Source organism: Drosophila mauritiana, chromosome 3L (assembly GCF_004382145.1).
Source record: "Drosophila mauritiana strain mau12 chromosome 3L, ASM438214v1, whole genome shotgun sequence".
Taxonomy (NCBI): Eukaryota; Metazoa; Arthropoda; class Insecta; order Diptera; family Drosophilidae; genus Drosophila; species Drosophila mauritiana.
The window spans coordinates 18,001,619-18,232,724 of NC_046669.1; the positions used below are offsets into that span (position 1 = coordinate 18,001,619).

A 231,106-nucleotide genomic window follows, 5' to 3' on the forward strand; every position below is an offset into this window, starting at 1 on the left:
GGAGATTGGCTGTTAAACTGACCCTTATCTTTAAAGTTTTTACAGACTTAGCACACTGCATTATTAGGAAAATTACTATACAAATAGTAAACCCATAAATCCCGTATTCCAATTATACAATCGGCACACAAATGTAAATCTTAAGTTAGGCCATTGCTAATTTATAGTTATGTAAAATGCACATTGCACACTAAAAACTTATTGTATGCATCTGCATGCACAATTTAAGTATTTAAATATTTGTGGCCACGTACAACATAAAATAAATTAGTGGGTATTAATGCGGCGAGAGTAGACACCAGATAACTCACATATTGGCCTCGCACGAGGTGAAATCAAGTCACACAAGCATTTTCCATGCAAAGTGTCGGCAGTTCAAGGACTTAACCCATTGGACAAGTACTTAATTAGTCGCCGAGGACTCGAAGTGGCGGTTATTTCCTTGGCGTGGCGTCCTCCCAACTTGGCTGCATGCCACTTTAAGTTAATTCTGTCAGGTTCAGGGATCCGAACTCGAATGTCGGCCTGACATTTGATTGCAGACTGCACCCATGTAGCTTGACAACTGCAGTGCCAGCCAACAGGACTCGCAAGTCCTTCGACTTGAAAAAAGTCTTTTAAAGTCAGGCATAACTTTGGTTTTCTACAATAATAGAATAATATGTACCACTTATACTATCTATATTCTTTTTAAGGTTGTTTTTATTTTGCAATGGGTATTTCAGATTCGTCCAACTTCTGGCCACAAACTTCTTGCGGAGTTTTTTTTTATTCAGCGGCGAATTTGATCTTAAGATCTAAGAATCTAAGAATCTTTTGAAAGCTAAATGAATAAGAAAAATTGTATTCTTAAAATTCGTTGTATAACGAAAATCTCACTATAACTCGCACTTTCTGAGTACCGTGTACTTAATAGTCTACAAACTCGACTAAAGCGTTCTTTCATTTTATAAAATACATTAGAAGTGTCTATCGGACCCAAACATTTTGGCCTGACAAACATTCCGACTGAATAAGGAGCCATACCTTTGTTTTCAAAGGGGTCCACACAAAATAAAAACAATTTAATTTCTGTTAAATGCTAAATACAACCGGAAGAACTTCGTACTAACCATTTTCGGCACCTGGAATTCATCTGTTTCGCCTGTTGTTTGAATTATGCCAGACAATTAAAAAGTTGCCGCCATCAAATTTAATGCTTCATTTTAGTGGACAACTTTCTATATAATTGTTGTTGTTTAGCTGCGGCCCCGCTGCTAATTTATGCATCACAAAAGGACGCAGCAGATAGTCAGGTGACATCTAATTGCATTTCGCATTGGGGGAATCGTCCAAAAAACATCCACATTCTATGAAACATGCTGCGGGCTCTCTGAACTTTTTGCCAGCTCTCCACTTTTAATGAGTTCAAGTTGCCGCAATTTTACGGGTCCACGTGAAGTGGTTGGGTGGTTAAGTGGGTGGTGCTGAGTGGATGGTGCCGAGTTGCGGGGTGGTGCAGGTCAGTGGTGCCCCGGTTACCTGTGGCAAAGGGGACGACCGCAAATTGGCTCGTGTGGACGGCCTTGTTAACGTCTCCTATCGCCGAGTTCTGTCGAATTGAATCTTGGATGGGTCCATTTTATGCTGATGCGCTTTTGATGGCATAGTAATGTAATGTCCGAACGTTAATTTTATCATAAGTGTGTTATCTGACGTATGCGTTAGTAAGGGTACGTTTTCTATTTAACAGATAATAATATTATTAATGTCTTTTTTCAACTAGATTGTTTGTACTCAACAGGGCATGGGAATGGGTCTTTCTTACTCATTTTCACCCACTGTGGGGCACCCTCCTCTACTGACCCCGATCTGACGGAGCTGCAGCTGCAGAGTCGACTGGTAAACATTTCGAATTGCAATCGCACAAGTAAGCTGGATCGGTTTCTCCACTATTTATCCCCCATTATTAATTAAGCTTGCCACGCTTGCCCTGAATATTTGCAAAAATTATTGCACGACCCCTAAAAATACCACTTTATTTATTTACCAGTTTTAGCTGGAGGCCAAAAACTAATAGAGCTACGGATTCATATAGTTTTTGGATTTCATTTGCCACTGGGCGCTCTTTCTATCTGGTCTATTTTGTTGATTTAATAAAGCCAAAAGCTCATTAGCACTCAAACAACAAGCGGTAGCAAAAACCGCTACTTCCTCTATTATTTGAATGTTTCAGCTTTAATTTCGAAATGTTTACCTTTATTGGTGAGGTGATTCTGCAGCGGACGAAGGCAAAAGGAGCTGGCCAGAAATAATAATTCCTAATGCTCGAGTGGCTGACCGGCAAAGTATCTCAACCGCAATATCAAACATTTAGTCTGGGCATATCAAACATTTATCTAAGATATGATATTTGCATTGGATTCCCTAGGTTATTGTTATGTCTCGAACCCTTTCACCTCATGCTGGTTTTGTCAGAAGCCCTTCAAATGTGTCCCATTCACGCCAGAGATTTATTTCGGATTCGTATTTCTGGATTTGTGGGTAACTCATCGAAATCTAATATCTGTGAAAACCATCTTGTGGCAGGCAACATTTGTCAAGCCCAATGAGCTAGCAGAGTGCATTTATTCAGATGGCAGACAAGGCATACCAAACAATTTCGCAAATAGCTGTTGTTCTTCGAACTTAATATTGGCATAACAATCACCATGTGATTAAAATGGGTTCTGGGTTCTGTCTCAGATGCACTGATTTTCTGGGCGAAACGCATGCCACACGTGCCAGGATATTTGAATAACTCTTGATTTGGCGAAATTCTTCATGCCACGAATATTTCCAAGCGCCCTAAAAATAATTATGAAAAAAAATCACAGACAGGTACTTTGTTTTTCCCTTGGATTATCTCCTTAAAAGTACCTAGATAATTTGCAATTTTCAAGTTTGAATTCCTCGCTCATTTTCAATTAAATTTAACGCCAATAAATCAGTGAAAATTGGTCTTAATATCGTTTTTTATGTTTTTGTATCGCTTTTCATTGCGTAATTTCTTCGTGGGTTTTGGCTCCTAGCAATTCCCACGGTGTTTGGCTCCAAAGTGTCGGTTTCTCCTATCGAGTTACTCCTTCCAGTGGACCCGCTGACCAGAGCAATCAAAGGATTCTCCTTTGCGGCCTTTGGCACCTTGACGCCTTCGTAGGATCCCTCACCTATTTTCTAATTTTCCTGCTGGCAAATTCAATTAGTTCCGCCTGCGCTGGTCGCTCGAGTTGCGTACCCTCAATCAATTTCCATTTATTCGAGCAACAATGGGCACGAGTAGGAGGCCCTCTCATTATGCTGTCAGCTTAATTATTATTTTGACATCGCCAGCTGTACATTTAATTACTGGGAATATTTCCATCGCTAACCTGACCAAAAAGTAAATCTCAGCTTGAGGGAGACAAAGATACAACTTTCAAACAAAATGGGCTGAGCAATTGCCTTGGCTTTAGTTTACTTTTCAGCACTTTTAGCTTTGTTGCTTACTCGGCGGTTGCTATTGTTTCCCTTGATTTTTCTGGGAAGAAACTTCTGCGAGGATTGTATTCCCCGTGCTTTGCTTGGATAAGCCTTTACTGCCCGTATTTATTTTAGCTTTGGACCCCAAAAATACAAAAAAAACTATGTATTTGGAAGTTCCTTCTAAGAATTCGAGCGACTGCAAGAAGTCGGGGCAATTAAACAACAGTCACATAAAACCTAATTGCAACTTTCATGAAATTTAAAAGCAGTATGAAAAATAAAGATTTACAATTATTTGCATTAGAGAACATTTAAAATAAAATCACAGAAATAAAATAACAAGTTATTTTCACGTTATTTTACCTTCAGATGCTCCTGAAAATATCTTTGAACTATAAGATTCATTATTGACGTCCTTTTGAGCTAGTTGCTAGTAAATTAAACATCAAAAGGCTTGATTCAGGAAAAAAGAAGAACAAGTAAAAGGCTCCTCCTTTGATTAAGTCCATTCATAGTGTCTGCTGCTGCTGCAAATTAACAGCATACATCATTGACCTGTAATCCGGGAAACAGGCAGCCGGAGCCGCAGACCCGTAGTCGCTGCCGTATTCGTACTTAAAGCCGGACTCGATGCCAAACTGCCGGCAGGCGTCCGGCTTTGGATTTTGGCTCCGTTTAGTTTTGTCTGGCGCTTGGCATATCCGATGATATAAAAGTTCCGAAGACAGGGAATTGTGATAGGTATCACCGCCTTTGGAAAAAACGCCTCAAACGGAATGTAATTCACAACATTTTTGGTAGCCAATATGAAAATTTAAAAAAAATTGTTAAGATTTCACGTTGAACTTATTCCTTTCCCATAAAACTTAAAACTTAATTGCTTTGTAAAATATAAAGATAAAAGCATGGAGTTATATTATTGTTTTTAAAATATCTTCCTTTCAACAAATTAATAAAATCGGCAGAAAATTTCAGTAACTACCAATTGGACATACCCAAGATAATTCGCAACCGGAAATGCCCTAACTATGTGGAGGAAAAACAAAATGTTAACAATATGTTAACTCAAGCGGAAATATCACTTAGGAGCAACACGAATTCGGACATGGACAGCAAGCGTCTGACTTTCGTTTCGACCAACAAAAAAAAGAGAACGAAATATCGTGGAAAAAAGAAACGAGACTTTGGGCTCGGGGCAATGGCTTGTGAGCTAGAAAAAGGCGGAAAGAATGTGTCAATAATGACTAATGGCCAAGTCGGAACCGGAGTTTGCTAAGCTGGGGTTTTCCCTGCTGGCTGAAGACTTCTATTCCTATTTATTTTTGCATATTTTTGAGGGCTGGCATTCGGGCTGCTCATGATGTCAAAATGATGTGGGCTTTACCTTTTCTTTTTGTGTTTTCCGACAGCCCTTGTTGTTCCCTGTTGGGACTCGCTTTAATTCAAAATTCACAGAAGGCGAAACTTCGTTCCGAGGATTGTGATACCAATTTGGTATGAAACTCATTTGGCTTTAAGAGTAGGAGAAATCAGGACAAATTTTATTTTTGTTTCACCATTTGCACTCGCCTGGCTGTCGACTGAGCAAAGAAACATTTAATTAATTTAGGCTTATATACTTAAATTCGGCTAACGAGAAGATTTCGACAAGTGCGAGCCTGGTAATGGTATCTAGTATTAAATGGCAACATTTTTTACCTAAAATTGTCTATCTGCTAACTTTAAGTAGTAAAGCATAGTATAAATTGGTAAGTTATGACATGGTGGTCTAATTTTAAATATTTAACCAAGCTATATGCTTGGTTGGCTATAGGCTGATGCATTTTTTTTTAAATGTATCGAAAATATAAAAACTTTAATAATTTTTAAAAGACATCTTTAAAAGACTAATCAATTTCCATTAAACGAAACGAAACATTGCCTCACGAATATGTTACAGAAAAACCACTAATATAAATTCCCATTGCCGGCTTTATTTAAATAAAGCAAATTGACATTATTCTGGGAAATCGTCCTTTGATTGCCAATGCGACAATCATCGGTGCAAACACAAACACATCATTGGGAAAAAGTGAGCAAAGTATCGAAGCTCATTATGTGAAACACTCCGTTACGAAGCTTTTCATCGTAAAAAGAACACGTGCCTGTTTTCATTCAGTTCGGGATAAAAATAAAACCTTGCTCGCCGGCCAATTGGCAAATCTTTGTGGTCTGCAGCGCACAATTATGGAGAGAAAATGAAATGCTCATCTGTCGTCCAAAAAAAGACGAAGGAACAGGAGAAAAATGGCCCAAGGACCCAAAAAAAAATGCAGAAAAAAAACTAAAGAGCCAGCACGGAAATGGGCTAGATGAGGAGGCATAAATAACTATGTCCGCCCAAAGTAAACAGAAATAAAAGCGGGGCAAACACAACAAACTCAAATTACACACCGAAATGCTGGCGGTTGGAGGAGGAGGGTGTCTGGTTTTTCTGGCTGAAAGGGCGGAAATTTCAGGGGGAGTGCCGAAAAGTAGGCAACTAATGTTCGCAAATGTTTGCCTGGATTTGCTCTGGTCTGGCGTTCCATTCGAATGGCCCAGCTATGCAGGTGAGCCATTCCCCTACCTTCGGCTTCCCTTCCGGTGTGTGCTTATGTAATTAATGTTTTCCTGCTGGTCCAGGTCCGGCAGAATCAACCGGAACTGGAAGTGTGAGCCCAAAAAGTTTGCTCCCAACAGGAAATTGTTATTGTTTTGTCGCCTTAGAAAAGCAAAGAGCAAAAATTGAAAGCCAGGAAAATCCAAAGCATAAGTCAGTTATGAGATACCCTATTTCTGATTGAAGTACCGTTTTGGGTAAATTTAGAAGTATTTCATTTTGTTGATGATAATTTCAATAAAATACCATAACACGAGCACATATAAAAAAAGTTTCTTCTAAAAATGCTAAGTATTTAAAAATCTATCACAACTATCTATTCCTATACAAAAATACCTAGTAGCCATTCATTACATCAAAACCGGAAGTGAGAATAATCTGGGTTTGTTCCAGATTCAATGGCTATCCCGGGCAGGTCATTGACTTGTCTCCAAGTCCTCACATTAAAGCTCGTCCTTCTGCGTGTGTGGATGGGTAATTAAGATAACATCCCAGGGCGTTGAAATGCGAGACGAAAAACGATTTCTTGTTTGTCATTAGGTTTATGCGGCTAAGGTTTAAGCCCTTAGCCAAAATGTTTTCCCGGAATTTCCCGGAACTCGGTCGGCTTAAAGTCGCATTTTCAGGGATCTCTTTACGGCGATTGCCTATTCCCGACAGCGTGCCATATTTTTCAATAAGCACAATCGACACCCACTCGACCAGGGAGTGGCCATCCTGGACAGGGACGAGGTCCTCTGACAGTTTCCCGGGCCTGGGCTAATTTACGCCTTCAATTTGTACTGGCCGAGCACTTGTTATAATTGATGGCCAGTCCGGAACAGTCGCTCACTGAGATGAAATCCCATTATCCTGTCCTTCTTGGAGTAATTAAATAAATTGACATCAAAATTGTAGCATAACATGTTCAAAAATACAACATATCGTTATAATTATTATGTAGCATATAAAATACGCATGTTGTATATTATTTTTTCAGTGCATCCTTAAGGCGGCAGAGGCAGTCAGTGGGGAGCAGGAGACGCCAGGCTTACCCGCTGGCTAGTAATTTACTTGTCCTTGCTGGGACGATTTGGCTTTCCCGCCTCTTCCTAGGTGACGCCTAGAAGCAGACCAGAACCCGGTAGAGAACACTCCATATATCGTATATGTATATGAGCAGCATATTTCAGGCATTTTTATGGCTCTAGAGTAGAATCATAAATATAGGAATGGGTAAGGGAAAAGTAAAGGAAGATGGCAAACGGAATCTACGGCATGTGGCGTTGTTTACGGATAAAACTGCCTGACCATGGGGTTCCTATTGCCCCAGCTATTTGGCGCCTGGTTCCCTAATCTCTCCTCTTTCCAATATTCATCATCATCTTAGTCGAAAAAGTGTTACGAAAATGTTGATCGATTCGAGTTTGACTTTTATGCCCGCTGCGTGTTTGTCGCTTCCAAAGGAACTTTCTTTTTCAGGGTAGACTAGCTGGTGTAGTCAATTGGATACTATATATAAAAAATCAGAATCTTAATAAATATATACCTATATATATGGTCGAGATATATCTATATGATTGTAAAGTAAAGTATTTACTTTTATCTAAGCATGCAAATCTTCAGAAGGGCATCCAAAGACCGCCTTTCAGTTTTCTCACCATTCGCAGTGTATTTTGTAACCTTCGCTGTTAATATTTTTTCGCAAGCTGGCTTAATCATCAATCATTCGGTGTCCGTATTATGGCAAAGAATGCCATACAAAGGCTTATCAAATTTGTTTCTGAGTTGCCACGTTCTGGTCTTGAATCGAATCCAAGGATTCGGATGGAAAATGCATTTGGGGCCCAATTACTATAGCTAAAGAAAGAACTCCTTGAAAATTTACGGTCCAACTCAGCGACTTTGGACTTTTCGGCAATTTGCAAATGCAGGGAAGTGGGATGCGGAGTGAAAGAGGTGAATCGAAATAGTTTTAGTGTGCAAAATGCCTGACGCTCGAGTGGCCGCAAAACAAAAATTGCGGAAAAACTTTCAATTTGGTCAGAGGCAAGTATCGGAATCGTGGCAATCATCAGCCAGCAACAAAAGAAGAAATCATAAAACACAAACCAAAAGCGAGAGCTCCACCAAATGGAGCACACTCAAGAGGGCTGGGGATGAAAGTGCTCGAGAACTTTTCAATTTGGTGGCAAAATTTGCGCAATTTCCTCGGTGGCTGTTCGGGCAAGAAAGGGTTAAGCTTCCCCCAACATCCACATCCACATCCGCCCGCCTCGAAAGCTGCAAGTGTCAGTGGGGAAATTATGAATTGCTTAAAGTTGCTCAACCGCTTTTGTGGGTGCTCCTAACGAGGTTATTCAGTTTGCATACAAATTTGCATTAAATATGCACTTTATTGATGAGTGCGATTTCTTTGCAGGCAAAAACTTTTTTAAATAACTTAACAGGGGGTACAAAATCGATAAAATTCTAGCAACAAAAGAACAAAGCAACGATGGGAACAATTCGAATTTCGCGTTTCATGGCCAATTTAAATTCGCATATTCGCAAATTCATAGGTGTGTTATTTTAGCGTCTGGCACGATCCACCTGGCTATGCCTTTATTTTTTTTCTTTCTTCTAAACGATTCACATTTAGGTTTGTACTCATTGAAATGTGTATTCAAGTGCGGTATTTGTTTGGCCAACGTCATTATCCCACTGATTGAGGTGCTAATGTATTTATAAAGCGACTTGGTCTTATTTTTAGCCTCGTATGAAATTTGTTTCTACCTCAGCTGGATTCCTTTTTATCTGTTCATTTTCATTGCCCGATTTATGAAGTGTGAAGCATTAATTTGATTTCGTATATAGCCGGGAATAAATTAGGTCAAAATGTGCACGATTTACTGGGCAATTCTTTGAAGTCTGCGCCATGGATACACCTCCACTTTGACTTTGAAAATTCACAGATAATATCGAATCGATCGAAGATGTAGTTTGCTGTTTTCATAATTCAACTGACAGCTGAGTTTTTTCCATCAATATGGCAATAACTTGCCTGTCTGCCAGCCAGCCGCGTGGACCCCATAGTAAGTGCTTTTCCAGCTCAGCTCTGCCCTGACCTTAAACTTCAACTGGCTGGTGTTTGCAAGTGAAATGGCAGGGGGCATCATCGCATCGGTCTGCGATTTCCCATTAAAACTCTCCAAGTGGTCGCGCATATGGCTATGTGCATCAGAATGCAGCCGAGCTCACCATAATTCCCTGCTTTCGATCTGCCTGCTCTGCCTGCTAATGAAGTCCATGGCCAACAATATGCCACCTAAGAGCATGAGGATGACCTTCCACAAGTGCAAGTAACATCATGACTGACGTGAAAAACGATTGGAAAACTATCAATCTGGGGAAAATATGAAGGTGTGAGTATATTGCATTTTGAAATTTTCCATTACGGATTGTTATTTTAAGATCGAAAAGTTTCATTCTTTGTTATAATCGAGTTACCATTATTGCTTTTTCTAGCAAGATGAATATTTACTTAATTTTCTTGCTTTTATAATTCACCATCTGTCGGAAAAGTCATTGTCCTGTGGGCAGTTTTTCCCACTTTCCCTTCCTGCCTGCCACTACAATTTCTTTGGTTGTCAGTTCAAGGCTTTATGTTGCTTTCTTTGTGAAACTTTCATTATATGTTCCGAAGTTTTTCATTGCATTTTCTTTGCAATATTCCAGTGCCACCTTATTTTCCGCCCGTTTTGTATTGCCTTTATATGCTGCAGATGTGGGGATTGGTCAAAAGAAAGTTGCACATTAGACGAAGCATGAAAATAGTTTTTGTTTTTATGTTGACAATTCTTTCGTTGCTTGTCTCCATTTTAAATGGAAACGATATACCATTACTCTATATAATTTCATACTTATGTTTCACGCACGACCGAGCAGTGCCAGAAATATAAAATCTAGAAATAAAACCATTCCATGCGAGAGTAAACAAATAAAATTATCGTTGATACCTGTTATGAGGAAAGAAAACCATTCTCTGGAAGCTTGTGGATTCTTTTAAAATACTGTTTATTTTTATTTAGATTTTTAAGCACTTACGAATAGCTTCAATTAAGTTACACTTAAAATTGAAAAATGTTACATTTATCTCTTTGGTTTTCTTCGTTTTCCTGTATTTTTTGGACAATTAATAGTACATATTTTTGGTTTTATTTATTAAACGTACACATTAGCCTATGTTACTTCCAAAAGTACAAATACATTTTAGGAGAAAAGTGATTTCCCACATTCCCAACGATAATTCGGGCTTTTGTTTACGATAATTAAGTCAAAGTCAAAGTTTACTGTGAGTTTGTTTGAACAATTTTATCGTACAACTATTTTGTGTTATACAAACAATGAAGAAGAGTTCTATTGTAACTGTATTTGTTTGCTATCTTTTTACACTATTTAATATTTATGGCCACAAATGTGTTGGTATTACTTCATTAGCATTCGCTGAATTAAATTATCATCATTGAATGCACAATTGATTTAATGCACGCATGTGTTTAAAAAAACGATTAGCTTAATGTAAAATAAAATATACACAGCTAATTAATCTTCGTATAAGATTATTGTTATGAATCGTTATGCAAATTGTCCTTTTTTCCGTTCATGATTTTTAAACAATCACATTGCAGTTTAATTCGATTTGTAGAGCTTATATTGAGTACATTGTAAGTTTTATTTCCAATGGAATTATTTGCATTTATGGAATATTTGTATTTAGATTTTTACTTTAGTGGATCCTTGCAAATAGTCGACATTAAATACAAATTTAAATGGCTCTCCAAAGTCTTTTCTTGAACGTTAAGATTAAACCTGTTAACCTTTTCGTTACTTTTCCAATTTTCAAACTGCTCCACAACCAGCTACACAAACTTATTCTAGCATACCAACACTAAAAGGTTTTTAATCTTATCCTACAGGAGTATGTAAATCTGAAAACGACAGTTAAAGAATGCACACTTTTTAACTCTGTATGATAAACTTATACAAACCCTTATCTGATAAGCTCGCAAATGCGAAAACGGCAAACATATGATATTAGCTACAGTTGCTTTCCTTGCCTCGTGGCTTCTGTTTCTGTCATAAGAACTAGAACAACTTAAAGTTCCTTAACTAACTATTTATTATTATATCAGAACTTTGTTTATTTATTAAATAGCTACTTTTATTTATTATTATAAATACCTATTGTTTTTAAACCAGCATTTAAATACTTTCGTTATGAAAAAATGTAAAAAGTTGGGAAAGTTTCGAAAAACTACTTCGGCCTGTTAGTAAGGATAAATATACCAACAGCTTATACATCTACATATATATAATTAATAATAAACAAAGAATTATTTATTCGGGTTTTAAAAATTCCTTTTTGCTGAGATTCGATCATATAAAAATGGGATTAAATTTACCCGTTTTTGCAAAGCTCTGCCGTAATGGTAAAAAATGTGAATATCATTTTAGGCGACCTATAGCAAGCATTCCGACTGCCTCGTAAGCTGGTGATCGATGGCCGTATCGAGGTCCAGCTCAACCTGATGGTCTCACCTCCGCGCGATGAAGACCACCGTTTCCAGGGGCATCGAGGGAGCCCGGTCTTATAAGTCCGTGTGCAGCACGGGCGGTTTACAGTTGTTGGTCTCAGCATTGACCACCAGCACGGTGGCCGGATTTCCCACCTGGATCTCGGCTGGCACCTGTTGTACTGGCGGCTGGAGACAGGTCACCGCATCCGTGCCCGTCGTGGTGGTTGTCGTCGTCGTTGTAGTAGCCATCGGAGCATTGTTGTTTCTCGCCGCCAAGCACTTCTTCTTGGTTAATGCCCCACGCTGGGCGCCACCTTTTCCATTGCCACCGAGAAGACGCTCCGATTGCCTGCCCTTGCCGAACTTGGGAAAGAAACTGTTCTCCAGCTGCAACTGGGCATTCACATCCTTGCGGGCAGCACATGTGCAGGCTTTCATGAAGCTCTTCTTGAAGTTGTCGCTCAGAAAGGCGTAGAGTATTGGGTTCATGGCCGAGTTGGAGTAGCTGAGGCATCCGCAGGCCAGGAAGACGGCCAGCTCCAGACGGGATGCGCATCTTTGTGGAGCCGAGCTGATCAAAGCGACCTGGAAAATATTTAATAAAAAACGAATCTACAATTGCTCTTGCAAATAAGTCCAGTTCATGTCAAGCCCCAGAAATCTCTTAATTTGTTTTAGCTATATAAAACCGTACAACTAACGAAAGGATAAAATAATTTAAAAATCAATCTAAAAGGATAAAATAATAGGCAAAACCTCAAAAGTACACAAACATAATAATTTTTCAGACTGCAATTTACACAATTAGTTACCTGTGAAATCCAGTGTGGAAGCCAACAAAATATGTACGCACTTATGACCTGTGGAGAAATCAAAAAATAATAAAGTATATTGAATAAATATTATAAAATTCATTCTTTATATAAATTTAAAACAATTAATTTATAGTCGATCGAGAATATATACACAATATAATAATAATATATATAAAGCTGAACATAATCACGCGGAATGCTAAGTTCCACAACTAATCAAAATGTCATATATTATTACCGTGAGCACCAGCTTGGTGACCTTCCTGTGAGAGCGCTTCTTCTCCTTAGACTTGTGCTTGGGTCCCACGGTGTGAAGTTTCCTGATCACCAGGCAGTAGAACACCAGGATGAAGGTCAGTGGAGTGGCGAATCCCAAGACCAGGGAGTACAAAATGAAGGTGGAGTCGGTGTGAGAGTTCTGGGTGTCTGGCCACTCAATGTTGCAGGACACATTGCCGTTGCTCGACTGCACAGTGCTTGCAAAAAGGATAACCGGCAGCATCAGCAGCACGGATGTCATCCAGGCGAAGGCCGAAACCAACTTGGATACGAAGGGCGTTCGGTAGCGAGGCGAGGATATGGGATGGCACACGGCTATGTAGCGATCCGCCGACATGATCAGCAGGAAGATCGAGGAGGTGAAGGAGGTGATCGAGGTGCTCACCATGTAGGCTTTGCACATGTAGTTGCCGAAGGGCCAGTTGCCCACCTGCATTGTGTAGAGCAGGAAGGGAATGCCGATCAGGAAGCACTCGTCCGCGATGGCCAGATTCAGGATGTATATGTTGGTTACGGTCTGCATCTTGGAGAACCTCATCACCACATAGATCACCAGGGTGTTGCCAAATAGCCCAATGATGCAGACCAGTGCGTACAGGATCATCGTGATGAGCTTCAGGATGAAGTTGTAGCTGTACGAGCAGTCCGGGCCATCATCGTCGTACTCCAAATAGTGACTGCCATTCTGCTGCGTCGGTCGATTCCTGTGGTCCAGGTGGGGTCGCACACTGGTCACCATTGTTACATTCAGAGTGCCATTTATGGATGGATACGACTCGGACTCCACGGACTCCAGTTGCTGCAGAGTGGTTCCATTTGGCGCCACTGCCAGCTGCTCTGTGGGCGTTATTAAGCTCGTTAGTGTCATCGCTGTCAGCACAAATAACAGGATGCCCGAATGGGCACAGCCGTTGGTCGCGATGTTGGTCCTTGTGCTGCTGTTTCTGCGGCTTGCAGCTGCCCCATTTGGTGTCGAGTGTCCTTCCATGATGGCTTTCCCGTCCAAACATCCTCCTCCTCGCCACCATCCACCTTCCATTTCGATTCGGCTACAGTAGCTGCCTGCTAATTTCCACTTGTTGTGTGGCAGTCAATGCGACAATGCATGCTAATCCAGCTAAATGGAAAATATTTTAATATGCTCTCCATACTTTATGCCTATGACGTCACATGTTACACGCTGCGGTTTCTGCAATGAAGAGATGTGGATAGCCCACAAAGATTGATTAGTTACGAACACAGGTTTTCAGCATCCAAATGAAACATATGTATAAAAATATATATATAATTTAAAAAACAGAAATATTTAACAAAGAAGTTTTCAAATATATATGTTTTTAATTATAATTATTATTTAAAACCGAATTTTAGTGTTATAAGTGAATAAATCCTTATAAAGTATTAAGCTTTTAATACAAATTTATGAAAGTAGATATAAGCAGATTCAGCTTTCTGTTATGTTTATTCTCACTGTGTTCAGTTTAGTTGGTATGCAGTTGGCTCTAACAAGCGCGTATTATTTACTGACAATATTGAGCGCATGCTATCAGCATTTCATGAGACTATCCTTGCCCCGGACCACTCCACCCTCTTCGAAGTCCTTAGTCCTGCATGTCCTGCATCATCGTGCGAACATCTTCCTGCAGACAATGCAATCAACTATATGAAATTCTGCTCGTTTGCTTGTGTTTGCCTTCTTCGCACTGCTCAGCGTGCGAAAAAATGATTCGCTTTCCGGCGGGTGAAAAATGAAAGGCGAGTGGAAAATGAAGTAAAAAAGCGCAGAGTAAAGCGGCACAACAAAAATCCATTTCACAACGCCAACAACTACACGCAATTAACTTTTTCATAAAGTGAGACCACAAGAAGAGGCGTAATTCATATAAACTCAATTTATTGTTCGTGCCACGACCAGAAATATAATTAAATAGAATTTGAAATGAGTCAACAGTTTGATGGGATGAGTTCGCAATACTAAGAAGTGTCCTGAAAGTTCAAACAACTATCACTCAAATTATTCATTATTATGCAATACGAACAATGCCTGTCACTTGGTCCCTTGAAAATTATGTAGTAACTTCTCTAATTGGGCTTTACCAAATGAAATGATTTATTTTTAAGTTCTCTTCGCAAAACTTTGGCCCACAATTAATAAGCAATTTGTTTTGAGGTTTCCAAAGAACCCCGTGCTACGTCAAAAATGAATAAACACAAGCGTTGTAGTAAAACGTCGTCCATATGGCGTGAAACATGGAAACTTTGCGGCAGAAGAAACCACAGAACATATATGATATAGCACACAGCTCCACGAAGGTCGCAAACTTCTCGGCCAGTAGCCAAGCCAAAACTTTAGCAGACATTGGCCAAATACACGCCAATAAGAAGTGAACTCAAGTTTTTCGTTGGCCAAAAAGCCAGCATTACAACAAGCCAAGGCCAAGTGAAAGGAAATAGCCGCGAGGGCGGAAACTCCCCCAACCATTCAAAGGAAAGTCAAGGCAGATAGCATTTCCGTTGATTAATTAATTGGCGTAATCCTAGTTAGATAAACTGCGCGAATCGCCACGGAATTTATGATCGCTTCTCAGTCCGAATTAAGTGGGTCAACACCAGCTGTGCCTAACGACCTAGCCACCCGATCGGGTTAAAGTTCAACCCCCCTGGATTAAGCTCCTTAATTGCCTAGAATGCAGATGCTTTGATGCCAGCCACATAATAATTGGTACACAGAGCGAAAAGGCGAGATAGGAACTTTTACCTTTGATCTATGCGTTCTTCTTATATATAGTATTATATAAATATTAGTTTGGCCAAGATTAGGTTTAGATTAGATTTAGATTAAAATAAAAATGTTATACTATTAAGCATGCTTGCTTATTGGGTAGAATTATTGATAGGATTGTAATCATGCTAATTTAAAAAAACAACAATAATCGAATAGCTTTGAATGTCATTGTTTCCCAATTTGTTTTCAAAATGTTCCAAATGAACACTTCTTTGATATTCAAAGGTAGGACAGAAGACTAATTTCGTGAACTGTTTCTCCGCACCTTGATTAGACGGACATATGTGCCGATAATTATGGCATGGTCAAAAGGAGTGGAGTGGCCACTCGAAAATGTCCCGACAGTGAGCGTGTCCTGTTGTCTGGTCTCGTTCGCTCGACAGCCAGCTTCTGGCCGGGACAAACAAGGTTAGCAATCAATTGCTAAACATGTTGCCATTGACGATGATGGCACCAAGCCTAACAAAAGTCCGACCCCGTTTTCCACACCCGCTCACAAAGGACATAAAACGCTTGACTACCGATTGATCCAACCAGTGGAGCACAAGATATGTGATTTGGGCTATTCCCTCCATGTGCATTGCGTTTGGACACCCCAAAAAGGAGGGGTTCGGATGGTTGCGTTATGACCAAGTGACTGATGAAACCATAATTGGCAGCAGCAGGGCCATCGTTCGTTCCTAATGAGCCAATATGACATGGCCAACCCTTGCTATATTAGGTGCAGTGAGCATGCATTGTGTCCGTGGTTGCAGGTAAGATTGTATAGTGGGCGAACAAGGCAATGAGAAGGATACATGATTATTGCTTTAGTAATTTTATTGCTTTTTTGAGATTTTCAAAGCCTTAAAGTTTAACCTTTAAGATGAATGAAGATTAATCCCAGGACCGGACTGAGTAAATTTACATTTTTATTTAAATTTGATGCTGCTTAGCAAAACTTTGTTAAATTTAAGAAAAACTCAAGCGAAGAACCCGACACAATTTAATGTATTTTCATTCTTCGTGTGAAAAATACCTTTTTGTTTTTAGCGCCTTTGTTCCACCTGAGCACGGTGGGCAAACTTTTAGCTGTTATCTTTCTCACTCATTGGCCAAAGTCATTGTCATGCATAGAGTTTCCCATTTTCCCCGGTTCTACACTTTTGCTCTCTCCGCATCTTCCTGCTCGGCTTTGTTCTGGTCGTCTGTGGCATAAATTTTCACTTCCATCGTGAGGTGCACGGTTAAGTTCCACTTAGGAGCTCTCTGTTCTTCGGCTTTTCAACTTTTGAACGCTCTGTTGATTTGTTTTTCCAAGCATAAAAACCGACATATGTATGCTCCTTTGATTTCCGAGTGAGGAAGCCATTTGCTTAATTAAAAATTTCGTTCGATCTGTTAGGCAACCCTCGAACCGCAAATAAACGCCAAATCGGCTTATGTCAACTAAGTTAATTGGTAAATACACAAAAATAGCTCACCTCTAACCATCCATCAATGCGAGGGAATTGGCAGGGAATCATATATCCATTTGCACATGGGTGAATTAGGCCGATTGGCCAACTAATGTTTGTTGAGCTCAATCATGATGCGATTTCACGAATGAATGTGATTAGCTGCATCCAATCGAGAAGCTAAACGAAAATCAAAGTAATTAAGGAGTGTAATTCCCTAACGGCCAACTGAGCCCTTATTGCATCGTGATTAGGGAATAAAACCTTAGATGCTTTCATAAGTTTAATGACTTATTGAAATGGCTTTCTTCGGTGGCTTAAGTTGAAGTTTGTTTAAACCGGAAAGCTGATTATATAAACCACCATGTGTTGTGTACAGAAAATTACATAAATTAAACTCGAGGCACTTCTTTAAGCTTATATCATTTTTTAGGTTCTCATAGAATGAATTACGATGTCAATTTCCACACGTTTACCTCCCACATATACCCGAATTAGTAGACGCCTCACAAAATATGTTGCCATAGTTTATGTATTTACACCATGTTCGAGGTCTCGACTTGAATCCGGCTAAAGCGTCCGTATCTGCTCATTCGTGCGGCGGCGGAGCGATCACGTTCTCACCTGGACTCCGGATTCTGGATTCCGGGTGCTACGTCATTGTCGTTTGGCCAGGTCATGATTTATAATAATTAAATATTTATTTTCGCACATCGTAAATGACATTGGCATCCATCGATGAAGATAGGGACGGCTAGGATGTTGGCCACGGAAAGTTTTGCTTTGGTTGTTGTCATTTGGCCCCCACCATATGCTCATTAATATTAATAAGGCGATGTTGGCGTAGGGCAGATGGCCCGGACCCAGTATTCTCCTAATATTTCCCCCTGATTTATCCCACCTCAACAGGTGTCGAGACACACGTGTCGCCATCGCCTGACGGCCTTGCCCTTGTGGGCCCGTAATCAAGTGAAGTGCCATCGACTTGGCCACAGAAAGTTTCAGTTATAAACACGGCCTTCGGGCCGGTCGTTTTCGTTTAGGCCAGAAAACCTCGGGCTCGAATCCAATTTCCATTATCCAATTTAACGCCGACATGCGCGCATAAATAAGCCGCAGTGGATAGACCAAAAGCGGAGGGCATAGAGATCCGGAACCCTCGGCGGGATGATACTGGACCATTTCCCGCGGAGCTTTCTCATGCTAATAGCAGGGACACCAGAATCAGGATTTATATAAATCTCGTACTTAGCAGGGAGACAACAAATTAAAACGAGCATTAAAATTGGGAAGTAAATACAAATTTACAGTCTACAATTTAATTAAATATTTTAAAAAGGTGATGCAACAAAATGGGTTAACTTATTTATTCACATTACTGCAACCGTCTTAGCCCAATAGAAGAGTAGCTAACTTTGAAGAGGCCAACTTATTTATGTTTGTATAACTTGAAAACTCAAATTTAGCTTAAGGATTATTTTCCATTATTGGAGAGGCCTTGAAAGTCCGTTCAATTTTCCAGGAATCTGGATTACCCTTGAAAACAATTTTGTACACATCCCTTGAGGGAAAAACACAATTTTACCGAAAATTTCATTTCTCCGCTTTAAGTGAGTTAAATGAAAGATATAAAAAGTTGCAAGCCGTCCCAGAGTGGGATACTAAAAATATCATTTATTAACAATATGTAAACAATAGCAATCAAAGACATGAGCAAGCATTTACCATTTTCATGAATTTTTCACAGAAACCAAAATAAAGTGCACGAAAAAAAAGGAAAATGCTAAGGTAAAATAAAACGCCTACATGAAAGGCACTTTGTTAACTTTGTAAGGGGCGGGCCACGCCCCATGGACACGCAACTTTTACAGCTACCCAGGGTGTGTGTCTGTGTGTGTATGACATCGTGTGAGGTTGGATTCCACCAAAAAAATAGATAAAGAAATTACAAAAATGCTGTACATTTAATATTTATATAAAGCGTCTTTAAAACGAAATCAAAAATGAAGAAATAGGCTAGGTTTTGAACAGGAATGTCATTATTCACAATTATCTGGGTACTATTAAAAGTAATAAGTCTATAATAAAAAGTTATTCTAAGTACAATAAATATGTAAAGTAAGTAATAAAGTAAGTGAAATAAAGTAAAGTAATATTTTTATTATTTGCATGTTTAAGGCATCTTTTACTCATCATAATTATTTGTTCATTTAAAAATGTAATTTATTCTTTAAATTTTGTCGTTCATGAATATGACCTGCAACTACTGCACTTATAGAGCAAAAATAGTAAAATTTAAAAGACCACTTCGTGCTATTTTCTCGCTTACAAATATTGTTTATTTTTTTCCACTTTTGTTGCCTCAATAACTAAATTTTTGCTTCGGTCTGCCGCCCGAAAAAAAAATACCAAAATCGATTTAGAAAGGTGGCATAGCCGTCCTTTTGGCGATGAATTTTCACGCAGAATATAAAAATAAAATAAAATGAGCCACGCGCTCTTTCAGCAACATTTAATGTCAGCCCAAAGCGCCCCATTTTGGTATATCCACTATGAGATTCCCCCCACCATTTAGACAATAAATTAATTTATGGCCAGGGGAGCGGGGAGAGCTGAATCCAGCAACAGCGAAATCAACTCAAATCAGTGTCTAGACGAGGTTGAAAACTATGGTCGCAGAGGGGAAATGGAAATGAAAACGGACCAAGACTGCGACAGCGGGTGTGGGAAATTCAGGGAGCTGGGAAAACCCCTGAAAAGCGCGTGCTGAATTTAAAGATAACTTAGTGGGTTCCCATATCCAGTGCAGTGGCTTATTTACTTGTGGATTTTTCCGTTTTTGATTTTCATATTCATCCTGGTAATAGCTTACAGCTCGTGCGTGAGCAGAATTGTGTCACGAAATAAGCAAGAAAAACAGCAGCCAGATAAGTGATTTAGAATTTATGAAGGCAAAACTAGCGAAAATATAAACGAAATTAAGTGCAGGTTTGGGAAATTAAACAATAATAAATAATAACAAGCTATTCCCATTTAAGGGTCTTTCTCGCCATTTTATATTTTAAGATTCTAAGATACGAAATTTCCATAGCAATTGCTTCTTAAATTGCCACACGAATATACCATTTTACAGTCAGCGTTTAAATGGAGAAAGATATAAGTTGTGCTTACAGCAAGTGATGCTCTTCTTAAAATACAAAAATATTTCGGCAAAACCTAAAATAAAATACTACATCTAAATTTTTTGTTAATGTATATTATCACAATAAAAAATATTTAAATTGTTTTAATTTACATATATGCATATCTGTGTGAATAAAGCACCTCAAGATAGAGTACGATGAAATAACATTTATTACAGACAGATAGGCACTGAAACGTTGAGAAAAAGATGCAAATGTGTAGGATGACTGAACAATAAAATGGAAAATATGTGGATGGGGAATGCTTGTAAAATGCCGATGGAATGTGACAAAGTTGCAAGTCGTTCACGCAGTCTATAAGAATTTTCTTCCCCCAACCAATATCTCAACCTCATCATCGGCCTTTGGCTTGTAAAAAAAAGTATGTACAGCAAAGGATTGTCTGCAATAAATTTGTCGACTTTTTCTCTTTTCCTTGAAAGGAAACGGAAAACAGGACGTGATGGTGCGATAAACGGACAGTGTCCAAATAAATCGTATCGGAAAGAACATACTACATACACAAGTCGAAATGGAGGTCAACATCGTAAAAAGCAGCGACACAGAAGCAAAACATGATTCTGTATAAAAATATGAGGAGGAAAATGGGATGGGTGCAAACTAAAACCCTATATTCAGATCATTGAAATTGTTTAACCGAACAGACCCACGAAAATTATTACTTTTCGAACATGACAGAGCCTAAGTAAGTTGACATAAAATTTATGACCACAAAATAACCGACCGACTGTTGGCTAAGTGAAACATGAACCCATAAAAATGATGACTGCGCCTCTAAATATTCCAAATGAATACAGGAAACTCCGGCAGAAAAGAGTCCATAAATTGTTCTGGCCAAGAACGAGGCTATAAAACATGCTAAATGGTTTCGCTCTTGATGGGATTAATAAAGTTAGCAACGCAATAGTGTCATTTGGCATAACATCTAGTGGAAATATTAGTTTTTTTTGCTTTATGCATATGCTTTATTAGAGCCATGACAAAAATCAATAATTATAGAAAATTCGACTGAGAAAGTATCTTAAAAAGTTTCTATTGTTAATCGTCATCACATGTTGTCACCCACAATTAAGAACAAAGCTCGGGTATAATTAATCCCACTGAATCACTTTATGCAATCGATAGTTTGCCAAAGCATTTTACTGATTTTATGTAACAAGGGCTCTCCTGGTTGTCAGGCAACAAAAGCAAGGACAACAAGACAATCCAACTTTCAGCAGCAATTTCTCAATTTTTTCTGCCCTGCAAGTTTTTTTCTATTTTCATCATTCAAGCTGAAAGTTTTCAATTAGTCACCCGACTGCACAATTAAATTTTTCCGCCACTCGCAACCTACACAGATTGTCCCCGTGTCCTGGCTCCGATGTCTTGCTTTCTCAAAGGACATTGCTGAAGGGCCACCTATGGAATTGGAAGGGAGCAGCACCGACCACTTGCAAACATTTATCTTCGAGTTCGTCCGGAGAAGAAGAAAACGTTAAGGAAAAGCGGAGTCACGAGAATTTTCCCCTAGGGACCAACTTGTCGTAATTCACTGGGAGCACAAGTTTTGCCATCGATAAATTTCCCGGACTCCAAACACTTGTTGCACTTTGAAGTTTTCAATCGGCTGGACGGACAATTCCATCCCTGGGTAGCTTATATTCTTTTCTTGTTTTCTAAGTGGAACAGGACTGGTGTCAAAGTAAATCACTTATATTTTTTAGAAACTAAACAGCTAATCTATTTTCGGCAAATTTATGGGCCGCTAGATAGAAACAGGACCAATGAAAAGTTGCATATGCTATTAAAAGGTTAAAATGCTTTCAAGCTGATTTACTGATATAATCAGTTAGATTTAAGGATTGTCAACAAAACTAAATTCCGCGCATAACAGATTATATTTTAACTATTTTATTTTCGTCGAAATTCACAAAATATCGCGTTGACAGGTTCCATGATTAGCCATTAACATAAAGTGGTCGCAACTGATTTCCTATACAAAATGACGTGCATATTATGCAAACATTACCCATCTATTTTAGCCAAGCTGACAGATCCACGCATAACTCAGGACCGCCTACCGAATTGGTCTGTTGTGTGTGCCCGCAATTTTGCCCAACATTTCCATGAAACCAGGACCGCATGGCCCGACACGATGACGTGACAGATGTTGCCGCAAAAAACACTGGGAAAAAAGGTTAAAAACTCATAGAAACAATAAAATGATTGGCATCTTAAGTTCCACTATGTACAAAGTTATGTAAAGGATATGTGACTAAAAACTAAATTATATAAATGTTTTTGTGTCTTAAATTGTTGTGATTTTTCGAATGAAATTGTTTTCTTCGGTGTGATCCCACAAAATGTTGTAGCTCCGCTCTAATTGAAATGATTCAGCTAATGCCAACGTTTTTGGACTTTAAAGGCTACTCTCAATTGGTAAGGAATTGAAATCTAGTGGCAAGCAGAAATGGATGAATTCTACGACTCAATTTGGAAATGAAACTACCACAATAATGCAGGGCCACCTAGAGCACTGGGTGTAAGGCAGGGCAATTCGGCAATTCGAGGACGAAACACATATGGACTGCCAAACTGAACTCGGCTTGATGAACTGACGTATGAGTCCGAATCTGTATTTTGACCACTCGCCCACTCGCTGCTCTCGTCGCATCCAAAAAGTGGAGGCAGAAGGACAAGATGGACTCGACTGAATTATGCAATGGACAGCCGAAGGAAGTGTAGCCCAACCCACTGCAAGGGTACCCAGAAAAACAGTCGAAAAATGCAGGCAAAAAAGAAGGGGATCGATGGGAGACGGGAGTCCTGTCAAGAGGATATTTTCATTTGCTGCGAGGAAAAAAGAGGTATTTTGAGAGGATGATTCATATATATGCAGCTCCTCACACATAGGGGTTTCTGGTTATTGCATCTGTTTGGGTAATTGCAAGTTGTAATTGACGTTCTTATCCACTGCAGTTCGTTCCCATCAGTTCACCTGGCTGCCATGAAGGCAGCCACAAAATTACAGAGGTTAAGTAGAGTAAGGATCAAGCGAAAAGAAAAATTCCTTCGTAAACAAATTTCTACTGAAATGCTGTAACGCTTTACAAATAAACGTATTGAATACAACACAATTTCACTTTCAAAGAGAACAAAATTTGAATCAAAAACATTACTTATTAACTGTATTTACTGGCATTTTAGCCTTTGACCTTGGAAGAGTACAATTTTCTCTGGTTTATTTTGTTGCAAGTGCGATAGGCAATTGTGGGCTCATTTAAATTATTAAATTTCGGTTGGCAATCCGCGAAAAAACTTTTAATTTCATTTCAGCTCATTGGGGCCACTTTGCTTTCCCCGGATCCCTTTTTCGCGTTTTCCATCCATTTGGGTTAGACTTTTTTAACAGCTTTCGGGACCACCTTTGACTGAAATTTCAATTAAAAGCGTTACAGGAAGAGGCCAAGTGATAGCACTTGATAAATTTCAATGGCGGAAGGAAACCCGAAAAATTATAAATCAAAGTGAAAGTGCTTCAGATGGTCAATGAGAGGTATACGGAAAGGCCAGTTGAAGTGGCGATAAACAACTTAAGGGGTCAGGAATGAAATTTGAATAGAACTCAGAATTTGGCCCTATTTTATTCTACTGCCAACTTTAATTGGCCTCTTTCCAGTAAAACTTTTTACATTTTGTAACAGTTTTCTTTTTTTTACATATTTCACATAGCACAATTAGTTTGGGAATTTTTTTCCATCAATGGTGGAGACCAACTGAGAAATTAATTTGGTTTGCGGCTGGCAAACTTTTCCTTTTCCAATTTAGATCAATTTTTGAGCTCATTATTTGCCTCTGGTAACCTTTTAAGCTGGGAACTTTTTTAAAAGTTATTTTTTCAATGCTACTAAATCAATAAGAGCTAAGCGAATTTTGTTTTTTCTACAGTTAAATGCTTTTATCGGACGTCTTAATTTTTTGTTCTACATAGGCTGTTAATGGGCTTTGTTTTATTTTCAGGTAAAATTAGGCCAATGTTTGGCCACTTGGGTGCTCAACTATTAAAATCAATTTAAATGCAATTAGAATTGCTAACCAAGTGCTGGCTATCTGGTGATTGTGGTTGTCTAAGTGGACCAAACAAGTCGGCTCCCAACATAGAAAATTGCTATTTTAATTGTTATTTTCGTTCAATTCAGTTGCACGAACAATAACGGCAACTATATCCACAAAAACAATAACAGAAACCAGATCCAAAGTTTGCTATCAATAGAGGGAAATATTCCCCTAAGATAGAAACTTTAATACTACCCAGCAATTTGGCGTGTAAATATCCTTTTTTGTTTTCTCTTTAAAGATGAAAGCTAATTAAAAGATTTAATAATGTATTCATCATTTGCCAATCTTTGGTACGAAACAAATCGATCTGATTTAATTTTTAATAGGCCCACAAAGCGACAGAAATAATAGCGGGTATCTTTTGAGTCGTAATATCGGAAAGCCATTTGTATCTGTTTTGTTTATACAAATGCATAGATACCACGATAGTGTTAGCGGGGGTCTGTCTGTGTTTGTTAGTCTGCTGGTGATAACAATGTCGATTTAATTACATTTTATTGACTCCGCAGCGAGGATAGAGGTGCGGGGTCCATCCCCGAATAACGTGCGCGTCATCGTCATAAGCTCTTATCAAATAACAGAAGCACATTATGCCGTAATAAAGATATATTTACTCATACACAGATACTTTCGTCAGATTGTTTTTGCAGTTTAATTACACTTTTATTCTGAGCGGTGTGTGCGATTCCGATGAACTTAATTTGTTTTTTCAAAATTATTTTTGTTTTCTGACTGATGTTGAGCGACATGATGGAAGGCTTATATTTTTTATTTAAACGAAAACAATGCAATTTGTTGGTTTGGCTTTTTAAATGAAAACGGTTCTGGTATATTTTATATTTTATCAAAGAAAATAATGAAAGACAATTGATGTATTTTATACATCAAAGAAAATAATGAAAGGCAATTTCTGCAAAAATGAATTGAGATTAAGTGCTTATCGAATACCATTGACGATAATTAAAATTTACACATAGCCATTCATGCAATACAGAAATAAATAAAGCTGCCTTTACAAAATCCTCAAATTAAAACGAAGGTGTTTAACTAGGACATTTTATTCCGTAAATATACTGCCAATTCGTTTATAAGCTAAGCAGTTTTTAAACTTAAAACCTGGATATTTCAAAAAATAATTGGTAAAATTGCACAAAGAAACGACGCTCTTTAAATAAAATTGAAAATTGTTTGATTGCTGTTTTTATTTTATCAATTTTCACATTTTTAGCTGCGCACATTTATTTGAGCATATAAATGGCGCAAAATTAGATGCAGTCAAATTTGAATAAATTTAAAGCAGAAAACTTGTTCTATGTATTAATAAGGTTCAAAAAATTGTTTCATTGAAAAAAAAAAATATTAGGGCGTTCGACTATCGAGCAATAACATAACTCATGGGCTTAGATAGTTGCTACATTGTGTGTCCGGGATTGTTGGTGTTTTGTTGTTGTTTTTTATACTGCTACTGGCAATAAGCACGTAATTACTCACACAAGCAAAGGCAAGTGCACAGACACGTAAATGGACGCGGAAGAGTCGCAAATACAAACACATTATGTAATTACATTTAATTATCTGCATTGAGTTTGCGGTCTCCAAAGGCGGCTCCCTTCCGTTCTTGCACCCTCTCTAGTCGTTTATTAATTTGGCCTTTTTGTCTTGATGCTGCATTGTTAAAACGGGAGTGAAATGGCCCACTTCTGCAGCTTTTCCCTACCGAAAATGGCTCAGTGAGATATTTGGCAGTCTGCCCCCAAAAGTATGCTGCATTTCACTCTGACAGCCCCTGCAGTGAAAGTTTCACTTGCATTACAACGCTTTCGGCACTAAGGATTCCGAATTCCATCTGCTTTCATGGGTGCAGCACATGTGGTGGATTCCCCTTTCATTCAGCTTTCTTGACAAATTTGGCAAACCATTTCGCTGGCACATAAAGACCTTTTCCGCAAATATATACCAACCACCTACATAATGAAAGTGGGTACAGTAAATACTCGAAAGCAGCAGGGTATGGCTACTGTTTTATACAAATTTGTAGTAAAGATACAAAAATGTAGAAGTCGAATTAGTTTTTATTTTGCCAATTTTGGAAATTTCGTATTCACTTTTTGATCTCATGATTTTTATGTCATTTACTGTTCGCGAACACTTTTATGACATGGCATATGCGACTTGGCCGCCTTTTTTTTTTTTGTCACAAAAGGCAAAATATGCGGAACAAAGGCAAGAAATCTCAGCTTTTTTATCTTTTTATCCGCAACTACTGAGCCTCTTTAATATTACATGTCCCATAGCATTCTTTTGTTCGAAATGATTTTTCCTCCTAGACTTGGAAGTTGGACTTATAGTAAGATTTTGGTTGCAAGAATGAGTAGGAGGATAGTTAGGCAAGCTTTAAAAAAAGTTGATAAATAATAAATTTACGGAAACTTTCTGGCAAGTTATAAGTCTGAACAAGATTTCTTCTAGATAATTTAGAACTTTGTAAGCCTGTACAAATTTAAGGCACTCAAAAAATGTTTGCATTGGGAAAATGATTATCCACCATCTGATAACAATTACTCTATGTTATTATGGCCATCAAAGCGTTCTGGAATTCTGAAATTTTTGCCTAGCAAGAGGGCCCAAATGCGAATACAAAATATGTTTACAACACAATTACGAGAACAAACAAGTTGACACCCACGCAAACAAAACAATTCAACAATTCTGCCGCATTTCAAAGCATTTCAGGAGGCAAATAAAAATCCTTGAGGTTAAAGCACAATCACACACACACAGACCAGATGGAAAGGTTTCCATCCTTCAGCTCAGCTCAACTCGACTCGACTCAACTCATAAGCCATATAAATTTCTGGCTGTCGTCTTTTACCGCTTCGCATAAATTTGACACTTTTTGTATTATTCAGTTTGTTTTTTTGTTTTTGGTATTTTGTATACATGTATTATGGCTTAGGGGAATCGTAACTTGTGTTTATGCACCGAACGACAGAGAGCAGTACCTTGGAGTTCATTTTAAGGGAGATTTATAGTACGATATGGCAGAAATAATATTTACCTTGGCCAAATTGCGTTTTTCGGCAGTTTTTTGTTGTTAGATTTGTAAAGATTATTTCTGGGCAAGAGAACACGTTTCTTTGATGTGCAGTTTGTGCGTATATCTGGTTTATTAAATATTCACGAGTTTTTATCTCTTGTTTAAAATTACATTTGGTCGGTTCGAATTTGAATATAATTAGCCTTTTGGAAAAAGATTTGCTTATTTGGCCAGCAGTGTTTCCACTTGACTCCAAAATCGAAAGTTGTTCAGTCCGTTTCGCGAATAAATTCAAGTATTAATTCTTATTTTCTTGAAGAGCAAGGCTTTTGGACACGTTCGCATCGTTTTGTTGACAGGCAACGACTGAAGCCGCCCAAGAAATTCAGTGTCTAACATCAAATACGATGATGATGATGGCCCATTGAGTGGCTAAAAGGCAGCAGCCGAACAGCTGTTCATCCGAAGTGGTGTTCGTGTATCTATATGTGCTATATATCCACCTTTTCCACGGCTACCGAAATGTTAAGTGATTCCGAAAACTGCTAACGCTTAACATGGCCAAGTGGGTGGTCTTTTGGCCAACAGTTTACCTGTTTGCTGGCCACTGTTAAGAAACAGTGCCTTAAATATGTTCGTTTCCCTATCATAACAGCACTAAATGTTGCGCCCCACCGGGCTGATTTCTTGGCCATGGTGTGTTTATATTATTTAATATTAGTTTTTATGTTAATGGTTTTTTAATGCCCACAATTCGGAACGTTTAATGTTCATCGTTCTTTGGTTTTTCATTTGATGGTGGCCTCTTTAATGTCGGCAGCACATTTGTTTACAACAAATCTGGTGCGTCGGGTGGAGTGAAGAACGAAAATAAATAAATACGCTGGCCAGGCCATAACAATTCCAGCCAATTATCGGTAATAAGTCAGCCGTCGATTTATGAAAGTGTCAATGCAATCTTTTTCGCTGTTTTCAAATCTGTGACGTCAACGCTTTGAAATGCTCTCTCATGCATTTGTATTCCAAATAAATAATCGCCCATAATCCATTTGGCGGCGTCTTTGTTTTTGCCAGTTTTCGAGAGGTGGGGATAGGTTGCCTTGATACCTGAAAGATAATTAAAACATGTTTACTAACCGCACAGGAATTCTGAGGGATTTATCTAAATACACCACAATACCAATACTTTAAGTTACTACATTAAATTAAAGTAAACTTATCGGCTATACATGTTGGATATTCCATATATTCATATATTCCTTTGCTTTGGACTTTTGTTGTCACTCGATCTGCATGGGTAATCAATTTTCGTGTATCCTTACAGAGCAGCTTACTCTTCAATCCCGCTAATGTATTAATTACCCGCTGCGGTTATTTTGTTTGTATTTATTTATTATTCTCTGTAAGAACTCTTACGCAGCTTATTAAAGCTGTTAATTTTTAAAGCCGCTTGGGCTCTGGCTTCAGCCATAAATTCCCGATTTATACACGCTTTAAATGTTTTTACTGCAGAACACGGCGAATCCTGCAGCTCCGAAAACTGCATTAAAATACGGAGGGTAGTGGTGATAAAAGGGGTGATGCCGAGGAATGTTGTTGAATGACTCGGATTGAATTGTTGCCGCCGATGTTTTTTCTTTTTGTTTATAAAAGCGGAGTAAGAAAGCCAAGAGAAACGGATACCTCGCAAGTTTCTTAACAACTTTTAAGAGATGTTCGGGTTACAAAATTTAAAAGAAATGTATAAAAATATTGTCGAAGAAAAACAAATTTACATTCTGAAAGAATGTTATAACTTTTTATTAAATTTAAAACTATAATTTTATGTTACTAATATTATTCTTATTTAAAGCATAATAAGCTGATAGCTGTATATGCCGTGCATGCTGTTTGTGTACGGTATGGGGGCCAGGTTCTCCGCAGGACATGCAATTTGTTGTCCCTCTCCCGCCTTCTACTTTCGTGCCACGCCCACCTGCTCATTCAACGCCTCCTTGCAGCTGCTGACTCCGTTTGGTGGCGAATGCTCGTGTATCTCTTAATAAAAAGCAAATTAGCTGAAGCGCATTAAATTGTTGTGGCAGAAGGAGCTGGGGCGGAAGGATCCGCCCTCCTCCAACCCGGAATAAAATGTACATATATGGTACCTTCATCTCACTTCCTTGGCTGTCTACGCCATTTGGCGTCAATTTAATGCCAGGCCATAAAATTTGAAAGGCTAAAAAATTCACCCAGAACTGGAAAGGATTGTTCATATGAGTATGAAAATCCAGCCATAATGCCGGCTTGCTTCTTCCCATGTTTCTTTCCATTAGGGTCATCTTTTTTTACTGCTATTAGAGCTGGACAGTAAAAACTTTTAATGCCGGTCAGCTGCTGAGGAGTGAACGACAATTATGGGACTGGCTAATGGTATCTAAAAGACCATTTAAGGACTGTATTCACCAACAGGCGCGACGTAAAAATTGAATGGGTCCCAATGTTTGAACTTGCGCTTTATTTATTTTCCTGTAAGATAAATGCATTATTCGATGTAGTAAACTGAAAAATGGGCTTAAGAAAGCAATAAACTTTATTAAAATTAATAAAGCGTCTTGCACTATAAAAATAATTGCCGACATTTCCAGGGCGTCGAATGCAACTTCCCTCCTGTAATTTATGTGTCAAATGTAAACGCTCCCCTAGCACCTTGGATTTCCTTCCTGAGGCCATTCCTTTGGTATGTCTCCTTTGTAAATTTTCCTCGCTTCATTAATTTATTATACCCGTTACTCGAAAAGGCAGGGTATCCTAGATTCGTTAAAAAGTATGTACCTGTTAGCGTTTCCGAAACTGTTAAAATGTGTGAGGGTCGAAAACAACAAGTACTAGAAGATATATATTCAGATTCTAGATACATGGAATTTGTTAAAGTTTTTTCCAAGTATTACCATTAAGTGAAACATTTTTTGATTATTTTTTTATTGAATTATGTGTCTTGTTTGGGTATTAAATATTTTGTTATTTCAGAAGTTATTAAAATTTTCCAATAGTTTGCAGATTACAAGGTATATTAAAGTCGAGATACCCGACTGTAGCATTTATTCTTGTTTTAAATTACATGCACGAGGTGGATGCAAATTACAGGCGCCGTATGCCTCGCTTCCCTTAAAATTACCCTTTATTTTCCACCCATTGTAAGTTGTTGCAAAATCAGGCGTTTAAATGCGTTTTAAATGACTTCCGCGCTTTAATAGGGGATATTTTGGCGACAAAATGAGACGTATGGGGACCAGGGGATACTGACGAATGCATTAAATATGCAAATTTGCAACCATATTAAATGAATTTTAATTTATTATTATTTCTCTGACAAAGCAAACAAAAAGCCCACAGCAAGTATAACATGTTAATTAACATTTAATTGCGGGGCGTAATCAGCATAAAATGGGTTAAGTAAATGTTTAAAGTGATTAATATATCGAGAGTTCTGGAGGTGGTTTAAAATCAAATAGAATAAATTAATTGGAAAAATCCATTGCACAATAAACATTTCAAGCTAGGTTTGCTAAACGTTTAAAATCAAATAGAATAAATTAATTGGAAAAATCCATTGCACAATAAACATTTCAAGCTAGGTTTGCTAAACACTTGAGTGATTTATAATCAAAATTCTACGGGAACAGTTTAGCTTTTCAATGTTAAAATTGCTAGTTATTTTTGAAATCCAATAAAATTAAACCAAACTTAAAAATTAAAATTCATCTTTAATAGTGCTGTACCCCAAAAAACGTTGTTCCCATTTAAAGTATTTCGTTGGAGGTTTCTTTTTTTGATAGCTTGCTTTACGATCACAGAATCTGTAAAAGAAATCACGTAACAGATTTGCATATTTATGGCACTTGGTCTATCCCAAAGAACCATCACATGTGGTGAGAATAAGAAAACTACTGACTGGATAAACTCGAGAACTCTGAGATTGGTTGAGTTTCTTTATTTGAAGAATATGCCCCCAAAAGGCTTTCCAGTGATTTTCAAAGAAAAAGACGTTAGGTGCACTAAAAAAAATATGCTGCTATTCCGCTTTAGGAAAATTTAATTTATTAACAAACCGCAAGCGAAAAAAAGGAATAAATCACTTGTCAAATATATTGAAATGAAAATATGTTTTTCCTCCTATGTATTTTTAGTTATTGTTTTTTGATATTATATATTCGATAAGTAGATAATTTGCCAGAATAAACATATTAAATATAAATTAGTCGATTTTAAATTCCCATCCGCATTCAAGTTTGGCCCAATGCATTGACCCATATTTAAAGGGCAGTGGGCTCAGCCATTTTCCACTTGGCTGGAGGAGAGCTCGTAGAAAAGCGCGTCGATGTACAATTAACCCAATTGCGAAGTGTTGTCAACATGCCGCAAGTCAACTCAACTCAACTCGAGCATTGCTGCTGCGTATACGTAATGTGGATTGTGGACTCTGCCACCAACAGTGTTGCCTTGCTGCCCGTCTGGCCTGCGAGTGTGTGGGTGTGCGTTCGACTGGTGTGTTTGCTCGTGTGTGGCATGTAATTGAGTGTGTGCGTGTTACATTTCCTCGTATTGTTCAGCAATTTCCGTTAGCACGGTTTTTGTTTGGCCTTTTTTTGCCATTTTACAGGGCTTAATAAAGAAAAAGTAGTCCTAGTTTGCAGGAAAGCTTTAAAAAAAAATTGTCTTAGCTGAATTTTTTGTTTTCGCCTTTGTAATCCTATTGTAAGATATTCGTAATTCTCAACATTATACGCAAACAAAAGCCATCAAATAAACCTAATTATTCCGAATTCGTAGGTGTGCTCCACTTTAATTTTTCTATTTCCGGAACCTTTCGGTTCACATAACTGCAAAAATCCGATATGTTTCTAGGGCTGCAACCTCAGCTCCATTTTCATATACCACACTCCAGATGTTGTTGACACTTCTGCTGACCGCTGCTGGCTTGATGGGCTGCCGTCTGGAATGCCAAATACTGACACAACACCTGGCATGTTACCCGGGTCAACGTGGCGTATGCGCAATTTTCAAAGTTCCCTTCACCACAGAAAAGTTGCACGTGCCTAGGTCACCAGTGCATGGCTCCCAGCACCTCGAAAATCGAATGGACCAAAGGGTCACGAAAATATAGTAGGCCACTCCATTCCGGATAGAATCACGAATTATTACGGCATATTAAAAAGTTCCTGAAAATTAATTCCTAATGTTCCTAATGGGAGTAAAGCGCACAAAGGGTCTCGAGGGCGATATTCACGAGTCATTGGAAGTCAACTCGCTGATGGCGAACAATTACGAACTTTTATAACTTAATTCAGTTGGTACTTTATTTCACTTTGATTCTTTGGAAAAGGAAGATGTTCCACTCGAAAAGCTTTGTTCAGTTTGTAATTATGAATCTGTCTGCTTAACCGTTTGGAACACAGATTAAATGAGCTAAGCGAAAAATTTCATTTGATTGTTCATGTTAGAATTTTAATTTTAAATATTAAGTAGTCGTTAATCGTTAAATAAGCTCACCGTACTCTTTATAAAATCTCCCAATATATTTAGATATGCTGAGCCATCAATCAAGAAAATTTAAATACTTCCACTGAACTATTTACAGCGATGAAGTCCCTAACGTGACAGGTTGCATCCATTATTCAGTCTTTGATTACTTAAATGGATTGTTTCTTTGCCACATAATCATCGTTGTGGGTTCTCTGCCACCACATTCTTCCGGCATATTTCATTCGCTTCGATGTTATCCACTTTTCCGTGTCACCCCTTTCCCGATCCTTGCGACTTCCATGAACAGGACTCCATTGAACATTGACACATGGCCCATGGATGCCATAACTTCGGGAACCGACTGCACTTTCCCCTAATGGCTCCGACTGCATTTCCCCGAATGATAAATGGTCCAGGCGATATCTTAGATGGTTCTAAAGAACTTGCCTTTCTGCCACGTTATTTATGTGGTGAGAATTTCGTTCCAGCAGAAATTCCTAATATAACTCTCGAGTGGAATGCAATGACCTGTTTCCACCCTCAAAAAAAACTTGTTTAAATTTCATTCGCGAAACTTTTACATCCATCGCTCTGTCGACCGCCTAATTTCAATCACCCAACGCCGACCATCATTTAATTTATATGCTTGGCCAACTCCTTTTGACGTGGCAACGCGGCGTGAAAAAAAAAACACGCAAAAATACAGCGAATTCCCTCTGATTCCGCGGGCAGAATAGCCACCCAACCGCAGAATTTCCAGCACCCATTTCCCCATCATCCTCTCACATGGATGGAATTTGTTTACCCGGCCTTATTCGTAGACCAAACTTGTTGGTGAGTATTATGGTACACTATTTATAGCATATTTTATTTTGCTAAAATTATTAATATCAATACTGAGGTAAGTATTCAAGATTTAAATATCTACAATATTGTTATGGTCCCTTCTGCCTTAATTTTTTATTCATTTTTCTAGGTAATTGCATATTTATGTACGTATGTATATATTTTAGTCATACTTAAGTGACAGAAAGAAATAACTGGAAAAATTAAAAATCATTTTAGGGTATTCCATCAACAGGGTATCACACTATATCGTCGATCCTTAAGGGCTTTCTATTTTCTTTTTTGGCGGGCACTCGAATTCGTATTTGTTAAATTGAAATTCGTTGCGCTGACGACCGCTGAAAAGGCAAAACAGCAATCCAACTGCTCTCCAATAGCCCATTCCCATTCCCATTCCCATTTTGCTTCCCTCGCCATTTTTCAGCCCCCATCGGCTAAAAAACTCTCAAAGTAATTGATGTAAACGCAGCTGAAGGGTTACCCCAAACACTTTCCGCATCGGTTTCTGTGTAGTATTTACTCCCTGTTCTCAAATCTAAGGATCGTCGTTGCGGTGTTCATATATCGTCGAAAAGGCAAGATAAAAAAAGGGGAGCTGTCTGGTGGTCGCACTTGGTAGTTTCCCCTTGAAAGTCCCATGGTCCACTGGTCTGAAAAGGCTTTAATTTCAGTTTCCGCCCCTTTACAATCGATGCGACACTCAATCTTTAACAATTTCTTAGTTAAACTTCAATTGCAGTGCAATAAATGACAAGGTGTGGCTGTGTTCTTGAACAAACGTTTCGATGATTACAAATCGGCTGAAGGACCACCACATATAGCCACCCGTTTCCACAGGTAAATGGTAAGGATGGACGTTTATGCGGGGTAATATTTAAGAATGTTTTAGTTGAGCTCTTAGTCGGGAAATTATTTAGGAACGTAGAAACTTAACTATTATTAAGACACAAGGTGAATATGTTAAATTGCACGAATTGTGATTGGAACACTATACAAATAAATTGAATTATCATGAAACCCCACTATCAGAAACTGAAAACTTACGCTTTATCCTGAAATCCTGTTCCATCCCGCTCTCCCCTTTGTACGTCAGTCTGGTTTTTCCTTCCTGCGTGTTCGGTGTGCCCCTAAGTGACTGCGTGTCTGTGTGTGCGTGTAAACGTCGTGCGCGTGCCACAATTTTAAGTTCAAGTGTAAATAAAGCCATGGCAAAAGGCGAACGTGAGCGAACAACAAAATTGCAATTACCCCCCAAAGAAGTGAAATCCGCCTTCCCACTCTATCCGTATTTCACTGCCTTCCATCTATCTCTTTCGTGCTCCTGATGCTTTCTCTTTTCTCACAGCTGCCCCGAATCGCATCGAATTTTTATGGTCGCACTTAAGTGCAAATATTGGCAAGGTGAAACAAAAGACAGAGAGAGAAGCAGAAAGACAGAAAAGGAAGGGAATAAGCATCAAGTGCAGAGTAGCAAATACTTAGAAAGAGAGAGAAGTGAAGTGCGCCAGAGAGATTGGCATCATTTGATTGCATTTATTGGCCACTTGGCCAACAGGAACCCTATTGACGCAGCTCAGATAATTTTTAACAATTGGCCGTCTGCATATTCATTCCGTTTATTAAATTTCAATTGCCTAGAAATGTCTGATGTCACGTATAAAAAAACTAGGACTTGCCCAGTTATCAATGGTATAAAATAGATAATAATAATATAATATGAAAGTATAGATAGTAATCCTTCTTAAAAGATGTGTTCTGTTCCTTTTAATTGGATTTGGAAAAATTGGATTTATTTTAGCTAGTTTACTCGCTTTAGTTGATCCACATTTTATTCCTTTAAATGCTCGATGTTAAAATGTTCAAACTTTGATTTAAGTTGCTTATATATGTTCATAACTATATAAACCAAATTATTTAAGTGGATTAAGGCAGCATTTAATTTAACCAGAGTTCATATTAATCTATCTTGGCCAGCCCTAACGACACTCAATTATTTTCAGTTCCCCCCGCCATAAAATAGCTTAGCATAATTAATTTATGGCTTTGGACCCCCATTGAAGTCAAGTAATTTGTGCCTCCAGCTAAATGCTTGCCACTTTGCCATTTTTCGAATATTGTCATGCTAACACATGTTAGCATTATGAATTACAGTTAGCTGAGTCGTAATAGATCCCCTACCAGAAATATCCACGTAAGCGAGACGCATCCATCATCATCATCGGGATAGCAGGGTGTAAAAGTGTTGCCTACTTTTGGGATTCGGCAACGAATGTCTGACACTTCTTCGGGTCTCTCCTCACCTGGTGGACTCCTCTTTACACCTGAGCCACCTGTCATCCAGAGAATTCCCTCGATCTCTGACCAGGCGTGCGTGATATACGAGTTTGTTTTCCAAAGTGTGCAGCGTGCTCAACAGCGAAGCTTAAAACCTAGTACTCTTACTCCCATTTTATTAAAAAGTACTTACTTATAGAAAATGTATTTAAAGAGCTCGAAATTCCAAATATAAATAAATCCAATAAATTCATTTGAACCTTATTAAATAAGCAGTTATATTAACTAGTTTGTAAACTAACAATTGGTACGTAGAATATTTTTTCGCAGCTCTATGTATGAATGTATATGTATATGTTGTTGCTCTTTGTCAGAGAGGGGCACAAATTAATCGCTCTCCATTAACTTTGATTTATGATTCTCGCTTGAGTTTTTCTCATCTACGATATGAGGGCGGGGAATGGAAGAAAGAAGATGGGCGTGGCCGGTATTTACTTATTGCTCGCCATATTTCGTACGTATTATTTATAGTTTTGTTACCGCTTTGCCACACTGCTGCCTTAGAAAAAAAAGATAGGTTTGGTGGGTAACAAATGATGTTCGGGGTTAATAGACGTTCAAAGCAGTTTGTTTATTCTGTTGGAAACGGAACATATCGGAAAAAAGTAAGAATGTATCTTATGTTCTAAAAGAACATGCAGAATTATATACATCATTTGATTGTCTTAAAATACTATAAGTTTTCCTGCGTTTCTTAACAACAATTTCCATTTAGTTAATTGCAATCTGGAATGTTGACAAATTCGCTGACGTTGGCTTTTTTGATTATATTCTTTTTGTTAGCGAAATGCTGAACATTTTGCCTAGCACTCGCCGTCACACAGCTCGTAAGAATCACAGGAATTTATGCGAATTCATACAATCCGCCCTGTGATACCTCCATTCCATCCAGCTTCTCATCTCGACGTTAATTTGATTTAGACACATTGCTGAACGAACCTTTTCTCTCTGACCAAGAGACTGCTGTTGTGGCATCGCTTTACCCATTAAATTTAATTTGATTTGATCCTCCTCGGTGGTGAAAGGGGGTAAACCAGGGTATTTAGTAAACAAAGTCAGCGCCACGCAAGCGTCATAAATTGGCTGCTGATATTTCACACATGCTGGCCAACATTCGCCAACAGAGGGGAAAGTGGGGCCCATGGGGATGGTTATATATATTATACATATTCGCCGACCAAGTGGCGCTAATGAAATGCTTAATTTACCATATTCCGATCATGGAGCTGGGCAACCTTTTACCAAATGGTCCAATGAGTTGCTCGCGTTTGGATCGAAATCGTTAGGGGCACGTGTTAGTGTTGTGCATTTTAATGAAGTTTTCTTGCTGTCGATTTTGAATTTTCCATACTTTGCATTCAATAATCAATAAATTGGCTTCTTTGCTTGCTGAACAATTGCACAAGTGATTGACTTGCCTGCAGTTTAGATGCATGTCGATGAACAAAATGTACTAGTGTTAAGAGTGTAATAATGAGTAAATTAGGTAAATAAGCTGATTCGAAATTTAGCATTTAAGTTGCTGTCTGTTTCATTAAATTTTCTTAAATTTCAGACAAAAAAGCACAAAAGCAAGTTTTTGACTTGAGTCCAAATCAAATCCATGTCGATGCTCCAACTTACTTGAAGTTGCTTTTCCTTTTCCGTTCAGTCTGTTTTCCCTGCGCTAAAATGTCATTCAAATTACGCAAATGTGAACGAGGAGAAAGTCGAAGAACGTCTTCACGTATCACTTTGCATTAAATTTGCCACAGATGCATGAACCCTGAATGGAAGCAGGGCATCCAGAAAAATCCCAGCTCAGCACAATAATCAAAGTAACAGCCCAGAGTCGCACTATACAAACTTATACGAGTGTGTACAAATATTTTTGGTCATTGGCTTTTGCATAAATTGTGAGGAGATGGCAAAGGAGCAGCAGCATAAAATCAAATAAAATAAAGTAAAATAAAAACATATATATTTTTATATGCCATGAACTTTCCTTGTGGAAACTACACACATGCCGCATTTAAGCCGCCATTACTGCCCCAAAAATGGAAAAGGGAAATGGGGAGTGGGGATTTCACTTGTCTATTTCCGGTTTGTGCGCCATTTTTGTCGCCCAACCGCCGTCTTTGTTGTTGCTATCATTGTTGCTCTTTGCGGTTATCTAAACGCTTTGTTTTCGTTGTTTTTTGCATTTCAATTTCGGCTGTTTTTTGCCCCCAATATGGCCCCTTTTCAGCTGGCTTCCCTTTTGTAGCTGCGTAGCAGACTTTCCCCTCCCATTTATATTCCATTTTTGCCGTTATGCCCTTTTTTATGGTGATTTTGTTTATTTTGCTTTCCGGCCAGCGGAAATTAGCCACGTTTCAGGCGGTGACTTGATGCCCTTACAGATAAAAATGAAATACTTGATAAAAAAAACTCCCTATACAGGTGTTGCAATGATAGCAAACACTTCTTTAACAACTGACGAAGGATTCTATAACATTAAATTTTAATTTTAAAACGTTAAATTCGTTTAAAAGTTTTACAACATGATATTAATATTAAATATATATAAAAGACTCATTTTAGTATATAATTGGGTGTTGAAAGGGAATCATTCTGAACATTATAGTACGTTTTTTTCTGCCTACGTGCAACTTTCAGCTTAAAAATGATGATACTCGAAATAATAGGGAATTCGGCGAAGAAACCCACCATGAAAACATTCAAATGATACGCTCCATTTGGTCTTCTCCTTTGACCGGATATTGGGGGACAAACTTTAATTTGAATTGGTTACCAAGATTGGTCCGGGATTGACTTGCACAATAATCAAATAATTTGCCAAGTGCTGGAGCTGGGACCACTCGCAGGTTTCCTAAACTGATTTTCAATAGCAGTTCGCAAGCGCTCATTGATTAAAATCAATCGAAATCAACTTACTCACAAATCAATTTGTGCCAAAGCCCGCTTTTAGAGGAGCCAGCAAATTACGTTATCAGAAGAGGAAGCTAAGCAAATAAAGATCAGGGCAGAGGGATTTTAGGGGTGTTCCCAGCCTTTTATATAAATTCATGATGGGCCGAACGGAAAATTAAAACGATAAAAAGGAGCCTGCATAAGGCATGAGAGTTGGGTAAGTGGATACCAGCCAAGAATGGGGTTCCTTTTGGGGTTTTCACCCAGTTTTCCCGACTTCTTGCCGGCAGTCAAGCAGGCATACTTAATGAGCGAGGTATTTTCGGGACACTGGCTTGGAAAATGAAGCGGAGGTTGAGTAGGCTGAACCTAAAAGGTTCCACAATACATCCATGTATTGTCTTAGCAACAGGCATAATATTAAGGTTTGCTTATTTATAGAGCCATGTCACACATTCTTCAAGTTGCTGCCAAAATAAATTGATTTGGTTATGATAGACTTTAGTCGATGTTCCCTGTTTAAAGCTGTAGCTGGAAACATTTACTAGTCATGATGTGCTAAGCATATGCCTAGTAAATCTCTATTGCACAATTAATTTATCCCAAGTGTTTGCTTAACATACCTGTCCAAATGAACTGCCAAATTGCCCGTAAATGAGTCAAACAAAGTTGATTTACTACAAGTAGAGTGCAGGGCAAATTACACAAATCATATTTGAAGCAAACTGCATAGACGCGCTTTGCAGAATGGCAGCATTTTCCCAGAAGTTTTCCCAACCCAAGGGCGAACATTTATCCATGAAAATATTGAAATAAAACCAGCCATGTGCCCGCGTCTGAGCGAAAAACCAACCAGCCAAGGAGTTTAAGGCAGTGAGATGAAGGGATTTGACTATTCGAACGACAGTCTGACATTGGTTTAAATCAACAACGCAGAGTTGGGACCTCGGGGCTTCTGGCTCGAAATGGAGTCGAAACCCATCGCATGTAAGCTCCTCCATATGTACTATTCGGCATTGTCTATGGTCCATGGTAGGATTGTAGGTTGTTGCTGCCGCAGGACAATATTGTATGCCATTCCTACAGTTGTTCTGTGACATGCATAACGGGATTTGAATCTGCTGCTTTTTGCGCCTCGCATCAGAAATGTAAGCAAATCAGTCAAAGGTTGTTGGGCAAAAAGTGCACAAAAGTGCACAAACATCGGGCAACTTGACGGAGCTTGGCAGCCAGGGTCGGTGGAATAAAATAAAACGAAAAGCAATATAGGTCAACACTGCTTTCGAGATGGCCCACGGCATGTTTTGCTCCAGCGGCAAATAGAAAAAGCTTTAAATTTAATGGAAAATGTTGTGCATAAACAGATTTAGAGTCGAGTGCCTGGAGCGAAGAAATGTGTGTGCCACTTCACCACATTCTGCTGGCAGTCAAGTCAGAAGCACGAGTATTTATAGGAGAGCTTTGTTTGTCAAATGTGAATTATTGGCAAGTGTTATGAAGATGGCTTATTGGTCTTGCCTTGTTTGCATGACAAATATCAATATCTTCAGTTTAAAGCAGACAAAGGCAGTGGTTCTTTTTGTTTAATTACACTGGTGTACAACGAGAAATGCTAATCAAACAGATAAACGGAAATACCATATTTTTTTCTTTGTTTTCCTCAGGTTTTTTATCCGCTTAAAGTCAAGATCAAAATAAATCGGTTGTGTTATATATTTTAATCTTAAAATAGAACAACTACTAGATAGAATTTGTGGGCAATTTAAACATTGTTTCGGCGTATTTAATGTAGCATAAAAATCTGAATCTGTCTCATCATTACTTATTAAATTGATCAAATGTTGCCAGACAATGTGGGCTTGATGGAGCATTTCTCCGCCTGTCCAATGCCTCATTGATCCGGGACATAAACTTGTCGGTTATCTTATCTCTTTGTTTAGACAAACATATTGGCAGACGCGAGCAGACATCATAGACAGGCACTTAGTGATGGGCTTAGAGGGTTAAGGTTTGGGGGTCAGGGGTTAGACAGGCAGACATGTAAACTACGGCCATGAATCAGCCCCCGTATGAGAGATGAGCCAGTTCGTCTCACCATTGAGCCCCAATAGGACTCAAACTTGGAGTAATTGCTTTCCGTCTGGGAAGGAGACCAAGCTGAGTTCATAAAAATGCCATAACTCGACTGGTTTACCCCCTTAGCCATCTTGGCCATTTCTTTTTTTGCGCAGCTCTTTGCTATAAATTTACCAATTTGCCGTGGCATTTGTTTTTACAGCTCCAGACGACGATGCGTGGATAAAGCTTATGCAAATTGCTCAGCTGATGGTGTGCGATTTTTATATGACATACATCACCCAGCACACAAAAGTACAGTGGAGGTCACTGCACAAAGTGGCTAAATGTCATACACAATGGTAATTAACCCAATTTGGCTGGCGGTGTTCATGCTGCCTATGATGATGATGGCTTGGTGGCGTTTCGGCCCAGTCGAGCAAAACATTTGCACTGGAAATTAATGAACGGGGTAATAAGCGGCTAGTTACCCCCTTCCCATTCCTACCCCTCACTCCCTGGAAAAGCCACTGATGTTGGGGAAATCCCGCCTTGTTATGTCGAGCAAATTGCCATCATGTGTTCGTGGGCGGAGGAGCCTCGCCTCAATTGCAATTTGAATGGCGGGGCCACAGCCACTTGGCCCCGATTGTTGGCTCACTCTAAGTAGGGTCGATGGGATGGCATTATGATGCTGATGTAGCTCCTGAATATGTTCACCATGCAATTGGCAGATTACGAGCTCCTAAGGCCACTTTCTAGTACGTAATTACACCGGCAAGAAGACTTCACAGGGCCTTTGCTGGAAAAATATTTTCAAAAGGCAAATTACACTAGTTAGTTAGTCTGCCCTACAAGAAAGTGCTATGCACTTATTTTCCCGAAACCATATAGAAAGCTATACATCAATATAGAAACAAAAAATAGGTTTGCTCCTGGAGGTAAAATGAAATAAAACCCAAAATCACTTTTGACCCAAAATAATAATGGACGTGAATAGAGAAAAACAACCTCCAGTTAAGGCATCGACCGCATCATTGTCACTCAATTTGCTGGTCTGACATTTGAACTGTTTGAACCTTCCGAGTGGGCCAGACATTCTGGCCAAAAAGAAAAACTGCAGCCATTGATTTGGCCAAGAGTAAGAGTGGGACTTGCGGCAACCGCGGCAGACCAACAAGTGTGAACCTTGGGGCAGGCGTAATTTGTAAATGTCTTGACATGAAATCAAGACGCAAAAACAGCTTTAGGCTGCTAAGGAGGCCCAAAAAAGGAGCAGCTGATCCATGCATGACTTTGCCACTTCTGCCTCTAATTTTTGGCTCCCACGATATCCCACCATTCTTACGTTTTGGCCAAGTCATGAGCCTTGTCTTCAAAGCACACGACCCAAAAAAAGGCACAGTCTGCCCCTTGAAAGCTGTTGACAATTTGAATTTCAGCAATCACGGCCAGATGGCCTTTAGAATAAAAATCACACTGCAATTCAAAAGAACTGAGTTGCACAGTTTTTCAAAGTGTCTACTAGCGAACCATGAGATCTTTAGAAACGGTTGGTAATAACATTGTACATAACACATTTATATCCATAATAAGTTATCAAAACCAACTTAATATCGATGCGGTAAACATATGACAATAATGTTTAATACAAATTAAACTAAAGTCAATTGCTTGAATATTGCTTTTCAAGTGTAACCAGGCGAAAAGTATACAAGCGTTTTCCGCAGACTGGGAAGGAAATCACAGTTTCCACGTGCAACAAGACAAAGGATGTTGGGCAAGTTTTTCAGCAATCTGCATGTAAAATATTTAACACGAAATGTTTTTGTATAGTCTCCCATTTTCATTATATTTCAGCCCGAAATGCTGCCTGGCCCAAGGGCTTCCATGGGTTCGTATCGGGGGAAACTGGATGGGATTACATATACAAATATATGGGGAAAACGGGAGCCTCCGGAGCGTGGGCTGAAAAATAATGAGCGTCATGCTGCGTCGTCTGATAAATATAGCACACACAAATTTATATATGGGCAACAGTTGTTGATGCCATAAGCGATAAATTTTTGCCAGCTCATGGCAAATTGTGAGTATGCTGAAGGATACATAATGTGTGTGTGTGTGTGTGTGAATGCGGATATATTCATTAAGGAGTGAGTTGACAATTATACGACAAGGGTGTTATGTCGTTAAAAGATTTTCCAGCTTGACGAGCCATTTTAAATGCAAGCTTTGAATAAAATTAGAATATTTAAAAATATAAAAGATTGGTACCCGTTTAGTATTTGATCTAAACACCTATTGTCTTTTGACTACAATACCAATAAATAATAATTTAATGATATGTAAGATATTACATAATTTTTTTGGTAAAGAATAATTTCATCTTGAAAATTGGGAGTTGTGAAAAGGTAAATAATAGGAAAACAGGTGGCCTAACAATAGCAAGCGCGTTATTTGAACAAAAGCTGTTGGCTTTGGTACCCGGAATTCCACTGTATATCACAGTGTGTATCACACCGTTCATTGTTCCAATTAAACAATATGCTAAACTTTCCACACAATATTAGCTCTTCCACTAAAGAGCGATTCGTTTATTTACTCGCCACCCAACTGTCTTAGCCCAAGAAGAGTCAGAACAAACACAGATTGGTTGGCTCGAAGACAAGAGCATTTCGATTTCGACCTATAAAAAGCTGGGTGTACTCGGAAGATGTATAGTGTTCCAGAGACACAGCTCAAGATGTGTTCCAAACTCACCCTTTTCTTGGGGCTAGTGGCCATAATCGCTGCTGTCTATGCTGCCGATGATCCCGCATCGCCGACATCCCCAACATCTCCAACTTCGCCGACTTCTCCAACTTCCCCGACTTCACCAACTTCTCCAACTTCTCCGACATCTCCAACTTCCCCAACTTCTCCAACCTCTCCCACTTCTCCCACATCGCCGACCTCACCAACAACACCGGATGCCACCACTGCCGCCCCCTCTACGGCAGCCACTACCACAGAAAAGACTCGCAGGCGCAGACGCAGGCGCAGGATAATCCGGATCCGCAGGTTCAGGAGGGGCAACCGTCGTCGTGGATTCGGTAGACGCAAATTCGGTGGACGCGGATTTCGTGGACGCAGGTTCCGCGAAGGCGAATTCGGTGGTCGCCGGTTTGGTGGGGGAAATGTCCGTGAAGTCGTGATCCGTGAGCGTGGATTGGAGCGCATCCTTTAAGATCTATAAGGAAAACATTAATAAAATAAATCAAAATATCAATTAACGGTTTGCCTGTTTGCTTTTATTTTTATAAAACTTTATGGTATAGTAGAGCTTATATCTTATTTCATTACAAATAGTTGGAAACTCGTTATCAGAGTTATAACAAAACATTATTAATGAGAAATAAAGCTGTCTGGATGTTAAAAATTTGGTAGTTATTCCCTTCAGTATCTCGTTCACTGAAAACCAACCACAACCGACAGTTAATTCTGTGTACAATGGAAGCTCTCCAGTTGACTTGTGGGGTGAGATTTAATCAGGCACCAAGGTGTGCTTATTATAAATTAATTTAGCAGTCAGTCAAGTCTGCCGTGCCGCAAACGCGATTAGTTTCGGCCTGGTTAGGCTCAACTTTATGGCCTGGATCTCGGCACAATGCACAAGTTGGTAGACGGAGGGTTCTTTCAGTTGCTGTGCGAAATCCCCACCCAACTTCCCGTCATATTGCCCTTTTGTTCGGTTAGGAAGGCAGGCAGCACACTGCAGCTGCTGTTGCCCCATTAGCTATGCAGCGTCGAAAATTGGCCAAGGACATTACAAGTTTTTGCAGCACAGGGCAAATTTAATTTCGCACGAAAATGGTGCTAGATGGGTAGAGATGGTTGGGTATTGCGATCTCTTAAATTTCATTGACAGTGCGCCATTGATGTGCGATTCCTCTTCAGTGCGTCGCCACATTCAATTTGTTTGAGGCTGAATATTTATACCGTTATACGAGTCCTTTTTAAATAATGTATTCCATTTCAGCATTCAACAAGCCCGTCCGGCAACATAAAAAATATCCCTACATAAATAAACGGAGATGACAACTTGACTTGGCCAAGCGTAATCAAATAAATGATGGCCCCACAATATGGAAAAAACCAACCCGAACAATTGGTCCTGTCATATAAAATCAACTTTTCCCTGCCTTTGACTGTCGAATTGCGACTGCAAAAAATTGTGAAAGTTCGATCGAGGGGCTGAACAATTAAATCGGATTCCAGGGGGGGCGGGGGGAACCTGAATTTCTGTTTCTTTTGACAGCGCATTTCATTTCATTCACTTAATCTGACTCGATTGGCGATTGTGACAATTGCATCCCTGATGCCATTTGTTCGCTTTAAATATTTATACATTCTGCGTTGTCTTTACTTCTCAACGAGCATTGTATGTCATAAAATTATTTACAAATTACTAATATCTATTGCCGACCGCCTCATCTTGTAGGAGTAATAAGCAAGACTTTTCGAATCTGTTGCCATTTAAATAACCTCAGATTCTCCTCTGATTGCTGCTAGTATATATCCTATAATCTCGATCGGTTTAAGAACCAAATATTTCCGATTTCCTTTAAGTATTTAGTAAGTAAAATTTTATAATTAATTATTGACATATTATGTTTAATATTTAAGCTTTCAAAAATTTGAATTAATTTTACAATTTTATAGCCAAAAGACAAAATCACTCCCCTAGGAAGAAATAAATTATACATCTTCCATATTTTTAAACGAATCCAGGATACTCATTATCTTACGACTATATAATGTTTAAAATTCTGCAACAAATTGGATTTATGTAAATGCAATCAGTTGATGAAAATTACTTACATTTAAATCATTTTTATTGCCTACTCTTATAACGTGTTGAAATCTTATCGTGATCCCATTTCAGCTTTATAGCCGTTTAATCTGTAATTAATCTTTATTATTATGGAATATTGCACTATATGGGTATGTTGTAATTTATTTTATATGCATTGCATAATGAAGACGTACACAACTTAATCCTTTAATAGATGAAATCTTAAAAGATGACTGCAATTTGTAAGCTAAACAAATGTCTATTATAAATTATAACATTGACCGACCAATTTAATTGATTCGAAGCAAATATTAGCATGCTTTGTTCATCAGTTTTCTGAGAATGACAGTGGGCGATGGCACTTGACACAGACGTAGAATCGTCTACGTCATTGAGAGTTTTGCATAAACTGTTATGCACACAGATGGAAAACCAGAGCAAAACAGGACTCTCTGTGCGTAATTATAGCACAGACGGGGCCAGACACGTGTTCCTTTACCACTGCGAAGGTCCCAGGTGAGACCATAATGAGTGGAGGAGGATTATGCGGAGAGGTGTGGACGAGCCGCACAAGTGTCCTGGTTATCCTCGGCTTCTAATTGCGATGAATCCCCTCAAAGGAATGGAAAATTGCTGCCGGCCTTTTGTGTGGTATTATTATTACAACATTTGGTGAGCTAACACGCCTTAAATAAAGTTTTTGTTCCAAGGAAATGTTTCTAAATCAGGTGATGCGACCAGTAAGGATGAAATTATGGAATTTCTTGCCATCTGCGTCACTAATTGACGTCGGCGGCGAATCGCAATTTAAAAATAAGCACTTGTTTGCGAATGCTTGGGTTGGCAATAAGCTGATTGTTTTAAAACAAAGCTTGACCTTGAGTAAAAATTGATTTTCTAACACTTAATAGTTTAGTTTGCCCACATATTTTATATACCCAAGGGCAAACCCCTTTTTAGCTACAATATGTGGTCCATTATCTATTAATTAATTCGCCAACGAGTCTCTTACAAGTTACGCTGCTTGTTAAACTAACTAATTAAAAGTTTAAGCCCAATGCCCCTCACAGGTAACCAGTTGCTGATTCAAGCTGTCAGATTTGTTTTGTCTATCCTGAATCCCATAAGCTCATACTCCTGGAAGGGACCAGCTGCCTTATCCCTATACGAACCCTTTTCAACACCAAGACAGACTGTCAAACATTTCACGGCTGCCAGACAAACATGGATACTTTTGAAAATAAATTCATTTAAACTGCAAACAACTTTATAAATTAATGCAAGAAAGAGCAAAGACCTACTTAAAAGAACGAAGTCTGAAGTCAAACAGCACCTATTAATTTTAAATAATACTTTAAAATGATGTATATAATTAACTAAGTTGAAAAATTAGCTTAATACACTAAAATAATAATTGCTTTAAATCTGTTCATTACATTATTTAATTCTTACATTCTAAAGCTAAAACCCAGAAGCAAATGTCTTTACTACATGCTGGTGGTCTTACTCTTAAGCCCATCCATTTCAATTTAGAAATTTAACTCAACTCTATTGCACATCAATCAAAATCAACTCTTGAAATACCCCTTATCGACAGTTGTTATCCTTGTGTTGTGAACCTTACAGCACTTTTGATAACAGCACTCCTGTGCAAAATATTTAACAGCTGACTAGCAGTATCCTGTTGCGCTCTTACTCCGAATATTTGGCACTCGCTCTCGCGATTCTCCCGTTGGGCCTTCCAGTGTCTCTCACTGGAAAAGCTGTTCCTTTTTTCGTGGAATAAGAAACAACGCGCAAACAAAACACAACATGGTCGAACGCAGATGTTCGATGCGGCATCCCTTTACAACACGTTCGAGTCGCCTCAAAATGTTGAAATATATTGGGGTTGGAGGCAAGAGCAGCCATAACAAATATTTCCCTACCAGATCGTTGACGTTTATCGCGTCCAAAGTCGCCTTAACCAATTTAATTGTGTTTAATTTATGGGCCGAACTGAAGTCCAACCGGAACGTCTCCGAATCCATACGGTCGTGGGTCCTGAGAAGGGGGTCCTAGGGGGTCCGTATAGGGTCCTGCAAATGGTGCGTGTCCAAATCGCATTTCGAGGGCGAGGCCGGCTAGCTGAGTAAATAAAGGGCAAAATGAAATAAAACAAAATGGAAATGGAAATCGACATAAATAAATTGCTGGGAAAACGGTTTTATCGCCGCCACAGCCTTTGACACTTTCGGATAATGGCGCCCACAACACCCCTCCCTCAAGACCAACCCCTCTCCCAGCCGACGCACACACACACTCAAAATGATTTAGGTTCAGGGCAAGCCCACATGGCGTATGCGCAATTAAAACACTTGCCCCTGGGCAGAAAAACCTACGCAATTTATTTGCACGAATTCCTTGCCTTCAATTTTTTTTTAACTTATATATGCTTATCAGTCTCTCGTTGTTCTCCTTGTTCAATAGGACATAAATTTTACTTTGGCAGACAGCGAAATACAAGAACAACTAATTTGACAATTGGTTTGTCTGAGAATTTCAATATGTTCCTTTCTGGGAATATAATCGCACTCGGGTGTGGGGTGGCACATTATCATAATTTGGCCTTGACATGCATAAATTCTGACTTCTTGCCAATGTGTGCAAAAAGTTGCCGACAAGAATATTTCTTTTGGCCGCAAGAAGTTGGTATACGCATAAAATCTTTTCTGTTGATTTTCTGATTAAGCTTAAACACAAATTGGCTTCGAGAAAAAAAATGGAATATAATCAAAGAAATATTTTAGGAAATATAAAACAAAATATATATTTAGTTAAATGTGTTAGTTTTAAAGCACAGCTGCACCTTTTAATATGGAAATAATCTGTATAATATCTTCCCTTTGGAATTAAATAAATAAAAAGGTAATGCGCCAGTAAAGTTGCCACATAAAAATAGTCCTTATGAAACTGAAAAACTCCTTTTTTTTCCCCCTGAGCCACTTTAGGCATTTTCCAGTTGGCGCCATCTAATTGTTCCCACTGAGGCTGGCAACTTCTGTTATTAATTTTTATGGTTTTTGTACCGGTTCTCTGTTTCTGGACCACTTGCATTCACTTTTTTTTTTGGGAAACGGTTTTATTCCATGTCCGGCAATCCATTCCGAATGCAAATGAAAATGCTTGCGGCCTGTTTCCGACACTACTATATCCACGCTCATGTATCCAAACCAAATCCATGTATATATGTTTATATCTGCACCCATATATATCGTAGCCGCGAACATTGTTTTTCCATTGGTGTGTCGCGTTTTAATTGCAAAGTGAAAGAGGGCCAACTTCACTGTGGCCCCAGCTATTTGGCCCAGATTTGGCCGCTTTGAGCCGAAACATGGCCAAAAGCGTGCAAAATAGTCAGCAGATTGGGTGCGTTTTTTTGGTCAGCCTCCTATCGCAATTTGTAATAATGCCACATGTCGTGCGCGAAAAATTAGCAAATAATTTGAGCAGAATTTGTCTGGCTTAAATTGGGGTCCTTCAATTTCAGGGAAACATCTTTACTGAAAAAATGCTAAAGTTCAATTTCAGTTCGATAAGTATAAAAGACTGCATAATTAAATTTAATTTTGAATTTTATTTCAAATTAATTATGACAATGCCAATAAATATTAATAAGCAGAAATCTAAGTTTCCCTTACTTGGAGAGATCAAAAGCTGTAAATAGGAAAGTCCAAAATATTCCTTAATTCAATTATGTAAGGAAAAATAAGCTTAAACAAGGCGTCAAGTAAAATTCCACCAAAAACCGTTTGGTAGGAGCCAAAAAAGGCGAAGCATAAAAATCACACACAAAAAGCTCAAACAGCGACGACGAAAAAATCCCGGCAAATATTAAAAGACAGCCTTGAGGACGCTAAAAGTTGTCTTCAAATCCGAAAAAAATGTCAGAGCAGCGAGGGCCGAGAAACATCAACTTAAATTTCATGAGCGATAGATGGTGGAAAATCCCTTTTTCCGCCCCATGAGGGGGTGGACATGCAATGGATATAAATGAAAAAGATAAACCCACTTTATGAATGAATTTTTTATGCGACGTCTCGTCCTTTTGTACGGTTAGACCGTTGCCTCTCCTCAATAAGCATTCAATTTTTATACTCTTGCTAAAAATCAGATGGTGAAATCCTAGGAGAATGTTAGCTCACTTCCACAAACCTAATAGGATTAGGAAAATATAGGAACAGATAAGGAAAGTGTTAGTTGTTTACCGTACGATCAGGACAACCGTTATGTGCTTCTAGACCGACCGAACAAATAAACACAAGAACGTAGTGGTGTAGTTGACGGTTTAATTGAAACTGAGCAATAGTAATTTCACAATGACTTCTTAAGCTATAATTGAGCGTTGCCAGATCAAAACATATAAAGCTTATTTAAATTATAACGTAATTTCAACACTTCCTCTTAAGCTATATATATGTGATGTAAAACGAAAATTAATTTAATCCAAGCAACTTAGCAAAAATCTGTTGCTTTTGCTTACACAAGCCTTTCGTTAGTACATCTGCAACATTTTTATCAGTGGGTACATATTCAAGAATTATTTCATTACATTCTACTTTTTCACGAACAAAATGATACTTAATATCTATGTGCTTAGTGCGTTTATGGTGTACTGGATTCTTCGCAATATGATGAGAACTTATGTTGTCGCCACATATGGTTATTGGTCCATCTAATGACCATCCAATCTCTAAAAGCAAACGGCGAAGATACACCGCTTCTTTTGCAGCCGTGGATAAAGCAACGTACTCTGCTTCTGTGCTGCTCATGGCGACGACGCTCTGCTTAGCTGAAGTCCATGAAAACGCACTGCCTCCAAGGAAGAATGCATACCCACTGTATGATTTTCGATCTGATAGGTCGTTTGCCCAATCTGCGTCGGCGAAGCCCTTTACCTGTTCGCCGGACTTGCTGTATGTGATTTTGAGATCAACCGTGGCTGAAAGGTATCTCAAAACATGTTTCGCTGCAGTCTCGTCTTCACTGTGTGGATCAGTATTTCTTTGCGACAGTTTGCTCACTGTATGCAAAATGTCTGGTCGGCTCAAGACTGCTAAATACATAAGGGAACCGATTAATGATTGAAATTGTGTTATATTTACCTTGACACAATTCTCATTTCTACAACCCATCTTATAACCAGGGTCTAGCGGCGTAGCTACGGGACGACAATTTTGCATGCCATATTCATCCAATAGGTTTATGATGAACTGCTTCTGGCATAGCGAAATCGACCCTCTTGTACTTTCTCGTTGGATTTCCATGCCAAGGAAATAATTTAGTTGGCCGCCATCATGTATGTCGAATTTATTTGCGATCTTCCTCTTAATCGCGCTGATTTCGTTCTCGTCGTAGCTGATGATGATTAGATCGTCGACATATACTGCAATGTAGCTGTGTTGTAGCTGTTGCTGCTTTGCGTACAGGCACGCCTCATTTTTGCTGCGCTTGAAACCAATGCTCTTTAAAACTTCGTCCAATGTGTCATTCCAGACACGCCCAGACTGTTTAAGTCCGTAGATCGCCTTTTGAAGCTTTAATACTTTGTTTGGATGCTTCTCATCAATGAAGTTTTGTGGTTGCCTCATATACACTTCTTCTTGAAGTCTGCCGTTTAAATATGCGTTTGATATGTCAACCTGGTGCATGCATAGCTGTTTTTCTGCTGCTATAGCGAATAGCATTCTGATGGTTTCGTAGCGGATTACTGGAGAAAACGTTTCCGAATAGTTGACGCCCATCTTTTGCCCACAACCTTGAGCAACAAGTCTTGATTTAAACTTTTGTATATTTCCCTCTTTATCCTTTTTGACGCGAAAGACCCACTTGGATCCTATGGCCTTCTGTCCTGGAGGTAAATCACACAATGTCCATGTGTTATTTGAAATGAGAGCATCATATTCTTTCTGCATTGACGTCTTCCAGTCTTGGGCATGCTCGCCCCGTAAAGCGTCTCCAACGCACTGTGGCGTCTCAATGTTTTCAATGTAATTGAGGCTGTTGTATTGTTTTCTGGGTCTACCGGACTTACCACTGCGAATAATTTTTGGTCTGCCGGGTCCACGTCTAGGTGCGTTGCTTTCTTGCTCTTGTACGTCTGGTACGATCTCCTCCTCAGTGAGAATTTGCTTTTCATCGCTTGCGCTTACAAACTCCTCCTCCTCTTCACCGGAGTCATAGCTGTCATAAGAATTACTGCTCTGCTCGACCACCATGGGCATAGCCGGCCGCTGCTGCTCTGGTACTTGGATGATTGACTCAAGGTGAATGATGTTTGTAGCGAAGTCATTATTTTGTTCCGAAATAGTGCATTTTTCAGATTCAGTGTTATCAAACTCACCCTCTACAAATTTGACATCACGACGTGCAACAATAATACGTTTTTCCCGATCGTATAAACGGTAAGCTTTAGCTGTTGAAGAGTATCCTACAAATATATACTCTTTTCCTTTTGCCTGGAACTTGCTTTTTCTTGTCTTATCCAGTGCAAACGCGCGAGATCCGAACACTCGCAAATGTTTAACGGATGGCTTCCTATTTTGCCATATTTCGAAGGGTGTAGCGCCCATGAGTGCTTTGGAAGGACACCTGTTACGCAAATATGAAGCTGTGGACACGGCCTCGGCCCACAAAAACTCCTCTAATTTCGCATGAATCAGCATACTTTTGGCCATCTCGACGATCGTTCGATTAGCGCGTTCCGCGACGCCGTTTTGTTGTGGTGTATACGGAACCGTTAATTGCCTTTTTATGCCGCAGGTGTTCAAATACTCTGTAAACTGCCAGTTTACATATTCTGTCCCGTTGTCACTTCGCAAAGCTTTTATTTTCTTGCCCGTTTGGCACTCGACATATGATTTGAACAATTTGAATTTATCAAACACTTCGTTCTTCGCATGCATAAAATATATAAATATTTTCCTTGAATAGTCGTCTATGAACGTGACGAAATACTTGTTGCCGCCTAAAGAACTAACATTCACTGGCCCGCACACGTCACTGTGAACTAGTTCCAGTACACTTTGCGTAGCTCTCTCGCTATTCTGTGGGAATGGCAATACGTGTATTTTTGCCATATTGCATGTGTCGCAATTAATATTCACCGACATATTTTTAACGTCCATGCCAATTACTACCTCTTTTTCCTTGATTTCTTTTAAACATTGAAAATTTAAATGACCAAACCGATTGTGCCATGTTGCCATGCGAGAAGAATCATTCAACAAATGAACCGCACCGTTTTTAGAGCTACTTGTAAATAAATACAAATTGTCTTCTTGCATTGCTCTCATCATCACTTCACCTTGTTTGTTTTTTATCACCGCCGCCTTTTTATCAAAAGTAGTTATGTTTTCGTACTCCGCGGACTTGCTCACTGATAAAAAATTCATATGCAATGATGGAACGTAAATTACATCTCGTAATTCAATGTTTACATTTTGTGATTTAAGCATAACAGTCCCGATGCCGCTCGATTTCACGAACTTATCAGCTGCTAGCATAATCGATGTTTCCTTATTAATGAAAGATGTAAACAATCCCTTGTCACAACACATATGCGACGTGGCACCACTATCAATACACCATATGTTTTTCCTTTGAGTGGTAGCACTAATATGCATCAAGCAGTTTGATTTCTCCTTGCTTTCCCCTAGTTTTTTATGCCTCTCTTTGTTCGGGCATTCTCGTGCTCGGTGACCGAATTTCTCGCAAATGTAGCATTTGCCCTTGAAACTATGTTTTTCAAGGTTATTTTCTTCGCGTTGTTTTTGCTTTGCAGTTCCATGTAATTTTGTATGTACATACACGGCTTGGACAGAACCTTCGCGATCGTCCCTCTCTTGCTTGCGCGCTCCTTCTTCCAGAAGCTTCACTTTTACCGTTTCGAACGTCGGCAGCGTGTCGCGTGTTTCGATCGCTACAACGAAATTTTCCCACGAATTTGGTAAACTGGATAACAACATGATGCTTTTTAATTCATCATTAATTGTTATGTCCATCTCAGCTAATTTGTTGACTGTTTCAGCAAATTTATTGACATATTGAACAACGTTATCCCCTTCAAGCATTCTCAGCCTTGATAGTTTTTGATATAACTGCACTTTTCTGATCGGGCCACCTGGCAAATGTACATCACACAATTTTTTCCATGCGTCTGCTGCTGTTGTGCATGCCTTTATATGCATTAACTGCGTTGCTTTTAAATTTAAAAACAAACTTGCCAGGGCCTTTTGATCGAGCATATTCCATCTTTCGGAATCTTCAGAGCCATCTTCTGGCTTTACATATTGGCCACAAACGACTTTCCATAGATCTGCTGTTATAAGCACACTACGCATTAAAATGCTCCATACGTCGTAATTGTCGTCGCCTAATTTTTCTATTTGAATTGACACACTCATTTTGTCGAATTCCGCAAATTAGTTTTTATTTATTTCGAGTTTCAACCGGACGCGTGTTAGTCCATTTAATTACTTTGAATTATTCAAACCGAAAACTTTGCTTGCTGAAGGCCCATAACCAACTGTTAGTTGTTTACCGTACGATCAGGACAACCGTTATGTGCTTCTAGACCGACCGAACAAATAAACACAAGAACGTAGTGGTGTAGTTGACGGTTTAATTGAAACTGAGCAATAGTAATTTCACAATGACTTCTTAAGCTATAATTGAGCGTTGCCAGATCAAAACATATAAAGCTTATTTAAATTATAACGTAATTTCAACAGAAAGAATTCTGAATAATAATACAACATGTTTCTACATAATATAAATGCATTCTGCAGATGTAAACAAATAATATGGTATGAATAAGTTTAAACTTTATCATAGTTGTTTCATTCTGTGGTCTATTGGAATTGAGAGGGTATCTTCAGATCGGTATTTCTGATAGACACTCTTTCTTGAATATCCTATTTAGAATTATGCGGAAGGGCGACGAAGGGGGCGTGGCAGGCGCTAATTCCAGGCAGACACCCAAAGGAGTAGTTAGTCTCAGATAAACGGCGTTTAGAAGAAGACGCCCAGCAGACACTTGACCATGGCCATTGTATTGGCCAAAATGGTGGCATTGTGTGGACGGTGTTTTCACCGCGAGACATTGAGCGCCAATGACCGCAGACTGGCGATTGGCCTTGGCCGCAAATGGCCATAAATCAGCGCCTTTTGGGCTGCAAACTGTAAATCTAATCTGCATCGCTCCAAGCCAGCCATACCCATAACCGATCTCAGTCCCAAGGAGACGGGCGAGAAACGTGATGGGAATATGAATCCATGAGCTCGCAAGTGTTCATAAGTCCTTATGCCCGAGACTCCATATCCTTTCAGTGTGTCCCTGCAATTAGGAGTTGCGTGCTGTCATTTCAATTTGCTTAAATCAACATTTAGTCGAGTTTTTCTGGTCAACTGCTTATCGCCGAGAGCGCCGAACCAAGTGTGTAAATGAAAATTGGCCAATAAAATAAGCTAACTGCATTTGCGTGACACTCATGTTGAGTGGCAGTCAGTCGGTGTTTCGGGGTAAAATTGTTAAAAGGGTCGGGAAATTGGAACGTTGCAATGGGCTAAAGCTCAAAGGATTACATCCAAGGTGGAAGCTAATAGTAAAACTTTCTGTGGGCATCTACCAATGATTTGGTCTTAACATAATATATTAATAATATTAAAATGGTTACAAAGTTTTGGGTTTCTAAGTACTAATCATATAACCAACAAAATGTGAGTAGTAGCAAGCTCTTATAACAAGTTCATTAAAAGCCGCTGGTTATCGTTTTGAGTTGTTTAAAATATGTTTAATTGAAAATATTTTCTTGAAATCCCAAATAGAATTCAATACTGAAGAGCCAATTTTTCTCAATTTGACGTTAGTTGGACGCCCAAAATGGCGCCACAAAAACGATTGTCAACTAGTTGCCCATTTTGCTGCGCCCCTCGAAATCCAAGGCGTAATAAAACTTAATCAAGTTTGACACAAAAGGGGCTCTCTGAAAACTTTCGGCCAAGTTCGGATTGTTCGAATTCAGTTAGCTGTCGCTTCAGTGGCAAATCCACGGATGAGTGATACCCCGCCCCCATCATTGTTTATTTTGCATATCATTTGAGATGAAATTCCAATTTATCTGGGAAATTTCCTCCGACTAGCTGCAGAACAAACAGCAGTTTGAAATTTCAATTCCGTCATGGATTTCGCACATATGAATTTTCAAAATTACCTGTATCACATTGATTGAATTCCATCTAGAGGGGCCTGCGAGGTGGCGACATTGTCAGAGCCTTTGATTGATGGCTTAGTCGTGGAGCGACCTTCACGCTTCGGGCTTCCACGTGTTGTTGCCGACAGGTGTGTTTACCTGCCCCTGATTGATGGCCAGTGGTCAGATTTGCACTTCAAGATCAATAAACTGTCGAAACGAGCACTTCGTTAGCGGGTCTGGTCTGTGATTCCATCCTTCCCTGTCACGTCGCTGAACCCTGACGGATTTGAAAACTCGGGTTCACTGAACTGGCAACAAAGTTTTCGTCTGCCAGACGACACCCACTGTGCTAATTAACCAGAGAAAGGTTGCTCCTTCGGTTTGGGTTTCCTCGTTGTGTATCCTTGTCATGTGTAACAGGTGTGAAATGTCTCCGGTTTCTTCAGTTTGAGTGCGTGCCAGAAAAGTTTGGGAATTTTGATGAATGAATTGGCAATTATATGCGGGCATTTTTCGAGCAAGTTCAGTGATTTGGAAATGTTTGATACTGAATTCCGCATGAAATATAAAAATAAATTGCAGATGAATGCGAATTTTTCATTTCTCGGCAAGTTTACCTCTCAATAAATTCTTTAGATCGATGTAAGCGTGTTTTACACGCATTGCTGATTTTGAGTTATTGAAAGGGAAAAATAATTTAAGCCTTATAATATTTCTAAAATTAACAAACCAATATAGATAAAAGGCAATATAAAAGGATTGAGCCATATTTAATATTCCATATAGAAATTTATATATCCTAATATCGAAATCTTAATAATTAAAATATATTAACCGGAAAAGCAATCGTGATTAAGGATGTGATTTAACACTTTTCGAATTATTCATCTTATTTTAAACCAAGTCTGAAAAAATGTTCCATGAATGATGTCATCCATTCATAATTATAATTTTTAATGATCATTAAGGGAAATGGCACATTCAGGTTAATTGTAGCATTTCATTCTTTTGGTTTTGGATAACAAAACAATTCGAAAACTAATTCGAGCGGAAAGAAAATCGAGCTGTACTCAAACAGAAGATAATCCCCGAACTTTTCAAATTTTCCGCTATCGCGACACGGCGCGTGTTGAAAAATCAACGGAGAAGACGAAGACAAATTTTTGCGTTTATTGATAATATTAAATGTTTACACTCGAACGGGTATCGGCAAACAGGAAGGCAACAATAACAGCAACGTAAATTCGATTATGATAACAAGGCAGCTGCCGAGCTCGGAATTTGGTCCTTGGACTCCTCAACCTTTTTCCCAGGAATCCCGATGCCCGAACTCTCAAGTGTTGGGCACTGAGTCTTTGAGTTCGCCGCACGTGCAACGGATGTAGCCACTTGTATGTCGGAGCATTCCTTTCTGAGCTCCTCATTCATGACCATTTCCCCCCTTACTCACAACATAATTCTGTGGTTGCTCCCTTTTTTTTGCCTGACCTCTGTCCTAATGGAAGCAGAAAATTCTGTCGAAATTTGCCTCTCCTCAGGGCCAAAAAGATGTGCTGAGGTGGAAGGCCAGAAACACGCACGTGTGCGAAATGCTTTAAAATTCTTACCTAATTACGGTGTTGGTAACAGCTGGTATTTGGTTTCAGTTAAGGGTCTTAATTTAGAATGTTTAGAGAGCTTCTCTAACATATTGTGTAATGCAAAAGCGATAAGTGCCACATATTATTATATTTATCTTCTTTATAAAATATTTTTAATTACTTGATCTAAGATCTCATTTATATTAAAATACCACAACGTTTATTTAGTTCACCACATTCTATTAAATCCAATTACTGCCATTAAAGCCAGCTTTTGTTCCCATTAAATTGATTAACCAAAAACCACTGAAATCAGAAAACATTTCTGGAAATCAGCCTTTGCTAGACATTTTCCTTGAAGAGCCAGTGGATGGAAAGCACAAATTGAAAGGTCTGCGCTAATCGCACTCAAATCGAACCAACCGAACGCCCCATTCCCAACTTACACAAAGCCCCCTATTGTTTGCTAATTAATCAAAACAAACGCATTTTCGTGCCATGTGTTTGTTCACTGTGTAGTGCTCAAAGGAATTGGGTTACACTAGGAGGATTTTTTAAATGATTCTCTCATTATTTACCATTTACAACGAAAAACTTTATTCATTAGATCTTAAAAGACTTTTTACGGGATTCCAATTCATTAAGAATGCTCCTAACTCACAGAACATAAATGTATTTAAATTGTACATAAATTATTGTTATAATTCAATTCAAATGGTAAGGTAGTACATTAAAGTTGCTTTTTAATATATTTGTTAATATAATAAAAAAAATGATTTTTAAGCTTCGAAAGCCTGATTATTTTTCCCAGTGAATGCCCAACTAACCTTAAGTTAGTAAAGCATCGTAGATATAATGGAAATCGGTCCACGGTCTTCGGAGGAGTGGCCCAAAGTACGACCTCGTCTGCTCCGCAACCACTTGAGTTGTTTGCTCCGGCGGTTTCCCTCAGCTTTGGGGGTTCCTCCAGGCGCCGGCGATGTCGGTCCCACCCCTCATCCGCCCCGGTATCCGTCTGCACCTCCGCCCATATCCCTATCTCTATCAACGGTACGGTTCAATGAGTCGGCGGCGGTCAGGCGAATATCGAGCGAAACACTTCTAGAGACATTCATTAGGAGCCTGGCCAGAAATTCGGGTTTCGATACTCGGCGTGGGCGTGGTCGCATTTAAATTCTGACATGTGAGATGCGAAGGATTTGGAGACGGGTTCATGTGGAGACGGCAGGAAACTCGAAGCGCGTGTTTCATCCCGTAAGGCAGCGAATGGAATTGAAAATTAAATGAGACTTCATTAAATGGCGAAGAGGCTGGCAGCACGTGGCAATCCATTAAGCATATCCCATAATTGCTGGCTTTGAAGTCAAACTAGAGGCTGACAAGGAAATTAAATCAGAAATCAAAATTCGCTGATATTGAAAATAAAAATTAGTAGTTGGATTAAAGGAAAATTTTATGTATATTTATATATTTTAATGAACCTTGACCTTGCTTTAATATCCTTTTGTGTTTCTTTTTCCCCAACGAGCCCCGTTGTTCGCAGTAGTTTACAAAAATAACCTTCATCCTTAAAAAATGCCAGGCGAATAACTCTCGTACAAATCAGGGGCATGTCAATCAACAAAGCCCGACCATCTGCCCAGAGGAATGTCCTTCAAGTCCATTGATTCCCATCGCCCGAATCGAGAAGAAGCACCTTCATCTTTACGCTCTTCTGGCCCCCATCATTTTGATTATGTTCACTTTAATTGCTTTGCTGGGCTTTTCATCATTTCCCTCTGTAATTGCCTAATGTCCATCAATGTAAGCCCCTTCAAAGGCAGGGCAGCAAAAAAGAAACACACCCAGGGCCAAATAATTACAAGCAAACGGATACCAAATCGAGTGTCACTCAAACAGGTCTTATTCTTTTGATGGGACTTTGTGTGATTGTCTTCAAGATTGCATCATGGACAGAAAAGCAATCATTAGTAAAACATTACTTACATATATATAATTGTTTAATATAATATCAAATATACTATATATTTACATTTCTTTCCATATTGATTACACATATTGTTGTGTTTAAAAATCAAAGATTTTGGAAAATTAATAAACCAAAATACCAGCCCAAAGAATTTAATTTAATCTTAACGGGGCATGAAGAAATTTGCATTGCTTTCGAAAAAAAAATCAACGTGACTCCTTTGAAAAAGTTTCACCTGCGAAGTCAGTCATCTGAGTTATCCTTCCTGCACCGCACCACGCCCCATTTGCGGTGGGTGCCATGGAAGCTTCGTTCATATCCTTCCAAATGGCAGGAGCAGGCCCATCTTCCGTTGGCCCACAAAGAAATAAGCCATGACCCCAGCAAAAAGACGTGAGAGCGTTCACATAACAAGAAGAAAGCGGCTTATGGAGAACGTACTAGCCTTGGTAGCAAGATATTGCTTTTTTCGTGTGTGCCCCAATGTGAAAAATGTTCACAATACACATGCTCAACATCCTCAGAACGAGGAGCTTTTAGCCAGACCGGGAAAGGTGTTTATCAAAGAGATTTCACTCCTTTGACTTGGCAATGAGGTGGGTCCATGGACGTCGGATTGCAATAAAGTCGTAAATTTCCATCGATTTGCATACATCTGAACTGAAATCGAAAGCGTTCTATGTCTGATGCAAATTGCTAAAAAATATGTATGTAGCAAAGCGTTTTCTGTGCACATTGCACAATTCGCTTAATTGGCTTTATGTAATTCTTCGTTTGTTGGCAGCATTTTTGCGGTTGCGGCAAACAAGGAAAAAAAAATCGATTTGGTATTGCTGATGATGCGGACAAAAGTAAAAACCAATTAAATGCACTCAGATGTGAAATAGAAACAAAAAGTACTGTCCACAATTGACAGTAATTTAGGGACTATTCAGCTGACACCTTTTTTTTAGCGCATGTCGGTTAACCACAAAGCGACTATGTTTTTTGTTTCGCGGTCCCTCATGAAATATCCGGTCAGGGACACAGGCATTGTTCGGCAATAACAATAATATTCATCGGTGGCAAAGATAAGCAATTCGTTTGTCCTAGCAAATCAATAATGTTTATTGTTATATAAAAATAGCACAGTTCTAAGAATAAGAAATAATTGCAATTAACAATTACTGGTAGTTATAATTAAATAGATTGTATGCGTTACAACTCTAGCTATAATTACATAGGATATGTGTTAATTAGTTATAATTACGTTGATTATTTATTTCAAAACACGCTAGGTCGTATATACAAATTGATTTATTAGCAGGTCGAAAGTGCGACTGCAAAGTAGATTAAAAATTGATCGGATGTAATGTGAGCTGTGAGCCAAATTAAATTATGCAAATTAGGACGAAGGCAGCTCAGTTTGTGATAAAAACTTAAGCTTACACTTAACCAATCGGACACATGTTTAAAGAAACATAATTTCCACCGATCAGTTAGAAGCTGAACTAAAAAGTTATTAAAATGAATTAAAAAATAACTTGCCCTTTTGTAACTGATTAACGTAATTTAAAAATGCTCATTTTATTCACTTGCTTCTAAATTGCAAATTACAAACGGTATGCACTCGAAGCAAAAACGTATTTATATAATTTTTAAAATAAACATTTTTCTATAATTAAGATCAACAGAGACAAAGGCACGTGTTTGCTTTCAACTTCGTTTCGCCTGCGCCCCAAGGTCAAATCCACCTGCCACGCCTCCTTTTGTGCACCTGAAACGCTGGCGGGGCGGAGATACGGAAAATGGAAGGTAGGAGGTACAATGCCTGAGGCAAGGAAAACCGCACGCGGAAAAACAATCAAGTCGTTGGTGACCTGACCCCTCCACACACGCACACACACCAACGCACCAAGCCACCCACACGCAGCCACTCAGCACGTTGATGCGAACTGTTTATCTGTAAATATAAGCTGCATGTGCACGTGCGAGGACACCAGAAACAGAAACAGATACAGATACTTATTCGGATACAGATACTAATACAGATACAAGTGCTGATACAGATATGAGTACAAAAGGCATTGCCGTGGAGACCCCTACGCAAATAAGTGCTCATACTGCACGAAATAGGTTCATTTTTTAAATGAAAAATGTATTACAATTAAGTTTCTATAATATTATCTTTGAGTCAAAATAGAAATGGGAGTACATGTTATTTATAAGTAGAATTCTGTAAAATGCTTTGCCATATTTAAATCACATTACAAAGTGGTCACTCAGTATCTAAGATTTTATTTGATTTATTTGCAGTAATGACCACTTAACAAGTTATATTATTTCAAGGGTAAAATTTCAAAGATATCCTAGAATATTTTATTTGACTTTTAAGTAAATTTTTTAAATTACTAAAAACAGAAATTTTAAACCCGTATTTCAAGACTTAAAATATTTAGACGAATATTTTGCATTGACTTCCAAAATTCATTATTTTATTAGGCAAATGTAATACCTAATTAGTTATTCTCTTTGTGCAGAAAAACAGATACAATATGTGGCATACAAACACGATTGCACTTATCCCCGCGGCTTTCGCGGACAGGCAATGCGCGTTTCCTTCTCGTTTAATTGCGCTTGCAACATGACGGCAAGCATGGCGGATGCGCACTCACACTCGCGCCCATATTGATATGTATGTATGTTAAATTTTCATTTTAATTTGGTTTTCATTTCCGCGCACAAGCTGCGCTGGGCGTTGAACGGCGGAAGGAGAAAGTCGAAGATTGAGAATCTGCAACCAGTTTGCGGCAGCACATGTTCTGAGAACCCAGGGGCTGTGTCCTGGTGCACGGATTCCATCGGCAGCCAATCAATTCGACAGCTTAAATATATAACAAGATAGTGCGGCATTACGGCAGTGAAGAGCTGAGCTGTGCACACTGTGTGGTGACTTAAGGACTTTATATTTAATCGGAATATTCTCAAAATGGAAGCCTATAGAATTTCGAAGATTGTTTTGATAGCACAAATAATTCCGGCAAATAAATATATGTAAATGTTTATTTAACATTTATTTATTTTTAAAATTACCCATTTATTAATAACATTAAAGCCCACCACTTTTTAAAAATACTGAATTATCATTCCTATAAAATAAGTATTCTTCACATTGCGAAGCTCACATTCCCAGCTGACATCGGAATCTGAAGGCATCCGCCATTTATTATTGAGCGGAAATGAGCCGAGTCTGATGCGACCTTTCCACTTTCTCTTACCCCCCAACCACCCACTGCCACCCACCACATCAAACCCTTATTTCGCGGTTTGCTGTATTTTTTATATTGTTGCCCACGTACGCGTTTCGCTTATGCTGAAAATTAAAATAAACTTAACTCTTCCTTTGTGTACTTGCCGACGTTTCGCGGAAGTTGCAGTAAAATTGCCAACATCCGACAACAACAAAGAAGGCCAATAAAAACACCAGCACCAATGTGGGCCAACCCACAGCGGGTGTGTGCGTACTAGAGATGCCCATGGGCATATTACAAATAAAGATAAAGTAGAAACAACTGCCATAACAAAGTCTTAATAAATACCAATCCTAAAAAATACAGTATTTGAAAATACTTATATTTTACATTAAATTATCTATAACATGCGAGAAAGTTACAGACCATCTATGTAGAGTGATTTCAAAAGACGCCAAACAGTCATATCTAATCACGGATAACGTAACAAGGATGAGCGAGTCCCGAGTCCTTGCATTTGTCAGTCTAGGCAGGCAATATGGCTGCTCATTTCCTGTGCGCACAGCGGAAGTGATTTGAGCTGCCTGCAGGACATGGAGGCAGAGAGAGGGATAGCCAGAGCTACCTGTACCCTTCGTCAGAGGCAGTTTCTCCTGATGATGATGACGGCTGCTCTGCAATTGAGATGATGGACTGCTCTGCACTCGCGCTTCATGAATATTTAGGGGAGCATTTGCTCAATTCTACGGCTGCTGCTCTTCCATGGTCAAGGTCGAGTTAGTTTCCTGTTTCAGGACGGCAGTGACCTTGAATGCCAATTAAGAGCTCACATAGTACCAAAGCGAAAAGGTCTTAAAAGTGAGGAAACATATTGTTTCGCTTTTATGACACATTGCTTGGAGCTAAACCAAATTGAAGTTAAGAATTAAATTTCAAAAATGTTTCGGTTAGTACTTTTTTCCTTTCTTTCTTCTTGGGGCAGTAAGTACTATAATCAGAAAGGAATTGTTAAATAACAATTTAAATAAACAAAACAATATATGTACAAATATCCCAAAAGTAATAAATAAATTAGCTCCCCATAGACTTGCAAAATTAACTATGCAAAATTACTCTTCTTGGCAATTTGAGTAACTCAACGTTTTAATGATATTTCCAGAACTAAAATATCCTTTTGCCTGACACTTAAATGCTGCTTGGACAAATTTTCATTTGCATAATGTCCCGCTTGGTGTCGAGATTTCCGAGCAGACTGCCAAGTTTGTGAGCTGCAGACAGCTAGGATTACGCTTGCCAACCGCCAAGGAAAAGTTTTCCGAAATAAAATAAACTTTTGGCTGACAAATTATCGCGGGCACGGGTTGCAACTCGAACTCGAACTTCAGCTGGGGAAGTCGGCAGATAAACTAGTGTCCCACATGTGTAATGGTCCTGTCCGCCGAGTCTGGCTGCGGATTAGGTTAACTTATCCACAGGCAGCCAGTTATCGACAGACTGCCACCTCCATATGGCACGACTTCACTTGATCCTTGTTTGCACTTCGCACTCCGTTCACTTGCTCCTTTCGATTCTGTTATTTCCTCTCAAACGGTTCTTGCACACTTTTATTGCAAATTGAATTTGCTGTGTCACGTCGTTGGCCACTTTGTCAATACTTTTTCGCTTCTTAAACTGCCGCCTCTCAAAAAGCGCCCAAAAATGTGTATATGATGGCCAAAAACGGACCTTCTGTACAGGGTTAATTTTAAAATTCTAATTCCTTCACATTATTATTACTTGCAACTTATTATCTGAGGTGTTAAAAAATGTATGACTTTTTATGAATTTTTTATTACACCTCTTTAAATTTCATGTTCACTTGAACAGAGATCAGCTCTCTCTCTCTTTTTTAAATATATTTCCATTAAATTATTAAAATGTTTTTTGTTTTTTTGTCAACCATTTTTTATTTAAATTCTATTGCTTTCCTATTCAGTAAGCCAACAGTAATGGTTTTCACTAAGAGTTTTTTTAGGAGATTGTTATTATTCCTCAAGCGCAAAAATTAATTCAATATTTAACACATAATTATCACGCCTTAAAACACAAACTAAAACACACTTTGGAACACCCTACTTTGGAAACTTGTATCAAGGAGGAAGTTTACACCGCTATGACTATTTTCGTGGCCATAAAATGCAGCTGCAACTTTTTGCAGTTTCCTTTTGGTCTGGGCTGCAACAAAGGACTTTCGGTGGCATTGTTATAAGGCGGCTCCTGCCATTGGTCAGCTCAGGACATTGCCCTTTTGGCATTTTAGAGCGGCGGTCTCGCAGTGACCCAGTGGGTCTACAAATATTCAACCTTTCCCGCCCCAACTATCGCAACCAAGTCAGCACATTGTTCGGTGCCCATATTGTGAAAGTGCGAGCAAGGATGTGTGTTCCACAGCCAGGACATCATTTGTCAATGTCGTCCGCGCCCAGGGCGTTCCAAGCTCACGCAACCTCATATGCGCCCTCTCCATTAGACATCTCCATGCACAAGAAAAATTCATTCTTTTTGATCATGATAATCATTTAGCTATTTATTGATTATTTTATTTTATTCAAATTCAAATTTCCTGATGATTTTATAAATAAGTTTGCTATAACGTCAGAGTGTTTTCATAATTCTAAGGATATCTGTTTTTCCGAAGTTGCTTGTAATATTAGAAAAGTAGCAACATTTAAAAGTAGCAAGTGATTCGAAAATCTTCGAAGGATCAAAAAAAGCAGAAGAAGAAAAGGAACTTTAGTCGCCTACCATTTTTACCAATTTTTGAATATTGACCAAATTTAATTTGGAGTGTAACCATTTTCGCATGTTTGGTTGCGTTATTTCAGGGAGCTTTAGAATTTCCCCTGCACTACCAGAAATTTATACACATCTGTTACCTGATGGCCTTTCGAGCCAAATGGGTAACTAGCGATGGGGAATCGCAGTATGCTGAGCATCGTTATTATTGTGGCGCACAGTTAGTGCTACTTTCCCCATCAGGTGGGCATAACTAACCGCCATTAACCTGTGTCATGCCCCTAATGAAAAGCCTTTGAACTTTGCTCTTACCCATTGAGGCGCGATCAGGCATATTCATTGCAGTCATTTGATTGACGCTGCTCTTCGCCATTTAATTGCCTGAGCATAGGTGGCTGCAATTGCTATTCACTTCCTGGAACTGTTCCTATTTTTCCACATGTCATACAACATGTAAATCTTTTAGGAGAACTTTGACGTCGTGCTGAATCGAAACTAGAACTAATTAGAATCTGTATTACCAATGCATAAGACGATTACATAGTATGTTACTTTAAAAATAGGTATCTGAAGCTTGGTGAATCCGAATGAGATCTTTATTATGGATTTAGCTGAAAGCTTGCCAAAGTCATTCATAAATTAATATTGAAATACATCTCCGAGAATAATAAGCAGGCTGTAAAATAATCTGAATAATTTAAGCACCTCCAGGCCGTTGACAGTTATGCACTAAATTGCACCATAAAAGGGAATAAATACAGTTTAGCTCAGCCATCGTCTCCTGTCTGCCCAGAAAACCGCAGCTGAAATGTCAGAAACAAATTCAGGCAAAACAGCCAAGCAAAGCGAAATATTTTTAATGGCCATAATTTGGTGGCAACGACTGAAACGGCTGCAAAAGCACAAAAGTCGGGCCTCAGCTGGCAAATGAACTGAGCACTGGCCATAAACCGCTCAATTATTGCGACTTGGAAAGGCCGCAGAAAGTCATTATCTAAAATATTTGACATGCGTCCAGAAAGCACTGCGGCCGGACTGCCACCCCTCGACCATTAGGAGCAATTAACCATTTTTATTTAGTCTGTTTTGTTTAGCCATAAGGTATGGAAAAACCCAGACATCATAAAGTTCAGGGTTCAAAGATCTGTTCGTGATTTCCACACGCAATCCGAAAAGTATGCTAGGGAAAATGCGCAGATGAAAAGCTTTTATCAATGATATATGAGGCATAAGAATAGCATTTGCATTCGCCATAATCAGAATTTGCAGTAATCAGCTGCAGATGACAAATCCACCTCCAAAGCACTGCGACTCAAAAATTATGAAACGAAAACTTTCTTACCATGCATTCATTCTATCTCGACGACAACTTTTGGAAATGAATTTTTTATGGCCCCGCTGGAGGAAAACTCCGCTCTCAAGCAGCTCATATCTGCTTGGCTTGGCACTTTTGCTTCCCTGCAGTTTATGTCACATGCAGTCGGGGTTAGTCCTCCGGATGAGGGGGATCTCTTGACTTGGGGCCAGTTGGAGTTGGAAAGTAGCAGCATCTTGACACGGTATTACATTAGCCAACTTTCCCGGCCAAGGGGAGGCTTCAAGAGTGTTTGTTCTCCGGACAAGTGGCAGGAGATCGGAGATGCCTTCAAGCAGCGAAAGGTAAAATTTTGCATGGTATGCTCAGTTTTTTATTTATTTTAAGAACCTCTTAAAATTATACAGTCCCCTACATACACTAAAGATATACCAGACAAGAGTTGAGATATAATATCAAAGTGGAAATGTAAATTTCAAAATAAAAGCTTTAACACTTCGTTTAATCTTAATAGTTTATAAAAGAGTACTTAAATATGGACCAGTTTAATTTTTTAAAGCGAATGGTTAAAGAATGCAGGCCATAAACGAGATCAACAAGCTGATAGCAGATAAATCCCATCACTCTGCCCACTGGGACACCATTTAAAACAAAGACAAATTCGCACTTTTTCCAATGCATTCCCAAAATCTCCCCCATCCACTTTCACATTTCACTTTCGTGACATCTCTGGCGAAAAATGTGAAATAAAATAAATATTGACGGGCGAGCTGAGTTTCTGCAGCACAGTTCGGATTGGGTGATTTATGTGGCATGACTCATGGGCGAGTAAGTGTAACTGAAACTGAAGCCGGTCTAGATTTATGCGGTGCTATATAACTGACCAATCTGACCAGTCCGTCCAGCACAGCTCGACAATTCCCAGACACGATGGCAAACAACCAAGGAAAAATTGAAAACTTTTGTACAGAATGACATTCCCACGGAGTGGGACGCTGGGTGGTGCCCCCAACTGACGGTGCAGAAAATCAAGTGGAGTGGGCCAGCAAACATGCCAATATTCTGCAGGCACTTGGCACATATAATGTAAGGAAAGTGCTCTGGGGGACGTTGAACCCTTGTTCAAAAGGGAAATGCATGCCCAACACTGCGGAAAATATAGGCTATAAACACTATCTATTTTTAAAAATTGAATAAAAACACTCAAATCATAATAATGACATACTTAAGTCGTGTTAACTTGTCCATGATTTTTGATAAAAAAAAAAACTTTATTTGAAAGATCTATACATTTATATTCACATTCCTTTTAAATTAAGTTTCTTATAAATATTATAATATAAATTTTGAAAATGTTAATGTTATAAATGTGAATAATTTAAAGAGATTTGCAGAAATAAATACTTCAGAAATATTTTATGTTTATATTACACTTCCGTATGACTTTCAAAATATAATGCTATAATGTCAGTTGGCACCAATGGGTTGATCCTTTGCCAAATTCTAATAATACATACTTTGAACACAGGAGAGTAGTAATTTAATTTAAAACATAATATCGCTGTTTCTTGTTCCCATTTTATTTTAAGCCATATTTTATGCAAATTGTATATGCAACCACTGGAGTTTTCTGCGACTGCAGTGGAGCTGACGAAATGCAAATGAGTGGGTGGTTGGGTGCTTTAGCCTGAGATTTGGCTCGCCTCGGTTTTACTTTTCGCCAGATACTCGCACTCGTATTTCGGTCACAAAATGCGTGTATGTGGGGTGGGGTATTCACTTGTGCATGTCAATCACATTCTGACAGCAGACTGCGGAGGCATATACCATGCGCCATATAGAGCACATTCGCACACTCGCGGATCCCCGACCACAGGCATCCAAATCCATCCACTCATAGCCATCCATCCATCTATCCCAGCTACATCCATCCTCATCTGACTGCCAACGATGCGACGATGAGACAACATAGCCGCATTTGACTGACAGCCTAAAACGGTGGCAGCCCATAGAATCACAAAGCAGAGCTATTTGCCCGTGTTTCTGGTAATTAAATACAGCAAAGTTCTCAATTATTTATGGCTAATTAAATTTTATTCAGGTGGAATTAAATCTGGAATTTAAATCTTCACAGCGAAGGGGAAATTAAATTAAAATAATGACTCAATTATTAATTGGCTTAATGGCATTCTAGAAATAGCCGGCTAAACACCTACTAAATATGCGAAATACATATTTCATGGCACCGCTAATAAAAACGCGCCATTTCTGTCCAAACTATTAATTCATGTTTTGCGCGCAATTATTATTTCTAATGTGCGACATTTATTATACGCTGTGATCATTTGCATTAGACATAATTTGCACTGGCAAGAATGGGATAAATTTAATGGGGAAATAATTTCAAGTGTCAAGTGGATAGAAAAAAGGGGGCGTTACTTCAAAGAACAAGAGCACTTGCACTATTAACGCAAATTATGTTATTCGTGGAGGAGAAAATGCATGAAAAATATATTATTACCACAACTATTTTCCAATTAAAAGTGATACAAGCATCGTGTTTGGCCCACTTCACACACAAAAGCTAAATTAGCTTAACAACACTGATATTTTTATTTAACGACCTGCTCAATCGATATTAAACTAATTAATTAAGTGTTATCCCAGCCATATATCGCTTTAATGATTTCAAAACCATTTAATTTGCATATTATTTTTGTGATACTGCTGAGCGCGTAAATCTACCAAAATGAACCATTTATCGTAATGGAGTTCTGAAATTACACCAAACTAATAGCTGCATAGGGAACTCCATTTATTTGCATACGTGGGCCAGAGCTCATTAAAAATTCATTGGGGCTCGCGACTTTGCCAACTCACTTGAATATTTAGCCGAGCTTGTTGGAAATCAATTTCGGAAAATTGCTGGTATTTATATGGAAATTCAACGGTGCAGGAAAGTATAAGGGAAAAAATTAACAGAATTTATAAGAAAAGTTTGCCTGCCACCGAAAACTTTTTCACAACAAGAGCAACCACTAAAAGGTTCAGGGAATGGGTTTTAAAATGATAAACTGACCCTCACCGAGATTGTCGTCCTTATGCGTCTGCATTCCCAGACGCACCCGACAAAACCGCCCAAAACTTTCCCAGCCACGTCGTCTGTGTTTTGGCCAACTTAATTCAATCAAGCGAAAATTGCTTTAAAGTCGAAAATGATTTAATATTCTTGTGGGAGTGATTTCAAAGCAAACTTTAATGAGCTGATTCCTAGCAGCAGTAATTACTCTGGACAAGCAAAAATGCGTTCTTGAAATTCAATTATCTACATTAAGCTACATATTTTTGCGGCCAGTTGTCAAAGTGAGGCTGGCAAATAAACAAAAGCTGGTAATGAAATCTTTAAATGCCCTTGAGTAACAAAACAAATTTAAATACGTTAGGAGAAGACAATGCCATTTAATACAATGTCATAGATTATGGTTCATTTTATTGACTTTGACTGGTTAGCACTTTTGCTGTAGTTGGTTTAATTTCAAATTTTCTTGTTTTCCGGATGAGCAAGGCACAAATAAAAATATTATTTGTTATTTAAATTTTACAATATATCAAAAATCTAACATGGTAGTTACTTTTTTTAAACCATTTAAATTTATTCATGCACCTTTTCATGTACATTTCCTGCAACATTTTATCGATAAGAACTATATTTTGCATAGTGTGCTTCGAGCGGTATTTAAAATTTAATAATAATAATTTAATTTAAAGTTTTCTGTACGACACAGAGGGGACTTTGCTATGGATAAAACTTTTACGATTTGAGGAATGGTAAACAATAAACATCTCGCAATTTCGGTCGCATTTAAAGCGCTTTTCAGTGCCAACGGAAAAGGATTAAAGCAAACTGTCGGAAATTCAACCAGAAGGATTAAAAGTTTTGCTCAAAAGGCCAAACTAAAGTTAGACTCCGAAGAACGTCGACAGTTGCCATATTTTCTGTGTCACTCTCTTTGCGAATTTTCTTCTAGATATCCCCCATCTCTTACCATATGTTTGCCAGCTTTATTTTTTCACTTTCATCTAACCAAGTCGAACTTTTTACTAAACGAAAACACCAACTGGCTCCACATGGAAATTATTTTCGGCAAATTTCTTTCCCAGTTGGGTGCGAACAAAAACGGAAAATTTCATATTCTTCTAATGACCAACAGAGCAAGGGAGATAACACCGGGTTTGGGCCAGGTGAATAGTTTTCCAAGTGCACGGCAATTAGGTTTCGACGCCAGGAGCTTCTTAAGTTGGAGCTCTGAGACGGTGGCAGTGCTGAGATATGATTTATTTACCCAAAAAATTGAGGAGGAAACTAAAGATTGGTATCTGAAACGAAATAACTTTCCAAACTTAATTTAAATATCTGATAAATTTGCAAACTAACTTTGTAAACTTTGGAAAAAATATGTATAAATGATTTATATCGGGCTTGATGTTTGGTAACTAGGCAATAACATATTTTTAGTTTATTAAAAAATCACAATCTTGCTATATCCTATCCTAAGTAAATTGTAAGAGCATGCATTTCTTGTCCTCCTTCGCATGTCATTACGGATTTCAATTATTGCCAAACAACTATATACAAAATGCATGCAATTAAGGCTAGAATAATCAATCAGCAATCAAAGCCTTTCCGAATTCAAGCTAATACACGTACATTTGCAACTATAATTATAGCATTGACTGTCCCCATACCGACATAATTTTAAATGCAGTCCAATACCTGAACTACGAAACAATTGTGCCGAATATAATATGTTATGCAAACACATTTGTGTTATTGGAATTTGGTAAGAGCATAAATAAAATAATACGTATACGACAGGTAAGCCAACCCATAAACGATTTTAAACATTTTAATTATAAACAATTATTTGATCTGTTAAAATTAGGGTATAAGCTCGCTAGAATATATTAAATTTATAGTAATCCATGTAACATAATATAGATCCAAAATAAGTAGCATAACTAGGAATAATTTTACATTTATAACAGAATGATTCCAAAAGAAGATACAATTTTTTAAAACTTCTTGTTTTGAAATGAGATAAATAACACATGGAAGAAGTTCTGATTAAGCTATAGCGACTTACACCTCCCACTAGTATACGTTGGAAATCCTTGTTCTTATATCCTTCTAAATAATCCCAGGAGAATCAACAAGCTTCTGGCCCAAAATGGCAACAGAACTGCAAGCGCTAACATTCGACTGTTGTTGGCCAACGAAAGTGAGAGTTCGTATAAGAGAGAAAGTGTCGGCGGGAGAGTCTCCCCACCGCGTGCTCTCCCGACCAACTGTTAATTGAGGAAAATTGCAGCTGGGAAAACGGCAGCAGACCGCAACACGCATCAGGCATCAGGCCAATCGGGCGACGAACCTGAAAGCCGAGCACGGAGCGCAACTGTGTAACCGAGCGACTCTGCAGTCGGAAAACTCGCATCGGAAAATTCGCATCGGAAAACTCGCATGCACCACAACAAAATTCGCCGGCAAATGCGGCGCGCAGTATGCAAAACAATGCCGGAACGTGCAGTTCAGCTACTGTATCTGAATCTAAAATAATAATATAAAACCAAACGGCGAGCAAACCTAGGGTAAAGTAAACAAAAACTTCGCCAGCGCCAAAGACCGAATTCGATGATCGTGCGCGAAAAACTTGAACTAAATAGGGTGAGATTGGCGAAAAAGTTGGTCGGGTGATAGATAACCCCAGGGGCTTTTCCTGCTGCCTGCATCCAATCCAAATTAGCGGCCAAAACGCAAGGAAAATAAACAAATAATTTTACTACCAGCCGCCGTCGAATCACAAATAAATCCGACGTAGAGTGAAAAATAACATTAGCGTCGCAATCCGAGGAATTGCAGAAACGCTTGCCAAATATTTTGAAAACCCCGAAAAGTGCGTGGTGTGCCATTTTATCGGATTCGAAAGGATGAGTGGCTAGATGACACAATATATTCAAGTGGTAAGCAAAATGTGCCTAGAGGAACATCGAACGGGTTGCCTTGTGTGCACATCTAAAAAGTTTGGGTGCTATCTATATCCAATGTGATTAGAAATATACACCATATAGTAAATAAAAATAAGCTCTCAGAATTTAAAAATATAATCCTAATTCTAGTTTATGAACTTAAATAAATATAGATAAATATAAATATAGTTTAGTTTAAATTGTTTGTAATACTTTCGCTCTGTGCGTGGGTTTTCCATTTTCAACGTTCAAATGTTTGTGTGCGTTGAAATTTATCAGATAACTGAAATTTTGTGCGAATAGCAATTTGTATCTGTTGAATGTCTTGCGATGAGGAAAAGGGGTTGGACTTCCAACGAGCAGATGGGATGGGTTGAGGGCTGAGGAATAAGGAATCGGTTTGCCCGATGATGTGGAAACTGAGAAGGGCTGACCATCGGAGGCAGCCGCAGTAAACCAGAAAGGATTTTGGGGAAATGAAACAAAATTTGACAAATTAGGGAATGCTGCTGTGGAATGGTGGTAAATGTTATTCAGAGAAGTGCTATGCTGAGAATAAATGCAGAAATTGTTACGGAGACATGTTGATTAATTCGTTTTGTGAGATGTGCAGAATAAAAATGCCAATTTAAGAAAAAAATTACAAGGCCACAAGTTTCTTAATGTATATAGATTTAATTTAAGAAGCTTAAGCTATGGGATTAATTTTTCCTGCTTACATCTTAAAATGGCGCAGAAATTATTTGTTATTGGCTAAGTTGTAAAGTGGATTTAAATGTGAGTAATTCCCATTTTATTATGAGAAAGTTAACCAAGATGTTCAGAACCAAAGCTATGAGCTACTTGCAATTATTATAGAAGCCCTTTATGTTGTTCAGCTATGAAACTCAAGTTCCTTTAGCCTGTTCCCCCTTCACACCAGATAAACCGGCGGATGAGCTCATCCAGCTAAGTAAAGTCCACTAAAACCGAACACCTCCTCCCCCCAAGAGCAACTAAAGGGCAGTAGGAGGCGGAGATAGCCACCGCCACCCCATGACCATAAAGCCCAATCAAAAGGCCGTTGCACTCGCTGACTAACGGACTAGCTGAGTGAATGACGTGCCCTGGCCCAATCCTTCAGTCAATCGGTTTGATGGCCTGAGTCCGAATGTGGAGCAAGAAGCAGCACGGGAAGACAACGCAAACAGCGGGCGAAAGTGAAGGAGCAAGTCACGGAGGAGGAGCAAACGAAGCATTTCAGCAGCTGCTGCTGCGACTCCGCAACTCGGGGCGTGTAATTTGTCAGACAGATTTCTTTTAGCGCCAGGACACAACCCCTCCCATCCAATCCAATCCAATCCTTCCTGCACAACCACACTCAGCAATCGCCCACCCACCCACACAGCCAACCGAAAAAATACCGCCCACGTCATTGCAACAAAACTGCTTCCTTCCTGACTTTTGGCCATGCTCTTTGAAACTGAACTGGGCTTCCGACGAGGCTGGGATTGCTCTTACAAATCAGATATTCCCTTTAATTATATAATTTACAAATCTTTGTTCATGAGTAATGAAGCTTATACATTATATACATTAAATTGGTCTTGGTTTGATTTGGGGTATTCAATTTTGCATTTGATATTGTATGCGTTTTATTAGTTTAAAACTATAAATTTTATATTTTTAATCTGTTTTTTTTTTTTATAATTTTAAATCAACGATCTTAACAGAATGTACATTAAAAATTGTAGTCTTAAATTATTGGTTTGCACCATTGGTGACATATTTTTTTAATGTTTCAGATACGAAGTAGCATTTGGCAAAAATATGGTTAAGATAAGAAAAAATATATAAAACACCCCCCACTTTTATTAAAACCCATTGAATAAGTGAAAATGGGAACAGTCTGTGCAAAGGTATTGAAAAAAGAAGGGAAAGCAACGAGCCAGACATTGACATTTCAGTGCAAATGAAGTGATAAAACGTAAAGGCAAAGCGGCGTCAGCTCGAAAATTGCCAAAGTGGGTAGGGAATGGGGTAAAGGAAGTGTAGGGAAAAGTGTGGGAGAGAGAGACAGACTCAGTCGACGAGAAAGAGACGGACGACTGAGCTAGATAGAGAGGGCCTGGCAGACAAAGCGCGTCGAAAATGCGTCTAATTTGATGGAAGCGATGCATGCCTTAACCTTTCGTCGGCGTCAGGCAAACAGACAGCAGCAACAACGAACACAACGATGACAGGCACCAAATGATAGCATTTCCTCCCGACTCAAAGGATCCGACTTAGCCAAGAACAAGGACACGGGCAAGGGAAAGAGAAAGAGTAAGAGAAGGGGCCAGCCAACTGGGGAGAGGATGAGCACCGGATTCAAATGGCGGAACAAGTGCCAGAGATGCTGATGTGGCGCCTCCTCAGCTGCTGACAACAAATTGATGGCCAAGGATGCACAGATATTCCTCGGAAATTAGTCAACGTACAAGGGATTCCCACAAACTCCACTTAAAGGGGAAACCGTTCTGAAATATTAGACCGTTGTAGATATCCCAATCCTTTATGCTTTTCCAAAAGAAATTTCACTTTTCCTCTTTACTCAGAACGAAAAAAAATATCAAAAAAATCCCTCAAAAATATATATTTAAAAAAAATCTTTATTTTATCATAGCAAAAAAAATACAATTTTAAATACTTAAATATTTAAATTTAATCGTAAAAATGATTCAATATTGAGAAAAATATAATAATATATACACACCAAAGTATATATAACAGTATCGTATTTTATCGAAATTCCAGCCTGAAAAGTGCGTTAAACTTTCCATCACATTTTCAAATAATTAATTAAGTGGCACAAACCAGTGCTTCCGCTAGAATCAACCCCTGGGTTAAAGTTTTCTGCTGCTAATTAGAGAATTTCCAATAATTATGCATCATAATTGACCATTCAGTTTTCACTACTCATCACTTGCGGACGGATGGGACTTTCCAGCACCGTCAACTTTGAACTTTTTGTGCTGCATCAGACGACAGAAAACAAACAAAACTTTTGCAATTAATTACGGACAAGACCCCTAAACTAAGAAGGGGTTAGATCGGGCGACGGTGGGTTGCGTTCAACTTATCCCATAGAAAATACAAAAATTAAATAATAAAATGAACGTGATAAGAGGAGCTCTGTATTAGAGAGATCTGCTGCAATTAGTATTTTTTTTAGAACTAAAGGGGAAATGGAAATGCATTCAACGGGCCGTAAGGGACGGGCATCATATCATATTCAACTGTGATGACTCTCCCTTCCCGACTGCAATGGCCTACTAAAAGAGAATTAATGAGAATGGGCGCAGAGGGAGGGCGGCTCTATCCAAACATCCACATCATGATTGACGAGTTAATGTGGACTTAGTTAGGGTTCCATCTGGGCCAACTGATGGCAAAACTGTCAATTAATGCGAGCTAGCAGTGGCTGATGATGGGATGTACGAGTATAGGGATATGGCGGGGAATTGAGTCTGAACAGTTGGAAGCTTGGAAGAGTGATGCCAACTATTGTGCTGAGTTGGCGCCAGTTAAATTTTTACTCAATATATTCGAAATATAAAGGTCCGACCAGATAAATTCTAGATTCGAGGGTATAAAATGTACTTGAAACCTGAATTTCTATTTCCTGAAATTCTATAAAATAAGATCGTTCGAGAAATCTTGATTACTTTTAGTTTTTAAACCTATAATTAAAGGTTTAGAATATTAATAACGATATTATATTATCTTTTTACCAGTAGAAGAAATATATTATTTTTTATTTTAAAGGACATTTTTGTAAATTAAATATAATGCCATATAAGAAACCTGTAAATTTAAGGCGCTGCTAAAAGCAAATAATAAAAAACACGAATTCTTCGCCGTAGAGAAAAAATGAGAAAGTGAAGGAGTTTTGCATCAAAATGTTGGCACTTTGCGTCCATCAGCAACTTTCACCACAGGAATTTGCAGCACTTTTACCTTTCTCCTCCTGGCTATCGGAAAATGTGCTGCGCATGTGCAACGCAAGTCTGCGGAAAAGTAATAACAGCGGAAACTGCCCGTCTTCATTAAAGGTGCAACTTTTCAGGGCGCAATATTGCAAGCGTTTTCCCGACGAGCCCCCCCAAGTTTTGGCCGCGTCAAGAGTCAGACCATGATTAATGTTCAAATTAAACAAGGCCGCACTGACGTTAATGACGACAAAAGAGCAGCCACGATAACAATGCCACCAGCGGCAGGAAAACACAACTAAAACAAAAGTGTTAGTCACACCCGAAACAAAAACAACAATGCCGTTCGGTAGATAATGATGGCCAAGTTTATACAAAAATGATTAGTCTGGGGCTTACTCAATGTCGCAGCTGGGGCATAAAGTTATCAAACTGTGGGTCATATAACAATGTTGTTATAGGCGACTTGGTTATTAATGTAATGGGTAAAGGAATAAGGTGCAAAATGCATTGCACTCAGTTTTGCACACTCTTAATTCTTTCTTAATTCAAAATATGAACTAGCAAAAATAAATTAGTTTAATTCAAATGAAACTTCAAAACAAACTTTGCTTACTGCCCTTTTCACCGCCAAGTCACCAAATCAATCAATGTCCTGTTAACCCCTGAATTAGACAAAATAATGGGACCGACAGCAAATTTGTTGGAGTTTTCACTTCATTTGTGAAATCATTTTACATGAGAGTCAGCAGCGATTTCGTTACGCATCCGATTCGATTTCGCAATTCAATTAGCGGCCCTAATGGCAATGACGAAATGAATGATTGCCCAATTGACACCAGCCAGCAGTCAGTCCATCCCACCTGCCGACCCCAATCAATATCTGGCCTTATTGATTGGATTTCCACCCAAAGCCGATGATATGATAGAAAATTCAATGACGTCGATGCTAGCATAATCGGGAATATAATTAATAAAGAGCATGATTTAGTGTTAATTGGGAAGTGGACGCAGTGGGCCAGATATAGAAAATGTACACACTATCGGAGGACTTCTCTAGGTCACATAATTCCACTCCCCGCGCCAAAGCAAAATGGTTATAAAGCAATCAATTGAAATTGGCAAAAGTTCATCATTTTTATTATTTTCATGGCTTCTGGTTAATTGAACTCATAAAATTGAGAATCAACAACAGAAACGGCAATTCGCTTGGCCGTGGCTACGAAAAAAGAGCATTGCAAACACTTCAACGAGCAAAAGGCCAGAAGACTTTGAACAAAACGGCCGAAAAGGAAAGACGGCAGCAAAAATAACAAGAAAATCAGCCAGAACCAGACACACGAAAATGCAGAACTGGCAACTTTTGTAAACAAAATGAAAAACGTGAAGAGCTCTGAAGGCGAAGGAAATTTGTTAAAGCGATTCTAAAATTGTGCTTTAAATTTATTCAGTCAATTCATTTTTAAGTAGAACATTAAATTCTATCACAACTCGTAGAATATTGTAACTTATAAATTTACACAGATTTTAGTTTGAGGTTTTTCCTAAAATGGAATAAATACAAGGGTTTATTAACCCAAGTTCATATAAAATGTTGACGCCAGAATGCCTGAGTAGCTGGAAAAACAAAAACAATTAGAACTCGAATAAACAGTAAAGAAAACTACAATTAATTGGCTATTCAAGTTGCTAATTGCACATCGAATAGAGCCGCTGGAATCTCTAACAACACGTTTGGGTCAATTGGCCATTTTGCCCCTTTGCAATTTGCTCGATTTGTTTTCCTTTTCAAAACAGATTTCTCCATTTTCTCCGATTTCTTTCCGACGATTTATTTATTTATTTTTATCGTTGGTCAGCGAGTTGGCGGCAATCAACACGTCGGGCACATCAAAAGTGCCAAGTGCCTGGAGAAATCCCTTCGAGTCCCTGGGAAATCGCCCCATACCCATTTGATATTATTTACCTAGGTAATGGCATTTGCTGATGATGACATTGCTGTTTGTATGATTAAATGAACGAAGAACTTCGATTGAAGTCAAAGGTCGCCATCGAGTGCAAAGCAAATAGCCCAGAAAGAGAGTCAGGAATATTCAATTGAAGGGCTAACAGGGCGTATGAATGATGTTGGTTGATTGGGTTAGATAGCGGTGGAAAAACGCATCATTAAAAGGCTAACACTCTCATGGTGAAAATCAAAGAAAATTTAAAGAAAGTTCCTAATTTCTTATACTTAATTGAAATCATTTTTTTTTTTAATGAAAGTTGGCTTAAAGTCATTTTTATACATTTTCGCAATATTTTATTTTCTTAGGTATATCATTTTTCTAAACATACCATGAACATATTTTAGCCATCTACCACAATGCCATGGCTACAAGCCACGAAAAGGCGTTTATATTTTACACTAAATAATGCCCATTAAGGCCCGCGGCATAGGATTTTCGATTGCTGCCCAATTAGTGAAAACCTGCATGTCTGGTTGCATTGCATGGATTCGATAGCTCACAACATATGCAACATAGTCCGAATAGTCACCCAAACAGCCCCCTAAATACAGCTCAATTATTGTCGAAGGTCTCTTCAAAATTATGTTAAATTTGCAAACGCGGAACTATCGATGCATCCCCATGCGAACACATTGGTAATGCGCCGACGAACAATAAACACATCGAATCATTGAGGGGGTTACCATATTTTGGTGCTAATTTATGCAAATTGCTGAGTATGTGTTGGGAGGAACTCGGCACAAATTGCACATAGGGTGTTAGGCGCTCTAAGCCATTCAATGAGGTCTGAACATTAACCAAATTGTTTGCCGGGTCTGCGGCAAATTGGATTACCGAAAGGATTACCATCGGAGCTAGCAAACCCCATATTTGATAAACCGATTTTCGCTCAAATTGTCCTTTCTTATGCGATTTACCACGTGGCCCAAATTCGAGGCAATTTAGACGACTTAAGACTAAACCTCTTACCGAAAGAGTGTCCATGGAAATGAAAAGGGAAGCGAAACGAATTAATTTTTTTTACAATTTGTCTAAGAAGCTTAAGGGCAATGTGTGATGCTCATCCTGCAGCTAGAGGAAATTAAATTTGTACTTTAAAAACTGGCAATAGTAAGAAATTGTAAATAACATCTTTCGAAGTGTAGATTTACGATTTCTTTTTATTGGAAAAAGATTTAAATTTTGCGCCTAATATTTAGAAGTTGCTTTGGCACACTGTCTTGTTACACTTCGTCACTACGTGGACTAACTCCCACATTGAAATGATACTATTATTTCCCGAATAGATATGCAGTAATCTCAGATTAATTCTATTGGCAAGTCCTAAAGTTGTTAACAAATGGCGTGTAATCCCGCAAATATTTTCTAAACATGTCAGCGGACTTTTAAAGTCCACACCCCATCTCCTTTTCAGCCACTCCCATATCCAGTGACAAATCAGTAAAAACATTTAGCGTGCAATTGACAAACATTTTTCAAAGCTCCATTGAATCGAATGAAAAAATTGCGCTGAAAAGTTCGAAACGAAAAAAGTAGAACCGTGGCTGTGGCAAAACAATGAAAAGAGCCACGTGGAATGAGAAACAGAATGGAAAAGCGCTGGTAGATTTCAGTTTTTGGCAAGCCGCCTGCAGTTGAGGCCATAAAAACCAAAGGCAGCAGGGGCGGCAGAAGCAGCATAAAACAACAACTGGGAGCCACATCAAAGGGATCGCAAACTAGAAGGGTATACCACCTGACTTTTCCCCCATGCACAGGTGCAAATATGTGTACTAAAGGCCAAACAGTGTTGCCTTTCATCCTCCGTGCCTGACAAATGAAGGGAATAGCAAATAGAGTGTCCTGGAGGGCCGTGCTAGCCATAAATATAAAGAAACCCAATGGAGCATCCCAAAGGATAGCCAGACCGTGAGGCTGGGTGCCATTATTTCCCTAAATGGGTTTACAATAGACACCCAGCATAATTGAGTCAGGCCAACGTGTGAGCAAAATTCCACCGCATTCAGGTGGTTTTTACTCCGGATCCTAAATGTTACTGCACTCGAAGGACAACTAACCGCAAAAGGATAAACTCTAGAGCGAGAGAGACTTTTCAGTTTAGTTTAACTTTAACAACACTAAAATATTTGTATTATTGCCACAAATGAATAATTTTATATGGAAGCAACACTGAAGCTTAGTTAAAATTGATGAGTTATCTTTAGCAAATTCCGGTGTTTGTTTTAATTAAAAATTTTATAACAAATATTGGGATCAGGACAAGTGTGCAAAAATACACACACAGCTTTGCTGGTTTCAAAAATGTAACAAAGGGTGATTATCCCGCATTTTGTTTTGTTTTCTAGTGGGTGCTGCTACTCAAACCAAAACCAACAGGTACAACAAAAAGGAAAAGCTTCAAACACAAAAGCCCATGGGATTATAATTGCACTAGTCGTTGTTGTTGTTGTCGTCGGTTTCCGGGGGCTGTTTGTTGTTGCTTTCAGTTTCGTGTTTGTTATGCAACACTTGTTTCAGTGTGTTTTTCATCGGGCCCAAAGGTCAGCTGAGTGGCAACCTGTGGCCAAAAAGCCAAAAATGTGTCCCAAAGATTAAGTGCGCCGCCACCGAAATCCGAGTTAAAGTGTAAGTGAGCTGGGTGGACTTTAGTGGCTGCTGAGGTGAGTGAGTTTTGTTTATGTTGCACTTTATGCTCATTGCTGCCTCCATAAACAAAGGCACCCATCCAAAGCAAAGCGAAGCCATTGCCTAGCCAGGACCAATCCGAAAACAAGGACCTCTGCCCACCCCAAGTGCACTTGACACATGGCAGTGCCAAGTGTAGATGTGTGGGTGAGCCTTTCAGGCTGCGAGTATGTTTGGTTTGTGCTGTGTACACATGCAAATTTGCTAGTCATATTTGCATACATACACATGCAGGCCTGAGCGCGTACACTAAGCAAAAAATATAAGGAAAGCAGATCAAAGAAAATATGGTGCGCTTTGTTGAATTAGTACTACTTAAAAGTGACTAATAAGTTCAAGAATGTTTATTATATATATTATTGTGAATTTTTCTTGAACCAAATTTATTTCGCATAAAAAAAAATGGTTTTTGGAAGTTTAAGCATTCCCAACGCATTGCTCATACGCCCCGTTAACTTAGCTTTAATTTTATCAAACGTAGATTTTCGGCACTATTCTTTTTTAAGCATTAAGTTTTGCTTTTGGTTTGATACCTATAAGCCTCAATTTAAAAGTTTAATCAGTCTCACCAAAGACACTGGAATAAGTGTCTAGTATTCTAGTGTCTTTGGTCTTAACGCATTGCTCATACGCCCCGTAAGCTGCGCTGTAATTTTCCAAAGTAGACTTTCGGCAAATATATTTTTTAAGCATTGAGTATTGATTTTATTTTCTTCAGTGCAAACATGTGTTTTGACCTAGCTTGTATGTATGTTGTACTTGGTGTTTATCCCAAAAATTATGCTCTTCGCATGCCTCTCGGTCATCCTTTTTCCTGCCTCCCCCCTGTCATATCCCCCTCTCACTTTGCCATGCCGCCGCCCATGAATTACTTGGTTTGTGTTTGTTGGTGCTGCTTGAACCCAAGTGAGCGGCTAAACATTTGGCAAGCTGTTGGCTGCCATGCGAGTCCTTCTTCCTGGCGTATCCTTTACCGCTTGCCTCGTTGCCATATATATTGTGCCAGGCCTTGTTTGGTCTGCTCTGTGGCAACATAATCCAAACATATGAACACCCGCCACACATACCAATTCTCAGCGGCTGCGGCTTCTGTAAACTTTTGATAAAGTTTTAATTAATTAAGAGCACTTTGCAAGGCAAACGGCTCTGTTTCTGTGAATTTGGGAAAGCGCTGAGTATTTTGTGTCCCATTTAAAGACCAATAATTGGAAAACGTTGTAGTTGCAAAATAGTTGTAAATTTTCTTACAGTTTTGCAGATTATAAAATAATTTGTAACATGCTGAAACTTTGACAATCTTTCTAAAGACAAAAGGAAATAACGTTTATTATCTATTTAAGATCTCAAAAGATTTGAAAATCTACGCAGATTTTCGACAACGAAATTTGTCACATTCAATTTTTATGAACGCTGAACTTTCGACACATCAAACTTTAAATTGACCGCCTGGTTTGCAAATAAGCTCTCTAAGCTGAAATTTCTGATTTTTATAACCTGTTGTTACATCCTCAAGGGTCTCAACGAATAGCTGTGAAGGAAGTGCATTTGAGACCCTGTCTTGAGGGTACCATAAAATGCTTAAATTTTTAATAAATGCCGCAGCGCACATAGGACACAAGCAAGAGCTCACACTCAAAGTGCCAGGGATGCAGAGAAATGGGGAAGTGAGGGAAAGCAGACAAATGTGGTCAAGGGACCGATGAGCAGATGATGGCTTCGTCACCTTTCTTTGGGTGTCCTACACCCGCAAGCTTATAAGAGACCTCAGCATTAAGCTACTTTCTACACTATAAAAATGAAGTGAAAGTTAAAGCAAATAAAATGGAGCATGAAATGTTAAACTCGAAAGAATATCATAAGTTATCAAAGTCTTATTTATAAATCAAACGCAAAATGAAAATTTTTAATTTTCAAGTTTATCAATGCCAATTTAGTGCACTTATGAACAAAAGACTTTAAAACTTATATGTTTCTGAAAAGTACTTTTAAAGAAATGTAAATGAAAAATTATTGAAGTACACCGCATAATTTTTCCCCACATCACCTCTATTTGGACTGACACTCTTCTAAGCTTATAGGACAAAAGAAAGTCAGCAGCTTTTCTTGAAAATTCCCTCAGCTGCCTGCCGGCGGCTGTCATCAAGTGAATTGCAGGCACACAATTGCAGCGCATGTGGCTGTGGCTGCCCCACTTGCCCCTTCTGGGGGCACTTGCAACCCAGGCAATCTTGCGATTTGCGCCTCCCCATTGCGGTTTACCGATAACAGTTGCACTTACACCGACAATAAAAAGCAGACGGCAGCCAACAGCACAAATAAATGTCGAACAACAATTTAGAAGTCAACGATGATGATGGCGTCGCTTCGGGGTTGTCGGGGAATTTGCACCTGTCGTTCGGTTGGGATTTAATTCCGTGAACAAACAAACAAGGGCAGGTGACACTGAAAACAATTTGTAGTTCCAGGAAAACCGACTATTAAATATTAAAGGTATGCTATGCTAGAAACTTATAAAATAACAAATTAATTATTTGTATATTTTCAATTAATATTGAAGATAGCTAAAACCTTTTAATTTCCATTTTTAGTTCTGGTTGGTTACGTAAATTTCCTTCAATTATAACTTTAATTGTCTGCATTATTAAAATCCTTCCCACCTGAACTTCACAGCATTCAACCATTTATGTTTAATTAACCATTATTTCTTTTATGATTTGTGAAGCGCAGATATTCTTGAAAATTATGGGTGACTGATAACAGTTGGGAGAACCAATACCTTTGAGCAATTAATTAAAATTATGTTATATTTATTAATGATTAAAAAAAAAATGCCATTAATTTTTCATAGCACATAAAATTGGCAATTTAATGAAAATTAAGTTAAATAAATTTAATTACCAAAAACAAGTTGATTTTATTTGAGGTTAATTAAAGTTCACATAAATAAATATGCAATATACCCTCCATAAATTTTCAATTATAATACATGCAATTAGTTATATTAAGTTTACAATGTTAGTTGCACAACGTGTCATGTACTTCATAAATAAATATTTCCAAATTTGACGTTTCATTGCCCACAATAAATGGAACTTATACATTTCACCCTGGGATTAGTTTTCAAAGTTATGTCAGCTTTGCAGAAGCCAAATTTTGATTTATAGCTTTGAAATAAACTGACTTATACGCACAGCGATTTTAATTTGGCCTAACAAATTCGAGGACATTCTGGTGAAAGTTAATTTAAGCAATAATCCCCACATGTGTTTTGGCTCAGTCAACAATATTTGATGTGCATGGCATTCACAAACAAATCGGCTTAAATCTCTATCTCCTAATACATACATAACCATGGGGATCCGTATAGCTGGAGTTTTCCGACTTCCGAGAAGGCAAATATTTTCACCTGATATTTGCATAAATGCCGCCCAGATTTTCCTTACGCCTAATTTATTTACAGAAAGTGTCGTGTTATTGTTGTTGTTAAAAATTTGTTGTTTCTTGTTTGTTGGACGTGTCAAGCTGTGAGCAATTTAATTTAAATATAAATGTTAATTTCCTTCGCCTTACAAACCAAATTTGTGGTAACTCACTTTTTAAAAGCCGAATGAGTTGGAGCTTACAGGTCAAAAGCAGGAAACAGACTATTTATTTCATACGTCGTATTTTTAAAGGTTTGTTTTTCTACAAGTTGTTCACGAAAGTTTTCAATTTTCAAGGGGATATCTCAGAAAGTCAGTAAAAGTTGTAGCAAAGTTGCAAAAGAATCTGTATGTGAAGCGGCATTGCGATTTAGGTACTTTCGATTCAAAGATGTTAAGACAGAAAATAAAATTAACTGCCACTTAAAAGAAAATTGATAATTTATATAAAAAAAATACACCATTGACCATATCAATGAGCTGCAATCTAAATATATTTAATAATATAGCAAGTTGACATTGCTGAATTGCAATTTAATACTTGGCATTAATTTTTACAGGATATTAGAAACGTGCGTTGGAAAAAACATAATTGACTAGATTGTAGACCACATTTTTTAAATAGCGAAAAATAATTCAATTAGTAACGAATCCAAGTTTGGCCAGCAAATACCGCCAGTTTCAATTTTACCATATAAAATATTAAAGCAAGGGGCAAACAACTATGTCTGAAAATATTTTACGGAATAACAAAATGTATTTTGCAGGACCGCCAAAATGCAAGACCATAACGAGAGGGAAGCAACAAAGCGGAAAACCTATTTAAAATAATTAAATTTGAACTGGGCAGCGCTTAGGTGGAAATATGTTTACGTGGCTGATGATGGACGTCCTCCAGTTTGTGAAAGGGGACATGACAGCCGATTCAGAGGCAAATACCACTAATTGGTATAATACGAACGAGAGCTTATATAGCACGGAACTGAACCATAGATGGATTAGTGGTAGTTCCACAATTCAGCCAGAGGAGTCCCTTTATGGCACCGATTTGCCCACCTATCAACATTGCATAGCCACGCGGAATTCCTTTGCTGACTTGTTCACTGTGGTGCTCTACGGATTTGTGTGCATTATCGGATTATTTGGCAACACACTGGTGATCTACGTGGTGCTGCGCTTTTCCAAAATGCAAACGGTCACGAATATATATATCCTGAATCTGGCGGTGGCAGACGAGTGCTTCCTGATTGGAATACCCTTTCTGCTGTACACGATGCGAATTTGCAGCTGGCGTTTCGGGGAGTTCATGTGCAAAGCCTACATGGTGAGCACATCCATCACCTCCTTCACCTCGTCAATTTTCCTGCTCATCATGTCCGCGGATCGGTATATAGCGGTGTGCCACCCGATTTCCTCGCCCCGATATCGAACTCTTCATATAGCAAAAGTGGTCTCAGCAATTGCCTGGTCAACTTCAGCGGTGCTCATGCTGCCCGTGATCCTTTATGCCAGCACTGTGGAGCAGGAGGACGGCATCAATTACTCCTGCAACATAATGTGGCCAGATGCGTACAAGAAGCACTCGGGCACCACCTTCATACTGTACACATTTTTCCTAGGATTCGCCACACCGCTGTGCTTTATCCTGAGTTTCTACTACTTGGTTATAAGGAAACTGCGATCGGTGGGTCCCAAACCAGGAACCAAGTCCAAGGAGAAGAGGCGGGCTCACAGGAAGGTCACGCGACTGGTTCTGACGGTAATAATGGCGAAATAATCACTGAATTCCTTTGTACATTCCCACCTTCTTTTCAATCCGCAGGTGATAAGTGTTTACATTCTATGTTGGCTTCCTCACTGGATTTCTCAGGTAATTCATTATAAAGTACTTTCGATTTCTTACTTACGCTCCACTGGATCTCCAAGGTGGCCCTGATTCACTCGAATCCCGCGCAGAGGGACCTCTCCCGACTGGAAATACTCATCTTCCTGCTTCTGGGGGCACTGGTTTACTCGAATTCGGCGGTGAATCCCATACTTTATGCCTTTCTGAGTGAGAACTTCCGGAAGAGCTTCTTCAAGGCCTTCACCTGTATGAATAAGCAGGATATCAACGCTCAACTCCAGCTGGAGCCCAGTGTTTTCACCAAACAGGGCAGTAAAAAGAGGGGTGGCTCCAAGCGCCTGTTGACCAGCCATCCGCAGACTCCTCCGCTGCTGCCACTGAATGCGGGTAACAACAATTCATCGACCACCACATCCTCGACCACGACAGCGGAAAAAACCGGAACCACGGGGACACAGAAATCATGCAATTCCAATGGCAAAGTGACAGCTCCGCCGGAGAATTTGATTATATGTTTGAGCGAGCAGCAGGAGGCATTTTGCACCACCGCGAGAAGAGGATCGGGTGCAGTGCAGCAGACAGATTTGTAACCCAGTTTAAGTAGGAATTTCCTTTAAACAAACCAATATTATAGTATGCATTTAAATGATTTTTTAATCCTTTCTTATCCAAACAAATGAAGAACTTAAGACTAAGCAGTATTAATATGTGTCTACGTAATAAAAACCGAGATCAGAATTAGAATTCAACCAAGATTTGAAAACAAGTCTGTACAACCGCACATCGATATATTAGCAATATATTTAACAGGAGGGGGCTCAAATGGATTACATTTTCATATTGAAATCGTTTTTTTTTGCAAAGCATACATTAACATGCCTTGACAGCTAATAACATAATAATAATTAATATTAACTGTACAACCCAATATTTAAATAAATATTTTACTGCCAATATACCCTCTTAAATAAAATGTACGTAAGTCCCCATCCTCTTACTAAGTAAATAAAGATAAATAATAATATCGGAATCTTAAGATCCAATCTTCTTTTTAAAATAAAATGTTTGCTTCTCGTAGATTAATTAACCAATTACGTAACTACGCTGGTTTATGCAATTAAAATCGCAAAAGACGGATTTGTATAAAATAAGCAGCTTAGCCAGAGGTAAGTCAACCAGCCAAGATGCTCGTAAAATGTGAAATGTGAAATTTCTGCGAGGAAAGATGCAGGATGCATCCAGTTGGTTCAGAGCCACCATTAAAGTCCGCGGATGTGGGAGGCTGAGACTTAATTGAAAATGTAGTAAGTTAAGATACAGACAATTCTAAATTATTATTCAAGATTTTAATTGTAAATATATGAGAATCTTTTCAAAAAAAAAAAGGATTATAAAAACAAAAACTGATGAAATCTGTTTGTTTGACAAACAGTATCTCATGGAATAAGCTGAAAATCTCTATCTCTAGTATTTAAGTATTTTTAAATATTTAAATAATATAGCTATGGTAAATGTGCTTAAAAATTAGTCAATAAAGCAATGTTTGTATAAAAAATGTGTATGTGTATTGTAATGCCTTGGGATTACAGTTTAATGGAATAACTGAGTATGATAACTGAATAAAATGATACAAATTTTCTAAAATGTTGGTAGTGCCCCTTTTCACAGAAAACGTGTAGGAGGTCCAAAGTTAAGAAAGTTCGAAAACTTGTAAAAAATCGTTAACCAGATAGTAAGATATCTTTGTCAAGACAATGCTTATATGCCTTTTAGTTTTCAACAAATTTGCTGGCTTGTGGTTGGAAATATAAATAATATAATAAAATGGAAAAAATCTAAAATATGTTTTAAAGTGTAGACGGTACGTGATTTTATAGATTCTCTAGAATGCTCCATCTAATCTTTTTAGCTTTCATAGTACAAAACACAGAACAGCATTTCTACGGACAGTTGAACTCGGCTAGTGATCCTGTGAGAGACTACCTAAACATTATTTAGTAGAAAATATCTTCTTAATTTTTACATTAATTAAGCTAGCTTATTTAAAAGATGTCTTGTTCTTGCTTACAAATTTTTCTTGAAATCATTCAGAGAGGATATAATATGCAAGTGGATTAAACCATATTTTTGAATATAAAAATTTCAATTGAATTTTTCACGTCGCCCATTCCCATTTAATATTGAAAGGATCTACGACTTGACAACTTAGTTTTCCAACATTCATTTGTCAGCGAACAAACCTGAGACTCTTTGTGAGCCTCGGAGGTATTTTTTCGTGCTGCCCTTGTTGCTGATTTATTTGGATGCGATTGAACTGAAGTCGAGTTAAGAGCTTTTAAGCCAGCGCACTTCGGAGAACAACCTGCCAATATATTGTATTTGCTAGCTGCACTAGCGGCATTAAATCAAGTTTAGGAACTTGGCTTTCTGCCACTTTCCCAGCTTGCGTTTCACCATTGATTTATGCGTTTCAGCGCGCCGGCATAAAGAGTTGGGTCGGAATGGTTTCTGAAATATCCGTTGGGCTGATTCCGTACCTGCAGACTGCAGGCGAAAGGTGAGGAGTGAAAATGTTAACTCAAATATGGAAAAGCAATTCATTGAAGGGAAAAAAATAAATAAATGGCAAGAACGTTTGAGCTTTGAGCTGTTTACTGGGGGATTTGAGAAAGCCATGAGATGGGGAAAAGGAAACGACAGCTTAGCAACTTTCGGAGTGCAAATTTGTGAGAATTTTCCGTGTTTGGTTTGGTTGGTTTATTTTTTCTTTTTTCTTTTTTTTCTTTTCTCCTTGGCATCTGTATCATTATTACTCCTGACTTTGTAAAGCCTCGCCTCCATTGGTCTTTAAATACCTGAATTTCAGCTGGGAGTTTTGACTTCGATTACTTCTTCATCACAGAATATTCTCACTTTAAGTAAAGTCATTTGATTAGTGTGCTGAAAAGGGGCGAACTGCATATTGCAGAAATTTGGTTTAATTAGTTGATTAGTTTGCGTGTTTGAGTGCCTCACCATCACAATCCTGTGGTTTCCCGAAATGCAATTGAAGTATAATTGTGGAAATTGCGGTTTGCTGGCAACTCTTTGATTGTGAAGCTGTTTCGGTTTTCCATTGATCGATTTAACCGGACAATCCAATCTGGACCCCTGCAAAGATGTCAGTGTCAGGGACAAGAGCCTCGAAATCAAAGTCAGACAGGACCAAGGACCAAGAGGGAGCCATCATTGTCATTAGCGTTAACATGGGATATCGCTGGTCAAAACGGTTGAAGCTCCGCTATAGCATGCAATCTGAAACGTGAGCTTTCAAAAATCTCAGTTAACAGCACTGAAAAGAAAGAAACCTTTTTTGGTTTAAATTAGATTTCATATGTTATATATGTACTATTTTATATTTTCCATCCGTAAAGTGTTCCATCTGTAAAGTATATGAGTCTTATTTTCAATTATCTGAATATTAATAAAACATTATGAATTCTAAAAGGCAATTTTTTCTTTAGTGTTGTGGAAAACAGAGCTCTCGGAAAAATCCCTGTGCAAAGTGCAAAACGTGACCCAGAAAGGAGTAAGAGCCTTTTTCGCAGGATCTGTTGCATTTTCGGCTGGATGAGCTTTGTCTGCCCAGCTGGCTGCTTCCGGCCGTAGAATGCAACTCCAACTGGGAATGTTCCACTTTGACCGCCCACCTCCGGCTCCTGTGTCTGCACTTACCATTTCATTATTGCCGTGATTGGATTACGCCGTAAATGCATTTCGCTGTTGTCGTCGGGGCTGGCCGTATACAGAATTATCCTTAAGGTCCTTGCCCGGCCAAATGGTCCTCCTTAGGGCAACTGGTGAACGCCTTAAAACGATACTGCTATCGAAAATTCTTACGGGGATATAGTGGGAAGAGAAATGACCCAATGAAAGGACCAAGATAGGGCTTTAACATAAAGCCATGGTTGGCATAGTTGTTTGAAGTTTAGTATGAAGCATTTGCCATAAAACGAGTCAAGTATACAGGTTTCCTTTTTAAAGCAATCTATAACTTCTTAAAAAATAATTTAAAAATATGGCTATTTCATCTTACTTTCATTATTTTTGTCCAAATTACATTTGTTGCATTTTCTGCCAAACTAAAGTTAAGCCAATTCAAAATGCACCTGGGCAAGACTTCACAACAAATACGAATGCCAAAATTACTGCTAGTTGTCTCAATGTTTTTTCCACGTGCGAGAACTGTTTTTGAAACATTTGGCTGACCTTGGCAACCTTTTGATTTGTACAATCATTAAAAACTTTTGCAACTCGACCCAGGCGAAACCACATTATCAACGAAAACTACGAATGCAGAAGTTTGTATATGGCTACATTTAATATCGACGCCAGGACATACAAAATAGGAAACCGAAATTATTTTACAATTATTTAACCACCAATCTACCCATGTCCATGTGGAATCCAACTGTTGTTCAGGTTTTTATGAGATTCGTACGCAGGTTGCCTTCTGGCTGCTTTTAATGTGAAATATCAACAATGTTTACTCATTAAAGTAAAGTTAAACAAGGAAATTATTTGTAAAGGGGAATGGAATAACAATAAGGAAATTTGTTGATGCAATAAAATGTCTAAATAAAAAAATGAACGAAACAAAAACAGATGTAAACTTATTTTGTGGACATATTAATTGCCCTTACTAAACTTACAAAAAATAAGGTTAAAAGAAACAATTAATTGGTCATAAAAATTCTTCGATTCAAAATATTCCAATTTTTCAAAACCATTAATATTAAAAAAATAATTCTCTTCTTTCGGAATATTGCAGAACATTGAAAAGGGTATGCAACGAGTGGAACTTGAAGAAAATGATTTCAAACGGAAATGTTTTGTTATAACTCCACCTCGAGTTATGACTCCTCCGTCCAGTCAAATGCAAATTTCCATTTAACTTGGGCGCACCAAAGACGCCGTCTAACAACTTTGAGACACTCTGGAGATTCTCGGCATCTGAGGTTGCCATTTTCCGTGCAATTACAGGATGATTGCACGACCAAGAACCAAGACGATGGCGCTGGCGACGCCGACTAACTAAAACTTGTGTAATTGATATGTGTGTGGTGGCAACTTTCTAATGGAACTCCTGCAACGCAGACGCAAGCCAGTCCTGGTGGACAGTGTCGAAAAGTTTGTGGTCTCCGGAAAATGGGGGTCGTGCTCCACACGTGGCTGAAGATTGAAGAGTGAAGTTCGACACAATTTGCCCACTAGATTGTAATTTGTTTTGCGGTGGATGCCATGCCTGCAGATGAAACCCGAAGGTTAAACGCAACACGAGTTGGCAATTACGAAAATTCAATTTAAGGCCAACTAATCGGTTATTCGAGAAAGGATATGTTAGAAAGGATGCGCACAAAAAATGGGAATAACTTCTTTTAGTTGTGTAATACGAGTTTCTAAAACTTTAATTTTTTTTAGAGCGCTGAATTAAGCAATAAATATCGTTTAAAATTAACTGTATTTAATAACGATTAAAAAGAAGCCCAAATAAAAACATTGAACATTGAGGTTATAGTCTTTACACTTTAGTATACATTTAAATTCAGTGCTTATAATTGATTGTTTAGGTTCACATATTTAGGACACGTACGTATTTTCCATGAACTTCCTTATTAATCAAAAGCCTTAAAATAAGTTTTACTACCAAGCTCCGGCGTCGTTTTAATGGCTCCAAAACGCCTGTGACCTTTGACACGGGCATGCATCCCGCGCTGCAGCTCTTCACCCCCGCTCATCCTTTAATCAACCGCCATAATTTTGAATGACATTCCCTCGCATGGAAAATGCACGCTCGTCGCCGTCACACAGGTCCCCCGAAACATTTAAATGCCATTTCAATTACGCGCTCTATCCCAACAGGACCGTCGCCCCCGGAAAAACCCCCCTGCCTCTTAACCCTCTATTATTCGTGGGGCCAAAAGCTTCCGCTTCGTTAGTGCAACGTTTACGCACAAATTAACACGCTGGCAACTGGAACTTTTTGCCATCCAGGACGACTGCGAAACACAAACGGCAAAGGGCTGCAAAACACACAGAGCGACTGAGAGCTGTTGGATAAAAACAAAAAACATAATTTCAATTTTAATGAGCAGCAGCAGCTGGAAATTATTCGGAAAAATTGCGTTAAATAAAAATGCATTTCTATTATATCTTGGAATGCAGCTAGAGCAGCAGACATTCCCCCGCTGAATGGATTTCCACATCACGTTGCATATGTGCCACAGCCAATGGAATGCATTTGCACTAAAAACAGGAGTCCGAAGTGCGCGCCGCAGCCAGTGGAATAAAAAATAACCAGGATACGCATACGTACGGCAAATTGCAGCAGGAGTTGCGCTGCGCTTCGGTTAGAGGCCTCCACAGACACACGCTCAATTTTCAGCACTCATAATTTTCTATTTACCACTCAGTTATGCCAAGAGGCTTATTGGCATTTGAGGCTCCCCTTTTAATGGACGACGCAAGCTCCCCCATTTTCATTTCGCACAAACTGGTTTGGGAAAACGCACATTCCAGGTATAGCGAACTAAAAAGAAAGCACCAAACTTTAGAATACTCTCAGAACACTAAGCTATTTACTAACAAAAGTCTCTAAAAATCTGGCTAATTTAACAAATGGAGATAAGTCATAAATGTCCTGCCTGAACTTAAAAGTACATTTTTCAAAAATCTAATAATAAGTAAAAAAGTTATAATTTAACAATTAAAAACAACTAAAAAAGAGATTGAAATTAGTTACCATATTAACCTATCCTGATTTGATACATTTGTGCTTTCAATTTTAAAATAGAGGCAAAGCACAAATTTCAAGAGATTCAATAAAATATTTTTCGAAATTAAATTCCTCTCTAATCAATCTTCTGCAAATTGGCTTTCGTTGCCCCACATCAATAAATTCGGTAAGTTTAAAAATTTCATAATCAAAATTTTTCAGCCCTAGTAAAGGCACACACACCACGCTTTTCCACTAGCATTTTTCTTCTTCTGCGTGCAACTCCCCAAAGCTTTTTGGCTTAAAATGTTAATTGGACGCTGAAATGTTAAATTAGTAAATGGCAAAGCGGGACAGAAAGGAGGGCGCTGGAAAAAATGCCAGAAAAATGTAAGCCAGGCCCAATCCCACAGCAGTTATGAAAAATGTCAGTTGGATGGCAGGCAGCCAACTTTGTGGCGAAGGGGCAGAATCGAGGGGCAGCCCACTTCCGGTACAGTGGAACTGTGGAGGCGACCCCCCAACTCCCATTTTATTATGCATAAATTATGAAATTACGCAGAAAGTAAATAAAAGGGAACCGCCATTCAGTTTAATGCCGTGTTGGCAGACTCGTCCTTTGTCTAGGCCGGCTTCCACCAAGGATCCGCAGACAGTGATGACAACTTTGCTACCTTTAAAATGAATTTGCAATGCTTCTTTAAAAAATGTATCATTAATTATATGAGGACTTCACCTGAACATTGAAATAATTAATTTCCATTCAAGTTACAGCCAAATTGGAAATCCTACACTCAGTGCACACTTTAAAAATTGTGTTAAAGCCAAATAAAGAAATGAGTTCGCCATCACTGCCCACAGGAATCCCACTTTTTCGGCTTAAAGAAAGAATTATTAAGCCATTTACGTGTCGTCGTTTTAATTTGCATTCTGCAATTTGAACTGTGATTTTGAGAGATGGCTACGTGGGCGAGTTTATATCTTGATTCTAGTGACGGCCAGGGTGACGGTGATTCTGGGCACTTGGTTTAAGCACCTGTCAACCAGTCACCCAGTGCCCAGTACCACCCAGTACCAACTGGTTACCAGGGCTGTGGACTGGTCAAAAGTCATCGAGTGGCTTACTGCTGAATTAAGCGAGCCTTGTCCGGTGGAAATTTAATTGATTGCGGATACGGATACGGAATGCTTGCAGAAACTACATTGCGATGCAATATGAACCATTGGGAAAGGGCGTAAGTTAATTAATGAATGCTCTAGCCTGACTTGTAAAAGCATTAGCAAAAGATGATCTAAGCCAATTTTATTTATTGAAAAACATTTTCTTTTAATTTAATCCAGAGAGAGTATCCTTTTAAATTAAAAGCGTGTATCCCCTAATATTTCGTTTAATAATTATAATAATATAAAGTAAATAATTCTCTTAAAGTGTGTAGCTGTGCCAATTTAATATAACGAAACATTTCATAAATATCATGGCATAACAGCTATATTCAGTAATTTTACAGCTTTTTTCTATAATATCAGTTTTATTCGCGCACAACTTTGTTTTCAGCGAAGCATATTTTATTTCAATATGCTCTCCATTTATGGAGTTAAAGTAAATCAATATTTTTAATATCATACAATGCGCGACGTTAAATTTTATGTTTACAGCAAACAGAATGCGCTTAATGAAAAATTGTATCACTTTAAAGGTATTGTAAAAGGTGCAAATGACAGCGAATACTGAAGGCACAGCAGCATCAATCGAATTTAAATTCAAACAATTCCAACTTGATTCACCATCATCTGTCCAGCTGCTGAGCGTGCAAATCGTAAATGAATTTTACGATTGATCGAATTTTCCAATTTAATGAGCGAATAAAATACACAAAAAGACGGCGAAAGACACGAGAGTAGGATAAATGAAAAAGGCAGCGCACAGGTAAATTGGAAGCCGAGTCTTAGAAGGATTAAAGATTTATTAAGAAATGCATCGGGCTGAAAGCTCGCAGAAGAGGAGGTCGGAAGCCGGATGAAGGAGCTGCGATGCTCAAACAGTGAGCAAATGAAAAGCAACTCAAGATAAAGTAATCAATGCGTTTTTTATGCGAGAAAATTCAAACGAGCAGCTAAAGTGATTTACAATGAGCTAAAAATGATGATGAAGACAAAAAAGATGGTCGGAAAACTAAGACAAGATGTTCAACGTGTCTGAAAATTAATGATTAAAATTCGTTGGTGCTAGAACGAAGGAGAAGAAGTTGGAACAAAAGTTTGTGCAAATGCCAAAGAGATTCCTATAGCCGTTCAAGGTATCCACACTTTTGCTTAAAGAGATATTCAACTGCAGCGAAAGTTCTGCAGATGCATCAGAGATGTGCATGAAAACAACCATCTGCAAAATAATTAAACACCCAACCATAAGTGCAGACAACTTTATCAGCTAAGCAACAAACGGAGAACAATGAAAACACTCTGGCAGATGCTCAGCAACTCATACGAAATGCATTTCAATTAAACGCAATAAATTAAATATATATATCCAGCACATACCACCATCTAGCCATATGCCTGCACCAGTAACTTGACCCCCAAAATGTTGCATAATTAATTAGCCAAGCATGTGGCGAGAAAACAAGGTCACCACCAGATTGCATTTTGTTTACAAAGACAGCAAATTATGCAGAAAATAAGATGCAAGCAGAAGTTGCAAATAGTTTTTCAATAGCGAGGGTCGGATATATAGCACCCTTAAGACACACAGTTAAAATTCTGCAGAAATACATTTTGAACATAATTTTCTAAGAACAAAATTTTTTAATGAATTTAGTTTTTATATATAATAAGAAGATATTATTCAAGAATTATTGACATAAAATTAACACACATATTCAAATCTCTTGTTCTTATGGATTTGTAATTTAAGATCCAATACAATTGATTACCTATAATTTAAAAAATATATATATATCTTTATATCTTAAAGTTGAGTTCTAAAGAATCTGTATTGGGTGAACTTTTCAGCTGAGCACTTGCCATTCCAGCACACACACGCTAATGCCCCTTAAATCCACCCACGCGACTTGCTTACAAAGCGCTCGAGTGCGCCAAAGAGTTGTGAACGGCAGTTTCGTAGTGAATGGCAAACCCACAAGTGGTATCTCATCGGTATCCGTATCCGCATCCATCTAATGACATCCAGCAGCTGTCAAACAAGGATGATGAGTGCGAGTGACTCAATCTTTGACTGGCAGCCAACTGGGTTCTAAAGCATTTTAATTGCTGTCTCAACGGGCGATGCTGGCTCAGCCTTAGCCTGTGCTCCCCAGCTTTATTCTCGATGCAGGCGGGAATGAAAGGGCATAAATATGTTGACCTTGCACTCAGTCAGCTAGAAAGTGAAAGGCTAGGGAGCTGAAAGGCTGAAAGGACGGGCGAATTTGCATAATTTGTATGCAGCGGGGCGGCGATGCAAATGCACTCAAGCGTGGAATTTAGTTGTTAGCAGAACTTGCTGACAAATTGTGGCCCAGTCGACACCTCAAATCCCCAGATCCGCCCACAGATTTAGCCCTACTCCGCACCCTCCCCTTGCCACTTCACCTCTGTGCGTCTGTGCGACGTCTGTGGAAATTTGTAGCCAAAAGGACGAAGGAGGCCAAAGAACGGCGACGACGCTGTTGACGACTTTTGCCATTGAGACAGCCAAAGTTTTTATGGCAATTTTCATCAGAGCCAGACACTTGAAGTGAGCTCCGTGCATTTTTTTTTTGTTGGCTGCATGAATATGCTGATTTTAACATAAATTGCAACCGAGTTACACACTTCTTGCCCTCGCATTTCCCCTATAGGCCCGCTCTGAATAAAGTGGAAAAGTTTTCTGGAAAAAAACACGATGTGAAATAAAAATGGGACAACTTAAAATTGGAACTTTTAACTGAGGTTAAGCGCTAGAATAATTAATTTTCCACAACTAGTGAAGTGTTTTTAATCAATGCCTAACTTAGAAATTTTAAGAATATAAACTTCGAAAATCTAGTGACTCTCTGGTGCATCCCGCTTAAGAATCGGAATTTACCATAAATAGGGTTACTTAAAATATAGGAAATCCTTTTTTGCACCAAGTTCAAGAGAAGACAAAAGTTTGGAATTCCAAGAAACCCGCCTTTAAAATCTTATAAGAGTTTTCCTTCATCAAGTTTCTATAGAAGTGAATTTACAAAGATGTATTTCTGTGAAATGAATCTTTTAAATACAAGCTACGGTAGATTTCAAAGGAAATGTGTTGCAGTTCAGAAATGTAGGTTATAAAATGAAAGCTATTATTTAATTAAAATATGCCCCAATAGATAAAATAATTTTAAGGTTGCTTCTGTATATTACCTACCTGACCTAAGCAAATATTCACAATTCAAATATTCTAGAAATTTGACTCAACAGTTTATAACTCAATTAGCAAAATTCATGGCATAGCCACACGAATTTGTCTCTCCTCCTGTGAAAATGGGTGAAAGTGTTGCGAAGAAAGCAAACTATCAAAAGCTCAATATGTGTGCAGGACACTCGATTCGGATCCTGTCCTTAGTGAGCTCTAAAACGGAGCAGGGCAAGATAAAAAAGATGAGTAAATCTCGCAAAATGTCAACACACTGACATGGAGATGGCGAAGGAGGAGCAGGAAGACACACGGAATGCACAGATTTCATCCAGCTCAATTTTGCAGGATTTGCCGAGTCGCCAGGACCTCAAACTCGAGCCCCGCCAGGTGTCCTGGCGCATCCATTAGACGACCCTCGTCTGAGCTTTTAAGCAGCGTGCCCAGAAGGCTTTCACTGGACGAGGAGCGAGTATGAAAGCATGAGGATGCACTGGCCAGGCTGCAGGTTGAAATTTGTATGACCCGGATACGCATGGTGTGAGTCCGGGTCGATATATGTATACGGAATAGATGCACAGGCGAGTATATGTATGTGGACTCCGTCATTTATCCGATGTGCATCCGGGTGTCCGGTTGATTGCTCGACTGGCATTTCGCTTTCGGTTTCACACTCTGCAGGGCAAACAACATTTTTACAGTCGGTCTTTGATTTGATTTTGAGTGTTAACCTGATGGATGCGGATGGGTGTCTGCCCCGCTGCGATGGCATCGGTGTCAGTTGAAGTCACCACTCCGGTTGCAACTTTGCGGCCATTTTTATTTGCCAGTGGCAATCCATTTCGCCATACTTCCTTCAGCCTCACTGCATTTTGGCCACCAACTCAGACGGGTGCAGCAGCCCCCCGTTCTGCATCAGACTTAATTAAGTTTTTGTCCTGACTGCTCTGTGGCACTGTTTACATGCCAGCCAAATGCCCAAGCTGCAAAAAATAAACACACAAATAGAAAAATAGGAAAGCAAATAAAAGCTGAAAAGCTGACAATGCGCCACAAAGTACAAAAGAGATTTATAGGGTGCTCTTAGAAGTTTCAAAACATCGTATTTCCATCAGAAAATATTTTGACAACAGAAGACCTTTTAATTCCAATAAACTAATGAACAATGAAATAAATCACTACATAAAAACTAATTATTTTAATAATTTATGGAATTATGTAATTTGTTGTTATATTATATAGCTATATACCTTTTTGAACTTTCAACCCAAACTTTTTTGTTTTCTGTATTCGCTGCTATTTTAATAACATAATTTTGAAAAATACTACATTACTTCTGACCCTATAAACTTTCTATTTTGGACTTTCAACCTTAAAATTGTTGTTTTCTGAATTCCCTGGAGTCCAATTTTCATTAAATGCAATCCAGTAGTAGAAGAGCATTGAAAACAAATTAGTTTCAAAGAAAACTAATTGGTATTTACTCAGTGATATTTGAGCAAAATAACTTTGAATGACAATTGTATTTCAATCAAATACAATGTATTCTATATCTCTCTATTAAAGTTAATTTAGCTTCCATTGACATTATTCTCTCTTGATTGAAATAAAACAGAGGTTTCCATGACTGCCAGCCATTAATATGACTCTATATATGTATGCATTACAACTTCAGTGCAATGAAAGCTAGATAAACGAACAGGGAACAAGTAAAACTCGGTTAAATAATTATTGTCCACTGTCCACTTGAAGCACCTTCTAATTGCCATTGTTAATTTGCAAGCATTTTTCACTGGGAAGCGGCTTTAAATAGCACTGAGTGCGGAAAACTCTGGGAGGAGGTAACTGCACCCGAAACCGAAACCAAAACCTAAGCCAAGCCGGACAATGAAGCGTGAAAAGCGGAAACGGAAATTAAGCGACTGCAGTGCATCTGGCTCCAGAGTCCAGATCCCGTGGATCCAGGACATCGCCGTCGCCATTGTCGCGTCACTTGCCACGAGGCGGCCATTGTCCAGTGTCCTCTTTCTCCACTGGCCATTGTGCACTTGGTTTTACAGCGGAGACTACGGCCACGATGCCATGGCTCAAAACGGTGGCAGTGGGAGGCTCCACCGTACGGTGCGCCCTGCGTTTGACTGCTGCAAATTGCACGCGGTGGCGCCGTTTGTTTACTCTCTCTCTCTGTTGGTTGATCTTTTTGCCTTCGGTCACTTTGGTGAGTTGAAGGGGCTTTTTTCAGAGGCAGCTTTAACTAGTTAAAATTAATGAATAGGGACAAATGCATATATAGAAAGAACTAATTTGAAAGGCACGAAGCTTGGCCTGTCAGTTATTTAAAATGGGTAAGCTTGACATATTCTTATTCGTATATTTCTGGTGCAATAGGACTGGGCTCTATATTTCTTTGTAAATAGTTAATAATGACAGAATTTGCAGCATATGTCACTGCCATAAATGGATTTAATGAACTCGGTGTGTATTATGAGATTTGCTGGAATTGCACATAGTTTGCCTGGTTTTGAAATGTTGCTGCAATAAGGAACATATTGCGAGGTTCCCTAATCACTCTATAAACTTCATGAAAGTTCTTAAAGAACCATAAATAGATCAGGAATTAGGTAAATCCCTAAGCAGATGTTATCTACCAAGGGATATACCTGCTTCAGGTAAACTCGCAGACTACCTGTTACCTCCTTCTTCAATTTGCATATAATGCAGGTCGACGAAGAGAAAGATATCAGTCAGCAACTGAATCTTGTCATTGACACATCTCAGTGCTTCCAGAGCAATCTAAAATATCAATCATCTATTTCTGCCTGAAATCGGTCAATCGTGCCACAGAGCTATATCCACCTTCGACTCCAAAGTTTCCATACCTCAATCATGTTCGACGAGTTCATCTCCAGCTTCGTTTTTACCAACGAGGAGACCACGCAGACCTTCCACCACCAGTGGTTTTCCCAGGGCCAGTTGCACGAATGCGCCACCTGCTACAGCTCCATCGACGCAGATGAGCCGCCCTCCCAGCATTGGCTGCGAGGAGGAGAAGCATCACAGGGCCTGCAGCTCACCAAACAACAACAGGCCGTCCTGGACATCATCGAGTCCCGCCAGATCGAGACTTTCTTCTTCTGCGACGAGAGCTCCAAGGACAAGCTAGAACACTTCATGGGCGAGACCTGTGCGAGGGGAATCCCCGAGCTTCTCCGTTGGATGTTCCAGAACAACACCGTGGCCGTGGAGTTCAATCTGGCCTGTTACGTGAACGCCATGGACCAGGTGCTGATCTTCCAGAGCGGCTCGCTGAGGGTGGACCACCATTACGACGTAGATGAATCCGTAGGCGTGGTTTACGAGATGCTGATGCAGAGGATCGAAAACTACCTCAGCAGCAGCAGCGAGTACGGGATGGCAGAGTGCAGCATCACCAGGTTAAAGGTTCAGGTGAAGAGGATTAGGGTGGAGGCGGAGGGCCAATCAGCGGACTCGTCCTTCTTCGCCCTACCCCTGCAGCTTCAGGAGGAGGAGGGGCTGACCGCCACTACCGGCTGCTCCACCAGCGAGTCAGAGCTTGCCAGCCTGCGCTCCGCCTACCTGAAGCACTTCCGCGAGTGCAACGGCTACTTCCCGCCCAACATGCGCGTCAATCTCTACGGACTGCAGCAGTGCAAGACCACCAAGGAGCTGTATGTGGTGCCCTACCATATCAGCGAAACTCTCCAGCAGCTGCCCAACAAGAACTTCCTCATCCTGAACAATATCATGGGCCAATTCCAGCGGCTCCACGAGCTCTCCACCCCCGTCAATTCCATCGAAAGAGATCAGACCAGCTCGCCGCTAAAGGACCTCCACTGCCGGAGGTGTCGCACCAAGTTCTCTCGACGCAGCAAACTGCACATCCACCAGAAGCTGCGCTGTGGCCAGGACTTCTCCGTGGACAGCATGCACGCGGACATCGTGGAGATCTACGAGCAGTGCCTTCCCATCTCGAGGAGCGTCTTCCAGCACGCCTGCTACGGCATCACGAAGCCCAAGACCATCATGCGGAAGGGTCAGTTTGTGCCCATCGAGTGCGACTGGCGCAGCGAGAGCTCCGTGAAGGTGCAGCACGGCCCATGTGTCGTCATCAGCAACGCCCAGCATAGTAGTCCTTGTAAATTTTATTAAATAAACGATAACTTTTAAGCTCCAACTTAATTCTTTCATTTTACCAGAGGGCAAATTAATGAAAATATTCCTAAATATCAGTAGTAGCTGTTGCAATAATGGCTAACAACTTTTAATAATAGGTGGAAATCTAATCCGAAGGTAATAATAAATAATCCGATTAAGTCGATATGGGAGTTACAGTGGGCGATTATTTATTTATTATTGATTGCCAGCACCTTTTGCGTTGGCGTTAGCAACAAAAGACAATAATCTTGAATCTGCATGCTACAATCTGATGATTTTCGGAATTGACGAATGTACGTTAAATCTAATGAACTCCTTGAACATATGCATGTTTGCATGTCACTTAACACAGAGGTTTTAACTAAATATTCGATCAGAAACAGAAGGTTTGGAAATGATTCGATTAGGTTTAGATTAATTACAGAAACTATAGAAATACAATTTGGAAAGTTAAAAACAAAACATATCGAAAGACACTTCTAATTCAATGGTTATATTATAAACATAAGTGGGAGTGGACGAGAAAGTTCGAAACAATGGCATGGCAAAAATTAATAACATGAATAAACTTTTTAAATATTTGTGTTTAAACTCAACTTTCAAGCTTTTATAGCTAGCTCATGAGATGGAGGACTTCATACGGACGGACACAAGGACATGGCCCAATATATAGTTTATTGGGTCGGAAAGGGCCCCTTCTACCTGCTCCTTTTGCTTTACAATAAGTATAACAAGGTATCATTTTCCGAAGATCGCACACTCAAACTATAGTGTACAAATATAAGATATAAATGCCCAAGCACACGGCGGAGAGAGTGAAGGGTTGGCTCCTGTACTTGACTTACAGGCATTACTGAAATACTATGGCAATTAATGGCCATTTTAATCATGTATTATTGGATATTTTATTAAAATTGCATTTAAGATTATAAGGTCTCTTAAAATTATTTAAAGCTCGCTTAACAGTTTTAAATTTGCTTTTAAAAACTGTAACTTTTAAGAATTTGTAAATAATCAAGGTTTTAGCATTAAGGTAGTAGAATAATGTTTAAATAAGTATTGAATGCAAATTTTATAATTAAATAATATAATATATTAAATATATAAAAAATACAGTATTAGAATTAAATAATAATAATAATCAAATAATAATATTATAATTAAATAATAATTAAATTATAACTAATTTCAAGAAGAACTCTAACGCTAATCTCTTTTAAAAAGAAGTGCACTATATTGGCTTATTCTAAAAAGTTTCATTATTTGTTTGACCATTTTGAACCGACATCCATAAAAAACACGACCACAAGCCCTAAAAACCGGCCAAGCCGCTCACATTGTTTAAAAATGTTTTATTAATTTTTTATTAAATTTTGTATAATATTTGTCAAATATCTCAAAACATTTTTTGAAAGTCTTCCTCAGAAACCCTTTGGCTAACTTATTCGACTATAGCGTTTCCTATTGTTTCAACATCTGGCACACCTTTCTGATATCAAAGGCATTCTATTCTAATGCTTATTCTAATGCCTTTGTCGGTATGCTATTGTGGAACGAGTTTTATTAAGGTATTTTGGTACCAAATTTGGGGTCAGGATTCGGGAATGTGTGTGCGATTTTTATGCAGTTTGAGGGCGGTTCATCTCTCTTCCGACTGGGTTTGAATTTGTATATTATACGGAGACATTTTTACGATAAGCAAGTATCGTAGATGAAAACTGGACTAACAGGTATACAAATATTGGTAATTAATTCAACGAATAGTGAATAAAAACAGAAATATTATGTAGGGAGCTTAAAAGTTATCGTTTATTTAATAAAATTTACAGGGACTACTGTGCTGGGCGTTGCTGATGACGACACACGGGCCGTGCTGCACCTTCACGGAGCTCTCGCTGCGCCAGTCGCACTCGATGGGCACAAACTGACCCTTCCGCATGATGGTCTTGGGCTTCGTGATGCCGTAGCAGGCGTGCTGGAAGACGCTCCTCGAGATGGGAAGGCACTGCTCGTAGATCTCCACGATGTCCGCATGCATGCTGTCCACGGAGAAGTCCTGGCCACAGCGCAGCTTCTGGTGGATGTGAAGTTTGCTGCGTCGAGAGAACTTGGTGCGACACCTCCGGCAGTGGAGGTCCTTTAGCGGCGAGCTGGTCTGATCTCTTTCGATAGAATTGACGGGGGTGGAGAGTTCGTGGAGCCGCTGGAATTGGCCCATGATATTGTTCAGGATGAGGAAGTTCTTGTTGGGCAGCTGCTGGAGAGTTTCGCTGATATGGTAGGGCACCACATACAGCTCCTTGGTGGTCTTGCACTGCTGCAGTCCGTAGAGATTGACGCGCATGTTGGGCGGGAAGTAGCCGTTGCACTCGCGGAAGTGCTTCAGGTAGGCGGAGCGCAGGCTGGCAAGCTCTGACTCGCTGGTGGAGCAGCCGGTAGTGGCGGTCAGCCCCTCCTCCTCCTGAAGCTGCAGGGGTAGGGCGAAGAAGGACGAGTCCGCTGATTGGCCCTCCGCCTCCACCCTAATCCTCTTCACCTGAACCTTTAACCTGGTGATGCTGCACTCTGCCATCCCGTACTCGCTGCTGCAGCTGAGGTAGTTTTCGATCCTCTGCATCAGCATCTCGTAAACCACGCCTACGGATTCATCTACGTCGTAGTGGTGGTCCACCCTCAGCGAGCCGCTCTGGAAGATCAGCACCTGGTCCATGGCGTTCACGTAACAGGCCAGATTGAACTCCACGGCCACGGTGTTGTTCTGGAACATCCAACGGAGAAGATCGGGGATTCCCCTCGCACAGGTCTCGCCCATGAAGTGTTCCAGCTTGTCTTTGGAGCTCTCGTCGCAGAAGAAGAAAGTCTCGATCCGGCGGGCCTCGATGATGTCCAGTACGGCCTGCTGTTGTTTGGTGAGCTGCAGGCCCTGTGATGCTTCTCCTCCTCGCAGCCAATGCTGGGAGGGCGGCTCATCTGCGTCGATGGAGCTGTAGCAGGTGGCGCATTCGTGCAACTGGCCCTGGGAAAACCACTGGTGGTGGAAGGTCTGCGTGGTCTCCTCGTTGGTAAAAACGAAGCTGGAGATGAACTCGTCGAACATGATTGAGATATGAAATCTTTGGATTCGGAACTGGAGGATATTTGAAGCAGAAATAGATTATTACACTTTTAGATTGCTCCGGAAGCACTGAGATGTGTCTATGACAAGATTCAGTTGCTGACTGATATCCTTCTCTTCGTTGACCTGGCTTATATGCAAACTAGCACTACAGGGTAACAGGTAGACAGTGCAGGTACATTTATCCTTTGGTGTGACAACATCTGCATGTGGATTTTCCCCTCACCTAATTCGTCATATAATTATGAGAATTTAAGTTGTGCTTATAATTGAGTATAACAGCAGCTGCGCGGTCATAAAGTTTTATTAGGTAGAGGTGTAAAAGGTATAATCTGTTTTAAAAATTATAGGTTTTCCAGGCAGATACATATTCAATAATCTTAAATAGAGATGAGATAGGTCTCGCCTGCATAGTCAGATGCTAACATTCTGAAACAAAATTATAAGATTGTCATAGAATGTAACTATTTAATATCTTCGCTAGCACATAATTATCGTAGCCACTTTATTTAGGGTGTTGATACTATCTAATATTGATGCGAATTGGTACTGATCAAATTAGCATTGGATTGAAACGAATCAATAACGCTTTAGTGCGCTTTTACTTTTTTAATTGACAGAGTGACTTCCCCAATAATTTGTGAATAATTTTAGCTTTTCCCTCTCAGCTTTTCCATGAAAAAAGCACAGCCAAAAAAAGTTAAACAAAAACCTTTTCTCGAATTTTTAACACATCGCACCGCAAGCCGCTTATTGCGGTTTTATTCGCAAAGAGCCAAAAAAAAAGAACCCAGATATACGGAATAATCAAAAACCTGATGAAATAACTTTCTAAGTAGCCAACGCGTTGAATGGGAGTGAAATTGAAGAAAATATTTCGTTAAAAGGTTTTTAGGGAATAATTGTTAATTAGACGTTTACGCTAAATAATTTTTAATTTAATATAAATGTAGAGGCATGGGACATAATATAACCCGACAAAATGTATTCCTGGATTAGGCAGACAATAGCTGACAGTTAAAAAGTAACTTTTAGTAATACCTTGAAAGTAGAAAGTTTGATAGAGACAAAGAATTTAAAATCTTAAAGAAGCGTTGCAGGACAACATTTACTATATCAGCTAAGCAACAGAATACATTTCCCCAAGGGCCAAACTCAAGTGTCACAACACGTAAGTCAACACGTGAAAATTGGATTATTAGAACGGCGCGTGAGTACACAGGACACAATGCCAGACGAGGGATCCTGCAAATTGGTCTGCAAGTACTCCAGGACGACGACCGATGTCGATTGGATAACCAACGAGGCACAAAACAAGCGTCCCAGGAATGTGGTGCCATTTGAAATTCAGCACGGAGCCAGAAGTCCAGGACTCCCAGGATAGGAATGCGTTTCAAGGGGCATCCATAATTCAGTGAGCAGTGCACTATAGGCTGAATGGTTCATTTTTGTGGCCAAAAAGCCATTTTTCAAAAGTGCGTAATACTAAGTTTTTATTACGCCATTATGTTAGTATAAGATTAGACTTTAGTGTTGCGTACCAGAAATTTAAAAAAAAACCAGCACGGTTAAGATATCAGCAGTTTAAAACAGCTTTTCGGAGTGCCGTGCGCACAATCGATTGTTTACAAAGAACTTAATAAAAATAAACAAAAAAACGTTTTTATTAAACCAGTGATAATGGGATCGAAAGGGACTGTTTTGTACTATGTGTTTGTGATTTTAAATTGTTGAATTTCTTGTGGCTGTCCCTGTAGTTGAGTGTTGTAAATTGCTCTTTTGGGTGTATTAGCTGAAACAATAACTAATGTTTAACTAGAGATTTAAACATGAACTTCACCTAACTTCACTATTATATATATACTGTATTGTAGATAATGCAATTGAATGTAATCTTAAACTGCACTTTTGCACTTCCCGTACGGTCCCGTAGTCGGTCCCGTACTCGGTCCCGTACTCGGTCCCGTACTCGATCCCGTACTTGATCCCGTATTCGGTCCCGTACTCGATCCCGTAGTCGGTCCCGTACTCAGTTCCGTAGTCGGTCCCGTAGTTGGTCCCGCAGTCGGTCCCGCAGTCTGTCCCGTTCTCAGTCCCGCTCTTTGTGCTGATCTCTGCCCCGCTCTCTGTCAATTAGACTCTAAATCATTACAAAGTTTATGTTTTTGGGTTCATATTAACCAAGTTGTAAGGGCAAAAAACGCCCAACCAACTTGCGACCAGGCATTGGTCACTGTTTTGATAGCCCAGACGGCAATCGGCAGGACAGCAAGTGCATGATATGGTCGGTCACGCAGGACTAAAGCTTTAAAGCCATTTCTCACAACGCAAATCGATTTCACTTTCTCGGTTATGTTTTGGCTATAAATTACAAAACGAAATGACATGGCGTCCCTCGTCAAAATCGCCGGCCAAACCTACGTATATAAATCATACGCAATTTACGCGGGGCCATTTTTTGCACTTTGTGTGGGACTCATTATAGCCGACACGCCCCAATCCCAAAGCCTTGTAATAATAATTCAGATACGGCGGCACATTAGTTCCGCCATTCTGAGCAGCCAGTGTACAATAAACGATGGACCAACAGGTTGTGACAAGTGGATTTGGTCGAGACCGGAGGCTAGTACACTTCATAAATGTCGGCGAAACGTCGCACCTGAAAAAAAATTTACACTATTTATTTCAGCCGTGGTAATAATATGTTGAGTTTAATGGTGAAATCACTGACAAGGGCGCAGAAAAGTATGCTATGATAAACCAACGCACTTTTAAAGGATTCCTTCGTGATCAAACATCAACCTGCTGTTTATTTTCTTTGTTGTACCTCGGTTATTATTTCCAGTGCACGGCAGAATGATTGATAGTCGAATGGAGGAAGGAGAATGGCGGCCTACTCCGAATCGGAAGACATGAGCCCATAAAACGTTTTTGGCAAAATGTTCATCAAGTAGCCATACAATAAATAATAGAACAGTGAGATACATTTGACGTGGAACCATAAAAATGCAGCTACCCCAAAAGAGCTCCCTCAAAGAAGACAACACCAGCACATTCAAATTGTTGCCATGTGCACATAAGGAGCAGACAAAGGATATAAAGTAAATGAAGCGCCTCGCAAAATGCAGACTCCAGATGAGTAGTGGCACCTCCCAGACGATGGGGCGAGTATTTCATTCTATTTCCATTTTCACATACTCGTTTCTCAGTTGCCATTCAAAGGCGAAGGCACATCCACAGTTGAAATCGAAATCAATTGTTATACACAATGAAAACTGTTTTCCTACACAATAAATGCTTACCGCACACTTTGGGATATTGTGCACTCGAAAAAGAGTCAAAAGATTGTAAATTAATTTGGGACAAGTGTTTTAAATGTATAAGGTGTAAGATAAATTAATAAGCCGACTCTCGTGAGTAACGCTATCATTATCCTAAACACTTTCTTAATTTTGCCTTTATAACAGCTATTTTTGAAAAGTAGCAGTAATACTTCTCAGTGCTAATGCCAAACGCAAAGGAATTTCGAGCAGCTCCAGCTTTAATATAAAAATAATCATTTAAGCAAGGAGCCAGGTCCCAATCTTCCAGGTTCTTCTGCCTGACAGCGAAGGAACAATGGACTGTCGGAGTATGGGAATCGTATGTGAATCGCATGAATGACAGAGAAGATAAGGTTTAACATCAATCGCGACTTGGCAGACTTGGCAGTGCTTAACCTTGAAATGCTCGAATTCAAATGGTTATTTTGTCTGGTTTGCAGTGGGTGTAAGTCAGGACAATTGTTTGGGATTTCGTGTTTCAATAAGTGAGTTCTCAGCTTCTCATTGATTTAAATTAAGAGACTAAATTCAACGTTTGCCGTGTAAGCTGCTTAAAAATTACAGATATGTTTGTACAAAAGAAAAAAGCGATTTTTTATTTCAACGTTCTGCTAGCGCAAAAACCTAAAAGGTTTTCAGGTGCATACTGTATCATAGTCAATTTTAATACAACAGCTTCTGGTTGCGATACGGTAAGCTTTTTCATTTTTCACAATAGCCAAATGGACAATAAGTCCAGCCAGCCAACCACGGGAATCCCTCAGCTTCATTTTCATGAATACAGATTGCGTGCAGTGGCGCAGATCCACGGATGAAATAGAGTAAGCCATCCATGCGAATGTATAAATTTTAATACACGTATGAATGAAAATTTCGAATTCAAATCCAAATGGCGCGGCACAAAACATGCCAGGCAATCAAGAGGCAAAGATAGAAATTAATATTTGGCAGGCCTTAGATGTGATTAAGCTTGGGATTACAACATACGAATGTGGGTATATAAGAAGGGATATCCTGAAAACAAGACAGCAAACAAATGCCAAATTGACGACTCGTCAAATGGATGCTATTAGCATAAATTGCTTTTTAATGCCAAAGATTGTTCGGCAAAAGCATTTTAATCCGCATACGATTATCACATGCTTGTACATTTGATTTTCCACGGTCTGGCGCAGTCATACTTCAGCTCATCCCGACGCAGACAGGACCCGTAAGTGATTTGTTTACTCAAGAGGAATTGATTGCAACGAAAATCGTGTCAGACAAAGACAAAGGCAGCCAGCTGCGGCCCGACAATCCGAATCCGAATGAGAATCAGCTCCAAAAGCTCAGACCCACGCGGAGGTCGTATAAATCCATCCATTCATTGGACACACTCCCAGTCGCACAAGTACACAAGTGTAAATTTGCCATTTTTATGGTTTAAGTGTCACGTCATTATAATTCAGTCGAACATATATGCCACTCGAGCCATTCGAATTGTTTATGGTAGACACATTAAAAGTTGGCCCCAGTACAGCAGCACCACATGTTTGCTTTAGAAATATATCACCCGAAAGGCAATCAAGATGGAATAACATAGAAGGCACCTAACGATCCCAAAAATAAAATGAATAAATATATGAAACTTTCACACACTCTTTACAAAATAAGTTATACCTATTCGTTTATCCATCAGTGTATCCTTTCAACATTATAATATTGTATTCTTAATTAACATTTACTTTATAAAATAGAAAAATATATTTTCAAAATCGTAAGGTTCACGTTTTCGTTGGATGCAATTCACATCAATATAAAATACATCTCGCAGACTTTCGCAATAACTCAGAAAGTGTCAAGTGCTTAACTTGAAATAAATGGAAAATCGCATTTCAAGAGTACATAAATTATTAAGTACAAGCGTCAGTTTAACACTTTGTTAGCCACTAAAAGAAAAAGATAAAAATGCGTTGTGGATATAATAAATATATTCCATGCACACTTACCCCACATATTTCCCTTTAGGATTGGACACTGATGATAAATAACACTATTTTTGAGATTTTCCCAAACTAACATTGAACCCTTTCTAGGTCTGACTTTTAAATGGTGAGAAGGGAAAACTATTTCTCCGCCCTTTCCAGCATTTTCCAACTAAATATTAAAAAAAAAAATTAAATATGTACTATAAGCTGCCAATAAATATACTTACAAATATAAAAGCATTTGCTTTGTTGTGGATCTTGGGCTTTGCAGTGTCTTCGGGATTGTAGTTTCCCGCAATACCATAATTTATGACTTCTAGCATTTGATTACCCTTCGATGGAAATCCAGTAATATCAAGAATTAACTCATTCACTTTGCGTACAACATCATGTGAAGAACTCGAAAGATTTCCTATTTTGCAACTGCAATTCCCTGATATATGCTCGACTCGTTGCAGTTTTGGTCTGGATATGTTCTTTAAAACTTCTATATCCTTTTGACCAAGGAATCCGTAAAAAATACTTATATGGGGTTTCATGGACAACTCCTCCATTTTTAAGGGTGCCAGTTTAAGGTATGGTGTCCAATCCACATAGCGACACACAAGCACTCCTGATTTCCTCCTATAGCGTTTTGAGCATATTTCTTTCTGGAGCTGGAACACTTTCTTTGGTTTTGTGAGTTTGATAGGATTCGATTGCAAATGTTTTAGCTTTGGCAGTTGTGTCAGCATATAAGTGTGATTGGGATTGATTGAAAGCAGCTCATTCGCATACTTTTTAGCTTCCATATAGCGACCTATAAATATATGTTATATGATTAAAACATTTTTCTTTTTAACGACGAATATTACCTAGTCCCTTGTTGGCCTCCACTAGGGATTCCAAAAGGTTCGGGTAGTTCCAAAGTTTAATTTTGAGAACTTCAGGACTGAGATTATCATCGTAATGATAAAGAGCCAATTCCAACCAATTCTCCGATTGATTGTAATCTTTTAGGAATAGATACATCAGACCGAGCATTAGGCACTCATCAGCACTCCAATTTTTGATGCTGCAAATATTTAAAATAATGTATTCTTCCGTGTATGTGCATGATAGTAGAGCTTACTTCCTATCTTTGTCATCTATAAAGCCTTCAGTCATGGCATAGGAGTCCAAATTGTAAACCGTTTGAAGTCTATGCATAGCACCCATTGATTCTTCGAAGTCCACAGAAGTTGGTTGCTGTGTTAATAACTCCTGAGAGGCCGCAATCTGTTCAAGACCTAGATCTTTCTTTAATAGCCTGAAATACTGGGGCCAATCATTGTGAAGGTGTCTCAGAACCTTATATCCATAAATTAAATTACGCGTTGAGGTTTTAGTCGATTTCAACAGTTCTTCTGATTGCTTTATGGCTCTGTAATGCATTATAATTAGATAATTATACTTTATTCAATTTCTAAACATACCGTCTAATTTTCTGTAAGTGCTTCTTTAAAACTTTTTTATAGCTCTGAAGATTGTTGACTTGTGTTTCTTTCAACTTAAGCAATGACAACTGCGACTCCGAGGATATTGCAAAATCATAAGATTCGGCAGCGGATACAACTTCTCCCTTAACTAGAAAACCAAGGCAGGCAGTTACAACTACAAAAAGAAACAGCATTCTAACCAAGACATTAACTATTTTAAACTGAATATTGCTGGCACAAAGCATATCGTTTATATTTAGTCTAATTAGCCTTAATTTGCAATGCATCATGGTTGAAAAAGATGCAAGTATACAATACTTACTTCTTAAAAATGTTGTATAAAGATTTTAAATATAATGGTAAAATACAAAATTCATCATAAATGGTATTAAGATAAACATAATAAGAGTTTAGAACTGAACTATTTAATTAAAATTTGTGATTAAAATGATAATAAAACGATAATTGATAACATATTGTTTCACACCTTTTTTAGATCTAGAAATGGAAAAGGCATTTCATGTCGCTTAGATGAAAGAAATTAATTAGCATCAGTATCTGGCTTTTCTTACGACGTTCGGAGTCCAAAAGTCGCTATTCAGTTTGCCTGAAGAGTCTTGGTACTCATAGTCATAGTCACCAATGCCATAGTAACTAATTTGCAACTCGTCAGACTAAAAGACACTTAGACCTGTGACACTCACTACCCATTAATTATATCCCTAATAATCTTTCATCCGTATTATAGGCCAATCAATTTGTCTTGCAAGTGCAAATGTGGGAGAAATATTTAATTTATTTTTCTAAGTATGCGTAAAAGTTGTTCCCTTAAGATAAAATAATTTGGATGAGATTGTGAAACATTCTAATAGGCAGATTCTGGCTTAATACCTCCACTTTCACTGGAACTAGTTGTAGAAATTGCGAGGAGAATAGAAAATGGCATTGCATTGCCATGCTGCATGCAAGCTTTAATAGATATTTGTTTGCTTTCCCTGTTTTGAGTATTTTGGCTTTTGAACTCATGATTTAATATCTGGATTTTCGCCAATAATGTGGGATTAGGCCCAATCAATCAATATCTTAAAGCTGTCATTAGCAAAGATATCAAGCAGCTAAGAATTAATATCCTTCTAGTATTTTTCAAGTGTCGATTGAAGTCTCATCAAGATGCAATAAATACATTTTAACAGATATTAGTAAATATGGTTTATATAGCTTTTCTCTTGTTTTAAGGCCATAAATTAACCGCAGATGATAATGCCTTATTACAACCATTTTAGGTGGCAATAAAAATATTCAGCACCTTGCCTTTCCTTTAGAAAATTTAGCCATACAAAATTAGTGTAAATAAAAAAAAAATAGTTGTTAAGAAACTTGTGCTTATAGCTTGACTTGTTAGAATCACATATCATAGTTTCTGGTGAACCTAAAATTATGGGGCATTTAACGCGTTAACTAAAAACGATAAATAAAAGTGTATGCAACTTACAAAGTATATGTAATAAAACTTCCCTGACAAATGCATTTGTTATACCTTGACACACAATTTATTTGCTATTTATGAAAGGAAATAGCTAAGTCAGTAATTTTTATACTCCCAACTGAAATAGACATGCTTATGATCCTATCAATCTGCCTAATTTCACTTAGTCTTCCAATAGGACTTTGTGAAATTACAAATTCTGCGATGTCTATAGCTGGAATGAAAGAGCTTGTGGACTTGGAGGGTTTTTTCATCAGCGAGATGGAGAGCTATACTGCAGCCCTAAAGAATAAAATCGATATGATGGAGAGGTGAAGGGATAAGCTGTAACAATATTTTATTTCAGTGTATCCAACTTTCAGTTTGCTGCAAGAAGTGCAATCCAAACGAGAGATTTCCCGGAGGAACCCAGAAGAGTTCGTTTCTCATCCTCTCAACGCATTTTCCCTCATTCGACGGCTGCACGAGGATTGGACCCAAGCCGAGCTATTGATGTTGAATGAAGTTGGCTTGGAACACCTTCAAGCTATTGAAATTGGCTTGGACGAAGCCCATTCAACCGATAATGATCTTGATGATGCCATCGCTGGAATCATCGCACTGCAACAATTCTACAATCTACAGCCAAGTGACATAGCAAATGGATTACTAATGGGAAAGCAATACAAGTGAGTAATAAGTTTATCAGGATCATATCAGGTTGAATGCAAACTCTTGTTTACAGTAGTAGCTTGACCACACTTAACTGTCAGGCTTTGGCCAACGCGTGTATGAATTTTAATTACGATAAATATGCTTTGAATTGGTTTAAAGCTGCTGTAGAACACTACAATGACGATCGAGATGGGCAAGTCTACAGGGAAGTATTTGATTTTAGGCTGCCTGATTTATACATAAATTACACCTCAGCTTTGGTAACTAAAGGTAGGCTAGTTTTGTGGCACCAACCATTGACAAGATAAATAATTAGCCCTAAAAAGGTTTTCGCAAAGCCGCATGGAAAGTCCTCCAGGACGTCGCTGATTTAGACGCTACACTCTGGTTGCTTCGCAAAGATATTTATGAGGTAGGAAAAATCGATGTTCCTGATCCCACGGTAAGTTGTAATTTTGTGTAAATATTGAGGAAACTTCATGTTTTTCTATGGTTAGTTTATCACATCACCATGGTTCGATGTTACTGGTTGTCTAAGTGTTTGGCAGACCAGCCAACATCTCAGCTGTCACTACGAACAGAACACGTCTGAATTCCTTAGGATTGCTCCTCTTAAGGTGGAAACGCTTAGTTTAAAGCCGCATATTGTTTTATATCATGACGTAATCTATGACAGCGAGATCTCAAAAGTTAAAAATATTTCACTGCCTTCACTAAAGAGTCCTTTGCGAATTATCGATGCTGTTGACTATAACCTAAAGCTTGCTCAAATTCGCGAGGATCACCAGAGCCCTCTAAGCCTGCGAATTAAGGATATGACAGGAGAGGACGTGAAAGAGGACACGGATTTTCAAATAGATAACTACGGTATCTGCGGGTTTAGAAATTTCCATACTGATAATATAGAAATGCAGGATCAAACGGTACGCTTGATAGAAAAAACACAAATGGATTGATGATAAAATAATTCTTATCTTCCAGGCGGAACTGGGCGATCGCTTAACGAGCATAATGTTTTTTGTAAGTAAAACGATTATACATTATGATAAGATAATATGGAATGACACATTTCCTGAATTGATATTTTTTTGATATTTAGATGAACGATGTAGTTCAAGGTGGTGCCTTCGCTTTTCCGAACTTAAATCTCACAATTTGGCCCCAAAAGGGCAGCGCTTTGGTTTGGAGAAACCTGGATCATAGAATGCAGCCTAACAAAGATCTTTTGCATGTATCATGTCCTGTGGTAGTGGGCTCAAAATGGAGTGAGTTAGAAAATAACTTTTAATCAAAAATTAACATTTTTAAACTAATAAATAAATATTCTTTGCAGCCCTCATGAAATGGTTACACGAAAGACCTCAAATGTTCTCCAGACCTTGTACAACAGGGAGGAAATTTAAATCGCATGACGAAAGCATGAAATTAAAAGCGTTAAATAAATAATTTTAATGACTTAATCTGTGTTGTCTTGGTGTGATTCCTTTTACAATATTTTTAAAAGCTGCTAGAGAATGTTGACTGTTGTGAGAGCTGCTGTTCTGGTTATTCTAGTCCAATCAATTAATTCTACGAATTCTAATGATATATTTAATAGAAAATACTACAGCTCCTCCGTTTTGGGACTAGTTAAACTCTTAAAGATGGAGCAAGTGTTTATGGAGAATTTTTCGATTTATGCCAAAATCTTGCAGGAGAAAGTGGACAGTCTAAATATGTGAGTTGAACTTTCAGCAGTAATTACACATTTCCTGCACTCATAACATGTTTCAGTTTCCTAGATGCCCTGAAGCGACCCAATCACATAACCCACAATGAAAGGGAGAAGTTCGTTTCCAATCCGTTAAATGCTTTTGGACTCATCAGAAGACTAAATCAGGATTGGCCAAAATTGCAAAACTACACCCAAAAGCCTTTGGGCCTTGTACAACTCACTGCGATGCAGGATATCGTGAGTGCAGCCCCTGAATCCTTCGATATGAATGAAAAACTGAAAGCGATGCACCGCATAGAGACAACCTATGATCTCCAACCAAAGGACATAGCAAAAGGACTTCTTCAACGGACAGAATTTAAGTAAGTCCAAAAACTACTACTACAAATTGTAATCATTATATTTGAAAATTATTAAAAATATTTGTACACTTTATTGGCAACTAGCTATAAACTTTCATTTCGGGACTGTTTGTCTTTGGCTCACCATAAATTTGAAATCGGCGAGTTTAAACGATCACTTTTGTGGTTTCAAGAAGCATTAAAGTTAAACGCAGATGGTAGTTTTGATAATATGAATAGATTACAGGAAATGGAATTGAAAGGCTTTGCAACGGCCGTAGCCAAACGAAGTAAGTAAATTGAATTAAATTAAGGCAAAACTAATGCCGTATTATCTTAATCATGTTTTCCTCCCAGGTATTTATTTGTCCAATCAAGCACTGACTAATGAGACCATTGATAACATGGTCAATACCCAATTACAAGATGCCAAACAAATGGATTTGGAACAACTGATCAGTTCAAAACTAAAGCAATGGATTAATGCTGACTCCACAACACCCCCCACTGACCATAATCTTGGATGTCGTGGACTCTTTCCCAAGAAATCCAACCTCGTCTGCCGTTACAACTCGAGTACAAATGCTTTTCTACAACTAGCACCCTTGAAAATGGAGGAAGTAAGCCGGGATCCTTACATTGTGATGTTCCACGAAGTGGTTAGCGATAAAGAAATTGAAGAAATGAAAGGAGAGATTACGGAAATGGAGAATGGGTGGACTAGCTTGGAAGATCCTAAGGAGATTGTTTCCCACGTCTATTGGATAAGGAAGGAATCTTCGTTCAGTAAGCGAATCAATCAACGCATTTCCGACATGACGGGCTTCAAACTGGAAGAGTTTCCTGCCATACAATTGGCCAATTTTGGAGTGGGTGGGTACTTCAAGCCACATTACGACTATTATACAGATCGTTTAAAAGAGTTGGATGTGAACAACACTCTGGGAGATCGAATTGGCAGTATTATATTTTATGTAAGTATTGTAATTGTTTCTCCAAAATTTGACAATTTCGATTGTTGCTCTTCTCCGGCAGGCTGGAGAAGTTTCACAGGGTGGACAAACCGTATTTCCCGACTTAAAGGTGGTGGTGGAGCCGAAAAAAGGTAATGCGTTATTTTGGTTCAATGCTTTCGATGATTCATCCCCAGATCCACGAACCCTGCACTCCGTGTGTCCAGTTATAGTGGGTTCCCGATGGAGTGAGTATTATGAGAATTTGTTTTACAGCTCCAGACATAACTACGAGTATATACTTTCAGCGATAACCAAGTGGTTGCACTACGCCCCCCAATTGTTTGTGAAGCCCTGCAGCCCAAGAGTTCTTAAGGAATGACGTGTTCCCTAACGATAAAAGAATACATAAATGTATTAGTTACGGTATACCCATGTCGTATTTAATTTACTTAGCTATCTGATAAATACAGAAGTCAGTCAAAATGAAAAGCTTTTGGAGTCTGTTCATATTTCTCCTTTTTTGGAGTCCAATTATGGGCGATAACTCCGGCGAAAATAATAGTGTGTATAGTTCAATCGCGGGACTTTTAAAACTTTTAGAAATGGAGGAAATCTTCATAACGAATATTAAGGCATATACCAATAAATTGACCGAAAAAGTTAAAAATCTCCAAGCGTAAGGCAGTTTACAAGTTTTGATAAACGATTTAAAGTTTTTAATCCGGATGTTTCCCACAGTTATATTGACTCGGTTGACTACGAATTCCAACAAAGTTTTGAAGATCGAGAGAAATATGTCGGTAATCCCATTAATGCATTTAGTCTAGTGAGACGGACACATGAAGATCTACCAAAATGGCACAACTATTCACAGCAGATCGTAGGAATTGGTAAGAGTGTTAGCAGAGAATTATTGGTATTTACAAAAGCATTAGCTTGATAACTTTATATTGCTCGAAATACCGTACTGAAATAATAATTCCATTTTTTTTTTAGAGGAACTGTTTGCCTTGGAAGAAATTATAGCTAAGGTACCGGATAACAAGGATATGGAATATTCCCTGGGAAAAATGCACCGACTTGAACAGATTTACGATTTGGAAGCCATTGAGTTGGCAAGAGGTCGTATTCAGGGCAAGCAATATGAGTATATAAAACATTTGTTTTTCTTATTATCAATTTAATACGATTACTTCTTAGCTTTCGGCCTTCTATTCGGGATTGCGTTGCTTTGGGCGAGCACAAATTTAAAAGGGAGGACTACCAACGGGCTTCTATGTGGTTTCGCGTGGCCATCAAACATGAGCCCGAAGGAAATGTCGAGATTAAAAACAATATTCTTGGAGATCCCAAGGTTAATTTGTATACACTGTACGCCAAATCAATGCTCATATTCGGTAAGTATGATGAACCAAGAAGGCCTATCTTATCATTCCCTTACAAACATATAGGTATGATCAAGTCAAATCCTTCCATGACAATCACAGAAGCTAAAAAAATATCTTACGAAGCTCTGAGTAAGGCGAGCCTAGCAGATGTAAAATCTCTTTTAAATGAGTTGCTAAGTCAAACTGACGATGAAATTGTTTACGAAATGAATGTTAACAAGACAAAACCCTCAGACTACGAAATTGGATGTCGTGGCCAGTTTCTTAGGCGTAGGAATCATGTTTGCAGCTATAATTTCACCATAACAGAATTCTTGAGACTAGCTCCCCTAAAACAAGAAGTTTTAAATTTGGATCCTTACATTGTCATATACCACAATATTCTGAATGACGATGAGATCGATAAGCTCAAACAGCACTCGAATGATAATACCGCAGAGATAGTCAAACCTATTGAAAAACGCATATTTCAACGCATAAACGAATTGAAAGGACTTAGTTTTCTAAATTCAGATCAACTTATAGTATCCAAAAACGGTCCTGGAACGCAAAATCATATAAAGGAATATTCAAAAGGAACATTCCTATTTTTTGTAAGTACATTTAGTTTTGCAATATACATATACATTTGCTTTCGGGTTTATCACTGAAACTATCCTATTAATACCACCTGTACTAATTATTTATCCAAAAAATATTTACTTCACAACAGCTTGACAATGTGGACCTCGGTGGTGCGACGGTTTTTCCAAAGTTGAAAATATCCGTCTTTCCTCAAAAGGGCAGCTGTCTCATTTGGTATAATACACCTGATCCCCGCAGTGAGCCTTTGGAATGCCCAGTACTACAAGGAAATAAATGGGGTACCTGAAAAAAATGGAAATCTATTGAAATAGATTTCATTGATCTAGATTTCTTTTTAGTTATCACCTAAAACGTGCATACAATGGACGACATATGAAGTACAAGAACGCAAAGAGTAACCAATAGTTTTAAATAATTTTAGACCTAACTTTAAATAGCACTTTATATTTGTAAAATAAAATAACTTTGTAATAAAAAAATCAAATAACCCGATGTATAACGATAGCTAATAAACAAAAACGTAACTAATCAATTTAACCGGCTATGACCTTAAAGAATCCATTTAAGTCACGAAGAACTTACAATGGTTTAAACAAGTATGAATACTTTTTAGTTATGATGAGAAAGTGTCATAGTTTACTCCCAGTTCTGCTTGGTTTTGCAGTTCTAAGAAGTTTTGTAGGATGTGTCGATGATATTGAGGAAAAAGAACGATACAGCTCATCTACTTTGGGACTTCTAAAACTGCTCAAAGTGGAAGAAAAATTCGCCGATAGCCTTATAAACAAAGCCGATCAGCTGGGAGAAAAATTCGAATCACTTCGAATGTAACACAATCTAATATTTGTTTTTATCACAAGTAAAAGAAAAATTTTAGGTACTTGTCTTCAGTGGGTTATGAATTACATCGAAGCCTCAATGAAAAAGTGCAATACGTTTCAAATCCCATAAATGCCTTTTCACTGTTAAGACGCACCCACGAGGATTTACCAAAATGGCACGCCTACTTTAAAGAGGCCATGGGAGAAGGTATGTTGTAACTAGTAACTACTCGTATTAGTAGTAACTAGTATGTAGTAACTAGTACGTATTAACTAGTAAGTAGTAACTAGTATGCAGTAACCAGTAAGAAGTAGCCAGTATGAAGTAACTAGTAAGTGGTAACTAGTAAGTAGTGTGTAGAAACTAGTATCTAGCAACTAGTAACTTGAATTTGCAGCACTATATAATACCTTATATAGTATATATAGTATATATAACCTCAAAGATAATTTGTTCCAATTTTATATATACAGGGTATCTAAATATCTTGGATGACCTTGTGGAAAAGGTGCCTAACGATGTGGACATGTTGTCGGCCATGCATGGAATTCAACGCATAGAAAAAATATATGACTTGAAAATTGACGATTTGGCACAAGGCGTTTTGCATGGAGTTCAGTACAAGTATTTAGAATAGTTATTAAAATTACAGAATTATTAGTCAAATCGACCCTACAGCGTTCAACTTACATATCGTGACCTCATAGCCATGGGTAATTCGATGTACCAGCAAAGCGACTATCAGACAGCAGCCAAATGGTATCGAGTTGCTTGCAAACGTGAATTGGAAAATGCCGATCAATTACTAATTGAGATTTTGGGCGACCCTTCTGAACACCTTCATCGGCAATACATTAAGTCCCTCTTCAAATACGGTAAGACTGACCCTAATTATTTTCTCTTTTGGCTTATTTAAACTAGTTTCAGGCTCTACTATATCTGAGCCTACGAAGTCCATTGAAGAAGCCTTTATAAGGGTACAGGCCAGTCAAGAGGAGCTGGATAATATTATGTCTGACCTGAGAGACCCGCATAACGACGTTGAAGTAGAGAAAGATCTGTATCAGGTAAAAAGAAGAAGTTCCAACTTTGAACTTGGTTGTCGAGGACGGTATCGCCAAAAGTCGAACCTTGTGTGTCGATACAAAAGCACTGCGAATACGTTTCTGCGATTGGCTCCTCTAAAATTGGAGGAAATTAGTTTGGATCCATTTATAGCAATCTATCACGAAGTTCTGTATGATTCTGAGATACATGAACTTAAAGGGCAATCGATGAATATGGTTAATGGCTACGCCAGCGAGAGAAATAACAGAAATCAGAGACACAGTGGCCCGATATGACTGGTGGTCCAATACTTCTTTAGTACGAGAGCGCATCAATCAGCGCATAATTGATATGACAGAATTCAACTTCTCAAAAGATGAAAAGCTACAGATCACGAACTATGGATTGGGCACCTATTTCCAACCGCACTTTGACTACACCTCCGATGGTTTTGAAACTCCAAATATTACAACGTTGGGCGATAGGTTGGCCAGCATTCTTTTTTATGTGAGTGAAGATGATTGCTTTCCCTTCAAATATATACACAGATTACATTTTACAGGCTAGTGAAGTTCCACAAGGAGGTGCCACTGTTTTTCCGGATATAAATGTTACGGTCTTCCCACAAAAAGGCAGCATGTTGTACTGGTTCAATTTGCATGATGACGGAAGACCTGATTTAAGAAGCAAACACTCTGTGTGTCCAGTAATCAATGGAGACAGATGGAGTAGGTTAGCCTATTCATATATGTACGATTATACTACATATAGGTTGTTTTCTTTTACAGCTCTCACAAAGTGGGTTCCTATGTTTCCGCAAATGTTTAGCTTTCCATGCAAATCGTAGTTAATACAACTCTAGTTAAACAACTCTACTGTCACCTTGTTCATAATGGTCTTTAAAAGATTTTATGCTGGCAATATTGTTAGATTGTTACTTAAAAGATTCCAAACCAATTTTATGTGGTGGAACCGCAAATATATCAGCCATAACCAATATACCATGAAATTGTCGATTTGTCTAATAAATAGCACAGAAGTTCAGTGCATTAGTTAACCCAAGCCAAGATGAAGTGGTTCGTGCTTCAGCTATGTCTTGTATTAATTTGGGTACCGCAGAACTTTTGCATGGACAAAAATGAAACGTCAGAGGAGAAAATGATATACAGCACTTCTGTGATGAGCATGGTGAAACTTTTGGAAATGGAAGAGTCTCTAAAAACGAACCTGGATATTTACGTTCAGGAAATGCAGTCCAAGTTAGATCTGATTAAATTGTAAGTTTTTATTTTTATTTAATAAAAAATCTATTGAAATGTTGTGTAAATTATACTATAAATTTAATTATATGAAACACATTTCACACAATACATAATACTTTCAGATATCGAGAATCGCTGAAACGAGAAAGTTTGACAACGCTGGAGGAGAAGGAAGAGTATGTGTCCAATCCCCTAAATGCGTTTCCCTTGCTCAGACGCCTCAATCAAGATTGGCCCAAATGGCTGAGATATATAAAACTGGGTATAGTTTCGAAGAAAACCAAAGAAATGGAAGTACAGTTGAAGTCCGCGCCGATTGACGATGACCTCAAAGTTGCCCTAAAGGGTATGACGCGCATTGAAAAATTTCACAATCTGCACGCAGAGGATTTGACGAAAGGTGTCCTCATGGGAAAGAAATTAAAGTGGGTTGGCAAATTTAATATGCAATCTTGAGAATATCCAAGGTGTCTTCTTGTAGCTCCCACTTGACTGCTCCGGATTGCGTTGCCCTGGCTGATTATTACTACAATCAAACTCAATTCTCAGGATCCACGCACTGGTATCGCATGGCCCTTAGGCTTCACACACATCCCCACGACATGATCTACGCGAAAGTTTTGGGCTTGAAAAGGAAAAGGATATACAAAAAGTATGCCAAGGCCTTGCTGAAAGAATGTAAGATCACTTCCGGAACATAAACGAATCGAAGCTGCCGACTAATGCCATTCAATTCCATTTTAAGCCCTAACTTTGGATAAAACTAAGCCCACTCCGACAGAGAAGTCTGAATGGAACCGATTGGCCAAAGAGGTCTCAAGGGAGGACAACTACGACAACGTTAAGAAGTTAATTGATGAATACTTATCAGGGGACGAGAAGATCTTCCAAGAGGTAGCAGCCCGACAGAAGCGCAAACCAACCAAGCTGGAGCGAGGTTGCCGTGGAGAGTGGCCAAGGAAATCCTCGCCAGAACTAATATGTCGCTATAATAGGGACACCTCTGCGTTCCTTAACTTAGCCCCACTCAAGTTGGAGTTTCTGAGCGTACAGCCTATGATACTTCTGTATCACGACGTGCTGTATGAAAACGAATTCAAATCAATGCGAGACATAGCCATGTATAATGACTCCATGATTGATGGCTGGACATACGTAGATTTTGACAAAAAGGGCAATCCAAAGCAGCAGGACCGAGTGGTGAAAATAATTTCTTTTCAAGGCACGACGGCACCTTTCACTTTGAGCATCAATCGGCGGCTGGCGGATATGAGTGGTCTTGAGATGCGCGAAAATATGGTTCTGTACCTGACCAATTACGGGCTGGGTGGTCATTTTGGAAAGCATGTTGACTACGTGGAGTTGGCCAAAAGACCGGTGAGTGGTTCTCAGATTAGTGAAACATAGTTGAAGAGCACACAATTCTTTCAGCAAGACTTTTTTGCTGATTTCGGAGGCGATCGCATAGCTACAGCGTTATTCTATGTAAGTGTTTTTTTAAACGTTTTCTTGTTTATTTTATTTGTATTCCTTAATTTAGGCATCTGACGTTCCTTTGGGAGGAACTACAGTTTTTACAAAACTTAAGATTGCCGTAAAGCCCAAAAAAGGCAATGCTTTGATTTGGTTCAACTTGAATCACGCCGGAGAGCCTGATCCGCTAACAGAACATTCTGTTTGTCCTGTCGTCCTGGGCTCCAGATGGAGTAGGTTTATCTATATATGTGTGTACAACAAAAAATGTGAGATTCTTCTTCTATTCACAGTAATATCCAAATGGATCCATGAACGCCAGCAAGTATTCAAGAAGCCTTGTTTAGCCTAATATGGAAATATAAACGTATATAAAAGCTGCCATTAGTGGGGCATGCAAATAAATAGACATTGCCGAGGGACGAATCTCCCATCGGCGCACTTTGCTCCTTCAGTCTGGTGTCCCTTTCATTGTTTGCCATAAAATTGCAAGTGCCACTAAATTCACAGCTTCTATTGGCAGAGGAGCTAGCTGCACCGAGGGGTTAAGCTTATGTGCTTGCTCCAAATACCATTTTGCGGAAGTGCACACTTCAATAATGGAAAGGGGGCAGCTGCAGATGCAGCAGTCAGGCTGGGCACGGAGTACAATGGCCTGGCGGACCGGCGTACTTAAGCCAACTTTGTCTATGTCGCATCCAGGAGTCACATAATGGGTGCAACCATGTGACTTAAAGGGGCAACGGACAGACTTTCAACAGTATTCCAAAACCGGGATGCAAAAGATCGCTGACATAGATCGCTTAAAAGCTTAAAAACGCACATAAACCCTGTGAAAAGACAATTTGGATTTTAATTGTACGTGTGAATCAAAAGAACATTTAGTCCTTCTGCTTCGGAAATACTTCTAATTATTTTAACTTGGATATGTCTGCCTTTGCCACACAAACTTTCCCAATTTGCATCCCTGTACCAAACAAAATTCACTTAGTTAGAGAGCAATCATAAAAGCTAAAAAAACTGTTACACTAATTGGAATATTTTCGAAGTGGCATACTTAAACTAGGCTACTAAGCACGGTCAAGTTGATCTGGAAACTGAAATGAGTTTAAAAGCAACAAGGTCTAGTGGGGGAGCAAAGGGAAACGAAATCAGCATGAAAGCAATTGTCCAAGTTATTCCAAAGTGCCCACAGGCAAAAGACACTCGCATGCGGAGGCAACCGGCAGGACAACTGGCAGAAATGGAAACTACGACCAGCACCGAATCCGCTTTCAGTTGGCATCAACGAAGCCGGAGCTGTTTTTGAAACGGGTTAAAGGGGAGGTCGCTGCCGGATGGTGTCCTTGCCGACACAGAAAGGAAGTGCCAGTGATGTTGTTTATGTAGCCATACAGACGGTGATCCGTATTTAAGCATTAACAAGTTAACCATGGGCTGCAGTTATTGACACAGGCGGTAAAAAGGACGAGGACGTTCATCCTTCACTTCATTCAGATATATCATATCATATAACGTTCAATTACACTTCAAGCTAACTTTAAATGAATTTCATAAACGGACCCACATCATTACAATGATTACTTATCCATATCATTAAAACTTTCCATGAAAAGCGACCAACTGCGAACATTGTGCCATTCAAAATGCTGAAGAAGCGAGAACAAGGGCAGCAATGACTAAGGCAGAACTTCTTGCGATCCACAGCCTAGCTGATTTACCATGGACGCCTGTTGAAGCACCAGAATGCGGATGCAGAAAACCCGCAAGTGGAAGTCCAAGAACAAGTGAATCCATAGAATGGCTTGCCAAGTCGTTGGGAAAACTGCAGTGCATGGAACCAGAACGACGGAGGAAAAGAACTGAAAATAAGTCGAGGCAAATGCAATCTAAAGCGTCGCCACTTACCAGACCAGCAGGAGTTAGCCAGAGCAGCGCAGGACGAAGAACTAAGGAGGACACCACAATGTGCCCATGGAGACTTGGCCTGGGGCATTGTAAAGCGATTTCAAAATGTGCTGAACTCTTAAGTGATTGAATTGTTATCTGGTGACATGAATTTGTCCGCTGATTTCAATGGTGCCAAGCTGAGAATCCGCGTTGCACTGCAAAGATGGCAGATATCTTAATGCAAGTTCACATAATATTATGTACTAACCTGATATGAATCAGCAAGTTGAAAGAAGTGCAGTCTAAGTACGGGGAACTTCATGCGAACTGAAGTACTGTGAAACAAAATAGGCAACTTTCTACGATACAAATAATAGTTGAATTTAAAGGATTTACTTATGAGCCATTTAAATAACCATTTCTTAAAACTAATCAGAATTTAAAATATTAATTTTTGCATATTGCATCAACTCAAGATTTTTAATAAAAGCAAACTTTAAGCAACTACCAATTTTGGAACCAGCTGTAAGCTCATGCATATCCATGCCATGCACTTTGCGTCGAGTCACTGCCGCAGTGCCAATCTGCAGACTGGGCTATAAGGGTTTATCGTGGTCATGTCCCTGCCGCAGTTCCTGTCTAACAGCTTATGTGTGTGCACATCATACATAAATGTTGCGCTGCAAAATGAAAACTGGCATGTGGGCCAAGGGACAATCAAACTCAGCTCTTTTTAACCGAAGTCCGAATGGTATATATTAAAAATATTAACACTATGTTCTACATTTAACAATGTATTTAGGGTAACATGCGGCTGAGTCTCAAACTCCTAATCACAGATCCCCATCACTGGGCAATTCGGCTTCTTCAATCTTACGTATTGTCTTCCAGCTGATAGGTGACTTCTTAATCATCTCAATGGGGGCATTACAGAACGGACAAGAGCGCTTGTCCATAAGGAAAAAATCCTAGTAAGGAAGAGAAATAAAATAAGATTATACAATACAATAAAGAATTTTAAATGGGTAGGGAGATGTCTGCTCAAAGATATAACAATTCCACGGTAATAGCAACGCATTGTAAATATGTTCTATAAAATATAGCTGCCTTGGCTAATCTTTTTGATCGTTCGACCCTATGGGGCAACTACCAGTTGGTGTTGCTACCTATATTGCGCTCTTAAGCGTCCTGGTTATCTTCAGTGTGGCTAGTCTTAGGTGTTGTCCGTTAGGAGAACCACATACCCTGGGATGCTGCTCACAAATCTGGAAGAGGCGACCATAGAAGTACTGATGGCATCGTTCGCACTCGTATGCGGTATTCGGGCGCATGCAGATGCAGTGCTTGGAGCTCTTGTAGTCCTCTGCCAGCTCGTACTTAAGCTTAGGGTGCTCCTCCGTCTGATTGAACTCGGGGCCTAAGCCAGAAATGTGGAGACCACGCTCGAAATTGCGGTACTCCTCCTCATCTGATTTCATTTGGGTAGGCGGCTTGCGTTTGAATGCTTTGGCCGGACGCATTTTTTTGACATCCTTCAAGAATGGAGACGAAAGATTACAATAGCGATTGGAGAGGCGAACGGCTATGGACTCGGTTTCCTTGTTGGCTGAAATAAACGCTGCTTTAGCGGATCAGATGTGGCTATATAAAGCTCATAGTTACCGAATGGCATTGTTTTTAAACGGATAACGCCACGCACAAGCAAGTCTCAAATGAATGTACAAAATTTTTGTGAGTTTGATATTCCCGATAACAAAACTTTTTCGACGCCAACTTGAGGTAACGCCGCTTGGCAGTGCTGTGAAGTGCGCGCAGTATTAAAACAAATTATCGGTATGTGTATATATTTATCTTTTTTGAACAATCATTTCGCTACAGAGCTACGCTTTATCGCTGTACTTAAGGAATAGGTGATTTATAGATTTATAAATTTTTATTTTATTTATTGTTTTGATTATTTAAATCCAAAAGCGCCTTAAGTCGAAATACATTGTTGTGAAATACAAAAAATTAACAAACACAATTTTGTCTATTACAATTGAAGATTGCGTATATTTTGAATTTTTTTAATCTCGGAGACTTACAAATAATTTGGATGAGCGCCGCAAAAAGCGCATTGAAAAATCATAAGAGTATGTATGTATATTAACCGTTTGTTTTAAAATTTTGGGTGCTTAGTTCTGGATGTGTTGGGCTGCGTTGCGAAATGCGACCCACAAACGACTGCTTGCCTCTTGCGCTCGCATATGCAACCATTTTTGCGTTCGGCAGCAAACTTGAAGTTAGGATAATTGTACGACTTTTGGAATTCCATTTTAACCCGCGATCTCATGAAACCAAGACCTTAGCCCACTGCGACAGTACTGCAAAGCTCCCGATCTTATCGATAAAGTAATTGACCCGATAACATATACCTTCCCTTTAAAAAATAATAACCATTCAAACTCGGATTCTGGTAGTCTCCGAAAAAGGATTTTACGCTTTAAAATAATTTGAATTCCTCTCGAAAATTAAGGAAATAATTATGTATAGCTGAAACTGTGTATAAATTAATTGTACAGACGAAAACGATTTACTTATTTTATCCAACAGAAAAAGTTCTCATTATTAGGAATTAAAAAATGTATGCTCATAAATAGCATATTATATTCCGAGACTGCATTTTGAAAATAACGTACGTTATGGCCACTCGCCTGTAATATTCAATCTGGTTTGTGAGTCGGTTAAGTTAGCAAGTGTTCGAACCACGCGCACACTATAGTTGTCTCTTTTTAGCTTGCTTATAGCACGAGCCAGAGCGTTGGAGTGAGAGGGCCCGCACATTAAAAACCGTCATTCTGATCGCTCCCAGTACCGCAGGCTCGTTGGTCTAGAGGTATGATTCTCGCTTCGGGTGCGAGAGGTCCCGGGTTCAATTCCCGGACGAGCCCAAGTGATGTCGGTTGTAATTTTTTTTTTTTTAAATAAGTGCAATGTATAATGTAATCCCAGTTGCCTCAGCCCCCAAAAAATGTAGTTATTTAATTTGTGCAATGGATTAATTTAAATTTACAATTATTGCTCTCTCTAATTGAATGAAGACGAAATAAAAATATTCACGATATTCATAAGCATGATTTGGATTTTGGTTCAGTTCTAACGGATTATGTCTGAAAATGTTTTTAACATTTTTTCCAAATAAAAGGCATTTCAAGAGAAGTGATAAACATTATCTTTCCATTTGCAATACGGCGTTGTAGCATATCCCTTGTTTGATTTGTAAAATATAAATGTATAAGTCATCTGCTTGTTGTTTTGTTTTTGTTTTTAGTATTATGGATTTGAAATACTTAGAGCAAAACGGGTATCTCCACAAATCGAGTGTTCAGATAGATTACATTTTCAATAATTTCCTTTTTGTTCTCTATTGTTCCAATGTTTTGAGTTTGTGAGCTTGAATAACCCCAATCGAATCGAATGAACACTCCTCATATTATAGGATTGCTTTCGTGTTTAAGTTAATATTACTTAATATGTAAGCGCTGCCGCGTCCTTGTCTGTATTTTGTGTTTATTCGTAATTCGTAATGCATTGACTTCTGCTTTCTGCTTGTGGGCTTTTGTTTTTTGATGGATACAGTCGCCCTAATCGATCTCAGCGGATTTTCTTACTCGTATTCCAGCACGTTTTTATGGTAGAACAATAAATAACTGAAAGAAGTGAAAATAAGTAGTAAGTTAATAATAATTTGACAATCGAATAAAAAGCTAAGTAACTTTGTATATGAACGTGAAATCAACTTAAGTAAATGAAATGCTGAATGCTGGTTTTGTTGTGATATATTGTTCATTCTTACCCCTCGCTGTCCAGCACCTGCTTGAGCGATGCCATCGTTATCACATGATCATCGCACTTGACCCACGTGTCCTTCTGGTGCCGCACATACGCCGTATAGTGACCGGTGTCGATGGTGCCCACATGATTGACCACGGCGTACAGAGAGAACCGGAAGTCTCCGTAGGCGTTCTTCTTCTCCGACATAAAGGGCGTCATGTCGAACTCCACGGGGAACTGAATGAACGAGGAGATCTTGCGATCGATCAGAGCTGAGTGCTCGAAGCGTTTCAGATGGAAGGACACCACGCTGGGCAGCGTGCGCAAGCTGAACTGTTTGGTGGACTCCTGGTAGGATTTGCAGGTAGAGCACTTGATCTTGGCGGCCGATCCGAGATGTTCGGCCCGAGTGTACCGCTCCAGGCAGTCTATTAGCGTTTTTGGGGTAACACCACCATGCGTTGTTGTTTCGCCCAGGTCCAGCGAAATGTCCCAAAACGGGTCATACGTGGTGGACACGCCGTTGCACGCCTGGCACACCACATCGCTCTGCAGCATGCCCGTGAAGATCTGGTCAATGATGCAATTACACTGGCCGTAGCAATGCGAGCTGCTCGAGTTGCTGGAATTTGTTCCACTTCCCGAGCCAGAGCTGTTGCTCTTGCTGTCGTGCTCCGCCTTTGCCTTCACGCAGTGCCGATGCAGCACGTCCAGAGTGGCGATGAAGAACTCGTGCGCGTCCTGCTGCTCGTAGCCGGCCAAGTGCTTCGCATGGTTCCAGATTAAATGCAGTAGCCGATGCAGCGACAACGGCGAACGGGAGCCGGAATAGAACTCCTACAAAGGGGGATAGCATATGGAAAAGACTCATCATAAACACCACAGCATATATAACTCACCTGGAAGAGACGTGACACTTCGCAAACGAGACATTTATGCGATGACTTGCTGCCGCAGTCGTGGCGATCTGACATGAAGTAATCGCTAAGCAGGGGTGTGTGAACCAGAGCCTGGAGAATACAGAAGTAAGTGAGAGGAGACTCGCCAGTTTAATTGGATTAGCCCACCTGGACGATGCAGTTCATGAAGCAAGTGGCGCCCAGATTAAGCAGACCCCTCAGTCCGATCGTTTGATTGGGCCTCACCAGCCGACGCCTCGCATTGGCCAGCAGCAGATTGGTCTCCTTGGTCGTGGGAACCCACGGCACCCAGCCGATGCTCTTCTGCAGATCCTTGGCCTCCAGCTTGCGGTTGATCAGCGCATACTCGCGGCTCCGCGCGTCGTAGATGAAATCTCTGCAGGCGTAGCAGTAGAGCGTTCCGTGGGACAGCTCCAGGGCCACATTGTGCTTCTTCGATCGCAGGTGACTCGTGATGTGGGCTCCGCGACAGCCGAAGTAGATGCAGTGCAGGCAAGCGTACAACTGGATGCCGTAGCTGCCGCACTCGAAGCAGTTGCAGTGAATAGCCTGGGGAGGAAGGATGATTTTATGATACCGATAAATATGACATTCGATTTTTTGTAATCAGAAAAACTATATATTTTGCAACTGCAAAAATATGCGTCCCATACTAAAACCTACAGTGCCACAAAAGTTTGAAAAGCAAGAATCTCATACTTTTTTAAAAATATTAAAGCCATGTAACAATATTAAATATTTTCAATAATAACATATATTTTCCTTAATAGAGTATAGTAAATGTCATCAAAATGTAAAATCTAAATAATGAAAACAGAAAACAAAACTTTCGGTGCAAAAGTATTTATTACAGTGCTCATTTGTCAGCTGTTAAAACAGCTGTTCCATGCTTCACCCATTCCAACAGTCCGCACTGCTTTGTGGTGAGAACGGTGCGTTGTCTGCCACTATCATTCCAGCCGGTGTGTCAGTGACCTTTCACGTGACTCACGGCTCACCTCTGATTGTGATTGCGTTCTCTCTCCCCTACGCAGAGTCTCACCTCACCACGGCAGCAGCGCACAAATTCTACCTCCCACTCTCTCGCACGCCACTGAACTCACCTTTCGCTCGCGCGCATCTCTGTTGACGCAGGCAGCGAAGTAGGCGTCGATGACCCGGAATGTATCGTAGCTGTGCTCCTTCACATAGCTTTGATAGTGCCGACAACCCGTCTCGGACATGACGGCGCTGCTGGCGTCGGCGCAGGCTTTGGCTTGGGCGCTGGCGTCGCTGCCGGCGTCGGCGCTCTCAAGTTCAATAGCAAGTTTTTGCACGGTACGCAAGCAGTCCGATAGGCGCAAATGTTTGGTGGCATCTAGGGGGTTTTTCGCGTCCCTGCGGCCCTTTGCTACTCTGTCTCGCTGCTTGTCGCTGTTAACTGTTTTGATTAGATCGGCGGTGATAAAGCGACCGGCATTTGTTGTTGTCGCTGCTGCTGCTGCTAATGTTTCGTTCTCGGCCGTTCCCCGGCCCGCTTCCGCACCCACCGCCCACCGTTCCGTTCCCCTGCCGAAGCTTCGGCCACTGCTGCTGCTGCTGCTACTGCTAAATACGCTCGTATTACTATCAACACTATTCTCTTTTGTTTTCGCCCGTTTCGCCGACGACTGCAGCGGCACGAATGCTTTGTCACACTTGCGCTGTTTTCGCCGAATTTTGGCCACTTTTGCGGTTCTTCGCCGGGCGGCCCAATTTTCGAACTATTTGGGCTTTTTTTTTGTGAATTTCTGTGATTTTTCGCTTGCTTTTCTTGTTTCTATTTCGCACTGCACGCACACACATACACACGCGCGCATATGTGTTGGTGGAAGACAGCTGTCAGTGTGACCAGTTGCGAAAGCGTACTTAAATGCTGGCATTGGTATTTTTCTAATATAAGAGTATTGAAACATTCAAAATTAGCAACACAACAACGGAATAGTAGTTTAAATAGGATGAAAACTGCTAAATAGGATGAACTTCAAGATAAAGTAATATTGAAATGGAATTTTTAATTAAGTTATAGGAACAATAAAAGGTTCTAGCAGCCTCAATTTTGAAATGCTTCCATATTCGGATAATTTCGAGCTATTTATCCCTCACGTTTATTACAGGTTACAATTTTTTATAACAGTAACCATTCCTAATTTTTGGTCTGGTCCCACTTAAATATAAAACGGTTAACATCGCCCAGCTGATGTGTTATCGACATCAAGCAGCGGGTGGCGCGCAAAATAAAAATACTAAAAGTTAGACAAGAGTCGAAATACTTTGCAGTCACTTGTAGATAAGCAAATAAATAAATATAAAATGACAAATCAGTCGTTAGCAACTAAATTTCCTTGAACATTCCTCTCTTTCGCATTCCGCTTTTCGAATTGCCAACGATTCGATAACTCCGCTGCGTCGCTTTACAACACTGCTGCATTTGAAAATACCGACATCTGCCTGCGAGTCGCAGCAGGCGCGCTTGTTTTATTTTAAGTCGAAACTAGGCAAATTAGTGACTGGAAAAGATGTACAACGACGAGGTCCGAACGCCGCAAGCCCTCAAAAATCGATACATTACAAATGTGAACGGATTGAAGTGCCGGGCGCGCCGGAACAGCCACTCGAACAGCAGCAACTCGTCGGCGGCGTCGGCAACGCCAACGAATGGCGGCAAAGAAAATGGAAAATACAGCCCCCAGATGTCGGGAAATGTGTGCACCCCGCCCCCGAAAAGGCTGCACAAGGTGCGGAATCCCTTCGAAGGAGCGATGGCAGATCGTTTACACCTGCCACTGATCGCCAGGTGAGTTTTTCGTGGGGTCGAAAAAACCCTCTTATCGCGACCCTCGTTTCCTTGCAGCCCCTCGCTTTTCCGCTCGCGGACACCCCAACTCTCGTCCACCCAGTTCGAGTGGAACATTGACGAGGTCTCCCAACTGAAACCCGCCGACGTGGAGCCCCATGAAACCCAGTTCCACGATTCCCCCGATCCCGAGCAGGAATCCAAGGCCCAACTGGCCATCAGTGCCTTTTTTAAGGAGTCACACATTGTGCCAAGTCCGGTGGATTGTCCATTGCGAAAACAGCGCATAATACTCAATTGCAGCGAGGACAACACTCCCATATCGAATAAGTCGCGGAGGATGCGGGATTGCGAGGTGCAAACGGAACTTACTCTGCCGCCGTTATTGCCAAAAGCCCTAGAGGATGCCCTGCGTCCGTATTTGCAGCCACACTTGGCTGGCCGCTTGTCTGGCAGGAGCAAATCCAGTGGTGGTCCCGACATCTTTAATAGCTCCATGCGCCGGAAACTCTTCGATCTGCACAATGTCATTGTTTTGGGCGAACAGGAGACGGCAGAGCAGTCGAGGTCGATGGTGGGCTCCAGTCCGCAGGGCAAGCAAACAATGTTCGCGGGCAGACTGTCGGATTCAGCCTCCGGGGAAAGCAGCTTCGGCTGCCTTTCTCCCATTAGAAACCTATGCGGACTGCCGCCAGGCACTCCCGATAATGGCACTTCCTCGGGAAAGAGGAAACTTCTTATGCACGAGCTGGAGCTGCCGTCGCCCATTGCCCCGTCGGAGCACCTCAGTCGGAGATTGGTGCACTCCAAGGTAGAGGTCAGCGTTACGGAGCAGCACGACACGTTGTCAGAGCGCACGGCATTGAAATTCACGCCAGACAGGAGTTCCTCGCCCATGGGCGCACTGGAGCATTCCGATTGCAGCATTAATCAGAGGGTTCGTCGGCTGCGTGTGAATAGCACGCGACAGGTTGTGATCGAGGCAGGGGATCAGCCGCTTTTCGAGGAAACGGAGGGGGAGGAAGAGGAGGCTGAATCTGAGGACGACGAAGAGGCGGAGGCCATGCAATTATCGACAGTGAGCTTCAACTGCAGCTCCTCCAACTCAGATACTCCGCGCGGACATAAAAGACATCGCTCCGCACAACGCAAGAATCTCTCGCAGTCCTTTAGTGCCAATTTGGAGGAGGAAGCGGATCAGACACCAGATGCGGGCTCCATCCAGCCAGCAGAGGCACCATCGGTAGGGATGCCCCAGCAAGGAGCCAGGATTCCGCTATATCGGGCGGACAGCGGCTTCAACGAGACTTCTAGCACGACCTTTGCCTTCTCGCAGGATCTCCCGCTGGATGTGTCCATGGCCTGCTGCTCCACCCCCTCCACCCGATCTTGACCTCTGCCCTTCGCAGTTCTAGATGGTAGCACCTGCATATGTAATTTTATAGGCAATCTATGCAATAACTCCTTTTCACAGGCTAATGAGAGGAAGACTCGTTTTTTAACTGCAATGTACACCCACCGTTTATATATATTTTGTATTCGTAATTGTGTGTTCTTATAGAAATCTGCCAAATAGTGAATTAAGCCGTGCGTTTATGTCATTTATTAACTTAACTCAATGTCTTTGTCTAGTTTAGGGTACTTAATAAAAGTTCGTTCGATGCCATATTTAATGTAATAAAAAGATCCGGAGTTGTGCCATTTTCTAGCTGCTTTAAAAACGAAATGACCATTAAATAAGAATTCACATTGGTGGCATATTGGAGAAATCCAGTCATATAGTGGTGGTCATGGACATGGAAGTTGGTTGGCAATGATATATGATGATGGGAAAATGATCTTTAAAAATATTGTTGCGGAGGGGAATGTGGATTGTTGTGATCTGACAGGTACTAACTCTCTGTTTGCTTTATAAAATTCCTGCTATATAGATAGATTCTAGAAGCCCAAGTCGCCCTTGTGCGAACCGACTTTTTAGATGATCTTAGATCACCCTCGTAAAATTTAACATAAATTAAAAAAATAACTCTTTTCTATTTCGGCAATATGCTACAAAACATCTCTACTTGTAAGTAAATACTTATTTATATTCATTTTAAAAAGTCTTTCCGAGAAAATGATAAGTTTCCATATCCCGAAGAACATCGAATTTTCAAATCTGCAGTCGGACTGTTTTAATCGATATCGATATCTATTCGATATTTGAGACATGTCTATCTTCTTTCTGTGCACAACTATCGCAACCACAACAGCTGACGTTGGCGTACCGTTTAAAAAATTCAGTATATCGCCAAACATCAACGGTAACATATATGGTTTGCTCTCGGAAATATTTTTGAGTGCTTGAGTGCGCACGCGAGAAGAACTGTCGGCATTTGAGAAGCGATCAGCAGAAATGTAATTGTTTGTTTTGGGGATCGAATCGAGTGGCTGTTATACTGTTAGATTGATGCTACTTTTCCGAGCTGCGGTCCTTTTTTCGCGTTGCTTGGGTCACGGGAAAACATGTTAGCTTGCCAAACAAAGAAATCAATTTAACCGAAATGTTTCGTACGATCGGCGGAGATTTCTGCACTAATTTTCACCTGGTGTGTTTGTGTGTGCGTGCGTGAGTTCTGTTATAAATAGCGAAAGAGAGGAGGAAAAAGCAGATCGCTTTTTGGGCCATTAAAAATGCCGAAAGAAAGTGCGGAGCGGAATAAATAAAAAAAATATTTGTTTGTGGGCCAACAAAATAAATTAGAACAACTCGTAAATAAGTCGGGCGCCAGAGGAAATGCTGAAAAATAAACGAAAAGAAATAAAATAAAATAAAATTAAATTCGCAAACGCAGCCGCGCGGAAATGTGCAAATTGATGGAAAATTAAAAAGGCAAAAAGTAGCGAATCAAAAAAAAGGAAAAATTGCAAAAAGAATTCCTGTTACAAGAAACCAGTTCCTAACTCCCCACCCACCTCCAATCTTCTCCTTTTTTTCTGGCTGCATCCGTTTTGAGCGAAAGTTTCTACTCCACTGTGCGAAATGTGTGCAAACAAGTTGGCCAGCTGTTCGCCCAGCGGAGAGGATGGAGTGGCCAAGATGGGGAAATGCGGAAAAATCTAGCCAATTAATTGTGCCGTGAAAGTGTGCGCCAAGTCAATGTCTATAATAAATACAATTTTTTACAATTTGCAGTCCGGTGCCTTTTGTGCGCTTCCATTCGACTCGATTCGTTTCAACTCGATTGAAAGCAACTTTGCGATCAAAAAACTAACAAAAACGGAAAGTCTCGCCTTGCAATTGGACTTGAATGGCTCTAAAGGCCTTTTTTTTGCACCCGGACTCGAGGTAAGCCTGTTTAATTTTCACGCCGACTTCGCATTTTAAGGCAGGCGACAAATTATTTGGGTATCGTATGCAACGACACGTTTCAACTTGTATGCATGCGATTCGTTTTAGTGGTCACAAAAAACATTAACAATATTTCAAGTTTCTGTTCGTTAATTAATTTCGCATTTATCTGCTATTTTTACTGATCGATTCCTTTTCAACTTTTCTCAGTTAAATTTTACACTCTTGTAAGGGTTAATGTCTTTAAAGAGTGCCAATTTGGAAATCTACAAGATTCTCAAGATTTTTAGAGCCAAAATGTAGTATTTTCCATTTAATATTGAGAATTTAATAATTGGGTCTGACTTGAAATATCATTCGTAAGATCTTTAATGATCTCAAACTTTCTGGCTAGATCATAAACTGTACAGTGTTGCAAACTCCACGTAACGCTGCTGTGTGAGTGCTTTCTGCACTGGCTAGAACGGGATAGGGCAATCAAGAGTGTAAACAACAGTTAAATGTTGTTAAACTCGAATCCGGCGACTGCTTTCGTCACATGTTCTGCGCCCGCAGCTCCACTCTTTTTCGCCCTTCGTCAACGAGTTTTGTGCCTTATCGCAACCCTTGTTTGTTTTTTGTGTTCTTCTTGCCGTATTATATGGCCGGTTCTGCTGCGGCTTTTGTATAACTTCCGCTATTGTTATTATTTTTTAGTTGTTCGTTGTTGGAAGAAGTGTAATTAAACAGTGGCGTGGGCACGGGGCAGGGGCAGGGGCGCGGCGGAGGTAACCCTGCAGCAGCAAATGCAGCAGCCGCCGTCTCACGGGAGTTGCCACCTCGAAAACCGGTTACAAATCATTAAACTAAAATTCTGGCTCGCCGTCCCGCTCGCACCGCGCTGCCTCTCGCTCCCACCTGCACGCCTCACTGCACAGTGGCGCATGCAAGTGCAACTTGTTGCAGCAACTGTTGCCGCCGCTGTCCGTGTTGCATGTTGCATGCTGCTGCGAGTGCACTTTCATTAGACGGACGAACTGAAAGATTTATGAATAGAAAGAAAGTGTGTGGTGAGAAACAGGTCTAAAGCAAATCCATATTTTATCAATAAAATTAAGACCAACCGATTTCCGAGGCACTTATAAAGTGCGCTAATTAACAAAAATTCACTAGAGCAGGTTTTTTTGAAAATCGTAATGACTGTGGTTTAAATTATATGAAGCAACAAATTGCACATGTTTAGGCATTTATTCTGAAAAATATTTAAGTTATTTATAAAATTCCATAAAATGTAGTAATTGGTAAATTTTTTGATATAAACATTTTAAAATAATAATGAGAAATAATTTTTTGAGCTTAATTTTGGTATTACAGACTTTTGCAGAGCATTTCAACTTCTTTATCAGCATTTCGCCGAGCTTTCCCGTTTTTCCTGTTTCGGTTGCAAAAAAAAACTAATTCAATTTGTCTAATATTCAAAATCGAAAGAGGGAAAAACTCGTTTATCGGCATCCTTGTGACACACTGACATCTTTAGCTAATCTCGGGCCCTCCCCCTTTCCGCCCCCGCCTTCCCGCTCCCATCACACTTTGCTTAATTAATTCTGTTTTCGGTTTTGTGTGCCGCCACCCATCAATGGCACCCCCCCTCGGTTCCCAATCCCCCCTCGCCCAGTCGCTCGTTGCTGGCCCCGTCATTTGCATTGATTTGCAAATTTTTTATTGGCCGTTTCGACTCGAGCCTGACGTAATTTGTTAAACTTTGTTATTTACCTGGCTGACATCGATGGCCAACTAATCAGCGCCAGCTTTTGTTGGCTTTAATTTATGGTGTGTGGGCATTTCAAGCGCTTTAATCCTCAAGGATTCTGTCCCACACTCCAGTTCCTAATCTTTCGGTACGATTTTCCTGATTTAATCATCTCTTTCGGGGTCAGAGATTAAGTATATTTCTTAGAAAAGTTCGCCATGAAAGTGGTGAATGAATTAAACCAAATCACTTCAAATCGAGGAGAGATAAAAGTGATGATGCTTCAACTGGATTATATTTTAATGATACAAACTGGATCTAATGGGTTAAGATCATATTAATTCCAGCTTGATTAGCTTCCGTTGCTGTGCCATTTAAATAAGGTGCTCTTTTTAATCTACTGATTACATAATCAGTGTTTCGATTCCTTAATGTGGATATCATTTTACTGAGTATCCCTTAAACTTGTTATCAATGTCGATAGGCAATTAACTTAATATAAAACATCGTCATAGAAGGACCTTTTTCCTTCATATAGGCATGTTTTTAAACATACATGGTTGCATTTTTAAGTTTTTTACAACCATGACATACAAAGGAAATATATGACGGTCGAACTAAGGAGTTAAATACCAACTACTCGAAATTTGTCTGCGTGTACTCGAAATTGGGTTCGAAATTCGATTCCGTAAATTGAAATTTGACAATAAGGAAGTCTCGACCGCAGCCCCCTCCCCCTTCCCGCCTGTTTGCTAACATATGTTCATCGTTGTGCAAGGCAGCAGCTGTTGAGTTGAGACAGAAGTCCAAGAACAAGAACCTCGAACATGACAGACTTCTCTTCTCAACAGGCCCTTCAGTTAGTTGGTTAGGGTTTACTTATTAAAGCGTTATTTGGTTCTTTTCGGCAACTTGTTAATTGCGCACTTTGCATTCTATTGCAAGTTCATCATGCCTAACGGTTTCGTTTTCAAGTACAGGGATAAAGACTCGACTGACTCAAAAGTCAGTTAACTAATTCAATTAGTGCCACGTGAATTACCCGTCCGAAAGTCATGGAAAATGGGCCAAGAAAGACGAGCGAGGGAAACGCAGGCAACAAACTGGACAGAGACGAGGCGAAACTTTTGTTATCCCATTGTGTCTGCTGTCGAGATGATTACTCGTACTCGAGGGAAGCGGAGGGCACCGGGAATGGACCCGGCGTTGGAAATGGTAAAGAAAAGGGAACCCAGAGGTGGACAATTCTCGGAACCCTCCACCGAACAATATGATTAGATAAGGTTCTGAATATAACCACCTTTGATTGAGAACGACACGAGTGCCGATGAATGTTCTTTTCGGAATGCAAAGAAAACTAGTAACCTGTGAGGTGATGGAATATTGCATACCTATTTAAAAAGTAATTCAAAATGGGAACGATCGAGCAGCTAATATATAGAATGTGTAATATAAAAAGTCATTGGGATAAAACTGGAGGCATTGCAAAGTAACTAATGAACAAACTTCATCCAAGAAATATGTATCTATTCGAATTTAAAGAGATATCGAATCTATATTAGAATTTTTATTTATAGATATATTTAAAGTTGCAAAGTATCTATACAACTTAAAAAGGATTACACTTAAATTACAAGTTAGAAGTTAAATAAAAAGAGGAAAGTATTGAGTTCTGCAGAATGTTTAGTTACACAGTCCCTCGTTTGAGTTTCAAAACTTTGTTTAAGTTTCGTATCTGGCCCTCAAATTATTGCTATCGAATTCGCGAATCGCCGCTGACCTTCTTGCCACTTGCTGACCCATCTGTGGCCTTTGGCCCTTCAACCAGCTAGAGTTTGAGTGCAAATTAGCCAGCCAGTAGTGTTAAATAGGCTTGTTTTGGCCCGGCTTGTTCCGCTGGCCGTTCTGGCTCATTATTATCACATGGAAGAGGAAACTTTGTGCCAGTTTCGTTTGGCATTGTTAGCCGTTCTGTGAATTCTTTTTTGTTTATCCCAGAGTTTGGCAAGCCCGAAAATTGCACAACAGCAAGAACAAAATGGGCGCACAACTTTTCCGGTGGATAGTTGGATGTGGGTGTCAACGTTGTTTTGGTTTTGTTAGTGCGAAAGTCGCACGCCCACAGCCACGCCCCCACCGCCCTTAAACATGGCAAACAATTGTGCTTTTGTTTACCAATTTGCGGCTGTCTCAGTTCTTTTTGCTGCGACTGCTAGCAGAAGTAGAAGTTTGGGGCTTTGACTTTATCGCCGGTTTGTTTACTTTCTTTGGCTTGGTTTAGTTTTTTGGCTATTTGCTGCTCTGTCTGCCGAGTTGAAAGTTCATTTGCCGTTTTAATTGCCAGCTAATAGCTCGAAAGCTACTCGTATTTTCATTTTATTGCGCTTTTTGTTTTGTTTATGGTGTTCTCCCCTAATTTTACCCCCTCATTTCTGGGGGCGAATGGCAAAAGTTATGCGGGCAGCAAGGGAGATGAAAAACGGAAAGAGAGAGTGAGATCAAAGTGAAGTTTTTGATTTTGGGGCAGCGAAATTTGAATTATTTTGACATTTGTTGGACTTCCGGCCATTTTATAGTTTCTATGACAGTTTGTGTGTTCACTTGACGCATTTATCTAGAATAAAAAGATAGTTTTGAGATAGAACTTGTATAGGCTAGTGAAGTTTTGGGCCACAACTTTTTGTACTGCTATACTTCTTTTACTTCTTCATTTATACTTCATTTTAGTCTAATTGTTGAAAATATGTGTAATAAGCAAAAACTTGCAGTTTATGGAAATTCTCATTAACGTAATGGCAAACTAGCAGCAACACATTTCCACAATGCAATGCTTTCACCCAAAACGGAATGCACATTTCTTTCCAATTCGAGAATTCGACCTCTGACCTTTACCTGTTGCTTGTGCCCCCCGAAGGGAATTTAATTTCACCTCTTATCTGCCTGAGCTCTTCTCTCCTCAGCCATTTTATCATCCAAGTCCGGCAATTAGCCTGTTGGAAGTTGGCCTCATACTTCTGCAGAGCAATTTCCTTGTATTGAGCAAACTTTTTCATTTCTTTCATAATTTTTCCTTCGACCAAGTTAGGCGATCTCCCCCCAGTTTCACCCAGCGTATCCATTAATCAAACTTCTGGTCTTTGTTCAATCTCTTCTATTTTGTGTTGCTCTATCATTTTTGCTGCTTCTTTTTCTAGTTTATTTCTAGGGGCTTACTTTTGTTGTTATTTATCATTGTGGCGGCATAAAGTTTATTCTTCAAAAGGGGCATATTGCCCTTGGGGTCTCAGCCAGTTGATGACCCCGCACGCGATTTTTACCTCTCTATTGCTAACCGCAATTTCCAGACTGTCTCGTGAATATTTCACGCTTTTTCTAATTGCCAACCGACTTTGTGATTCGTTTTTGTGTGGCTCTTTTTTCAGCTGATTTGCGATAGAGAAACAAATACTGTCAACGCAGTCGGAAGATAAACAAAATGAATAGAATTTTTTTTTGCCATTGTTGTTGTGATTATTTAACTGTTTTTTCCAGTTTTCATTGCTGTTGTGTTGTGGCATGCTAAAACAAAGGCTTGTCACTCAACTTCGGTCATATGTTCCAGATATGATTAGAGCCATCTAGCAAAAAGAGCAAACAAAAGCCAAATTGAAAATATTCTAGCTGAAAATCATACACATTCATATTAATATATACATATTGTTTTTGGTCATGGGGTTTTTCTTGTCGCCCGAGCTAACTGATATTGATAACCGAGTGTCAAGTTATCACTACATTTTTTTATTGGTCAATTAATAAAGTTGGGAAATCGCAACCCAATAAGGAAATCTTAAAAAAAAATCGTGATAACATTATTATCAAAGTAAGGAATTGAAAGGGGAAGAAATAGAAAAAGCAATTAGAATGAAAATTTAATAAATTATTTTAATAACTTAGACTTATTTTTATATAGCAACAAACTACAATTATGTCTTATTTGTTTATGCCTTGTGATAAAATTAGTTAAATAGAAAACTAATCCGTTTAAGCGTGAACACAAGTACACGCGTCTAATAAGTATTTATAGTTAATTAATTCTGTATACCTTAGTAATTCAGCAACAACTATTAAGTACTAAATATAGCCGAGCAATTCGATGTCAACCGAAATAAAAATATTATAAAAATTTATTGTCCATGGGCGACTGGCAGATAGAGGGGAAAATGCAATATCTAGAAGCGCACACGATCCGATTTGGCTGTACATTAGTCTAAATATAGGCGAGTGTCATAACACTGTGCCCCGAAAGTCCCTCCCCCTTCCCTCGCCCTACCTTTGGGCCTTATAAAGCGGTTCTGTTCCAGTGACAAGCCAACAAAAACAATGACATTACCGCCAACAACAATTCAAATTCAACTTGTTTTTGATTAGATCATTCGAGGCGAAATGTCAGTCAATAAAGGGTGGTGTCGAGGGGAAGGTGCGGGGTGGTTATACTTGGACCCCACCCCATCCCCTTTGGCTCTAAGCAACCCCCCTCCCCCTTTTAACCTGCCCGTGGCTTTTGCGATAATTAACTGAAATAGACCCGTGACTGTCAGTCAGCCACAAGACATTCTACACAGAAATACATATGTACATACATAAATCCATACTCTATGTGCGTACAGTGGGTTTCAAAGGTGCTGAATTGATGATCTTGCTTTTCAAACATCACTTTTGGTTTCTATAAAATTTTAAAACTAATACGAGTTTCTTTTGAAATATTTAAGCTTTCTGTGATTAGTGAAACCGGTATTTTTGAAGAACTTAAAAGTTAAAGTTCGGTCTCTACTTTGATAATCTGTTTAATCCTAATATTATGTTTATATGCTTAAATATTTACTAAAATTATAAATTAAATTATATAAAATTGTAGTAGTAAGCGTAAACACTTCGATAAAATTGCAACTTTCGTATGATTAATAATATCAATATTGCAACGTACTATATATGTATGTGCAGATATGAGAACATATACATTTATTTCTGTTCATATGGGGGTGTCGTTAGGCACTTGAGTTGCAATTACATTTCTCGACGAGCCTGCGACTGCAGAAGTGGGCTAGTTAAAAATGTCAAGAAGAAGTACCGCACTGAAAGCCATAAAAAACAGCCAGCAAAGAAAGAAGACCGATTGAGTCAAGAAGAGAGAGGGCCAGAAAAGCCGGGCCAAAAGAAAGGCTTTGAAACTTTTTGGTATGCACTCAAAGAAATTTCTAGCACGCAACACCATTTTTACAAGCTCTGTTAGAAATGTTGGTATAGAAAATTAATTAATTACTTTTGGTTTGAGTATAAATCAGATTATACCTAAAAATTTGGATATTTAAATAAATACATTATTGTTTTAGAATATTATTACTAACCAAAATAGTTACTAGTATTATATCATACTGTATTATAGTTACAATATCCATTTAAATCAGAGGGAAACTCATTCAGTTTTCTTGCTGCAGCAACCGTGGCAAAAGTTTTGCCTCCCTTATCCCATTGCCAGCTACCTTCGCACCAGGTGCTTAAGACCATTCACTGATTTTTTAATAACTCACGACTTTGGCCATGGCTTTGACAAGCTGTTAATGGCATTAAACGAGGGGCGAGAGGCGGAGAACTGGAAATCTCGACTGCAAAGGAGGAAGCAAATTCTTTGACGAGATGGAGAAAAAATTGTTGGTCATTTAACAAAAAGCAATTTCGCTCGGCTCACAACTTGCTTTGAGAATTATTTTTCTATTTTTCAACTTTTCTCCTGGCGTAATTGGTTTCAATTTGAAATCGAAACGCATTTCAAAGAATTTCTTTGAAATCTAGTTTCCACTTCTCTCGCTCAATTTTAGCCGAATATTTTTCTGAGGTTTCTGTGATAGAGATCGCTATCTATAGGCTGTCCTAGGCCGCATTTCTGTCGACTTTTTGGCCAGGAGAAACAGTTTATGAGATGCCACTAATTGGCCATAAAATTGTATGAAATTCATGTGCCGGTTTTTCCCACTTTCGTGGCCAATTAGTCACCTAAAATGTGGTTCGGTCGTGATACCCTGTAATCCAGCAGAGAAAGACCGTATGCTGATAGATGATTATCAAGAGATTTTGTTTATAAATTGTGATGAACTCAACTGAATAAGTGTACAAAAAAGTTTGATTTCGTTTGATCATACAATTTTTAAGATATATATTATATAGTATATGCTAATAATTTTTTAAAACTAAAAAAATCATTTAAAATTTGTAGGGTATTACCTAGTCATTACCCATCAATCGCTATGTATTTTTGATCATTGTTTTCTTGCTTTTGAACTCTTTTGATAAGCTATAAGCTGATATAAAAGCTGACCATGCTGATAATTTAATTTCCCCCGAATGTTATTGCTCGCTATAAATCATAAATGCTTGCGTGAAATACACAAAAAGTACAAATATTTATTAATGCTGATCAATTGCAATTTATTTGAATTACTTTGGGAAATGGTTAACCGAATGCAGTTAAATATGTCGTAAATTAAAACCAACAATTGCATAAATCGTTGGCATTATATAGGCGCAATGTTTTAAAGAAGGCGTGAAATATCTGCGCTTTTTTTCAATTATTTCTAGAAAATCTCTTTTCGCGGCAAACCAATCAAATATTTATGTTCCATTAACAATTCGCTGAGCGACACTTGACAGGACGATAAAAACAAATACCCACAAAAATCGTTTGAAATATTAATGCCATTAAAAATGTAATTTCAATAAAGACGGCGAGAAAATTCAATTAAAGCAAAATTTGTGTGCCACCACCGCTGAAAAACCAAAACGCAAGCCAAAACAAATAAAAACGCTGAGAGAAAAAACAGTGCCAATATGCTAAAGCTACTGGATAACTTTTCGTTCTATTTTCCAGCCGGCTTTATTTACTTTGTTTGCCATTTTAATGAACCCGCCGGGTTAACAAATAAACCCAACTTCCCGATAGCCGCTGAAAATGCCATACTAATTAGTGGTCAAGGGTTGCTGGCAGTAGCCCTTTGGTGGCCATAAGCTATTAAAAATACTCAACTGAATTTCGGTCGCATCTATGGGAGCCGCTTAGCCAAGTAAGCCAACTTTTAACCCAGTTAGCTACCCTACCTTGACGCACCTGCAAAAGAGAAATAGAAACCCGAACAGAGGCAAAACTCAAACTCAAGCTCGAAACTAAAACTAAAGCCATTTCCCTCACAGAAACACGTGTCGGGAAAACAATTTTCCAACTAACCCCCGGCAATTGCAACTCCCATTCGCCCACGAAGACAAAACTTTGGCGAATTCTTTAAAACGAAAACACCCATCAGCGAATCCGTCTCCATCCGCCGCTCCTTGCTGCAATATTTGCGCATTTCCTGTCGTACAAATATTTCCCATGTAACAGCTTCCCCCGAGTTTTTCCTACGTGGATTCCACTCTGCTCCACCGTTAACTGTAATAGTTACAATGTCAACAACAACACGGCCGACGGATCCGGCGCAACACTGTTGCCAACTTACTTTCTGGCCAAAAGCTGTACACAGATAGTCAAAATTGCCGAGTGGAGTCTTTTTTTGGAAAACATGGCGGCTATTTTATACCCTTTCCAACGAACTTAGACAGTACTTCCTTGAAGTTTTGCAAAATATTTCCATATTTCGAGTATCATTAAAGATTTTTATATATTTTTTTTTAAATTTCCATAAATAACCTAATTAATATTAATATATTATTTATTATTATTACACGCATTGAGTATAGTGCTTTAGGCTTACAGAATAAATATTTATTGAATTTATTGTTTATCGCGATTGAATGGTTTATTTATTATTAATATCCCAGTCAAGGGCGACCGGTTTGTTTGGTAGTTTTGTTTAACTATAGTGTCCTATTCCCCAGAGGGTAATTTGGTGAAAAGTTTCATCTGCAGCTGCATTCGTCGGAAAAGAGAAAGAGTCGCAGACAAAGCCCGGCGGAAAAGAGGTGGCCGAGGCGGTCTATACCGCTAAACAAAGGCAAACAATGTAATGCCTGCAGCGACCACGCACAACGAAAACAACAAAGTTGGGGCAGACCGCGGGCGTCGGGAAAATGGGCGGGGGTTAAGGTCAAGGGGACTGAGGAGGTGGAAAACCGAGATAGGAGTCACAAACTCAGCTGCAGTACTGCGACACAAAAGGAGCAGATAAACTTTTAGATTTCTGATAGGAAAATATTAGTTTTTTGAGGCAATATCTTAAGGAAGTTTTTTAAATATCCCAAAATCGTGCGACATTATTCGCATTTCTCAACTTAAAATATTTCTTAGCATACTTTCAAACACTAGGCATCGGTCTAAAATTTTGTATCAATAAAAACCATTAAGATTTGTAAATATTTTATATTATATTATACATTATATACATTACAATTATCCTGTTAACTGCTCTTCAATAGGATATTATTAAACTGACCATAAGGAATTTAATAAGGAATCAGTATAATTATCAATACGACTATTATTATTTGCCGTGTGGCAGAAAAAGAAAGGGGAAGGCGAATGTTGCCACAGCTAGAAAAAAAAAGCACATACATTTGCGGCAAAAACAAAAAAAAATAGAAGCAAAGTGGAAACAAAGCGACATGTTGCGCCTGAAGGGTTCTTTGGGGTGGGAAATCACCACCACACCCCACACCGGCAGAGACGCCGCGGTTGACCTTCACTGGCAGCACGTGGTGTCGGAAATGTTACCAATCCGAGACAGCCGAATGTCCTGGTATCGAAGGGAGGTAACGGCTGGATGCGGTTGTCTGAGCAGAAATCCGGATTTAGCTTTAAGATGGATGTGTCTTGTTTGTTTCGGAATTTCTAGTGCGAAAGAATCAGTATTGATGTCAGTATGTGTTTGGTTTAATTTAGATATAGGAGTTTCTTTCAAAAGGGATTTGTCTGAAAGTTGAACGTTCGTTAGCTTAATAAGATAACAGATCACTGATAAAGTATGTAAATAAATATACTACGCATATAATATTTAAAATATGCATAAATACGCATTTGGAAAATCCGCCAAGATAAGGATTTGTGATTCAAAAAATGTTTCCACTGGAATACTGTGTGTTCTTGACGTTTTAAAGTGGTTTAGTTTCGTGACTAATCGTCTACAGCTGTTTGTTTTACAAAAACCTTTTCAAACATATATTAAATGGTTGATTAGATTAGCAAAGCAAACACATTCCTATTTAAGGCACTTTGGCACATCCCATTCGGGAAAAGCGGGTCCCTCAAAATGCTTTATAAAGACCAGGCCCATTAACGTTCAGCGTCATCCATTTATCGCTATTTATATTACGCAATCCCAGCCCTCTTATCGCCAATCAAATAATTAGAAAAGGTGAATCAGGTGAAACAGGGCGAAACCCCACAATGCCAATACAAATTATGGAACTTGCCCTTTTGAGGTCTTTAAGGCTTCTTTATAACACCAGGAAAGGGAGAGAAAGAAAGCGGCGTGCCATGGGAAATAGTGATAAAAGAAGGCAAAACAAGTTGGCTACACAGTGAGAAATCGGTGATTATATAGAAATAATTAAAGAAATTTTAAAAGAAGTTGAATGTGAGAATATATGTAAGTACCACGTTTAAGTCGTCCTACAACATAATTATTAGTTTTTTAAGCCCAAAGTTTTAATATAAATTTTAATATAACTTTTTAGTTTCGCTTTAAATAGTTTTGTTTTTGACGTTTTTAAGGTAATTTTAAATTAATTAAAATAGACCATATTGCTCTTTGGTTACCACAAACTTTGCATTCGATATTAATTTAAAACGCATGTTTTGTTGTGTGCAGAAAAAGAACAGCTACAACAGTTTGTTTAACAAAGTGGTTTTCAACACCCCATAAAAAACATTTGCAAAAGGCAACAGAAAAATACTGGGAAGAGGAAGAAGGCGCAGGCAAAGGCAGCCGTAACAAAAGAGCAAACAAAAAAACAAAAACAGAGAAAAATACAAGCCCTGGCGAATTTCCCTCTGTTTCCGCACGTAAAAGTAAAAGGCAAATAAATAACCGTTGAGAGAAATGTAAACAATGCAGGCCAAAGATGCACAGCAGATGAACAAGAAGAAATAGCAGCAGATGAAAAGATGAAAAGAGGAAAATGCCAAAAGCACAAATAGCAACTGAAGCCGGTTCAAGTTGAATTTTCCTCGCAAGGTTTTTCTTTTCCTGGGTTTTTTATTTTTATTTTGAGCTTGCGCATGCATACTTTGCAAAGATTTGCACTCGAGAAGGGCAGACCAAGTGGCAGACAGTTGGAAAATGAAGTGGAAAGGAGTGGAAAAATAACTACACCATTCGTAATGAACGAGCTAAGCAGAGAAGAAGGAGCCAACCGAGCAAAATGGAAATGGGATAAACAAAATAGAGAGAAAATGGCTTAATTTATGGGGCTTGCTCGGTTGGAAAATCCTGGACATTTTTAAAGCACGTGGCAGAAGAAAAATTCATGATTTGACACAAAATAATGCAAAACTTTTCTTTTAGTATTCACAATCTGCTAAATCACTAATTTCTTAAGTATTTGTCATAGATTTATTTTTTACAACTATGCATTTGACTTTTGAACAGTTAAATTAAATATTTAAATTCATCATTATTGATTGACATTTTACTTTGATTACCTTCCTTATTTGCAATAACTAATACCCAAATAAATTTATTTTGATATTAGCACGTTCTAATTTGGTTCAAATTTGTTTAATTTATTATCGAGAGTTGTGCAAATTGTTATTTTTAAAGGTTTATTGTAAGAGCATCATGATGCTCATGATTGATGACATTTAGTGACAACGAGAGTACAAATTTGCATAAAAAATATATTGTTGATCACTTGTGACAAGTAAGAGTTTAAATAAGAGTAAAAAAATATAACTTAAAATTACGTATACGCAGTGTGACTGTTAAACTAATGATTTGCGCGTGCCTAAGTGGGATTTATTTTGAAAGCCAACAAATAAACCTAGACTTCGAACTACTTAAAAAAAAAATCGAAATATAATATGAAATATTACGTATACGCCAACTGTGCCCATAGAGTATTTTGTGCACAAGCCTGGAAATTTTTAAACCAATTGAACAGATCAAAAAAATTGAAACAAAATCAGTGATACAAAAAACAGGAAACGGCAAACAAGTGAAATGGAGCAAATCTTTAAGCAAATGTCGTGTGGGCGGGAATAGATAAACTGCACCAGATAGAGTAGCAATAAAAGAGGTCGGGGCAAAACACTGGAAAAGCTTGAAAAGGGGGGAAAACATACAGTGGCGCATTTTCCCCCTGCCCCTTTTTCCCGCCGGGACAGACATTGCCAATAGCGCAACGTTTCGGAAACAATTTGAAGGCCATAAAACTTGATGTGGCGGCTGTCATAAAGGAGGCGACACCAGGCACAGATTCTACCCCCATTTTCCGACCTCCAGAAGCTAGGTGAAAACTGCGACGGCACTTAAGATGTGGCAAGTACGGCATGCGGAAAATTCAGAAACCAATACGGCAAAGCCAAACAACAAAGAAGCAAACTCCGGCGGAGGAAAAGGCGGCAAACGTCGACAAAAACAAACAAATAAACAACAAGCAGCTGTTTTTGGCGCCGCCACGAAGAGAAAAATAGAGAGCGGATTGAGAGAGAAAGAAAAATGGCGAGAAACAATGGTTTTATAACATCTCTATGTCGGTTACAGTAGTCCCTCGGAAAACGGAAAGAGTTTTGTTCATAACCATAAATAGACATTCAATATTGCAGCTTATTTATTGTTAACTAGATTATTCAAAATAATATCAAGGCTAAAGCAACCATCAGGTATCTCAATATTCCATCCCACCACTGTAAGCACTCTCTTCTCTCACCTGCTTTCTCTCACACTTTGCCAGGCTCTCTCCCGCTCTATAATCTCTCCCCGCAATCTCTCTCTCTCTGGAGCACTTCCTGTGCAATTGCTCACCGCCCACCTATCGTACGGCACTCACTCATTCATGGCCAGACTGTAGGACTCTCCTCCCCGCTTTTCTTCATAAAAGTCAGCTGCGCCTATTGGCAAAAGCAATACTACACTTCAGGTCAAAATAGTAGCACAGTTGGGTTAAAAGCTGTTTATTTTATATTTTAATTGTTTGCATTGAAGATTGCTATAAATCGTAGATTATTTTCTTAAATTTAATTTTTATTGTTAACAATATGAACGTAGAGTTTTTAATATTAGTATAAAACTTTAAACTAATAATGCATTTTTAAAAGCCGTAAATAGATTGATCAACGTATGTTATTATGATGTACTGTTATTAACATACTGTTAACATTAATTTTTATTTAAATTGAATTTTTTTATGAGAATATTATAATTTTGGCCTTGCCTGTGCGGGCAAGCACACGAATGGGAGAACGAAGGCGGCGTCGTCGACTGCAAAACGACGCTGCGGCATTTTGGCGTTTGGCATGTTGGCCATGTTTCGAATGGTTTGGAACGGCACTTGCTCCGCAGTCGCCGTTCTGCTGCTGCGAAGCCAGCAACAAAGTTCCGCAGCGGACTCGCAACCAGTTGAGTTTAGTGCCGTAAATACGAGTACGTACGGATACGGAATACGTCGTTTGCAGCACGGGCCTCAAGCCGTTTATTACGTATACGAACCGCGTGCCGCCGCCTGGCAAACTTTAATATTTTCCATGAGTGTCACAAGGCAAATATGAAGCCGAAATGTAAATGAAAATGAGCGGGCCAGTCTAGAAGCGCAAAAAAGATAACAGCTGGGCACACAACAAAAGTTGAGCGAAATCAATGACGATAAGACGTCAAATACTTGAAAAAAATAATGGCAAAATAGAAATAGCAAGTGCTTTAAGTGAAATAAAATGTAGAAAATTTATCAAAACATATAAAGGAACCCCAAAGGCATACAACAACAATAAACACAAACTATTATTCAAAGGAAAAGTAAATAAAAAGTAAAATAAAACACAAAAAAACCAAAGACCAATATCAATAAACGAGAAACACAAAAAAGTAAAAGCAGCAAAAATCAGAGAAAAAATATTTGAAAAGGCAACCAGCAAATCAAGCCGAATATAAAAGGAAATTGTAATTTTTTGCCACTTCAATCTTTTTTTTTTTGCCCATTCACGTGATAAGAAAATGGTAAAAGACCTCAGATAGACATATAGATTGTATGCACAATTTTCAAGAGGTGGGGACATATATTTCCCGATTTCGATTTCGATTTAATGTGAGTGCCGGGCGGGCAAATACAAATAAACAAACAAATCAAGCGCAATAGAGTTCTCTTACATTCCGTTCCGATTCACACTCCACCATTCCGGCGCGTTTGATTCTACGGAAAATGCAACACAAATATTAGCAATGCCATAAAACAATAAACCCGAACGTATTAATTGCAATCTTGTGATAGTGAAAATATGGAAACGAAAAGCCAAGCGAAACGGGAATAACAAACAAACAGGAGGTAATAATACACGCAAACTATTTAGTTCCATCACAACAGGAAACTAATATACACAATAATAGAATAACAAAAGTTTGTTTACCTAAAGCCGGATATAATAGAAAATCTCTTTATTAAATAAGTACAATGACATTAGAGAATAAATGGGTTTAATAATAGCTAATACAATAATTGAATAACAAAATAGCTCTTCATGTGCCCCAAATTTATAAGTCTACAATTTAAACCAACCTTATCGTCACTAGTTAAAAATCTTTCAATCTTAAAAAACTTTATAGTTAATAAATGTAAAGTTTGTTGGTTTATTAAGTAGAATGCTATTGCGAACTAAATTAACAAAATATGCCCAGCAATGATACATTTTTAAATAACACGAAAACCAATATGAATTCTGTGCGAGTTTCATATTGCACTCGAATTTCACATTTTCCACATGCTTATCATTCTTTCATATTTGTCAACGGAAAATTCGGAGAATAATTTACTTTTCCCCGTTCGGTTGCCATTTTCTAGCCAATAATTGGACTATATGTTGACCAATTGACGATTGCTGTCGATGACAGCTTTAAACTTTTGGCAGAAGACATATGAATTTCGGCCATATGCTGAACAAATAGAGATGCCACGAAAATTATTTAAAATTCCAATGAAATAAACTTGTAAAATTTCAGAAAAAAAAAAAATATACCTATGTATTATAACCAAATTAAAGTTCTCATTCGTATTACGTTATTATGGAGTCCTTTTTTCCAAAATCAAATTGCTATAAATCCAAAAATTGTCAATTATACAGTCTGTGTTCAAACAAATATTTTAAATTATTAAAAATTATCTCTATGTCTAGAAAGCGCTCAATATAATACATTAAATTTGAATAGCTAACAGAAATAGGAAATTGAGTTAACTAATTAATTAGGACATTTTGATTATTGCTGCTTGAAATTCATGGAGCAGCCAAGGCCGATTGCTACCAATTTCGGTTTAAAAGTTTTAATTAAAATATTTATTTATTGCCCAAACCAGAAATTTCACCAAGTCCTATTCCAGTTGCGAAGCTTTGCCGCAACGAAAACAAAACTTTAAATACTTTAATTTCATGGGGGAAAACTTTCGGAATAAAAGCCAAACCATACAAAAATCGAGTGCCAATAACAACTTGTCCTTAGACACCAAATTGGCCTCCATGAAAGTTCAGTTGCCAAAAATGTGGGAGGAAACAGATGGAGAATAGTGGAGTGCGGTCATATGGGGAATGTCGAAATACCCTGTAAAGTGCAGAACATAATATATGGGTAATGGGCAAAAATATCAAATTAAATACTTGTTTAATAAAGTTAATATAAAAATATATGAAGATAATATAATAGTCTTCGATAAGTCATTAAACTCGAGGTTTTTCCATGAGAATCTAAATATTTTACTTATTATGATTATATATTTAAACTCGATTGTATTTTTATGTGTAACGTGTAACTAGGTAGAATTCGAATTTTATCATACCCCGCAAACTTGAAGCCCGAAAAAGAAAAATAAGAAAAACAATAACACGCAGCAGGAATAACTTTTTCAATTGGCTTCCGCTCTTACAAGATTTATCCAAATATATATATCGTGTGTGAGTGTGTGGGATTAGATGGAATCATTCATTCCCTTGGATCATTGAGTAAGTGAGTTTCTGTTGGCTTTCCTTGGGGTTTTCCTTTTGCTTTTTATTTACGGCCGCAATTTGTGCTGACAGCTCCCATAATTTATGGCAGCCCACTTATTGATTACGGCTGAATCGCTCAAAGGTAAAATTCATTTTCGGCTTTAAAAGATTGTTATCAAACTGGGCAATAGATTTGCTGCTCTTTCCACTTCGCTTTTCCACTCTTTTGCCGTTTAACTGCTCTTCCGCAATTGCGGTCGTAATTTGCTGGTTCGCCGTGTTTTCGGAAAACTCAACAGTGGAATCAAAATGTGTGAACTTTATGCAAAAAATATGAAGTTTGAAAAGTTATTCATGATAAGTTTTTATATTTTAAATTTTTTAAAAACCCAAAAATACACTTATTATCTGATAAATATATTAACTGATTTTGGTTTTCCAACTAAAATATGTGACCTATTCCTAAAGTACGCATTATAATTTGAATGCAATGTTTTTAAGTTTTGAACAGATAAATTCATCTCAGAAATGTATTATAAAATATTATAAATTTTCCGGGTTTTCCAGGATTGACTTTCCACAATATAGGCTGAACTTCTACAACAAGATAGAGCTATAGAAGATGGACTGTATTTCAGTTTGCAACACTGGCCAAGCGGAAACGAGAGCTGCCTCGCTTTGGCAGTAGCTTCCAGCCGTTTCCGTTTTCCGCTAGCTGGACAAATTCTGAGCGACATTTTTTTTTGGATTAAGCGAAACGAAACGCGGGGGCAGGTGAATGTTTTGTTGCAATTGTTTGCAATTTTGTTGCCACCACAAAATGGGCAACTGTTTTCGGGGCTAATCTGTTGCCAATTTGTTGCCCTATTCGGCCGTCAATTTTGGTGTGGTCGTTATGCAAAGGCTTTAAGTGCTTTTCAGTAGTTTTAAAGGTTTTTCCAGCTGTTAGGTTGAGGGCTGGAAAATGAGATTTACATATTTTCCTTTGCCTGCATTTCACTTTGCATTCGCATAAAATGGTATTATGCTAATTGCAAGCGCTATAGCCTGCTTTTAGAATTTATTCAAAGCAGGTTTTATTTTTTGAATATTTTTGTTTTCATACAGATTTTCGTTCATCACTCATTTGTTGTTAGCTTTGGCTAATTAGAAGCGTGCTCCAATTGCCTTGCCGAAATTTATGCAGATAAAGTCAGATCTCAGGGGAAAGAAAAAATAAAAGCTCGCTTCAAGGAACTTCCCTTTTGTTTGAAGAAAGGGAAATGGTAAGAGTTTTTGTGTTAAAGTTTCAAGAGGCAAACATTGTGGGGTTTAATGCTTAGCCAAGTGCTCCATCTTCTTCTTTTTTGGCATTATTTCGGAAAATCTGCTTACTGTTAATGCTTGTGAATTTATATGTGTGTGAATAAGTTGTTTCTTATAAGCTAAGATTTTCATGACATAAGCATCTTAATAAAAATTGTGGGCCGTCAGGATTTGCTCGACGACAGTAAGGAATATTGTAACAGCCTCTTCTTGGACATTCGAGAAGCGTTTGATCGAGTGTGGCACATTGGACTCCAACTGAAAATCAAGCAGACGCTGCCTGCTCCATATTTTGGGCTGCTAAAATCGTACCTGGAAGGAAGGAGGTTCGCTGTGCGCTTTCATTCAGCAATTTCCACCGAGCACAACGTGGCAGCTGGTGTTCCACAAGGTAGTGTCCTCGGCCCCCTGCTCTACTGCCTGTATAGCCACGACATGCCGCAGCCGGATGTAAGCCTTTACGGGAAATCTATGTTGGCCACATTTGCCGATGACGTGTGCGTCACCTACAGGTCCCGATGCGAGCACGACGCAGCCGATGGTATCCAGGACTTTGCATACCGGTTCTCGGAATGGGCAAGACGTTGGAACATTGGCATCAATAGCAGTAAGTCCAACAACGTCTGCTTTACTTTAAAGCGGAGAACGCCACCGCCCGTCTACATCGAGGAAGCCCCCGTACCACAGCCGAACGCAGCAAAGTACCTTGGAGTGCTTCTGGATCGCAGACTCACATTTTCCAAGCATGTGACCGACATCAGAACGCGCCTACGTGCTAAGGTGGCGAAGCACTACTGGCTACTTTGTTCGCGCAGTAAATTGTCGCTATCCAACAAGCTGACAATTTACAAACAGATCTTAGCACCAAACTGGAAGTATGGGTGCCAAATCTGGGGCTTGGCATGTGACAGCCAAATCAAAAGAATCCAGGCTATTCAAAATAAGGTAGCAAGACTTATCACCGGCTGCGAGTGGTTTGTTCGAAACACCACTCTGCACAGAGACCTGAAACTAGCAACGGTTTTCGACGAAATAAACCAGCACTCGAGCAGATACCATGACAGGCTGGAGCGCCACAGAAATCGGCTGGCCAGCGCTCTAAATAGATCTCGCCCACCAAGGAGGCTCAATAGAAGGCAACCGAGGGATCTCATTACCCGATCTCCTTTGACAAGGGTCCGCAGAAGCTGACGCTTATCTTAAATCCTATTTGTTATATGTGATTGTTATGTAATTCTAGTTAAATTACTGTAAATTTGAAAAAGCTAACTATAGTTAGCCGGCGAGCCCAAAATGGGCTGAATTAATAGATAAGAAGGACACAAAGGGGCTTCATGACTTCCCCGTATGCCTTAATAAATGAATTAAAAAAAAAAAAAATTGTGAACAAGACAAGACAAGAGTCACATTTTTGCTGATAATCCGAGATTTGGATATGGAAAGCTTCTTAAGTGAAAAGACCTAAGATATTTAAGTTACAAGCTTTGACAAATGTCTTTTAAAAATACGTTAAAAAACGTTATTTATAATACAATATTTATTGAGTTAATCATGCTAGTTTCAAGGACATGTCCCTTAAATTTTTGTAATAAATTCCAGCCACATTCCATTCATAAATTCATGCCTGCTTAAAGATTCATTTCATATAAGGCAACGATTAGAATAATAACAGGCATGCTTATAAAAATGCGCTATCTGATTGCCGTTGGCTGTAAGCCAAGCCACTTAAGTGGTAATGTTTCTACTGTCTGGGTTATTAAAGTTAAGCCAGCCCATTGTTGTGGCCATCTTTACTTTCAAGGGGACTCAGGGGCATGACATTAAATTGACAGCCCATTCCCGTGATATCTCTCAGGAGATGATCAATAAAGCCAATCCCTAGCAGCCAATTGGCAGGTCTCTCACCGAACTTAAAGGCGGAATATTTACGACTCGGGGTTATGCAACCAACAGAGGGCAAAAAATGTGAAAATGATTTCAAAATTCATTCGTGTGTAAAAATGGCAAGCGAGTAGAGACATTGGCTTAATGGATGCCGTACCCACAAAAGCGGGCTATACAAATTTGCGACCAGAGGCCTTGGGTGTCGGGAAAAATGTGGGTGAAGTTCGCCGAATGGAAAATCCATTTATCAAAACGACGTCCAAAGAAACCGCAAACGCATCGCACAATTTGACGCCAAACAAGCGGCAACAACACGAAACAAATGATTTAAATTAATCCACTTAAGGCCACTTAAACCCCGATGCTAGGAGTCGAAAAATGTGTGCTGTAAATTCCCACGCTCCGGCAAACATATAAATTCATATATTTGTATTCCCAGTTCATGTTCGAATTATCTGTGGATGAGTGTAAAATGTCAAACTCAGGCAATGGTGTGTACTCCAGTGCGGCCAGTGGCACGAGATGAATGCAAAAGAAACCAATATGGGAAAAATGTGAAAGCATTCCCATTGACCCAAGTGGACTGTGCACTTTGAAGGTGAATCTGGTTGAATATTATATGCACTTTGAGAGTGCCAAGTGGGCGAAGTGCAAATAAGGACGGACCAATCCCTTTGTCGGGCTTAATAGTGTTTTAAATTGGTTATTTACACGTTGCTTTCGAGGTTGAGGGTTTTTTAAAGGACTCACTTGCTTTTATCCTCATCAGCTGAAATGATTTTCTTTGTGTGTAGAAATCTCTCTGTGATATTATTAACAATTATCATTATACATAAAATTTATAAAATTGATTTAGAATTTAATTTTTTAGCAAATTTATTGACCCATTTAAAAGTTGCGACCTTCTGTTTTTCTGATTTTTCTGCTGAATGTTGTATTAAATCTCAAATTATTTATTATTAGTTATCAGATTCTCCACCTATGTTTCTGTAATATTCGCGTCAGTATAAAACTTATAAATAAAAGGAAGAAATTTTATTTTCCTTGATATACTATCTGTACCATTCCACGTTGTAAATCAGAAACTGCCCGTTCCCCCAAAGGGTATAGACCACAAATAAGTGGGTTTGACGGCGTGACATATTGAAAAAGGAAGCCGTAGGAAAAAATATTTCGCAATTTCAATATAAAGCCTGGCGGCATGCTAAGGCGGCTAAGGACAATCGTGGGCGGCGGCACGCCCCCCAATGTGGGTCAAACTACACTCGCACACTCTCACGCAATTGTTGTTGCCTGCTGGAGCGGAGGCGGAGGCGGAAGAGAGGGGCCCGCTAGGAAGGTCGGAAGGTTGTCAACGTAACGACCCCAAGCCGACCCGCTTTTGGCCAAGGCGCCGGCACCAGAAGCGGCAATAAAAACAATCGGGTCCTGCATATGCTGGACTTCCCCCGCTGGTGGTGGCAACCCTGTCAGTGGTCGCCCTCAGCGCTTTTAAAGCGACGTTATCGTCTCTGCGGGGTTTTTTGTGGTCCCTGATTTCTATGCTCCTTGATGATCAGCCAGCCAAAGGGTATGTTGTTTCAGTAGAGCACTTGGTCCCATCTTTTGGTATATGAAACTATTACAGTTTCGTTCATAGAATTAAAAATTCTATAATAATACGTAATACTTAGAAAAATTTAAAAAAAATAATAATTTTTTGAGAATGTGGAAACTCCGAAATCGAAATACATTCCATTATAACATCTTTTTTCACATTTGACTAAAAGAGCCAAACTAAGAAACTATAGAAATTGAAATTGTTTCAATATTCAATTGATTCAATTCAATATTCTTAAAAATTTACTTTTCCAGTTTTCGCGATTTTTATTGACCACGACTTCTATAAATAACTTCAGCATATAAAAATAATAAATAATATAAATACAATTTTTCCAATTTCAGAATTAACGTTCTGTAATTTAAGTTTATTAGTTAAAAAACCTCTCTCAAATGATGATCTTTTGCCTTTTAAATACAGTTGATTAGCTATTAAATAATGTTGATTAACTATTAAAACATGTTGATTAGCTATTAAATAATGTTCGTTGACTATTAAATAATTTAAGATAGCATATTAAAATTGTTGGACTGCTGTACTGGGTGCTTTCTGGTTTGAAGGTCTAGTGTGGCATGTGTTTCCTGATTTGGTTCTCCTGGTTTTTGTTGCTGCTTAACCGTTATAGTGCCGACATTTTATTGCTGCATCCTTGCAGTTTTTATAGACCCATCCACACATGGCTTCGTCCGACAATTCTTGTATCCCCCTCCCTTTCTCTGCCCCTCTCTGTCTGGCACGCTTACACAATGAACCCACATGCATATGTATATGTGTGTCCGCCCGTATGTGAGTCCATATTTATCCGTGTGGGTGTTGGTTATACGTGTGTGCTTGCGGTCTTTCACACATCCTGTTGCAAATTCGTTACTTACTGTTATTTCAGTGCATTGTGCGGCCGACGGAAGTTGAAATAAAGGGACTACGATGAATCGGATCCCGAACATATTTAAAAGCTCTCAGGCACCGAAAAACCATTTCTTAATATGACAAATTGTTTTTTAAAAATTTTAGATTACCACAAACTTATCGAATACTCATAATTTTGATAATATATCAATGTTACTATGCTGTCATATTTATTTGAGACAGCTAAGTAAATTAAATTACGTGAGTAATAGATACTATTTTGTTTGTACTTTTTTTCCAAAATAGTTTCTTTCATTACAAACTTATTGTGTGTAAGCATCGCAAACAAACCTCGCATTTTGCACATCAGATTTTTGCATATCGGCAAATGCCATGTGCAGCCCACATTTCTTTCAAGGTAAATTTCCCAGTTCAAAGGAATGAAATTTTCGGTACAAAAACTACAACAACAGGGAACTCTAGATGCAGACGGAAATGTCAAACAAAAATAAGTAGGAAAAGTAGTAGAACCGGAAATGGGAGAAGACTTGGGGGCATGGGTAACCATATTGGATGGCAAAGTGTGGCAGAAAGGAGCTTCGGCAGAAGCACACACACGGTTGCCTATTCCGATTTCCCTCTTTATCACTTTTTCTGCCATCTTCCACAGATTGGAGTCCATATGCTCATCCTTACAGCAATTTGGCTCGTCAACGGGCTTTTTTCACATCTTTTTTTTGTGTTCGAACGGGCAAAAAATGTAAATCGGAAAGAAGATTAAAAAGCGGGCTAAATCCGAAGTTAAATGTACCCTTAAGGGTTAAATAAAATAATAAACCAAAATACTTTGTCTACTTATTTTAAATGCAAAATGTATAATAGAATAGCTGGATATTATTTTGTTAAATAATTAATTTGTATTTATGGTTGAGCCTAATTATTTTAGTAAGAGAATAACAGTATCAATTTTAAACTTATCTCTTTGTCTATATGCTCGATTCTTCACAAAGTAAAGATACCTTTTTTAAGGGGACAACATAAAGCTCGTTAGGCTAAATAGAAAGTAAGAAGATAATCGAATGGAATTTTTACAGTACTCGTTAAGCTTTCGTACTCCATTAGATAAGTTGCGTATTGAAAGTTGAGATAAACGAACTGCCAGGTGATATCAAAGTTAGATAGTGTGTGCTACAGATAAGGGTTTGCCAATAGATAGCAACGTAAATGCACAGTAAATTAAGATAAAGTGATTAATAGACCTCTTAGTCCGCGCGCTATAAAGTAAATTCCCACCCCATAAAATGCCACATACCACATTCAATCTCCCCAAATATTGGCAGTTAAGTCTGAAAATGTGCGAATCGCTCGCTGAACCCGATAATTCGTTTCGATTGCTGCCAATTTTCATCGTCCTTCATCTGCTTCCAATTTGTAACTGGGCGAAATATTTCCATAGCTCTGCGATTTTAATATTTTAATCCCTGAAACAGTCGTGGCGTGGGCAATAAGAGTTTTTATATTTGTACACAAATTAAATCGCAAATTGACGATTATATTAATGAACTTTCAAATTAAAACGCCGATAACCGCAAAATTGGTCATAAACTGCAGGTGAAGCGTATTATTTTTATTTATTTCCTTCAGTTGGCAAAGGACCGCGTTCGACCTTGAAAGTATTTTCAAAATATTTTCCGTGCCACAATTTTTTGCGGCTGATTAAGTGGGCGGTGGAAATGTTCACTACAATTGACAGTTTCACAAAAAGCATTAAAATTTGAATAATTTATGCAAAAATAAGTCTCGAATTGATTAAATTACGACTTGCTGAATGGGAAAAATATGCATGACTGATTTACAAAATATGAGTGGGTAACAAAACGTATTAAACATAATTTACACACAAATTGTATCAACTGTAAAGAAGAACTAAATTAAATCTAAGCGTAGCATGAACAATTTAGGGAATTAGCTGTTGGTTTTAAACTTAATACGGCTAAGTACAGAGATTTAATTTTGTTTAGTCCAACGTGCACCTTTTCTTGCAGGAAGAAGATTGGATTGATGTGAAAGTCCAAATGCTAAACCTTGATGTTGATTTTTAATTTAATCCACAGGGGGCTTACCCTGGCAAACTTTATATTTTCTCTCATTCTCACTCTGTGATCCTGTAAACTCCGGTTTAAGCCTTCAATTGTTGCCATTGTCATGGGCTCATCATCATCTTCATCATCAGGGGCCAAACAACAGTTTGAAATCATAACAGGAAGCACGGCAGACCACCAGGTGGCCAAACTACTGCCCCGCCACCCAACACACCCACTTCCAGAAACCCGACCCACCCAATTAAGTCACCCACCCACTGATTGCTACGTGCCTCCGTCTGGTGCGGCTCCTCTGAGCTCCGTCTGTTCCTCTGTCCATAATAAGCCCATATAAGCTCCTCTTAAACCCTTTCACTGGACGAAGTCGCTTTTAATACAAATTTGCCATAGTGTGTGTACTCTCAAAAGCCAATTACGTGCCCCAAATGAAGGCCGAGCAGTCGGGAAAATGGTAGCCAAACTGAACATAACATTTATAAGATCACGTGCTCAATTATTAAGCCACTAAATAAATAAATAGCGGACCAGCGACACGTGCCCCATCTAACAAAATCACTCCTATACCCTGACAGTTATGCGGCATGCCGCTCCAACCGTCCGTATCATAAACTTTCTCACACACACACACAGATGCGCATGGAATAAAAAAAAGGAATTTCATTCATGGTCTCATTACTCATACGCAGTGTTGGCCCGCTGCCTCGAATGACGTCTGCGTTTTGCGGCTTCCGCAGTTTAATTAATCACAAGGATAGCTAATAACGTGATGTAAGGGACAAAAGAATGCGATTATTAAGCGGGCCTTTAATAGTTCATTTAAGCTTATGGGATAATTAAGAATTCAGCGTAATATTGTGGTCAACGAGTGCTTCAACTTTTAAAAAATATATCAAGCTTAACTGAATGCTAAATTTGTGGTGGGACCTTAATTTGCCCGTTATTAAATGAGTCCTGCTGTATTTTAATTTTTCTTTTCAAGCAAAAGCGGCTGTTTTAAGTAGTCCTCTTGTAAATTTCAAATGGGCACACATTTATGAAAGGAAAACCAATCGCATTGCCATCCCAGGTGGCATTGTGTGCAATTTTTATGCCATAATTTATTCCCCCCAAGGTATTGCGACCCCGTTTATATTGGGATGATAAGAATCGCGCAATTAGCCGGCGTTGATTTTCGCACACAGGACGAAGACCGGCACAGAAACACATTATAGGAGTATATATATAGAACTAGAACGGTGCCGAAGCGGTCCTATGTAGGTCTAATTTACGAGCAGGGTGCAAAAATAATTTACGTTCCGAACGCAAGGGGGGTTGACAATGGTTTTCCCTCGATTTGGGTGGAACGCGGGGCCTGGAAGAGTTTAAACGAAGGTGCAAATTAAATCAACATGCATATCCGTTTGACACCGTTTCGCCAAAGCCTCCAACTCACCCTTGCGCACGGTGGAGCCGCCCCCCCTTTAAAGGGAATACTATATCACTGGGGGTGTTGTGCATTTTAGGGTTGGGGTTTGACTAGCGGGGCTCTACAAAATGGCGTACACATTGCAAATGACCGAAAAAGAGAAATTGGATGGCAGTAGGTTGGGTGGGTAGTGAAACGGTAACAGCAACTGGGGGAAATGGAAAATGGAAAAACTTTTGGCCATGTGTTGTGACTATGTGCACGTCTATGCTAACCTTGTTTAAAATCTGGGACGCATAGATATATGGGAGGTGGCATGCGAAGGCATCGAAAGTGGCAGCAACAATAAGGGCAAAGGACGATAACAACTTTTCGGCTCTACTACAGTGGGAAAATACTAAGAATCTCGGTGTTTATATTTAGAGTCTTAATTAACTAAAGATCAAGTTGAATATGTTACTTCCTAATCAATTTACTACTTTTGGAATTTATGGTAAACCTGGTTAGAAATAGTCGAAGCATGCAAGATTATCGTAATAATACACATAATTCATAATCTTGAATATTACATTTTTTGCAGTGTATTTGCCGTAAGGGATGTGTACACTCCCTCAAAGGGATTTCGCAACTTTTGCTTGTGGTTTTTAAGAACAACAAGCAAACTGCATTAAGGCTCCAATATTAAGATGATGGGCTGTAAGGGGAATGCAATTAAGTTCGCTTACCATATTGAACAAAACAAGCTATGATAAAATGGATGATGGACATTGGATGATGGATTGATTTTCGGGGCTTTGAAGAATAGTTTTTTGGCCAAGAATGGAAAAGAATTTATTTGCGATACTTAAGATACTCAAAAAAAGGGTCTGTTGAAAAGTTTTTGAAATAGCTGAGCCTTTGCTTATCCAAAATATATTAAGAACAAACCATTTTATAAAAATATATAAAATTATTGAAACTCTGACTAATTATATTTATCTCTTTATTTCAGGTACGTTAACAGCTAATTAATTAAGGAACAAAACGGAATAGGTAAAGTTAATAGATGAAAATAAACAATGGAACCTATAATATAATATAATAATAACATAACATAAAATAAATAAATAAAATAACATTATTTTACTATAAAACCTAATGTTTGACTTATTTACATATTTGTTTATTATTATGATATACAATATGTTTTTTCCTTTTGCTACATTCATATTATCATATATCACATTAGTATATATATCATATTGGTAAGAATTCTTGGATCCCATCTCTAGTTGTTATGTAGAAATTCAATACCCATCCACTTGTGCACTTAAAATTCCTTTAACTTTTTCCCCATTTACCGTGTTTTTCGACTATTCAATTTGGCCACGAATATTAAATAAGTGACTAATGTTGTTAATAGCCAACACGCGGAGTGTAAAAGAGGCAAAAGAGTTGGCTAACAAGAAATTTGTTTGCGCATATGCCAAAAACATTAAGTGAAAAGGGGAAAAAGTTGTGACGAAGGGGACGAGGTGTTGATGACGACGCGAGCGCTTGACACTCGCTTAAATAAAAGATTTTTTAATTAAAAATATTTCACCTGCAAAGTAGAAAAAAGGCAAGCCGGAAAAAAAACGAGAAAAGCGCCGACACAATTTTCCTCTTTGCGCTCGCATAAATAAATGCAACCACGCACAAGAACAACGATTCCAACAACGATATGAACAAAGAACAAAAACAACACCTTAAACAACACTAAAAAAAAAAAACGAAGTGCCAAACTGTTTAAAAATGTTATCTGTTCGAAACAATTAAGGTGGATTTTTAAGCTTTTTTAATAGAAATGTCATAATAGTGCTGAAATGGTAACACTTTCTAAGCAATTTTACCTAATTAGTGGTAACACGCATTTAAAACCGCAAAATTATTTAGTGTTTGTTCTATCATGTTCTGGTCATGTTAAGCTTTTTGAAAATATTATTAATGTTTTTCCCGTGTACAACTACACTAACAACAAAGCGAACAGCGGCAAAAACAACACCCAGGACGCAAAGAGCAATTTAACAACAAAGACACGTGCCAAATGGGCAAAGGGCGGCAGAATAAGCGAAAGTGGGAGCTGGAAAAGTGGGCGGGGCATCGGCAGTGGGTCAGCGAAATGAAAATAAGCCGCGGGCGTAAATATAAATAAATGAACGGGCCAGGCGACAAGCGGTAAAAGGGGGAGGGGCGCCTGCTGCCTGCTGTGGGAGTAAGCGAGACAGCATCTGGGCGGTAAATGATAGGGGGCGAAAGGTAATAATTAATTCGATACGCAAACAATTGAACTGTAGGTGGGCGCTTTAAGGTCATCAAGACCGCAATGACAGCTGCGATAAACAAAAAAGGTCAAATGGGGGAGAAGAAAATGCGAGACAGATGGACAAAATGGGTTTAAAAACAGCAAATTGGAACTTAATTCGTGAAAAAGTCAAGTTTCTCGACTTTTGAACTATCTATATTGCACTTTAAGGAAAATGAAAATGAAAAAAACTATATTTCCTTTAATAATAATATATACTTTATTGCTAACGAATCATGTAATCGATGAAAACCCTTATATTAGAACTGCAATCTGTTATTAGAAAAGTCTCCACATCATAATTTTGGTAATACCTCTGTTCTTTGTGCTCAATCGATTTTCCGTACTTAAAAATGTCGTGACAATAATAAGTTTAATTCGCAATATTTCACGAACTGTGTTTATAGATTTAGCTATCAACGAGTTGTTTGTTTATTAGTGTTGAACATTACCTATACCGCAAATACTCTGTATTTATAGAAATAAAAAAGAGCAACATCGTTAAGCTGGTCAAGAAAAATTACAGAAATAATGGCCGGCGACGCTTAAACAAAAATGAAATGAAATAAGAGTGGGAGTTCGGTGTCCAAAAAGAGGAAGTGGGATCGCAGCAAGGACATGCCACGTCACGCTGACAGTGGGCGGAATTCGTTGGGGTCCTTTCGCTATATATACATGTGTCATCAGTAAACTTGATTGAGTAGAGAGCGGGCGGGGGGCGGGGGCGGTCTGGTGGTGCCGTGAAGGGTCTTAACACGACGACGTGCTAAATTTTGAGAGATGACCAAGGCTTCTCTTAAATTGTGTACGCCAGTTGGCCAGTTGACTGCCACACAACGAATTGCACTGGGGGAAATTCGCAACTTTTCACGGAAAATTCAAGACTTTTCAGTTATGCGAATGCCACGGGGAAATTGCCGAGATGGTTGAAAATGCTTTCAGGACAGTGAGACCAGCACACTCTGAATGAAATCCTTGAGGTGTTTCTACATTTTGCACTTGCAGTGTGACAGGTGCTTACAAATGCATTTTTTGATCACATCAATAAGCCTTCAGACATTAGACAAAGCAAAAATCATTTCCTAAACATTAATATACTTATTAAGTTCGCTTTAAGTTCAATAAATCAATGAACACATAGAGATGGAGATTCCCCATTTTAAATTAACATTTGGGAATTTTTAGTTTATGGTGGATTAAGATCTGAATCAATTCTCCTATTTTGGATAGTTTTCTCTCAGTTTATAAGGACGATGTGGCGAACGAAATGAACACATGACTGCAGGACCAAATGGGATATACGGCACTCCATGGTAATCAGTTGTGGACACTTTTGCTCTGAAGGAGTGTGTGTTACTGGGAAATTGGAAAGCCGAGGGATGTTCAAGGGTTTGAGGAAGTTCGTCCGGCAGTTTTAATATATTTACTCACTGCTTATGCATATTCTGCTGGAAATTACTAACAGGAAGTTGCATTCGAAAAGCCATTTTCAGCACACACACACACACTTTTTGCGTTGTGGATAACAGTTTAAAATACGATTAGGAACTTCTTTAACTCAATGCACTCCATTAGATGGTACATACATTCATAAAATTAACTATTTTGTTAAGGATATGCTGTAGAAATTATTAAATTAATATTATTCTAACAAATAGTAGATAATCTACCCCAATTTAATTTAATATCAAGCTTAGTTTCTGTTTTGTAAGCTGCCAGGTGCAGTGAAAAGTAACACGCACTGCTAAATGTCGAAAACACCTTATGTAAATAAACAAAGTTTAAATGAATAGCCCAGAAGTTTAAATGATGACAAGGCTGTGGAATTCCAGACATGTGCGTGCTCAGCTGGAGAAGCCTTTGCAGAACATTTATTGTACCATGTCTTCCAGCTGCTGGCACATTGCCTGAATGAGGTTAAAACTAAGTTGAAATTCCTGGAAATCACCACAAAACCTACGAGAGTGCTTTTAGTGACAATATTACGTACCTAAATTCAGGCGGCAGCAACTCGACAACTCCGGCAAACATTCGGTTGCCAAGGAATCCCATTCCATGAGTGCAATTCATTTCAACTCGTTGAAATCTCATGTGAAGCACACTCTCATTATTTGGTGTTTTTGCTCGTAAGCATTATTTTTGTGTCGCTTATGGTAAGCTGCTCAGCTTTGGGTCGGTTAGACCCCAAGGTGACATGCCCTGTCCATTTTGGCCCAGTCCCTGCTTCCTTGGGACCCGAGCCAGAGAGTCAAAGTCCTAAAAACCCAGGGCGACACACAAAAACCGAACAAAAAGGAAGCGATGCGACGGGAACTTAACTGGCACAACATACACCTGTGACCCCGTTCGCCAGACGCAGCGGGCCAGGCACTGCAGACAAATCAGCACTGAAATTTAATTTGCATGAGCCACGTCTCTTCCACTCTTGGCCAAAATGGGCGTCGAACCGGCCGGGACGGGCCGAGCCGAGTCAACAAAGCGGAAACAACAAAGTTGGAAACCCAATTCGCATTTTCCCAGTCTCGGCCCCATGGACGTATTCCGAACCCATCTCGGCCAAAACTCGACCTGACTCGAGACTTGGCTCACGTGCAATCGCTTTATTTGATTTTCATTTTTGGGCCAAACACAACAGCAACAGAAGCTACATGCCAGTGCCACTGCCAATAGCAAAAAAGCAACACGATTGTTACAAAGCACAGCACGGAATCAGCCTATACCCTTTTCATTCATGGTAGTAGGAGTGCTGGCCAAATTCCCAGAATTTTAGATTATTACCAATATGTGAGTTAAGTACTTTGAAATGCCGATGCTCCTTTCAGAAATTTAAAAACTTTTAGATATGTTTGTGAGAGTGGAAATTTCCAAATCGTTCACATCTGTTCGCCATATGCTATTTCGATTTGCACATAAGCACGCATTTGTCAAATGGATTTAAAAAGGATCGGATGCTTGGCTGATTTTGCCAAAGAAAGGTGATTGCCATCATCCAAAGTGCCACGTGGCCATCTATTTTCAAGGTAATCTGGGAAGTAAGATTACTAATGCTACATAAAACTTTCTAAAATCGCCAAAATTCTTATGAATTTAAGTGTTTGTTTTGGTTTCATAAATAAATAATAAACTCCTCGGGAAATAACCGAATTTAAATTTTTTTTAAGTGTGCATGCCTTTATAGAAGTAGTTACTTTTCTTTAAGGACTACTCCTTCGTGGCTTTTAGTCCAAAGCTTTGTTGAGTAGTGTACTTTCGTAGGAATTTTATTAGCACAAGTTTCCGGTAGAACCTTTGCTAATGATGTTTGGCAAGTGCTGCTGATAAATTGCAGTTCGCAATAAAACCGCACATAGATTGCCCAAAATTATAATATCCCCAACGAAGGGCAATAGGAACAGACGCAGCAACTATAATTTTCATTGCCCTGCGTTGTTTGGCCAGTGAGTCTGTGTGTTTTTCGTGGCACACTTTTCGGCCAGGCCAAAACTAGTCGTACTCTGGGCCCATTCAGTGGCAGTGGCAGACATTGCAATGGCCTCGCTAGGAAGCAGAAGCACTTGGGCACCAGTTAAGGCAAACATCCTGTTCCCCGTCTAATCGGCAGTTCCATCTCCACGGCACTGCAAACCGCCACCCCCTCTTGGGCGGCAAACCCCAAATCCCCCACACACCCCCTCTTGGCTGGGTGCTAATGCACTTGCACTCAGTGCAAGCACATAATTCGCTGCCCTCGAGCACACATGCGAGAGCAGCCGACACTCGAGAGCCAACACAAGTACAGTGCGACCCGGCACCCACTCCAGTAGCACCCCCCACCCATCTCCCCCTCCCCCCTGGGGAGCACCGCTGCCCGCTTACAGTGGCTGCTAATTAAGCGGAACTCCAACGCTTCGATGGCCATAAACCATACGAGAAAATAATGAGCAACGCGTGGCACTGAATAAATTTTTAATTGCACATTTTTATTGATGAGAAATAAAAAACGGATAATAATTATGTGAAAGTGAGAGGAAGGTAACACAGGTCCAGAATGGACGGGTTTAATTAATTTTTGTAAATGAGTTTCCAATTCAAAGGGGATATGGCTTTCAAGTGGAATTGAGGCTCTTCAAATCTACTTATTGGTTATAAAAAATGATCTTTTTTTTAATTATTCCAACATAAATTCATGCCTTAAACATTCGATTATTAAACCATAAGCATATTGGTATTTTCAATATCGAAATAAAATCAGAAATGGTACAAGATAGACGATTTAGAGTTTAGCTTATCAAGTCTATAAATCTGAAAAATACGTTTTAAAATACATTGCATACAATTATCCTTCGGAATAGGACAATTCAGTACATAACGATTCCCTCTTAGCGGATTACTACTGTAGCCATCTAGCAATGTGCAGCTGGTGCTGTTTCGGATGCTGCTGGCGCTCATTAGAAAGGACGAGGGAATTCCTTGGCCGCTGGCCGTCGGCAGATTTCGTCGCCAGCTGGATCCCCTGACCTATCCGAAGGATAATGCTGGCAAGGTGATTTTTCTACTCTTTTTTTGTTCTATACAGCCCTTGTTGTTGTTGTTGCAATCTCGTGTTGCACATTGCGCCTGTCGAGTGCCATTCATTTGCCAGTGCCCACCACATCCTCCCCTCCACTCGCCGCCCTTTCATCCGGCCCTTGAGGTCAACGTGGCTTTCGTCACTTGCCTTGATGTTTCGGGGGCACTTGGGCACCGTGAGTGGGAAAAAGACAAATTAAACTGCTCTGAGTGTATTTGAGTTTCGTTCAGTTAAGCTTTCTTTTATCTTATCGCTTAATGCCAGCCTTTAAGTCGTAAATTATATGCAGTTTTGCAGGGTAAACTAATATTGCAAAGTGTATGTTCTCGCAAAATCAATATATATAGTATTTGAAAAGTAAAAGCAAAGACAAAACATTGTGATTTTTATTCGAGAAATTATAAATTACTGACTAATATTAACAAAAGGCTATTGCAAGTTGACTATTTGAACTTTTCCTATTCTTGCAATTAGGCTTTTTATATTTAATTACATTAAGCCAGTGGCTATAATGACCAGAACTTCTTAAGTAAGGCAGAATATAAAATAATTGTGGTGCACAATTCGTGGATATCAGCATTTAACATCTTCTTCTCAGCTGCTCCAATTTCCGTGATTTGAAAGCTGTTTGGTTTTTGTGCTGCGGCCGGCTTCCTTATCTTTAAGTCATAAATTATTCGAGCTCTTGCCATTATGGAGTTGCATAAATATTGAGCTTAAAACGAGGCGTGCAAAATTAATAACACCAACTTCCAGGCACGCACAACCAAGTGCGAAAGAGCCAGAACTACGGACTAACCGCACAGATAACACGCATACGCCATGGTGTGCGGTGTAGATGGGGTCACCATTGTTATTTCAGTAGTGCGTAGTGCTCTTGTTTTGCCTGGTCCTGCTATCGACAATTTTTGGCACACACACTCACAGTTACACACTTTCGTAGTCACGTCGGATGGCAATGGCCTTTGTATTGCATCTGACAAAACGCATAAATGAACATTTCCTTAATGCCAGCAATTTCCCATCCATCCAATTCAAGGATATTCATGTGCCGTAACAGGATGCCGAAAAGTGTGTTACCAGCAGCCAGCCATAATCGATATTCGATTTAAATTGTTCATTTAATGACTATTACTGCTGCAATATGGAAGAGGAAAGTGCACACGCACACAATCTACTATCGCGCATGCAGTATTTCAAGGCAAACAATAATTACAATTTTCAATTTATGATAATGAACTTTATTCTCGCATCAAATCGGAATTGATACAGTTTTGCCGAGATACTCAAATGAAAGCGCCGGATTAAGTGTTTTCGAGCGAAAATGTTTTCGAATGCGGGAGTATGATTGATTGTTGGTTTAACAAATGTTTCGTTTTACTCTGCTGTGAAATTGGGCTTGAGAATGCTCATACGGAAGGAAGGAAAATGAATTTTATTGGTTTTGCTCAATGACTTATATTGTGCAAGAAAACAGGCTAATAATTAATGAATCGCATTAATTAATTGTCTTGATTTGTAATGGTGATGCTTGTTTATCTGTAACGTAACTAAGTAAACCAAGTGCGGTTTCAATTATTGGATTATTAATTAATTGGTTAAAGGAATGCTTAGCTTGAAGATTTTGCTCAAATTTTCGCAAAGGACTTAAGATAACTCAATATGTTTTTTATGCACTACTGCCGTGTAATCATCCTTTAAAATAATCTTGCAGTCCTTTTCCCATTTTCCACTTTTAGCGTTTTTGCTCTTAGCGCGTAGTAAATTAGCCACCTAATGTCTTAGTGCTTTTTACCGAGCCAACTCAACGAGCTCTTTAAAAACCTTGCTCCTTTTTCTGAATTTTCGTTACAAGTCCACTTAGTAATTCTCTTTGTTGACTGTACGAGGATAAGACACATTCACAGGATCAAGCTGGCTGCACATGAGATTGGGCTTGTGGCTTCAGCCGAGTAAAGTAAACTTAACTCGATGATGGCTCCTTGGCATGCAATTTCCACGAAGCAGAGGCTAATACTTATTCAAGGCATTGGCCAGGCTATCGATGACAGGTCGAGTGTGGGACGGGGCCTCAGTGGGTTAAAGCAAGGGATCCAAGGACACATGCGTCATCAGCATTATCCTTGCGCTTCAACGCACCCAAAAAGAAACCATTACTGGGGGAAATTTCCTCGGGCACATCAAAGTTCAAATACTCTAGGGAAACTACTACCCTTTGATTACGCATCTTAATTGTAACTAATGAATTAAAAAGGGAGGGGTTTTTTTAAATTTAGAGCGCTCGAAGGATATTCGAATCAAATTAAATCAATACCAACTAGAAAATTTAGAATTACAACATAAATACATAAAACTTCCTTTTGTGTTAAATGGCATAATAACCGTGTTATATACTTATATATTTTTTATAGTTTAACACTTTCTTGAACTTAAATTAAGGAATTCATATTCGTAGTATAAAACAAAGTGCATCAGAAGGAATAATGGTTGGTGCTTCATGAACTTTGAATCCATTAACTCAATTGCCCAGGCCCCACCCATTCAGGATTCATTTATCATGCTTAATTTTATCGGACAGCTAGATTTTAGATGGGAGGAACTAAGAAACTTTACAGTTTTATGAAATATTATATGTATTTTATTTCGGTTTTTTTTTTTCGATTTTCCCCTTGCAGAGTTTACAACGAAAAGTTGCAGAGAAACGAGCTACGGCAAATATCAACAGCTGGGAAAAGCAAATCATAAGTAAACACTGAGGACAGGACCAGACAACCGCACAGGACGGGGGATAAACGTGGTAGTTGCCATGAGAGCAGCCTCGGGTGTTGACCAGGAGTGAAAGGATCTGGGAAAAGTGGACCGCAGCCACAGCAGCAGCAATAGCAACAGCGCAACAGCTGCTGCAGCAATCCAAACAGCTGCTACATCCAAGAGCAACGAGCAACGAGGAGCATCGAGCAACTGGGAACAACGAGGGCAACAATAAGAGCCGCCAGAGACAACACCCGCAATCAAATCAAATTCAAAGATGCAAATTGCAATTTGCATACGAATGCATGCGCACCAGACGAGCAACATCACCACAAACAGCAGCACAAATAACAAAAGCCTCGCAAATTGTTGTCAAATGCTATAAAATTGAACGGAATAACTCTGGAGCACACTTGCGAAACATATCATTGAGCGGGCAGGGTAGGGTTCAAGTCAACAAATCAACATGATCAAGGGCATTCTGATACAGCGCAAGAGCCAGGAGGATGCCAGCTACACCAAGCAGCTCAAGATGGAGCACGCCGATCTGGTGGCCGAGATGCAGACCGTGGAGAGCCTGCCCACCCACGAGCGACTCCAACTGGCCAGACTGTGAGTTCCAAATGCACTTAATTAGTATATAGCATTAACTTCGGAGAATATACAATATAAACCAGTTCTTAAAGGTGCAAGAATAATATTACCTAAATTTCTTATAGATTAAAATATATTCTATTCCCAGCATTATGTTGGCTAATTTGATACTATAATTTTTTATGTATAATTCACTTTATTATGAGCAGATATATTTAACAAATGATTGAATTGTGAATTTCGATAAGCGTCTGTTGTTTTTTCAGACATCTTAACAAAGGCGAACCTTTCTAATTCTTATCTTCATTAATTTGGATTGCACAATAAAAATCCGCTACCATTTTTCTTTCAATAAAACTCAGAATAGGAAAAGAAATTGATGGCTTTTGTCTAAGTAAATCCCCTAACTTCCGCCCAGATTGCCCCTTCTACATTTTTAAAGTCATTAAACTTCCCCAACTAATCCCAAATCTCACCATCAATCCCTTCTTGTTAATTAGACGTCGTGCGCAGCAGCTGAAGCTGTCCCGCCAGAAGGACAAGGAGTGGGCCAAGTTGCAGCGGGCGAAGGGCAACACTTCCAGCGGCGGCAGCGGAACCGGTTCGCTGGGCAATGGGCTGATGAACGGCAACGGAGATACCACGCACCACTTCCGGCACGCCAATGGATCGGGCACGTTGAGCGGCAGGCGGCACATATCCTTCGAGAACAGCGTGGTGCTCCTGGAGGCCGCATCCCGGAACGACATGCCCGAGGTGGCCGCCCTGCTGCAGCACGGAATCACGCCGGATGCCGCAAACGAGGACGGACTGACGGCGATGCATCAGGCGTGCATCGATAACAACGTCGAGATGCTGCAGCTGCTGCTGGAGTACGGTGCGAATGTGGATGCGCAGGACAGTGATAAGTGGACGCCCCTTCATGCGGCTGCCACCTGCGGCCACCTCGAGCTCGTACGCATCCTCATCCGGCACGGCGCCAATCTGCTGGCGGTCAACACCGACGGCAACATGCCCTACGACCTGTGCGACGACGAGAACACCTTGGACTTCATCGAGGGCGAGATGGCTCAACGGGGAGTGACCCAGGAGCTCATCGACGAGACGCGCTCCTCCACGGAGCGGATTATGCTGCGCGATCTAATGGAGTTGGCCCGCACAGGAGGGGATTTGGAGGAGCCGGACTATCAGTGTGCAACGCCGGTAAGTGGTGGAACAAAACTTAGGAATTTTGATCCTAGGAAGAAGCAAATAAAACTTAATTCAAAGAATAATCCCTTCACAAAAAAGAATCCCCAAGTTATCCTTCATTAAAGCCTCACTTATTTCCTGTGTGCAACATTTAATTTATCTCAATTGTTCAGCTTCACATAGCTGCTGCGAACGGATACGTCCGCGTCGTGGAGTTTTTGTTGGAGCAGCATGTCAACGTGGATGCCATGGACAAGGATCTTTGGACTCCGGTGCATGCCGCCGCTTGTTGGGGTCATGTAAGTGAAGCCTCGAAGCCGAATAAATGGGAATAATAATTTTAAATATTTCCCCCTTTCAGCTGGAGGTGCTGGAGATGCTGGCCCAGTGTGGTGCTGATCTGAATGTTCGCAACAAGGACGACGAGACTCCTTCAGGTGAGAATATGCGCAAAGGTTGCGGCACTGAATCAACGGTTATCCGGCTAGAGCAAAATAACCATGAATATGAAATTGAGCTATAAATTGTTGTTAATGCGACACGGAAAATGTGTAAATCTAGACTATTTGTTGTAGGAGTAGGAATGCGCTCTCAGGTGTGAAGAAAGATTGCATTAATTTTTTAGCCTGGCAGGATCAACGATTTGTAATGGCTACCCATTTCCATAAAGTTTCCCCTAGCTCAGTAGTACATACGTTCATTTAGATGTTAGTGGGCATAAACTTAAGAATACACTTAAGCCTTTAAACTGGATAGTAACAAATCAAGTTCATCCATCCTCCTTTTTAGACATCTGTGAAGATCCCGAGATCAGGGAGCGAATCGAGCAGCTGAAGACGGAGCAGGAGAGCAAACGACTGGCCGAGGCGCAGCGACGACGCGTTCGACGCTCACAGAGCAACAACACAAGGCACTTATACAACATTTATGAGCCATTAAACATAACCATTAAAACTAACTATGCTATCCACAGAGCCCAATCAGTGCGACGCACTAGTTTGCGAGACAAAACGCTGACAACCAAAAAGGATGCCGTCGAGGAGACGCGGTTGCGTCTGCAGGCGCAGGAGGCGACGGACTCGGAGGCTCCCTCATCGGGAGGCGATCCGCTGACCAATGGCTATGGTTACGGAAACAACAACGGAGAGAAGCGTCCCTCGACGGGCAGTTCGAATGGCCAACCACTGCCGCACTCCAAGTCCGCCGATGCGCTGGATAATGCCACCGCCGCATTGTCGGCCAACGCCACACATTCCTATCCGTCGCGCCGTCCACCGGATGGCCGGGAAAACGATGAACTGCTCCGCCTGAAAGCCGCAGGTGCCGCGGGAGAGATGCAGCGAGCCACCTCGGCGGCAGCCGTCATCCTCACCGAGAAGGGTACGGCGGCCAGTGCCGAGGCCGTTCAGATCCAGTCGTCGAAGGAGGCTGCCAACGGCAAGATCAATGTCCAGGTCACCGTCCTCGTGGGTGAGTCAAGCGCCCTTGGCCACGTGTCAGGCTTGCTTCCGCTTCCTCCTTTCAACCAAAGCCAACCATTTACTCAAGCACCCCATCCAGCCGCCACCTCCAACCAACCTGTTTGGCTCCCAAGGAGCGTGAACGTATCACGAGAGTTCTGCTTAAGCGCCATTCTGTCCCCGTGTCAATGTCAATGTTTAATGTTTATTTAACGACTCTACTAAAATGGAAATGAAAATACTTCCAACAAGCAAGCACAGCTAACAGCATGAGTAGACTATCGAATGGCGAATGCCCTGTAGGAAATGATATTCGATATCTTGGTTTGAGATTTTTAATAGGATACCTTGGGGAGATACAAAGCTTAGTTCAGATTGACTTAGAGCAATTTTGTTGCATATTTTTCTAAATATATTGTATGGAAATGACAGTCATTGTTGTAGTAAGATACTTTTGATTTCATTAAGTTGTAATTATGCGTTGTAAATGACTCCTTTATTTAAAAGTCTAAAATGGGATAGCGTTAGCATATATTACTATTTATGTTAATTATTGCCATTTTATTGCCATTCTGATACTAGAAATCGTACTTAGTAGACAGAGGAGCATGGATGCAATCACCATTAGCATTTGACTCGCATGTAACCTCCATCCCACCTACCCGATCACTCCCAACTGGTCAAGGGGTATCTGCTAACTTAGCTCTCAGGAAAAAGAGAAGAAAAGTAAAATAACATTTGCTTGTTTCCGTTTCATTCTTTTTTGTTGTCGTTGTTGTGCCTCGTTTCGCCCGTTCTGTGTCGTCTGCCTGCCCGCATCATCATCAACAATAAAAACAACAACCACCGCACCACTAAACACCAAACACACCCAACGCCTTGCCAAAAACCTCCAACATCCAGACACCAATAGCACGCACCACCATCAGCAACATCAACAGCAGCAGCAACACCACCACCAGCAACACGTATTGCTGTTGCAGCAACACCAGCAGCTTCAGCAGCAGCAGCAGCAACAACAGCAGCAGCAGCATGTTGCCTTGGATGGCTACAGCGCCACATTGGCCAACTTGAAGAAGCAACGCTCGCTTTCACGCACCGCCAATGTCCTCAATACTTTCGAATTGTCATCCCAAACAGCTAGCAATGCCCATCCAATTGCAGCAGCTAGTGCCACAACAACTAATGGTTCTGTTTTAGGAGCCGGCGGCAGCAGCAGCAACAACAACAACAACTTGAGCACCAGCAACAACAACAACAACGGATCCGCACCGATCTCGACGCAGCCGACATTGGGTCACATGGGCGCGGGAAGCGTGCTATCAGACTTCGAGGGCTCCTCACCGGCGGGCAGTTCGCTGAACAAGTTCAGCGGCATCACTGGCGACGTGGTCACCGACAGCACCAGTTCCAGTCGCAGGTGTTGCGTCCTGATGTAGAAGCTAGAGCAGCTAACTTAGCTAACTACTAGAGTCACAGGGTATTAGAGCAGCCAGAATTGTCAGAGGGATGATAGGCCATTCGTTAAATGGCAAGAAAAAAGTGTCTTTTTATTAGATTAGCCGTATTCAGTGAGTGAATTGTTGAATGTTGATTACACAAATGCATGTTGGTTTTGAGAACGGGGTTCGATTCTGTGAGCTCCTAGAAAACGGCTGAAAGTCGTTGCATTTTCCTAGCAGACACAACAACACACTAAAGACACACAACCAATTATACGAAACAAATTTATACAAATATACAACCATATGTATACATTTTAAATAATATTAAAAGAATTACATATAAAATAATTGTGAGCAGTTTACCTTAGGCGATATATAACAACTAACTAAATCAAAAATGGAAAAACATCAAAAAATATTTATATAGCAATGCTAAGTAAGAACCTAACTTAATAGATTTGCTTGGAGTGCATTAGGAATATATGTTTTTCCGCGTGTGTGTGTTAGAACCGAAACAGGCAAAGTATTATGCGACAAGTAAATATTTAACTAAATATATAGTACGATAGCGAAATTGTAGTTAAACCGTGACAGCAAAGTAAAGCAAAGCAATGAAACGAAATGCATAGCACTCAAGCAATTTCCCATTTAAGTGTCTAAATGTTTGAATTGGAGGAATGTTAATGCCAGGCGGCATAGAGATTTATTTTTTAATGCAACTACTTTGCTCTGCGTTATGTAAGTTGAGTTTTGTTGAGAGGTACAAGAATATATGTATTATTTATGTAGCAGCGGTCTTTGTATATAAACCTACACAATTCCAAAAGATGCAAAAACAACGCGCAATTAGCAAATGAGACTTTTTCGATGAATGTCAAGGCATTAGCTGAACGTTTTGTAAAATAAACAAATGAAATACGAAAAAATTACACACAAATGTGATTTGATTTTGATTTGGTTTTTAATTTGCCTGTGCTCATATTATTTTAATGGAGAATGCAGTGACCGAAATACTTACATTTTTGAATCGCGCGCCAAGGTGCTCCACCTGGTGGGATTTTGATGAACCGCGCCACATATTCCGCACAAGCAAGCTTGTCATATTGAGGTAAGTTGGCAGCTTTGCGCATCAGCTGTTGTGCCGTTTGACTTATGTTTACATTTTTATAGGCTTAAAATTACAAGTTAAAAGATTTAACCTAATGGAATCATTCGCAAAATACCGATATAGTTTGGTGGCTGGGACCTTTGCAGCTGCAGGAAGCTTTTTCGGAAAACTGCCTAGCCACCTCAGCGCCCAAAAACTACTGAATACTTCGCAAATTAGTGGAGACATTTCCTATTTAGGCAAGATTGTGATTTCTTAAAACAAGCAATATTTATTCATTTTTTTGTATTTATTAGAAATAGCATTACTGCAGCTGCTGCCACTTGTGTTAATGGTAACATGCAACGTCTGCAACTTGCGTTTCTTTTTGAAGGCCCTGCAAATGACTGAACAAACTTTAACCTGCGTCGTTTTAACTGCCGCTTCGAATTATGTCTTATCGGTAGGTGTTCCCCCGATTTATTTGTTCAATTATGATTAACGTTCGTTATATAGTTTATCCTAGGTGCACTTGTTTATCAGGAGCCACTGACAGTACTATCTGGCATCGGAATAACTCTAATTCTTGCTGGTCTTTGGTTTCTTTGCGACGGAGGAACAGTCGAGTCTAAAAAGCCAGACAAAATTGAATAATTAGAATGGGATTTGCTTAAGATTAGCTTCTTTTATACAATTTTTTTCATTTGTCATATAACTTTCTGAAGTAGTGATAAAAAATAGTTAAGCAACTGCATTCTGCATTTATAAACTCAAAATATGAAAATGTTGGGCACCCCAATTAGTCCAAAAAAACGAATGGTTTATATACTTTTGTTTAATGTATGTACTGTTTTGCAAATACATAGTTTTCATTTCATTTATAATGCACTGTTAGTGTGCACGCTTCTTCATTCACGCGGCAATAATTACAACTATTATGTTTTACGTGGTTTTGTATTTTTGTTTTCATCGTTTGTGTGTAAAAGTTTGGCAGAACAAAAAAAGGTGTTGAAATGGGATAGAGCATGACAGTAAGAGCACAAACTATAAATATATTTATCCCTTCGTTTGTTTATATATATAGGTAATAGTAAATAATTTGTATAATTCAGAATCGTTATTTAATTGCTAAGACGTATAAATACTTTTTATATTCTTTCTCTCGACATCTGTTATCATCATCAGCTTCAACGCAGCCAAACAGACAAATAGTAAAATCAAGCAAGAAATGGCAGATCCAAGTTACATACAAGTTTTGCCCATCTGTCGTTTGTTTTCCTTGGACGAAGTACTGTCCTGTCCTGTCTGGGAGTTTTAGAAACCCTTGGAGCGCTTACTTTCCTGTATTTAGTTGTAATTCTTTCGTTTTTCTAACAACTATTTTGTTTTATTATTAATACATTATCGAATAAACCAAAATCAAGGGAAATAGTTATAAATCGTATTGAAAAATGCGCAAGAATTGATTTGTGTGTCTGCTTCATTTTCGATTCCCTAGTTGCGTTATAAAGGATTCTTTTTGATAGATTTCCATTTCTTATGGTTGAGAGTGGTTTGCGTAACAATAATTGTACGTCTACGTGGCCATTACTTGCATGTTGATGATTGGTTTCCTTGTTTTCTGTATGGAGGTTGTGTTTATGGTTTGCATGAATTGTATGTGTGTTTTGTTTGCGGGGTTAATACGTATTGTATGCTCAGTTTTTGTTCTCCAGCCCGAGTGGCATGCGTTGCGACTGGTTCTGACGGTTTATGTAGCCACCACCACCACCTCCCTGGTTGCCCGCTCCGCCACGACCACGATCGCCCATGGGCCTGCCGCCGCCGTACGAGCCATTCACATTACGCTGCTGGTTGCCACCGCGCTGGCCTCGATAGCTTCCTCCGCCGCCGCCGGAAGATTCGTAGCGCGACTCCTTGTTGTAGGTGCCACCTCCTCCGTTCTGGTAGTAGTTGTTGCCTCCACCATTGCCCGACTCATTGTTGCGGAAGTACACACCGCTCGAATTGCCCGCATTGCGTCCGTTCGTGTTAGATGAGTTGCCATATTGACGCGACCGGTAGTTGCCCCTGTCGCCGCCGTTGCGCCGCTCGTCGCCTCGCCCTCCCTGATCACGATCCCGGTTATCCCTGTCTCCGCCACGACGCTGATAATTGCCAGAGTTGCGGCGTCCTTCTCCTTGCGAGTTGTTCCAATGGTTGTTACTCTCGTTGTTATCGAGATAACCGCCATTGCCTCCGCCAGTGCTGTGGTCCCTGGGCGTGGCCCACTCCTGTTTGTTGCTGGTGTTGCTGCTGCCATTCGAGGCGGCGCTACTCATGGCATTCATCTCCGAGCTCCACTTGGTTGGCGGTGCCGGTGGCGTGGCCTGGGTGGTCTCGCCTTTGAGCACATTCGTCAGCGCAGCTGTGGCGGCAGCATTAGTATCATTGTTGCGGGCATGCCATTCATTGTTCTCGACATCTCCACCAGCACCGACACTCGAGGAGCTGTTCACAGATGACGGCTCATCCAACTGCTGTAGATTTTGCTGCTGCTGCTGCTGTTGTTGTTGCTGCTGTTTCAGCTGCTGCTGCATCTGCTGTTCATAGGAGACCACAGCATTTTCGTATGGGAACCCTGAAGTCACATCGCCCGCCTGCATGCCAATGCCCTGAGGAGCAGGCTGCTGCGGCTGCTGGGTTGGCAGACGCGGCATAATCAACATTGGTTGCGGCTGCTGCTGTGGTGGCTGTTGACGTTGCTCGTGGATCAGCACCGGCGAGAAAAGCTGCTGCTGCTGCTGCTGCTGCTGGGGACCCTGTTGCTGGGGCTTGGGCTGCTGCGATGGGAACGACTGGTTGGTGAAGGTCAGCGTTAGTATGGCCTGCGGTGGTTCTTCGACATGGTTGGGCTGTTGCGGCTGCTGCTCAAATACCAATCCCTGATTGGTAGGTGGCGGCGGTGCTAAAGCCTCAGGATTGTCCAGTTCACTGTCCTGCAGAAAATGGAAGCGTCCTGTGCCCAAGACCTCCGCCAAGGGGCGCATATGCTGCATAAATTGCTGCTGCTGGGGCGTTTGTTGTGCCTGTATTCCAGGACCTTGCGGGTGCTGCGGTGGCTGCTTGAAGTAGTTTTGCTCCACGGCCCTCACGTTCGGAGCAAAGTGGGTTGGGTGTGGCTGCTGCTGTTGTGCTGGTGGAGCAGCTGCTCCTGTTTGCAAGGCCTGGAGATTCACGGGGCTGCTTAACAGCTGGTGAGGATGCGGCGGCGGCTGCTGGGGCTGCTGCTGGGCAGGTGGCGCTGGAGCGTACAGAACATGCACTGGCGTGGTGGTTCCTCCGGCCTGAGGAGCTGCCTGGTAGACCTGGGTAGGCACCTGCTGCACCATCGAGTTCTGCTGATGTTCCAGGGATGGAGCTCTCTGGTGCTGCTGCTCCAGAAGATGGCTCGGACGCTCCTGCTGTTGCTGGTAGGATTGATGCTGGTCCAGTTCTGCTTGCACGCCCAAATGTAACTTGTCCAGCCCCTCCTCCAAGGAGTTTCGGGCCGATGGCTCAGATGGCAGTTCGGCGTCTAGTTCGCCAGAGCCATCGTTCAACAAGTCACCACTTTCTCCATCGCCACTTCCAGTTCCACTATCCGTGCTGTTGGCTACCGCGTTCTCGGCCAGTGGAACAAGGTAGTACTTGTCCAGGTACCCACTATCCTGGATCTGCTGGAAGATAGATCGCAACTTCTCGAAGGACACTTCGCCGAAAGTCTTCGGACGCGCATTGATGGTCGAGTAAAAGAGTTCGGCAGACTTCTGGGCAGTGGCAATGAAGCTTACATCGTCAGCGGTTTCCGGACGGCGTGTTTGCGTCTCAAAGAAACTTAAAAAAGAAAAGAAATGGATTGTGGTTTAATATATACCAAAGGGAAGTTTTACTAATTATCAAAATCGTGTAAAATATGCGTGTTGTTGCTTACAACTTCTCCAGCACTTCCAGATCGGTGTTTTCCAACTTTTTCGCTCCGTTCTCGCCGCTTAGAAAATCGCTGCGCACTTGTTCGTCGTTGAAACAGTTGAGCACGTTCTGAATGATCAAAACCTCCCGAATCTTGCCCGTCTCAGCAATTGACTTTGCCAGGTTGTCCTTAGGTAGAATTTTAAATGAACATCAGTGAAAATTAGAAATTGAACGAGCTTACCTTGCGCGCCTGCTTCTTCTGCTCCTTTTCGGCCTCCTTGGACTGCTGCTGAATATGCTTGGCCAGCTCACGGGCAAACTCCAGATTGGCCAGGACAGCATCGTATTTGGCCACAGCCGAAGCCTGGTCCCCGCTCAGTTCCTTTCCGCCGCTCTGTATAGCGCGATAGGACTCCAGTTTGGTCTAGATAAGAGGGATTGATGAGTCAGTCGTAGTTACATTTGTTTGCCTACAGCGTAATCAGAAATATATACTAACTAACTGAGTAAGTGCTAGTCATACAAGCTTATTTCGGTAAATAAAAAATACATTTTTTTTTTTTTAAAGTTATGTGGTTTTCGTTATAAATTCATTTTTAAGAAGCCTCGATTATGTTGTATAGCTACTAATGTCCTCTTCGGAAGATTTGCGGTTGTTACTATTGCTATTTTATGTTTTTAACTAAATGTTCCAATTCGATGTGGCAGAACTTTACGTGGACGATATTTACACTGCGTCAACACTTTGCCAAGTGGAATTATTAAACTTGATACTGTCGCGATGTCCGTGACCAAATAACCTTAAACTTTAAAACAATCTGCATTTCAACATCAAAAAGATATTTAAAACAGGAGTATTTGCAATTTAAAAACACAGTAGTAACAAAAACTCGGTGACTCTACCATAATATAGAGTATTGATGAGAGAACTAACACGTGAGCTCAATTTCGTACCAAATACTTGCATGATCCTATTCGAATTCTATTTGTTGCCTGTGTTGAAATGTATATTTTATTCTTTTCACTATATAAATTCTGCGAATCTATAAACAAAACGAGCCGGCAAATAACGTTGCCAGACCGTCGGCAACACAGCTGTCGTCAGTGTGTGCTTTTGAATGCAAGAACTTTCTGGAATCAACGTGCTATAATCATTAAATGTAATAACTTTTTCTGACGCTCAAGGTAGCAGCTTAAAACACTCAGCACATCGGAGCATGTAATTTTTTGACTGGTTCTAATTGACATGCCGGCCGCTGCGTGCGATCTGGCAACACTGGGCTCTAGAAAACATGGCGTCGCGAAAAATCTGCCAGCCCCGAGAACTTAGGCCACGGGGTAGGAAGGGGGCAAGGGGTGCGCGCAAAACGAAACAAAGCAACACTGAGGAATGAAAATAAAAATGGTGGGCCATGCTGCCGATAAAGGAATCCCTTGCGGCACTTTCCCAAACACTGACCTTGCGCTTCTCCAGGTTCCGAATCTTGTGCTCGATTGTCACCAGCAGCTGCTTGAGCGGATTGTACGGCTCTGGAACGACGGCGGCGGCAGACACGGCATTCGCCTTCGATTTGGCAGCATTTCCATTGTTGTTGCTGCTCGCCAAATCCGTTTGGCTGCCATCCGCTGTCGCTGGCGCGCTGCTGTTGCTCTGGCCATTGGTGGTCGCGACTCCGGCTCCAGCTCCAGCTGCAACTGCTGTTCCTGGGATTACCGAACCGCCAAGCGAAATGATGGAGGAGCGTTTCTCCTTGCTGGCGCTGTTGTTGTTGGTGTTGCTGGCTGTGGCGGCGACGGTGGTGGCAGTTGCAGCGGTAACAGTAGCGGTATTTGCAGCCGAAGGCATGGTGCGCCGTTGGATTCTTCCTGGTTGGCTCTCAACGACGTTTAGCTCGAAATGGGGAATGATATTCAATTCAATCGACTGCTGCTGCTGCTGCTGTTTCCCAGTCCAGTTCGCTTGTCTACTCCTCTCGGGGAAAAAAAACTAGAGCTGGCCGGCGAGCCGATGTGCGTTCGATAGTATCGATGCCGATGGGGCTAACAGTTCGATAACGATGCACATTACCGCATCCGGCAACAATCGATTGCAGTGTGCGATATGGAAAATGTGGGAACAATTTGCAAATGTTTTTCATTTAAATTTTCAATTCGTTCACTTTTTTTCACTATGAGATTGTGGAGGAAAATATGTAAATTCCGAAAAGGATTCCGTGCATTTACTTTTTAACAACTTATGAAGTAAGAGCACAATTACAGGTATCGATATGTCTTTCGACTTCAGAAACATCTTTTGAATATGAAACGATGATTGATGATTAAGTACTTTATTTATAATTTTGTGACAAATGCCACAGCTACTCCGCATAAACCCTAACATAATCTATGACCATGGCGCTGTGCCTGCCCCAAGTGGGGGCCCAAGCGTCGCGGTGCTGCCAAAATGAGAGTGCAGCCCGGGGTTCCCTGTTTTTATACGGCTTGACATCCTTGGCCAATAGACTATCGTCGAAGTTCAGGAAGCCGCCGACCGTAACGCCAAAGATAATAAAGCACTTCTCGTTGAAGAATGGCAGTCCGTCGTACAGCTCCCCATAAACCTCCTCGTCCACCATCAGGGTAATCTTATCCCTCTGCCAGATCATGGTGTAGTTGTGAAAGTCGTTCCCGTAGTGGCTGTTGCTTATCTTGTCCTTGAGGAACTGCACTGCATTCCCGTGGTGCCAAACCACACCGCCGCCATATAAGTGGTTCCCGGAAATATCATCTCCTTGTTTCGTCCTCAAATTGGCATTACCTCGGGCATATGCAATTCCTGAAAGTAAGGTATAAAGTTAGGATAAAACAAAATTAAAACTTTAGAGCTGTTGAAGTTTTTGCAACCTACTTAGTTGTTTGGCATAGTGGGTCTCCGCGTAAGTGGAAACCGGTTGGAGCATCAGATCTTGAATAAATTAAAAATGAAACAGTTTTCGTAATAAGAAAAGGTAAGTTAGTAAGTTACTCACAGGGGAAAAGCCAATCCCCCTTGGGCAACTTGGCCCGCACGACGATTTTGCCAAATTTGAAACTGAAAGAATTTCTGGTGTGAATTTGGGCGGAGAAAACTGGAGGCTTGATGCTATAGAAGATGCCGTGCGCAATGTTGCATTCCTGCTCTGGACTTTCGACGGCCGTACAGCGATCTCCCAGCTTGAAGCTGCCATCAGTGACCTCGGTGGCGATAGTGGGAACGATGTGTAGTTCGCCTTCCTTCACAAAGCAGTTGCGTGCGGCATCGTCGAAGGCTACCAGCTCCTCCTCCACGTGGTACATGCGCTGTCTTAAAAGTGGTCAAACATAAGTATCTTAGACACATCCAATGAGTCCACTTATTTCACTAACCGGATGTCATGCTTCCAGGTGGTCTTGTTCAGCTGCGCCTCCGAGAAGTTGTCCTCGAAGATCAGTTCACCCTGGCAGGTGTGACGTCCATTGCTCACTATCGTTTGGGCGGGCTTGCAGCGTTTGGCTTGCTGTGCAGGAGCTAGGTATGCTTGGCACTCACCCTCTTCTGTAAGGAAGGTTATGCTTCGCGAGCTGGAGTCTTTGGTGGTCAGCAGCCGGGTGTTTATGATCACCCTGGTTTCACTCTTTTCGAAGATTTCCTCATTAAACTGCACCAGCATTGATATCTGCAGCTTGTCGTTGTTCTGCAGACTCATCTTTTGCTTGGAGACCCAACTTCCGTTCACTGCCTCCGTGATGTAGTCCATTAGCGCCGGACAAGTGTCGTCTATTTGGAACATGTAGAAAACCCGCTGTATGCCAGGTTCATCTGCAGAGATATGAAAAAAGCCACAACGTATCGTTACTAAAAGTAATTATTCAAATAAGAGTTAGTATAGACTGAATTTGCTAATCCAACAATTTATTTGTTTTAAAAACGTATTTTTTATTGAACATATGTCTGATCTTTGCAAATACACTTCAAAGCTTTTCCCATATGAATAAATTAGCGAAATCATTGAAATTTGTAATGTTATTCATTTAACTATTAAAATGTTGTACAATTCACCTGGTATGGACACCTCGAATCCTTCGTTCTTTAGCATTTCAAAATCAATACTGGGGATCTTAAAGCCCAAGATTTCATTGCTTGAAATGAGCAATAACAAACATGGCAGAGTTTTCCACCTCATGACGCAGTTTTAATTACTCTTAATATGTGTACTAACTAGAATCCGATTAACGTATTAATCTGAGAACCTCTGCGCTGGGACTGCTGCATCAGATTGAAAATATTGATCTCAAAAGCTTGTCCCGATTCAAGTTTCCCTCGATTATAGTTGCACTCGAATCAAAATACTCATAATATACATAACTTTGTTCAATTTTTGTATAAATTTAATGAACTTTTATTTTAACAGTAAGCGGAATAAGGAGAATAAAAACCCATAAATACATTATTTAATTCCCAGTTCTTTGAGAAATAATATTTCGAATTTTTTTAAATTGTGAGCATAAATTTTTAGTCGTGTAAAACGAGCTTTTGTTATCTCATCAGCTGTTTAAGCTTCCACTCGAAGGTGGGTCACTGAGGAGGGGCTACGCTAGAACTAATTTTTTGGGGTCTACGGGATGATTAGAAAATGTCTAAGTCCCAGAGAGGCCAGATCGCAGCCGGAGCTGATATCAACGTGGATTTGCATACGCCGAATCGCGATTGTCCGGACCAACTTAAAGTAAACAAATAATAGTAATCGCTCCTCACCAGCGACAGAAACCGGTCTGCCAGTGAGATAGACACACAGATTGAGTCAGAGGCTTCGGATTCTTGGGAAAAGTGCTAAAATCGAGGATTCAAAATGTCAGGATTGTGCATTGGAATCCTTCTGCTCATTGGTTTTGGATGCACCACTGGCTACAAGATCCCCACACCGACTGTGGAGCTCCTTGAGACTGGATTCAGCGTTTCTATACCGGGTAAGTAAGGGATGAGCCAGCCTCTTTGTACATAGCTTCTTAATCTTTTTCTTCACCTTACGATCTCTGGGGAGCCATAAAAAACCGAACAATGTTTATAGTTATAATCAGCTACAAAGTGATTTATTTTCATTGCGAATGAACTTGCTAACTTATCCCATTTTGATATTTGTTTTTAGATGAAGAGGGCGTGAAAGTGGTGGCCTTTAATGTGAATCGCAATCGGAATTTCACATCCTTCATCAACGAGGGACAGTACAACGTGAGATTGACTGAACCCCAGAACGGCAGGTGGACGACCAACTTCAGTTCGGTTCCCTTGAGAGCCCAAGATGTACTATACCTTTGGACAAGTGTGCAGCACCAAAAGGCAGTGTACCAAGATCTGGCGCAGCCCCTGCCAGTCTGCAATCTCGGCGGAGAGTATCGGCCCAAGGGATGTTCGCCCGGTGATGACGACTTTACGGATGACAATCAGCTAAGTACTGAGGGCAGTGCTTTGGAACCCACCGCTCCCTCCGTCTGTGAACCTTCTGAAACACAGGTTTCGCCGCAAATTGGTGTTTCCATATGTAAAGGACAACTTCTGTTTGAGGAGACCTTTGATCAGCTAAATGAATCTCTGTGGATACATGATGTTCGCCTGCCCCTGGACTCCAAGGATGCAGAGTTCGTCTTGTACGACGGAAAGGCCAAAGTTCACGATGGCAACCTGGTGATTGAGCCGCTTCTTTGGTCCAGCTATCGCCCGGATCTCTCCATAGCAAACTCCAGGCTCGATCTCTCAGAGCGTTGTACCGGAACGCACAACAGAAATAAGGAGTGTATCCTACATTCCACGGGCAGTGGACCCAGTGGAATAATGCCACCAATTGTTACACCCCGAGTCAGCACCAAGGACACCTTTGCCTTTCAATACGGACGCATTGAGATCCGAGCCAAGCTACCAAAGGGGGATTGGATAGTAAGTGAGACTATACAACTACAACATGTTAGCTTTGAAATTGATATTCCTCACTCTTCATAAGGTACCACTCCTACTACTCGAACCCCTCACCGAATGGTACGGGCAATCGGGCTACGAATCCGGACAGCTGCGAGTGGCCCTGGCCAGGGGTAACTCCGTGCTGCGGATGCCGCGCGGAAAGCTCGTCGACGGTAGATCTCTATACGGAGGACCCGTACTCTCCACGGATGCCCACCAAAGGGAGGACTTGTGGCTGAGCAAGCGAAAGATATCCCATTTCGGCGATGACTTCCACACCTACAGCTTGGATTGGAGCAGCAATAGACTGCTCTTCTCCGTGGATGGTCAGGTCTATGGAGAAATGCTGAATGGTTTCACTGAACTGGACGAGAATCCCAGGTGGAAGCAGGGTGGTCCCATGGCTCCGTTCGATAAAATGGTAAGCCGGTGAGCTAAATTTAAGGAATTTAATTCAAATTGATCTTCCATTGCAGTTTTACATTTCGTTGGGCGTCTCTGTGGGCGGATTTGGTGACTTTGTGGACCATCTTCGCACCGCCACTTATGAGAAGCCTTGGGCCAACTACCATCCCCAGGCGAAGCTGCAGTTCCACCAGGCCCAAGATCAGTGGCTACCGACATGGAAACAGCCCGCCTTGAAGATCGATTATGTTCGAGTCTTCGCCAACTGATAACTTAAATCCATGATATATGTAGATGTTTATATAATTACATATAAGTGAACGTGCCGATCGAAATCTATAGATCTATAAATAAATAAAGCTCCGAGAGAAACTCAGTGAGCTCGGTTGCTTCAGTATGGTTGCTTATCTGACAGGATGGAGATCAGTCTATGGTTGGCATTAATACTAAGCCAGTTGATCGGCTTGGATTCCTTTCAGGTTCCTCAGCTTTTGGTGAATGCCACTGAAAACGATCCATGGATTTGGGCATCGCTGCCAGGTAAGATGGCCACACATTTTGCTGCCTAAAATCTATTAATAAATGAAAAAGAGGATTATCGTATTAGGTCGGTGCTCTTTTACACTGAGTTCGAAGGGGAAAAGTGTCCCTTCTATGACTATAGGTTGGAGCCGAGCATCGTGCATCCGTGGGCTATACGGGAATACCTGGGCAATGGTACCCTGAAAATATCCGCCGTCGTAGAGACCCATCAAAACGAAACTGTGATCGAGAGCTTCAGGATCAGGTCCTTGGGAGAAAACAGTGCCTCGGTAGAACCTTTACTGAAATTCCTCCCATCATCCGAGAAAAGTATAGATTGTGAGAAGATACGTAGCTCCACGAAATACTGCCTGCCCACGATTTCCCACCACAGAGGGAAACCCATTAGCTGCAGTGGTAGGCTATTGTTCTCCGAGTCCTTTGGAGATAATGAAAATCCTTTGAAAAACTGGAAGCACGTGGTGCAATCACAGCTACTGGAACCTCACTATGAGGGAGTGGCCTTTGTGAATCGAAAAGCCAACTCGTATGTGGAAAACAACATGCTCCACCTAAAGGTAACTAAATCCAACTATGGGTCGAAAAACCCCTTCTATTTGGAGAACTGCACTTATACGAAGAGGGATGCCAATCAAAGATGTGGCGAGAAGAAGTACAGATTGCCATTTCGAAAGTTTATGCCTCCCTTCGATTCGGCAAAACTAATCTCATTGGATACATTTAAGTACTGCCGCATAGACATTGAAGCCAAGATGCCCATTGGAGAATTTCTATTCCCAGGTAGTTTCTAACGTAATGAATAGTAACAAGGATAATCGAATGCAATCCTTCATTTAGGACTCACACTGTCTTCAGTTAATCACGATGCCATTCGAATTGCTATTGTGCGCGGCAATAAGAAGCTAACTGATTTCGCCAGCAACGAGATCGGTGGAAGAACCCTTTATGCCGGAGCGATCCTTAATGATTATGGAACACGCACCTACGAATTGGAGGAGTTCGCCAGTAGCGACGATCACTATGGGAATGACTTTCACACTTACACGGCTATTTGGAAGGCGGAGAGCATTAACTTTAAGATAGATGGTCGCACCTTTGCTCAAATAACCAATTCAACGATCGTTCAAGAACTAAGTAAAAACGAGGTAAGTTTACTTAATATACCAATTATTTTGCATTAAAATTCCAACATCTCAGCGCCATATTGAATTGTTCCTAACTGTCGGCGGAGAGTACAATTTTCCGGATAACCGCATTCCGCCAGAGCAAAAGAGCTATCGCAATTTCGAAACGAGCCTTTCATCGAAAATTAAAAAGGCCGTAACCAATGCACCCATTTGGGACCAAGATGTGATGATCATAAAAAATATTAATGTTTATTCAACCGATGAGTATGAGGAATAAATATGTCTTGTGTGATCTTATTAAGCTATAACATTTAATTAAATATTTGGTCTATAGAAACTGTGATCTATGAAAAAAAGATTTCTTTCAATAAAAAAAACTATATGTGAGCTATTTACAGTGTTCTATTCACCTAAACCAATCTGATCATATCTATCATATTTTTATAAGAACAGAAAAAGTAAGAGAGCGTTTATGCTATTAATCAGGGAATGCAGTAACCCACAGGTTATCACAATAATTGCAAGACTGGATTCTCTGGTAGCTAAGAAGAATCCATGTAAATCGACAGTCTCACTTAGCCGCCATGTGGAAAGGCTGTGTTCTTCTAATTTGGTTAGGCAGTCTTGTTTCTTTGATGATTGCCCTGGAGGTACCGCATCCAGTGGTAAATGTGAAGGGCCGGGAGGTATCCATAATTTTACCCTGGGATCTGAAAGGCATTGAGTCCATATACTTTCAAGCCGAGTTGGTTGACAAAGAGTGCGATAACAATGCATATTCGTTCGCAAATGAGAGCCCATGGAGTGCAAAGATTGAGTTACAAAGTACCATTGAGCCCAATGCCAAACTAAGAATTCAAACTGTGGTGGAGAGAAAGAATAAGATTGCAACTCAGTTTTCGGAGTATAAAATCAACGATAATGGAATTGGCCAGTTACTTGATGGGCCTAGATCAATCTCAAGTACTGACCTGATAGAAACGGCTGCCAAATGCAAGCCTGCTAAGAAGAATTCTTCAGAAACGTTATCAGAATGTTCCCATAGAAGTGGATTCTCCAGCGGGGACTTGCTCTTCGAAGACAACTTTGAGAACGATCAGAAGCTCACGGATAACTGGATACACGAGGTAAGGTATCGTAATACTGGCGGGAAAAACCAGGAGTTTGTTGCCTTTGTGGACGATCCTGACAACTCGAATATAACTAACAACAATTTGCACATATCAATCACCAAAGATGAGCGCAGTAAGATTCTTCTGGGCTGCACCAGCAAAAAGGAGGGTCTGGCCAAAAGAAAAGAGTGTGGTAAGGGGTCAAGAAGATCGAAACGAGAGCCTTGGGTCTCCAAGACCTTCAGATCCGCCAATATGCACACGAACTTCACCTTTAAATATGGGCGAGTTGAGATCAGAGCTAAAATGCCCAAGGGCGATTGGTTATTTCCAAGTGAGTGGATATTTAGTTTTTATAGCTGGAAATCGCTACATGTTTTTGATTACTTTAGACATTCTTCTGGTGCCCAATATGGATAGGTCTGATGATGATTTTTTCGATCATATTCGCTTGTACGCCAGGGGCAATTATGTTCTGCAGGACAAACACCAGTCTGCCCTCGACGGAAGTTCTCTGTTCGGAGGCATTGTGGTGTGGAAAAAAACAGGAGCCGAACCGAATCCAATTGAGCATTTTGTAGTCAGGAATGAGGATTATTACTATGGGGACGGGTTTCACGACTACACTATTATCTGGCAGACTGATAAAATTGTCTTTAAGTTCGATGGCGAGTTCTTCGGAGCAGTAAACAATGCGACACTTCTTGAACCATTTCAAAAACATGAGGTAAGACCCCTCTCTCTAATAGTTCTTTAAAGTTTTAATATCTCTATGATCATTCGTTTTTAGTGCCATCTAGTCCTGGGTCTAACCGCCGGCGGAAATGTTAATTTCAATGACGACATTCTGGAGATGAAACACAAGCCCTTTTCAAACACCCACCCCAAAGCTGACAAACAATTTGAGGAATTGTCTAGAAATTCAGACTGGACACCACTGGTGGTCGACCATATCCGGGTGTTTGCCATCGACAAGGAAGGAAATTAATAAAAATATATAAATACTCTTTAAGTTGTAAAATGGGATACTTCATTTAGCACCGGGGAAGTCTATGTTTGAAACCTCGTATATAGTTTAAAGATATATTACTCTTGTTCTATGATATCTAGATATTAATTGATTAGATATTGCCACTAACTGCTTCTTTCCTATTCAAATGGTTACTAGGTACTAGTTGCATCATCTGAAATAAGAGCTCTAGTCGATCACCAAAATCCCATTAGTTTAGAATACATTGGTGACTGATTTAAAGGTGTTCTTTTATGGCAGAATAAACTACGAAAATAATTGTTAGCACTGACTAAAAGGTTTTGCCATTGTTCTTCTTGGAGCCATTGTTCCTTGAGTTCTGGTTTGATTTTTTTCGGCGCTTGTCGGACGACCAGTCCACGTCGTCCTCATCATCAGTGCCTCCGGTATTGCCCGAGGAGTGCAGGTGGGCGGATGTGGCACCCTCTTTGGTGGCCAAGCGGCGAGAGGCGATTCGCGACGAGATACGGCCCATGCCCATGCACTTTTCCAGGTGCGGGGCGAAGCGGGCGGCGGCCACCAGGCGATCACAGTTGGGGCAGGTGCAGTCCATTGGTTTTTTGGCTGTTGAGATGCCAAATATGTCCAGGTTGGGCATCTCGCACATCCGATAGGTCGAGTCCTCCGGCACTCCGTCCAGGGCAGCTAGATTCCCGGACTTTCGCAGGTGATGTGTCTCGTTGAAGATTCCGACTACGGCGTCGTCGAGCAGCGTCTGGAACAGATAGTTGGCAGCCTCGTCGAGGTTCTTCGGTTCCTTGATCAACTCCCGGAAGTGGTTTACAATCGTAGTGCTAGTTGTGGAAATTTGGTTTCCCGATCCCTGAGCTCCTGTTGTCGGCATGTTGGCTGCAGACATAATAGTTGGTGCAAATACTATATCTATTTGCTTCTGGGTGTCTTCCTGTCTGCTTTGGAAGATTTGTTTGGCATGCCGGTTGTTGTTGTGGAACTACATAAGTTACTAATTGTCGGTTTGCTTAACACGGCTGTTTGCAAATTGAGAGAGTTGCCAGGCTGGTGCGGAATAACATACATAAATCGTAAATAGTTCTTAAGAACTGAATATTTAATTTAAATAGTTTGCTTTTAAAAATAAAAGCATTAACTGCAAATTAGCAAATTACAAAATAAACAAGTTTTTATGCACTTTTGCTTAGTTTTGTTCAATAAGAGAACTAGTCCCTTTTTGAATAAATATGAGGTGGCAGCACCTTTTCGGCAGACGGAGCAAGTACAAATTAGCCCATCTGGCCACACTGAGCCATGGCGTAAATAAAAACATTTCTAAATATTTAACTATAACCAATATCTGTATAAAATGTTGCTAAATAAGAAAGAAGTTATGTACAAGCAGCTGGTGGAAAAGCTGTATGACAGGTGCCAAAGGATTCAGGCGGAAAATGAGCGATGTGTGATGAGGTAACCGTCATTTTTATGCTCCACGAAACGTAAACAAACATGTGCAATACCTACTTTCCAGAGTAAATGGGATCAAAAAGATAGTAAGAAGGCGCAATCATGACGTGGAGCTTCTAAAACGGCGACTAGATAAGCACGGAGACAACTGGCGATCCGTTCCCATGGTGGCTCCACATCCCAAAGGAAAAACCGAGCAGAAACGCCGAGGACCGAAGCCCAAAAACAAGCAGGCGGCGGATGAAACAGGAGCACCCGGGTCTGAGCCTGGACCCAATACTCCAGCTGCCCGGAAACCCCGAAAGCAAAAAGCCAAACAGCCTCCCATCAATCCCAATCCAGTCATTGCGCCTCCGCATCCACAACCTCAACCTCCACTGTTGACCTGACTCATAGCGATTGCTTGGCATGTTCTAGTTTTAAGATAAAGTGCTTGTATACTTTTAAATATATTATTAAGACAATTAAAAGCTGAACCCACAAATGGATTATAGTAACCAAAGCAATGAAAGTTGTGATTGCCTCAGAACTATTTTCAAATTATGCTATATCTTTCTAAGTAAACAAATAACTATAACAACAAAGCCTTTAAAACATGATTATCGTATATTGCATTAGAAAAGCATCTAAATCATAATCCGTTTGATGCTTATACAAACAGCATACACTTAAAGATTCATGACAATTCTTCTGATTATGGTAGACAGACAAAGAAGCGGCATCAATAGACTTCCAAATCACTGAGTTTATACTTATTTATATTTTGAATGTACTTAATTGCTAAAACAGAAATTCAACGGGCAGGGCTTCGCTATTTTTATTCAGCCTGGCGGAGACGTGCCAGTCGCTGGGTGAGCTCGTCTTGCTCTTGGGATACTGCTGTCGAGGCTCCAACGGATTGGCTCTGGACCCCGCTGGGCAGTTCCATGTTGAGTTCGAGGCCAGCCTCGTCGGCCACTTGCTGGAGCAGATTGTCGACATCGCCCTGGGGCACAGAGGTGGTTACCGTGTCGGACATGGTGCCCTCCATTACCGAGCTCTGGACGTCCAGGTCTTCGAACTGCGATTCAAACTTCTCCATCAGTGAGGAAATCTTCTCCAGGTTCATGCCCTTCATAGCTGCATCCATGGCCTTGACCACGCCGGCCATGGAGCCGGTGACCTTGCGGGTGGTGAGTGCGGACTGGACCCTACTGGCCACTGCATCCACTCGGGCACTCATCCTGAGGTAGTTAACCGCCTGGTTCTTCTGGCGGATTGCATTCTCTGCGTGAATGCGGGCCACGTCCATGTTGCCCTTCTGGATCGCCTTCTTAGCCTTGGCCTTCTCCAGCTTCTCCTCCTTCTCACATTTCTTGGAATTTCGTTCCAATTCCTTTACGGCAAACTTTAGATTGAAAAGGTGTTCTGGGGGCGAAAAAAAGAGGTGTGGGTCATTCGGAATTTTCGTCTGGCGTCATCGCTATGCTGCACTTACTTTCCATGGAACTCGTAGACATGTCGTTACCCAGCTTGATGAATTTACAATGACGATAGAAGAAAAATTATTAGGTGTTGGTTTGCAACTCAAACCGAGGAATTTGATCAATCTACGTTGTTTTTATTGGAGGATTTGTATGAATCACTTCTGTTTGTCAGGATTGGTGTGACCAGACGTGGGGAATTTCCCAGCAACAGCTGTTGCCCTTCTGTAAAAATGTTGTTGGACTAACGTCGCTTAATCAAATGTTAACGAATAACATTTTTTACATTTACATTACACATTAAAATTACATTACCATTTACAGAGGTGGTCAAAAGTATTTACACAACGAGCTTTTTTTTCAATTGTCAACTAATTGAAAAAAAAGCTCGTTGTGTAAATACTTTTGACCACCTCTGTATGTAGCTTTTGATTAATTACACAAATATCGGCAACAGAAGAGAGTGCTTTTCATTATCTTTGTGCTTTTTCAGAGAGCTTTACTCTTAGGATCGCAGAGTTCATATACAGAGGTGGTCAAAAGTATTTACACAACGAGCTTTTTTTTCAATTGTCAACTAATTGAAAAAAAAGCTCGTTGTGTAAATACTTTTGACCACCTCTGTATGTTTATACATACAAATGATTTTGTATGAAAGCTATAATTTTTACTATAAAATAAGCAAACATCATTTTAAACAAAAGTGGTTTTAATGAGTATTTCATCTATAAAAGCTTATACTGTTTAATAGCGTATCTCCCACTTGAAATTGCGCAGAGATTAGGTCAGGTGCGATAATCTAAAATATACATTTATATACATTTATATGTATTCTATATATTATCATTGATAAACTACGAGTGCCCTAATGGTGTTTCCCCGATTAAGGCCGCAAAACTCGATTGCACTGGTAGCAGCCACCCTGCCGGCTATCAATAAAATATGATTCTAAAACGCTTGCATTGGAACAGAGAGGACAAAGACAAACGCATTTTATGTGCATTTCAAAAACAATAAGCCAAAACAAAAGGGCCAAATCGGCCGTGCATACAAACACTCGAGCGTGGGGTCAAATCCGAAACAATAGGGCGAGGGCCCCATTGTTTTGGCCAACTTTGTGCAGCACCCAACACCCATACCAACTGACCACTGAATGTATTACATATTAAGTCTGATAACACGTTGCCTGCTTAAATTATAGCCCATTCCCTTTATAGCCACCGCCACGCCCCTAAGCCCATCAGCCCAAAATAGCCAGTGTAGGTAAGCTCAATTTGCATCTACTGCTCCATTTAGGAGGGGCGCAGAACTCCAGGTATCATCGAGTTTCAAAAGGCTTTCAGTACAAAAGGTGGGTGTGGATTACGCCTTATTTAACTTATATTTACCCTTTCGACCTATTTTGTGTAAGAGTAATACTCACTTTGCACTTAATGTTTTCAAACGAAGTTTCCGTATTAATTCAGGCATTTCCAGTTCATTCCTCATATTAAATTCAGCTTTTATCTTCAGCTATCAATGATAAAGTGCTCAGGTGGAATATGCAAATATATGTATGTCCTGATTGAAGTAAGTGGCCACCCCTAAGCTTGAGGATATAAATTGTACACAAATTACACAATTGACCGCCGAACAAGCCGCAAAACTTTGCCAAATTAACTGCGACTGTGGCGCAAACACATAAAAAAGTTTATACATAAATTTTGTAAATTATTGCAATTCGGCGAGACCGAAAATAAAATACCTACATTTGTAAACAATATAGAAAGTACATTGTTACCAGCCTAGTGAGCATATAACTTACGAGTTATGGGCGTGTTGCCAGTCACAATAAAAGGGAATTAGCTAAACAATTGCATTGTGTTGTTATGATTTACTCGCAAATATTGAATATTATTAATATAGTAAGGAAGTGTATTCGAATCTAATGTTTTTATGTAAAGTGCACCCTCGACAACTATTTGATATATTTCAAATTCATATATATCTTAAAGTTAGACCATTAAAGACGAGAGCTGGCTCTTTCCATTTCCATTTAGCAATGACTGGGCCAAGTCGATGTCCGCCCACTAGATGGGCTGGAATTAATTTGCAATAACTCTTCCATTTGGCTGTCATAATCGAAATGTAGCCAAACTGTCACTTGAGTGGAAATGCTTTGACATTATCATAACTGCATCAGATGTTCAATAATTTTCCCTCGCTGCCACGCAGACACCTAGAGACCAATGGCAAACAGCCGGATTTCTTTCACCCATTTCTTTATTTCTCCTAGTTTTTCCAGACCGTGCTCCATCTTTTCCTGCTCTTTATCACGCGCCCAATTTAGCGCCGGGGGACGAAAGGGCGGTCATTCAGCCATTGCTATCGCTATCCAGATCCCACAATCGGGCCCAGACAGTCCCATTCCCATTCCCAGTTCCACTTCAAGTTCCGCCCATTCTCAAGTCCACAGCCAAAGGCGGGCGAGAGATTAAATCAGCGCAAAGTGCAAACACTGTGTCAAGTGTAGACCAAGCGAAAAAAACCCGTCTAAAGACACACGCCATCGATATGGCCATGGCTCCTGGAAAAAACACACTCCCGGAGTAAAACGGATAAATGTCAATCAAATTAACTGGCAATGCGATATGCAGCGATAGTGTCGCAGGTAAGCCGAAGGAAAGTTCTTGCTGCCAAGATAGCAACTCTACTTCATAGTCCTAAATTAATGGGGCTGTAAAGGGATTCCTTCTATTTTGAGTAAACTAACTGAAATAGTTTACTATACTGTATACTGTATTTGACATTTAATAATGCCTCGGCCTATGAAGGAAGTTAATAGCTTAGGCAATTTATAAAGTAGGTTGATCAAATCGTGCACTATCTGCTGAGATACTTAACAACAAGTCGTTTCTCGGGGAAGTTAATCGCCTACCCTTATTTGTTATCCAAATCTAAATAGGATTATACCTCTTTCAGCGCCGTACCATATGGGAATAAATTGCTAATCTGGACAACAAAATCAACACGAAGCGCGAGGGGCAAACATTAATTATTGCAGTTTTTATTTAAGTACAGTGAGCACCGCTGTTTGTGTACAACTAAAGGCAAACAAGTGTGGAAAACACAGAGTAATTAAGTTGCATATCAGGGAGTGAAAGGGAAAACTTTGCTAAATGTCTGTAAACAGGAAATGGGGCAAATAAAGAAAAAAGCTCCATCGCTGGCGGAGATTTTTCAACATATTAAATGCCTTTTGAGGAAGTTGCTCCCCCCATGAGGCAAACAATTTAAGGCGCATTAACTGCAGGCAAGAGGAAACCATTTCAGATATTCCTCTGATAATTGCAAACAGACTGTGGAGAGTCAATAGTGCACTTCTCGTCCCTTATCCTTGATCCACTCCCCCGCCACCCCGTCAGTCATCAATCGGGCCCTCTATCCGATGACATGGCTTGCCGGCGGCCACGCCCCCTGGTTAACCATAAACCATCGATTGTGGGTCAAATTGCGTTGATGCGACATGGGATCCTGGGATTCTTGGGCCTCTGCCGCCGGATGGATGACAGTCAACAATCGAAACGGCATCTTCATTATTGGCATAAGCCGCGCGTAATTGCTCCACAGTGGTTACTCAACTGCTGAACTCAAGGCTGAGTGAAATTTAATATTAAAGATACCGGGATAATGCAATCAATTTAGATTCCATTCCATATTTCATATAAAAAACTACGAATTACAAGTATCTTCTGTTCAAATCTTAAAATAATGAAATATTATATTTTCTTTTGTTTTCTATTAAGCAGAGTAATAATTAAATTGTATTAGAGCCAAATGACTATGTCCTCAAAAACCCAAGAATGTAAGGATGGGAACCTAGGTTTTGACTTAAAAGTTGGCTATATATCATTATTTATGCCATTTTCGCATCAACTTCATCTCCTTTTCCTATTTACTGCCGCAATAATTAATTCATTACTTGCACCACCCAGTTTTGTTGCTAGTTTTCGAGCCAACAAATCTGTCTAATGTGTGGGTGTCCTCAGCAATTAGCCAAAACCCTGCTGAGAGAACCAGCTAGGCTTAGCACGGACAACTAACACCCCGTTTTCCACCACCGCAGATGCACTGCACCCGGCGGCAAAGTGGGTTGCTCGTGGTGTTTTCAGCGGGTCGGGCTGTCTGACTTGGAACCGCCTGTTTTGGGGGCGCTGCACGGCACGACATAGTTCCATTAAACTTTCCACGATAACGCGCCAAACTTTGCGCCCAGCAAAACTCTCAGTAATTTGCAGGAAGTCGGCGCCCAGCACGATTCCCACCCAGAAGTCGAGGAGCCGATGGGAGCACTCTGGTCATAAGTTAGGCCCTGCACTAATCAAGCGCTGCATATCAGACTAAAGGCAGGGCACGGCTGCCCCACTGAGGCATTTATTAATAACGCGAACTTTAAATAACCCGACGGAACTCAAGGCAGGTCTGGCCAGAAGAGCTGGATTCAAGTCAAGTCGACTCCTGCCGCCCGACCTTTCTGCATGCCGCGTCCTGCGGCGTTTCTTTGATAATTGCGCATACGCCACGTTGGCCGCACTGAATGCATAGAGCCTCGGGGTTTGAGCGCTTGTCTGGGCATTTTCGGAATATCCGGAATTCTGCGGGCTCTTGCCCTGGGTAGTAGTCGAGCTGCGGATATCCTGATCGTCTGGGGCTGGAAAGAAAACTGAAGTTAATTGTTAATATTTATGGGAGGCATCCCGATTTGGCTAAAAACACTAGGCAGTAATTTTAAACAGCTCAAAGGAAGTTCTTGCGGTTAGGTAGAAATAAATAAGCTAATTGCAATTAAAGTGAAGTGGTAATCGAAATCGAAATTTAAAGAGATTTAAATACTGCAGAGAAACTATCTCAGTATTAAATGTTAATCATTTTTTTACAATAATAAAAAATTAAATAAATACATATAAAGCATTGGTAAAACATTTATATAAGTCTGTGAAATAATATTTTGACGACTAAGGCGACTTTTAGGTTAAAAAATATAATATTTATAATATATTTTTTTTAGGGCAAGGTCTGAACTTTATAAATTTATAAAAACCGTCTCTCCTCGAGTATATACGAACACATGGTAATTTATTTCGGCTTGAAACGGTTTGTTTGGCCAATAACTGCAGTGAATTCGCAGCTGTTTGTATTGGGTGTTTGTATTGTTATTATTATTACGGCACATGTTGCCCAGATGCCCGGGCAGGCAAAAAATGTTGGCCTTATTCGGACCAAGGGCCAACTTGGCTCGCCGGTACTATCAATCTTTCGCCATGTTTTTTCATTACTTTTTTGGGTTTGTTTTTTTTTTTGTTTTTTTGTATGGTTTTGGTGTGTTTGGCTTCCTGCCAGGATGCATTATCGTAAAATGGAATTTAGAATTTTCGTAGCACTTTGCGGGAGCTAAAGTTGCTTCGATTCGTGACTGCGCCGGGTTCTAGTCCTTTGAGTGACTCCTGCGACAGCTTTGACCAGTTGATTGTCGCCACTCCGAGGACCCCTAACCCTTTAACCCCTTAACACCCCGTTCGTTGCTGTTTCCTGGTTCATTTGCACTTGCCACCTGTGATCCCTGTCTGCAGTTGTACCGATGTTGATATTCTGCCCAAAAACATTTTACAAAAGAGCTCAACACGAAAATTGGCCAAAACGGAGCAGCCGGGTTCGGGGTCGACCAGACAAGCCACAAAAGCCAAAGCAGACCAAAAAAACAGGGAAAAACGGAAAAACTTGATAGAATCTTCCGACACTCCCTTCGCCGCCTTTGTCACTCATCCCAATTCCTCCCAACCCCCTCCCCGAATTTTTCCTGTTTTCCCGACTCAGTTTGCCAAGTTTGTCGGCTTGCAGCTGCATTACATGTGGTCGAGGCGGAGCGGCATCGACAGCCGTTGCAAGCTCTTGTTTGTTATACTTGGCGAAAGTTTGCCATCAGATGCGGGGGCAAGTGTTGCCTACGGGGCGATGGTGGTGAGATGGGGCTTAGCAGGACTTGCGGCAAGGATATACTGGAAGCACGTTTATGGACTGTTGCATGCGCTGCAATTGTGGCTCAACTAAACTGGCCGTACTTAACACATATCCCTTTGATAGCCACACAACTGTTTTTATACACGAAACATTTATTAAATATAACACTTTCAAATTTTTGATGATTTATCCAATCAAAACTTTATGTATTTTGAAGTATATGTTAAATGGCATGATTCTTGTCTGAATAATGCTTGTAAATAGCCTAAAACGAATTATCAATCAGATTCCTTTAAGAAATCAAATGTCTTTGGCAAACTAAGTTTAAGTCCGTATTTAAAATACCATCAATGGTTAAATGCCAAGCTGAGCTGCAAAACGCTCCATTGAAGATCAGGCCCCAAGTTGCTCTTCATCTGTTGTCCGAAATGTCCTAAACAACTTCAATATGCAATTTTCTTCGACTGAGAACTTTTTGTAGCCTCTTAGTCAGGCCGCAAACTTTTCTAATAACCTAAGATACTCGCAAACAGACACGCTGAGGAGCTCTCCGAAGTTCGGGGAGGGGCTCCCCGAATAATGTGGGCCACCAGAAAAATTGCAGGGCACAAAACAGAGAGCCGAACATGCCGTCGATGTAGAGCCATATCAAATTGACGCGTTATTTCGAAAACTTTCAAGGAGAGGCATTAAATTTGCAAAAGTAAATTTGCCGAGCGAGTTAGCCGGAGTGTGAGCAAGTGCATACGTGATATATTATTTCACATTACGCGCAAATTGAAAAGCTCAATGAAATAAAAAAAAAACAAGAAAGCAGCCATTCCAAACACAAATAAAGAGGGAAAATATTCCACTAACGCCGGCGAAAGTGTTTGTAGGGAAGTAGGGGATACGCAAGTTTAACTGCCGTTTCCCCTTTTATGCCCTACAGTTACGTCTAACTGTAAACTGAGATACATATATCTATGGACGAACGGAATATATATGGCTTATTGTGTTAGTTTACTTGCGCAGCCGGAATTTATGAATCAATTTTTTAGTGTTGGCTCATAAAAACTCAAATAAATAAATTTGTGCGGAAGTTATATTTGTGCTGTTGTTTTTCAATTCCAGATTGCCGATGTGCACTGAAATTGCATGCAGTAAAATAAATGGCGAATTGATTGATTGAGCACTTGATTGATGGCGCTACGCTTTCACCGCCTAATGAGTAAACCATTTTTGCGCACTGAATGCATTGAATATTAGTGTTGGTTAATCATTTAACACTAACCGAAATTTCATTGCTTAAATATTGGATTATGCTTTACATCGAGGCAGTCGAGGCAATTTATTCAGCATGAAAACTGAAATTGCAATTTTTTCATTATATATTACAAGTGCTGAACGACACTTTATTGCTCACTCGATTGAAATTGATAATTATAATTAATTATATATGTGAAGATTAGTAATAACTTCTACTTATTTCCCATTTATACCGATAAAGAACTCGTGCCACTCGTAGCTTGCAAAGACAATTAAAAGACCCATTGCTGCACAAAATGAACTACTTAACTATTGTTGATAACTTTGTAAATTACAGATTAATCCACAATTTGAAACCACTCAACGTGTACAGAATAAAACCCACGAGTCCCCTAACTTCCAATCCCAGCGAATGCAACTTTCAGTGGCGCCCCGCAGCTTTGCCTCTAATATGTCCAAAAGTTGCAACCAATTTCGAACTGCAGCTGGGTGGTGCACACTCGCATCAGTGGCTGATGCCTAATGGCCGTGATAATGCCATGACAACTGTGCGAACATCGGAGTACTCCCGAAAGTTCTGCCATCTCCCGGGACAGTCTGTCGAGTTCGAAGCCACGGAACTATGGCAAAATTACTCAACAACGTTGCAACACCTGCGTGGATGTGGCTCCTTTCCAACCAGCAACTGCGGAGCAACAAAAAGGAGGTCCTGGACCAATTAGTTCGGACTCCTGGCCAGCAATTGGGCAACGTGTATCGTTCTCTTTAGCAGCAGGAGGCTGTGAACGACGCATGTCAAGTAGAAGTCCCAATAGTTGGTAAGTGAAAATGATAATAAACTTCCAATAATAAGGAAAAGCATACGAAATCAAATATAAGTGTTATGAAACTATAGTGTTATTTGTGAAACAATAATGTTCGATAAGTCAATAAAAGTCTAATCTGGCAATCTGGAAATATTTATGCCCGAAAGCATAGAGAGCTGACAGTTTCTGTTTCGGCCAAATACTCAAAAGTACACATTCACTTTTCTGTCAAATTAATCCCATCCGGAAAAGTTCCCATCGAAAAAGAAAAAAAAGGATTGATGGACATACGAGCAAAAACAGTTATAAAGACGAGAGAGTGGCGGATAGGACAACATCCAGCAAGCTGGCGATTCGGTTTGAAGCCCCAAAAGACGAAAAAATCAAAGCGATGTGAGTTCAACGGAGTCCTTTAACTTCTGTCTCTAACCAACTTATCCAGAATACGTCCACGCTGGTGGAGTGGCGGTGTGGCAGGTGCCATTGCGCAATGCTTTACGGCACCTTTCGATCTGATCGAGGCTCGAATGGTGGTTATCAAAAAGGACAGAGGAATGGCTTCAAATCTCCAGCAGGCAATTCGAACGCATGGTAATTATGGGGACAAGCTAAAAATAAAATCCCTAGCATAACACTATCTAAATACTTATAAAAGTTGGCAAAACTAACTTTGCTGCAATAAAAATAAATGAGGGTCCTTTTGAAAGGTATGCTTTTTTAAGACTCCTATTGTGGCACACTTGTGTGTGGATGCAACGCCTTGTTTTGATAGGAAATTCCCTTCCTAGGTTTCATTTCACTATACGACGGCTTAAGTGCCCAGTTGGTGAGGCAGCTGACATACACATCGCTGCGGTTTCACCTGTACGAAATGGGAAAGGAGCACCTGGATGATCCTGCTGGTTTGTGGCACAAAGTGCTGGTGGCTGCATTGGCTGGTTGTGTGGCTGGTGTGGTGGGCACACCCATGGAGTTGATCAACACCAGGATGCAGGTCAATCGCGCGCTGCCCAAGGAAACACGATGGAACTATCGAAACGTCTTTGATGGTCTGTACCGCGTGACCAGGGAAGAGGGCTTTACGAAGCTGTACAGCGGATGTTTCCTCTCATTTATGCGGTCTAGTCTCATCACCATCAGCCAAAATGCGGCTTATGATCAGGTATGGTTTTATAAATAAAGAATTAGTATAAATGTTATATGATTCCCTGTTTAATTGCGCAGGCCAAGCAGATCTACGCGGAAGTTTTTCACATGAAGCACGACAACACCTTGCTGCACCTGATAAGTTCCGTGACGGCTGCTTTTATTTGCGGTCCAATCATTAAGCCCATTGAGAACTTGCGATACCTCAGGATGGTGGATTCCAGAAGATTGTTAAATTCCATTTCCTATATGATGCGCTTCGGAAGTCGCGGACCTTTTCGCGGTATGGTGCCCTACGTTTTGCGCATGGTGCCCAATACGGTCATTACTTTTTTAAGTTTCGAGCAGCTTCGTGTTCATTTTGGGTACATTGAAATTGAAGATGATGAATGATTGCGAGAAGCAATGTGTGTCAGCCAAAAGTAGTATTACCTTTTGTATATGTATTTTAACACAAAAGAAAGAATTATATACTTTTCTGGTAACAAGAAGCACACAAGAAATAGAACGAAGATTTATATTAAAATATTGATTATTTGCCTTCATTTATTCTTAACCACCAAAATTTAATCTAAGTTATCTCATGCCATTCAGCTCCGAAGCCGTCTATTCAAACATTTGCTTCCGAAGCCACCTATTCTAACCTCTGACCTCAATGGCATCCACTGTACGCTGGTCAAATAATTGGTAGCTTCCTGACTCCTGGCCTCGGACTCTTGTTTATTTGTTAAGCAAACTCGACCAGAGTCAGGCTAAATAAACGGCGCATGCACCTTCATGAGGCATTCAATTCCGCATTGATTGCACACAGAGCTGCTTGCAAAAACGGGTCAACAGTGCGTATGCGTTATATTTAATAATGCAAACCAAGGCGAGCTTGCCACAACGACCAATGTGGCTGAAGAAACACAAACTATGCAAATGATTTTAATGGCAAACCAAATGTGCCAGCCAAACGACTAATAACCTGGCAAGTGGGACAGAAAGCAACGAACCCGCTACCTCTGACCTGTGACCCCCTGCCCGAGGTCTTCAGACATCTGAGGCACAACTCATCGTCGATGCAATCGCAAGTCTGCCATAAACTTGGCTCAAAGCATTTATGCAAATCGTGGGTGCCCCGCCTGAGTGTTAGTTTGGGCTAAAGGACTAGTCATAATCAAACACTCGCAAAAACTTCGTGCTCCAGTTTATGAGGCTTTAAAGAAGATTTTTACAGGCCATGATGATCGTTTAATTTATTTCAAAGCACATAAATAATAAAGAGAGGTTCTTCTTAAAAAACACAATTTCGGAATTTCATAATTTTGTTAAGTGCTAATACGATTTAAGGGTGTGAGAGCAACTTCTATAGAGCTTTTATTCAATTTAATTGCGTCGCGTTATTCTTATTTTTGCGCTTTGCCATCGTTCTAAAATTGCCTACTTAGAAATTCAATTTCCACAATGATTGCAATCACGATTAAAGGGTTGTCGAGAGTGGGTGCGTGTGGAGTAATAGCCGGAGTGTCCTCCATATGCTCGCCAGCCATCCACAACAATGCCGTTCATACGTGCAACATTTACCCACGTTTACGTGACACGACACCCACACAGCGCAGTATGCGGCACTGGATGGATGTGTGGCGGCAGGATGGGATGGCGGAGTCCGCCAACGCTGTCCGGGCATTGTTGCTCATACGCCTAGTTGTCATCGTGGCGGGATCTAAACTAGAACTACACACACGGCACGTGCTGGCATTTAGCCCCATCTTCGGTGGCACAACTGCGTCCTCCTTGTCAAGGAGTTGGACAAATTAATGTTCATTAGTCACGTTGCGAGTTGTAATCAATTTATAATGCGACCAGTTGTGGTTGATGTTTCGTTCGGCGGAAGGAAAAGGTTCTTGGGGTCAATGATCCAGTAATACTGGGCTTCGATTTTTTATTTACTTTAATTCTGCTTTACGAGGACTTCTTATTCCATTAGTAAGCAAAATTAAATACGTCTTTGAATTAATGGAAATCTTTAGCGTACAAAAACGTTGGTAAAAGTTCACATGGTATTTTTGTCAAATTCCAAATGCGTAGTAGTACGATCGTCTTAATTGTACTTCCCCCCTCCCAGGGGACAAATTCCGAAGTGGAGCCTCAGTTGCTCGTACAAAACAAATAGCAAAGTGGTGGCCGGTGCCTTTCGCACTATAGTTGGCACAAATCCTCGGTAGGGTCCCATCAGGCCAAATCGCATCATGTGAACAGACGCTTGGAAGACAGTGCGAAATTCGCCGGGTCTGGAGTTCATCATAATGGTCCTTACTACGTCCAGGGGATGAGTGATCGCAGACGAAATGAACGAAGTGCCCAGCGAAGTGAGAAAGTGCAAGGGCAATCCGTCATTCACAGAGATATTTTTCCTCACTTCCGTTTTAATCTTAAAAGATAACAACATATAATTCGCAGTTAATGATAAGCCAAGAGCTGACTAATAACTGTCATTTGGGTACTCACAATATCGTAGAATGCTATCTGGCTGCAAGTGCTTATCGATGATTTGAAAACCGCTACCGATCCTCCTTTGTAAAGTGCCCTCCAGCCCTCCTCCTTGGGAATTCGGATGAGGCCATCGAAGACATGCTTATAGCTGAGATCGAGGCGATAGGAACTCTAAGATTGATGGCGATTATTCGCGAGCTAGGTCAAAATACTTGCGTCGCTTGTACGGCGGCTCCTTCATATCGGTTTGCATCCGCACGTTAATCAGATCCGTTGGTATCCCAAACACAGAGCCGCATGCCCCAGCCACACAGCCCAAAATAATCTTTCCTACATATGAATCCCTTTCGAAGTACTCCAATTTCTTGCCAGTATCATACACGATGAAATGGATATTGGTGCTGGTCATTTGTCTCAGGATGGCAGCCGAGAAGCCATCGTAGAAGCCCAAGTATCCTAAAATCGGGAACATTATTATTATTTCATTATATATATTACAATTCCGTCCGTATACCTTTCAAAGTGTATATTCTTTTGATCGTGCCTAAAATTGTCCGTTTTTTTGATTGGATCTGCATGTGCGTTTTCACGATATCAATGGGCGCCACTGCGAAGGCAACGCATATCGAGGCAAAGCCACCGAACCACCAACGCGGCAAGAGTCCTTCCGGCTCATCATGGCAGTCGCCAAGGAAGTGGTCATCAAAAACCGGCATTCCTCCAGATGGTCGACGCACTTCCTTTCACCGTGCATTCGGATTCTTGACGGTACCAGATTGGCCTCAATTTAAAGAAATTGGTTTTTGATTGGGAGGGAAAGGCTTATGTGTTTCTTTTTTGCTTTCACTGACAATTTTAACATTATAATATTGTATATCGTTGTTAACTATCAATACAGATTGAGCTTTTTTACTTGGGACAAATTTGGATTGATCACCGAAAACGGCTGCCAATTAGTGACGAAGCACACTTCTGGCTTGTGCATCAGCAACTACATTAACTATGACATAAGAAAAATAAATTGATTTTCGAAAAATAGAATTGTGTAAAAATGAGTTGTTGGATTTCAAGAGGGATCTGTGAAATGCCTAGCCACGGACATTTACGGACATTTACCTAGTTAGAGTTTAAAAATTCACTATGTTTATTCTTTTTTGCGACCCTAATAGTTAGATTTTATATTTTCCAAAGTAATTTTCTCTATATTCTGAGCCCCAATCAGAAACTTCATTGTGTATGTCTGCAGGAGGAGGCTAACTTCAATATCTGCAGCTCGCTGATAGGAAGCATCAACTCCGCACTCAACTTTTACCTTTAATGCATTTTACCAGCGACCCCCCACCGGACAACGCCCATCCAAGGACAGTGGCAGCTTATAAATCTAAACAAGCTCAGTTGCCCAGTTGCATAAGTTTACAGTTACGATTCCGGCACACCCGATCCCGGCCCAGCAAGTTGGAGACCCCGATGCGACCCGCTGCATTCCAGTGGGTCTCCAAAGGCATTCCACCAGCGAAACTTTTCCTCCGCGCGGTTTGGTCGTGCGCACTCTTTTGCGCCTCTGCCCCGAGCACGTGCCTTCGTCCTTTTTGCACACCTGCCCAATCACCTGTGGGTGCTGCACCGCCCACCAACCCATTGGCACCTCCTGCAGAGCGCTCGAAATGGTCCCTCTCGCTGTCCCGATGACATAATAAACGAGGTTACCAGCAGCGAACTTGCTCCTCTACTTTGTCCTGGCCCAAGTTCTCACTTCCTCATCGATTGCACACACTTCTAGGTTGTCCTTTGGTTTTTCTATGAGCTACGATCTAAAAACAATCTGACATATATTTATGTTCATTGTAAATAATGTTAAAAATTTAATGGATATTACGTAGAAACATATTTAATAAAAGGAAGAATTAAGTTGAATAAAATTATGTGGTTTATTTCAATTTAATTAAATTGTATATTTTAATTCCAGATAAACAAAACTATTATGGCACACAGAATACGGATAATGAAAAACAACATATAATAATTTGTCACAAACTGTGATCAGTTTTCAGATACTCATTATTTCAAAGAATTGTTTACTCTGTACTCATGTGCAGCAAAGTGATTCTTCGTTTTCTCTTGTAAAGTGTCTATTTCTAGAGTCCTTTTTAAACTAAGATAAATTTGCTTCGGGGTATTTCTCTTTAGCTTCCAACAAAAATGGAATCCATAGGGTATTTCGACTTTCGGGCCGCACAAATATGAGTTATTCCACTTTTTTGCTCGGGCTCTCCAGCTAATGTCGGACATTTGTCGCTGTCCTTGCAACCCATCCTATTTTGCATACTCGACACGCTCTGTCGGACCTTTGCTGGTGGACTTCCTCTCCATTTTGGCAATTTTCGGCACCATCCCGGTTCCTCGCCACTTCGTGTGCATTGACAAGTTTTTGTCACGTTTTCGGTGGTGCTGGAAATTTGAGCAACTTTTTCGCAGCACGCACTTATCAAAAGTGGCTTCGACTTTTGTGCCAAAAGAGTAAATGAGGCGTCTTCAGCAGCTGGCGAGGTGAGCGGTGACGGGAACAGGTCATGCACCTGACCAGGCCCAGGCCCAACTAACTTTTCTAATTAAATTCAACAAAAATAAAACCACAACACACACTCGACCGGCAGAGGAAGCTGAAAAGCAGTTGGCAAGTTGACACTCGCTTATCATTTCCGTTTCCGGCAGGCAGAACGGGACAACCGTATGACGTCCGCTGTTTTTTTTTCTTTTACAGGGTATTTGAGGTCTAAATGGGTATTTATAATTAATATAAATTATAAGAAAATGGAATTCTAATATATTTTCATTAAAAAAACCGAATGAAATTGCTTACAGATTATGATTAAGCATAGCAAAAAATAGAAAGTATTTCATTTATTTGTCTGATAATATTTCGAATGCTGTTTAAGAGGTATTTCAGAGCAGTGGCAGAATGTTTGACTTTTTTCTGTCCCAATTGCAGTTCTGCAGGACTTTTGTATAATGAGAGAGGAGGACCACAAGGAGGTGGCGAAACGAGGGAACATTTTAATTGTCAACGCCCAGAGTGTTTAAGTGGCTCGAGAATGCGATTGCAGCCCGACAATCATTAATTGGCATTACCAGCGGGTGACAAACTCTTTCTCGCACTTCCGCCCACTCACACATGGCCTGATGGATTATGCTTAATTGCAATCCATTTGATATTGACACTTTGGAGTGGCTCTCGTCCGGTTTTCTGCTACTGCCTACTCGAAGACGCGCCTGGCCATGCCAAATTGTCATTGATTAATGTCAACACGACTGGGCGCAGAGTGGGTGGCGGTGAACACCAAGAGTTGTATATTTGAGTGCAAAGCAATTAATTTCCCGAATGCACTCGAACGGAAACTGAAGAGCCGCCACACATACGATTACAGGGAGTGTGTATTCAACCTTAAGGTTTCGACCAACTCCGAATGAGCGGTGGATGGTTAGTCGTAATCGCTGCTTGGCATGCCAGCTGCATATAATCCAGCGCATTATGATCCTATGCCGTGCCCGAACTGTTTGGTTTGTTCGACGATGCCCCTTGGCGGACACATCAGCACATCAGTAGACCACTCAAAGGATATTTTTTATATTGGCTAATTTCCATTGAGTAGTCAAGTAGCCAGTTTATGTATTAATCTAAGAACGATGTTTAAGCAAATCGTCTTAACTCTATCGATAAAACAGTCTTATTTGAGGACTACTAACTATTATCCTCTTGATTTAAGGATTTTTGTTGATTTTTTAATTGTGATTTTAAATCACTGCGACGAATATTAAAGACGATTAAACTTGGACTGGCAGCAATTAAATCAGCCAGCTAGATCGGTTTACCTTGGTTCAAGTGGCGACTGGAGAGTTCATTGTCCCAGCGCCAGCTGCCAACAACAGTTGGCTGTTATCCTTACCACTTAAGTGGGCCCCCAGGCGGCAGGACGACGAGAACGAAGCTTCGCTGCATTCCAAATGTCAGTCAACCTGCGAATGCCGGTAGCAGCAGCGAAGGCGGCAGATTTTCGCTGCTTTTGCCCGGTTTTCCCCGCTTTTCCCCGCTTTTCCTTCGCTTCTTCGCAGAGCGCTTTTCCATTGCATGGCATTTTTACTTGTGGCGCTGCAACGCGGCCGGATGATGAGTTTTTAATACTGCTTTGTTTTTGTCCGCCTGTCATGTTTAGGGGACTGGCACGCAGCTTTCCCGGCTGTCAGCCTGTCGGCCCAATTTCGAAACTTACTTTCCCGGTTTACCCGATTCCCATCCGATACGCGTGCCAAACTGTTGCCAATGTGTAGGAGCGTGGGAGCTTATGTTGACGCGAATGTTTCCGCCTCTTGCCAGTTTCCGTCGCTGGGTGGGAATATGGGGGCAGCAATCTGGGTGGGCAGAAATCAATTTCTATTCGGACTCCGGACTTGGGAGTCCTCAGTCCAACCAACCATGCTCCAACTCTCAAATGAACTCAAGTCGAGCGAACCGAGTCCTAATTCATCTGATCAAGTATGCAGCAAACAGCTTGAGCTGCAGGAAAACTTTTACATCGAGTTAATTTACATTGTAATTTCCAATTGATGTCCTTAGCGAGGCAGCGAAAAAAACTGATTTAAGAGGCAGAGAAATCCGGGAAAATCCCAAGGATTCGGCCAATACAAATACATAAAAATTGCAATTTGCATTAATTATGCAAAATATATTCGCAGTTGACCCATCTAGGAAGCCCGATTCCCCCACCAATATTTATAAATTTTATGCGTCGTTAAATGTTGGTCGGAATGGCTTTCCTCAACCCTTGAGGGCTTTGTTCCGCTCTTTTGTGACCGTTGAACTGGAAATTATGCAAAACTTCAAGTCCGAAACTTTCTCCGATGCTTGTTGATAATAAAATTACGGGCCGAAACGTTTATTCGCATTGTCCTTTGATTGGTTTTATGACTATTCGTAGACTTCCATATTTAAGTATTTAATTTATCCGATAATTTTACGAGGTCTTATTTATTGACCTAAACTAAATGGAGATCAATGTCAAAGATAGTCTATTTTTCCAGTATATGTAAATGTTCTCTATATTCTTAAAACTTACCGCTTATCTAATCTTAAATATTATAAATATATAGAAGAAAATGGGTATTTTCTAATTATAGGTTTGTAGTATCAAAAGCGAGTCAGAATTTCAAAGTGCAGTTCCTTGACTATCTGATACCAGTTATTCAGCTGCAAAGTCAAAATATTTATATATATTTGTAAAAGCAGAAACACACTTAATTTAATAACAATTTCTACTATTTGCTCTTTGTTATTTAAATGCATATCAATCTCCGAATAAGCTAGGGCTTTAATAAAAATTATTTCTTAAGCTCGCTAAATTCGCTTCTTTTTTCAAAGTTGAAACGATTTTTGTGCTATTCCTGATGGCTTGTTGTGCTCCTCTGAGTCGCTGATTAAAGTAATTTCCTGTGCGCTGGGAGCAAGTATTTGTGATTAAGTCCATCCTCCGGTTACTCCATATCCACACATAGTCCCATCACATGGGTGTTCCATATACACCCACTTCACCAAAAGGGGCAAACGAAAGCGAGTTGGAAACGTGGCATCCCGGACAAGGACACGAGAATACAGGATGAAGAACAGGGGACAGCAGCTGATGTTTTTTTACCTACCTTTCATACCACTTTTTTTTTGCATTCGCCCGAAACAAGATGAAGTATGAAATATGATGTAAAATGATGTGATTACAGTTGAAAATTCACAAAAAATAATAAAAGAAACCAAGCGGATGGAGTTTGAAAACGGGGGAAGGCCAAGACACATGGCGTTGTGTCGGTAACCGAAGTGAAAAACGGCGGGAAAAGCCAAAGGGGTAAGGAATGTGGCTGCCAGTAGCAACAAGAACAAAACAACATGGCAGGCCATAAAAATGAGCAGCTCCTCGGTAAAGAAGCCATAAAGGATAATTATAGTCGACTAAATAATACCTATTAATTGTAATGCAATTACATTTGCATTTAAAATAAAAATGTTTCAGTGCTAAGTTGTTTTATTATTAAAGAACATATATGTATACAATAAGCCTGGTATATAGTTAGGAACTGTTAAGAATTCAACATACCCATTAGTACTGCGTAAAAGTAGAGCCATTCATGCAGCTGTGATTGTGGGCGTGGTAAGGGGCAAAACTTGGAAAGGCGGAGGGCGAGTTGTAGGTGTTCGTGCCGCCGAGATTGACAGTTTGCGAAATGGGTTGAGTAATTCATATGATGAATTATCTACAACTGAAGCACAGAAACGAGATAAACTTAATAGGAGAAAGGAGCGGAGCACCTGCACGATAAATGGAACGCGCACTTTGAGTAAGATGTTCTTTATTATTCCTTGAGTGGAACTTTCAAGATGCTCTGCTCAGTCATCAGCTTTACCAACATACATCTACTTAGGCAAGGCAAATTAAGATCAAAGACCATATTATAACATAATATATTTCTAAGAATGGCTATATATTCTATGAGTGGATATATAGAAGTTTCTCCTAAGTTTATAAACTTGAATATGTTCTAAAAATATCTCCAATCATACTCAAATCCTTATAGAGGTTTGGAACAGATGTCCTATCGAGTCTGGTTACAAATTGCATGCAGAATTTCCAACAAAGTGGGCTTGTAAATTAATTTCTCGCAGCAAAAGGGCAGGGAAAAGGGCACTCAGCTGCTAATTAATTGCACAACATTTCGGGCGATTGGTCAGGTGGATGTTACCTGTGGTTCGAGAGTGCGAGATGGGTGTGGGAATGAGGTAAAAAGTTTTCAGCTTTTTGGGATGTCAAATGAAAAATTACCGATTTAAATGGCGGTCGCTCTTGCTCTTTGCATTCCTTTTTTTCAGCTCTAACTGCCAGTCGTTTGTCGACTTCAGGAATATCCTTTGGCTCTCCTGCTGACGAATGCGTCTGTGTGCGAGTCTGTTCGCCTTTGTGTGTGTGTCTGTCGGTGTGAGTGTCTGTCGGTGTGGGCCACATGCTGATGAACACGTCTTGTCAGCGGCTAACGAGCGCCACTTACACGCTCAACAATCACTTAACCTCAATTGTTGCTTCTGAATAAAAAATACAAAAAAGTAAAAAAATAAGGATGAGGGTCCAACAACAAAGGGTAAAGGGAAAAGTGCAAAAGGCAATGCCAATGGCTCCACCTCTTAGTTTCGCACTCCCCTCTTTTTAATGGCAGCTTCTCTTTTGTGTGTTGTGTGTAAATATACTTAATTAATTAACTGATTTTTCGACGTCGCGCGATTCCCGTTGGTCGTGGGGAATATTAAAAAAAAAATAACCATCACCAAGGACTTCATGACTCCGGCTTTTATTGGGATCCGTTCAAATGCTTGGTAATTTTATTACCAATTTACAACAATTTGTGGAGTTACATGACGTAATTTCAACTGATGTAATTGGTTTATTCGCATCGGCCCAGGCTTACTATAATTGAAATGTGGGCTGATTAAACAGTGTTGTGTAACGAGTTGATTGGTGTAAACTGGTTTATAAGGAGGTAAACTAAGCTACTTCGCGCAGCCCTGAGGCTGAGTCCCTTTAAATGGCTTTTCATGGGGTATAAGTGGACCACCGAGACAAACAACTTGGTCGCTTGGCTTTCCACTCACTTTCTCCCCTTTCACAGGACATTTTTTTGCCTTATCCAGGCAGCCGCTAAATGCAATCAAAATGCCTCTGGCTGAGTGCCGGAATGACAATTACTACAGCCACAGTTACTGCACGTCTGCTACCTATGGCACTGAATAAAGCCATTTAAACTGGTCCTCAATTAGGGATTTTCTACTGCGACCTTACCACTTATGGGATTTAAAAAAGATATAGGATGAAGCCGTAGCCACTTTTCAATTCAACTTCGACTCGTGAAGTATATTGTATACATGTTCAAGACACAAGAGCAGCATTCACATGCTACTGCAAAGTTTCTCTCAGTGCAGCAGTGCCACACGGCGAGTTGACAATGTGGTAGGTGGGGTGGTGTCGCCCGAGGGGGCGGAAGGCCGAGGTCGAGGGGTTAGTTAGTTGCTGGGATTTGTGAGTTGGTTTGCCGTGTAATAAGCAATTACAGCGCTCAGGCAAGACTCGGCAATTAGCCAGATTTGTGCCCAGTTGAGCCTAATCGAGTGCAACTGCAACTGCATCGGCCTGCTCATATGCAACCTGGGGCAACTTTGCTGGGGAGCGTTCCAAGGCAAGGTCTTTTAGGGCCGGCAAACTTTATCCGGATATCGGGTTATGCCAAGTTTAGTTCGCAGCGCTGCCATCTAATGTAAATTGAATTTACCCAGCACGAGCAGCGCCCCAGGCTAATGGAATTTAAAAATATGCACCCCCTTCTGCTATTCGCTGCCCTTACACAAAAACAGCAATCAAGCTCGGCTCAAGGTGAGGGAATGGGGCAGGGGGAGAAGGGGAGCAACGGCGAAAATAGAAAAAATTAGCAATTAAATTGTAAGGGCAACCTGAAAACAGTTTCCCCCCGCCAAGAGCAGCCAGGCTGCGTTATGATTTCATTAATTTAAAGGTAGCACACTGCGAGAAAAGCAACTTGTATATTCCAAAGGACGCACTCTGTAAACTTTAAAATTTATTTTATAAGCCATGCGAAGTCATTATAAAATGGCGACTGATTTTTAAGGAAATTTTTTTTACCAATTACTAAACTAATCGTTCCCTTAAATTTCCGTGCGAAAAGTAGAAATTTTTGGTGTCTGGTATGTACAATTAATTAATTATCTTGTTAACAGTACAGATTTTTAGATTTGCTTTTCTCTCAGTGTTTTGGGTAAAAGAAGTGGCAAAAGCAGAAGAAAGAGAGGGCGCAAAGTTGTCGTGTCCTTGTCGAAGTTTGTGCCGCTGCTGCCGCTTGGCAATTAGCAAAATGTGACGCGGCTGTTGAACAGCCCGAGCTGAGTTTGGGCTTAGTTAAAGGAGCCAAAGGATGCAAAGGAGCCGTGAGAGCCTTGGGAGCAGGATCAAGAGTTGGAGGAGCAGCAATATAGTACTGTATAGTGTATAGCGGCTGAAGCAGCTGCGGTTGAATCGGCTTAGCAACTTGTTCGCTGGCTGTGGAAATGTTTTATTATGGGCGGCAGCGATTGAAAGGTGCTCTTGAATGGCTAAGCAGTGTCGAGAAGAATCCTGGCAAGTGTTGATAACTCAGCAGGCAGCATGACATAATGAAACTTTCAATTTCGAGGGGTAATTATGCGCGAAACATATCTAACTAATTTGCCCCAAAAAGTAGGCAACACTTCTCGCTGCTCTTGTTATTCAAATTTGGCAACGCAATTAGTTGTCTGCACCTTTATGCAATGTAAAAATTATTTGCACATTGCCAGACATTTGATAATTTAAATGTAAGCCAGACGTTCGCATTTTATTCAAATCAAACTGCAAGACACTAGACAATGGAGTCTGGAGAACAGAATACCAAATTATTTGCAAAAACTAAATTCAGCCAGTCTGCCATCTGCACTATTTTCCATTAAACAAAGGCTGCTAAGGAAGCTGATGATATGGTCTGTCTACCTTGTCTTTGTAATGCTATTTCATTGTTATGTAAACATAAATTTTAAATAATCCTTTCTTTTATTTTAGGAAATTTTGAGCATGGCTTGTTACTTCAACTGCTTACCAACAATTTTTCACACTCCATTTTCAAGTAGAATTAATTAATTTGTCCGAATAAAACCATTTAACACAAGTCATGTCAAAAAAAAAGCGCATCGAAATCGAGGGCGCATGATTAAAAATGCATAAAGCCATTCCAGCTAGTAAGCAAATAAGAAAAAATCCATCAAATTATATATCTCGCTCAGAAAAAAAAGCATTTAATATGCGAACTACAAACGAAGCAGAATAAATCGGTCCGAAATGATATAATATTAAACCGAACTGACTCCGGTCCGTGAATGGCTGTAAATTAAATTGGAAAATATTAAACAAACATTTGCACTCAATAAAAGCAAATTGCGTTTGTTTGTACGCAAGTAAATACCGAGTATAAAGTCGCCAGTAAGCAGACTCCTGTCTGTTGTCCCCAGTAAAAAAAAGTGCGCGACAGAGATGGATAGCTTCCGACGAAAGAGATGGCAGATGCGGATTCAAAAGGCAAATAGCATCAAACAATTTGATCGTTTTGTTCACATTTTCAACTGACACAAATTGCTGAAAATTTTGTTTGCTTATTAGCCAAGCATTCAGGCGTATTAATTTACTCCTCGTCGTTTTTTGTGTTCTAAGATGTCGCAAAAAGTTCAAGGGTTCCCAAGCACACTTTGCATTCATCCTAATTTTGTAGTCTTTTTTTTTATTTTTAACTCTTAATTTGATTACGTAGCAAAGCTAAACAAAAGAGAATGTTGGTCAGTAAATGCAAAACTAATTGTTTCCCGCGCTTAAACATTTAAATTGTTCTGACAATTTACTTTTCATCGGAAATTGTACTGTAAATTAATTGTGAGTAAAGTATTTTAATTAAATTAAGAGCACATTTTACGATTGTAAATTAAATACTTTGTAAGCTTATTTATGTAGAAACAGCTGGAAGCTCTCTTTAAACTAAGAAAGTCAAACAGTAGGTAATTATTAACTTAAAAACTTAATCATATAAAGCATTTGACAGACTTTAATCTCACATGTGCACTTTAATATTACTTTGCTGATTGTTCCGGCCCGACTGAAAGTAGGAACTATTGCAATCCAAGCCATCGGAATGGAGCTGCACAAGCCGTAGTTGGAGCCACAAAGCATAATTCAATTTGGTCAATCAACTGCAACACTTGAGCAGTTAGTTTACTGCCGAGCACAAATAACCGGCTCTCATCTGACCGACGACTGCCTATTGAACACGATGAATTTATGGCTCAACATTTTAGCAGATGATTGATGGGAGTTTCGGAGCAGACGTGGGTGCAGGTCCTAACCACCCCACCTAGTTTCAATGTGTGCCTTGGCCCCAGTCTCTATCTGGTAGTCCCCATGCAAATGCCAAATGCTAATGAATTCATTCAACATACAACTTCAAAAGTCATAAATACTCCGAGTGCCGACTTCATGCAACGTTAACTGTTTTGTGTGTATTTTCGGGGCAGGGAAGTCGAGGGAGGTCCTTGGCGAGGAGACAAACTCATTTCCGTCACTGACACAGTCACTGACTTCATTTAATTTTCAAATTCTCAACTCAAGAGTCCAAAACGAGGTTTCGTTTCAGCAATTTTCATTTTCCCCGCACGTGTGTATGTGTGTTTGGGGTGCATGTCAGTGCCTTTTGTTCCAGTGTAGCAAAGTGAGAAGAACGAGGAGCGGAACCCCAAAAAAAAAAGGGGCTCCACTCCCGAGACTGGGGCGAACCAGTAAATTTATAGCCACGCATAGGTGCCGGGGTCGGCGACTGTTTTACATTTTTGCATTTTTCATGTTTTGGCCTGCCATAAAGTTGTGCGAGTTGGGCGAGTGGCATAAAAAGTATGATAAATTAGCATATTACGCATACGCCGCGTGTGCATCTCAGTGTGCGCGTTCTCCTTGTTTGTGTTTTTCGCAGTGTATGTGTGTTGTCATGGGCTGGATGACTGTATAATTATGTGCTTAAAGCAATTAGTGCGGGAAGCAGTAACGGAGTTTAGCCGCTGCCAGCAGTGCATTACGCATACGCCCTGTGGGCGGCTGAGCACTCAACGAAAAACTCAAAGACAGATTAGGGCTTCTAAAAAATTTGGGCCAGCTCGGTAATGTAATTGCAACGCTGTCTGATGCTTTCGTAAGATTTAATAAGTCGCAAAATTGTGATAAATAACACATAAAGTGGAGGAAAAGTTCGTGATTCTAAAGGTTTTATGGACAAATATCTTAACAAAGCATTTAAGTTTTCTATTTCTTGTCACTTACATAACTTTTTCACTGCCACATAATCCCATGTACATAACTTTTTGGATAAGCACTTTCTTGAAGTGCGATGCGCTCAAAAAGTTCACGTAATCAAAATTTATTCAACACGCTTCGATTGGCATTATTCGATTTAATTGAAAAGACAAAGGCAGACCGCAAGAATTTGCCGACTGTCCAATGGCGAGACGGCATTTTCCATTTAATTCAACTTTTTGGAAAATTGCTCACGCATCATTTTCCCCAATGAAACGGCCAAGAACTTTTGCATAATGCTTTGCGGACAGCCACGCTCGGCACGTTTCACTTCATTTATCATCGATTCGCATTCTAAAAACAATGGAAAAGCCCACAAGGAAGTAAGTGTAAGAGTCATTGTGTCACTGCCAATTAATCAATTTGGCTGGCTGGAAAAGCCATCCCAAACAGGCAGACGAAAATGCAAATCAAAGCCAAATGCCATGGGTATATATCCGCGGCACGATTTAATCATATTTGTCAGACTGCAGCATTTCACATGTGCAAAAGAATCAAATCACATTTGTCTTAGCCGGCACTTTACGCTTATTGTCAATCAATCAGCGTGCATCGATTCCGCGTATGGGATGTACTCAAAACGTGAACATTTTCGGCTGCCATTGCCGTCGACGCCAAATCCTTCCACCAGCCTCACATTCAGTTCGATTTTGGATGGGGATTTTCCAGCGGATCCGCGGTTGCCGCAATTCGTTCTGCCCAAAGGCAGAAAAGTGCCCCGTTTTCCCGACCAACCAACCAACCTATCGTTTACCCAAATTTGCCTCGTTATTTATCCTGAAAAATGGCGCGCGTGCTACAAGAGCCACTCGAGTATCAAACACAAACTGTAGAAAAGGGGAAATATAACAACTAAGGATTTTGTTTACTTCACCGCACTCCAACCGAACACGCTTTCAATAAAAAACGAATGTGATGACAATGCATTAAGCATTACAAACATTCGATTTTGCGTAATAAGTAAGAGAAAAGTATTCTTTTTGAGCTATACAAATAAATGAGCTTTATTGAATGGAATCTGACTTTAAAAGCATTAAATGGAGCACGAAGAATTTAAATATATTAATTAACTAATTGGTAAACACCAAAAAGTTTCTGTTATTCTTATTCAGTTTATTCCTAACTTAACTTGTTAAAGGACAAAACCAACTTTACTACAATACGAATCGAAGTTGGATCTAACTTTGTAGTTAAAGTATTGACAGAATTTATGCAAATACCTTTTACTTTTTAACTTTCTCTTCCTGTATGTGTGTTCCGTAAATATCATTAATAATAGATATTTATCACTTGTGGAATACTGGCTCCCCGAACACTTAGTCAATTTGAAAAGTGTCCCATATCTTGAATGCCCGCAAATATAATGAACTGAAAATTCGGGGAATGCGCAAACCAAAACACAGCCAGGACCAAAAGAAACGGAGCCAAGTGCCGGCCAAGTCAAGTGAATGCTAACGAGCATGCCTTTTCTGGTTGGATTTCGGTCGACCATGCCCGAAACCGAACCACTCTCCATCGGGTCCGTGCCAGGCCCCATCTGCATACATACATATATATATAGTCCTCCATTTCTCCATCCCTCGATCCCCGAGGAGGACGCACAAGTGCACTTTAGTTTTCAATTTTTGTCGTCTCATAATGCGACGCTCTGGGTACTCCGTATATATCTTCCTTTTTTGCCGTGCTCCCATACAGCAGAAATCGAGCAAATATCTTCAAATGGATTTTAAAATCCCAGCCAGGGGGGCGGAGGGGAACAGGAAATGTGAGGCAAAGGTTACCTTGGGGATGCATTCAACAAAATATCTGCACTAATGGAAAAGTAAAAGCTGCAAAACGAGTTAGCAGATATATTTATGTATATATCATAATACTTTCAGCTTGTGCCACCCGAAAATCACTTAAGGACGGCTTCTAGTTTCATAAATGAAAATGCCAAAATGGTTTACTCTGTGTGTGCTTTTGTTGACTTAGGATGTTAGGAAACAGTTCGGCGGCCCCAAGTCAATCAGATTATTAGCCCAAACCACCGGACAAACCTCTGACAGATGGAGCGACAGACCACTGACCACTGACAGATTGCCTAACTGACCATCTGACAAACTGACTGGATGACTGGCTGACAGCTTGGCACACCCACAAACAGTTGGATCCGCTCAATAAAGACAAGTGCAAGACTGCTAACTATTTGGGTATTTTTCACTCGTTTTCCCGGGCACGTGCCGGTGCACAAAGCCACCCACCCAACCCCCAGGAAGCTGTGGGACAACCCGAAGAAGACAATTTGTTGGCGGTCTAGTTGACTTCCTAATGAGCCAGGCTCTGTTCCCGCTACTTGGGTTGCATCAAACTGATTAGAAAAGATGGCAAGTCCCCGTGGAGCAAGATGAGCAGAGAGAATCACCGGGATGGTTAAGACAAATAGGAAGACGTCCCTTTTTTCACGGATTTTGTAATTGATTGCCTTGGCTCGGACCGCAGTTTCCTCAGACCCAATCAAAAGCCATTAAATATTCCTTCAGTATAATCAGAATGGGCAGTAGAGTTGCGTAAGTAGTTCGGTGCATACTAAAAATCTTAATAAAAGTTAAAATAACAAATCTAAAAACATAACTTACTTTTTCTTTATAATTTTAGTCGTCACATTAAAATAGCTTTCTGTAAAGTAAACCAACTAGTTTCGCCTAATCTGGGAGGAATCCGAAAACATAATGGGGGCACTGGACTGCGACTTCTTTCGGTTGTGTTCACACCCGCATCCGGATCATCAAAGCGAAATGGCGGCGACATTCGGGGATAAAAGTGAATTTGTTGGTCAAGCAAGCGTTAAATGGAAAACTTTGGCTCCGAACTTCAACTTTTCTGTGTACTTTTTATTCGCTGGGAGGAGAATGGAATGAGTTTTCAGGGAATAAATTTTACATGGCGACCAAGAAAACACTCCACGAATATTAAAACGAGTGAAGCCAAGTGAGGGTTATTTTTTCCGGCTCCATCTGGTTTTCGTTGGCCGAATGGACGAGCGATTGGCTAATGAAGCGCCACCATTTCGTGGGGCTCCAGAGCTTCAGCGTTCGGTGGGAAATGGGAAAAAAAACCCACTCACTCAACGAAATTTAGCTCTTTTATGCAAACACGTACGACCCATTTAATTTGGCGAAAAGCGACCGCGTATATGGCCTGCCAGAAAAATACGTGATAAGCAAATTCATAAACCATTAAGATGGTTGCGCTGGCTTCCCGAAAAATGAGGGGTGGAAAGTGGGCTAACGTCAGCGGAAAAGAGCAACAAGAAAGGTTTTCCGACTCTCAAGTGAAGGCTCATAGAATACCCTAGGTAAGCTTAAAGCCGAAACATAAATGCACTTCAACTCAGCAACATTAACTATAACCTACTCAACCTTAAACAACAAAAATGAAAACAAAATGTTCCATTGCAAGCAAAGGAAAGATTTTATAAGTGGCCTTCAATTATAGATACCCTTTAAAATTGTTCAGCGAATTAAAATACATCAAAAACCTATAGTATCCTAACATCTTGGCGTCCCAGAGTAATCTACCTCATTTATACCCTGAAAAAGTTAGGAATTCCAAAAATATGCGCTCCGCGCTCGTGTGTGGTTTCATTAAATTTTATAACAAGCATTTTGTGCAAACTTTTTCTATCCTTCGCACTTTTGGCTAGACTCGAGTTGGTTGCTTTTGGTTGGCTAAGTTAAGTCGGTTGGGTTATATACGAGTTAGTGGGAGTGTGGGAAGCCGCATAATTGAGGCAGTTGAAAATTGAAAAAAAGAGCGATGTTTGGTGTTGGCTGCGAAGCCTTTCAAGTCTTCCTGCATGAATGCTAAACGCCAGCAAGTGATTCATTCAGGACCCAGCCAGTCAGCCAGTTAGTTAGTCGGTGGGGGCATTTAAAGCGACATCCAAGGTGGCACTTAGTGGGGGAAAGCCGAGGGCTTTGGGGGGCTTGCTTTATCTCCTGACTCACTTTCCAATTATCATATTAAATCAGTTGTAAGTCATTGCATGTGTATATATTTGCACAACTTATGCGGCAGAAGGACGTCAGCAGCAGCTCGTATAATCCTTTCAGCCAAAAAGGATACTCACGGGCAAAAACAAAAATAAATACAGATAAAGGCAACTGAAACACATCAGCGACGAGCCAAGCGGAAAACTGGTACGAGAAAAATCCAGTTGACATTTCACTGAAATGCAGTTAATGGGAATTCGCCTGGCCATCTCTGAAGATAACGATTGCTAATGGGGCTGGGGGTTTCTACGTATTGCGGTTGGCTAGATAATGAACACATGGCCAAGTGGAAAAGCGATGTTCCTTTCAGGTGTGGCTCAAAATCTCGTTGGATCTCCAAGGGCAATCGAAAGAGTTCGAATTGCGGGGTGACCTCGATAAAGATAAAGAAACAAAGTTATCATTTTAGTCCCCTTTATTTAATTGTAAAACATGTGATTGTATATCATAGAGATTCATTTTGAAAGAAAGTTCTCCAAAAGGGAATAGTTATGTTAAAGCATTGATATCTTGATATTAAATGTCATCAGGTTTGTAGGTTATCAGTTGTAGGTTCCAGACCAGCACCTACTTTCAAAATGTAATTATACTGCTTATTTATTGATACTAATATTTCTTCAGTTTAAGGATAAGCCACTTGTGATGGAAATCGAATGCAAGTAAAAAGTGCCTCAAAATTCTTGGAATTAAGTGGTGAATGATTGTGATGTAACCCAACTCCAGTTTTGGCAGTCTAGTTTTCGTCCGAGGAATCCGAGAAATCAGAGTCGTCGGAACTACTGTCATCAACATCAACAAACCAATTGGCTAACCCCATAAAATCAGTTGGAATCGGTAGCCCATGAGTATAGGTCGGCAAGCCCGCATCTATGAGTTCTCCGTCGGGCAAAGCGTGCTTGAAAAAGCACTTGTTGCCAAAGAGGCACACGCCCTTTCCTTTTCTAAAGTACTTGCAGTCTTTTGCACTCAAAGCGGCGAGGTAATCATTGATGAGCTGGTCCTTCTCCTCCTTTTCCTCCACCCAAACCACACTGGGACATACAAAGTTAGACCAAACGCGACATTCGGGGCAAGCTCGCGTCACTTGATAGGCATACTGCTTGGCCTGACGCCACGTGGAAATGCACTGGAAGCAGAACACGTGGTTGCATCTGGGCAGGATGCCGAAACGCTTATCTCCTCCCTCCTTCTCCATGATCGTCTCGAAGCAAATGCCGCACTTCTTGTCCTGGGACCTGGCGATGGAGCACATCCAGGACGGCTGCACGGGGCTGCTCACAGATGATGACCCACTCACTACGTCGGCAGAGGTGGCAACACCTGACGGACGCAGAGCGACTGCACTGCAGCTAGCTGCAGCCTGCGCCTCGCCCTGCTCGCCGGCAGTAGCACGCTCGTAGCTGGGCACGATCGCGCCATTGCCCCTCTGCTGGATTTGGGAGCTGGGGCTGCCCGTGCCGGACATCGGCAACACGCCGGTGTCCTCGTGCTGATCGTTGCTTGCGACTGTACTCATCTTGCTGCGATGATTGCAAGATGTTTTTTACGGTTTCTAATCACTGAAAGGTGCGGACATTTACCTGCTTTATTGGACTGGTGTTTTCTAAAATCGAAGAAGCTTTAATGCCAAGTGCAATCACAATTTTCAACTTTGCCTTTTCACACACGTGCTTTGACTGGCGATATTTCCTTTCTGCAGTGTGACCAGAGCATTTTGTATCCTTAACCTATTTTCCTAATTTTTGCCACCAAGCTACTTAACAGTTGAGTTGAAAAAAGTTTACGAAACTGTTTCCAATGGCATAATGACAGAATAGTGTATTTATGTGATGTCCAGACCAGACGTTATAATGGCTAGATATGCTCCGAATCTATTGAGTAGAAACACAAAATCACGATTTCGCGGGCAAACCATGATTTTAGCTTAAAAGCGTGATGTGGTGATTCGACACTCTGGTAACTCTATAATACATGTAGGTGGCAACACCAATCTCGACGCGTCTTTTAATTTTCGAATTATTTTTTAGTGTGGATAAAACCCTCTTAATCTTCGTGCTTTTCAGCTATTGAGCTCTTTAAGATCTGGAAGATAATTACGCATGGAGATTCTGGGAACCCCTATGGACCACATTTAAAGCAGTTGCTTTACTGCTTGCTAAGACATTCCAGTTCTGCTTGCTACGGCACTTTCTTTGCTTCCATTAGCAGAATTATGAACTTTGTATGTGTTAGTAGCGTCTTTTGTTTATCACAAAAGTTGTTAAAATTTTCAATAATAGGGTATAAGAGCGCAATTAAATGTATCGTAGATTTCCACCGATGTCCTGTTAGCAGTCAGTTAACAAGAGAAATCGCACAAAGCATGCTCTGCATATAATCAGCTTAAAATATCAGCGAACAAACAATTTCAATCAAATTGAAATCAAACGCTGCAGGAGGACGCCTCCGTGCCAATCCTCGCATCCTTCCGAATCCCCCGTCATTACCCGCAGTTATGTTCCAGATTTACCTTGCTACGTGCAGCGCCAGGTTGATTGCTCATATGTGTGTGCGAGGCGAAGGCGATGGAGGTGAAAGAATAATAAAGGCACAGGTACGTATACATATTCCCGTTGTGGGCAGGTGGAGGCGAGAGTCACTCGCTGACTCAGTCAGTCATTCACTCAGTCAGCCAGTTTGCTGCGTTGGCCCAAGCCGAGTCGAGCAGTCGAGCGCGAAATAAGCTTTGTCTGATGGACTGAGGTAAATGAACAGTGGAGCAGATCCACCAGGTGGAGATGATGCCACATGACACGCGGAGGAGCTGCCAGCGGTTGCAGCACCAGCAATAGCACGACAGATTGATGACAGAAAAATATATTGAAAGCAACTGTTTTTATAAATCTTAATTGAATTTAAACTCAATTTCCAAACATTTTTTCAGTCTAACTGGGAAAAGCTAGGAGAACTGGCAAAAGCATTAGGGATCTACTATTATCAATATCGATACTTACCTGAAATATCCTCTGCATATATGTACACTATCCCCAATTTTCAAAGTGTATCCAGGTATTGGATCCGCTTGGTTCCGCTTGGTTCCGCTTCGCTCGCAGGAGCCACATTTCTCAGCACTGTTGTGTCGTGCAAATCCATTTCGGCTGTTAATGTGACATTTAGTCATTAAAATTTCAGGAGGCGCTACTCAGACAAAGCATGATATTGTTATTATTATTCGCCTGCGCTTGGCTAAAATGCCTGCATGCCAAGTTGCCACCACGCGGAGTAACAGCTGCCAACAGCTGCTGTGAGACAACTGCGTACAACGCGGCGTATGCGTAATGTGCTCACTGCTGATGCTGCTTCATTCAAATTAAATTTGCCCTGGGTCACGCGAGTGTTGTTTCGTATTGCAAAATGTGAAGGCGTGTGACTGCAAGGAAGAGGAAGGTGACAACTGTGAGGTGGTGGGGTTGGGGGAGCACTGAAGTACAGAATCAAGAGCAGAGCAAATTGGCAAATAAAATTTTTGCCAGCGCCAAAGAAATATAAAAAGTTGACTTGAGTTAGAGAAGTTTTGCTGGGCGGGGAAAGGGGAGGAGCGTGTAAAAAGAGACGTAAACTTTCGTGTGTGTAATTAAATGTACTTGTTGCTGGCAATATTTCCCCCCAACCCTGCTCCACCAGCCATCAAACCAGAGCAATCGGAAGAAGCCCGAAGGAGAAGTGACACTAATTAAATGCCCATGGAGCGGATGTTTATTTTCTGAAGCGGAGCGACGAAAGCATATTGCCGTTTGAGTTGCTTTTAAATGATGGAAAATATCCACAGCCATCCTGCACTTCCGGCCACCTCTTCGCCCACATGGCTGCTATGCAAATTCGGGCCAAAAACTTTCAAAGCCGAGGAAGTGTCACATGGTTTGGCCCCTGACGGTTCTACACACAATTAAGTTGATTTGTTGCCTGTTGCGGTCAAAGCTAACGAAGGCGACCGGCCTCTCAGAGGCTCCTTCTAATGGAAGGATATCTGCGCACATATATACGGGAAATGCATTTTCAGCCGCCACCCACACGTATGAGCAAAGCTCTATGGGCGTTTTGATTGGAAGCTCGTTTTGGGGGGATGGCAGATTGCTTGATGGATTTCCGGTGGGACGGATTTGATATTTATCTCGAAGAAAGCCACAAGCAAGGCAGATCACATCGAGTTCAAGTGAAATCAATAATTAAACGATTTTTAAATAATTTTACGCTACCAATTAGGACAGGAAAGTATGTTACATTTGTCGATCTTCTTTTAAACAATGATTTACAATGTTTTCCTTTCTTAAGTCTTCATAAATCATTTCTTAATATTAAAAACTAAACTAACTACTTATACAAAAAATAGTGAGTACCGAATTGACAAAGCTCGACACCCCCAATCGTTTGATTTCCATCCATTAAACGTGTTTATATGTTTGCAATCACCAAACAAAGCAAGCGCGACAAAAACTTATGGCAATCATATAATAAAAGGAAAATATCTGGATAAAAAAGCGGGCGCAAAAAAATGAAAATGCAGAAGTGGCAAACTTATGCCAGTCGTGTGTCTCAACTTCATTGGAGTGCTCCTCCTCGTTGTACGTGTCTGCACTGGCAAAACAAACAATAAAAACTGGGCAAAGATCCGGCCCAGAAATGCTGAGGGGTCGAGGGGGATGCAACCCTTTAAAGTGCAGCAAATTGCATTTGAAGTTTGCAGCAATATTTTTTCTTCCGTCTGAAAACAAGTAGCGAAAACAATTTCTAGATGCGAATTGAGCAAAATGGCACAAACATGAAAATGCGAGGGAAATTTTGTGGAAACAATGAAATGGAAACATAACTCATGAAAAATTCAAAGTCAGATTTGCAGTTACTTTCGATCTATTATGGTTAAACTCAAACAATACAAGGAATGCTTACAGACCGATAGTAAATACCCTATTTGTACGTTGTATATACAATTTAGCAAATAAAAAAATATTTAACTGCGATGACTACTTCTTCAAAAGTCAACTAAAAGTAAAAAAAGCGGGTAAATATGAGTGCATTGTTTTTATTTACCCCTTTTAGCATATAGTTTGTAATGAAATAATTTTGTTGGAAATCGTAAAACTTATATTTAAAGTATATATATTTATAAGAAGAAAAGCATATTATTTGCCATCGAATTCTCTTTGGAAAAGAGTACTCGAAATACTTAGTCGAAGAACAAAAAAAGTATAACAATGGGTAGCAAATAGTTTGCTCAATCCCAAGCCATTGTTTTATTGTTTACTTGTTTTAATGGGTCTGCCAGGGATAGTTGAGCTTCACAAAATTTTACGGAAAATTAAATGAAACTTCTGCTGAATTTTACCTGGCAGAAAGTAATACAAGTAGATTGCATGAAATGCTGAGGCTAAAGGAAAAGTTTTATTTTCGATTTAGGTTTGTAATAACCGCATTTTGGATTAAATTTCTTTTCATATTCAAAAAATAAGAAAATATTTTATATTATAAAATGTAAGGAACTAATAAAGCCAATTCAATATCCCCGTGCTTCAACCATTCGAATTAATCAATTAGTGCAATTTGGTTTCCCTCAGATTTTATCACCTGCATTAACTGAAAACCGCCATGAAATCAGCTATTCTGAAGTAATTAAAAGCACATGAAACCGTACAAAGTACAAGACCGGAATTTTCCTTCTGAATACCGCCAAGGACAATGACAATTCCACTGATGATGATGGAGCTACAACTGATGCTTGATGGCGATGGCATAACAATAAACATAAAGGAAGGAGTGTAAAAACAAGCGTTTCCATTCCAGATTCAACTGCTACAGTGAGAGAAAAGTCTATATAATTACTTTCAACGAAGAACAGAAAAACAGAAATGCTGCCATTAAATGCATAATAAACAGAATAAAACACATTATACATTTTATAATAAGATAGTGAAAGAGATTTTAAAAATGTACGAAATGCTTATATCGACTACCATTTTTTACGATTTTTGTTTCTTTTTTATCTTAACTATCAAACTATATACAATTTTTTATTTTAGTGCACTCATACATACACCCACAGACGGATACTTAGTATTTTACTGCCGACACTAAAGTCCAAGCACCAAAAAAAAACTTTGTCACACACACCAACAACAGTCGCAGAGTCGGAAAATGAGGGATAGTGAGCAATTACAAGAACGAGACAGCCAAATGAAAATGGAAAATTGGCAGGGGAAAAGCCGAAATTATACAGCCGCCGACTTCATGTGACGACGACGTACCCGCAAGGCTATTAAAACTTATGCGTAGCTCATATAACACTTTTAATGCCAATCAAAGTCTCAACTTAAACTCGGCGGAGAAAAAAAAAATAATAATATATGGCAAAAAGATTCCAAGCAAATAGCATCACAAACTTTTACCTTTTGTTTCCAAAAAAACACTCAGCACTGCTAAGAAGCAAAAAAGGAAAAGAACTACAAGTCGGAAAGTCAAACAAAAGCTCATTGAAAACGGGGAAAACAAAAACCGCCCAAAAAAGAGGAAAAACTGAGAAAGAATCAAGTGTAATAGAAAGTAAAAGAAAAGCAATAAAGCCAAGGAAACGGCGCAAAGCGAAAAGAAATTGTCACAAATACAAATAGCAAATTGACGCGGAAAAACAATACGAAGAAACAATATGAAGAAAAATATGAGAGACGTGGGAAACTTTTCCGCAGCCGAAAAGAAAGGAAATTCGTAGAATCTCAACCCAGGCGGGTCACATTTGCCCATTTTCATTCTTCTCTTCTTGTCCTGGGCTTTTGCCCATGTAACGAATTTAATCTTTTACGCTAACGCTTTCTGCGGGAAAATGGGGGCTGGGAAATGGGGGGCGGTAATCGGGAGTGGTGCGTAGGAAATCTGTTAGACGGAGGCCCATTGTTGCGTTTATTTATAGACCTCAAATGGCCTCAGCCCGAGGATGTGGCATTTGTTTGTAATGACATGTACAGAGTGGGTTGGGGTTCGCATTGGGTTTGGGGTTGGGTTCGTAGGGGCTGTTGTGCTGGATGGATGCCTAAGTAAACAAAAGAGTTGTGCCATACGTAACATACGTAACCCGAGAAATGAGGTGGCCCTCTATGAAAGACCTGATAAAAACGGCTTAAAAAAGCTTTTAACGCAGCCAAATAAAGAAAAGCCAGAGATGAGAAACTGTTTCGCACAATAGGGGTCATGTCGAGGAAGGTGGACGGGTTAATGGCTAGGATACTTTCAGACTGTTAGGTTAATTAAATTGTAAGTAGATGGGCACTTGCTGATATTACGGCATATATTGTTTCAAATACTAAAAACACTTTTTTAACACTGCGCACGCTAGTTTAGAGTAATCGATTGAGGAAATGTGAAACTATTTACATATGTGACTCAGCATAATCTGAGCCAGTAGTTAAATATATAGCTTATACAGAAAAAATCGACTTTAAAAACGTTTTGGTCTGCAAATATATGTATACAAATATTGACTTGTGCTCTTTGTTTTTCTTTTTTCAATAAGCTTTTCTTAGAAAGCAATCACACATCGATGATGCCCACACCCTGACATTAAGTCTTGTCTTGTTTTCGCCTCGCATTTTCCTGCCTGCAGGAATTCCCAGTTCTAATTAAATCCCCAAATTCCCCGGAAAATATTTCCACAACCTCAAATATTGCCACAATTCCAAGACCGTGTTACTCGCTCAGATTCCCCACTTTGGTGCCCGATGAAGGAAGCACTCCCTGCACTTCACCTTGACCTTGAGTGTCTTGGCATTTGAAGTGTTACTTTTATTGTATTTCCAGCATTGCTCCATGACTCCCACTGCCACCCAAAAGTGACAAGTGTCGGTTGGGCGGGGTAATGCTCAACGCAATGTCAAGAGTGACCTGAGGACACAAAAAAAAATCCAGCTCGAAAAAGAACAAAAAGTGAAAATGGAGAGACAACGTTGGCGACTAAAGAAGACATTATAGGCGTGTGGCACTGGACAAACATTAAGCCCAGGACACGCCCCCGTACGACACGAAAAGGGATGGAAAACCGAGTAAAAAGGACCCAAGAAATTAATATTACTCGTAGTCCTGCGAAAGGTGACTCACAAGTATGCAAAATCGGAATGCATATTGATAAATTCCAGCACAACGAGCCCAATGGGAGGCCCAGATACAATGCGAAGTATTTCTCGGTTTCGAGAGTTAGAGATGCCAACTGTGAAGTACCATTATGGAAAATACCAGTGGTAGCAGCTTAACTACAAAACTAGAAAGCAAGTATGATTATTTTTTACCCATTTTTTTTAAACATTTCTGTATTTATTCACGCTCACAAGCTTTCAAAAAAGATGTCTAAATGAAATATTTCTTAGAATTTTCTTTTGAAGAACTCTAGTTTAAGTATGCATCATATTTAATAATTTTTCAACTTTTATGTTTATTATATATGCAGAATATATGCAGAATAACGACAAACTCACATTCCTGTCGATCGAATCTGCAATTTTCCACGCGAAACGTGA

General features: G+C 40.0%; 27 protein-coding genes and 1 non-coding gene across 35 annotated transcripts; 17 read left to right on the forward strand and 11 right to left on the reverse strand.

The window, feature by feature from the left end:
- Positions 1-10,265: 10,265 nt before the first annotated feature.
- On the reverse strand, positions 10,266-27,670 carry LOC117141204 (somatostatin receptor type 2). Of its 2 annotated transcripts, none has more exons than XM_033304556.1 (4): positions 27,339-27,670; positions 12,715-13,944; positions 12,474-12,521; positions 10,266-12,246 (listed from the first exon to the last, which is right to left on the reverse strand). In XM_033304556.1, the coding sequence occupies exons 2-4, from the start codon at positions 13,792-13,794 to the stop codon at positions 11,734-11,736; spliced, it is 1,641 nt and encodes a 546-aa protein (XP_033160447.1). In that variant the 5' UTR covers positions 13,795-13,944; positions 27,339-27,670; the 3' UTR covers positions 10,266-11,733. The 2 variants fall into 2 exon arrangements, with proteins under 2 accessions (XP_033160447.1, XP_033160448.1); XM_033304557.1 differs by lacking the exon at positions 27,339-27,670 and adding an exon at positions 16,559-16,814.
- Positions 27,671-43,685: 16,015 nt separating this feature from the next.
- LOC117141157 (DNA-directed RNA polymerase II subunit RPB1) lies at positions 43,686-44,221 on the forward strand. Its single transcript, XM_033304496.1, has one exon. It carries the CDS (start codon positions 43,693-43,695, stop codon positions 44,173-44,175), a length of 483 nt encoding a protein of 160 aa, XP_033160387.1. The 5' UTR covers positions 43,686-43,692; the 3' UTR covers positions 44,176-44,221.
- A 28,157-nt stretch (positions 44,222-72,378) lies between these two features.
- Positions 72,379-88,270, forward strand: LOC117141450 (somatostatin receptor type 2). Its single transcript, XM_033304903.1, has 4 exons — positions 72,379-72,905; positions 85,745-86,736; positions 86,800-86,847; positions 86,904-88,270. Exons 2-4 carry the CDS (start codon positions 85,843-85,845, stop codon positions 87,411-87,413), a joined length of 1,452 nt encoding a protein of 483 aa, XP_033160794.1. The 5' UTR covers positions 72,379-72,905; positions 85,745-85,842; the 3' UTR covers positions 87,414-88,270.
- Positions 88,271-100,653: 12,383 nt separating this feature from the next.
- On the forward strand, positions 100,654-102,145 carry LOC117139940 (protein terminus-like). The gene has a single exon (XM_033302624.1). The coding sequence runs from the start codon at positions 100,824-100,826 to the stop codon at positions 102,105-102,107; it is 1,284 nt and encodes a 427-aa protein (XP_033158515.1). The 5' UTR covers positions 100,654-100,823; the 3' UTR covers positions 102,108-102,145.
- A 1,766-nt stretch (positions 102,146-103,911) lies between these two features.
- LOC117141554 (protein terminus) lies at positions 103,912-105,343 on the reverse strand. Its single transcript, XM_033305060.1, has one exon. It carries the CDS (start codon positions 105,208-105,210, stop codon positions 103,927-103,929), a length of 1,284 nt encoding a protein of 427 aa, XP_033160951.1. The 5' UTR covers positions 105,211-105,343; the 3' UTR covers positions 103,912-103,926.
- A 4,876-nt stretch (positions 105,344-110,219) lies between these two features.
- LOC117140797 (prolyl 4-hydroxylase subunit alpha-1) lies at positions 110,220-112,195 on the reverse strand. The gene is made up of 6 exons (XM_033303894.1): positions 111,973-112,195; positions 111,630-111,920; positions 111,373-111,572; positions 110,746-111,317; positions 110,540-110,687; positions 110,220-110,479 (listed from the first exon to the last, which is right to left on the reverse strand). Exons 1-6 carry the CDS (start codon positions 112,167-112,169, stop codon positions 110,457-110,459), a joined length of 1,431 nt encoding a protein of 476 aa, XP_033159785.1. The 5' UTR covers positions 112,170-112,195; the 3' UTR covers positions 110,220-110,456.
- A 1,388-nt stretch (positions 112,196-113,583) lies between these two features.
- Positions 113,584-115,575, forward strand: LOC117140795 (prolyl 4-hydroxylase subunit alpha-1). Of its 2 annotated transcripts, none has more exons than XM_033303889.1 (8): positions 113,584-113,772; positions 113,824-114,129; positions 114,186-114,385; positions 114,442-114,557; positions 114,613-115,038; positions 115,097-115,135; positions 115,215-115,380; positions 115,449-115,575. In XM_033303889.1, the coding sequence occupies exons 1-8, from the start codon at positions 113,591-113,593 to the stop codon at positions 115,559-115,561; spliced, it is 1,548 nt and encodes a 515-aa protein (XP_033159780.1). In that variant the 5' UTR covers positions 113,584-113,590; the 3' UTR covers positions 115,562-115,575. The 2 variants fall into 2 exon arrangements, with proteins under 2 accessions (XP_033159780.1, XP_033159781.1); XM_033303890.1 differs by having other exon boundaries at positions 114,189-114,385.
- Positions 115,576-115,629: 54 nt separating this feature from the next.
- Positions 115,630-117,523, forward strand: LOC117140796 (prolyl 4-hydroxylase subunit alpha-2). 2 transcript variants are annotated; one of them, XM_033303893.1, is made up of 7 exons: positions 115,643-115,659; positions 115,713-115,832; positions 115,889-116,191; positions 116,276-116,460; positions 116,528-117,144; positions 117,206-117,371; positions 117,432-117,523. In XM_033303893.1, exons 2-7 carry the CDS (start codon positions 115,759-115,761, stop codon positions 117,503-117,505), a joined length of 1,419 nt encoding a protein of 472 aa, XP_033159784.1. In that variant the 5' UTR covers positions 115,643-115,659; positions 115,713-115,758; the 3' UTR covers positions 117,506-117,523. The 2 variants fall into 2 exon arrangements, with proteins under 2 accessions (XP_033159783.1, XP_033159784.1); XM_033303892.1 differs by having other exon boundaries at positions 115,630-115,832.
- A 76-nt stretch (positions 117,524-117,599) lies between these two features.
- LOC117140798 (prolyl 4-hydroxylase subunit alpha-2) lies at positions 117,600-119,535 on the forward strand. The gene is made up of 7 exons (XM_033303895.1): positions 117,600-117,802; positions 117,865-118,016; positions 118,123-118,273; positions 118,327-118,523; positions 118,578-119,107; positions 119,227-119,377; positions 119,438-119,535. The coding sequence occupies exons 1-7, from the start codon at positions 117,609-117,611 to the stop codon at positions 119,446-119,448; spliced, it is 1,386 nt and encodes a 461-aa protein (XP_033159786.1). The 5' UTR covers positions 117,600-117,608; the 3' UTR covers positions 119,449-119,535.
- A 182-nt stretch (positions 119,536-119,717) lies between these two features.
- Positions 119,718-121,845, forward strand: LOC117140794 (prolyl 4-hydroxylase subunit alpha-2). Its single transcript, XM_033303888.1, is given in 8 exon segments — positions 119,718-119,926; positions 119,977-120,128; positions 120,395-120,545; positions 120,600-120,796; positions 120,849-121,230; positions 121,232-121,475; positions 121,531-121,696; positions 121,757-121,845. Coding segments are annotated over 8 exon segments (1,560 nt in total). The 3' UTR covers positions 121,816-121,845.
- Positions 121,846-122,008: 163 nt separating this feature from the next.
- LOC117140793 (prolyl 4-hydroxylase subunit alpha-1) lies at positions 122,009-124,157 on the forward strand. The gene is made up of 7 exons (XM_033303887.1): positions 122,009-122,245; positions 122,353-122,655; positions 122,712-122,908; positions 122,976-123,607; positions 123,662-123,715; positions 123,771-123,936; positions 123,997-124,157. The coding sequence occupies exons 1-7, from the start codon at positions 122,037-122,039 to the stop codon at positions 124,053-124,055; spliced, it is 1,620 nt and encodes a 539-aa protein (XP_033159778.1). The 5' UTR covers positions 122,009-122,036; the 3' UTR covers positions 124,056-124,157.
- Positions 124,158-126,329: 2,172 nt separating this feature from the next.
- On the reverse strand, positions 126,330-127,391 carry LOC117140799 (uncharacterized protein CG13380). Its single transcript, XM_033303896.1, has 3 exons — positions 127,256-127,391; positions 126,838-127,199; positions 126,330-126,561 (listed from the first exon to the last, which is right to left on the reverse strand). Exons 1-3 carry the CDS (start codon positions 127,263-127,265, stop codon positions 126,427-126,429), a joined length of 507 nt encoding a protein of 168 aa, XP_033159787.1. The 5' UTR covers positions 127,266-127,391; the 3' UTR covers positions 126,330-126,426.
- Positions 127,392-128,451: 1,060 nt separating this feature from the next.
- Positions 128,452-128,523, forward strand: Trnap-cgg. Its single transcript has one exon. It is a non-coding gene; the product is annotated as a tRNA-Pro (tRNA).
- Positions 128,524-128,879: 356 nt separating this feature from the next.
- LOC117139855 (ubiquitin carboxyl-terminal hydrolase nonstop) lies at positions 128,880-132,180 on the reverse strand. The gene is made up of 5 exons (XM_033302504.1): positions 131,430-132,180; positions 130,474-130,875; positions 130,306-130,416; positions 129,429-130,243; positions 128,880-129,282 (listed from the first exon to the last, which is right to left on the reverse strand). Exons 1-5 carry the CDS (start codon positions 131,547-131,549, stop codon positions 129,240-129,242), a joined length of 1,491 nt encoding a protein of 496 aa, XP_033158395.1. The 5' UTR covers positions 131,550-132,180; the 3' UTR covers positions 128,880-129,239.
- A 585-nt stretch (positions 132,181-132,765) lies between these two features.
- On the forward strand, positions 132,766-134,825 carry LOC117139854 (protein aurora borealis). The gene is made up of 2 exons (XM_033302503.1): positions 132,766-133,141; positions 133,199-134,825. The coding sequence occupies exons 1-2, from the start codon at positions 132,864-132,866 to the stop codon at positions 134,532-134,534; spliced, it is 1,614 nt and encodes a 537-aa protein (XP_033158394.1). The 5' UTR covers positions 132,766-132,863; the 3' UTR covers positions 134,535-134,825.
- Positions 134,826-135,437: 612 nt separating this feature from the next.
- LOC117141736 (protein phosphatase 1 regulatory subunit 16A) lies at positions 135,438-177,730 on the forward strand. Of its 3 annotated transcripts, XM_033305355.1 has the most exons (10): positions 135,438-135,538; positions 136,317-136,469; positions 163,480-163,520; positions 172,036-172,723; positions 173,206-173,908; positions 174,070-174,195; positions 174,258-174,333; positions 174,686-174,806; positions 174,870-175,366; positions 176,260-177,727. In XM_033305355.1, the coding sequence occupies exons 4-10, from the start codon at positions 172,578-172,580 to the stop codon at positions 176,793-176,795; spliced, it is 2,205 nt and encodes a 734-aa protein (XP_033161246.1). In that variant the 5' UTR covers positions 135,438-135,538; positions 136,317-136,469; positions 163,480-163,520; positions 172,036-172,577; the 3' UTR covers positions 176,796-177,727. The 3 variants fall into 3 exon arrangements, with proteins under 3 accessions (XP_033161246.1, XP_033161247.1, XP_033161245.1); XM_033305356.1 differs by having other exon boundaries at positions 135,438-136,469; positions 176,557-177,730; XM_033305354.1 differs by lacking the exon at positions 163,480-163,520 and having other exon boundaries at positions 135,438-136,469.
- Positions 177,731-177,929: 199 nt separating this feature from the next.
- On the forward strand, positions 177,930-178,638 carry LOC117141737. Its single transcript, XM_033305357.1, has 3 exons — positions 177,930-178,148; positions 178,206-178,351; positions 178,405-178,638. The coding sequence occupies exons 1-3, from the start codon at positions 178,004-178,006 to the stop codon at positions 178,540-178,542; spliced, it is 429 nt and encodes a 142-aa protein (XP_033161248.1). The 5' UTR covers positions 177,930-178,003; the 3' UTR covers positions 178,543-178,638.
- Positions 178,639-178,823: 185 nt separating this feature from the next.
- LOC117141735 (caprin homolog) lies at positions 178,824-183,815 on the reverse strand. Its single transcript, XM_033305353.1, has 4 exons — positions 183,281-183,815; positions 182,063-182,245; positions 181,841-182,007; positions 178,824-181,743 (listed from the first exon to the last, which is right to left on the reverse strand). Exons 1-4 carry the CDS (start codon positions 183,665-183,667, stop codon positions 179,586-179,588), a joined length of 2,895 nt encoding a protein of 964 aa, XP_033161244.1. The 5' UTR covers positions 183,668-183,815; the 3' UTR covers positions 178,824-179,585.
- A 317-nt stretch (positions 183,816-184,132) lies between these two features.
- On the reverse strand, positions 184,133-186,095 carry LOC117139733 (gram-negative bacteria-binding protein 2). The gene is made up of 5 exons (XM_033302271.1): positions 185,879-186,095; positions 185,206-185,638; positions 184,830-185,143; positions 184,709-184,765; positions 184,133-184,636 (listed from the first exon to the last, which is right to left on the reverse strand). The coding sequence occupies exons 1-5, from the start codon at positions 186,000-186,002 to the stop codon at positions 184,179-184,181; spliced, it is 1,386 nt and encodes a 461-aa protein (XP_033158162.1). The 5' UTR covers positions 186,003-186,095; the 3' UTR covers positions 184,133-184,178.
- A 293-nt stretch (positions 186,096-186,388) lies between these two features.
- Positions 186,389-188,552, forward strand: LOC117139731 (gram-negative bacteria-binding protein 1). The gene is made up of 4 exons (XM_033302268.1): positions 186,389-186,786; positions 186,966-187,750; positions 187,815-188,192; positions 188,248-188,552. Exons 1-4 carry the CDS (start codon positions 186,669-186,671, stop codon positions 188,443-188,445), a joined length of 1,479 nt encoding a protein of 492 aa, XP_033158159.1. The 5' UTR covers positions 186,389-186,668; the 3' UTR covers positions 188,446-188,552.
- Positions 188,553-188,577: 25 nt separating this feature from the next.
- On the forward strand, positions 188,578-190,207 carry LOC117139734 (gram-negative bacteria-binding protein 2-like). Of its 2 annotated transcripts, none has more exons than XM_033302272.1 (4): positions 188,578-188,716; positions 188,768-189,499; positions 189,557-189,864; positions 189,917-190,205. In XM_033302272.1, the coding sequence occupies exons 1-4, from the start codon at positions 188,593-188,595 to the stop codon at positions 190,121-190,123; spliced, it is 1,371 nt and encodes a 456-aa protein (XP_033158163.1). In that variant the 5' UTR covers positions 188,578-188,592; the 3' UTR covers positions 190,124-190,205. The 2 variants fall into 2 exon arrangements, with proteins under 2 accessions (XP_033158163.1, XP_033158164.1); XM_033302273.1 differs by having other exon boundaries at positions 188,608-188,716; positions 188,784-189,499; positions 189,917-190,207.
- A 92-nt stretch (positions 190,208-190,299) lies between these two features.
- Positions 190,300-192,109, forward strand: LOC117139732 (gram-negative bacteria-binding protein 2). Its single transcript, XM_033302269.1, has 3 exons — positions 190,300-191,292; positions 191,351-191,685; positions 191,749-192,109. Exons 1-3 carry the CDS (start codon positions 190,431-190,433, stop codon positions 191,944-191,946), a joined length of 1,395 nt encoding a protein of 464 aa, XP_033158160.1. The 5' UTR covers positions 190,300-190,430; the 3' UTR covers positions 191,947-192,109.
- Positions 192,110-192,201: 92 nt separating this feature from the next.
- On the reverse strand, positions 192,202-193,000 carry LOC117139735 (SAGA-associated factor 11 homolog). The gene has a single exon (XM_033302274.1). The coding sequence runs from the start codon at positions 192,845-192,847 to the stop codon at positions 192,260-192,262; it is 588 nt and encodes a 195-aa protein (XP_033158165.1). The 5' UTR covers positions 192,848-193,000; the 3' UTR covers positions 192,202-192,259.
- Positions 193,001-193,235: 235 nt separating this feature from the next.
- On the forward strand, positions 193,236-193,910 carry LOC117141132 (TCF3 fusion partner homolog). Its single transcript, XM_033304458.1, has 2 exons — positions 193,236-193,410; positions 193,472-193,910. The coding sequence occupies exons 1-2, from the start codon at positions 193,310-193,312 to the stop codon at positions 193,794-193,796; spliced, it is 426 nt and encodes a 141-aa protein (XP_033160349.1). The 5' UTR covers positions 193,236-193,309; the 3' UTR covers positions 193,797-193,910.
- Positions 193,911-194,132: 222 nt separating this feature from the next.
- On the reverse strand, positions 194,133-195,058 carry LOC117141131 (charged multivesicular body protein 1b). Its single transcript, XM_033304457.1, has 2 exons — positions 194,885-195,058; positions 194,133-194,814 (listed from the first exon to the last, which is right to left on the reverse strand). The coding sequence occupies exons 1-2, from the start codon at positions 194,904-194,906 to the stop codon at positions 194,225-194,227; spliced, it is 612 nt and encodes a 203-aa protein (XP_033160348.1). The 5' UTR covers positions 194,907-195,058; the 3' UTR covers positions 194,133-194,224.
- Positions 195,059-202,737: 7,679 nt separating this feature from the next.
- Positions 202,738-204,574, forward strand: LOC117139319 (mitochondrial dicarboxylate carrier). The gene is made up of 5 exons (XM_033301563.1): positions 202,738-202,866; positions 203,094-203,314; positions 203,364-203,512; positions 203,710-204,083; positions 204,146-204,574. The coding sequence occupies exons 1-5, from the start codon at positions 202,738-202,740 to the stop codon at positions 204,458-204,460; spliced, it is 1,188 nt and encodes a 395-aa protein (XP_033157454.1). The 3' UTR covers positions 204,461-204,574.
- Positions 204,575-205,961: 1,387 nt separating this feature from the next.
- LOC117140303 (mitochondrial dicarboxylate carrier) lies at positions 205,962-207,396 on the reverse strand. 2 transcript variants are annotated; one of them, XM_033303147.1, is made up of 4 exons: positions 207,057-207,258; positions 206,755-206,998; positions 206,558-206,690; positions 205,962-206,480 (listed from the first exon to the last, which is right to left on the reverse strand). In XM_033303147.1, exons 1-4 carry the CDS (start codon positions 207,256-207,258, stop codon positions 206,151-206,153), a joined length of 909 nt encoding a protein of 302 aa, XP_033159038.1. In that variant the 3' UTR covers positions 205,962-206,150. The 2 variants fall into 2 exon arrangements, 1 of the variants encoding a protein (XP_033159038.1); XR_004459412.1 differs by having other exon boundaries at positions 206,391-206,480; positions 206,759-206,998; positions 207,057-207,396.
- Positions 207,397-222,969: 15,573 nt separating this feature from the next.
- LOC117140222 (E3 ubiquitin-protein ligase RFWD3) lies at positions 222,970-224,351 on the reverse strand. Its single transcript, XM_033303020.1, has 2 exons — positions 224,153-224,351; positions 222,970-224,092 (listed from the first exon to the last, which is right to left on the reverse strand). Exon 2 carries the CDS (start codon positions 224,086-224,088, stop codon positions 223,306-223,308), a length of 783 nt encoding a protein of 260 aa, XP_033158911.1. The 5' UTR covers positions 224,089-224,092; positions 224,153-224,351; the 3' UTR covers positions 222,970-223,305.
- Positions 224,352-231,106: the final 6,755 nt, after the last annotated feature.

Coding starts and splice junctions, on each gene's coding strand:
- LOC117140798 (XM_033303895.1), top strand. CDS start 117,609: ATGAAAAGCTTTTGGAGTCTGTTCATATTTCTCCTTTTTTGGAGTCCA. Junction 118,524..118,577: donor CAAATCAATGCTCATATTCG/GTAAGTATGATG, acceptor ACAAACATATAG/GTATGATCAAGTCAAATCCT. Junction 119,108..119,226: donor AAGGAACATTCCTATTTTTT/GTAAGTACATTT, acceptor ACTTCACAACAG/CTTGACAATGTGGACCTCGG.
- LOC117141735 (XM_033305353.1), bottom strand. CDS start 183,667: ATGCCTTCGGCTGCAAATACCGCTACTGTTACCGCTGCAACTGCCACC. Junction 182,246..183,280: donor GGAACCTGGAGAAGCGCAAG/GTCAGTGTTTGG, acceptor CCTCTTATCTAG/ACCAAACTGGAGTCCTATCG. Junction 182,008..182,062: donor AGAAGAAGCAGGCGCGCAAG/GTAAGCTCGTTC, acceptor ATTCTACCTAAG/GACAACCTGGCAAAGTCAAT.
- LOC117140793 (XM_033303887.1), top strand. CDS start 122,037: ATGAAGTGGTTCGTGCTTCAGCTATGTCTTGTATTAATTTGGGTACCG. Junction 122,656..122,711: donor CTCATGGGAAAGAAATTAAA/GTGGGTTGGCAA, acceptor GTCTTCTTGTAG/CTCCCACTTGACTGCTCCGG. Junction 123,937..123,996: donor CGTCCTGGGCTCCAGATGGA/GTAGGTTTATCT, acceptor TTCTATTCACAG/TAATATCCAAATGGATCCAT.
- LOC117141737 (XM_033305357.1), top strand. CDS start 178,004: ATGGAATCATTCGCAAAATACCGATATAGTTTGGTGGCTGGGACCTTT. Junction 178,149..178,205: donor TGGAGACATTTCCTATTTAG/GCAAGATTGTGA, acceptor TGTATTTATTAG/AAATAGCATTACTGCAGCTG. Junction 178,352..178,404: donor CTTCGAATTATGTCTTATCG/GTAGGTGTTCCC, acceptor TTCGTTATATAG/TTTATCCTAGGTGCACTTGT.
- LOC117139940 (XM_033302624.1), top strand. CDS start 100,824: ATGTTCGACGAGTTCATCTCCAGCTTCGTTTTTACCAACGAGGAGACC.
- LOC117139734 (XM_033302272.1), top strand. CDS start 188,593: ATGGAGATCAGTCTATGGTTGGCATTAATACTAAGCCAGTTGATCGGC. Junction 189,500..189,556: donor TGGAGAATTTCTATTCCCAG/GTAGTTTCTAAC, acceptor TCCTTCATTTAG/GACTCACACTGTCTTCAGTT. Junction 189,865..189,916: donor AAGAACTAAGTAAAAACGAG/GTAAGTTTACTT, acceptor CCAACATCTCAG/CGCCATATTGAATTGTTCCT.
- LOC117141132 (XM_033304458.1), top strand. CDS start 193,310: ATGTTGCTAAATAAGAAAGAAGTTATGTACAAGCAGCTGGTGGAAAAG. Junction 193,411..193,471: donor AATGAGCGATGTGTGATGAG/GTAACCGTCATT, acceptor CCTACTTTCCAG/AGTAAATGGGATCAAAAAGA.
- LOC117140222 (XM_033303020.1), bottom strand. CDS start 224,088: ATGAGTACAGTCGCAAGCAACGATCAGCACGAGGACACCGGCGTGTTG.
- LOC117141131 (XM_033304457.1), bottom strand. CDS start 194,906: ATGTCTACGAGTTCCATGGAAA. Junction 194,815..194,884: donor GTCTACGAGTTCCATGGAAA/GTAAGTGCAGCA, acceptor TTTCGCCCCCAG/AACACCTTTTCAATCTAAAG.
- LOC117141204 (XM_033304556.1), bottom strand. CDS start 13,794: ATGGAAGGTGGATGGTGGCGAGGAGGAGGATGTTTGGACGGGAAAGCC. Junction 12,522..12,714: donor TCACCAAGCTGGTGCTCACG/GTAATAATATAT, acceptor ATTTCTCCACAG/GTCATAAGTGCGTACATATT. Junction 12,247..12,473: donor TTCCACACTGGATTTCACAG/GTAACTAATTGT, acceptor AATATTTTCCAG/GTCGCTTTGATCAGCTCGGC.
- LOC117140303 (XM_033303147.1), bottom strand. CDS start 207,258: ATGCCGGTTTTTGATGACCACTTCCTTGGCGACTGCCATGATGAGCCG. Junction 206,999..207,056: donor AAGAATATACACTTTGAAAG/GTATACGGACGG, acceptor TCCCGATTTTAG/GATACTTGGGCTTCTACGAT. Junction 206,691..206,754: donor CCGCCGTACAAGCGACGCAA/GTATTTTGACCT, acceptor CCTCGATCTCAG/CTATAAGCATGTCTTCGATG.
- LOC117139733 (XM_033302271.1), bottom strand. CDS start 186,002: ATGAGGTGGAAAACTCTGCCATGTTTGTTATTGCTCATTTCAAGCAAT. Junction 185,144..185,205: donor ACCTGGAAGCATGACATCCG/GTTAGTGAAATA, acceptor ACCACTTTTAAG/ACAGCGCATGTACCACGTGG. Junction 184,637..184,708: donor CCACTATGCCAAACAACTAA/GTAGGTTGCAAA, acceptor CCTTACTTTCAG/GAATTGCATATGCCCGAGGT.
- LOC117141450 (XM_033304903.1), top strand. CDS start 85,843: ATGTTTACGTGGCTGATGATGGACGTCCTCCAGTTTGTGAAAGGGGAC. Junction 86,737..86,799: donor TCACGCGACTGGTTCTGACG/GTAATAATGGCG, acceptor TTCAATCCGCAG/GTGATAAGTGTTTACATTCT. Junction 86,848..86,903: donor TTCCTCACTGGATTTCTCAG/GTAATTCATTAT, acceptor TGGATCTCCAAG/GTGGCCCTGATTCACTCGAA.
- LOC117141736 (XM_033305354.1), top strand. CDS start 172,578: ATGATCAAGGGCATTCTGATACAGCGCAAGAGCCAGGAGGATGCCAGC. Junction 173,909..174,069: donor ACTATCAGTGTGCAACGCCG/GTAAGTGGTGGA, acceptor TCAATTGTTCAG/CTTCACATAGCTGCTGCGAA. Junction 175,367..176,259: donor CCAGGTCACCGTCCTCGTGG/GTGAGTCAAGCG, acceptor TCCAACATCCAG/ACACCAATAGCACGCACCAC.
- LOC117139854 (XM_033302503.1), top strand. CDS start 132,864: ATGTACAACGACGAGGTCCGAACGCCGCAAGCCCTCAAAAATCGATAC. Junction 133,142..133,198: donor CACCTGCCACTGATCGCCAG/GTGAGTTTTTCG, acceptor GTTTCCTTGCAG/CCCCTCGCTTTTCCGCTCGC.
- LOC117141554 (XM_033305060.1), bottom strand. CDS start 105,210: ATGTTCGACGAGTTCATCTCCAGCTTCGTTTTTACCAACGAGGAGACC.
- LOC117139855 (XM_033302504.1), bottom strand. CDS start 131,549: ATGTCCGAGACGGGTTGTCGGCACTATCAAAGCTATGTGAAGGAGCAC. Junction 130,244..130,305: donor AAGTGTCACGTCTCTTCCAG/GTGAGTTATATA, acceptor CCCCCTTTGTAG/GAGTTCTATTCCGGCTCCCG. Junction 129,283..129,428: donor CAGGTGCTGGACAGCGAGGG/GTAAGAATGAAC, acceptor CACTTCTTTCAG/TTATTTATTGTTCTACCATA.
- LOC117141157 (XM_033304496.1), top strand. CDS start 43,693: ATGTGTTCCAAACTCACCCTTTTCTTGGGGCTAGTGGCCATAATCGCT.
- LOC117139732 (XM_033302269.1), top strand. CDS start 190,431: ATGTGGAAAGGCTGTGTTCTTCTAATTTGGTTAGGCAGTCTTGTTTCT. Junction 191,293..191,350: donor GGGCGATTGGTTATTTCCAA/GTGAGTGGATAT, acceptor TGATTACTTTAG/ACATTCTTCTGGTGCCCAAT. Junction 191,686..191,748: donor AACCATTTCAAAAACATGAG/GTAAGACCCCTC, acceptor ATTCGTTTTTAG/TGCCATCTAGTCCTGGGTCT.
- LOC117139735 (XM_033302274.1), bottom strand. CDS start 192,847: ATGTCTGCAGCCAACATGCCGACAACAGGAGCTCAGGGATCGGGAAAC.
- LOC117140795 (XM_033303889.1), top strand. CDS start 113,591: ATGCTTATGATCCTATCAATCTGCCTAATTTCACTTAGTCTTCCAATA. Junction 114,130..114,185: donor CTAATGGGAAAGCAATACAA/GTGAGTAATAAG, acceptor TCTTGTTTACAG/TAGTAGCTTGACCACACTTA. Junction 115,136..115,214: donor TAACGAGCATAATGTTTTTT/GTAAGTAAAACG, acceptor TTTGATATTTAG/ATGAACGATGTAGTTCAAGG.
- LOC117140797 (XM_033303894.1), bottom strand. CDS start 112,169: ATGCTGTTTCTTTTTGTAGTTGTAACTGCCTGCCTTGGTTTTCTAGTT. Junction 111,573..111,629: donor ATAGATGACAAAGATAGGAA/GTAAGCTCTACT, acceptor AAATATTTGCAG/CATCAAAAATTGGAGTGCTG. Junction 110,480..110,539: donor CCTAAAGGGAAATATGTGGG/GTAAGTGTGCAT, acceptor TTTTTCTTTTAG/TGGCTAACAAAGTGTTAAAC.
- LOC117139731 (XM_033302268.1), top strand. CDS start 186,669: ATGTCAGGATTGTGCATTGGAATCCTTCTGCTCATTGGTTTTGGATGC. Junction 187,751..187,814: donor TACCAAAGGGGGATTGGATA/GTAAGTGAGACT, acceptor ACTCTTCATAAG/GTACCACTCCTACTACTCGA. Junction 188,193..188,247: donor TGGCTCCGTTCGATAAAATG/GTAAGCCGGTGA, acceptor CTTCCATTGCAG/TTTTACATTTCGTTGGGCGT.
- LOC117139319 (XM_033301563.1), top strand. CDS start 202,738: ATGGCAAAATTACTCAACAACGTTGCAACACCTGCGTGGATGTGGCTC. Junction 202,867..203,093: donor CTGGCCAGCAATTGGGCAAC/GTGTATCGTTCT, acceptor CCGAAAGCATAG/AGAGCTGACAGTTTCTGTTT. Junction 203,513..203,709: donor GCAGGCAATTCGAACGCATG/GTAATTATGGGG, acceptor TTCCCTTCCTAG/GTTTCATTTCACTATACGAC.
- LOC117140799 (XM_033303896.1), bottom strand. Junction 126,562..126,837: donor TTTGTGAGCAGCATCCCAGG/GTATGTGGTTCT, acceptor CTTCCTTACTAG/GATTTTTTCCTTATGGACAA.
- LOC117140796 (XM_033303892.1), top strand. CDS start 115,630: ATGTTGACTGTTGTGAGAGCTGCTGTTCTGGTTATTCTAGTCCAATCA. Junction 115,833..115,888: donor AAAGTGGACAGTCTAAATAT/GTGAGTTGAACT, acceptor AACATGTTTCAG/TTTCCTAGATGCCCTGAAGC. Junction 117,145..117,205: donor TTGGCAGTATTATATTTTAT/GTAAGTATTGTA, acceptor CTTCTCCGGCAG/GCTGGAGAAGTTTCACAGGG.